This window comes from Pongo pygmaeus, chromosome 3 (genome assembly GCF_028885625.2).
Source record: "Pongo pygmaeus isolate AG05252 chromosome 3, NHGRI_mPonPyg2-v2.0_pri, whole genome shotgun sequence".
Taxonomy (NCBI): domain Eukaryota; kingdom Metazoa; phylum Chordata; class Mammalia; order Primates; family Hominidae; genus Pongo; species Pongo pygmaeus.
Window position 1 is genome coordinate 824,522 of NC_072376.2, and position 232,722 is coordinate 1,057,243.

The 232,722-nt window shown below is 58.7% G+C and overlaps 6 protein-coding genes and 2 long non-coding RNA genes across 36 annotated transcripts; 4 read left to right on the forward strand and 4 right to left on the reverse strand.

Annotated features, from left to right (window-relative positions):
• Positions 1-21,219: 21,219 nt before the first annotated feature.
• On the reverse strand, positions 21,220-107,289 carry GAK (cyclin G associated kinase). 15 transcript variants are annotated; one of them, XM_054485913.2, is made up of 28 exons: positions 106,992-107,289; positions 89,348-89,409; positions 88,475-88,534; positions 87,509-87,623; positions 78,620-78,762; positions 72,186-72,311; positions 70,337-70,426; positions 67,702-67,837; positions 67,217-67,329; positions 64,462-64,552; positions 62,800-62,923; positions 57,275-57,324; positions 56,588-56,736; positions 55,957-56,079; positions 55,132-55,265; positions 51,129-51,323; positions 50,658-50,775; positions 50,108-50,187; positions 43,586-43,779; positions 40,383-40,529; positions 38,934-39,410; positions 38,342-38,554; positions 37,121-37,243; positions 31,150-31,266; positions 23,734-23,958; positions 22,952-23,100; positions 21,815-21,991; positions 21,220-21,697 (listed from the first exon to the last, which is right to left on the reverse strand). In XM_054485913.2, exons 1-28 carry the CDS (start codon positions 107,134-107,136, stop codon positions 21,596-21,598), a joined length of 3,978 nt encoding a protein of 1,325 aa, XP_054341888.1. In that variant the 5' UTR covers positions 107,137-107,289; the 3' UTR covers positions 21,220-21,595. The 15 variants fall into 15 exon arrangements, with proteins under 15 accessions (XP_054341888.1, XP_054341889.1, XP_054341891.1 ...); XM_054485914.2 differs by having other exon boundaries at positions 38,342-38,512; positions 106,992-107,276; XM_054485916.2 differs by lacking the exon at positions 31,150-31,266 and having other exon boundaries at positions 38,342-38,512; positions 106,992-107,136.
• Positions 107,233-142,047, forward strand: TMEM175 (transmembrane protein 175). Of its 5 annotated transcripts, none has more exons than XM_054485929.2 (12): positions 107,336-107,489; positions 118,737-118,962; positions 122,126-122,309; positions 122,524-122,562; positions 124,404-124,501; positions 126,161-126,212; positions 126,637-126,672; positions 127,317-127,400; positions 128,071-128,235; positions 135,616-135,694; positions 135,966-136,101; positions 141,211-142,047. In XM_054485929.2, the coding sequence occupies exons 3-12, from the start codon at positions 122,157-122,159 to the stop codon at positions 141,881-141,883; spliced, it is 1,515 nt and encodes a 504-aa protein (XP_054341904.1). In that variant the 5' UTR covers positions 107,336-107,489; positions 118,737-118,962; positions 122,126-122,156; the 3' UTR covers positions 141,884-142,047. The 5 variants fall into 5 exon arrangements, with proteins under 5 accessions (XP_054341903.1, XP_054341904.1, XP_063519531.1 ...); XM_063663461.1 differs by lacking the exon at positions 118,737-118,962 and adding an exon at positions 120,382-120,513; XM_054485928.2 differs by lacking the exon at positions 118,737-118,962 and having other exon boundaries at positions 107,233-107,489.
• Positions 142,048-142,276: 229 nt separating this feature from the next.
• On the reverse strand, positions 142,277-157,864 carry DGKQ (diacylglycerol kinase theta). 3 transcript variants are annotated; one of them, XM_054485919.2, is made up of 23 exons: positions 157,501-157,864; positions 155,293-155,372; positions 153,209-153,308; positions 152,876-152,961; positions 152,679-152,804; positions 151,767-151,914; positions 151,615-151,689; positions 151,436-151,536; positions 151,014-151,246; positions 150,849-150,939; positions 150,632-150,686; positions 150,350-150,411; positions 149,813-149,963; positions 149,376-149,414; positions 149,061-149,176; positions 146,437-146,588; positions 146,065-146,213; positions 145,728-145,906; positions 145,257-145,357; positions 144,903-145,049; positions 144,682-144,793; positions 144,446-144,598; positions 142,277-144,118 (listed from the first exon to the last, which is right to left on the reverse strand). In XM_054485919.2, exons 1-23 carry the CDS (start codon positions 157,769-157,771, stop codon positions 144,017-144,019), a joined length of 2,829 nt encoding a protein of 942 aa, XP_054341894.1. In that variant the 5' UTR covers positions 157,772-157,864; the 3' UTR covers positions 142,277-144,016. The 3 variants fall into 3 exon arrangements, with proteins under 3 accessions (XP_054341894.1, XP_063519529.1, XP_063519530.1); XM_063663459.1 differs by having other exon boundaries at positions 142,277-144,598; positions 157,501-157,861; XM_063663460.1 differs by lacking the exons at positions 142,277-144,118; positions 144,446-144,598; positions 144,682-144,793; positions 144,903-145,049 and adding an exon at positions 145,085-145,135 and having other exon boundaries at positions 145,196-145,357; positions 157,501-157,861.
• A 4,608-nt stretch (positions 157,865-162,472) lies between these two features.
• Positions 162,473-181,327, reverse strand: SLC26A1 (solute carrier family 26 member 1). 2 transcript variants are annotated; one of them, XM_054485926.2, is made up of 3 exons: positions 181,302-181,327; positions 174,937-175,545; positions 171,450-174,154 (listed from the first exon to the last, which is right to left on the reverse strand). In XM_054485926.2, exons 2-3 carry the CDS (start codon positions 175,510-175,512, stop codon positions 172,625-172,627), a joined length of 2,106 nt encoding a protein of 701 aa, XP_054341901.1. In that variant the 5' UTR covers positions 175,513-175,545; positions 181,302-181,327; the 3' UTR covers positions 171,450-172,624. The 2 variants fall into 2 exon arrangements, with proteins under 2 accessions (XP_054341902.1, XP_054341901.1); XM_054485927.2 differs by lacking the exons at positions 171,450-174,154; positions 181,302-181,327 and adding an exon at positions 162,473-162,571 and having other exon boundaries at positions 174,937-179,115.
• Positions 167,987-170,729, reverse strand: LOC134739395 (uncharacterized). Its single transcript, XR_010125991.1, has 2 exons — positions 170,575-170,729; positions 167,987-168,853 (listed from the first exon to the last, which is right to left on the reverse strand). It is a non-coding gene; the product is annotated as an uncharacterized LOC134739395 (long non-coding RNA).
• Positions 170,788-187,814, forward strand: IDUA (alpha-L-iduronidase). 6 transcript variants are annotated; one of them, XM_054485921.2, is made up of 14 exons: positions 170,788-171,024; positions 171,602-171,742; positions 183,953-184,038; positions 184,221-184,328; positions 184,782-184,877; positions 184,992-185,194; positions 185,295-185,474; positions 185,582-185,798; positions 186,043-186,255; positions 186,347-186,468; positions 186,653-186,778; positions 186,857-186,933; positions 187,320-187,420; positions 187,568-187,814. In XM_054485921.2, the coding sequence occupies exons 1-14, from the start codon at positions 170,867-170,869 to the stop codon at positions 187,699-187,701; spliced, it is 1,962 nt and encodes a 653-aa protein (XP_054341896.1). In that variant the 5' UTR covers positions 170,788-170,866; the 3' UTR covers positions 187,702-187,814. The 6 variants fall into 6 exon arrangements, 5 of the variants coding, with proteins under 5 accessions (XP_054341896.1, XP_054341897.1, XP_054341895.1 ...); XR_008502203.2 differs by having other exon boundaries at positions 170,806-171,024; positions 186,857-186,937; positions 187,568-187,613; XM_054485923.2 differs by lacking the exon at positions 170,788-171,024 and adding an exon at positions 179,404-179,507 and having other exon boundaries at positions 171,605-171,742.
• Positions 187,815-189,336: 1,522 nt separating this feature from the next.
• Positions 189,337-191,909, forward strand: LOC134739396 (uncharacterized). Its single transcript, XR_010125992.1, has 2 exons — positions 189,337-190,280; positions 190,901-191,909. It is a non-coding gene; the product is annotated as an uncharacterized LOC134739396 (long non-coding RNA).
• Positions 191,910-194,707: 2,798 nt separating this feature from the next.
• On the forward strand, positions 194,708-209,977 carry FGFRL1 (fibroblast growth factor receptor like 1). 3 transcript variants are annotated; one of them, XM_063663441.1, is made up of 7 exons: positions 194,708-195,091; positions 195,579-195,673; positions 205,077-205,349; positions 206,486-206,566; positions 206,662-206,946; positions 207,224-207,577; positions 207,818-209,977. In XM_063663441.1, exons 2-7 carry the CDS (start codon positions 195,595-195,597, stop codon positions 208,258-208,260), a joined length of 1,515 nt encoding a protein of 504 aa, XP_063519511.1. In that variant the 5' UTR covers positions 194,708-195,091; positions 195,579-195,594; the 3' UTR covers positions 208,261-209,977. The 3 variants fall into 3 exon arrangements, with proteins under 3 accessions (XP_063519511.1, XP_054341859.1, XP_054341861.1); XM_054485884.2 differs by having other exon boundaries at positions 194,708-195,060; XM_054485886.2 differs by lacking the exon at positions 194,708-195,091 and adding an exon at positions 195,247-195,386.
• The last annotated feature ends 22,745 nt before the right edge of the window (positions 209,978-232,722 follow it).

Here is a 232,722-nt window from a genome sequence, read left to right on the forward strand (position 1 = left end):
CTCCTGGCGGGGTGGGGGTGGGGAGTGGGGAGGGGGGCCGCTGCCGGTGGCCGCCGCATTAACTTGTCACTGTCCCCTCACTGCTGAGTCCCGGGGACTCCGCTGGCGCAGGGAGGATGCGGCCCCTCCTCCGCCCTCAGCCCCATCCCCTCCGGTGCCCCGTGTTTAGCCTGAGCTCAGGAGGACTCAGAAGCCTGGACCCCCCAGCCTTGGCCCCAGCGCCTCTGCCCCCGTCCCCACTCCTCTGCTGACCTGGCAGGGGACCCTTCGCAGAGGAAGGGAGAGCTGGGGGAGAGGGAAGGGTGAAGTCACCAGGGCCGAGCCCACGGGGGCTCCCTGAGGCAGCCATGAGGGTCCCGTGGGCCTGGGGGTTCACAGCCAACCTCCCAGAGGGAGCCCATGCCCTAGGATTGGGGTCTCTTCAGCCTCCCTGGCTGGAAGCCATGGGCACCCCCAGCACCGTCGGTTCCTCTCTCCCTGGATCTGAGCCAAGTGGGCTCAGAAGGTTGGGCTCAGGGACAGGAGGCAGGACACATCCCCAGACCCCTTCTTGCCAGCCACCCCTGGGTCCCTGGTGTCCCGTCAGGTCATCACCTCCCCCCGTGGGAGGCCTCAGTCCTCACGCACCTCCAGCTGGATATGCTATGGAGTGGACTCTCTGTTTCCAGATGCCTGGGGGCCCGGCCTGAGCCCCAGCCTGGTCTGCTCGGTCTGCTCCTCTAGTCTCCTCAGGACCTGGGAGGGGACAGCAAGGGTGAGATGTTTGGGTCCAGGAAAGAGGTCGCTTCTCGGCCTTGGCGCTTTCTCTCTCCATCCCTAACTGGGTGGATAACCCAACAGCTAACCCTGACAGTAACCCCAGAGAGGACCCCAGGGGTGACCCCCTGAGCCCAGAGCCAGGCTCACGACTGACCCTGCCACCTCCACAAGCTCCATGCAAGGGAGATGCTGGTGCCTTTGGGACAGTCTGCACAGGAGTGCGGGGAGGTGCTGGCTCCTCCGAGCAGAAGCACTGGACTCCTGGGCTGACCCCTCCCCATTCTACAACCCAGGCCAGGCTGAGCTCCAAGCACACCTGGAGCTGGGGCCTGGGGCACAGAGGACAGAGACTCTCTGCCAGCCCTCACATTCTGCCCTGTCTTCCTCTGTCTCTTTCTCTGTCGCTGTATCTCTCTGTCTCTGTGTCTTTCTGTCTCTGTCTCTCTGTGTCCGTCTCTCTCTGTCTCTGCCTGTCCCTGTTGTTACTTGTTACATCCAGCCACACATGCAGTGACGCTTCTCAGCTCTCACACTTGTCTAGGCCCTAACCTGGGGGTGGGGGGGCCCAGCCACAACCTGGGGGAAACAGACAAGGTTGGTGACAGCCCCAGGTCAGAGTGACAGGTGCCCTGGGGAAAGGAAAGTGGGCATCTGCTGGAGGGCTGGAGGGCGGTGCCCGGTCAGGATGTGTGAGCCAGGCCAGGGCTGGAGGGCGGTGCCCGCTCAGGGTGTGTGAGCCAGGCCAGGGCTGGAGGGCGGTGCCCGCTCAGGGTGTGTGAGCCAGGCCAGGGCTGCCCAGCTGGGCATCTGCTGGAGGGCTGGAGGGCGGTGCCCGCTCAGGGTGTGTGAGCCAGGCCAGGGCTGCCCAGCTGGGCATCTGCTGGAGGGCTGGAGGGCGGTGCCCGCTCAGGGTGTGTGAGCCAGGCCAGGGCTGCCCCGCTGGGCATCTGCTGGAGGGCTGGAGGGCGGTGCCCGCTCAGGGTGTGTGAGCCAGGCCAGGGCTGCCCAGCTGGGCATCTGCTGGAGGGCTGGAGGGCGGTGTCCGCTCAGGGTGTGTGAGCCAGGCCAGGGCTGGAGGGCGGTGCCCGCTCAGGGTGTGTGAGCCAGGCCAGGGCTGCCCAGCTGGGCATCTGCTGGAGGGATGGAGGGCGGTGCCCGCTCAGGGTGTGTGAGCCGGGCCAGGGATGCCCAGCTGGGATGGGAGCCACAGGCTGCTGGCCAGGAACCGCCCAGGCTCCGTTCCAGTGGCAGAGGGTTGTGATGCAGCAAATGGCCTCTGCCTAGCCAACCCCCACGGGCCACTTGGCCACACCAGGGCAGGTGCAGCTGGCCCTTCGAGTGCCCAGAGGAGGTCCTGAGCCCTGGAGAAGAAGCCCCCAGACCTCCAGCCGGCTGGAAAGGGGCAGGAGCTGAGCGAGAAAGGGGCCAGCAGGTTGAGGGCCAGGTTGAAGATCCAGGCAGGGAAAACATTTTGCAGTCCGGGGAGGAGTTGGAGACCACCCCGTCCAGGCGGATGTTGGGATGAGGAGGAGGGGTGTGGACCAAGTCCGGGAGGAGCAGGATGGAGCTCCGGCGAGGGCTCCCCCAGAGGTCAGCTTGGAGAAGTGTGAGTGCTTGGCTGGGCCGAGCCCTGGCTGTGGGGCCTGTGCCAGCTGGTTGGACATGGATGGTACCCCCGACTCAGCCAGCCCTCTGCTCCTCAGATGCTCCATCCCCAGACAGCAGCCCCATTGAGGCCAGGGACCCCAGGAGCACAAAGCAGGACTGTGTGAGGACCATGTGGTGCTGGGTTTGAGACCCTGCGGGGTCACTCCAGACAGCAGGGAAAGGAGGCAGCTGCCCTGCTGCAACCTCCAGCTCTAGCCTCTCTGGAAGCCCCTGCCAAGGCCTCCACTCCCAGCCTGCTCCAATCTTCTGGGTCCCATCTGCCCAGAGCCCTCCTGGGTGCCAGGCATCCTCCTTGCCCTGGGCCAGGAAAGGGTCCGGGAAGCGCTGTCAGGGTTTCCTGGGGTTGGCCTTCAGTCCTGGCGTGGGGTGTGGCCAGGGGGCCGTGTCCCCCATGGGCCCAGCAGGAGGGCAGGGCTCTGCCACACCACATGTGTGGATCCGGCCCACAGCACCCACCCAGAACCTTCAAACACAAACTTAATAGTTTAAAGCGCTGAGTGATTCAGTCTGAGTGCCGACACCATCCACGCTGTCATTTTCCTGCTGGATTTCGATATTATTCCAAAAGTAACAACACGTGAAAAGTGTGAGCAAAGCAAGATGTAGACCCACGCCGTTCGCCAGAGCTGGGGCAGGACCTGGGCTGAGTGGAGGGTGTCCTCGCCTGGGAATCGCCCTGAGCCCGTTCCCCTCCTCCACTAGGTGAGAGAAGTCCAGCATCTAGCTGGGGGAGGCCAGTGCCTGGGAGGTCAGCCTAGTGGGCCCCTGGGAACAGAGCAGAGGTACTGCCACAGCTGAGCAAATGCTTGTGCCCCAGGCCCTGCCCTGGGGTCCTGGGATCCACGCTGCCTAGTCACACGCTGCCAGATCTCATGGTGCCCCAGGGCACACATGGGGCCCACTCTGAGCTGATCTCTTGCGGCCCAGCATGGTCCCAACCGTGCAGTCAGCAGCACCAGGTAGCCGGGTCAGCGGCATTCACCCCTGGCTGGAGGGAGCCTCCTGAGCTGGGCAAGGCCAGATCCCGGGCCGCCCACCCGCCAGGCCAGGGCCCTCCAGCTTCATGGGGAGCCATGGGCTCCAGCCCTGCACTGAGGTGGGGTGTGGATCTGGCCTCCTTCAGCCGGGGACCCTGATCCACCAGGGACCCAGGGCAACAAAAGAGCCGCCCGTGGGGAGTGGGTTTGGGGTGGAGAAACCCAGAAGCAGAGGCTGTGGAGGGGCCTTGCTGACTCCGCCCTCCCAGCCTCAACACCTCAGGGCAGGAAGGAGGAGCTTCAGGGCCCTTCATGGAGGACAGGGTGAGAGACAGGGCGTCCGGGAGAGGCAGGGCTGGCCCAGGGGTGTGGCTGGGTGGGTGGTCAGCACAGTGGGTGGTGCTGGAATTTGGAGATGGGCAAGAGATCTTGGGAGCTGCCAGTTGTGGGGAGGAGAAGTTTCCCCGGAGGATCCTGAGCCAAACACCGCACTCCTGGGGCCCAGAGCCTTAGGTGTTCCTTAGGGTCCTGAGTGCCGTGTGATGGAGCTGGAAGGGATAGGCGGGGGCCAGAGGGCAGGGAGAGCTGGGAGAGCTGGGTTGAAGGCTGGCTCAGATGCCAAGTGCCCCTCCCCTCCCTCCTTCTCCTCCAGTGACACCCGGAGTGAGGCCATATCACATGCATGTGGGTATTTTTGGGAGCATTTCATGCCCAGGAAGCGGGAGGAGGAGCTATTTTGGCTCCCCAGGAGCACGGGACCCCTCCAGCAGCCCTGGTGCTCACTTAGGGAAAGGGCGTGCACAGCTCAGCCGGGCTGTGGCCTTCTCTGTGTCCCCTAGGGCTTGACCTCCTGGCCGTTGGACTTTGTGTCCATGGGTGTGGTGGGGGCACAGTGGCGGAAGTGAGTCCCTGGGGCTGTCCCTGGAGGGCAGAGCAGGGGCATCTTAGGGTGGGGTGGGCCAAGGAAGGTGCAGGAGGGCAGCGCCGTCTCACAGGTCAGTGGGCGCCAAGGCAGCGCCGCAGGACAGGGTGGTCACCCCAGCGGTGTAGACAGCATAGTGGCGCCCAACAGAGGGAGGGTGTCCAGCTCCAGGGAAGGCGCCTGGGCAGCTGGAGGCCAGCAGACAGGGGTGTTTGCAGCACAGAAGTTGTGAGTTGCAAACCAAGGCTTCCTGAGTCTCAGCTCCCCCTGCTCAAGGGCTCCTGCTGGGCTGCGGACACACATGTGGAGTAGGCAGCCTGGCCCTGTGTGGCCCCTCTCTGAGCTGCCTGCAGGAAGCTTCAGGAAGCCTCAGAGGCTCGCACAAGGCAAACGGGAGAAGCTGCTGCATAGGGTATGTGTATCCCATGGCCCCTGGCCCCGTCCACCCGCCCTGCTCCTTTGCTTAGGCACTGGCTCAGCCCTCAGTAGCTCAGCCACCCACCAGCACACAGGTGTTTCCAGACACTGCTGGGAGCTGGGCACTTGTCCTGAGGAGGGCAGGTGGGGCTGTGTCCTCACAGGGTCGTGTGCTGGGAGGAGACAGTGGACAGGAGCCCAGGAGATGGCAACAAGAACCCTGCAGGAGCCTGAGACAGAGTAGGCGGAGCATGGCTGTTGGGGGGTCAAGCCAGCTCTGAATGACCAGATGTCACCCAGGCCCGTCACAGGTGAGGGGAACACAGCCGGTGGGGGGGTCAAGACAGCCCTGAATTACCAGATGTCACCCACGCCCGTCACAGGTGAGGTGAGCACAGCTGTTGGGGGATCAAGCCAGCCCTGAATGACTGGATGTCATCCACACCAGTCACAGGTGAGGGGAGCATAGCCAGTGGGGGATCAAGCCAGCCCTGAATGACCGGATGTCACCCAGGCCCATCACAGGTGAGGGGAGCATGGCTGGTGGGAGATCAAGCCAGCCCTGAATGACTGGATGTCACCCAGGCCCGTCACAGGTGAGAGGAGCATGGCCGGTGGGGGAATCAAGCCAGCCCTGAATGACTGGATGTCACCCAGGCCCATCACAGGAAACCCAAGGAGCACCCACAGCATGGGCTGAGGCCTGGGGCGGGCACAGAAAGGAGCCCTGAGTCCAGTTTAGGGGAGGCTGCTCCAGGCTGTGCACCCCATGGTCCCAGCACACAGTGGCAAAGTAGTACCTGTGACCCCACAGGTGCTGCAGAAACATCTGGAAGGTGTGATTCCCAACCTGTGCTAATGGTGAGGCTGGTGTGGCTCAAAGAGGTGAGCCCTTAGCCCAGCCTCATACCACTGACCCTAAACCAACAATGTTTGAGCAGAGTCAGCCCCAGAAAGGAAACAGGGCATTTACTGAAAAGAGTCAACTTGCAGGCACCCTGGGGCAGCCCAGTCCCAGGCGGTGACTTCCCAGGTGGGGCCAGGAAGGGCACTGGGGCAGAACACACGGGGACCCGGGGGGTGCAGAGAGGGCTTGGGGGCCACCCAGCCAGGACCCCATGGAGGAGGCATTGAGGGAGTTGCCTCAATCTGGGCCACCCCAGCACCTTGCCAGCCATGTAGAGCCTGGAGACTCAAGTCAGCTGCCCTGGGTGGGCTGAACCTCTTGGGCCACATCCCTGCCCCCAAAGCTCCAGGCGTCACTCAAGGCTCCTTTCTGTGCCGGCCCCTCAGAAGAGTGGGAGGGTTGAAGGGTTCCCCTCACCCACAGGTGCCTAGCAAGGACCCCTGGAGGCCGCAGGCTCCAGCCCTCCCGCCCTCTGGGCTGCTTGGGAGTTGCAGGTTGGTGCTGACTGTGGACGTGGCTGCGCCCTCTGCCCTGAGCCCGCTTCTCTCTGAGCTGAGTTCTGGAGCCTCTTCCTTCTCAGGGTCTTGACATTCAATGTTGGTCCCTGATCCCTGCAGACCCCAGGGTCTCTCTGGGGGCTAGGAAGGGACAACCTCTCCCAGATTAGCAAGGTTACAGGTTAAAGTGGGGCCTTTTTCCCAAATTGGCCTATGGGGTGTGACAGAGACTCTCTGGGCCTAAAGTGTCACTCCCAAGGGAAGGGGTCGTGTCCTGGGGCTGGGAGCAAGTGTGAGCCGTGCGAGGTGAGGGCAGAGCCAGTTCCACGCGTTCTGCTGTGATGGCAGCTGAGGCTGGGAGATTTATAAGGACTGAGATTGAGGCCCACAGCTCCACAGGCCTGGCAGGGTGCAATCAACGTGCGGGCATGGAGGGAGGCCCCCTTGCTGCAGCCTCATGTGGTAGAAGACAGAAGGCGGGAGGTGGAAGAAAGAGGAAGGAGGAAGGGGGAAGAAGGAAGGAAGGAAGGAGAAAGGAGGAAGGAGGAAGGGGGAAGAGGGAAGGGAGAATGGGGAAGGGGGGGGTGGAAGGAGGAAGGAAGAGGGGGAAGGTAGAAGGCAGAAGAGGGACGAGGCTTCAGGTCGGAGAAGAGACCACTCTGGCCGAGGAACCAAGCCTGCCCTCAGCCCCACTGTCTGCCAGCGAGGTATTTTGGGCCAGGAGGGAAGGCTCCGTCACCTCTGGCCAGGTGGCTAATGCTGTCCCCCTGTGCAGCTGGCCACTGTGGCCTGGCCAGGCAGGCAGTGTACACAGAGCCCTGAGATTGGTGTCCCCAAGGTTAGGGAGTCAAACCCATGTGCCTGGGCCAGCTGATGTCAGGACAGAGCCCTGCTCAGGAGCTGGATGGGGCCCCCGAGCTGGCCCAGCCAGGTGCTTCATACCCGGGGCTCCCAAATCCTCTACACTGCTTCCTCAAACATGCTGGGTGACAAGTGGAGTTGTGGTGCTAAACCAGTGTTGGCCTCCGGCTCTCAGCTGGCTGTGTGGCTGGGCCTCTCTGTGTGAGCCGAGAGTCGGCCCTTCCGCCAGCCCGGGCAGAACGTGGTTTTGAATCTGAGATTGCTGCTTGTTAGAAAAGTCAGGCAAGGGAGAGGATGGCTGAAAACCGGCCTCCGTGATGCTGTAACAGAAGAAACCGCGGACTGGCTCCCTCCTGGGGCGCGGCTGGGCGGCCGTGTGCCCTGGGTGCAGCTGTCAGTTGCGTTCTGCTGTGGCCGAGAGCAGGTGATGAAGGCTACAAAGCCTGACCGTTCAGATTTTCTGCCGGACGTTGAGGTAGCAAAATAAACCAACACAGAGAGGTGTGGGTCAGGCACGGGGTGTCTGGTTCCCGCAAGTGTCTGCCACTGACCAGGCGGAACACACGGGGCCACCCCTGCTTGGCCGGGGGAGGCTGCCGTGCTGGTCCCGATGGTCAGCCCTGGTCGGCTGAGCCACTCACATTGGACATGCCAGCACGAGACAGCCCCGGGCAGAAGTGGTCACAGGGCGGGACCTGCCTGGACCCGGCCCCCCGGGTGAGGCCTGGGTGGGACTCCCTTTTCCACCCCTTCACTCCTTCCCTAGAACAGAGGAAGGTCACCGAAGCGTCCCCTGGGCTTGTGGCTGTGGGGCTGGGATGGCTTTGGGGCCTGTGTCCGGGAGGTCAGAATGTCCACCAGGGGCGGGAGACGGCAGGGCTGAGGAACACTCCCGTGCAGCCCGCTGTGGGTGAGGGGACAGATGGGACACAGAGAGACCAGGGTCTTGGGTAGAAAGTGCTGGAGCCAAGGCTGAAGGGGCAAAGGGGCCCCCGAGGGCTCTGCAGAGCAAGCGAGAGGCAGGCAGAGCCAGGGGCGGGAAGTCCAGTGGTGGGGTCTGCCGTGCCCTGGACACCGCCCAGGAGAGGCCCCGGTTGCAGACCAGAGACCCCAGAGTGGCTTCTTGTGGTTTCCTGGAGTGGGGTGGGCTGCCCTCTCCTGAGGTCCCAAGGAGGCAGGCAGGGCCCTGCCCATGCCCCAGCCCTGACCCCTGTGCAGGCTGGGCTGTGGGTCTGGACACCCCCTCCCTGCCCCTGGGCTCCGGCAGCCACAGCCACTGTCCAGGGCAGTCCAGCCACACCCCACCCTTCTCTCCCATCGATTTCCGCCCAGGACAGCTCTGACCCCGTGCCCACCAGGCACCCACTGCAGCTCACCTGTGGTAGGAGAGTCGGGGTCTGCTGCTGCCTGGGGCTTCTTGGGGGATGTCAAGTCCTCAGCCCCCAGCTTGGGTCATCCTGCTACAGTGGCGGTTGGGCGTGGTCTGTTTCTGAGAAGATGGTGTTTGAGACAGGAAGCCGAGGGGGACGGAGCATGCAGAGGGCCGCCACAGCTACAGAACCAGCAGGTGCCTTGCAGGCGCTGAGGGCAGGTGTGGCCGGTGCCTAGCGGGTGCAGCTGGGTGCGGAGGGCCCAAGGAAAAGGGTTGGAAGTGCCACAGCTGCCCGATTTCTGGCCACAGTCCAACCAGGCCGACTGATGAGAGAATTCCAAACCTGCCTGAGAGCTCGGCAGCCCTCCTGCTGTTCACAGGCCGGGTCCCAACAACAAATGACTCCCCAGCCCCGGCTGTGCCACCGCCAGGAAGTCGCCGAGAGGCCACAGGTAGACAAGGCCGGGCCGCAGAGTGCCTCGCGGAGCCCCTCAGGCTACGGCCGCACGCAGCATCCTTGGGCTGAGAGTCCCCAGCTCACATCACTGGGGGCCCCTCAGGACATTCACGGGCTGAGACAGCTTTGGCAGCTCCCACTCCTCTCCCAGTGGCCTCTGAGCTCAGACACCCAAACTGCGTCCTCAGGAGTGGAGCTCCCCGAGGAAAGGCTTCCTTCGCTTCCCTTGACGTGTCCTGCATTTTGTGTCAGCCAGCGCGGCAGCAAGAACGAGCACACGGGGAAAAAACCTCGTCTGAACCTGCCGGCCCGTGTCCGTGTCCAGCGTGGAGGCACTGTGTCCGCAGGGCACCTGCATCCTCGTAAGCTGGACTGACTCCCGTGGGGCCCGGCGCCCCACGTCCAGGGCATCTGAGACTAGAACAAAGACTTACACACGGCATCCATCGCAGCACAAGCCACGGCAGCCACGGGGGAGGCCACCCAGCGCCATTGGCAGAGCACAGACACGCAAACTGTGGTCCCACCACACGTGGACTGTGATTCCGCTTCAAGAGAAATGAGGCTCTGGCACAGGCTGCGGCGTGGACGAGCCTTGAAGACGGCATGCCAGTGAGAGAAGCCGGACACAAAGGCCTCGAGGCACACGCTTCTGTTTATAGGGAACGTCCGGACAGGCAAATCTGCGGAGACAGAAACGTGACTGCAGCTGCTGAGGCTGGGGAGCACGCGGGGGACTGGGATGGCGTCTCCTTGTGAGGTGACGGAAACGCTCTGGAGCCAGAGAGCGGCGACGGCGGCTGCACAGCAGCATGAACACGCTGAACCGCCGCTGAATCGTACACTTTGAAACAGTCCACTTTATGTTACGTGGATTTCATTTCAACAAACAGCAAACAACCCCTTCAGGGCTTCTACCAGGAAAATAAATTTGAATAGATTTATCAACTACATTTTGAGCTGCCCCAATGGACATGAATAAAGCTGCATTCTTTAAGCATTAAAAGAAAAAAAAATGGGGGTGGCTCTGGTGGCAGCTGCCAGAGCCATGAGGGCCCCAGGTCCCTCCTAGGGCCTTGCCTGGGGCAGCCCCTTCCTGCACTCAGTCCTGGCCAGGCCAGCGGGGGCTGCTCCGGCCCCCAGCACTGAGAACCACGTGTGTGTCCCGGAAGTGGTGCTGCACTCGGGAAGGACAGGCCTGGCCCCTCGCAGGCGGCATGGCCTTGGGAGGCTGCGTCACTCTCAGGCCTTGGCTTCGTTCCCCGGCAGAGGGGCCTCCCTGGGCCGGGCCAGCTCCCAACCCACTTGGGAGGCTGCAGTTTCCCGAGTCTTCTGCCCACACCAGTGTCTCCGGCACAGCCCATCAGCCGCCCACCGCAGCAGGTGGCTGAGCGTCCCTCTGTTCCCAGACCCCCAGCCCCAGCCATCCTCTTCCCTCTGCTCCTGGTGCCCACAGGCCTGGCCACCACAGAACTGCGTCTTCCCCTGGGTCCTGGCTGTCCTCGGCCTCCATCACAGCCAAGGAGGGGACCAGGAAGGCCCAGCCACCTGAAGGGGACAGGCAGAGGGCAGAGGATGGCAATGACTGTGACCCCATGAACCCACCAGCTCAGGGTGGCGTGTGGCCCCTGCAGCCATTGTGTCAAGAACGAGCTGTAGTTCAGCCACCAACTATTTTGGCCACATTCCCATATCACAGTTACTTACAGACTGACAAGTGCCATCTCTGTCCTTGTCAGTACTCTTTGTTGGAACTGCTTTTCTTTCCCCCATTGACTTCTTTGGGACTCCTGTCAAAAATCAATGGACCACGGCTATGTGGGTCTATTTCTAGACTCTGTTTTTTCCATTGATCTGTGTATTACCCTTATGCAATAGGACCACATCTTCACTGCTGTAGCTTTACAGCGAGTCCTGGAAGCAGGTAGTTAAGTACTTCTACTTTGTCCTTTTTCAAAATGCTTTCTGCTTTTCTAGGTTTGCTGCATTTCCATATACATTTTAGAATCAGCTGGTTGGTTTCTATGGAAAGGTCTGATGGAATCCGGGATTACATTGAATGCATAGATTGGTTTGGGGAGAAGTGACTTCTTAATATGAGTCTTCTAATCCATGAACATGGTATGCCCCTTCATTTATTTAGTTCTATTTAAATTTCAACAAAACTAGCCAGGCTTCATGGCTCAAGCCTGTAATCCCAGCACTTTGGGAGGCCAAGGAGGGGAGATCACCTAAGGCCAGGAGTTCAAGACCAGCCTGGCCAACATGATGAAATCCCGTCTCTACTAAACATACAAAAATTAGCCTGGCGTGGTGGCAGGCACCTGTAATCCCAGCTACTTGGGAGGCTGAGGCAGGAGAATTGCTTGAACCTGGGAGGGGGAGGTTGCACTGAGCTGAGATCTCACCACTGCACTCCAGCCTGGGACAGAGCAAGACTTCGTCTCAAAAAAAAAAAAATTAACAAAATTTGCAGGATTTTTATTTTTATTTTTTGCGGCAATAATTTTATGAGTAAACAGGTTTTGCAGATATTTGTGAAAATTATCTGAAAGTGTTTCATGGTTGTGATGTTATTGTAAGTGGTATTTTTTATTTCTATTTCCAACTTTTCACTACCATTATATAGGCACAAAAATGATTTTTTCTTTTTTTCTTATTGACTTCATTTTAAGATATTTACCTCATTTTTCACAAAATTGATTTTTGATATTGCCCTTGTATCCTGCAAGCTTGCTATGCTTGCTTAGTAGTTCTAGTTATATATTTTGTAGGTTCCTCAGGATTTTCTAAACAAGCCTAGTCATGGTGTACGTGTCTAAAAACAGTTTTCCTTTTCCTTTCCATTCTTTATGCCTTTCCCCTATTATTGGCTGGGATCAATCCTCTGGTACAATGCTGAAGAGATGATGAGATAGATATCCTTGCCTTTTTCTCAGGGGAAGCATTCATTCTTTTGCCATTAAGTATGATGGTAGTTGCAGGCTTTTCACAGGCGCCCTTCCTTGGGTTAAAGAAATTCCCTTCTATCCTTAGTTTGCTATGAGTTTGTTTGTTTGAGATGGAATTTCGCTCTTCTTGCCCAGGCTGGAGAGCAATGGCGTGATCTTGGCTCACTGCAACCTCCACCTCCTAGGTTCAAGTGATTCTCCTGCCTCAGCCTCTGAAGTAGCTGGAATTACAGGAGCCCACCATCACACCCGGCTAATTTTTTGTATTTTTAGTAGACGGGGTTTCACCATGTTGGCCAGGATGGTCTCGAACTCCTGACCTCAGGTGACCACCCACCTCAGCCTCTCCAAGTGCTGGGATTACAGGCATGAGCCACTGCACCTGGCCTGCTGTGAGTTTTGGTCTTTGTTTTCTGTTGCTATAACAGAAGACTAGAGGCTGGGTAATTTGTAAAGAAAAGAGGTTAATTTGGCTCACAATTTTGGCAGCTGGGAAGTTCAAGATTGGGCAGCTTCATCTAGTGAAGGCCTCAGGCTGCTTCCACTCATGGCCGAAAGCAGAAGGGGAGGCAGCACGTGCAACGATCACATGGCAAGAGTGGAGAGAGAGAGAGAGGGAGAGATGGATGGGGTGGGGAAGACTTTTGCGGTAGACTCTTTTTAACAACCCCTTAGGAAGGCATTAATATATTCATGAAGGAGCTGCCTCCATGACCCAAACACCTCCCACTAGTCCCCACCTCCTGACGCTACCACATTGGGAATCAAATTTCAACATGAGTTTTGGTGAGCACAAACCACATCCAAACTATAGTGTTTTTACCACAAACAGTTCAGTTTTGTAAAATGCTTTATCTGTATCTATTGGGATGACCCCATGAGTTTTCTCCTTTATTCTGTTAATGTGGTGAATTACATTGACTCACTTTATTCAGTGTTTATGTATTTTATTTTGTTATGAATTTTGCAGTTCCCAGATAAAACACTATTTTCCATTGACTCATTTCTGAACGTTAAGTGAATGTTACATTCCTGGATACACCCCCCCCTCCCCACCTTCTATATATTGTTGAATCCAATTTGATTGCATTTTGTTAAACATTTTTGCATCTGTGTTCATTCCTAAGTGACACTGGACTGGCCTCTAGGTTTCTTTCTTTGTAGTTTCTTTGTCTGGTTTTGGTATCAGTAGAATGCTGACTTCATAGACTAAGTTGGGAAGTGTGTCTTCCTCCTCCATTCTCTGAAAGAGTTTGTATAGATTTGGTATTACTATTTCCTTGAAAGTTTGATAGATTTCAAAGTAAACCTGTCTGGAGTTTTTTAATCTTTGTTGTTGTTTTGAGAAGGTTTTTAATTACAAGTTCAATTTATTTGATATAGTCCTATTCTGATATTTCAAAATTTCTTTATAAGTCAGTTTTGGTAATTTATGCCTTTCAAAGAATTTGTCCATTTTATGTAAATTATTAAAATTTTTTGGCATAAAGTTGTTCATAATATTCCTTATTATCCTTTTAATGCCTGTAAGTGCTGTTGTAACAGCTCCCCTTTTATTCTTGATATTGGTAATTTTTTCTTGAGTAATCTACTTAGAAATCTATCAATTTTATTTATCTTTTCAAAAAACAAACTGTTGAGTTCATTTTGATTTTTCTCTATTTTTTATTCTATTGATTTATGCTCTCCTCTGTATTTTCTTTCTTCAGCTTACTTTGGATTTAATTTACTCTTACTTTTTGGTCTTTTTTCTCTTCTAATGTAAGAAATTAAACCTATAATTTTTCCATCTAAGCATCGTTCTGTCTCTCGCAAATTTTGACACATTGATGTTCATTTTAATCAAGTATTTCTAATTTACTTTGTGATTTCTTCGTTGACTCATGAGTTATTTTAGAAAAAAGTGTGTTATTTAATTTTCAAATAGCTGGGGGTGGGGGTAGTTCAGTTTTTTTTTTCTGCAATTGAATTCTAATTTAATTCTATTCTGGTCAGAGAACATACTTTGTATTATTTCAGTCTTTTTAAATTTATTGAGTTTTTTAATGATTCATAATATGGTCTATATGAATGTTTCATATGAACTTAAAAGAATGATTTCTTCAGTATTTTCATGGAATATGCTATAAATATATATTAGATCAAGTTTGTTTTTTCAATCTTTTATATCTTTACTAATTTTATGTCTACTTGTTCTATCAATTACTGAAAGAGGAGTGTTGAGGTAGCCAATTATAATTGTGAATTTACCTATTTCTCCTTTTGTCAGTTTTTGTTTTATATATTTCCAAGTTCTGTTATTGTGTGCATTGCATACATATTTGGGAACATTATATTTTCTTTTCTTTTTTTTTTTTTTTTTTGAGACAGAGTCTCGCTCTGTCGCCCAGGCTGGAGTGCAGTGGCGTGATCTCGGCTCACTGCCAGCTCTGCCTCCCAGGTTCACGCCATTCTCCTGCCTCAGCCTCCCGAGTAGCTGGGACTACAGGCACCCGCCACCACGCACGGCTAATTTTTTGTATTTTTAGTAGAGGTGGGTTTCACCGTGTTAGCCAGGATGGTCTCGATCTCCTGACCTTGTGATCTGCCCACCTTGGCCTCCCAAAGTGCTTGGGATTACAGGCATGAGCCACCGCACCCAGCCTATATTTTCTTAATACATAGAACCCTGTATCATTATGGGCTGCTTCTCTTTTTCTCTGTTAATATTCCTTGTTCTGAAGTCCGCTTTGTCTGATGTTAATATGGCCATATCAGCTTAATTATAATCAGTGTTTGTATGTTGTATTATTTCCATCTTGTCACATTTAACCTATACGTGTCTTTATATATAGTGGATTTATATACACAGTATATAGCTTAATATTGCCCTTTATTCAGTCTGAAAATATCTGCCTTTAATTTGGAATTTTTGCATTTTAATTTATGTATATCACCTTGCTATTTGTTTTGTATTTTTTTCATTTATTCTTTGTTCCTTGTTTTTTTCTTTCCTTGATTTCTTTTGGGTTGGTTGACTATCTTTAAGGAGTGGTGCGGTCGTGACCCACTGCAGCTTCAACCTCCCAGGCTCAAGCGATTCTCCTGCCTCAGCCTCCCCAGTAGCTGGGACTACAGGTGCCGTCTCCATGCCCAACTAATTATTATTATTTTTTAGAGTCGGGGTCTTGCTATGTTGCCCAGGCTGGTCTCAAACTCCTGGGCTCAAGAGATCCTCTTGCCTCAGTCTCCCAAAGTGTTGGGATTACAGTGAGGCACAATTATTATTGAAATAAATGTTAAAATGAGTAAAGGGTCTTATTTACCAACATATTCACACTTCCAGCCCTCTGGGTCCCTAATGTAGATGGTGTTCCCATCTGGTGTCATTTTCATTTCCTGTGGACTGTTCAGCTCCCAGCTCCCAGTCTTCCTGCCTGACTTTGTAGGGTTTTGCATCCTGTATCCCAGTACTTAGCAACATAGGGGAGGCTGAGGAAGATTTTCAAGGCTCCTTCTCCCCAGAGGTCCCTCCTGGCTGGGCTCTGCCTCAGGACCCCTGAACTCTGACCTCCTTCTGCTCCCCTCAGGGCCACTGTCCCATGCCACAGTGGCCCTAGCAACGAGCCAGGAATGTGTGTCTCCCTCTTCTCAGGGCCCCTGTTCTACGCTGCATGCTCCTCAAGGTCCAAAAACAATTGTTTTGGCTGGGCGCAGTGGCTGAGGCCTGTAATCCCAGCACTTTGGGAGGCTGAGGTGGGTGGATCACTTGAGATCAGGAGCTCAAGACCAGCCTGGCCAACATGGTGGAACCCCCATCTCTACCAAATACACAAAAATTAGCTGGGTGCGGTGGCACACGCCTGTAATCCCAGCTACTCAGGAGGCTGAGGCAGGAGAATCACCTGAGCCCAGGAGGCAGAGGTTGCAGTCAGCTGAGATCACGTCACTGCACTCCAGCCTGGGGGACAGAGTGAGACTCCATCTCAAAAACAAAAACAAAAACAAATGGTTTTGTCCATTTTGTTGAGTTTTTCAGTCTGGTCCCTGTCACTCCATCAAGGCTTCCCAGTAAGCATGGACAATGTGACTTGGCTGTGATGTGAGGGCCCCATGGGGACTGGTGTTCATGCCTCGTGGATGATCCTAGTGTTTCAGCACCGAGCAGAGCAGGTGGTGGTGACAGGTCCCCAGGCGCCTTCCCAGAGCAAAGTCTGAAGTAAGGCCAGTGGGACATCTGGACTGAGGTGTGGTTTCCTGGGCTGGGGGTTGGCAGAGCCATAGCAGGAATCACAGCAACAACTCTGCTTGGCCCAGGAAAGAGGAGTCTGGGCATAGCCAGGGTCTCTGGATATGCAGCTCTATCAGTCTGTTCTCACACTGCTATAAAGAAATACCCAAGGCCGGGTGCAGTGGCTCACGCCTGTAATCCTAGCACTGTGGGAGGCTGAGGCGGGTGGATCACAAGCTCAGGAGTTCAAGACCAGCCTGGCCAATATGGTGAAACCCCATCTCTACTAAAAATACAAAAAAAAAAAAATTAGCTGCGCGTGGTGGCGTGTGCCTGTAATCCCAGCTACTCAGGAGGCTGAGGCAGAAGAATCACTTGAACCCGGGAGGCGGAGGTTGCAGTGAGCCGAGATTGCACCACTGACTCCAGCCTGAGCGACAGATCAAGACTACATCTTAAAAAAAAAAAAGGTCGGGCATGGTGGCTTACGCCTGCAATCCTGTAATCCCAGCACTTTGGGAGGCTGAGGTGGGTGGATCACGAGGTCAGGAGATCGAGACCATCCTGGCTAACATGGTGAAACCCCGTCTCTACTAAAAATACAAAAAATTTGGCCGGTGTGGTGGCGGGCGCCTGTAGTCCCAGCTACTCAGGAGGCTGAGGCAGGAGAATGGCATGAACCTGGGAGGCAGAGCTTGCAGTGAGCTGAGATTGCGCCACTGCACTCCAGCCTGGGGGACAGAGCGAGAGTCCGTCTCAAAAAAAATACAAAAAAGAAATACCCAAGACTGGGTGATTTATAAAGGAAAGAGACTTAATTGACTCACAGTTCCCCATGGCTGGGGAGGTCTCAGGAAACTTACAATCATGGTGGAAGGGGAAGCAGGCACTTCTTCACAAGGTGACAGGAGAGAGTGCATAAAGAGGGAAGAGCCTCACACTTATCAAACAGCCAGATCTTGTGAGCACTCACTCATCAGGGGGAAACTGCCCCCAGGATCCAATCACCTCCCTCCCTCAACATGTGGGGATTACAATTCGAGACGAGATTCGGGTGGGGATACAGAGCCAACCACAGCAGCAGCTGAGGGGGCTGGCAGCAGGGACTTGGAGTTTGATCTTGGGGAAGTGCCAAGGCCAGAATGTGGGGGCTGTGCCGCACGGACCTGCCTCTTCTGGGCCCTTCTCCAGTCATTAGACCGACCGGAAGCCCCCTCTATCCTAATCTAAGGCCCATGACATCTACAGGGCCTGCAGCCTCTTCCACAAAGGGGGTGCCCCAGACCTGAGACCAGCATCCTCAGCTTGTGCATGACTGGCCACCACACTTGGGGCTGGGGGCAGCTTCCCACCCCATCTGAAGGGGCTCTGATGCTGGTACGTGCACAGGGGCCACCCCCCACTGGCAGCACAGCCTCCCCCTGCCCTTGGATTGCTGTGCTTTTCCTCAGAGCTCCTGGAGGTAGTGAAGGTGGGAACAGCCAGCTGCTGAGGCTGCTGCTGTTTGTTACCTAAGGTGAGGCCCCACGGGACGCTGAGCAGCTGCAGGACAAAGCTTTGGAGCAAGCCCTTTTGGAGAAAGCAGTTTGGGGCGGCCAGACGGTGGTCTGTGGCCCTGAAATCTTTGTCCAAACTGACAGAAGGAGGAGGAAATCAGTGTCCCTGCCATGCCCCCTGTGCCCAGTGGTCGCTGCCTGGATGAGGGTCTGGCATGGGGCTTAGACCTTCAGCTCCACCCAGGCCTGTGGGGTGGGGTCGGTGCGCGGCTGCCTGGAGCTATGGCCACAGTGCAGGAGCGGGGATGAGCTCCTGGAGATGAAGACATAAGCAGGACTTCAGCCTCAGCTGACCTCAGCACTCAGCTTTTCTGCTAAAAGCAGCTCAGGGACAAAATCAGCCCCTCCCCCAGATCTGAACCTCATTCCAGCCACACTGGCCTCCTGCATGACTCAGTGCCCCCCTCCACAGAGTTGGCGGGGGCCTCCATCTTGGGGCAGATGCCCACACCTCTGGGGTTGGCCTTCCTCAGAGCCCTGGAGCTCCCTGGGGGGCACAGGGAGAGGAAGCCCACGGGAGCCCAGGGAGGTGGCCTGAGGGCAGCTGGACATCTAGGGGATGGGGGGTGTCACGGGCCACCTGGAAAGCAGACTGCTTCACCCACTGGAGCTTACTATTGAGGGTCTGAGCCCCCGCAGGACAGAAATGCAATCTGCACACGTTTGAGGAGCACAGTTTGAGGCATTTGACGCGTGCTTGCCTGAAGCCAGCACATCCTCCTCCGCCCACACCTGACAGCCACGGATCTGCTGCTGGCCTGTCGAGGACTTCACATTTGCTGGAATTTTACACGAATGGAGTCGTTCACTACCTCCCTCCTTTTGATCTGGCCCCATTTACTGAGCTCACTGCTCTTCTGACAGTATGGTTTGGATCTGTGTCCCCACCCAAATCTCCTGCCAAACTGTAATCCCCACATGTCAGGGGAGGGGCCTGCTGGGGAGTGACTAGATCCTGGGGCAGACTTCCCCTTGCTATTCTCGGGATAGTGAGTTCTCACAAGATCTGCTTGTTTGGAAGCGTGCAGCACTTTCCCCTTTTACTCACTCACTCTCCCTCCTCCCACCAGCTAAGACGTGCCTGCTTTCCCTTCGCCTTCCGCCATGATTGTAACTTTCCTGAGGCCTCCTCAGCTATGTGGAACTGTGAGTCCATTAATCCTCTTTTCTTTATAAATCACCCTGTCTCAGATATGTGTTTATAGCAGTGTGAGAACGGACTAACACACCCGGGCATGCCCTGTGCTGCAGTCACACCAGCAGCTCACCCCTCTCCATGCTGAGCAGGACCCCGTGGCGTGGACGCACACAGCTCCTTCATACGTCCACCTATGCGTGGATCATGCGTTGTTCCTGAACACGTCTGCGTGGCCTTGCTCTTTCATTTCTCTTGGGTCAACACCTAGGAGCAGATTGCTAAATTGTGTATGAAATTTCTATTTTGCTTTTTTTTTTTTCTTTTTGACATGGAGTTTCACTCTTGTTTCCCAGGCTGGAGTGCAGTGGCGCGATCTCGACTCACCGCAACCTCCGCCTCCCAAGGTTCAAGCAATTCTCCTGCCTCAGCCTCCCGAGTAGCTGGGACTACAGGCGTGCGCCACCACACCCAGCTAATTTTGTATTTTTAGTAGAGACAGGGTTTCTCCATGTTGGTCAGGCTGGTCTCCAACTCCCGACCTCAGGTGATCCACCCGCCTCGGCCTCCCAGAGTGTTGGGATTACAGGCGTGAGCCATCACACCGGCGTCTATTTTGCTTTTTAAGAAACTGCTGAGCGCTTTTCCAAAGCGGTTGTGCCATTTTAAGCTCCCACCCAGACTGCGTGAGGGCATGGGCTTCTCCACATGCGTGGGGACACTTGGCTTGGGTCTTGACTGGCTGCCCTAGTGGGTGCAGCAGCGTCTTGCTGTGGTTCCAACTTGCATTTCCACCAGGACCAGTGATGTGAGCATCGCTGCTTAGCCGCTGCCATTTGTATCTCCGTGAAGTCACCGAGAAGATGCTGTCACACAAGGGGGTGTCACACAGGTGCAGTCTCTCTTCAAGCTTCACGTGGTCTATGCATTATGACCCCGCAAGGATGACCTTGTGTCCATGTGCAGAACAGAGCATAGCCACAGGCTCGGTGACTGCAGACCCGGCTCCCATGTGCAGAATGGAGCCTCAGTGACTGTGGCCAGGCTTCCGCGCACGGGACGGAGCCTCGGTGACCGTGGGCAGGACTCAGGCCAGTGGCCGGCTGGGAAGATGGTGCATCCTGAGCCTTTCACGTGTGGGTGTCTGAGTAGCGCCATGCGTGACCCTGTGCAGCCGTGTCTGCGTGTGTGCAGGTGTCCGGGTGGCGCCGTGCATGACCCTGTGCAGCCGTGTCTGCGTGTGTGCAGGTGTCCGGGTGGCGCCGTGCATGACCCTGTGCAGCCGTGTCTGCGTGTGTGCACGGCTTGTACATGCCTGTGCACCTGCATATCTCCATGCTGAGCTGAGTGGTTGGAAGAGGAGAAATTCTGGCGGTAGCACGGCCAGGTGCGGGCCACAGACTCCTTTCTGAGCTGGGTCAGCCTGGATGGGGGTTTTCCTGTCCTGCTACCCAGACCCCACCGTCCTGGCCTCCATTCTATGCGACCCATCTCAGCCTACGCCGGACCAGTGACCTGCCGCACTCCACACCTTCCTCCATCCTCCGCAGTCTCGGCCTAGCCTGGACCGGCCACCCGCTGCCCTCCACACACAACCAGAAGCTCAGGCCCCTGATGGAGGAAGGGTGTGGAGCCAGCCAGAGGGAGGTGGACCTGCGTGTCCAGGCAGGGGAGAAGGGACCCAGGCTTTCAGAGTTAAGGGTCTGGGGCGGGGGCTGGGGAATTAGTTTGGAGCTTGGGTGTGACGTGGGCGGAGGCAGGAGAGGAAGGGCCGCGCAGCACAGGGCTGAGGCTGGAGAGCCTAGAGGGAGCGTGGCCTGAGCTGCCCCCAGAGCAGGAACATCTGAGTTGGGGTGGCCAGACCCGGAGCCGGAATCCAGACTTTGATGTGAAAATCTCAGCACCTATTTAGCTTCTCATTATTTTTTAAAAGAGCTAAAAATAGTGGCGGGTGCATAGCAAACGTGAAGTCATTATTCTCTGAAAACAGGGAGAGCCTGGCGGTGAGTTCAGGGCTATGTGATTCAGGGCCTCCTCGAGTCTGCTGTGGGGTGGGGGCTCGCCATGGTCACCTTCTCCTTCCAGGGGCCCCTGGTCCTCCACCAGCCCAACAGCCCGGATGCCACCTCGGCCCTGCGGGGATGGCACAGGGGCAGTGTGGAGCCCACCCTTGCTCCTAGGTCCAGGGCCCAGGGGCAGGGGGCCAAGTGGAGAGGAGAGAGGAGTCCCGGGGCCGAGGGGCGGGGACCGAGTGGAGAGGAGAGAGGAGTCCAGGGCCGAGGGGCGAGGACCGAGGGGAGAAGGGGGGGTCTGGGGACTGCAGGGGCCCCTGCCCTTGGCCTTGCCCTGGCTGGGCTCCATGGCTCCCTGAAGAGCTGCCCAGAGCCCCTGCAGCCCCGGGATCCGCTTCTCCTCTCCACTCGGCCCCTGCAACAATCCAACCACGGCAAGGTTGATGAGGAAGCACAGCCTTGCGCCCCAGCGGGTGAATGGCACCTGGGCAAGTGGATCCACACTGGAGACACAGCAGTCATCGGAAAATAGTTTAATTCTGTACAGACAACCACGGGACTGATTACAAAGTGCGGTGCAAACACCAGGGCCCATGAGCGCCAGCAGCGTGGCCCACCACGTGCCGGCGCTCCAGAGGCCACGCCGGAAACACCAAATAAATCACAGACGTAACAATTGTGGGAGGAGCATGAATCAGCTGTTCCTTCGGGAGGAGAAAAAGGAAACAACAATCAGAGGCTTTGGAATGCTTTCTCTTCATGTGCCTGGAATGCTCGGCGGGCGGCGACTCGGGGCTCGGAGCCCCACCCTGGCCACACCTGCCGTCGCCCACGGGGTCCTCACGACGGCTCCCGACCTGTGGAGCTGTGTGCACAGCCACCACCACTGCAGCCTCAGAAGAGGGGCCGGGAGCCCTGGTTCTCAAACTCCGACCAGGCGTCGTTCAGCTCCATGAAGATCATCTTGGCGTGCTGCTCGTACGGCTGCCCTGCGGCCTGTGGGTGACAGGCGGTGTAAGCGCCTCTTATAAGCATGCGGGGGTGGGCGGGGCAGGACCTCCCCCTCCCCCTGCCCCCAAAGGCCTCAAGCGGCCGCCTGGCAGCTCTGCTCACCTTGTCGGGGTGCACAGCCAGCACCGCACGGCGATAGTGCTTCTTCACCTGCTCCGGAGCCACCAGGTCGGCCATGCCCACGGGCGTCCAGCGGCTTTCCCCGTCCCACAGCACTGTGTGCAGCGTGGACAGCAGGGCCCGGATGTTCCGCTCCTTGCCTTCAATCCAGTCCAGGAGCTGCGGGAGACACGGAGCTTGCTGAGCCCTGGGCCCCTGCCTGCCCTCCTCCTCTGCACCGCGGAAACTGAGGCACGACGCTGAGGAAGTGCCTGGTCACGTGGAGTGGGCTCAGCCCGGCTCACAGACACTGTCCCACTGCACGCCCTGCCCTCAACTATACAGAGCCCACTCCGGACGACACAGGGCCAGGTGGCCTTCATGTTCCAGGGCCTGGGGCCAGAGGGACCCTCGTCTCAGCCAGATGTTCACCGGGGACACAAACCCTGGTTCTGGTGGTGCAACCCCTCGGCCCATCCCAGGCCCCAGACTCAGAGGGAGAAGGGGATGGTCCCTGGTGCCTGTGAAAGGACCCCAAGGTCACAGGCACACGTGGCCTGCAGAGCTGGAGGGCGTGTCTCAGGGCCGGCACAGTGACACCCTGACCGCCGCATCCTCACCCCCCAGTGAGCGTCCTGGGTTGGGAGGCTCAGTACCCAGAACAGCCCCAGGAGACGCCTGCCCTCAACAGTCTCTGCAGACACCCCAGGGGCACTCACTCCTGTAATGCCCGCCCACCCTGCCCCCACCGGCGCTGAGCCATCTGGGTACATGGGGAGCAGCACGGCCTGGGGCCTGACTCTGCCCTGCCCCCCAGGCCTCAGGCCACCCTGTCCTGGAGGGCTGCCAGGCCCATCGGCAGTGACAGGTCCCTGGCTGGAGACGCCGGCTCCGTGCGGTACAGGAGATGCTCCAGGGGTGACAGGTCCCTGGCTGGAGACGCCCGCTCCGTAAGGCACAGCAGATGCTCCAGGGGTGACAGGTCCCTGGCTGGAGACGCCGGCTCTGTAAGGCACAGCAGATGCTCCAGGGGTGACAGGTCCCTGTCTGGAGACGCTGGCTCCGTGCGGCACAGCAGATGCTCCAGGGGCCATGGGTTGAGGCCTCTGGGCTCCCAGGAAGAGCTGCCCACCCACCCACCTTCAGCTTGAGCGGGTCCATGTCTTTAGCCAGGTCCTGCTTCCTCATCTCTGCAATGGTCTTTGGCCCTTTCTTGTCAGACCTGGAGGAGAAGCCTTGATTGGACAACAGATCTTCAAAGTCGTTCTCAGAGACTTTTGGCTTTTGAGCTAGAAAAGAACAGAAACTTTTTTTTGTTTGAGACAGGGTCTCCACTCTGTCGCCCAGGCCAGAGTGCAATGGTGTGATCTCAGCTCTCTGCAGCCTTTGCCTCCCAAGTAGCTGGGACCACAGGCATGCGCCACCATGCCTGGCTAATTTCTACATTTTTTGTAGAGAGCAGGTCTCACTGTTGCCCAGGCTGGTCTTGAACTCCTGGGCTCCAGCGATCTGTCCGCCTCAGCCTCCCAAAGTGCTGGGATTAGAGGCGTGAGCCACAAAGCCCAGTTAAGAACAGAAACTTTCTGCAGAGACACACAGGCCCAATTCCACCTGCTGCCCCCGGGGACAGGGCTACCATCCTGACGCCTCCAGAGAAAAGAAGAGGGAAGACAAGACAGGGTTGCAAAGGCCATTTGTTAAAAACAGGTCAAGAAGATGTCACTGGAACAAGAGGGACCTAGAGGCCTGACCCAGAGAGAGACCAGCGGACACACATCGGAAACCGCGTCGTTCTCTGAGTGGCTTGGCCATGCCTGTCCCAGGACTGGGCTCTGAGATGAAGAAAACAACATAGGTTCTACCTTTAGCCAATTCAGGGAGGTCTCTGCAAACTCCACAGCAGCAGACAGTGGGGGACTCACCAAAGCTGGGTGTGCGGACCCCCCGCTCCTCTCGCGCCCCGATCACACTGAAGTTCGAGGCATAGTTAGGCCTTGGCTGTGTGCAGGCTTTGGGGGGCGGCTTGGCCTGAGGGGGCCATGAGGCGCCCTGGGCTGGCGGCCGACTTGTCTGCCAGGAGCTACTGCCTTTGGGCGTGGTGGCCGTTTTGGGAACGAAGCCCCCAGGAGGGAATCCAGCTGGTGAGCCTGTGGAGACGGAGATCAGAAACTCGGCATCTGGTCGTCCACGAGGGGCAACTACTGTTTCTGTAACTCAGAGCGCCATGTATATTGGAAAGCACACGCTTGCAAAATAGAACACTGATCACTCAAGGCCATCCAGAGGTGCCAGCTCCACCCACACGTGTGACGGTCTCCAGGGGCTGGCGCACAGGCTAGGTGCTGGGGCGACAGGAACATTCTGGATGGAGGGCAGACACCACGACAGGGCAGCTGTGGAGGCAGCACCCCACCCCTACGAGCCAAGGCAGACCCGGGGCTTGTCCACGGGGGTTGGGGCAGTGTCCCCACATCTGTAGCGTCCTGGAGGGCCACCGCCATCTGTCGCGTGGCCACTGCCTCTCAGATCACATCAAATCAGGGCTGATCCTGTAACTTTTTTTGAGACGGAGTCTCGCTCTGTCACCCAGGCTGGAGTGCAGTGGTGTGATCTCGGCTCACTGCAAGCTCCACCTCCCGGATTCACACCATTCTCCTGCCTCAGCCTCCCAAGTAGCTGGGACTACAGGCACCCGCCACCACGCACGGCTAATTTTTTTTGTATTTTTTAGTAGAGATGGGATTTCACTGTGTTAGCCAGGATGGTCTCCATCTCCTGACCTCGTGATCCGCCCACCTCGGCCTCCGAAAGTGCTGGGATTACAGGCGTGAGCCACCGTGCCTGGCCCGATTCTTTAACTTTTTATTTTGGAATAATTAGAATAGCAGGAAGCTGTAAATACTCTGAGCACCTGTGCCCAGCATCCCCCAGGGAGGGCGTCTCTCACAACCTCAGAGAAGCACTGAGTCCAGGCAGCTGCGCCACCTACAGATGCACCAGACATGGCCAGCTGGACTCGTGTGTGTGTGTGCGGGGCCATGCCACTGACTGCACCACGGATTCCTCTCAGCACCACAGCAATCACGACCTGAATGCTTCACTACGGTTCTGTCATCTTTTTTTTTTTTTTTTGGAGACAGGGTCTCACTACGGCTGGTCTCAAACTCCTAGGCTTGAGACCCGCTGTCCTCATCTCCCACAGGGCTGGGATGGTGGGTGTGAGCCGCCACGCCCAGACTGTCATTTTAGTCACATTCTAGAAGGGGACCAACAGCTGCAGCCTCTGGACTGGCACTCTTCACTCAGGACGAGGTCACTTGAGCCCAGGGCATCTGCCACTCCCCCTCCCTGCCGAGGGCCATCTCGTGGTGTGCGGACCACCTATTCCACCTACTGAACCGTTCACCTGTAGGACACCTGGGCTGATGCCACTGTTTGGCTACAACAAACACGTCTTTGAACGCCTGTTACGGACTTTTGTGTGAATGAGAGTTTCCATTTCTCTGGGATAAATGTCCCACAGTAGCTCAGTAGCTGTGTGTTTAGCTTCGTAGGAAACCGACTACCTGTTCTCCAGAGCGGCCCTGCCACTTCTCACTCCTCGGGAACGCCTGAGAGACGCAGCTCAACCCTGGCAATGCGTGAGACACGGCTCGCCCCCCGGGCTATGCGTGAGACACGCGGCTCGTCCCCCTGGCAATGCGTGAGACACGTGGTTCGTCCCCCCGGCAATGCGTGAGACACGCACTCCGGCCTCCTCCGTGCTCCGGCCTCCTCCGCGCTCCAGCCTCCTCCGCGCCAGCATTTGGTGATGCCAGGTGTCTTGGCCTGTGCTTTCCGGCCATCGAATGTCGATGTGCTGGAGGTCTCTTCATGTCTCTTACCCATTTTCTTTTTTTTTTTTTGAGACAGAGTCTTGCTCTGTCGCCCAGGCTGGAGTGCAGTGACAGGATCTTGGTTCACGCAACCTCCGCCTCCCGGGTTCCAGCGATTCTCCTGCCTCAGCCTCCCGAGTAGCTGGGATTACAGGCATGTGCCACCACATCTGGCTAATTTTTGTATTTTTAGTAGAGACAGGGTTTCTCCATGTTGGTCAGGCTGGTCTCGAACTCCCGACCTCAGGTGATCCACCCGCCTCGGCCTCCCAAAGTGCTGGGATTACAGGCATGAGCCACCATGCCCGGCCGTCTCTCGCCCATTTTCTAACTGGATTGCTTTCAGTTTGTTTTTGACTGTATTTTTATATTCTGTAGATGAGTCCTTTGTCAAATAGGTGGTTTGGAAATATCTTCTCCCAGTCCGCAGCTCAGATGCTCAGAGCTCTGAAGTTGGGTCCACCTGTCCTGTTATGGGTGTGGTTTGGGTGGCGAGTCTACGAACTCTGCCCAGCCCCAGGCCACAAAGGTTTTCACCTAAAGGCCCTGCATTCTGATGAGCTGTTCTGTAGAACACGGGCTTAGGGCTTTGCCTACGGCTGCCCAGGTGCTCCAGACCATCTGATGAACGGGTTTTCTGCCTCTGTCAAAGCTCCACTGGTCTCTCTTGTGTGGCCAATTTCTGAGTCCTCTCTTCTCTCCACAGACGTGTCTGTCTGCCATCACCGCAATGCTGATTTGTGGTTTCAGAGTCAGCCTCAAAGCCAGGAAGAATGACTTCTCCCGTGTCATTTTTCCATTACAAAAATATTCCAGGCATGGCTGGGTGCGGTGGCTCACGCCTGTAATCCCAGCACTTTAGGAGGCTGAGGCGGGTGGATCACGAGGTCAGGAGATCAAGACCATCCTGACTAACACGGTGAAACCCCATCTCTACTAAAAATACAAAAAATTAGCTGGGCGTGGTGGCAGGCGCCTGTAGTCCCAGCTACTCAGGAGGCTGAGGCAGGAGAATGGCGTGAACCCCGTAAGGGGAACTTGCAGTGAGCAGAGATCAGGCCACTGCACTCCACCCTGGGCGACAGAGCAAGACTCCGTCTCAAATAAATAAACTATTCCAGGCATCTAGTCCATCTGTCTTTCAAATACACTGTACAGTAAGCTCATTTGTATCTAGGAAAATCCCTGCTGAGGTGTTGGCAGGAACCGCGTTAGGCTACAGATGCGCACAGGAGAACGGCCACCTTACTCGGGAGCCCCCAGGCCGTGAGTGCAGCGTCCGTCTCTTCACTCACATCTCCTCTGGTCTCTTTCGCCACGGTTGGTTTTATAGTCCCACCATACAAGCCCTAGACATGTCTGGTCAGATTTATACCTAAATGTTTATTTTTTCTAAAAAAAATAAGGTGATTGTAAATGGTACTGTTTTAAACGTTGGCTTCCTTGTATAATTGCAAGTAAACAGAAATAGGACAGATTTGTGTGTGTTGACCTCGTATCCTGCGACCTCACTGAACTCGTAGCTCTAACAGGTCTTTGTAGATTGCTTCAGAGTCCCCGCGCAGACAATCATGTCATCTGCAGACAGGAGTAATTTTATTTCTCCCTTTGTAGTGCGTGTAACTTTGACCTCCTTTTCTTGCCAAATGGCAGCAGCCGGGACTTCCAACAAGCAGAAGTGGAGAAAAGACACTCCTGCCCTGTTCTTGATTTTAGGAGGATGGTTAAAAATGATATTGGCTTGGCCAGGCAGGGTGGCTCACACCTGTAATCCCAGCACTTTGGGAGGTCACTTGAGGTCAGGAGTTTGAGACCAGCCTGGCCAACATGGTGAAACCCTGTCTCTACTAAAAATACAAAAATTAGCTGGGCGTGGTGGTGCATGCCTGTTAATTCCAGCTACTCGGGAGGCTGAGGCAGAATTGCTTGAAACTGGGAGGTGGAGGTTGCAGTGAGCTGAGATTATGCCACCGCACTCCAGCCAGGGCAACAGAGCAAGACTCTTGTCTCAAAAAAAAAAAAAAAAAAAAAAGATGTTGGCTGCAGGTTTCTTGAGACAGGGTCTTGCTCTGCTGCCCAGACTGGAGTGCAGTGATGCAATAATAGCTCAGTCCAGCCTTGACCTCCTGAGCTGAAGCGATCCAAGTGATCTTCCCACCTCAGCCTGCCGAGTAGCTGGGACCACAGGTGCTCACCACCACACCTGCTCACCACCACAGCTGCTCATCACACCTGCTCACCACCACAGCTGCTCACACCTGCTCATACCTGCTCACATCTGCTCACACCTGCTCATACCTGCTCACCACAGCTGCTCACACCTGCTCACATCTCACCACAGCTGCTCACACCTGCTCACCAGCTGCTCACACCTGCTCACCACAGCTTCTCACCACCACAGCTGCTCACACCTGCTCACACCTGCTCACACCTGCTCACACCTGCTCACACCTGCTCACCACCACAGCTGCTCACACCTGCTCACCACCACAGCTGCTCACAGCTGCTCACCACCACAGCTGCTCACCACCACAGCTGCTCACCACCACAGCTGCTCACACCTGCTCACCACCACAGCTGCTCACATCAGCTCACCCCCACAGCTGCTCACCACACCTGGCTAATTCTTACAGGGGTCTCACTATATTGCCCAAGATGGTCTCAAACTCCTGGGTTCAGGAAATCCTCCCGCGTTGGCCTCCCGGAGCACTGCGGTTATGGTGTGAGCCACTCCGCCTGGCCTGGCTGTGGGTCTCTAGACATGCTTGTTACCACGCTGATGACGTTCTGCTCATGACTGGCTCTCTGACAGTGCTACCATAAAAGGTGCTGAATTTCTGAATTTTGTGAAATGCCTTTTCTTCATTGTTGATGTGACTCTCAGCCAGTTAATATGATACTGGGTTAGTGCAAAAGTAATTGCGGTTTTTGCTATTACTTTCAATGGCAAAACCACAATTACTTTTGTAGCAACCTAAATAGATTTTGTTAACAATTCTGAAATGTCAGCCTTGGATTCCTGGAATAAATCTTACTTGATCTTGGTGTAAACTTCTCTTTCTTTATATACTGATAAATTCTATTTGCTGAAGTTTGGTTGAGGATCCGTGTGTATGTTCATGGGGAATATGGGCCCAGTTTCCCTTCCGGTGCTGTTTCTGTCTGATTTTGCTATCAGGGCGATAGTATGAGCTTCGTAAAATCAGTTAGAAAGTGCTCCCTCCCTCCTGCTTCCTGCGAGAGGGTAGAACTGGCATTCTCTCTCAACATTCGGTGAAATTCTCCAGTGGCCCAGGTGGGTCCACAAGTTTCCTTTTTGGGAAGTTTTAAATTATGAATTTATTTTCTTTGTATTTATAGAATTTTTCAAAGGATCTACTTGATATTGGGTAAGTTGTGGCAGGAACTGGTTTTGAGGAATTTGTCAATTTCATGTAAGTTGCCAAGCATGCTGCACAGAGGCGCCTGCACCCATGACCCTCGTAGAGCCTGCGGGGTCTGCAGTGGTGCCTCCTGCACCATCCCCCGTATCGATGACCTGGGTCACTCTTCCTAGCAGTCCCGGGAGAGGTCTGTGGGCTTCACAACTGGCCTCTGTCTCTGTGTTCCACTGCACTGCCCGTGGCTCCTCATTCTTTCTTTCCTTCCGCTTGCTGTAGGCTTATTTCGCTCTTTTTTTTTTTTTTTTCCCAAATGTCTTGTGCAGAGAGCTCAGGTTACTGCTGGGGCATTCGAGCTTTTCCACGGCAAGCGCCCATGGCTGGGGGTGTCTCCGCACTGCCTGGTGGGGCCCTGGGCTTTCCTAGGCTGCACTTGCAACTTCACTCAGCTCCACGCATTGTCTCCCTCGAGACCTCCTCTCTGGCCCAGGTGTCGTTTGAAAGTGTGCTGTTTTGTTCCGAAGTGTGAAGATTCTTCCGTTCTATTTCACTGTGGTCAGAGAGCACACTGCAGAATCCTAGTTCTGAGGACAGGGCCTGCGTGGAGGAGGCTCCCACGGTGCATGGAAAGGTCCGTGTCTGCAGCTGGTGGGCCCTGCTGGCTGGAGCCTCCGCCCTTCTACATCCTCGCAGCCTTTGGTACAGCTGCTCCGTCACGTGTCGGGACAGCAGTGCTGACGTCACCAGCTATGATTTGGGTTTGTCTATTTTTTCCTTCAGTTGTATCGGCTTTGCTTTGTTCAGAATTGCTGTCTTCCTAGAAGGCAGGATGGTTTCAGGCTGCCCACTGAGCCAGCAGGTGGAGGGCTGGGGCTGTGTCTAGGACACAGACAGCGGGGATCCCTGGGAGTCCACTCCTTCTGCCCCAGTGCCGGCTGCCCAGGGCAGTCAAGGCACACGCAGGTCTCCTCCCGAGGGCACGGCCCCCGCAACCCCACCGTGCGCTCAGACAACACAAGACAGAGGCCACAAAGGGAAAGAAAATATAAAACAACACCGACAGAAACGCTCATGGATGTCTTCAAAAGATACAACAAATCCCCAAAATCACCCGAAACATAAAAAGAACATTCAAAGATGAAAAAACTCTTGGGACTTCATGACAGAACAGAAGGCACTTCAGATGTGAGCTCGCGAGAGCAGAGTGAGGACTCGAAGCCAGCCCGGGAGAGCATGAGGACTCGAAGCCAGCCCTAGAGATCCGACGCCGACACCTGCTCGCAAGAATTTGAGGCACTCAGGGACGGACAGGAGAAACGATGAGGAGATGGGAAATGCTCCCAGAGCTGAGCAGGAACAGACGCCATAGCCTGGGGCTGCATGCTGGAGCGTCTGGGGGTCACCGGCACCAACAAGCATCCCAAGTGGAGCCACTTCCCACCCAGCATTCCACCCGACAGCCAGGTGAGTGCACGGGAGGCCCCTTCAGATGATCGTCCCCCCGCCGCCGACGCTTCTTCTGAGAAGCCACAGGGACCCCAGGGGGATGCATCTTGGGAGTGAACCCAAAGATCCAGGGGCGTCAGGTCAGCCCAAGGAGACTCGAAGCCACAGCGCCCGCACCGGGCCTGAGGCAGATGCGGGACTGCAGACTCAGACCACAGCGCCCGGGCCGGGCCTGAGGCAGACACGGGACTGAAGAGGGTGGGCTCGGTTCTTGTGGCCGACGGCCAGCACGCTCCAAGCACAGCCTCGGGGGCTGAGCAGAGCCCAGCCACACCCCACTTCCATGCAGAGACCCCGCTTCCCAGATGGCCCCCACGGCCCTGAGGGCAGGATGGATCACGCACCACAATGCCGGTGGGGGCTGGCAGCAGCGCCAGTGTCAGCAACTCCTGGTTTTAGCTTGCCAGTTGGCAGTCGCCTGGAACAGGTGCAGACACGCTGTCCCCTTGGGCTCACTGTGCTCTGGGTTCAGGGGTCTTGGTGAACAGTGGCAAAGACTTCACTTTGGTCAGACAGACAAGAATAAACCTCCTACAAGGAAACAGCTTCCACACCCCCAATGTGCCCTCCACGTTACCTTGGAGGCCGGAGCTGAGGTCGCCAAGGTCAGCAAACGGGTCCGGGTTCTGAGACTTGGTCCAGCTGGCCTGAGAGCCACAAGGGGCCGGCTGACCTCCAGGAGAGAAGAGGGGGCCTGGAGAAGCGGCACAGGGCATTAGAACAAGCACCACCTGAAGCGAAACATACCCTCCTGGGACCTGCGATCGCGCCTCCTTACGACGTGACAGCCCCACTCCTGCCTGAGAGCTGGCACCTGCGCGGCCTGCGTGCACGAGACCAGCCAGGACAGAGGCGTGTGTGGTAGACGCTGTCTCCATGCTCCATGCTGCTGCCTGGGGAAACAGCTTCACACCCAGAACCAAACCACGTTCATATCATTATGATTATGATTCTGCAGTACCACTTTCTGGAATCTATCTAAAATGTGAATGTTCTTCATGATATTCTTTATAATAGCATAAATTTGAGAATATCCCAAGTATAAAATCATAAAATACAGCCTGGGCAACATAGAAAGACCCTGTCTCTACAAAAAATTAAAAAATCATCCAGGCACGGTGGTACATGCGTGTGGTCCCAGCTACCCGGGGGGCTGCGGTGGGAGGATCGCTTGAGCCCAGGGGTTGGTGGCTCCAGCTACCCAGAGGGGCTGTGGTGAGAGGATCGCTCGAGCCCAGGGGTTGACAGCTGCAGTGAGCCGAGATCATGCCACTGCACTCAGCCCCAGTGACAGAATGAGACTCTGTCTCAAAAAAAAAAAAAAAAAAACATTGTAGAGCTACTTGATAGAGTGCCATGCAGTCATTAAAACCAGGCTCTTCATGTATAAAGAGCCCTCGTGGATCTATTCGAGGAAAAAGATGAATTCCTGAGGCCAAAAAATGAGCAAAGACCATGAAATGATTCTCAAAAGAAATACACATAACCAAAACCACTCAAACTAAGAGTCAACCTCATTCATAAGAAAGAAATCAAACTGGCGAGACACCTTCACAGTGATCATCCAACCAGGAGACAAACCGGAGATGGGAGCTGCCCCTGGGCAAAGACGTCCTGAAGCGCACTTGAGGGGATGGGCACCCAGGCCCTGGCACGCCTCGCACTGCACTCGAGGGGACGGGCACCCAGATCCTGGCGTACCTCGCACTGTGCCATCTCTGCAACGTACAACTCAAGGGGACGGGCACCCAGGCCCTGGCACGCCTTGCACTGCACGTGAGGGGACGGGCACCCAGATCCTGGCGCGCCTCGCACTGCATGTGAGGGGACGGGCACCCAGATGCTGGTGCACCTCGCACTGCACGTGAGGGGACGGGCACCCAGATCCTGGTGCACCTCGCACTGCACGTGAGGGGACGGGCACCCAGATCCTGGTGCACCTCGCACTGTGCACTCGGGGGGACGGGCACCCAGATCCTGGCGCGCCTCGCACTGCACGTGAGAGGACGGGCACCCAGATCCTGGCGCACCTCGCACTGTGCACTCGGGGGGACGGGCACCCAGATCCTGGCGCACCTCGCACTGTGCACTCGGGGGGACGGGCACCCAGATCCTGGCGCACCTCGCACTGTGCACTCGGGGGGACGGGCACCCAGATCCTGGCGTACCTCACACTGTGCCATCTCTGCAACGTACAACTTGAGGGGACGAGCACTGAGGCTCTGGCGCGCCGTGCACTGTGGCTCCCAGGGCTCTGCGGACAGTGTGTGTTCCACCCGCTGAGGGCTGTGGCAACTCTGTGTCCGGCAAGTCTCCTGGCACCATTTTCTGCACGCCATGCGCACTCTGTGTCCCTGTGCCCCATTTTGGGAATTGTAATGATATTTCAAAATTCTTCATGATGGCATCTGCTTTGGTGATGTGTGTTCCATGAGCTGATGCTGCTGCTCTAATTGTTTTGGGGTGCCATGAACTGTGCCCATAGAAGACGGTGAGCTTAACTGACGTGCTGTGGCTGCTCCACAGACCAGCCGCTCCCCGTCTCGCTCCTTCTCAAGCCTCCCTATTCCCCGAGACACGACCATACTGAAATTAGGCCAATTCAGAACCTACAATGGCCTATAAGCGTTCAAGTGAATGGAAGAGTTGCAGGTGTCTCACTTGAAATCAAAAGCTAGGAACGACTGAGCTTAGTGAGGGAGGCATGTCAAAAGCAGAGGAAGGCCGGGCGCAATGGTTCATGCCTGTGTTTCCAGCACGGTGGGCGGCTGAGGCAGGAGGGTGCTTGAGCCCAGGAGTTCAAGGTCAGCCTGGACAACATGGACCCCATCTCTACAAAAAATAAATTTAAAAAATTAGTTGGGCATGGTGGTGAGCGCCTGTAGTCCCAGCTACCCGGGAGGCTGAGGTGGGAGGATCCCTTGAGCCCAGGAGGTTGAGGCTGCAGTGAGCCATGATCATGCCACTGCACTCCAGCCAGAGCAAGAGCAAGACCCTGTCTCTAAAAAAAAAAAAAAAAAAAAAAAAAAGAAAGCTGAGATAAGCTACAACCTAGGCCTCTTGCACCAGCAAGCCAAGTTGTGAATGCAAAGGAAAAGTTCCTGAAGGAAATTAGAATGCCACTCCAGTGAACACATGAATGATAAGAACACAAACCAGCCCCATTGCCGATACAGAGGAAGTTCGGGTGATCTGGAGAGAAGGTCAGACCAGCCCCATTGACGATATGGAGGAAGTTCGGGTGATCTGGAGAGAAGGTCAAACTAGCCACAACATCCCCCTAAGCCAAAGCCTAATCCAGAGCAAGATCTCAACTCTTTCAATTCTATGAAGGTGGAAAGAGCTGAGGACGCTGCAGAAGAAAAGTGAAGCCAGCAGGGGCTGAGGCTGAAGGAAAGACGCCGTCTCTGCAACGTACAACTGCAAGGTGAAGCAGCAAGCACTGACAGGGAAGCTGCAGCAAGTCATCTGCTAAGATCCCGCTGAGATCACTGATGAGGCTGCACCCGCCAGACTCTCCATGCAGAGGAGACGGCCTTGTATGGGAAGAAGACGCCATCTAGGACTTTCATAGCTAGAGAAGAGAAGTCAATGTCTGGCTTTAAGGCCTCACAGGACAGGCTGCCTCTCTTGTGAAAGGCTAATGCAGATGGTGGCTTTAAATGAACACAGTGCCCATTCACCATTCAAAAACCCTAGCGCCATTAAGAATGATTCTAAATCGGCCGGGCGCGGTGGCTCACGCCTGTAATCCCAGCACTTTGGGAGGCCGAGGTGGGCGGATCACGAGGTCAGAAGATCGAGACCATCCTGGCTAACACAGTGAAACCCTGTCTCTACTAAAAGTACAAAAAATTGGCTAGGCGTGGTGGCAGCCGCCTGTAGTCCCAGCTACTTGGGAGGCTGAAACAGGAGAATGGCGTCAACCCGTGAGGCGGAGACTGCAGTGAGCCAAGATCACGCCACTGCACTCCAGCCTGGGCGACAAACAGAGACTCTGTCTCAAAAAAAAAAAAGATTCTAAATTGACTCGGCTTGCGCCATAGAAACGGCACAGCGATGCCTGGATGGCAGCCATCTGTGTACAGCACGGTTTATGGAATATTTTAAGTCCACTGTTGAGATCTACAGCTCAGAGAAAAGGTTCCTTTCAAAATATGACTGTTCGCTGACAATATGGACAATGCAGCTGGTCACCCAAAAGCTCTGACAGAGACGTACACAGAGTCACGCTACTTTCGTGCCTGCTAACACATCTGCTCTGCAGCCCTTGGATCAAGGAGTCGTGTCGACTTCCACGTCTCACTATTTAAGAAACACATTTCTAAGGCTATAGCGGCCAGATTCCTCTGATGGATCTGGGTAAAGTTCACTGACAACCTCCTGGAAAGGATTCACCATTCTAGATGCCATTAAGAACATTCACCATTCACAGGAGGAGGTTAAAACAGCAACATGAACAGGAGTTTGGGAGAAGCTGATCTCAACCCTCAAGGATGACTTTGAGGAGTTGAAGACTTCAGTGGAGGAAGTCACTGCAGATGTGGTGGAAACAGCAAGAGAACTAGAATGAGAAGTGGAGCCTGCAGATGGGACCAAATTACTGCAATCTCAGGATGAAACCTGAATGGATGAGGAGTTGCTTCTTATGGATGAGCAAAGAAAGTAGTTTACTGAGATGGAATCTAGTCCTGGTGAAGATGCTGTGAACACTGAAATGAGGCCAAGGGTTTAGAATATTCCATAAACTTAGTTGATACAGCAAAGGCAGGTTTGAGAGGACGGAAAAAGCTCCATGTGGGTAAACGCTATCCAAGAGCACAGCATGCCACAGGGAACCTTTTGTGAAAGGGAGAGACAATCACGTGGCAAACTTCATCGTCTTATTTTCAGAAATGGCCACAGCCACCCCAGCCTTCAGGAATCAGCACCCTTGATCAGTCAGCAGCCGTCCACATTGAGGCAAGACCCCCACCAGCAAGATCAGGATCGTTAGCATTTTTTAGCAATGAAGTATTTCTAAATCAAGGTAACTATATTTATTTTTTAGACATAATGCTATTGCACACTTAACAGACCATGGCCAGGCTGTGGTGGCTCACACCTGTAATCCCAGCACTTTGGGAGGCCGAGGCGGGTGGATCACAAGGTCAGGAGTTCAAGACCAGCCTGACCAACATAGTGAAACCCCGTCTCTACTAAAAATACAAAAATTAGCCGGGCGTGGTGGCGGGTGCCTGTAATCCCAGCTACTCAGGAGGCTGAGGCAGGAGAATCACTTGAACCCAGGAGGTGGAGGTTGCAGTGAGCCGAGATTGCACCACTGCACTCCATGGCCTGTGCAACAGAACAAGACTCCATCTCCCAAACAAACAAACAAACAAACAAAAAACCAGACTACAGTAATGTAAATATAACTTTTAGCTGGGTGCAGTGGCTCACGCCTGTAATCCCAACACCCTGAGAGGCTGAGGTGCGTGGATCGCCTAAGCCCAGGAGTTCTAGACCAGCCTGAGCAACATGGCAAAACTTTGTCTCCACAAAAAAAATTTAAAACTTAGCTGGGCATGGTGGCACATGCCTGTAGTCCCAGTTACTCAGGAGGCTGGGGTGGGAGGATCGCTTGAGCCCAGGAGGTCAATGCTGAAGTGAGTAGAGATTGCGCCACTATGCTCCAGCCCGGGTGACAGCAAGACCCTGTCTCAAAAACAAAAACGAAAACAAAACCCCACACAAAAAACCCCCGTAACTTTTATGCTTACTGGGAAAACAAAATCTGACTGGTTTTCTAGGAGTGTTTGCTTTGACTGTGGTCTGGAAGCAAACCCGTGACATCCCTGAGGCCGGCCCAAGACGCACTACCAGAGACGCCGCGGGAGGGCCGGCTCCAGGGTGACGGGAAGGACAGACGCTCACAAACACGACTGCTGTATGCGACTCCCTTCCTGACAGGGCACGGGACGTCGCAAACACGGACTGCTGTACACGACCCCCTTCCTGACACAAGATGTCACAAACACAGACTGCTGTACACGACCCCCTTCCTGACAGGACACAAGATGTCGCAAACACGGACTGCTGTACGCGACCCCCTTCCTGACAGGGCACGGGACGTCGGCTACGACACCGAAACAAGACCCATGGGGTGAGCCTCACTCGCAAACCCCTTCAGGAGGGAAGAGCCACGGGGCGCTACAGGCAGAACAACCAGGTGGTCCACCGAGTGTGGAGCATGAAATCGCATCACAAACGCAGACGCCCTGCCGGGTGGGAGAAGAACCCTTCAGGGGTTGCTGCTGATGCTCAGGAGCCGCTGCAGCTCCGGGACGCCAAGTCTGTGTCCCCACGTACCCCAGTCACACCGGGTGAGTGAGGCCGCTGCGGCCATACCACAGCCTCGTGTGTGGAGCCAGCACCACCAAGCACGCCCCAGCCCTTCCTTCCTTCTCTGCACAGAGAGGGCTCTGTTACAGGTATGTGTGAAATAGAGACGGGCCACAGCAGCTGCATGTCCTGGGAGCCCCGTCCCTGGTGGGTGGTGGCCATACCTTCCGTGGCTGGCGTGGGGGCCACTGCCGACGCCGCAGTCTCGGTCCAGGCAGCCCATCCTCCCAGCAGGTCTGGGTTGCTGGATGAGGCTGTCATCTTGCTGGGCTCTCCTGGCAGATTCCCTGGGAAGAAGGAACCAGAAGAGAGCACAATTTGGTGTCTCAGCAGCAGGCAAATGCGGCGGAGCGCCAGGCTGTGCTCAGGGCCCTAGGAGCCGACACCTCTTGCACCCAGGCTGAGCTGAGGCTGGGCTGACAGCCTCTCTCTTCCTGACGGGCCCTGAGGATGCATCACATCACACAGAACTGAGCGAGTGGACGTAGGGGCACCAGCAGGCGGAGCAGCTCGCAGGCGAGGCTGAAAACAAGCATCTGCGCGTTCCCATCCGAAAGGGTTTGCCAGGACCCTTCTTTCTGCAGCCATCCCCACAGCCTGCGTTCCCGCCTCTCCTGAAACCCACCAGAGCCCACGGTGGCTCCAACTGGCTGAGCTGCCTTTGGGCAGAGGGCCCAGCAGGTCCTGTCTGCCCTGGCTCTGGCCACGCAGCGCACCTCTGGCGGCACCCACCCCAACACTGCAAGGCTGCGCTCCACACGCCCACCCACAAGCCATCCTGCGATGGTCACCATCACCACCCCAGAGCGCACCGTGGACCACGCTGCTGCCTCCTCAGGAGAGAGAACCCGGGCTCCTTCCCCTAGGACCACACTGGAGGGGCAGCCCAGCCCTCTCCCAGGGCCTGGCCCCACAGACATCTGTCTAAACAAGCCATGCTGTGCCCCGGCGCTCGGCCTCCTCCCCATGGACACAGTGCCCCACGGCCCCCGCTGCACTCAGACCAGGTCAGCTTCCCAGACCCTGGGTCCCCCAGCTGCCTCCCTCTGACCTCCCGTCCTCACACAAGCTCTGGGTGCAGTTAGCCTTCTCTGCTAACAGCTGCAAGGCCTGGGCCTGAGGAGGTCTCGAGAGACGACCGAGGCACTGCAGGGCCCCACAACCTGTTCCAGGTTTGGGGATGGTTCGGGGAGACAGAGCAGGGAGCAATCTGTCCTGACCCCTGGGACGTCCTGAAGGATGCTTGGGTCGCGAGGAAGGGCACCCGGAGGCCACACAGTCCAGCTCCACCACTGCCTGAGACCCACAGCTCTGCTTCCCACCATAGGCTGCGGTCCTGAGGGAGGCGGCCACGGAGAGCTGGCTGCCAGGTGAGAGGCGCTTACCCAGGTGCAGGAAGTCGGCGCTGCAGGACGGGGGCGGGGCGCTGTGGGCAGACGGGAAGGACGGTGGGATGCTCACAGAGTCCGAATTGAGAAATTCGCCGAAGAGATCAGGATTGGAGCAGGGCTGGGAGTTGCTGCCTGAAGATGGCAGGAGCGGGCCGAAGGGGTCAGCTGTGGGGACAGGCGGGCACGGGGAGGACTCAGCCCGGCTGCCTGAAGACAAAGAAGCCCAGCTCTGGAGTCAGGTCTGCCCAAGAGGCCACTCCAGCTGGGCAGCCCAGACCCCACGGCTGCCCTCTCAGTGACACTGAGGCAGTCAGCCCAGGGGCTCCCCGTGCCCCACGCCTCAGGATGACTTTCCCATGGACACAGCAACACTGCTGAGATGGAGAAGCCGGTAGCTCCCGGCCCGTGAGCTCAGGCAGGCAGTGCAGAATCCTGCTGTGACCCCGAGGCTGCTCCTGGGGGAGGTGGGGGGAGGGCACGTTCCCTTCCTGCAAGCACCTTCAAGACATGCCCATGCAGTGAGAACGACTCAGCCTCATCACTCATCTACCGTGAAGCCACTCGCCTTCAGAACAGAAACACATACCAACGGCAGGGGGCCCTCCTCTTGGGGTGCTCTGCACGCTCAGGGGAGGGGCCGGGCTTGCCAGGAGCAGGGGGGCCTCGCCGAGCAGATCCTCCGGGGGCCCCTGGGAGGCGGCCTCGGGGGGCCCAAGGAGGCAGCTGAGCAGGTGAGTGTTGCTGGAGGGGGCCCTACAGGCCTGCGGGGGTACAGCTGGCCCTGCGCACACCTCGGAGTGCAGGCCCAGGAGGTCGACCCCGTCTTCCTGTGGCACAGGCTCCGGCAGCACAGCCGGCGTCTCCACCTCAAAAACCAAGTCCTGCTGCACCAGCCCTGCTGCCAGGCCAGGGGGCTCCGGGTCGGCCCTGGGCTCCTGGCCCTCGCTGGAGATCGGGGACCCCCCTTCGTCGGACACCTCGCTCTCGTCTCTGTCCTCCATCAGGGCAGACTCGTTCTCCTTGGGAGAGGCATTTTCTGCACCAGTCTCTGCCTCCTTCTCTTCTGTGAAAAGGAAACAAAACCACAGGCTGGTGAGACCACACGGCCAGCACCAGGGTCCCCGCGGCATGTCCCTTCAGGCCTCCTCGGCCCACAGCCTTGGTGAACACACATGGCCAGCACCAGGGTCCCCATGGCACGGCCCCTCAGCACCTCTTCGGCCCAGGGCCTTGGCAAGTGCTGCAGAAACACCAGGGTCCCCATGGCATGGCCCCTCAGCGCCTCCTTGACCCAGGGCCTTGGCGAGTGCTGCAGAAGCTTCTGGGTGGGCGGTGGGGGGGGTTGTTCCTGAGGTGTCTCCAGCGCACCCACCTCCAGCCTCTGTCTCAAGGGTCTGCCTGCGGCTCTCCCCGCCTGGGCCTCTGTGGTGCCTCAGGCTGAGTCAAGTGGGGGCCACACAGCAGCACTTGCGGGGAGGAACACCAATTGAGGGTGCTCTGAGAACAGGCGGCAGAAGGGACGACCCTGCTGGGACGGCCAAGGGTGCTGGGACAGGAAGTGGCAGGGGCGTCCCTTGGGGTGTGTCTGGGGTGAGGTCCAGTGATGGCACCCAGGTGTTTTCCTGAAAAGCCTCGGAGGGGCTGGGAGCTCACTGGGGGTGTGGGCAGAGACAGGTGTGGGATCCCCAGGTGGGGACAGACTGTCCCTCCGCCCAGGCCCTTCTCCTGTACCCAGGGGCCCCGCCAGCATGGCCCGTGCTGCCAGCCTCCCCAGGCCCACAGACTGGGATGAAGAACGAGGGTTGGTATTTCACACTTTGTGGGCATGGTTTTTTTTTCACCTTTAAAAAGATATGAAATCATTCTTAGCTCGTGAACCATTAAAGCACAGGCTGACATGCCGGGTGCACAGCCCCTGAGGTGCAGCTCAGCTCTGCCTCAGGCCCATCTCCCAAGACGCTTGCCCTGCCCCAGGGGCACCTCCAGACCAGGGGCCTGCCCTCTGCAAGTGGCCAGGTCCAGGGATGCTACCTACCCTGCCAGTCCAGCGTGTGCAGGAAGCGACTGGCGTCCGCGCTGCTGCTTGGCGGTGAGTCAGAGTCCGTGGGTTCGGCTTCCGGGGACCCTGCCCCAGCATCATACTGAGCCGTGGAGCCGGGCTGCCGGGGAAGCTCCGGCTTCCCTGCAGGAGAGGGAGGGCGTCAGGCACCGGCACTGGCCAGCAGCCTCAGGGCAACACTGACCCCAGAGCTGGGAAGTGCAGCCAGGCGGGTGCCAGCACTGTGGCAGGCGCCAGCGCTGTGGCAGGCCAGGCCATCGGTAAAGCAGACCAATGACATGACGGGGAGGGGATCTCTGTGAATAGATTCCTGTTATCCACTCGGATGCTGCTCTGGGCCATGCGTGCACACTCGGGCATGGCACACGCACACATGAACACACACAAGGAACCCACCGAGGCATCAAATGCCACACAGATGCAGGGTACACGGTACATATGAATGCACACACGGCACACACACAGATGCACGGTACACACAAATGCACACACAGCACACACACAGATGCATGGTACACATGAATGCACACACAGCACACACACAGATGCACGGTACACATGAATGCACACACAGATGCACGATACACATGAATGCACACACAGCACACACACAGATGCATGGTACACATGAATGCACACACAGCACACACACAGATGCAGGGTACACATGAATGCACACACAACACAGATGCACAGTACACACGAATGCACACACAGCACACACACAGATGCAGGGTACACATGAATGCACACACAGCACACACAGATGCACAGTACACACGAATGCACACACAGCACACACACAGATGCAGGGTACACATGAATGCGCACACACAGATGCAGGGTACACATGAATGCACACACAGCAGAGATGCACGCTACACATGAATGCACACACAGCACACACACACATGCACGGTACACATGAATGCACACAGCACACACACAGATGCAGGGTACACATGAATGCACACACAGCACACACACAGATGCACGGTACACACGAATGCACACACAGCACACACACAGATGCACAGTACACACGAATGCACACAGCACACACATAGATGCAGGGTACACATGAATGCACACACACAGATGCACAGTACACATGAATGCACACACAGATGCACAGTATACATGAAAGCACACACAGCACACACACAGATGCAGGGTACACATGAATGCACACACAGCACACACAGATGCACAGTACACATGAATGCACACACACAGATGCAGGGTACACATGAATGCACACACAGCACACACAGATGCATGGTACACATGAATGCACACACACAGATGCACGGTACACATGAATGCACACACACAGATGCACAGTACACATGAATGCACACACAGCACACACACAGATGCACAGTACACATGAATGCACACACAGCACACACACAGATGCACGGTACACAGGAATGCACACAGCACACACAGATGCAGGGTACACATGAATGCACACACACAGATGCTTGGTACACATGAATGCACACACACAGATGCATGGTACGCACAAATGCACACACTCAGATGCACAGTACACATGCACACACACAAATGCACGGTACACACGAATGCACACAGCACACACAGATGCACAGTACACACGAATGCACACACAGCACACACAGATGCAGGGTACACATGAATGCACACACACAGATGCATGGTACACACAAATGCACACACAGATGCACAGTACACATGCATGCACACACACACAGATGCACGGTACACACGAATGCACACACAGCACACACACAGATGCATAGTACACAGGAATGCATACAGCACACACACAGATGCAGGGTACACACGAATGCACACAGCACATAGATGCAGGGTACACATGAATGCACACACAGCACACACACAGATACAGGGTACACACGAATGCACACAGCACATACAGATGCACAGCACACACGAATGCACACAGCACACACACAGATACAGGGTACACACGAATGCACACAGCACACACAGATGCACGGTACACACGAATGCACACAGCACACACACAGATGCACGGTACACACAAATGCACATACAGCACACACACAGATGCACGGTACACAAGAATGCACATACAGCACACACACAGATGCACGGTACACACGAATGCACACACAGCACACACACAGATGCACAGTACACGACAGCACACACACAGATGCAGGGTACACATGAATGCACACAGCACACAGATGCAGGGTACACATGAATGCACACAGCACACACACAGATGCACAGTATACACGAATGCACACAGCACACACACAGATGCAGGGTACACACGAATGCACACACAGCACACACACAGATGCACAGTACACACGAATGCACACAGCACACACTGCATGGTACACACGAATGCACACACAGCACATACACAGAGGCATGGTACACACAAACGCACACACAGCACACACAGATGCACTGTACACACGAATGCACACAGCACACACACAAGATGCACAGTACACATGAATGCACACACCACTCGTGCACACACATACATGGCACATGGGCACATGCCACCCACAGACACATACACAGCATGCACACGTCACACATACAGCCTCTTTCAGGGACGCTGAAGATGCTCAGAAAGAAAAAGCAAACACTGCAAACCAAGAGCCAAGAACAAGCGTGGCATGAGCAGTGGACGGCCCTGGGCCCACCTGCCAGCGCTTCCTGGGCTGCCTTTTCGAAACTGCTCAGAAGTGAAGAGTGACAGGAGAGAGGGTTCTGTTCCATGTGCTGCCAGCAGGCCCGAGGCTCACAGTGAGAGTGGACGTGTGTCCAGCACACGTGACAAAAATCTGACCCAGACACACGCCCAGGACAAAACCCTGCTTCGCTCCAGGAGCCCGGGTTTTCCTCCCTCTGCCTCCGTCCCTGCCCATGGGTCTCAGAAATTGCAGCCTGTCCATGGGTCTCAGAAATTGCAGCCTGCGAGTCCTCCTTCTCTGGTGTAGCTGGTGATAGTGTCCAACATCCATGATGGAGTTTCCAAAACCTCCTGCAGCCCAAGCTGCTCAGGGCCTGGGTACAGCAGCAGGCACGGTGGCCCAGCCCTGCCAGAGCTCGGTCAAAGGTGTCTCTCTCCACAGAGACACTCACCAGAACAGGATTCCCTCGATTCAACTGCGGGATCTTACCAAACTTAGACAGAATGTCTTGCTGCTCCTCCCGGCTGGAAAACAGGATTTTGGGGTTCAGCCCCCTCATGCTCGAGTTCTCCCATGGTGGGGCTTCCCGGCTCGGCCTGTCCCTGGGTTCCACCTCCACTTCCAGGTTCACTTGAAATAAATCCGGGTATTTCTCTTGAATGTCACACGCGTCCAGGTCATACCTGTGGTTACAAGTAGGCGCCACTTAGGAAGGCTGCCCAAGTAGTCTGTAAGTCCCTTGAACATTCAGTAAAGAAATGTGCACGGAAACAGGCGGCAGCTGCAGGCAGCGGGACGAGAACAACCAGGGCAGCCGGCCACCCCCGCCTGCGGAAGCTGGAGCCCTGTGAGCCGACGCAGCAGCTGACCCAGGAACCCACAGGGCACCAGCACCCCCGGTCACGGCCCCAGAAGAGCATCATTTCACTCGCTCCTTGGACGTCACAGTGGGGATGCCCACGACTGTGTTCAAGGCAGAGGGGCACCGGGCGGGGCCGCCATGTTTCCTGCAAGTCCAGGGGAGGCCGCGTGCTCAGAGCAGACGGGACAACGTCCCACAGCCGGCAACTCCGACACCCAGGCGGGCAGCTCTGAGGTGGGACCCCAGGGTTCCAAGGCAGGCGCCGGCCCTCACTACACAGCACACACAGACTGCGGCCACCCGGCAGCTCTGAGCACGCACTCTGGGATACTAAATGTATTTTCCATAAAAACGACGACGTCTACCCTGACAAAAATCCACAACTGTCAAAAGATGCCCATAAAACCAAGACCTCTAGAATCCAGCTGCGAAGGAATTGGGAACATGATTCCGGGGGAAACAAAGCCGTGTCTACCGTGGGGCTGGGGAGGCAGCACTGGCTGAGCTGTGGGGAGCAGGGCAGAGGTCAGCAGGGCCCGCCTCGGGGTGTCGGCCATGCGGGTGGGGAGCAGGGGCAGGGGTCAGCAGGGCCCGCCTTGGGGTGTCGGCCGCACGGGGAGACAGGTGTGACCTGACACTGACCATTTCCTGGCCCCACAGCTCTCTAAGGAATTCCAGGCTATTTCACACATTTCCTATGATCATCTCTGATCCTACTGTCATAAACTGCACTGGTAAGCCTCTCCAGCGGGCAGCAGGCTCCCTATGCCTGTCTTATTTTATGCCACCTAAAATCTCTACATGTTGAATTTTATACACCTAAGAAAATAAAGAAACATAAAAGAGTGGCGGACAGTTCCTGGGAAACCCAGGGTGCCAGTGTCTGCAGGGCCAGGAGCACCCAGAGCACAGTGGGATACGCCAAGGGAGGGCAGGCAGACGGGCCCGGCGGCCTGTGTGGGTCAGAGCCACGGCTGGTTTTAACTGTCACTTCTCTGAGCTCCACACATGCCTGTGATGTGATGTGTGAAGTCCTCTAGTTTACCCCTTCCTGCTCACCCCCTAAAACATCCTCTACCTGCACGAGGGGAGAGCACCCTGTGCCTGCCCTGAGGGGTGGCCAACCTCACGCAGAGCAGCGTCCCCTCGATGCCCACTCAGGGCTCTGGGCGGAGGTGACCACGGCCGAAGCTGGGACTGACGTGCACTCCAGCCGGGGCCAACACGAGCTTCCCCCTGCGCCCGAGCCTCTTTGCGTGCCGCTGTCTGTTGTCAGGGGTGGCAGGGACTGCACAGCGGTGGCACAGCTGGCGTGGAGATGTGGAGGCAACGTCTGCAAAGGAGCCAGCAGGCACCAGCAGAGAATCCGATGGCCACCGCAGCAGAGGCTCAGACCGGCCACGAACGAGGGCGGAGAGGCACAGCGGGAGGGGCACAGAGGGAGGGAGTGTGCAGGGAGCCAGGTCTGCCAGACAGGCTTGGGTCCTGGGACAGACCGAACTTGGGCAGCCCCAGAGGGAGTGCTGCTCATGCCCAGCCTCCCTCCCCCAGCTGCCCCTTAAGATGGCCCTGGGCACTGGGCCTGCAGGCTCGGCTCACCCAGCCTGGCGCTGAGGGCACAATGAGGTCTGTGAGCAGGGCTGGCCGCTCCCAAGAGCCCTGGACTGCAGAGGACACAGCCCGCAGGCTCCTGCCAGACTAGCTCCAACAGGGCAGAGGGGACTCCTAACAGGCTCAGCAGTTACACCTGTGCCATGGCTGCAACCCTGTGCCCCTCACCCAGGCACAGCTCAGGCTCACCACGCAGGGAACACGCCTCTCACCCAGGCACAGAGCAGGCTCACCACGCAGGGAACACGCCTCTCACCCAGGCACAGCTCAGGCTCACCACGCAGGGAACACGCCTCTCACCCAGGCACAGAGCAGGCTCACCACGCAGGGAACACGCCTCTCACCCAGGCACAGAACAGGCTCACCACGCAGGGAACACGCCTCTCACCCAGGCACAGAGCAGGCTCCCCACGCAGGGAACACGCCTCTCACCCAGGCACAGAGCAGGCTCCCCACGCAGGGAACACGCCTCTCACCCAGGCACAGAGCAGGCTCACCACGCAGGGAACACGCCTCTCACCCAGGCACAGAGCAGGCTCACCACGCAGGGCCCATGCCTTTCACCCGGGCAGAGCTCAGGCTCCCCACGCAGGGAACACGCCTCTCACCCAGGCACAGCGAAGGCTCACTGTGCAAGGAACACGCCTCTCGCTCAGGCACAGCACAGGCTCACCACGCAGGGAACACGCCTCTCACCCAGGCACAGCGCAGGCTCACCACGCAGGGAACACGCCTCTCGCCCAGGCACAGCGCAGGCTCACCACGCAAGGAACACGCCTCTCACCCAGGCACAGCAAAGCCTTGATCTCCCAGGTTCAAGCAATCCTCCTGCCTCCCAAAGTGTTGGAATTACAGCTGTAAGCCACTGTGCGCAACCAACCTTTCTTCCTTTTAATGTACGCATTTAAAGTTACAAATTTCCTCTAAACCCTGCTTTAGATGCACCCCACACATCTGGTAAGTGGTATTTTGATTATCACTGTGTTTAAAATATTTTCTGATTTCAACAGTGATATCCTTTTTGGCACACAGATTACTTAACGAGCATACGGTCTTTGGGTATTTTCCTGTCACTGATTCCCACTTTAATCCACTGTTGAGATGCCTTGCGACTTGCTGTATGACCCGATGTGGAGTCCACTTTAATAAACGCCCACTTGAACAGATGCCATTTCTCCAAGTATTCGCTGAAGTTTGCGAAACTCAGGTTGGTTAAACCTTGTAAAAAACACCATATCCTGATGTTCTTGTCTACCTGTTCCACTGCCTGGGGAGAGAGGCGGCCATCAGCGTGGGCCTGTCAACTTCACCCCTCCTTCTGCCCCTTTGTGCTGCCCATACTGAAGCCATGTCATTGCCCTCGCCCCTGCAACGTCACCCGTCACCTCCTGCCTTGGTCTATCCCACCTGATATTGACAGTGACACCAGCTTTCTTCCTGTTATGGTGTGCATGGTAAGCAATTTCCAGTTATTCCACTTTAACCTTGCTGGGTCTTCGTGTGCATGGGTTTTGAAGTATGGCTCCTGTAAGCAGTATAGACTTGAGTTTTGTGTGAGCTTGGTTTTGAATCCAGCCCGATTAACTGGAGTGTGTCTCTATTCACCTTCAATGGGATGACTGACAGGCACAGCAGGGCATTGGTCTACTAGCTGGCTGTTTTCTGTCTATATCCCATCTGGGTTTGTTTCTTTATCTCTACGTTGTTCTTGCAAATTAATCACATATTTTTTGTTCCACTTTTCTTCTTGATTGTATCTTTAATCTGCCCTAGGGATTGGTACATTCCCTGCTTCCTGGTGACGGAGCTCCTGAAACACATTGACTTGGTTAATCCCCTCTTCGGCTGTGTGTGTGCGTGCGTGCGCGCATGCTGGTGCTCCTGCTGGTGTGTGTGCACGTGCGTGCGCTGGTGCTCCTGCTGGTGTGTGTGCGCGCATGCTGGTGCTCCTGCTGGTGTGTGTGCGCGTGCGTGCGCTGGTGCTCCTGCTGGTGTGTGTGCGCGCATGCTGGTGCTCCTGCTGGTGTGTGTGCGCGTGCGCGCATGCTGGTGCTCCTGCTGGTGTGTGTGCACGTGCGTGCGCTGGTGCTCCTGCTGGTGTGTGTGCACGTGCGTGCGCTGGTGCTCCTGCTGGTGTGTGCGCCCGCACGCTGGTGCTCCTGCTGGTGTGTGTGCACGTGTGTGCTGGTGCTTCTGCTGGTGTGTGTGCACATGTGTGCTGGTGCGCCTGCTGTGTGTGCGCGCGCGTGTGCTGTGTGTGCACGCACGCGCTGGTGCTCCTGCTGTCAGATATGTTACTACCAAACAGGTTTTAAAACCCACAGGACGTTAGTATTGGTGTTTTAAGCAGCTGGTGCTGGTGTCATTTCACCACAGAGTCATGCATTCCAGCCTCCCTGCCCTTCCTTCCCTAGGCTGAAGGCTTTGCAGGCTTGCCTTGGATATTTGCTGAAATGGAGCAGTTCTGCTAACAATCAACTCTCTCATTCTTTGCTTGGCTGAAGACATCTTTAACTGGCTTTCATATTTCAAGGATAATTTCACCGGATATAGAATTCCCGTATTTTTCTCTCAGCACTTTAGAGACAGCACGCCACAGCTGCCCTCGGGTCTCTCTCTGCAGGTCATGCATTCCCACCCCGTCCTGTCCTCAGGGGCTGGAGATTGTTCTCTTCGGGTTCCAGCAATTCAACCAGAATACTCTGAGGTACTGAACCTCTTTTCTTCTTTTTGTTAAAAAAAAAAGAAGTATCCTCTTTGGTGTCTGCAGAGCTTCTGATTCCATGGTTCTGATGTCCTCCATCAGTTTAGGAAAATTTTTGGCCAATGATTTTTCAAGTATTATTTCTGTTCCACTCTCTCTCTTCTCCTAGAACTTCAAGTAAAAGCACGCCAGGCCCCTGCGGTGCCACAGTCTCTCTCAGGACCCTCTCTGTACGTGTCTTCTTCCATCGTTTCTTCTCTGAGCTGCCGTTGGAAGATCTTTTCTACCAATTCACCGTCTGTTCTGCTGTGCCTATTCCACTGTTAAGCATGTACTGAAGCCTTCATTTCGGCTGTAATATTTTTCAGTTCTAGAATTCACATCTGTCTCCTTTTTATGTTCCAGATCTCTGGTGAAATTCCCATCATTCCCCCGACTTTCTTGAATAATCAATCAGTTACTAAAGTCCCTGCCTCCTGCCTCCAGCATCTGAATCCCCGACAGGTCCTTCACCAACATTTTCTTCTTCATCATCAGTACCTTGGTCTTTAAAACACTATTTTAAGCACCGCCTCCACCGTGGCTGAAAACTCTAAAGAGCACTGGGTGTTTTTCTTCCTCCAAAGGAGGAAAAAAGAAACAAAATTATTAAAGTTGTGACTATGTGAGTTAAAAAAAGAAAAGCGTAAGACACAACAAAGACAAGAGATGTAAAAAAAGAAGCACAGAGACAGAAAAACACGAGAAGACCTCCCCTCCCCGGTCTCCCGGTGCAGGCCGTCCATGACAGCAGCAGGCGCCAGCTCTTCCTGAGCTCACCCAGGCCAGGCCAGCACCCCTCCCAAGGTGCAGAGTCCCCCAGCATCCCCGTGGGGCTGGCCCAAGGCTTCCCTTTGTTTACTGGGTAGGAACCAAGAGCACAGAGCCTGGAACACAGCAGGCCCTGCAGCCATAGCCTCTGTCTTGGGAGCCCCCGTGGGTGCCCCCTCTGGCTCCTGGAACAATGTTTGTTCCACTGTGTCTTGGTGGACAAGCCTGCCTGTGATTGAGTAGAAAGATCTCCAGTTAAATGTGAGGCCAAGGCAGGCGGATCATTTGAGGTCAGGAGTTCAAGACCAGCCTGGCCAACATAGCGAAACCCATCTCTACTAAAATACAAAAATTAGCCATGCGTGGTGGTGCAGATCTGTAATCCCAGCTACTCAGGAGGCTGAGGCGAGAGAATCGCTTGAGCCTGGTGGGTGGAGCTGCAGTTGAGCCGAGATTGCGCCACTGCACTCCGGCCTGGGCGTTAGAGCGAGACTCTGTCTCAAAAAAGAAGACAGACCTCCAGTTAGAATCAGAACGCCCGGGTGTGAGAGCCTGCTCTGCTGCTCACCGCATCTGCACCTGAGCCTGCAGAGGGCCGGGTATGAGCTGTTGGGCGCCGACGTCAAGAGGACAGGGAGCTAACAACAGAGTGTGAGCTTCCAGACAGGATTGCCCCGCATCATCTCCAACCTCCACCTGGCAGGGCACTCTGCACACAGCAGGCTCAGGAACGTTTGCTAAGATGCAGCCGCCACCCGCTCACCTGCTCACACCACGCCTGGGTGTGAGGGCTAAATTCTAACAGACACACACACCAATGGGGGGCAGAGCTGCAGCCACCGGGTCCACCCCAGCAGCCTGCACACGCGCAGCTCCAGGATGGCCCAGGAACAGGCCCAGCACCACCAAGCTGCAGTCACACAGCCCGCCACTCCCCCTGGGGCTCCCACAACCGGCCCACATGCAGGTGCTGCGGCACAGGGCACCTGTCCCTCCCCACCAAGCACACGTTGCACCAACATACTTGGCAAATTTCACAGTGGTGGCGTTCCGAGGCACAAACCCCGTGTGGAATTGAATCTGGAACATCTTCATGGATGCCATCTGCAAAGAGAGCAAACACGACGCCCCGCATGGAGGGTGAATCCAGATCCTGGGGCCACAGACGAATTTTTCCCAATGGGCGAGCTCTGAGAGCGGCTCATGGTGCTGGAGGCATGGACGGCGCCCCCATGCCACATGTTGTGGGGGAAGCGGGAGAGGGTCTGTGTGTGGCAGGTAGCCCCGAGGAGAACGCACGGGCCCACAAGCTGCTTCACGGGACTGCCGTGGGGGCTGCCCTAAGTGGACCCTCAAATTCAGTCTCGATGGAAACGCCAGGCTTTTCAGGCCGAGATCCTGTGCACGGGGCAAGCAGTGGGCACTGTGGGGCAGTCGCCACATGAGAGCCCACAGCACTCACCAAACAGCGAGCACCCCAGACCCTCGGTGAGGAGTGAGCGCACCGTGGCCCCCAGCCCCCCACGAGCCTGGGCGTGAGTCGGGAGCACCGGGCAAGCCACAGGCTCTCTCACCTTGGCCTGCAGCCGGCCGCCCAGAGTGGACCGGGCGTGATAGATGACAATAAGCACGTCTCCTTGCACCGTGACGCCCAGGGGAATCACCGCTTTGCCATCCTCAATCTTAAAATCCCTAAGGACAGAACGACAAGAGAAAAATTAAACAAAAATACCCCCCAAAACCAACCAAACAAAAACAACAAAAAACAGAATGAGAAATTGTCCACTTAGCTAAAACGTGTAATACCCAGTAAAGAATAACCCCCATGAAGAGCCTCACAAGAATTCTGAAGTCTCCTGGACACTAGGATCCCTGTGACCTCCTGCTGCTGACCAGGATCCCAAGTGACCTGCCACAGACGCCACAGTTCCAAACATGTCCACCTCAGCAAGCGCCTGTCCCCGGCAAGGCCAGGATTCCTCTTTAACGGTTTTCCGGAGGGGTGAGGATGAGGGAGCACGGCGTGGGGCCGCAGCTGCACTCACCGCATCTTGTCGTACTCCTGGGAGGTGCTGGCCACACGCTCGTCCCCCACGTAGACCTCGCAGAAGGGCCTGCAGCCGCTCCTCTGCTTGCTGAACAGCGGCACGGGCGTCATGACCACGGCCCTCACCAGGATGGGCTTGCTGTGGGGTGTGATGGGCTCCTCTGCCACCATGTCACACATGTACTCGATGTACCTGGGGGCAGACGTGCCGCATCACCATGTGATGTGCCCTGAGAGGGGACCACACAGCTGATTTTGTCTTTCGAATAGGAGTCTTTCATGCTAGAAATTTCCCTTGTAGCAATGTTTTAGTTGCTAACAAATCTGAGGTTATAATTTTCATTTAGTTATATATATGTGTGTGTGTATACATATATGTATTTTTAAGACAGAGTCTTAAAAATACTCCCTAGTTCAAGATATTTTTAAATTTCTCATGATACTCCCACTTTTACTCATGGGTTATTTAGAAGTTGCTTAATTTTGAGGCCAGGCGCGGTGGCTCACGCCTATAATCCTAGCACTTTGGGAGGCCAAGGCTGGTGGGCTGCCTGAGGTCAGGAGTTTGAGACCAGCCTGAGCAACACGGTGAAACCCTATCTCTACTAAAAATGCAAAAATCAGCCGGACTTGGTGGTGTGCACCTGTAATCCCAGCCACTCGGGAGGGCTAAGGCAGGAGAACTGCTTAAACCTGGGAGGTGGAGATTTACAGTTTTCCAGATATTCTTCTGGTATTGATTTCAATTTTTATTCCACTGTGGCCTGAGAGCATAGTTTGTCTGATTTCAAATTTTAAAAATTTATTGAGGTGTGTTTATAGCCCCAAATCTGATCTTTCTCCTTGCATATTCCATGTGCATTTGAAAGAAATAAATGTGTGTTTTTCTGTTGTTGGGTGGAACGTCCTAGAACGCTCTACAGCTGTGTCGGCCTTCATGGGTTGACACATTCAGTTCTACTATATCCCCGCTGGTGGTCTGTCTACTTGTTCTACAGATTACTGAGAGGAAAATGTTGAGGTCTACCCTACAAATGAGTTGTCTAGTTCTCCTTCCAATTTGGTCAGTTTTTGCCTTATGGATGTGGAATGGAATCTGTTTTCTCTGACCTTGGTAGCGTAGCTCTGGCTTTCCCGTGGCTGGCGTTCCCATGGTGCCTCTGTGGAGCACAAACCCCCCGGAGTCTGCCTCCCACCTCGTAGCACCCACGCCCTGCAGGAGGCCCCTCCCGGAGCTTGTGCGGGGCAGGCAGGGGACGCCACTTCTATGGTGACAGTGCAGACCCCATCTTCCCAGCCACAGGACACTGGGGTCCAGCTCAGTCAGCAGGGAGCCAAGACAGCTGGTCCTTCAGCCACAACAAATAAATCCTGCCAACAGCCCGAGTGGCCAAGGAAGCAGATTCAGAAATGAAGGAGAAATCGGCTTTCTCAGAGTCAGTGCGGCCAACACCTCGAATGGAGGAGAGGGCCCAGCTAAGCCTCAAGGTCCAGGGAGACCATGAGAGAACGGACGTGTGCGGTTCTAAGCCCGAGCGTGTTGTGACGGGTCATGCAGCAATGACTAGTACGCTCTTCCCCCACCATCCTGTTCTGAACCCACCTCTGCCTCCGTGCTGAAAGAGGACTTCCTGCAGTGCATGGCCGAACCGTGTGTTTCAGTCCCATATGACAATGCCTGTCTTTTAAACAAAACCACTCATGTTCAGCCTGAACACTGATGTGGCTGGATTAAAATCTACCATCTTGCTGGCTGTTTCCTACTTGTTTGATCTGTTCTTGGTTTCTTTTTTCTTCTTTTTGCCTTCTCTTGGCAAGGTTTATGTTTTTGTTTTACTTCTTGTTGACTTCTTAATTACAGCACCGAAGAAAAGCCCTTACTGGTTGTTCTAGGCTTTCTGACGAGAACCTTGTGGCTGACATCTTTCTTTCTGTACCTGACACATCTTCTTCTGGCCACCTCCAATACTTCCTCTGTGCTCGGTTTGCAGGAGTTCTGACCGGGATGCACCTGAGTGGGTTTTTATGTGTTTGTCTTGCTTTCATCCTGCTTGGTGACCTCTGAGCTTCTTGAACCTGTGGACTGGTATCTGTTACTCATTCTGGGAAATCCTCAGCCATGATTTCTTCACTGCTCCCGCTTCCGTCTTCCCTTTCTGGACTCCACGTGTGTGTGGCCCTGCCCGAGGTGGAGGCAGCTCTTGGGTGCTTGTTCTACCCCCCAGCTTTCTCTCTGTGATTCAGTTTCAGTATCTCTCAACCTGGCTCCAAAGGCCACTGACTCAGCCTCGGCGATGTCGAAGGCGTTCTCATTTCGGGGATTTCCATTAGTTTATTTCCTGGCATTTCCACGGCTCTGACGAGTGGCCCACTGGACCGTGCACCTGCCTGAGGGTCCTCTTTCCACGGCTCTGACATGTGGCCCACTGGACCGTGCACCTGCCTGAGGATCCTCAGCACATCAGTAAGTTACTTCAATTTCCCTCAGAGTCACAGGGTGCAGCTCTTTCTCTCGTCTCCTCCATCTGGAGGCATAAGAAAGGGTCTCGGCCAGGTCTGGGCCTCCCTCATAGTAGCTGTGCCCCCTTGCCCGGCCCTCACTCTCCCATCTGTCCTGTGGGTGCCCACAGAGACTGTGCCTTCCAGAGGGCGAGGACCCTTCCAGTCCTGCAACCCTGGAGGCTTCACTCGCCCACTGAGACACTTGGCCTCCACCGGTTGGACTCTTTCTGGCCTCCTTCTCTTCTGGGGTCCAGTTACGTCCACCCCAGACAGCGCGCACACACACACACACCTCCTCCCACAGGCACCTGACTCTCCTTAGATTCTGGGCCAACGATGTGAAAAGGCCATGAACTTGAAGCTGGTCCAGCTAGCTGCTCGGTGGGAGCGGCACTCTGCACATCTCTCTGCTCCTCCAAGGAAGGAGCTGTGGGATTTGGGCGTCATGGAAGCCCAGCCACATGCCACAGGGAAAGAGACTCCCTGGTTCTCAGACACCCCCTGCTGAGCAGGCCCCACCGCACCTGGCCTGAGGGTGCCAATGGCTTTCAGCTCAATGTGTGGAGGGGCTCCCGACTTTGCACTCCACTTGCTGGGGTCACATAGAAGACAGCTGGATGGGGCGGCCATGATCTCCTCCCACCAAGGCTGTGAGAAAACGAGGTGGGGCCCCCTCCCTGGGGATCCACAGCAGCAGGAAAGGCCTCCCGACCCTCGCCCCGTCCACAGGCTGTGTGCCCTATCCAGAGGGGATGAAGAATGGGGAGTCCCCTGACGCTTGGGTCCCTCCTCTTCCCTCCTGCCACAGTGGGGCCATGGGGCCGGCCTTTGCTCCTGGGCCCTGACTCTTGGGGCCTCTGTGGTCCAGGTCAAGACCTGCTCTTTCAGAGGCTGCTCCAGCCTCACCAGGTCCTCATTGAGGCCAAGGCCAGGGGAGGCTTTATGCTGGGAAGGACTCCTCGGGAGTGGACACCTGCAGCCCCGAGAAACAGGGAGAGCCCTAAACACGCTGTGGCCGCACTCCCGTTTGAGAAACAGCCTCCTCCACATGGCCAGGGAGAGCCTGCTGCGCGCTGAGGCGGAGCGGCACAGAAGCCTGCATTTGGCAGGGCCCTAAACGCGCTGCGACTGTCCTCATGTCTGAGCAGCGTCAGGTTCTCCACACAGCACCTGTGTCAGGTGGTCCACATGGCATTGTCACATGATTATCCACCAGAGCCCACCACATATATGGCATTTGTCAGAGAACCTAGCATCTAGCCACAAGCTGGGCAGATGCTGCCCACAGCAGTCAGGACCACCGCGGCTGAGGGCCCACCCTCCCTGGGCTCTGCGGCCGTAAGCCCAGGGCTCAGCCGTGGCTCTGCGAGGCCGGGTCTGCCTTTCCCACCAGCACCTGCAGCGGCACTGACTGGCTCTCCAGGAGACACCACAGTGAGGGCGGCAGTACCACACGGGCCCAAAGAGCTGTCCCCTGTCCCCGGAGGGCCACGCAGTACCTTTTGTGGGACGGCCAGATGCCTGGTGGGCAGCGCTTCATGCTGAACATGTACACGGCAGCCTCCGCAGTGCTGAAGAGACGGCAGAAGCACAGGAAGGAGCAGACGGCCACAGCAGATGCAGCTCTCCCGTCCTAGGACAGACAGACACGTCTCGCGCGCGCCTCGCACTCACGCAGGACGAGGGCTTGCGGGGTCCTCAGGCATCCTACCTGCCCCACGGCTGCAGGGACGCAGGGCTGTTCCTCTCTGAAGCTGGGATATGTTTAGGGACCTACGTAATGTGCCTGCCGAGGCAAGAATGGAGCCCAACGGAGACTGAAGGTTCCCTAACGAAGAACAGGGCTGGGGCCGCTCCAACAGGCTCTGCTGGTGCCCCGTACCCCGCAAAAGACCCCTCATGGAAACCTCAACTCCATCAACCACAGTGGCAGCTGCCACACCCTGGGAGGCTCAAGCACCACTAAGCCTCGCGCTGCAGATCGGGAAACTGAAGTGACTCTCAGGTGGCCACCGCGCAGGAGGGGGCGGGCTCCCCACACGGGCACGCAGGTCAAGGCCAGGAAGGGCCACATGGGGAGGGGAGGGCGGGGCCGTCTGGCATCTGTCCCCTCCAGACCCAAAGACGCCAAGCACAGGGACTTTCTTCCGTGTCTCAGGGTGAAGAACAGGCCCCAGCTCATGACTGGCGCTCAGATGCTGTTGAACTACCCCAGGGTGAAGAACAGGCCCCAGCTCACGACTGGAGCTCAGATGTTGTTGAACTATGCATGAAATAACGAACTTTGACAAAAGACGGCGCCAGCGCACGGCCCTCGAGCTCACCATGCAGTGCACGACGCAGACGTTCTTGTGGTCCTGCCGCAGCCAGGCGTGCATGTTCCTGCAGATGTTGTACAGGGTGTGCAGGTGCGGGGCCCGCCGTGCTGCCCAGCCACACTCGGAGACCTGTGGGGACAGGGCACGGTGGCACGGACGGCAAAACCCCGCCCCAGCCTTGGTCAGACAGAAGGGACAGCCTGCCTGCAGTGCAGGGGCCTCCGCCAGCTGGTGTCATAAACAGGTGTCCACCTGCGCGAGAGCCTCTGTGGCAGGACCTGAGCACCAGGGCTGCCACTGGCCTTGCAGACAGAGCTCAGTCAGCTGTTCCTGGGCTTTGGGTCCCTTTGCATACTGACAAGTATCGTGTCTGGAAGGAATGCCTCAGCCTCGAGCACCCTCTGGCAGGCGGGAAGCAGTGAGGAGCTGGGGCCTCCATGGTTCCCATAAAGCGGCATCCTCAGAGCAACAGAGACCCCACCTTGCTCTCTCCTGTTCCACGCTCTGCAGCCCCTCAGGAGAAATCCGGCCGCCCCCATCACAGCCCCACCCTGACCAAAGCCCTCAGCTACGCCCCTGCACTGGAGCGGAAGGAAGCTGCCAGAGTGGCACCAAGACAAAGCCTGTGGCCACACACCCGGTTGTGGAACCTGGAGGGCCGGTAGGTCCTCGGGGACAGGTTGTAGACAGCATAGTGCCCTGGGTGCTTGGAGTCCAGGAACAACCGCACATCTTCGATGCTGTTTTTAAGCGCTGACTCCACACCTTCTGCTGGGAACGACATCACTGAAACAAGCAGGCCTGCGTCAGCCACCGTCCCTGGGAGATGTGCACCTTGTGGCCAGGCTGCTGCTGAGGCCTCGCTGCTCCTGGCGCCCCCGGGCAAGCGCAGCCTCTGGCAGCTCCACCAGCCACTGCCCACACAGCCAGCCCCCTCACCCTCCGTGGACTCCCGGCCTGGGTGGACCTAGGAGCATGGACCCAGCCACACATCCACCAGCCGGTGGCTGGGACTTCCTGAGACAGCTTTCTGACACCTGCCCGGTCTCTAGGTGTCGGGATGAGTGACTGAGATGCCTGGTGCACAGAGGCCCTGGTTTTCCATGGACACGGCCTTGCGTTGTTCCTGGCATGACCTCAGGGAGCCATGGAAGGCACCAGGCACAGGCCGCCTGCCTGCCAAGGGGCCCCAGGCCGCCCCGTGAGTCTGTGGCCGCAGACAAGGCTGAAGCAGAGGCACCTGTGCCCTGACACACAACAGGGACTCACTGGGCACACAGGGAAGGGCTGGGGAGCGTCCCACAGCCTCATGTGGTACACATACCTGCAATTCTGGATGTGATGTAAGATATGTCCAGGTCACCCTTTGCATAACTGGAATTAAAAAGAAGAGAACTTGGTTATGACAAGAAACACTCCGCAGTTAAGTCACAGGGCTTAAACCAGAGCCTGAGGCCTGGAGAAGCCGTGGGGCTCTCACTGTAGAGGCTGCATCCCATGAGGAACATGTGTACACAGGCGTGTGGGCAGGTTCACGGGTGTGTTTGTGCTGTGGAGCTGACCCCTACATCAAAAATGGATGGAAATGACACAGCCTGCAGGTGGTGGAGGCGTGCGTGAGACAGGAGAGACATCCGCTGTCTGACTGCCCCTTCCCCTGCGCTCTCCAGGGAGGCACGGCCCAGAGAGCCTGGGAGAGGGATGGTAACACCAGTGGAAGGGGAGGGCCGGAGAGCAGGGGTGGCTTGGACGATGGTCATGGGTCATGCCAGGCTCCACGCGCTGCCCAGGCCTGGTGGTTGCAGCAGTGGGACGCCAGCAGACACCACTGGAGGCAGGAGGGCCCCCTGCCCTGAGTGCCTAGAAGCCCCTGCTGCGGCCACAGCCAACTCTCCACAGACCAACTGCCCCCAACACTGGGTCCATGTAATTGGTAACACAGAGATCAAAACCCTCAGTAACTCTGCAAGGACCCTGACAGGTTTATCCCACAATTCACTGGAAGCAGCAGCTGTGCAAGAACAGCCAAGCCGTTCTTGTGAGAGAAGGAGCAGAAGGGAGCCTCCCTCCCAGGGCAGAGCAGGCCGGAGGCTGCGGGGACCAGAAAGGCTGGGCTAGGAGCAACCTCAGCTAGGCACATCGCAGAGGGGCCGTCCTCATCAGAGGAGAGCCTGGAAAAAGGTCCAGAGAGATGAATGACCCAAATACTCACAACCGAACCATCGCCTGAAAGTGACCGTGCGTTCAAACGTTTTAAAAGCCGTCTAAACCCACGGAGCAGGTGCTGACATAGGATGCGGGTCTTCTGTGCATTCAAACGTTTTAAAAGCCGTCTAAACCCATGGAGCAGGTGCTGACTTAGGATGCGGGTCTTGCATGCGTTCAAACGTTTTAAAAGGCATCTAAACCCGCCGAGCAGGTGCTGACTTAGGATGCGGGTCTTACGTGCATTCAAACGTTTTAAAAGGCATCTAAACCCACGGAGCAGGCGCTGACATAGGACGCGGGTCTTCCGTGCATTCAAACGTTTTAAAAGCCGTCTAAACCCGCAGAGCAGGTGCTGACATAGGATGCGGGTCTTCCGTGCGTTCAAACGTTTTAAAAGACGTCTAAACCCACGGAGCAGGTGCTGACATAGGATGCGGGTCTTCCGTGCGTTCAAACGTTTTAAAAGACGTCTAAACCCACGGAGCAGGTGCTGACTTAGGATGCGGGTCTTCCGTGCATTCAAACGTTTTAAAAGACGTCTAAACCCACGGAGCAGGTGCTGACATAGGATGCGGGTCTTCCATGCGTTCAAACGTTTTAAAAGCCGTCTAAACCCGCCAAGCAGGTGCTGACATAGCATGTGGGTCTTCCGTGCGTTCAAACGTTTTAAAAGGCATCTAAACCCACGGAGCAGGTGCTGACATAGGATGTGGATCTTCCGTGCATTCAAACGTTTTAAAAGGCATCTAAACCCACGGAGCAGGTGCTGACATAGGATGCGGGTCTTCCGTGCGTTCAAACGTTTTAAAAGCCGTCTAAACCCGCAGAGCAGGTGCTGACATAGGATGTGGGTCTTCCGTGCGTTCAAACGTTTTAAAAGCCGTCTAAACCCGCCGAGCAGGTGCTGACATAGGATGCGGGTCTTCCGTGCGTTCAAACATTTTAAAAGCCATCTAAACCCGCAGAGCAGGTGCTGACATAGGATGTAGGTCTTCCCTGCTTTCGAATGTTTTAAAAGCCGTCTAAACCTGCAGAGCAGGTGCTGACTTAGGATGTGGGTCTTCCAAAGCAACAAGGGAAGACGGGGAGGCACGGTGAGCCTGATGCTCGGCCACTTTTGCAGCAAGAGACAAACAGGCCACGCGAAGCACGGCTACTGGACCTATAATCTAATCACCAGCAGAAAAACAAAAATAGGGGCCAGGCGCAGTGGCTCACGCCTGTAATCTCAACACTTTGGCAGGCCGAGGCAGGGAGATCACCTGAGGTGGGGAGTTTGAGACCAGCCTGACCAACATGGTGAAACCCCCACTGCTCCTGTACCACGGTAGGCAGCGGCAAGCACAGCAAGCTGACATGCCTTAAGCAAAGGTGGGCACTGAGTGCCACAGGATCCACGCACATCTCACCCACTCCAGCAGCCCTGCGGGGGCCCCGTGGACCTGGCTGTGTCGGCCTCAGGCATGTGTACCATGGGTGTGTGTGCGCTAGGGCTGCACCGGACGCTGACGGGACAGAAACCAGGGCCCAGACACAGGGCTTAGGCCCCGAGGTCCTGGCTTCAGAACAACAAGCACCAGGGCAGCCAGGGGCTCACAGCCACCCAGGTCCTGACTCCTGGGCTTGTCCGTGGGGAGAGCCAGAAACACAAATGAATTCACAGTCCTTTTTTTTTTTTTTATTTTTTTAATCGAGGCAGGGTCTTGCTCACTCCAGGCCAGAGTGCAGTGGCACGATCACAACTCACTGCAGCCTCAACCTCCTGGGCTCAAGTGATCCTCCCACCTCAGCCCCCAGTGTAGCTGGGACCACAGGTGCACGCCACCTCACCCAGCTAATTTTTTATTTTTGTAGAGACAGGGTCCTGCTGTGTTGTTGTGTTGTCCAGGCTTGTCTCAATCTTCAAGTGATCCTCCCTCCTCGGCCTCCCAAAGTGCTGGGATTACACGAGCCACCATGCCCAGCCATCTTTTGAGCCTCCAGGCCCAGCCAGAACTCACTGTGGCTTCTAAGCCAACTTTAAAAACACAAGTTTATGTGGCTTCATCTGCCTCAAGCACGTGATGTGAACAGAAGGCAGATCAGAACAGCAGGGCTGCCCTCAGCTGGCACCTGGGGGTGTCAGGAGGGTTCCCACCATCCCCTAACAAGCAGCAGCTGGCTGTGCCTGAGTGCCGTGTAAGCAGCGCCTGCTCAAGCCAAACTGCGTCCTCCTAGGGCCTGGAACCCATGGGTCCCAGCAGAGCCATTTCTAGGACCAGCCCCTGCGGCCTTAGGCTTCCGGCAGACAGCAGCTCCCACCATCCCCACAGCTGCTGGGGAGGGAGCGTGGCCTGGAGTCCCCCAGGGAGGACCCTGGAGCTGTGCCCGGCTCCCTGGACGCCCCACACGCCTCCTCCCTCTGCTGACTCCACTCTGCCTGTCCCCACAATGTGCTGCGGCCATGGAGACCATTTTCACTGACGCTGAAAGTGACTGTTCTAGTGACTTTCACTTATGGCTTTGCTGCTGCATCCTCTCTGTCTTGTTTCCACTCTGATCCCAACATCACTCTCACCAAGATGACGCTGGAGAGTCTCTCGCCCCGCTGGGTCCATGGCTAGCCCTGCTGACGCTCCACACGCAGTGCCACCTGTCAGGACCCTGCAGGAGCCACAGCCCGTGGCCCAGTGGGCGGTGCACTGGCACCAGACAGACGGAGCTGCCTCTGATCTTCTGTCAGCCACAACTCAGGCAGGAAGCGTCACAGAGGAGGTGCCCAGAGGTGTGAGTGGGCTCACGCCCTGTTCTGGGGATATGCAGGCCCACTAAGAACAGGTTTCTCTCCATAAAATGTTGCACAGGGACAAGGCGCACAGGTAATGGAACCACACAGCCAAACGTGCAGCACACACACAGGCACACAGCTCGCATACACAGGCACTCACACAGCACTCCTACACATGCTTACACATGCACGCGGCTCACACGCACTCACAGGCACACAGCTCACACACACAGGCACTCACACAACACTACTACACATGCTTACACATGCAAGCAGTTCACATGCACTCACACACGTGTACACATGCACGCAGCTCACACACGTGTGCACACATGCACACAGCTCACGCACTCACACACGTGTGCACATGCATGCGGTTCATGTGCACTCACGTGTACACATGCACGCAGCTCACATGCACTCACACACGTGTACACATGCATGCAGCCCACTCACACATGTGTACACATGCATGCAGCTCACACGCACTCACACGTGTGCACATGCACGTGGTTCATGCGCACTCACTCACGTGTACACATGCACGCAGATCACATGCACTCACACGTGTACACATGCACACAGCTCACGCACACGTGTACACATGCACGCAGCTCACGTGCACTCACAGGCACTCGCACGCATGTGTACACATGCACACAGCTCACATACACTCACAGGCACTCCTACACATGCGTACACATGCACACATGCATACATACTCAAACATGGACATGTGCTCATACACATGCCTGTAGGCATACACTCAATACGAGCACTCAGCTCATACAAGGATTCACAAGCACAAGGACTCACAAGCACCAGCACACATGCTCACACCAGCAATCACACACACCTATGCACATGCTCACACCAGCATTTACACACACATGCACACATGTTCACACATATGCATAACACACCCATTCCCTCACATGCACACATGCTCAAAGACACATGCACCCACGCTCACACATGTGCAGATGCTGTGGTACACGCAGGCACAAGTGCACACGTCTACCTGGTGCTGGGGACACAAAACAGTGATCACAGCACAAAACAAAGAACACAGGAAAAAGCCGAAGGGTGTCGCCAGCTGTGGAAGGAACGTGGGCCCACCAGGGGCCGTAGTTCCTGCATCACGGGTGCCAGTCCAGCCCAGCTTCTAGGCTGTTTCCTGACACAGCCGACGCCCTTGAGCTGGTGTGACCGCAGGGCCAGATGAGCAGCCAGCGTGCTCCTGGGTGTCCAGCTCCTCCAGAAGAGCCAGCGCACGGACCCCACAACGCAGAGGTGCCGCACTCTTGAACATTCCCAGTGCTCTGTGAGCAGAGGCTGCTGGGCCTGTGGGCCGATGTCAGGGGCCACCCCCGCACAGACTCGCCCTTGGACAGCCTACCCAGAGGGAGACTTTCTCCCACCACAGGCTGGGACTCACCTGGTCTAAGTCTGAGTAACTAGGGCTTTAACTCAAGGACTGGCTCAGTGAGGCGCCACCACAGATGTTTCACCCAATTTACACAAAGAGTCCCTGGAATAACCCAGGAACGCCCCAGAGTGAGGGGCGTCATCGCAGCAAGGGAGGGGCGGGCCCAGGCGAGGGGCGTCATCGCAGCAAGGGAGGGGCGGGCCCAGGGGTCTCCCCAGCAGGGCCTTGCCCTGCAGGCGGTCAAAAGAAAGGGATCTGCCCGGCTCTGCGGGATGCTGGGCTCATTCCGACTCCCTGGGAGAAGCGAGTGATGCTGTCCCACTGCCTCAGGAGTCCCTGTGGGGCCTGATGACCAGCTGTTCCACCACAGCCAGGAAGCAAGGGTCAGGGCTGCAGCCTGGAATGAGCGTGCGGCAGGTCCAGGGCTCTGGAGCCTCACACTCACTTAGCGACGGACTGTATGACCTTGGAGGAGGTGTCCTTGAGGTTGGTGAAGAGCCGCTCTGTCCCACCCCGCAGAATGTCCAGGAAGCCGCCGTAGGGCTGGTCGTACTCCGCCAGGGCCAGGCCTGCAGGGAGACACAGTCTCAGCAGACCACAGGTGCTCGGTCCCACCTCCCCAGGCACAGGTTGCTGGCTGGGCCCATGCCACAGGTGCTGGGTCCCACCTCCCCAGGCGCGGGTTGCTGGCTGGGCCCAGGCAGCAGGAACAGGGAGCGGGTGGTATGGCCAGGCCCCCGACCCACACATACACAGTGGCAAGCCAGGCCTCAGCACTGGCAGGTCTACCCTGTCCTCAGCCTTTCCAAAGACCCAGGAAGTGGTCAATCTGGGTGTGGAAGGGCTAAGTGGCCACCTCAGCACAGCTGGGGATGGGACTCTGTCTGCGGGGATAGTCTAGCCTCACGGCCACAGCTTCAGGCCACCATCACCCTGGACGTGAAGGCAGAGTGGTGATCCCTGGCCTGGTGGGTCCCGCGAGTGAGGTCTTCGCAGGCGGCTTTGGTGGCCCAAGTGGGTGTTAAAAAAAACACCTGGCCAATGTCCCTCACACAGACAGGAGACCGAGGCCCAGGCGGCACCAAGCAGACGGGGGCACTGCAGAACCCAGCAGCTCGAGGACTCACCCTTCCTCCAGCCAGCAGAGACCCAGCCGGCCACTGCACCTGCATGTGCGGGACCCACACTGCACGGACCGGGGTGCCCCAGACATGGAGCTGAGCTCCTCCCTGGGAAGCGGAGCTGAAGGACCCAGGCGAAACCTCCCACACCGCAGTGGGGATGCGGGGCGAGGTCGGGAGAGGTCAGGGCCATGCAGAGCTGTATACCCAAGCTGCTGCCTGTCAGGGCCATGTCCTCAACGGCTCACCCGGAACCTTCCGGAACACTCCCGGCACGGAGTTCCAAGAGCATGCAGCGTCTGTCTCCAGGGCCCTCTCCACTCCTCACCAGCTGAGGGCCCTCCAGGGACACCCAGGCCCATCACAGGTGCCCACTCCTCAAGCGGCAGAAGGGACCACCTCACACTAGCGGCAGAACTGTCTCCCCCACCGCCCTCTACTGTCCAATGCCTGCTCCTGCACCCTGGCCTCAGGGTCGCTCCTGTAGTAAAGGGTTCACCTTGCCCACAGCAGGCCTGGCCCTTCATTCCCAGCTCCTGGGAAGGAACCTGGGATGCCCCCTCCATCCCTAAAAGGGGTGTCTATTTCCCTGGGGCCTTGGGCTGTGCCAGACGCAACAATGTGATCTATGCTGGGGTCTTGGCCACGGCGGAGGCTGCCTCCCACAGAACCCCTGAGCGAGGCTGCCTGGTCGCTCGGGCCCGGTCTCCTGGGCCCTGCCCTGGAGCCTCTTCCCTTGGCTGGCTTTAGTCCGAATCCTGTCCCCCTCCTGAACTGCACCGAGACACCAGCTTTGCTGAGCTCTGTGAGCCCCAGTGAACTGCCGAACCTGAGGGTGCGCTCAGGGACCCTGACCTCGCAGTCATCTCTGGTGGGAGAGGGGGCCCCGGGAGAGAAGGACCCCAGACTCCATCCCAATGTGCTGCGGGTGCCCGGGGCGCAGCAGGAGCGAGGGACAGGTAGCTGGCACAGGACAGGGCACTCACCTCCACTGTAGCCACTGCCAGCGGGACCCACGGGAGGGGGTGGCCCTCGGGACAGCGCGGCGTTCCCGTAGCCTCCATTCTGCTCCAGGAGCTGTGACAATGAAAATGCAGAGGTCAGTTCTCTAAACTGACAACTCACGCCTGCCCACACTCACGCCTGCCCACGTCGGGGAGAGGTACGGCATGGGTGCCCTCAGAGCCCATCCTTTTGCCCCCTGATCTATGACGCAGTGCAAGGGAGGAACTTCCCACAGGCTAAAGCATCAGCTGGAACTCGACAAACGCACACAGCCCTCGTCCCCTCGCCCCGCGGCCTGCCTCGCTCGGGGCTGTTGCAGGTGCTCAGCACTCCCGCCCAGCTTTTCAGACTCTTGGGCTGCAGTTTCTTTTCCTTTTCTCTCTCTTCCCAGTCTGTCCAACCAACTTTTTTTTTTTGTAGAGACAGAATCTTGCTTTGTGACCCAGGCTGCAGTGCTGGAGGGCTGTGGCGCGATCTCAGCTCACTGCAACCTCTGCCTCATGAGTTCAAGCAATTCTCCTGCCTCAGCCTCCCAGAGTAGCTGGGACTACAGGCATGCGCCACCACGCCCGGCTAATTTGTTTTGTATTTTAGTAGAGATGGGGTTTCACCACATTGCCCAGGCTGGTCTTGAACTCCTGAGCTGAGGCAATCCACCTGCCTCGGCTTCCCAAAGTGCTAGAATTACAGGCGTGAGCCACTGCACCCGGCCTCTTTTTTTTTTTTTTTGAAACGGAGTCTCACTCCGTCACCCAGGCTGGAGTGCACTGGCGCGATCTGGGCTCACGTGGCCTGTCTGTCCCAGGACGTTCCATCACTTCAGGTCCTGGGGGCCACCCCGTGAGGCTCACTACCTCCTGGGGGCAGTATTTTATTTCACTGTGAACTCAGCTCCATCATGGACTGTGTTTTCTGGGGGAGTCGGTTGGCTTAAGCAGGGGTCTAACGTTTGTCCCCATGGGGTCCGGGCCTAGAAGCACTCAGATGAGAAGCACTGAGGGCCCCGCCCCGTCACTAGGGGCCCGAGTCTGCCCATCTGCCCAGCGGCACCTCCTCCCACCCCATCAAGAATCCCTCCAGCGCACTCGACGAAGCAAGAGGCCCACACCTCCCTGCGAGCCCACTGTCCTCTGTGACCTCTGGGGGGCGGGCAGGCATTTTCTGTAAAGAGCCACTGAGCAAGGGGACGCGAGGCCCAGGCTGCTAAAGAGCGGGGCCGCCCAGGAGGGATCCCTTCCCGCCGCTCTCTGACAGCCCCAGGGAAGCTTGCTGAGAGGCCACCAGTGACATCAACTCTCCCGCCTCAGAGCGCCCCACACCTCAAAATGCTTCCCGCACCCAGCATCGGGGCTCCCTCCGCTGGTGCGCCCACCATGATGGCCGCCAGAGAGGGGCACCACAGCCTCTCCCCGTCTGCACTGGGCTTCCCAGCACTCCCCTGCTCCCAGGTCTCTGTACCCACACGGCCCCCAAGGAACTGCAAACCCTCCACACAGCCCAAACCTTCCTTGTCCCACAGGGTCCTGTCCTCAGACAGGGACTCCGGGCAGCAGCTCTGACCTTCTCTCCCCACGCTCCACACCCCCCCGCCGGTCAGCTCCACTGCAGTGGCCCCTGGAAGTTCCGGCTTCCGGCTACCAGGGAGTGGAAACGACCCAAGGGCTGAAAAAGGGACAAAACGCAGGAGCCAGGAGTCCTGGGTCCTTGGACACGGACCCCTGCGAGGTCTGCAGAGGGGCCCTGCGTGTCCTGACTGGGCCCTGAGCTGGGATGCCCAGGGGCCTCCCTGCTCCCCGTGGGTGAGGGCCGGGCCGCATGTCTGCTCTGCCTCGAGGATCTGGTGATGGAGATGCTGCACCCTGTCCACGGCTGGGTCAGAAAAGACTTTCAGGAAACCACCTTCCAGCCAACACGTGCTGCTCCCTCCCAGGCCTCACACTTCCACAAAGCACGCAGCCCTGTGGGCCTCAGTCTCCCAGCCCCCAGGCCCTGATGCTGCCAGCAGCCACCGGTGCCCGGGAGTGGACCCTGGCTGGGCCCAGCCCTGACACAACTGCAACCAGGACGCCCAGAGCTGAGCTGAGGGTCAGAAACACAGACACAGGAGCAACTCAGGACACCCCAGGATGCCCAGAGCTGAGGGCCGGCTGACCTGGCTTGGACACCAGACCCCAGAAACACAGACACAGGAGTAATTCATGCTGTCCTGTCAGGGGAAGAATCTAGAAAGGCGCCCGCAAACCTCAAGAAGGCCAAAGGAGCACGTGCAGAGTGCGAAGACCTTGGCAATGGTCCCAGCGTGCCCCCGGGGTCTTGGCCCTGGGCTGCGGTGGTGCCCCTGCTCCTGCAGGAGCCCAGGGCCCTCAAGAGCTTGTGGCTCCACACTGAAGTGGGCAGAGACCCCCAGGGTGCAGGCTCTGGACGAAGCGGCACAGCCACATGCCACCCTCCTCTCTGTGGGGGGATTTGGGGCTCACGTGTGCCTCCCTCCCCTCTGTGATAGGAGACTTGGGGTTCACGTGTGCCTCCCACCCCTCTGTGATAGGAGACTTGGGGTTCACGTGTGCCTCCCTCCCCTCTGTGGGGGAATCTGGGGCTCACGTGTGCCTCCCTCTCCTCTGTGATAGGAGACTTGCGGTTCACGTGTGCCTCCCTCCCCTCTGCGGGGGATCTGGGGCTCATGTGTGCCTCCTTCCCCCCTGCGGGGGATTTGGGGCTCACGTGTGCCTCCCTCACCTCTGTGATGGGAGACTTGGGGTTCACGTTGCGGGCAGCCGCTATCTCCTGCAGCTGGTGCACCACCTCGGCGATGGACAGCCGCTCCTCCGGGTTCACCTGCAGCATGGCACCTGCAGCAAAAGCACAGTGTGCTCAGCCCCACGGTTCCCCAGGCAGGTCAGCACCCCCTGCACTGGCAGAGGTCACAGACCACCAGAGGCCACTCGCTCTACACACATCAGTGACGTCAGAAGCAAGGAGGGAGCGGTAAAGGGAAGAACAAAAACCGAACAAAATGATCACTCAGAGCACCGCAAATTCACCAGCAGGGTGGGCGGCAGGGGAGCTCTGTGGAAACCCCCCCCAGGGATGTTGTCAAAACGATGGTGACGGGTGGGAGTGGGGCCGGGTGAGCAGTGCCCCAAGCTGAGCGGGGTCTCCAGAGCCATGCGGGGTCTGTGCTCCAGGGTCCTGCCCCACGCATGCATTCCAGCGGGACTTACGGATGAGGCTGTGGAAGACCGTGTACTGCGTGTCGTGCGGGGGGATTGAGTACTTCCCATTGACTATTCGAAGTTTCGCTCCATCCTCAAAAGGGTGCTGCCGGAAGCACAGCAGGTACAAGATGCAGCCCAGGGCCTGCGGGGAGAGCAGGGGTGACATCAGGGCCGTGGGGAATGCAGGGGTGACACCCGGGCCATGGGGAGCACATGGGTGACACTGGGGCCGTGGGGAGCACAGGGGTGACACCCGGGCCTGCGGGGAGAGCAGGGGTGACATCGGGGCCTGCGGAGAACGCACGGGTGACGTTGGGGCCATGGGGAGTGCAGGGGTGACGCCTGGGCCTGTGGGGAGAGCAGGGGTGACATCGGGGCCTGCGGAGAACGCACGGGTGACGCCTGGGCCTGTGGGGAGTGCAGGGGTGACACCCGGGCCTGTGGGGAGAGCAGGGGTGACACCTGGGCCTGCGGAGAACGCACGGGTGACGTCGGGGCCGTGGGGAGTGCAGGGGTGATGCCTGGGCCTGTGGGGAGTGCAGGGGTGACACCCAGGCCTGCGGGAAATGCAGGGGTGACGTTGGAGCCGTGGGGAGTGCAGGGGTGACTCCTGGGTCTGAGGGGAGAGCAGGGGTGATGCCCGGGCCCACAGGGACATGAGCATGAGAAGAGCACCGCAGACATGGTGACTGGCCGAGGGGTGGCCCCTTCCTTGGGGATCCTGGGGGTATAGTCGGTGGTGACACAAACATCACTTGACTGTGCGGAGCTGGCGGCAGTGCTTCCCATGGCACGGGGAGGCCTGGATGCTCCACCTCTATTCACCGCAAATAACTGTCCAGGTGACAGTGTTAAACGGACTCCAGGCTCTTAAGATTAAAAAGTACCGTTCAGGCCGGGCGCGGTGGCTCACGCCTGTAATCCCAGCACTTTGGGAGGCCAAGGCGGGTGGATGACAAAGTCAGGAGTTCAAGACCAGCCTGGCCAACATGGTGAAATCCTGTCTCTACTAAAAATACAAAAATTAGCCGGGCGTGGTGGTGGGTGCCTGTAGTCCCAGCTACTCAGGAGGCTGAGGCAGAGAATTGCTTGAACCCGGGAGGCAGAGGTTGCAGTGAGCCGAGATCGCGCCACTGCACTCCAGCCTAGCAACAAAGCGAGACTCTGTCTCAAATAAATAAATAAATAAATAAATAAGGTTCCTTTCAAAATTCAGGGGTTCACACACTCATGCACTGAGGATCTATGAGCTGGTGGGACCAGCACAGAAACCTGCTGTGTGCCATGCGAGGGGCAAGGCGCCTATCCTGTCCTCGGCAACAGCAGAGCCCCACTTTTCAGAACTGACCCCATACACAGGGTGTAAGGCACGGGGCAGAAGCTGCAGGAAGCAGCCTCCTCAGTCTGCTCAGGATTTTCACAGAACTGGCCTCGAACAATCAGCGACTTCTCGTCAATCACCCAATATGTGAGCCCAGAGAAGGGGTTGGTGATGACTTCGGCGTCAGGATCTTATCCAGCCAAGAGTAAGAGCTCACACTGGGACCCCAGGCCGAGCAAGAGCCGGCCCGGAGTGTCCTCGTGCGGGATGTGCAGAGGACCAGTCACCGGGGCGGGCCAAGAACACAGGCAATGACCACGCACGCGGCCCCATCCTTCCACACTCCTCAAGGGACACAGAGCCTCAGCCTGCAGCCCACATACTGTCTCAGCCTGCAGCCCACGTGCTGTGGCTGATGGCGCGGCTGACCCGGTCTGTAGGCAAATACACTACGAAGGGCCAACTGCCACACCTGGTGGCTGAATGACGGGGTAAGGGGACGTCAAAAGAACCACAAGACAGGACACCCTCCACGCGTGGTCACCCTCGGTCAATGGGGACATGGCCTTGGAGAGATGCAGGGAAGAGGGAGGACACAGGAGACCACCCCAGCCATCAGGTTCAGCCCTCACTCTGGCCTGGCTCTGAGCAGGGGAGCTGAGCACACCAAGGCTGGGGTGTGGCAGGGATACTCCTGGGTCAAGGCACTCAGGGCCAGATGCAAAACAAGCCACGGACGGGGCCAAGGGAAGCCTCAGGCAGACCCAGCCACGCAGGACGCCCCTGCCTGCTACTCGATTCGTCCCCATTAGAAGTAGTCAAGGCTGGGCAGGGCGCAGTGGCTCAAGCCTGTCATCGCGGCACTTTGGGAGGCTGAGGCAGGTGGACCGCTTGAGCTCAGGAGTTCGAGACCGGCCTGGGCAACACGGTGAGACCACCCCTTCTATCAAAAATACAAAATAATAGCTGGGCATGGTGGTGAGCACCTGTGGTCCCAGCTACTCGGGAGGCTGAGGTGGGAGGACCCCTTGAGCCCAGGAGTGGGAGGCTGCAGTGAGCCTGAGCCGAGGTCGCTCCACTGCACTCCAGCCTGGGCGACAGAGGAAGACCCTGTCTCCAAAAAAAAAAAAAAAAAAAAACCAAAAACAAAGTGGTAGCCACAGTGATTCTTAAGGAAAGGAAAAAGAAAAGGGGACGGGAGAGGAAGAGGGGGCCGAGGAGGCAGGCCGGTTCCGAGTGGCAGGCGCCTGGCCCACGCCGCCTCGGGTTGAGTAGGGAGCACAGAGCCAGGCACTGCCACCAAGAGGCACCAGACCTCACCCAGATATCCTGCTTCTCGCCGATCGGGAAGTTGGAATACAAGTCTATGATTTCTGGCGTTCTATACATTGGTGTTGTGTTCCTCGTGATCTGAAAAGACACAAACATTTCAAAGGAAAAGTTGCATCCCACAAACAGTATTTTTTATGTTGCATCACTTCCGTGCAGCTTTCCAAATGCACAGCAGACTGAGGGGCAACCTGTCCCGCACGCCATGCCCTGGGATGACCTCAGGCCAGTTGGCCCCATGCACCAGCTCTGCCGCTCATCTTCGGCCTCAGCGCGCTCCTTACGATGAGGACTGAGTCATTCACCTCCCTCAATCTCCTACGGCCTCCCGTGCTTCGTGGCACGTCGGCACCCACGTATTGGCCTGCTGCGCACCACGTCCGCTTGCTGAGGAGAAGGGTGTCTCACCTGGCACAAGGGCCCTGCTCCAGAGTGGCCGCACCCAGAGCAGCTTCTGTGACACCCAGAACCCCAGGGTACATGAGGGGATCTGGGAGGAGGAAGCCGTCCACCCAAGCTCACCCGACTGGTTCAAGGTTAACAACGGAGAGCCTCACAAACATACGGAGGCACTTGTGAGAGGCAGAGGCTGGGGCCACAGAGCTGTGAGGAAAGAGTGAATCTCTGTGCACGGCAGACACATTGTGAGAGGCAGAGGCTGGGGCCACAGAGCTGTGAGGAAAGAGTGAATCTCTGTGCACGGCAGACACATTGTAAGAGGCAGAGGCTGGGACCGCAGAGCTGTGAGGAGAGAGTGAATCTCCGCGCACGGCAGTAACATTATGACAGGCAGAGGCTGGGGCCACAGAGCTGTGAGGAGAGAGTGAATCTCCGCGCACGGCAGACACATTGTGAGAGGCAGAGGCTGGGGCCACAGAGCTGTGAGGAAAGAGTGAATCTCTGTGCACGGCAGACACATTGTGAGAGGCAGAGGCTGGGACCGCAGAGCTGTGAGGAGAGAGTGAAATCTCCGTGCACGACAGACACACAAACCCCACCCTCAGCTGCAGATTCACAGGAGAGCAGCGGGCAAGCGGGCTCTGCAGTTATATAGCAGGACAGCGCACAGCCTTGGGCAGGCCACAGTTTCTTAAAGGGAATGGGAAAATGAGAGCTTACGGAAAGCAGGATAAAGCACCCTCCACTCATGCTGAAAAGCACGAAGACCTGCTTTCCAGGAATGACCTCCCTGAGGCCGGGACAGTCAGCTACAAATGCAAGACACAAGAGCAAGAAGGCCCAAGTGCAGAAAGCGCAAGTTAACTCCTACAGCTCCAAGACACAGGGTGAGAGCAGGCTACATGTGGGGAGAGACAGCATCTGTCTGCCCATCTCTGGGAAAAGGAGCTTGGGAGGAGGGCCAAGGACGTGAGGGGCTCAGAGGAAGGAGGGGCTGTGAGAGGGCATGGACGGGGCCACCCTGTGTTTTCAGCTCCACTTCCTGTTACCTTCAACTGCTCTAAAAAATAAAGTCTGTTTATTCATTGCTCACGCCTGTAATCCCAGCACTTTGGGAGGCCGAGGCGGGTGGATCACAAATGACGTCAAGAGATCGAGACCATCCTGGCCAACATGGTGAAACCCCATCCCTACTAAAAACACAAAAATTGGCTAGGCGTGGTGGTGCGCGCCTGTAACCCCAGCTACCTGGGAGGCAGAGGCAGAAGAAGCGCTTGAACCCAGGAGGCGGAGGTTGCAGTGAGCCGGGATTGCACCACTGCACTCCAGCCTGGTGACAGAGCAAGACTCAAAGCACCCCAGTGGGGAACAGCACTCCGCACTCAGGGCGCGGAATGTGGGAAGGGCCAGCTTCCCCCAGCATAGGCCCCGCTCAGCTCACCTCTTCCTCCACCAGGGCTCGCCTCTGGGCACTCCAGCTGTAGTCAGGGTAGTGCGAGATGGTCGTGGCACTGCCAAAGTCACACAGCTTAATGGTCCCTTGGTTACTAAGCAACAAGTTCTCAACCTGTAAAATTCCACAAGACAGTCCCGTGAACTCGGCGTAGACAGAGATGGGACTTCAGGGAAAACGAACGGGTGTGAGACACAGCCAGGGCCCTTCGCAGACAGCACTCGCCCAGGGCCACGGCTGCCGGGCGCCTGCAGCACCTCACACCTGCGGACACGGCCAGCTCTGCACCAGCAGCTCGGGGTGCAGGGGCTGCTCCAGGCCTAGGCAGAGGGGCTGTGGCGGGTGGGCCGGCCTGAGAAGCGGGCCCCGAGGGGCTGAGGGATTTCACAGAGGTCAGCAAAGGAGCCTTCCTCAAAGATGTCTTAAATTACTTCTGATCAAATGTAATATGTGTAATTCAGAAAAATAAAAAGCAGAAAATTAAAAACCACCCATAAATCAAAGAAAGATAGCCCAGTTAATAACGGGGCACACAGGCCGGGCGCGGTGGCTCACGCCTGTAATCCCAGCACTTTGGGAGGCCAAGGTGGGCGGATCACCTGAGGTCAGGAGTTCGAGACACACCTGACCAACATGGTAAAACCTCGTCTCTACTAAAAAATACAAAAATTAGCCAGGCATGGTGGTGGGCGCCTGTAATCCCAGCTACTTGGGAGGCTGAGGCAGGAGAATCGCTTGAACTTGGGAGGCGGAGGCTGCAGTGAACCGAGATCACGGCGCTGCACTCCAGCCTGGGCGACAGGGCAAGACTCCGACTCAAAAAAAAAAAAAAAGTATACGGAGACATGAAAAACCAGAAAGGGTCACACAATTGTGAAGCCCACATTACACCTTCTGGCGCAGCTCTGATAACAGGACATGGGAGCTCGGGCCCAACAGGGAAGCCGGCGAGTGCTGCTGAGAAGCCACGGACGCCAGAGGCTGCACGCGCGACAAGGCAGCAACTCAGTGACTCAGCCCCACAGTGCTCACGCCCCACACGACACCCATCTTAACGGCAGAGCCATGGAAAACAACTGCCGGCACCAGGCATCCATGTGGAACAAAAGGAGAAAGCCTCGCCCCCAGCTCACACAATCAAGGAAGCCTCAGCCCCAACATTAAGGCAAACCACAGATCTTTCGGAAGACAGCCCAGAGGAGCTCCTTCTGAGACAGGGAAGGAGCAGCTTCTTCAACAAGACAGACAGCACAGACGTGGCAGGATGGCCAGCACGGGCGTCCCTCTTGAGAGGAAGAACAATGCCAGCACAGGGCTCCGAGAGGGCAGCACGCCAGCCACAGATGGAAGGTGCTCGGCATGCACACGGTCAGTACGGGCTCACGCAGGCAGCGAGAGGAAGGCAAGTCGAGGAAAGGCAGGCACTTTCCCAGAGGAAGCCCAAGTTCTAATGAGCCAGCCTCGTCGACAGGAGAAAAATGCAAACTAAGGCCATGGGCACCCAGGACAGGCTGAGGGAGCAGCACCCGCCATGCCCCAGGCCGGCAAAGTGCAGAGCCGTGGCATCCAAGAGTGCAAGGGGACGCCCAGGGTTAGATGCAGACGCTCTCCAACCACAGTGCCCTGCAGACCCCAGTCCTAGAGAGGACGCCTGCTCCGCAGACCAGCAAGCTGAACAGGCTGTCCACATGGTGCAGACAGGATGGCTCACCATAAACAAGGGAAAGAAACGGACACACATGCCACCCACGGCCGACCAGAGAAACCCAGTGAAGCCTAAGGCCACCACTGGCCCCCGAGGAGATGCGGGCCACACACAGGACCGGGGCCTCTGAACCATAGGGCTGAGCAAGAAAATCAGATGCAGAGCGTGGGGCGAGGCTCCACTCACAGGATGCCCAGAGGAGAAAAGATCAGCGACCCTGGCTCAGATGCAGAGTACACAGCGGGGAGACGCAGTGGCACATGGCCACTGAAGGCCCAGGAGTGCCTGTCCCCTCGCGTGTGCCCATTCCCATTCTACAGCCAACAGAGACGAAGCTGTGCACACAGCAGGACGAGGCACAGGGTAGGCAAGTGAGGCCGCATGTGCGCGTTCCCATTCTACAGCCAACAGAGATGAAGCTGTGCACACAGCAGGACGACGCACGGGGCAGGCGAGTGGGGCCACGTGTGCTGCCTGCCCCTCTGCAAACAGCCGTCCAGACTCCTGCAGCAGAGGCCACAGGTGAACACCCGCGGGCTGCAGTGCTGGCCTGGGTTCCCGCCACGTCGCTGTGGAGCAGCATTAAAGACCAGTGCTGTGAAGTGCAGGCCTGGCTCACAAACACCGATTCTTCACCAATTTCAACTCTTCTGTTTCTGTTCTCCTTAAAATACACACTCAAGCCCCGCTACACGACCCATCACACTTCAAAAACGCGAACCAAGAGGTCTCGGTGTCGTGAGAAAATCCACCACTCAAGACTCCTCAGGAAGAACCACCCAGACAGCAAACAGCACCTTCCACAGGCAGGACCGGCCCCTCCTGGAGCCCTGCAGCCCCTTCCGTCAGAACGGGGCCTCAGGCACGTGGGTTTCTGGAAACCAGGGGTCTTGCTTGCAGCCTTGAAGAAGCTTCCCTCAAAAGCAACCCTGTGTGCTGGGCAGAATGTACTTTTCGAAAAGGAAAATACAAGGAAAGAAGAAACAGAAGGAAGAGACGGAGGGAGGAAAGGAAGGAGCAGGAGCGAAAGGGCCTGGGGCTCAGAAGCAGGCTCCACGGCGGTGCCCACAGGCTTCTGCCATGGGGCATCTGTCCAGTCGGCCACCTTACACCCTGGCATTCTAGGCCCTCTGAGTTCAGGGGACAAACGAAAAAGGCCACACTTACCCATTTTCAAAATCTACATGAAGACACCCGTGCTATAAAGTAGGGGTGTACAGCCAAGTACAGAAAAGGCAGCCCTAACCAGAGAAACAGAGGAAAGCTGCCTTCCAGAGCCTTGGCCCTGGGTGGGTTGAGGCAGGCTGAGGCAGAATGAGCCTGTGCAGTAAGAACAGCTCAGCATGGGTGCCCACGGCTTAGGCACCCCCACCCAGGGCACACGTGGAGAGCCACGGCCTTGGATCCCCCACCCGGGGCGCACGTGGAGAGCCACGGCCTTGGATCCCCCACCTGGGGCACACGTGGAGAGCCACGGCTTTGGATCCCCCACCTAGGGCACACGTGGAGAGCCACGGCCTTGGATCCCCCACCTAGGGCACACGTGGAGAGCCACGGCCTTGGATCCCCCACCTAGGGCACACGTGGAGAGCCACGGCCTTGGATCCCCCACCTAGGGCACACATGGAGAGCCACAGCCTTGGGCCTCCCACCCAGGGCACATGGGGAGAACTGGGGGGCTTCAGGGCCTCCTAGGCACCCACGAGCAGATGCTGGAGAGGAGGCGGGGCCCAGGTGGCTGCATGGGCAGACATGAGCTGATGCACTGGGTGCAGGGCCAGGTAGACTCAAGGATACAGCTCCCACCTCAGGTCACACAAGGTCAATTCCAGGTGAACGAAACCTCTGGACACAGGCCAGGTAGATTTCAGCAGCTGGAGGAGCAGCTGGGGTGGGTGCTGGGAGCAGGACCTGAAACACAGCTCCGTGCTCCACAAGAGACGCCACGGGGATGGGGCCTCCCTGGCCTCCTCGTCCCCTCGACCTGGGCAGTGGCAGGGAGCCCAGGTCAGCGCAGGGCGTCCTCCACAAGCCGTGGCCAGAGGCGCCGCTCCCGATTAGCGAGGTCTGAGAGAAGCCACACTTTGGGAAAACCAGAGAAGGCTGAGAACAGGAGGGCAAGAGACAAGGCCTGGCTCCTCCCACCTCAGTGTGGATAATGGTGTCAAAACCACATAAAAAATGTCCTGGCCGGGCGCGGCGGCTCACGCCTGTAATCCCAGCACTGTGGCCGGGCGCGGCGGCTCACGCCTGTAATCCCAGCACTGTGGGAGGGCGCGGCGGCTCACGCCTGTAATCCCAGCACTGTGGGAGGGCGCGGCGGCTCACGCCTGTAATCCCAGCACTGTGGGAGGGCGCGGCGGCTCACGCCTGTAATCCCAGCACTGTGGGAGGGCGCGGCGGCTCACGCCTGTAATCCCAGCACTGTGGGAGGCCGAGGCGGTGGGTCACTTGAGGTCAGGAGCTCGAGACCAGCCTAGACAACACAGTGAAACCCTGTCTCTACTAAAAATACAAAAATTAGCCGGGCATGGTAACATACGCCTGTAATCCCAGCTACCCAGGAGGCTGAGGTAGGAGAATCGCTGGAACCCAGGAGGCAGAGGCTGCGTGAGCTGAGATCATGCCACTGCACTCCAGCCCGGGTGACAGAGCAAGACTCCGCCTAAAAAAAAAAACCAGAAATGTCCTCACGTCCCCAGAGACATGGACAAAAGTATCTGGGACTGATAAGGCTTTAAAACTCTTCGGCAGGCTGGGAGCGGTGGCTCATGCCTGGAATCCCAGCACCTTCAGAGGCTGAGGAGGGTGGATCACTCGAGCTCAGGAGTTCCGGACCAGCTTGGGCAACATGGCAAAACCCCACCTCTACTGAAAATACAAAAACTAGGAAGGCGTGGTGTGCGCCTGCGGTCCCAGCTACTCAGGAGGCTCAGGTGGGAGATCACCTGGACCAAGTTGGCCGAGGCAGCAGTGAGCCCTGTCAGTGCCGCTGCACTCCAGCCCGGGCTGTAGAGCCAGACTCTGACTCAAAAAAAAAAAACCTCAAAAAACCACTTCAGCAAAAGCCTCAGCACGGAGGACGAGGGCCACCATGCGCAGGCCAGGCACAGGCTTCACAGATAACGGAGAAGCCTCACAAAGTCCTGGGTTTTTTAAAAAACACAACAGCAGGAGTGAAAACTGGGCCACAAACCAGAAGACGCCGGCAGCACAGGCGACATTTAGCAGATTATGAGAATACACAAGCCGCTCCAATGAACCAAACACAGTAAGCCAGTGGAAAATCTTTTAAAAAGGCAAGAAACAAAAGGAAGTTTACTGAAGAACAAGACCCGAATGACTATAACATTCAACTTCATTAATATCAGGAAAAGGCAAAATCACAACCCATCAGACTATACTCCCCCCCAGGCCAGCCAAAATCAACACAGGCAGCTCAGGGCATGGACGGCCCACGGAGCAGGAGTGTCCTCTGTGGGGCTGTGGGAAGCAGCCACGTCACATGGAAACCGCGCAGTGCCGGCGGCAGCATGGAGCGCGGGCCCAGCCCTGGCCCAGAACCACCTGTGTGGCGGTGTGGCGGGCAGGGATGGAGCGCGGGTCTAGAAGCACCTGTGTGGCTGTGTGGTGGGCAGGGCAGCCCTTTTACATGCAGCCAGTGGTCATGCCCACATCACGCCAACCCCAGGACGCCACGCCTCGGAGAAACCCGTGGTGACAGGAGAGACGGGCAGGGGAGTCTGCCCGTGAACGGAATGGGAGGTGCAGTGGGGGGACAGTCAGGAAGTGCAGAGAGCTCTCCTCAAGCTGAGCAGGTAAGGGGTCCGGCCCTCAACCCCAGCGCCTGAGACAGGGCCAGGCAGACGAGCGCTGGGCTTCCTCCCGGCTCCAAGAGGCCGAACCAGGGAGGCACTGTGGGGTCCAGGACTGCCCAGGGGCCGAGGAAGGGGCACGGGGTGAGCAGGAGTTGGGGGCCTGGGCCAACACCACTGGGGGGCTGAGGAAGGAACGTGGGGTGAGCAGGAATGCGGGGCCTGAACTGACACCACTGGGGGGGGGGGGGTTGCCGAGGAAGGAGTGTGGGGTGAGCAGGAATGGGGTCCTGAACTGACACCACCGGCGGGCACCCTCGTCCGCAGCTCCCCACGGAAACTGGAGTGAGCAAGCATCCAGCACGGGGACCTGGAATTCCAGACAGAAGCTCCAGGCTGTGAGCACCCCACACTGGGAGTGAAGGCCCCCAGCAGGGAGGCGGGGCCATCCCGGGATCTCTGTCGGCAAAGGCCTGTGAGACAGACGCTAATTTTCTTCAGGGCTGAAAAAGCAACGTTTCTGGAAGATCCGCTTCCACTGTTGAGAGGCTCACGCACATCTTCTAGGTGAAATGGTGCAGCCTCACCTGCTCTCACCCCCGCATCCTAACCAAGTGGGACCCCCCCACAGAGGCTGTGAACCGCGTGTGGAGGGAGCCGCTACCCTGTGGTCCCTGTGGATGATGGGTGGCTCCTAACCGAGTGGGACCCACACACAGAGGCTTCGGCAGCCGCTACCTTATGGTCCCTGTGGATGATGGGCGGCTCCTAACCGAGTGGGACCCGCACACAGAGGCTTCGGCAGCCGCTACCTTATGGTCCCTGTGGATGATGGGCGGCTCCTAACCGAGCGGGACCCGCACACAGAGGCCTTGGCAGCCGCGTGTGGAGGGAGCCGCTACCTTGAGGTCCCTGTGGATGATGGGCGGCTTCTGCCGGTGCATGTGCTGCACGGCACGGCACGTCTGGTAGAAGATCTTCAGAACCGTGTCGCACGACAGGGGACCTCGAGATTCCATTTTCTTCAAAAATTCCACCAGCTGCCCTAAAAGAGAATGAAACTCACATGGAGGCAGGAGAACAGGGTCCGGAGACAAGGAACCTAAGGCTGTTTCACGTGGACTTCCCAGAACTAAATGGAAAGGAAAACCCTAACTTTCCACACCTAAGTAACAAAACGACCAGAGGCTACTCCCTTTGACCTTTTCTGCCTGGCAGATGGGAAACTGCCTGACTACAGATCTCCTCTTCGTTTGCAACTCTGTAACTTCACCCTGTCTTCGGATTGCTTTTCGTAACCAATCAGATGTTTGCACAGGAGTGTGACCTTCTGGTTAGCTGCTTTCTGCAACCATTAGGCTGATGGCGGGCTACCACTTCGTTTACATGAGGTGAGCACGAAGTGGCCAGTGGGAAACCTCTAGGGGGTATTTGGACCCGAGAAGATTCTGCATCCGGACCCTTGAGCCGCTGCTTGGGCCACCCCCACACTGTGGAGTGTACTTTTGTTTTCAATAAATTCCCGCTTTCGTTCTTTTGCTGCTTCATTCTTTCTTTGTTTTGCTGGGCGTTTTGTCCAGTTTGTTCAAAACACCAAGAACCTGGACAACTTGCAGTCACCACTCTCTACTGTTAACAACATCACCGTGGAGCTATCGGTGCTCTGCCCTCCCTGGCCCCAGGCCAAGCTACAGACTCTGCCATGCCGCACCACGCTAGGGACTCTGCCACATCGGGCCACACTAGGGACTCTGCCACGCCGGGCCACACTAGGGACTCTGCCACACCCCAGGCCACGTTACGGACTCCACCACACCGGACCACGCTTCGGACTCTGCCACGCCCCAGGCCATGCCACGGACTCTGCCACGCTGGGCCACATTACAGACGCCACACCACGCTTTGAACTCTGCCATGCCCAAGGCCATGCTACGGACTCTGCCACACCCCAGGCCACGTTACTATGGACTCCACCACACCGGGCCACGCTGCCTTTTCCAGCCACAGTCCCAGTCAAGCCCGCCCTGAGTGCCGCTCCCGCCTTTCCTTCCTTCAGCTGCTGCAGAAAGGGTTGCAGGTATGAGGATGCCCACCTCAGCCCCGTGTGTGGGACCACCACCCAGTGGCAGGGGTGGGCCCGGAGCAGCCCCATAGTCAAGTCACACACAGAGCAGAGGCCAGGGGGCAAGACGCCCAAGCGCCACCAAAGCAACAACCACGTCAGCATCCCAGCAGCTGAGCTGGCGTGCCGTTAACGTGAGAACCACATCGGCGTCCCAGCAGTTGAGCCGGCAAGCCGTTAATGTGAGAACCACATCTGTGTCCTGGCAACCAAGCCAGGCATGTCATTAACATGGATACAAAGAGAAATGACTACAAATACACAAGTGCTCAAACCTCTAAGTGAACACTCAGTGTCCTCAGATGACAAATGATCATTCTCACATTCATAACAGTCTCAGTGCCTGCACGTGGCCCACACCCCAGGGAGCCCGTCCTGCCATGGCTGGCACCTTCCAGGCACCCTAGCCCTGGCACAACCAGGAAACCAGGGATGTGGGGCCGGGGCAGCACACAGGGCTGAGGACCTGCTGGGGACCGGAGCATTCACACTGCCAGTCACCCCAGCACCCCTATGCAGCCCCCACAGACGTGCAGACCCAACACATCCTGCTCCTAGCCTGATCTTACCCTGGGTCTTGCCCATTTCAGTTGGCCACAGTCCATGTGTGGCATCATCCCTGGGGCCTCTGCATCTTGTGCCCCATCTTTTCAGCCCCGTGCTCCTGCCTCTGCTCTCTACAGAGCAGCCACCGTCACCCTCTGCTCATCTCACTCCACACCCGTGAAGGCCACCACCCCTGCAGCCCCAGGGCCAAGGCCAGCACCACCACCCACGGAACCCACACCCAGCATCTCCCCCACGCTGCCAGAGCTTGCGCCCCCAGCCACACCGGCCTCCCTTCCTCCCTGCCTCAGGACCCCTCACACGCTGCTTCTGCGGCCAGGATGCGTCCCAGACCGCCCCTTCCGCTCACCTCCCAAGGAACCAACTCTGCCCACGCCACCTAAACATGCACCCTTCTCCTGGGACTCATTCTCTCCCTGGCTCTTCGAGCCACCCAACCACCTGGCGTAGGCATGGATCAGCTGTGTCTGGCAAGTCACTGAGCCCCCGATGCCTGCACACAGCAAAGCGTGCAGCCGACTCAATTCCACTGACGACAAAGGCATGGTGTGAGAGCCGGTCGGGACCTGCCACAGCTCAGGCTGGGCCACGCTAGAATTGACTCACAGACCGGACCCACCTGCGTGCCCCCAGCACAGCCCAGCACTGCCCCCACCTGCATCCAGCTGAGGGGCCCTCCCACTCCCCCAGCTCTGCCAGCCCTGGCCCTCAACCCCAGGTGAAAGCCCTCCCAGCCCTCACCACAGCTCCCTCAAAAGTTTTGTGCTAACCCTCGGAGAAACAGGTGGGCTCTCAGGAAAAATGAGGGGCACCCACAGGAGGAACGGGGTGCTCAGAAAGAGAGGAACAGACCCGGGAGAGGCTGAGGCCAGGCCCAGGGAGTCAGAGCGGGGGTGACTTGCCCTCTACGCTGGCCATCATGGATGGGCAAGTCCGTTTCAGTGGTAACTGGCCCCCCTGTTCAGTGCCTCATTCTCAGTGAGAATAAATGGGGTTTTTAAAAGTAAAAATTCTGTATGTGACTGAGTAGGGAACGGGTATGTGGCTCTTCCCTCAGAGGGCACTGGAGGGGTTGCCTCACGGGAGGGGCCGGGCATATCCCCGGAGCTTGACCTCCAGGCCTCCTCCAGTGAGCCCTGAACCTGCAGCTGCACGGGGGAGCCCACATCCCTCCCGCTTCTCAGAGATGCTGCGGCTCTCCCCTGGCACAGCTGTGCCATCCACAGAGCCCTGCAGCTCAGTTCTCAGCCGCACATGCTGCTCCAGACAGGCAGTCCCCAGGAGTGAGCTGGCACGCGCATGCGTTAGTTTGCCTCATGTATTTATTATGACTTGAGGGGCCGGGCCCGGCCCCTCTCCTTCCCATACCACCCCATGCAGGGGCAGCAATGAGCCGCTGGCTCCGGCCCCATCCCCGCCCCTCCCGTATGCACACTATCCTGGGAACGCACTGGACACCAAGCAGCTTCAGTTCTCACACCTGTCCTGCTCAAGCTTTCCAAAGCCAGGATGTCTAGAGCCAAGATTTACCCCTCGCAAAGGCTTTCTGATCTCAGAAATGATGAGCGAGGGAGATAAGCAGCAAAACATCCATCACTAGACCAACATGAAGCCCCATCTGGCCTTTATCCAAGTTGCCCCAAGTGTGCTGGGCAAAGGGTGGGGCAAGGCTCACATAGCAGGCAGGCTGCAGCTCCAGGAGGAAGCCCGCAAGCCTCAAACAGAAGACGCAGTGATGCATCCACACCAGGAAAACCAAGCAGCCTTCTGGATGGAACGAAGTGACCGCACCACGTGGAAAGAGGCCTGAGCAGGGTGCTCTCGCCAGCGATCCCAGCGCCTCAGGAGGCCTTAGTGGGAGGATCACCTGAGCCCAGGAGTTCAAGACCAGCCTGGGCAACACAGCAAGACACCATCTCTACAAAAAATACAAAACTTAGCCAAGCACAGGGGCCAACACCTGTAATCCCAGTGCTACAGGTGTTGCTTGAGCTCACGCGTTCAAGACCAGCCTGGCAACATAGTGAGACTCTGTCTCTAAGAAAAGTTTACTCTTTAAATTTAGCTGGGCATGGTGGTGCACACCTGAAGTCCCAGCTACTCCAGAGGCTAAGGCGGGAGGACTGCTTGAGCCCAGGAGTTTGAAGCTACAGTGAGCTATGAACCACTGCAGTCCAGCTTCGGCAACAGAGCAAGACCCTGTCTCCAAAAAAATATGCCTGATATGGTAAATTTTTTTAAAAAGGAAAATTATATAAAGTAAAATCCCATTTTCATAAGCACTCATAAAACTCTGGGTTGTTGTTGGTGTTTTTTTTTTTTTTTTGAGACAGAGTCTTGGCTCACTGCAACCTCCGCCTCCCAGGTTCAAGCAACTCTCCTGCCTCAGCCTCCCAAGTAGCTGGGATTACAGGCCCCCACTACCATGCCTGGCTAATTTTTGTATTTTTACAATACAAAAGAGACGGGGTTTAGCCATGTTGGCCAGGCTAGTCTCAAACTCCTGACCTCAAGCGATCCACCCGCCTCGGCCTCCCAAAGTGCTAGGATTACAGGCGTGAGCCACCGTGCCTGGCCTAACTCTGTGTTATTTGTATTTTGTCAATCAGCATGTATTCTTTTATAATGAAAACTGACAAGTAACACCACGAGCAGGAGGCCCCACGGCGTGACGCGTGCTCCCGACGAATCTTAATCCCACTGGTTTCAGCACCTCCCAGCTCTGCGGGAGGCCCTAGAAGCACAGCCCAGGAGCGGGTGTCAGAGTCCAGGGACATCCAGAGAAAACAGTGCCATGAACAACAAGAGACTAACTGACAGACACCTCAACCGAACACACACAGGAGCCTTGACGAGGCCCTGGTATGTGCACGGGAAGGGCTGGGAGCGACGTGTCAGGGATGGGAGACACAGCCCAGCACGGACTGCATGGACGCACGGGAGGGGCCAGGAGCGACGTGTCAGAGATGGGAGACACAGCCCAGCACAGACTGCATGGACGCACGGGAGGGGCCGGGAGCGACGTGTCAGGGATGGGAGACACAGGGACGGGAAGGGCCCAGCACGGACCACACAGCACAGCCTCACCAAATCGCGAGGATCTTCTCAGGGGCACAAACACCAGTGGCCGTCATGGAATTTCTCTCAGGCTGTACAGGGTTATGAGGCTTTCTGCTCTTGATGTCTGCGACTTATTTTTAAACGGTTAGAATGGACAGAGGGAAAGCTGCCGTGGGAGACGCTCAAGTCTGGGGAACCCCATGAGCAGGAAGGGGACAGTGGACGTCCCTTGTGCTACCTTCAGCTTTTCCGCAGGTTTGACGTTTCAGAACACAACACGGAGAAACACGAGCGGCACATCCCCACAGTGTCAGCTGAAGAACTGGGGCTACCTGGAAGCATCTCCTCAGCCCACAGGCGGCTCTGACCACCCCCCACCCTCGAGACTTCTCGGCCACGTCAAGCACCCATCCGCCACCCACGTCAGGACAACCCTGGCAACAGGCGCTGGAGGGCCGCAGAGGGGCCTGGGCCAGCTGCCAGGTGTGGCATCAAGGAAGGGCCAGGTGGGGCCCCCAGGCACAGTAGCATGGGCAGAGCCAGGGGCCCTCGGGCAGTCAGGTCTCACCCAGCTCCTCCCAGGCACAGCTGCAGAGAGGAGACTCTGCCCGACAGGGCACTGACAGGTGCAGCCGCTACATCCAAGCAGCTTACACCCCACAGTCCACCCTCCCTCACTCAGCACAGGGCTCCCCCAACTCAGCACAGGGACCCCTACCCTCAGCAGTACAGAGCTCCCCTCTAAGTGCAGTCCTCACTCCATTAAGCTCAGGGCCCCCCCAACTAAATGCAGGCCCCCCACAAAGCACAGGATGCCCCCCTCCCACTAAGTGCAGTTCCCCCCTCCACTAAGCACAGGGCCCCTTCCACGACGCTCAGGGCCCTGCTCAGTGCAGGGGTCCCCCCTCAGCTCAGAACCCCCTTGCTTGCCCTCCATTTCTGGACACATGCCCCTCCTGCTGCCCTCTCTGCTGACCTGCTGCCCCACCCCTACTTGTCCCCTCAGGCCTGCGCCAGCCGGCCCTGCGGTAACAGCTCCTCCTGGCTGCTGAGCAGGGGCTGGCTTGTGGACGACAGATCTCACGCGGCTACAGGTGCCCTCCCCACAGGCTTCCTTCTGCGGGGCTTCCTTCCTCAGTCTCCCCTGCTGCTCCCGGCCTCTCCTCTCCCCTCTCTCCCTGCCTGGGGGACAGATGCAGGGGAGTCACTAGTGTCACCACCCCCTTGCCGGCCAGGCCGCAGCTCTGAGGCCTCCCCGAGTGCTCAACTTCCCCTCGCCTCCTGGCACAGGAGCTCTGGAGGCATCGGCACGAGGCAGGGCTGGGGGGTGGAGCTGCCCTCCGAGGCACAGGTCTTGTTTCCCCTTTGCAGACACAGCCTGAGGCTCAGCAGGGTCAGGCCACGTCTCCAGCCAGTCAGTGTGGGCTCCAGTGATACCAATACGACATCCCCCGCAGTTACTCACACAGACCACTCTGCCCCTAGAACTCTCCGAAAGCACCACCCCAACCCACCGGCCTCTCTTCCTGTCCTGACAAACAGACCACGGAGTCGTCGTGCCATCTTCCTGGGCTCAACCCTGATGAGACTGGGCACCCACAGAGGGACATGGAGTTGTCCACCTCTGCAGCCTCTCCTCTCCTCGCCGGGACCCCAGAGCCCTGACAAGGACAGATGCTCCTCCACCCTGCTCAACACCGCTCACGGAAGGCCACCACGCTCCACCCCACAGGGACCCCAGAGCCCTGACAAGGACAGACAGCAGCACTCCTCCACCCTGCTCAACACCGCTCACGGAAGGCCACCACGCTCCACCCCACAGGGACCCCAGAGCCCTGACAAGGACAGACAGCGGCACTCCTCCACCCTGCTCAACACCGCCCACGGAAGGCCACCACGCTCCACCCCACAGGGACCCCAGAGCCCTGAGAAGGACAGATGCTCCTCCACTCTGCTCAACACCGCTTACGGAAGGCCACCACGCTCCACCCACAGGGACCCCAGAGCCCTGACAAGGACAGACAGCAGCACTCCTCCACCCTGCTCAACACCGCTCACGGAATGCCACCACACTCCACCCCACAGGGACCCCAGAGCCCCTGACAAGGACAGACACTCCTCCACCCTGCTCAACATCGCTCACAGAAGGCCACCACGCTCCACCCCACAGGGACCCCAGAGCCCCCGACAAGGACAGACAGCAGCACTCCTCCACCCTGCTCAACACCGCTCACGGAAGGCCACCACGCTCCACCCCACAGGGACCCCAGAGCCCTGAGAAGGACAGACAGCAGCACTCCTCCACCCTGCTCAACACCGCCCACGGAAGGCCACCACGCTCCACCCCACAGGGACCCCAGAGCCCTGACAAGGACAGACAGCGGCACTCCTCCACCCTGCTCAACACCGCCCACGGAAGGCCACCACGCTCCACCCCACAGGGACCCCAGAGCCCTGACAAGGACAGACAGCGGCACTCCTCCACCCTGCTCAACACCGCCCACGGAAGGCCACCACGCTCCACCCCACAGGGACCCCAGAGCCCTGACAAGGACAGACAGCGGCACTCCTCCACCCTGCTCAACACCGCCCACGGAAGGCCACCACGCTCCACCCCACAGGGACCCCAGAGCCCTGACAAGGACAGACAGCGGCACTCCTCCACCCTGCTCAACACCGCCCACGGAAGGCCACCACGCTCCACCCCACAGGGACCCCAGAGCCCTGACAAGGACAGATGCTCCTCCACTCTGCTCAACACCGCTCACGGAAGGCCACCACGCTCCACCCCACAGGGACCCCAGAGCCCTGACAAGGACAGACAGCAGCACTCCTCCACCCTGCTCAACACCGCTCACGGAATGCCACCACACTCCACCCCACAGGGACCCCAGAGCCCCTGACAAGGACAGACACTCCTCCACCCTGCTCAACACCGCTCACGGAAGGCCACCACGCTCCACCCCACAGGGACCCCAGAGCCCCCGACAAGGACAGACAGCAGCACTCCTCCACCCTGCTCAACACCGCTCACGGAAGGCCACCACGCTCCACCCCACAGGGACCCCAGAGCCCTGACAAGGACAGACAGCAGCACTCCTCCACCCTGCTCAACACCGCTCACGGAAGGCCACCACGCTCCACCCCACAGGGACCCCAGAGCCCCTGACAAGGACAGACAGCAGCACTCCTCCACCCTGCTCAACACCACCCACGGAAGGCCACCACGCTCCACCCCACAGGGACCCCAGAGCCCTGAGAAGGACAGACGCTCCTCCACCCTGCTCAACACCGCCCACGGAAGGCCACCACGCTCCACCCCACAGGGACCCCAGAGCCCTGACAAGGACAGACAGCAGCACTCCTCCACCCTGCTCAACAACGTCCACGGAAGGCCACCACGCTCCACCCCACAGGGACCCCAGAGCCCCTGACAAGGACAGACAGCAGCACTCCTCCACCCTGCTCAACACCACCCACGGAAGGCCACCACGCTCCACCCCACAGGGACCCCAGAGCCCTGACAAGGACAGACGCTCCTCCACCCTGCTCAACACCGCTCACGGAAGGCCACCACGCTCCACCCCACAGGGACCCCAGAGCCCTGAGAAGGACAGATGCTCCTCCACCCCTGATCAACACCACCCACGGAAGGCCACCAGGCTCTGCCCCACAGGGACCCGAGCCCTGAGAAGGACAGACACTCCTCCACCCCTGCTCAACACCGCCCACGGAAGGCCACCATGCTCCGCCCCGTGCTGCCACTGGAGACAGGCAGGATGGGAGCCCGGCTCTCTGGCTGCCCGCAGCTCCGCCAGGAGACAACGCAGGTGGCCCACCCGGACGGTGGGAAGCTCACTGGGCGTCAGCGTGGGCCTCTCACAGAACTACTGTCAGACAGCTGCCCGTGCTTCCCGCTAAGACCAACATAGCTTGAGAGAGGATGCCGGGCATGTTTCACAGCCATGCAGCTGAGTTAGGAGGCATCAAGCCGGCCTCTGCTGGGTTAGATGGCACCAAGCCGGCCTTCACAGGACGTTACCTTTACAGAGCTCTGTGAGCAAGAGGAACTCAGCCTGCCCCGTGTCCGACTCCTCTTTTCCTATAGATGCTGCAGAACAAAACTGGACAATGTTCGGGTGGCCGGAAAGCTTTTTCTGCAGTTGTCTTGTTAAAGGAGAATGTACATAACCATGTCCACAGTTCTGTGCACTTAAAATAAATGTATACAATATTAACACACTGAAGCCAGAATACTTGAATCGAATCCCCTTACAATTTCAGACGTCAGAGCAGAAGATGAGGGAGAGAACAGTGGACGACCAAGAGAAAGGCAGACGGAGGCAGGAGGAGGCAGGGCCCTCAGGGGGCTGTGCGCAGGGAGGCTGCGGAGCGGCTGTGTCCACCTGAACCCACACTCAGGCAGCCAGCGGGCTCTCCGAGTGAACAGAGCTAGGAGAGGAAAGAGAGGCAGAGTCTGAGGGCAGCCAAGGCCGACGACTCCAGGCTCAGGAGGGGCATGTGGCAGTGGACAGGGAGTGCAGCCCCAGATCCTCCGTCAGCGCTGGGAGATGCCCCGCCCAGTCATGCTTGGACAGCCTGAGAAGGGACGAGGGGTGGCTGAGGACAAGCCACATCGGGGCCTGTGGAGCCAGGCCAGCTGCACGGCTCTCAGCCAGGTCTCCGGAAGAGCTGAGGGGGCCGGGCCGGGCAAGGGCCCCCTGTGGCAACCAGCCCATCCACTGGGCAGGGAGACCTCTTGGGTGGGAACAACTCCATTCCCAACACTTCTGAATCTTCTACGACTACCCTGGCAGTAAAAAAACAGAAAAAACTGCTTCTTACTAGAAGTCACCTACAGCTAAGTCAGGTAAAAGCAAAAAGCCGACTCTAACACATGAAAGACAACGTCACAGAGTAGCCTCTCGGCCACTGGCGGTCACAGCTTGACGCAGGCCTGTGCCTGCCAAAGCCACCGTGCTGGCTCCTGGTTCCAGGAAAAGGATACCATGAAACAAACTTCTTGAATGATGGCTCTGTTCTTTTCCTCTTCATTGGATAGTAGCCTCTGTATCAGGAAACAGCACACACAAAAGATGAAAGTAAGTTTACCTTCCTACCCCACCCAATGCGTCATCTCAGACATAAGCACGCAAGAGAGCAATGCAATGCGTCTAATACAGCTCCCCCCGTTTCGTGTGTTTCCACCTTTGACCCCTGTAAAAACGTGCTGGGGGTTCAAGACCCTCAAAAGATCTTTGTGATCCAAGGACACAAGAAAAGGCAAAAACAGGAGCCTTTCCTCCAAACGGGCCAGAGTAAAATGAGATAGACAAGAAGGAAGAGCGGAGATGCTCTGCAGACATAGGGGCAGCGTGCGTGCAGACCACGACAACAGGCCCACTCGTGCCCACTCTCAAAGGCGGGGCCGCCCTGGTGCCCAGCGTGGTGACAGCAAATGGGGCCTTCTTAGGTCTCAGGACAAAACTGCACAGTACAGACCCTCCCACGGTGACCCCTATTTACAGACATGCTAGCAACACATATTTTTTACAAGCAGCTTTTAAACTCCTTGTATTCATAGAGCCCTTATTTTGGCACATGGAGGCCAAGAAGGCATGACCCCACCGTGAGGTCACCCCCAGCACAGCCCCTGCTGCAGGGCAGGCAGGGCCACAGGAATGTGAAGCCCAAAGCTGGAGACCAAGGCTCCTGCAGTGCCCAAGGCTGCTGAGCTTCAGCAGAAGCAAAAGGGACAAGTATGTCCAGGCTGCAAAAGGAAACAAAGTAAGTAACAGGGACGCATCCCTGAAAACACCGTCACCACAGAGTCCCTTTACATACGTCAGAAATCCAGAGAAGGCGTTAAATGGTTCATTACCTTTAGTGCATACTCTCTGCCACTCCCCACATCTTGAGCTTCATACACAAATGCAAACCCTCCTGAAAATTAAAAAGACTTGTCAGTTCAATGCTATGATTTCATTTAACGTATCAGGCTTTAAAAATACCTTCACTAAGTAAAATGCAAATTGACTCATGGCTGTCGCCAGCAGTTTTCTACAAAACATAATGGCCCCAGCGTACACGCCCCCTGCAAACACGGCCCCAGCATACATGCCCCCACACACACAGCCCCAGTGTGCACAGCCCCCCCACACACACAGCTCCAGCGTACATGGCCCCACACACACAGCCCCAGTGTGCACGGCCCCCCCACACACACACAGCCCCAGCGTGCACAGCCCCCCCACACACACAGCTCCAGCGTACATGGCCCCACACACACAGCCCCAGTGTGCACGGCCCCCCCACACACACACAGCCCCAGCGTGCACAGCCCCCCCACACACACAGCTCCAGCGTACACGGCCCCATACACACACACAGCTCCAGCGTACACGGCCCCATACACACACAGCCCCAGCGTGCACGGCCCCCCACACACACAGCTCCAGCGTACACGGCCCCACACACACACAGCCCCAGCGTGCACAGCCCCCCCACACACACAGCTCCAGCGTACACGGCCCCACACACACACAGCCCCAGTGTGCACAGCCCCCCCACACACACAGCTCCAGCGTACACGGCCCCATACACACACACAGCTCCAGCGTACACGGCCCCATACACACACAGCCCCAGCGTGCACGGCCCCCCACACACACAGCTCCAGCGTACACGGCCCCACACACACACACAGCCCCAGCGTACACGGCCCCATACACACACACAGCCCCAGTGTACACGGCCCCCCCCACACACAGCCCCAGCCTACACGGCCCCATACACACACAGCCCCAGCGTGCACGGCCCCCCCCACACACACAGCTCCAGTGTGCACGGCCCTCAACACACACAGCCCCAGCGTGCACGGCCCCACACACACTCAGCCCCAGCGTGCACGGCCCCTAGCACACACACAGCCCCAGAGTACACGGCCCACACACACACAGCCCCAGCCTACACGGCCCCCCCCACACACACAGCCCCAGCGTGCACGGCCCCCAACACACATAGCGCCAGCGTGCACGGCCCCCCGCACTCAGCCCCAGCGTACACGGCCCCCCGCACTCAGCCCCAGCGTGCACGGCCCCCCGCACTCAGCCCCAGCGTGCACGGCCCCCCGCACTCAGCCCCAGCGTGCACGGCCCCCCGCACTCAGCCCCAGCGTGCACGGCCCCACACACACACAGCCCCAGCGTGCACGGCCCCCCGCACTCAGCCCCAGCGTGCACGGCCCCCCGCACTCAGCCCCAGCGTGCACGGCCCCCCGCACTCAGCCCCAGCGTGCACGGCCCCCCGCACTCAGCCCCAGCGTGCACGGCCCCTACATGGCCCCCTGCACTCAGCCCCAGCGTACACGGCCCCCCGCACTCAGCCCCAGCATACATGGCCCCCCGCACTCAGCCCCAGCGTACACGGCCCCACACACACACAGCCCCAGCGTACACGGCCCCCCGCACTCAGCCCCAGCATACATGGCCCCCCGCACTCAGCCCCAGCGTACACGGCCCCACACACACACAGCCCCAGCTTACATGGCCCCCCGCACTCAGCCCCAGCGTGCACGGCCCCCCACACTCAGCCCCACCATACACGGCCCCCCGCACTCAGCCCCAGCGTACACGGCCCCCCGCACTCAGCCCCAGCGTACACGGCCCCCCGCACTCAGCCCCAGCGTACACGGCCCCCCGCACTCAGCCCCAGCGTACACGGCCCCCCGCACTCAGCCCCAGCGTACACGGCCCCCCGCACTCAGCCCCAGCGTACATGGCCCCACACACACACACAGCCCCAGCGTACACGGCCCCCCGCACTCAGCCCCAGCGTGCACGGCCCCCCGCACTCAGCCCCAGCGTGCACGGCCCCCCGCACTCAGCCCCAGCATACACAGCCCCCCGCACTCAGCCCCAGCGTACACGGCCCCAGCGCATACACCACTGCCTTTCACTTGCTCTACTCCAAAGACAAACAGGAATAACCTAAGAACAGACGTCAACAGAAGGAAAAACAAAACCACAGGTAGTTCTCCAAAGACCAACGAGACTGATAAATTCTAGACAGACTGATCCAGAGAGAGAGGACAGATCACCAATACCCAGAACAAGAGAGGGGACCTCCTTCCTCGATGCCCAAAAGAGGAAAAGACATAAAAGGGAATACATACCAACATCACTCACGAATGTGGACCCAAGAATTCTTCATAAAACAGCAAACCAAGCCCAACAAGACATCAGGAGCAGAGTTGGTTTAACATTTGAAAATCAATTTAATTCTATTGTTTTGGGGGTCTAATTTGCTTAGTTTTCTTTTAGCTTTCTGCAGTGGAAAAACTACATCATGAAATTTAAAACTCTCAGCAAACTAGGAACAGAAAGAAACCTCCCCAGCCTGATAGATGGCATCTGTGAGAGACCAATAGGAACGCTGCATTTTGTGGTGCAAAGTCGAATCCTCCCCTCTGACATCAGGAGGGAGGCGGACATCCTTGTTCTCACCACTGATGGTCGACACTGTGAGGAAGTTCTCGCCGGTGCCATCAGTCAAGAAAAAGAAATAAAAGGCATCCAGATGAAAAAAGGAGTAAAAATATTTTTATCTGCAGGTGACATGATTATCTATGCAGAAAATCTGGTGAAATCTACAAAACAAAAGCTACCATAACTAATAAATGCATTCAGGACAGTTGTTGGATATAAGGGCAACATACAAAAACCAACTGTGCTTCCACATGTCCAAGGTTAGGCAGAGATTTTTTAGATATAAGCACAAAAGTAGGACCCATAAAAGAAAAATAATGATAAATGGACTTCAGGAATTTCTGCTTTTTGAAAACTGGTCAGAGGATGAAAAGATAAATCACTACTAAGTTTTGCAAATCATATACCTAATAAAGGACTTTTATCGAGAAAATATTTTAAAAATCCAAGTAACAACAACAATTTTTTTTTCTTCTGAGACAGGGTCCTACTCTGTCACCAGGATGGAGTGCAGTGGCACTATCACAATCCACTGCCTCGACCTCTGGGCTCAAGTGATTCTCCCACCTCAGCTTCCCAAGAAGCAGGGACTACAGGCATGCGTCACCACACCCAGCTAATTTTTTTATTCTTTGTAGAGACGAGGTTTCACCAAGTTGCCCAGGCGGGTCTAGCCTCCCAAAGTGCTGGGACTACAGGTGTGAGCCACCATGCCCAGAAAACAACAAAAATTTTAATGTGCAAAAGATATGAATAGACACATCACCAAAGATATACTTGTGACAAGTACACAACGTGTCCCACCACGGCCCATTAGAGAAATGCAGACTTATTAAACAGCGAAGATAGGACCCCACACCTAGCAGAATACCTGACATTTAAAAACCGCCCAGACCAAGTGTCGCTGAGGATGTGGAGCGACTGGAATGCTTATGCACAGCTTTTGGAAATGGGAAATGGTACAATCACTCTGGAAAACATGTTGGTGATTTCTTAAAAAGCTTAACATAAATCAACAATACAGCCCTGACATTACGCTGCTGTGTATTTACCCAAGAAAAATGAAGGCACACGTGCGTACAAAGACTTGTACACAGCAGCTTCATGTGCAATAGCCTAAAAATGGAAACAACCCAAATGTCCGTCAACAAGTGAATGAACGAATTATCCACACCTGTAACACTACCTAGCAATAAAAAGGAGGAAACTGCTGTTACACGCAACAACATGAGTAACACATGAAAAGGCAGTATGCCGAGTAAAAGATGCCAGGTGAAAAAAACAGAGTACATACACACACACACACATACAGTCAGTGTACAGAAAACTCCAGAAAACGCAAATAGATCTATAGTAACAGAAGGCCAACGCCAGGCCAAAAAAAGAGAGTACCTACACACACAGTTAGTGGACAGAAAACTCCAGAAAACGCAAATGGATCTATAGTAACAGAAGGCCAATGCCAGGCCAAAAAAAGGAAGTACATACACACACATACAGTTAGTGGACAGAAAACTCCAGAAAACGCAAACGGATCTATAGTAACAGAAGGCCAATGCCAGGCCAAAAAAAGAGAGTACATACACACACATACAGTTAGTGGACAGAAAACGCAAACAGATCTATAGTGACAGAAGGCCAATGCCAGGCCAAAAAACGAGAGTACATACACATACAGTTAGTGTACAGAAAACTCTAGAAAATGCAAACGAATCTATAGTAACAGAAGGCCAATCAGTGGTTTCCTGGGATGGGTACAGGAAAGCAGGGCGAAGGGTTACCGCGGGGAAGAGGGAGACCGTGGCGCCGACGCACATGCTTGCTGCCTTGATTAGCGTGGCAGATACAGTGTGTGACACACACATACATACATGACACGTGCCGAAACATTTAAAACATGCAGCCTGTATATCTCATTTTTATCTCAACACAACTGTTAAAATATTTAAATAATAAATAAATCTGTGAAGAAAAACACAGATGAAAGGAAGTAAATGGAAATCCATGAAATAGAAAATAGAAAATAGATGGCTCCACTGCTAAATTACATCAAACACTTAAGGAAGAAATCACAACAAGCTTATAAAGTCTTTCATTAGATAGAGGAGAAGAGTTCCCAGCCCATTTCTTGAAGTTAGCATAACACTAACCAAAGAAGGGTATAAAGACCAAATTAAGGAAAGAGATCACTCATTACCATAGACACAAAAAATCCTCAAGAAAATACTGGCAAATTGATTCCAGCAAAACATAATAAGGATACTATGTCATGACCAGGTGGTATTCATCCCAGGAATGCAAGGTTGGTGTAACATTAAAAAATCAATCACTGTAGTAAACAACATTAGCAGAATAGGGAACACTGGATCACCAACAAAATTTAGAAACGACAACTACAAAAATCTGACTTCTAACATAAGACTTAATCGTGTTTTCTTCCTAAGATCAGGAACAAGGCAAGATGTCTGCTCTCAGCACTGTTAGCCAACATTTTACTGGAGATCCTAGTTAATGCAAGAAAGCTAGGAAAATAAAAGGCATAAAGATCAAAAAGGAAAAACTAACAAAAGACACAAAACTTCAGTTAGCTAAGAAGAATCAGCTCAAGAGGTCCACTGTACAACACGGTGACTATACAGTTAGTAACGGCAGATTACGTTACATTCTGAAAAATGCTCCCAAACTGACAACTATGATGCAGTACATGTGTTAACTGGCTAGATGTGGTCATTCCATGATGCATACATACTTCAAAACATCATAGTGTACGTGACAAAGACATCAATTTTATCTTTCAATTAAAAAATATATTAAACACGAAAAAAAGGAGGAACTGAAACTCCTCTCATTTTCAGATGCCATGACTGGAAAGGCAGAAGCCTCCAAAGGCCTCAGCACCGCATGACCTTAGCAGGACAGAAGGCTCCAAAGGTCTCAGCGCCACACGACCTTAGAAAGACAGAAGGCTCGAAAGGCCTCAGCGCCGCATGACCTTAGAAAGACAGAAGGCTCGAAAGGCCTCAGCACCGCATGACCTTAGAAAGACAGAAGGCTCCAAAGGTCTCAGCGCCACATGACTTTAGAAAGACAGAAGGCTCCAAAGGCCTCAGCGCCGCATGACCTTAGAAAGACAGAAGGCTCCAAAGGCCTCAGCACCGCATGACCTTAGAAAGACAGAAGGCTCGAAAGGCCTCAGCACCGCATGACCTTAGAAAGACAGAAGGCTCCAAAGGCCTCAGCGCCACATGACCTTAGAAAGACAGAAGGCTCCAAAGGCCTCAGCGCCGCATGACCTTAGAAAGACAGAAGGCTCCAAAGGCCTCAGCGCCACATGACTTTAGAAAGACAGAAGGCTCCAAAGGCCTCAGCGCCGCATGACCTTAACAGGACAGAAGGATCGAAAGGCCTCAGCGCCACATGGCCTTAGCAGGGCCACAGGTCTCTGGGTGCCTCTCCAGCCGCACCCCCTGCTTGGTTCCAAGCCACCACACTGACACCACTGTGCTTCCTCAAACGCAGCAGGCCCATTCCTGCCCCGGGCCTTCCCACACACCACAGGCCTGGAAGGGGCCCCCTGACCCTGGGCACCTCCTGGCTTGCTCCCCTGCGTCCCTCAGGGGCTGCTCTTCACTGCTTCTGCGATGCCTTCCCTAATGCACCTGCCCATCCCAGCCACTCTTTATCAACTTATTCCTTCTTTCTGACACTTTCTGATATCTAACATTATATCACACACTTACTCGGATACCTGTTTACCGTCTGTCTCAGCTAGACTATAAACACCATGAAGCAGAACTTTCCTCCACATTGTTTACATCTACATCCAGCACCTAAGCGGTGCCTGACCAAAAGTGTATACTAAGGGCTGGGCATGGTGGCTCATGCCTGTAACCCCAACGCTTAGGGAGGCTGAGACAGGAGGATCACTTGAACCCAGGAGTTTGAGGGCTGCAGTGAGCTATGATCAAGCCATTGTGCTCCAACCTGGATGACAGAGCAAGATCTTGTCTTAAAAAACAAAAATAGGCCGGGTGCAGTGGCTCAGGCCTGTAATCTCAGCACTTTGGTAGACTGCGGAGGGTGGATCACAAGGTGAGGAGATCGAGACAATCCTGGCTAACACGGTGAAACACCGTCTCTACTAAAAACACAAAAAATTAGCCCGGCATGGTGGCGGGCGCCTGTAGTCCCAGCTACTTGGGAGGCTGAGGCAGGAGAATGGTGTGAACCAGGGAGGCGGAGGTTGCAGTGAGCCAAGATCGCGCCACTGCACTCCAGCCTGGGCGACAGAGCGAGACTCCATCTCAAAAAAAAAAAAAAAAAAAAAAAAAAAAAAAAAAAAAAAAAAAAACAACCCAACAACAAAAAGCACAGCATCACTGATGTTACTTTTAACATTTCTAACGTAGTATCACACCCAGTGCAGGGAAAGCATAAGGAAGAGGAGCAGGAAGAATGTGCACTAAACTCCTGGTGGTGAAAACGCCACCAGGAAGGAGAAGGTCCCAGAACTCCAAGAATATTGTGACATTATTCTATCAAAATTGTGAAAAAGGTTTAGAGCGTTTTTTGTTTTTGTTTTTTTTTTTTGAGACGGAGTCTTGGTCTGTTGCCCAGGCTGGAATGCAGTGGCGCAATCTCGGTTCACTGCAACCTCCTCCTTTCGGGTTCAAGCGATTCTCCTGCCTCAGCCTCCCAAGTAGCTGGGACTACAGGCGCCCGCCACCGCACCCGGCTAATTTTTGCATTTTTAGTAGAGATGGGGTTTCACCGTGTTGGCCAGGATGGTCTCGATCTCCTGACCTCATGATCCCCCTGCCTCGGCCTCCCAAGTGCTGGGATTACAGGTGTGAGCCACCATGCCCGGCCCCAGATACTATTTTGTTGAAAGGTAAACGTTTATTCTGGATAGTAGGACATAGGTGTTTGTTATGTTACTCTATTTTTCTGCATTTTAAAATATTTCATAATTTTTAAAGATAGTAATATCTGGACTTGATCTTAGGACTTACTACACAGCTAAATTAATCAAGGCTGTGTGGTACTGGCAGAGGAACAGATAGAAAGATGACTGGAATGGAAAGAAAATCGCAGAAACAGCCACACAAATCAATCCAAGTGATTTCTTTTTCTTTTTCTTTTTTTTTTTGAGACGGAGTCTTGCTCTGTCACCCAGGCTGGAGTGCAGTGGCACAATCTCAGTTGACTGCAGCCTCCGCCTCCCAGGTTCAAGCGATTCTCTTGCCTCAGCCTCCCCAGTAGCTGCGACTACAGATGTTCATCACCACGCCTGGCTAATTTTTGTATTTTTAGTAGAGACGGGGTTTCACCATGTTGCCGAGGTTGGTCTTGAACTCCTGGCTTCAGGTGCCTTGGCCTCCCAAAGTGCTGGGATTACAGGCCTGAGCCACCATGCCCAGCCCATCCAGATGATTTCTGACAGAGGCACAAAAGCAACTCCATGAAAGATCCACAAATGGTGCCAGACAATGAGCTTCATGTAAATGTCAGCCACATACAGTAATTCACCAAAATAAACACGGACATAAATGTACAACTGTGAAGGTTTAAAACTTTCAGAAAAACACAGGAGACAAATCTTCAAGATAAACAGCTAAGAATCCTTAGCTATGACAAGGCGTGATTCGTAAAAGGAAAAATAAATCAGACTTCACAATGAAAAACTTTGGATCTGCAACAGACACGTTTTGTTTTTTTAATTAACTGGTCTGAGTTTGCTTCCAAAAAGATCCTGTTTAGGGGACGAAAAGACAAGCTGCAGACTAGGAACAGATACTTGAAAACCCCATGTCTACGAAGGACTTAAATCTACAATAAAGAACACTCAAAACTTGATCAAAAAAACATAATTAGGAAGTGGGCAAAAGACATGAACAGACATTTCACCCCTGAAGATATGCAGATGACAAAGAAGCACTCCCAAGCTATCGGGAAAATGCAAATCAAAACCACAAGGAGGTATCGCTACACGTATATCACAATGATCACAGCAAAAACCAAGACGCCAAACGCTGGTGAGTAAAAAGAGAAACTCACTGTTATGGACTGAACTGTGTGCCCCCAAAATGCATCTGTGGAAGCTCCGGATGACCCTATGCGGAGACGGGCCCTGAAGTAATTAAGGATAAATAAGTTCATACTAGCGGGGCCCTAATCCAATAGGACTGGTGTCTTTATAAGATGAAGACACACCGGAGATGTCAGCATCCCCTCAGCAAACAGGCAGCATTGGCCGGGCGCAGTGGCTCAGGCCTGTGATCCCAGCACTTTTGGAGGCCGAGGCGGGCGGATCACTTGAGGTCATGAGTTTGAGACCAACCTGGGAAACATGGTGAAACCCTGTCTCTACTAAAAATACAAAAATCAGCGGCGCATGGTGGTGGGCGCCTGTAGTCCCAGCTACTCGGGACACTGAGGCAAGAGAACTGCTTGAACCCAGGAGGTGGAGGTTGCAGCGAGCCGAGACTGTGCCACTGCACTCCAGCCTGGGTGACAGAGCGAGACTCCATCTCAAAAAAAAAAAAAAAAAAGGTAGCATCTGCAAACCAGCAAAAGAGGCCTCTCCTGGAATCAGCACTGACAGCATCTTGCTCTTGGCCTTCAAGCCTCCAGAACTGCGAGAGTGAATTTCTACTGCTCCCCCACTCAGTCTGGAGTATTTTGTTATGGCAGCCTAACCAGCCTGATACGCCCTTACAGTGCTGGTGGGAATGTATGGCCACTCAAGAAAACAATCTGGCAGTTTTCTAACAAACTAAACACGTAATGACTACACATGAACCAGCAACTGCACTCTTAAACATTTATCCCAGAAATAAAAACGTATATTCACACAAAAACCTATACGCAAGTGTCACAGCAGCTTTATCTGTAGTAGCCAGAACAGGAAACAGCCCAGATGTCCTTCCACGGGTGGCTGGCTGGGCAAGCCGCGCACGCTCACACAGAGGAGTCTCACCACCAGAAACAAGCTACTGACACACAATCACCTGCAGAATTCTGCACTTCCCCTTACGCAGCATCCTTCAAACGACAAAATCACAGACAGAGCAAAGACTAGAGGTTTCCAGAGGGTAAGGAAATGGCGTGGCTGTGAGAGGTGGCACGAGGGCTCCCTACGGGGATGGAGACTTCCACAGCCTCACCTGCACCAGGGTCGGCAGCCCAACCGCCACTACTGGGGAAACCAGGCGAGGGTCTAAAATAGAAAAGTGCTCCATCTTTTCTCACAGCCGCGTGGGAACCTACAATGAACTCAAAATGATACAGTTTATTTAAAAATAATAGTAACGTATAAAACATTAAAGAATGGCATGTCGGGTACCTCCAAGACCCTGTTGTATACATTTTACCACACATACTCTGCCAATTAAGAAACAGGCACAGGCCAGGAACAGTGGCTCACACCTGCAATCCCAGCACTTTGGGAGGCCGAGGTGGGAGAATCACTTGAGCCCAGGAGTTCTGAGAACAGCCTACAGGCAACATAACAAGACTCCATCTCTACCAGAAATAAATTAAAAATTAGCCAGGCGTGGTGGTGCATGCCTGTGGTCCCAGCTACCTGGGAGGCTGAGGTGGGAGGATCGCTTGAGTCCAGGAGTTCAAGACTGCAGTGAGCCGTGATCATGCCACTGCACTCCAGCCTGGGCAACAGAGCAAGACTTCATCTCAAGGGCAGGGAGTGGAGGGGCGGTGAGTGGAGGCACAGAGACATCAAATGCTCAAACCAGGCCAGATCTCAAGGCCCAGGTTCCCTGAGGCAGCCTGGCGTGGGACAGCAGAGTGACCACAGCTAAGGCTTGCCTTCTCTTTCTCACATAAATTATATAAATACATAAACATAAGACCTGTATCCAGAGTAAGCAGAAACTCTCCCAACTCCTGCCCAATAAAAAATGGACAAAAAGGCCAGGTGCCGTGGCTCATGCCTGTAATCCCAGCACTTTGGGAGGCCAAGGCCGGCGGGTGACCTGAGGTCAGGAGTTTGAGACCAGCCTGACCAACATAGTGAAACCCCATTTCTACTAAAAAATACAAAATTAGCTGGGCATGGTGCTGCATGCCTGTAATCCCAATTAGTTGGGAGGCTGAGGCAGGAGAATTGCTTGAACCCGGGACATGGAGCTTGCCGTGAGCTAAGATGGCGCCACTGCACTCCAGCCTGGGCAAGACTCCATCTCAAAAAAAAAAATTGCTGAAGGTCATTATCATCAGGGAAATTCCAATGAAATCACAATGAGATCGACACCACTGCACACCCACAAGAATGGACGTAATCAAAATGAGAGACCACAAGAAACGTGAGGAAGTGGAGAGCCAAGAACTCTCCACTGCTGCTGGTGGAAATGTAAAATGGTGCAGCTACTGTGGAAGGAGGTTTGGTTGTTTCATGTGAAGTTCAACCTAAATCCAACCTGTAAATCGGCAATCCTACTCCTTGGTGTTTTTTACCCAAGACAAAGGAAAACACATGTCCACAAAAAGACTTGAAAAAAAAATGTTCTCAGCAACTTCATTCATAACAGCGGATACGGTTTAGATCTTTATTCATAACAGCGGACACGGTTTGGATCTTTATTCATAACAGCAGATACGGTTTGGATCTGTGTCCCCATGCAAATCTCATCTTCACTTGTGACCTCCAATGTTGGAGGAGGGGCCTGGTGGGAGGTCACCGGATTATGGGGCGGAGTTCCCCCTGGCGGGGCTGCTCTCAGGATAGTGAGATCTGATTGGGTGATGGGGGTGGAGTTCCCCCTGGGGGGGCTGCTCTCAGGATAGTGAGCGCTCTCCTGTGAGATCTGATTGGGTGATGGGGGTGTAGTTCCCCCAGGGGGCTGCTCTCAGGATAGTGAGATCTGATTGGGTGACGGGGGTGGAGTTCCCCCTGGGGGGGCTGCTCTCAGGATAGTGAGTGCTCTCCTGTGAGATCTGATTGGGTGATGGGGGCGTAGTTCCCCCAGGGGGCTGCTCTCAGGATAGTGAGATCTGATTGGGTGACGGGGGTGGAGTTCCCCCTGGGGGGGCTGCTCTAAGGATAGTGAGTGCTCTCCTGTGAGATCTGAGTGGGTCATGGGGGTGGAGTTCCGCCCGGGGGGCTGCTCTCAGGAGGAGGTTGCTGTGAGCTGAGATTGCACCCCTGCACTACAGCCTGGGCAACAGAGCAAGACTCCATCTCAAAAAAATAAAAATAAAAAAATAACAGGCACAGGATATGAATGTGCAATGCCAGAAGGGGAGGCTGAGCAGCAAATAAGCATTACCAAACTCGCTACTCAGAAAGGCACAAATCAAAGCTTGATACTTTTTAAACCCATCAAAATGTCTAAATAAAACAAACCCCTAGGAGACACTCGGAGGACTTGAGACACTAGAGTCTGGTGCCCCCGAGCAGCCTGCAGGCCCCATGAGCAGAGCTGGGCAACCTTCCCCCACACAGCCCACCAGCGTCCGTGCAAGGGGCTGAGGACACCTCTCACCAGGATGCGTGTAGGATGCACGGGGCATGCTGGGGATGGGACAGAGCGCCGGGGGACAGTGTGGTCATCACAGGACCATTTCAGGCAGATCTGAGTATCTTTTTTAACCAACTCGGCCTCTTTTAAGAAACAGACACTTTCCTAATGTAAAATACTACATACCAACATTTTCAATACACACATAATTCACAACACTACAGAATGAATCTGTGTCCCCTCCAAAATTCCTGTGTGAAATCCTAATATCCAAGGTGATGGTGTTAGGAGGTGGGGCCTCCTTGGGGGTGACTAGGCCATGAAGGTGGAGCCCTCAGGACTGGGATTACCGCCCTAAAAAAAAGCCCCAGAGTGCACTCCCTCACCCCTTCTGCCTTGTGAGGACACAGCGAGAAGGTGCTGGACCCTCACCAGACACCAGATCTGCCGGGGCCTTCTGCCTGGACTTCCAGCCCGCAGAGCCGTGAGGAATAAACAAACGTCTGTGGTTTACAAACCCCCGGTGTATGACGTTCTGTTACAGCAGCACGGACGGACTGGGACACGGGGATGCGCACCCACACAGACAACCATGAGCGATTCACCAGGAGTCCACAGAGTGGAGCAGGAGGAGCGGGGAGCGGCCCAGCCCAACCGTCACCTCCCCCTGTGGTGAGCCCACCCCAGAGGGTCCTCCCCGACAGTGACCTCCCCGAACGGCTAATTCACCCCAGGGGGTCCTCCCCGACAGTGACCTCCCCGAACAGCGAGCCCACCCATGGGGTCCTCCCCGACAGTGACCTCCCTGTATGTCAACAGACAGAAACCACAGAAGTAACACAGGCTTGTTCCTGCCAAGGGTCAGCCGCAGCCCAGCATGAAGTGGTGTTGGCCTGTCACTCTCTGCCCCAACAGCCTCTACTACCTTATATGCTCACACATCTCCTCCAGGGCACAATGCGCAGAGCAGCGGGGGCTAGGACAGGGGCCCTAAGGACACCTCCCTGGGGCTCCCAGCCCCCACTCCACCACTCGACCTCTGGCAAGCAACTAATCTCCGCAAACATCACTTTTCTCTTCTGCCAGATAGAAGTAATTATAGTACCCACTTTCCAGGGCTACTGTGAGGACCACACAATCCACATAAAGCACTACGGACCGTGCTCGGCAAATACGAAGAGCCCCAAGTGTTGCTGTGGTGGTTCTGACCGTTATTATTTCACGCTGGGAACTAGTCAAAGTGGACAAATGTTGATGATCAAGCTGTCAACTTGGAAGTGAAGGAGGCTGGTAGGAGGAGAGCCGCCGGGGGCAGCTACTCTGTGGCAGAATCTGGGCCTCAAAGGCCTGATGACCTAGAACCAACTAACCAAGCCCCAGAGACCCTGCTTACCTGCTGCGCTCCGCACTGCCCTGCCGCGCACCCCTCCCTGGGTACCTGCGCTCCACACTGCCCCACACCCCTCCCTGGGTACCTGCGCTCCGCACTGCCCCGCACCCCGCTCCGCACTGCCGCGCACCTCTCCCCGCTCACCTGCGCTCCGCACTGCCCCGCACCCCTCCCTGGGTACCTGCGCTCCACACTGCCCCGCACCTCTCCCCGGTTACCTGCCCTCCGCACTACCCCGCACCCCTCCCTGCTTACCTGTGCTCTGCACTGCCCCGCACCCCTCCCTGGGTACCTGCGCTCTGCACTGCCCCGCACCCCTCCCTGGGTGAGTGCAGTCCCCGCGCTTCAGGCTCTGGGTCCAGGAGAGGTACAAAGAAGCAAGGATGACAGAACCCTGGTGGCCAAAGAACAGCACAGAGCTGCAGAGGCTGGTGCCCTCAGTCACAAATCCTATGTGGGAAGAGGGTCGGCTACAAGGCTGGCTCGCCACAGCAACCTAAGGGTCTACTTTTTTTTTTTTTTTTTTTGAGATAGAGTCTCGCTCTGTCGTCCAGGCTGGAGTCCAATGGTGTGATCTCGGCTCACTGCAGCCTCCACCTCCCAGGTTCAAGTGATTCTCCTGCCTCAGCCTCCCGAGTAGCTGGGATTACAGGCACATGCCACCACGCCCAGCTAGTTTTTGTATTTTTAGTAGAGACAGGGTTTTGCCAATGTTGGTCAGGCTGGTTTCCAACTCCTGACCTCAGGTGATCCGCCCACCTCGGCCTCCCAAAGTGCTGGGATTACAGGCGTGAGCCGTCGTGCCCGGCCGGGTCTACTTTTAAGATCAGTCTAAGACTGGGCACATTATCTCACGCCTGTCGTCCCAGCACTATGGGAGGCCAAGGCCGGGGGGATCACGTAGGCCCAGGCGTTCAAGGCTGCAGTGAGTCGTGATCGCTCCACTGCACTCGACCTGGGCGACAGAGCCAGACTCTTTCCAATAAAACAAAATGATCTCAAGTGTACCCTGCGGAGGACACGTGGGACCAGCATGCGGCCTCTCCTGCCACTGAGCCCACCTTGGAGACATGGGGCCTCCCTGCCACTGAGCCCACCTGGGAGGGTTTCTGAAACTTACAGCCAAGAGTCTTGCCTGTACCACACAATTCTGCAACTGTCAGTCTGTACCAAATATTCCCAGTGCCCTCAACCAGTCCAAAACATTCTAAGCAAGTGAAGGGAGGAAGCCTCCAAAAGCCATGTCGAGGAGGAAGAAGGGCGGAGAGCCAGGATCACAAACAAGTGGCCCTGGGGGTGGAAGTAGGCTGTGCCCTCCCCATTCCTTAGGCCAGAGCTTGACCCCCAAGGCTCCTGAGCGGGCCCAGCCACTCAGCTAACACTGCGCATGGCACACAAGGGCCGCTGGCTGGCTCAAATCACATGTAACACCCAACCAAACGCACGAGGCGAGTTACGCTTAAACCATACAATGGCTGTGCAGAATCGTTTTCATTTTCTGCCTCAATTTACCTCACTAGCAGTAACCCCGAGTTCAAGTCAGCCACAGAGGGAAGGTGGATTTCCCTGCAGTCAGGGCACCGCAGGCTCCATTTCAGAAGCAACGGCACGCAGAACCCAAAACAAAGAACACACAGCATACACCTGCCCTGGGCATCTCTGACACGGTTGGTGCTCCTGATAATCTGCCTTTTAAAAAAGTGAAGACTAGCTAGGTGCAGCGGCACATGCCTGTAATCCCAGCTACTTGGGAGGCCGAGGCAGGAAGATCCAGAGCCCAGTTCAAATCCATCCCGAGTAACAGCAAGACCTCGTCTCTTAAATTAAAAAAAAAAAGGAAGATGACAGAACAAATCTGAAGAAATTAGAAAGCTATCTGGTTCCACAGTTCTACCTGAAAACCCATTCACACCACAAGTCCAAATTCCTAAAAGCTATGAAAACCATTTTTTCCTAACTCACTTGACAGCAAATCCTGGTCTATCATAACCTCATTTGGGATAAAACCTGACATGAACTGATACAGGGTTAATTACAGACTTTAATTATCCCAGTGAGAATATTTATTCATTTAATTACAGAAATACTAATGTATTCAATGACAGAATACTTTCCCAAGTCCTCTGGGAGTATCCCATGATATACAGGTTATATGCTGCAATGATCATTCTGAAACCTGAAAAATTCTGGAATTGTAAACATCTGTACTCAAGGGTTCAGATTACTGGCCATCACCATGTTCACACAAGACAGCCTGAACTCCCATAGCCTATGTTCTAAGGTTGCTGTCCAGACAAAACTTATTTAAGTATGTTTATATAAAATAATTCAGCTTTCACACCGTTTCAGTTCAAAGAGGCTTCAAAGTACTTAGGAGGCTGCAGGCCACCTATTAAGTTTACAAGGAGGAAATCTACAGCTCCTAATTGCATTGGTTATTTTTATCTCCAGACTCGCCTAGATAGCAAAGGGAAACAAGTTCTTTTGCACAACCTCAGCAGCCGCCCACATTTCCTTGTTCTTCTTCCTGGGTGCTAAGTGACCCACAAGCTTCTTTCTTTATACGAATCTTCCTCTCCGGGCCCCAGTGAGGGTGCATTCTCCATCCATCCCACCCTGATCCGTGCCATCCTCTGCTTGGCCCCTTCCCAAAGCTCACACTGTCTGTACCACCCCCAAGGATCTGTCCCTATGCTGCCTCTGTCTCTCCACCCCTTGAGCACAGGTCTGAAGTTCCAGAAACCAAGTCTCGTCCACTATGAACTTCTTAAAGAATGAAGATAACCACCTAGTATTTTCAGAATAAATGAGTTGATCTGAAAGAAATCTGTCTTCTAACAGATGTGAAAGAATATCACACTTCAGCCCCCACCTCTGAAAGAAGCTTTCTGACCAAATCGTACCCAAAATCTGTTTGGTTTTGACCACTATGGAGACAAAGTGTGTAATAATGCTACAGTCAAAATGTCTCCGCAGGCCTTCTGTGATAATCAGAAATTTATCTGGGATAGTTTCCTGTCTGGTTACAGGGCAGGCACCTGGACAGGCTAACCCTACTGCCCTGAGAGGTACCAGGGAGCTGGTGAGGTTGAGGGCTTTTGTGTCACTTCGTTCCCTCTCTCTGTGCCAATACAGCAAAATAGAGTTACGCTTCCGCACCGAAGTCAACTGTGTTTAAGCCAATAAACTTCACAGCCAGTGAAATGTGACACACCTCCAGGCACCACTGGACAAAAAATGTAAGGAAAAATCCACAAGAGAGAATGGGACCCACTGACACTGGTGATCGATTCCGTGTGAACGGAAAGGACATCCAGGGAGCTAGAAATGGCATGCAGAGACAAAACTGACTAAAGACTGACTCAAGAGGACTTAAGCCGAGTGACCTGTCCACTCTGCAAGTTCTACATAGGTCACAACTACTGGCTCTGCTTCCTGTACTACACACGGAATCACACGAGCAGATGTTCACCGGGAAGAGAAACACTGAGGTGTTAAAAGACGAACGGGGATCACGAGACACAGCCCTGTCTACCCTCGGCCAACCCCCCCACCCCGCAGGCTACGACCGCAACTACCTGCAACACGTGTGCACCCACCAACTCTCAAGTTCCCTGGACTGTAGAACAACCAGCCCTAACCTCCAAAGTCCAGTCCTGTCCCTGCCTGCTCAATAACCCCAGATGTCCGGCAAAAGGCCAAGGCTTAAACCCACCTCCTGCACCGCTCACCTCCTGACTCCAGCTGTCGACCTTCTAGGCACCCTCCCTCAGCCTCCGTTGTGGGCCCCCACCCAAGCTCCCTGCCTGCCACCATCCTCCACCTCACCGTAACATCTTCCCCCACCCACCCTGAGGGGGTTCCCCAAGCCCCAGGCCTTGCTCCAACTTGACCCTACTCCTATGACAAGAAAGTACCCCGACCCGGCCCCAGCCTCGCCCTCCGCAATCACCGCCAGCAGGCACTGACCTACGCTCGCGCTGTGACCTTCGCCTGGCCCTGACCCACGCCCTCGGCAGAGACCCTCCCCTGGCCGACCCTGACCCACGACCCGCGCTGGGACCCTCCCCAGCCCTAACCCACGCCCTTCCACTCCGGGCTGACGCTGCCCCCAGCGTCCCGGAGACAACACTCCGCGGCCGCACCCGCGCTGCCGACCCGGGGCCTCACCTTCAGCCAGGACCCGCCGCACCCGCAGCCGCAGGTCGCCCAATTCCACCGTCTGCCCCACGAAGTCACTGTGGTCGCGGCCGGAAGCACCGCCCAGGGAGCCTGGACCCGCCAAGAAGTCGAGCGCCGACTGCAGCAGCGACATGGCGGTGGCTGCGCCGCACCCCGCGGCAGACGGAGTGGTCGGGCTCGGGCTCCCGCTCCCTCGTCGTCCGGGTCAGCTCAGCAACCGCCGGCCCGGAGGTGCACCATCTTCCGCCCCGACGCCGTGACGTAGGCGCGCGTGAGGACGCGTCGCGTCAGGCGGCGACGCGGCCCAGCCCCCTCCCCTCCGCCGAGGCCTCACTTCCCGGCTGCGCGCGCAGGCGCGGAGGTCTGACGGAGACAGCGCGTGCGCGGCGTCGCCGGGCTTGTGATGGACTTCCGGTTGTCAAGCTCCCGGCCGGGCTGACTCAAGCGGAGGTGCGCGGAACGGTCGCCGCGGCGATTCCCGCCCAGGTAGTTCAGCGCCCCAGCCCAGCTCCCGGTACCGTTCCCCACTTGGTCTGTTTTGTGGGAGGCTCCTTCTCAGGTGTCTCCGGTTTAAGCGCTTCGCCATCCTCTGGGTGGAGTCAGCCTCCCGTTTGCTGTTAGCGCCGCGTTTGCGAATGGGTTCGCGAATTTTTCTCTCAGTTGGCTAAGGAACAAGGAGTTAGCGTGCGTTAAGCTTTCAATAAATACTTGGTTTTTGTCTCATGGAGGTCGGAGTTTCCTGTGACGCTTAGTGAGTAAGGTTGGCAGCCCCTTCCCAGCAGCCAGGCAGGCAGTTTGCAGGGGAAACGCTGCTGCATTTCCCTGTCTTCGAGCAGAGGGCCAGGGTCTGGGCTGGGGCAGTGACCAGTGGTGGGAGCCGTGGGCTAGAAAAACCTTCGTCCTGGGTAACCACAACACTGCAGAGACTGCCCTGTGACCCTCAAGGTTCATTCGCACCCTGACATTTTCCAACGCAAAAGCAAGTCCTCATGAACCACTTGGAAGGGTTCATAATGCCCAACCATTTGGAGATGAAAAGGTGACTTTCCTTATCGGATAATGAGGAAATGGCTCACAGACGATGCATTTTTAGTTTTTGGCCCACACAGTATTTGGGGGTTGGGAGTGGGTAGCAGGAGGTGAATTAGTTGCTGTCATTTAAAGACTGATGCCAGGCGCGGTGGCTTACACCTGTAATCCCAGTACTTTGGGAGGCCGAGGCAGGCGGATCACCTAAGGTCAGGAGTTCCAGACGAGCCTGGTCAACATGGTGAAACCCCGTTTCTACTAAAAATACAAAAATTAACCGAGCGTGGTGGCGGGTGCCTGTAATCCCAGCTACTCGGGAGGCTGAGGCAGGAGAATCGCTTGAACCCGGGAGGCAGGCACCACTGTATTCTAGCCTGAGACTCCGCCTCAAAAAATAAATAATAATAATAATAATTGAAAGGCCTAAATGTTAAAAACCTAGTTTTCCAGCTTCCGTGGAAAAATCAAACCTGTCAATATTGGACCCCAAATGATGTGTGTTACCAATTACCTAGAGCGGTCCCTTGAGGTAAGACACAGTGATTTGCCTGACCAGATGGGCTCATGTATGTTACCTGCCTGGTTCCTATACTCATTTGAGGTTGCACCCCTTTCAATAGAGTTATTTGTTCTCCAACTCAAAAATGGATTCTAAAGCTCAAATCAGCATCTTAGCCGTCCCAGAAGCTAACATGTGTTATCTTTATCATTAAAAGATAATAGGCTCAGCTCGTTGGAACACTTACCTGTTTTATGGAATGAAGTATTGCATGAAGCCAAATGAGATCTTTAAAAATATATGTAACAAAAATAACAGTAGCAATAGCTTAGTTTATGCACTGATTTATTATTGCTTACAACACCCTTTTCTGTAATGGTTCATTGTAGTGAAAACATCTTTGTGAAGAAAGCACAGTATAATTAACCCCCTTTATTCTGGGATGAGAAAATATGCTCAACAATGCCATTATTCGGCCAGGGCCAACAAGTGATACAACTAAAATTCAACGCAAGTCATGGCTTTTCCAGCCAGTGCGTTTGTCAGGTCGACTGTGGAATAGAAGGATTGAGAGCTCAGGAAAGAATCCCTGCTAGAGACAGATACCTGGGCATCCTCAGCATAGAGGTGGCAGTTGGCTCTAGGAGCTGAAGAGAGGACCAACAGAGATGGTGTACTAGACATAAAGAGGTTAGAATCTTCAGAGAACAGACAGTTTGTGGAGAAAGAGCAGTCAGTGAAGGAGGAAGAAAACCAAGAGAGTGTTGTCACAGAGCCAAGGAACGAGGATGTTTGGGGCAGAGAGTGCAGCTAAGAGTGTCGAATGCCACTTAAAAGTCAAGTAGAAAAAGAAATGGAAGATACGTGTTGGATTTATTCACAAGGGATCATTGGTGACCTCACCAAGAATAGCTTCATTGGAGTAATGAGGTGGAAGCTACATATTACCATAGTAGAGGGATGAAGAGATGATGAGGTAGAGATGGCAAGTGGAGATAACTCAAAATGTTTGTCTGTGGAGGAGAATATGAACAACTTCAGGCCAACAAATTCAGCATCCTTAGCTCCAGGGAGCTAGAAGGATGATGTAGTATTGAGATGTTTTAAGATGAGAGATTCTTGAGCAGCCTAAAGCTGATGGAAGGGAGAGAAGTTTTGCTGGTATAGAAAAAAGAGGAATAATAAGATAATTCTATCTTAATGAGATATCTTCTATGTCTTAGAACATAGGAGGGGAATGACATCCAGAGCATAGGTAGAGATATTTGCTTTGGACATAGGAAAAACACTCAGGAAGAAAAATGAGCTGCAGTTGCAGGTGACCTTCTGTATTTATTGGAATGAAGGTGAAGGAATTCTCTAATGACTTCTGTTTTCATTGTGAATGAGGAAAGAAAAACATCAACTGAAAGTGAGAGGGGAAGTAGGAAACCCAAGATTTAAGCAGTGTCAAAAAGATCTAAAATAGCTATTATGAAAAACTTAGCGAATAACTCACTGGAAAGCATGAGAGCGTTTAAGCACTCATTTGGAGGCCATGAACTTATACTGGCATGACCTGGGATCAGCTGGACATTTCTAAACCTTGTAATCACTTTGGAAACCAGAGTCAGACTACTTATCTTACGAATATTTCTGGAGCACCTTTATTTACTGGCATTGAAGTAGATGCTGTAGTAACACCATCTTAACCCAAATATCTGTCTCCATATCTCATCTGAACTCTCAGATGTTTGCTCTTAGATACCGCTACCTGTATAAACATGTATAAATCCAAAACTGAAGTTATAGTCTTAATCCCTATAACTGATTTCCTAAATTTCATAGCAAAGAGTATTACAAGAGATTAAGAGGATCCTTTTTAATGATGAAGGGGTGAATTCATTGAAAAGACTTGATAATCCTAAACATTTATGCACCTAATAACAAAGCTCTAAAATACACAAAGCATAAACTAATAGCTGCAAGGAGAGAGAAAAATCACAATTGTAGTTGGAGAATATTCTTTCTCAATAAACGATAGGATAGATAACCAGAAAATCACTGAGGATATAGGAGACTTGAACATGACTGTCAGCCAACTTGACCTAATGAACGTTTATGGAACACTCCCCACAGTAACAGCAGAATACACAATTTTTCAAGTGCATTAAAACATTAAGCCTGATCATATTCTGTTCTATTAAACAAGTATGTTATCTGACCAGAATGATATTGAATATTAAAGTAGAAATCAGTAACAGATTGGAAAATCCTTTCAATATTTAGAAACTGAATAACTCACTTTCGTTTTTTGTATATTTTTTCAACTCACTTTTAAATAACTCATGGGTCAAAGAAGAAATCAAAAAGGAAATTAGAAAGTATTTTGAACAGAATGAAAATGAAAATGCAGCATTTAAAACTGGTGGGACGCAGCTAAAACAGTATTAAAAGTTAAGTCTCAAATCAGTGACCTCAGCAGTCACCTTAAGAAACTAGAAAAGTTGGCTGGGCACGGTGGCTCACTTTGGCAGGCTGAGGCGGGCAGATCACTTGAGGTCGGAAGTTCAAGATCCCCCTGGCCAACATGGTGAAACCCCATCTCTACTAAAAATACAAAAATTAGCTGGGTGTGGCAGTGCACGCCTGTAGTTCCGGCTACTTGGGAGCCTGAGGCAAGAGAATCGCTTGAACCCGGAAGGTGGAGATTGCAGTAAGCTGAGACTCTGTCACACTCACAAAAAAGGAAACTAGAAAAGTAAGAGGAAATGAAACCCAAAGTGAATATAAGAAGGCAGATAATAAGTATCAGAGTGGAATTCAAAAAAATAGATAACAAAAGCAATAGAGAAAATCAGGGAAACCAAAAGCTGATTCTTTAAGATTAATAAAATTGAAAAATCTCTGGCCAGATTGAACAAGAAAAAGGCAAGACACAAATTACCAATATCAGGAATGAGAGATGACATCACTAGTGAAAGGATAATCAGGGACTATTATTGAGGACTTTAGACCAACAAATTCAGCAGCTTACAGTAAATGAACAAATTCCTGGAAAGCTCATTTAAGAAGAAATTGTGTTGGGCCAGGCGCGGTGGCTCACGCCTGTAATCCCAGCACTTTGGGAGGCCAAGGCAGGTGAATCACAAGGTCAGGAGATCAAGACCATCCTGGCCAACATGGTGAAACCCCGTCTCTACTAAAAAAAAATACAAAAATTAGCTGCGCATGGTGGCGTGTGCCTGAAATCCCAGCTACTTGGGGGGCTGAGGCAGGAGAATTGCTTGAACCAGAGAGTTGGAGTTTGCAATGAGCCGAGATTGAGCCACGGCACTCCAGTCTGGCGACAGAGTAGGACTCTGTCTCAAAAAAAAAAAGAGAAATTGTGTTGTATGAAAGGATGAAAGAGGCCCTGACATGCATGCAGTGAAGGCATTGCAACATACTTTGTGTTATCTAACCATCTTTTTTTTTTTGAGGGGATGGATACCCCATTCTTCATGATATGATTATTACACATTGCATGCTTGTATCAGAACATGTACCCCATGAATATATACACCTACTATATACCTATAAAAATTAAAAATGTAAATGTTTTTTAAAAAGAAGGAAATAGATAACCTAAATAGCTCTATGTCTATTAAAGCATTGAATTTATAGTTGACAAATCTTCCCTTAAAACTCCAGACTTGGCTGGGCACAGTAGCTCATGCCTGTAATCCCAGCACTTTGGGAGGCCGAGGTAGGTGGATCACCTGAGGTCAGGAGTTCAAGACCAGGCTGACCAACATGGTGAAACCTCATTTCTACTCAAAATACAAAAATTACCCGGCATGGTGGTAGGTGCCTGTAATCCCAGCTACTTGGGAGGCTGAGGCGGGAGAATCACTGGGACCCAGGAGGTAGAGGTTGCAGTAAGCTGAGACTGCCATTGCACTCCAACCTGGACAACGAGAGTGAAACTCGATCTCAAAAAAAGAAGACTCCAAACTTAGATAGCTTCACTGGGAATTCTGCTAAACATTGAAGGAAGAAATAATACCAGTTCTATACAAACTCAGAAAGTTGAAGGAAGGAATTATTTCCCACCTCATCATTCCTAACAGCATTATTCTGATACCAGAATTCCACAAAGACATTACTAGAAAACTACAGGATAATATCTCTTGTGAACATAGACACGAAAATGCATTTAAAACGTTGTTTAGCAAATTGAATCCAACACTGTATACAGAAAGGATAGTACACCGTGACCAAGTGGGATATCCCAAGAGGGCAAAGTTGGCTTAGCGTTTGAAGGTATATCCATGTAATTCACAGTCTTGAGAGTGAAGAAACAAAATGGATCATCTCAATAGATACAGAGAAGCATTTGATAGAATCCAACATCCATTACTGATTAAAAAAAAAAAAAACTCAGCAAACTAGGAGTAAAATGAAACTTCCTCAATATAGTAAGGGCATCTGTGAAAAACCTGTAGCTAGCATCATATGAAATAATAAAAGGCTGAATGTTTTCCCCCTAAGACCAGGAACAAGCCAAGGCTGGCTGTCTGGTCTCAACCACTTCTATTCAGCATTGTACTAGATATTCTAGCCAATGTGATGAGGCAAGAAAAAGAGGGCCGGGGCCAGGCACGGTGGCTCACACCTGGAATCCTAACACTTTGGGAGGCTGAGGCGGGTGGGTCACCTGAGGTCAGGAGTTTGAGACCAGCCTCGCCAACACAGTGAAACACCGTCTCTACTAAAAATACAAAAATTAGCCGGGTGTGGTGGCGGGCGCCTGTAATCCCAGCTACTCGGGAAGCTGAGGCAGGAGAATCACTTGAACCTGGGAAGTGGAGGTTGCAGTGAGCTGAGATCGCGCCACTGCACTCCACCCTGGACAACAGGGTGAGACTTGGTCTCCAAAAAAAAGAAAAAAAAAGTCAGATAGAATCTATAAAAAGAGCTACTCGTGAGTTTAGCAGGGTTGCAGGATGCAAGATAAATATGCAAAAATCAATTCTATTTCTACGTGCTAGCAATAAATATTGGAAGCTGAAATTAGAAACATTTACAATAGCATCAAAAAGTCTGAAATACTTGGGATAAATGTGAAAAAAGATGTGCAAGACTTATATTTCGAAAACTACAAAAATTTGCTGAGAGAAATTAAAGCCCATAATAAATGGAGAAATATGCCATATTCATAAACTGGGAGATTCAACAGTGCAGTTCTCAAATTGACCTGTAGATTCAACATAAACTAGTCAAATTCCCAGCAGACGATGAGAATTTGACCCATAGATTCCAAAATTTACTTGGCTCTGCAAAGGAGCTAGAATAGTCAATACAAGTTTGAACAAGGACAAGACAAAATTGTGTGATTTACATGACCTAATTTAAACACTTAAAGCCACAGTGATAAAAACTGTGGTGGCTGGGTGTAGAGGTACGTGCCTGTAGTCGCAGCAACTCAGCAGGTTGAGGCGGGAGGATCCCTTGAGCTTGGGAGTTTGAATCTAGCCTGGGCAACAGTGTGGAGTTGATACAAAGATAGTTAAGTAGGTAAATAGAGTCCAGAAATTGGCCCACAAGTATCTATGGTGAATTGATTTTTTATAAAGGTGCAAAAGTAGTTCACTGGGGAGAGAATAATTGTTTCAACAAATGATGCTGGGCAAATTGGATATTCATGTGTTTAGAAAAAGGAACCTTGGGCCGGGTGCAGTGGCTCACGCCTGTAATCCCAGCACTTTGGGAGGCTGAGGCAGGCAGATCACTTGAGGTCAGGAGTTCGAGACCAGCCTGACCAACATGGTGAAACCTCATCTCTACTAAAAATACAAAAATTAGGTGAGTGCGGTGGCTCACGCCTGTAATCCCAGCACTTTGGGAGGCCAAGGCAGGCGGATCACTTGAGGTCAGGAGTTCGAGACCAGCCTGACCAACATGGTGAAACCTCATCTCTACTAAAAATACAAAAATTAGCTGGGCATGGGGGTGAGTGCCTGTAATCCCAGCTACTCGGGAGGCCGAGGCAGGAGAATTGCTTAAACCCAGGAGGTGGAGGTTGCAGTAAGCTGGGATCATGCCACTGCACTCCAGCCTGGGTGACAGAGTGAGACTCTGCCTCAAAAAAAAAAACCGAAAAAACCTTAATCCTTACCTAGCATTATATATAAAAGTTAACTCAAAATCATAAGTCTAAATGTGAGATCTAAAACTATAAAACTTATGAAAAAAAATCTATGAAATATTCTGTGAGATTTTTAGCCATGACACTAAAAGCATGATCTGTGAAGGACAGATAAACTGGATTTCATCAACGTGAAGAACTTTATAATACACTGTTGAAAATAGCCCATATGAACAATAGGTGAATAGATAAACTGATAAGTCCGTAACATAGGATATCATTCAATAATAAAAAGATAAGCTATCAAGCAACAACAAGACTTGAAGGAACCTTAAATGCATATTGCTCAATGAAAGCCAATCTGAAAAGGTTCCATACTGTATGATTCAACTATAGAACACTCTGGAAAAGGCAAAATTATGAAGACAGTAAAAAGAGCAGTAGGCCGGGCTCAGTGGCTCACACCTGTAATCCCAGCACTTTCAGAGGCCAAGGCAGGCAGATCAACTGAGGTCTGGAGTTTGAGACCAGCCTGGCCAACATGGTGAAACCCCACCTTTACTAAAAATACAGAATTAGCTGGGCGTGGTGGCATGCGCCTGTAATCCCAGCTACTCAGGAGGCTGAGACAGGAGAATCACTTGAACCTGGGAGTTGGAGGTTGCAGTGAGCCGAGATCGCACCATTGCACTCCAGCCTGGGCAGCGAGAGTGAAACTCGATCTCAAAAAAAAAAAAAAAAGTAGTTGCTAGGGGTTCAGGAAGAAAGAGGGAGGTGGAGCACCAGAGATTTTTAGGGTGTTTAAACTATTCTGTGTGATACTGTTTTGGTGAAAACAAGTCATTTTACATTTGTCAAAACCCATAGAATACAGCACAGAGTGAAGCCTAATGTAAACTATGGACTTAGGTTAATTGTGATGTATGAATATTTGCTTGTCAATTGTGCCGTATGTGCCATACTAATGTAAGATGTTAATAATAGGAGAAAGGGAGGCCAGACATGGTGGCTTATGCCTGTAATCCCAGCATTGTGGGAGGCCGAGGTGGGTGGATCACGGGGTCAGGAGTTTGAGATCAGCCTGACCAACATGGTGAAACCCCGTCTTTACTAAAAATACAAAAATTAGCCAGGCGTGGTGGCGTGTGCCTGTAATCCCAGCTACTCAGGAGGCTGAGGCAGGAGAATCGCTTGAACCCAGGAGTCGGAGGTTGCAGTGAGCCAAGATTGTGCCACTGCACTCCAGCCTGGGTGACAGAGTGAGACTCCGTCTCAAAATAATAATAATAATAATAATAATATTAATAATAATAATGGGACAAAGGGGAAGGGGCGATGTGAAGGTGTATAAAAGAACTCTGGGCCGGGTGCGGTGGCTCACGCCTGTAATCCCAACACTTTGGGAGGCCGAGGTGGGCAGATCACGAGGTCAGGAGTTCAAGACCATCCTGGCCAACATGGTGAAACCCCATCTCTACTAAAAATACAAAAATTAGCTGGGCGTTATGGCAGTCACCTGTAATCCCAGCTACTCGGGAGGCTGACGCAGGAGAATCGTTTGAACCCAGGAGGCAGAGGTTGCAGTGAGCCGAGACCGTGCCATTGCACTCCAGCCTGGGTAGCAAGAGCGAAACTCTGTCTCAAAAAAAAAAAAAAAACAACAACTCTGTACTTTCTGCTCTATGTTTTTTTCTTTTCTTTTTTTTTTTCCTTGAGATGGAGTCTGGCTCTGTCACTCAGGCTGCAGTGCAGTGGCGTAATCTCAGCTCACGGCAGCGTCTGCCTCCCTGGTTCAAGCAATACTCCTGCCTCAAACTCCCAAGTAGCTGGAATTACAGACGCGTACCACCACACCCAGCTAATTTTTGTATTTTTAGTAGAGGTGGGGTTTCATGTTGGCCAGGCTGGTCTTGAACTCCTGACATCAGGTGATCCGCTCACCTTGGCCTCCCAAAGTACTGGGATTACAGGAGTAAGCCACTGCGCCTGGCCTCTGCTAAGTTTTTCTATAAACCTAAAACGGCTTAAAGAAAAAATTTTGACCAGGCGTGGTGGCTCATGCCTATAATCCCAGCTACTTGGGAGGCCGAGGCAGGAGAATTGCTTGAGCCCAGCCTGAGCCACATAGACCCCATGTCTTTATAAAAAAAGAAAAAAAAAGAATATTTTGTCAAACCCAATGTCATGAAATGATTTTCTCCAGCATCATCTTCTAAGAGTTTTATAGTTTCAACTCTTACATTTACATCATTGATCCACTTCGAGTTAATTTTTGTATGTGTATTAATTAGGTTGAGTCCGAATTCATTTTTTTTCTTTTTTTTTTTTTTTTTTGAGACAGAGTCTCTCTCTTTCGCCAGGCTGGAATGCAGTGGTGCGATCTCGGCTCACTGCAACCTCCGCCTCCCTGGTTCAGGCGATTCTCCTGCCTCAGCCTCCCGAGTAGCTGAGTAGCTGGGACTACAGGCACGCGCAACCATGCCCAGCTAATTTTTGTATTTTTAGTAGAGACGAGGTTTCACCATCTTGGTCAGGATGATCTCGATCTCCTGACCTTGTGATCCGCCCGCCTCGGCCTCCCAAAGTGCTGGGATTTCAGGCATGAGCCACCATGCCAGGCCCGAATTCATTCTTTTGCATGTGGATATTCAGTTGTCCCAACACCATTTGTGAAAAAGACTTTTCTTTTCCCATTGAGTGGTCTCGGCATCCTTGTCAAAATCAGTTAACCATAAATGTAGGGGTTTATTTCTGAACTATATTCCATTGGTCTGTGTCTATGCTGTCTTGACTACTGTAGCTTTGTACTAAATTTTGAAATCAGGAAGTGGGAGTGCTCCCAATTTTGTTCTTTTTCAATATTATTTTGGCTGTTAAGGTTCCTTGGATTTTCTTTTTTTTTTTTTTCTTTTGGAGACAGAGTCTCACTCTGTCACCCAGGATGGAGTACAGTGGTGCAATCTCAGCTCACCGCAACCTTCGCCTCCCAGGTTCAAGCGATTCTCTTGCTTCAGCCTCCTGAGTAGCTGGGACTACAGGCGCACACCACTATGTCCAGCTAATTTTTGTATTTTTAGTAGAGATGGGGTTTTGCCATGTTGGCCAGGCTGGTCTTGAACCCCTCACCTCAGGTGATCCGCCCACCTCTGCCTCCCAAAGTGCTGGGATTACAGGTGTGAGCCACTGCGCCTGGCCAAAATTCAGAACTTCTGTTCTCCTAAAGACTGATAAGAGAATGAAAAGACAAGCCACAGACTGCAAGAAAATATTTCCAAATTACACATCTTGCAGGATTTTTAACTAGAATATAAAGAACTCTCAAAACTCAATGACATTACAAACAACTGAGTAAACAAGCAAAGATTCTAACACACTTCACTGTGAAAGCTGTACAGATGAAAGATGCCTAATTAGTCAGTAGAGAAATAGCAGATTAAAACCACAATGAGACACCCCTACACGAGTACTAGAATGACTAAAATAAATTAATTGAATTATTGATTTTTATTATTACTATTTTTTTCCTAGACGGAGTCTTACTCTGTCGCCCAGGCTGGAGTGCAGTGGCACGATCTCAGCTCACTGCAACCTCCGCTTTCTGGGATCAAGCAATTCTCCTGCCTCAGCCTCCCAAGTAGGTGGGATTACAGGCGCCCACCACCATGCCTGGCTATTTTTCGTGTGTGTTTTTAGTAGAGATCAGGTTTCACCACGTTGGCCAGGCTGGTCTTGAACTCCTGACCTCAAGTGATCTGCCCGCCTCGGCCTCCCAAAGTGCTGGGATTACGGGCAGGAGCCACCGCACCCAGCTAAATTATTTTTCTAAGCTGTGCCAAACTGAGTACCAGAGGAGATGAGCAAGTGCAGGTCTCATGCCCTGCTGATGGGAATGCAGATGGTGCAGCTGCCTCGGCAAATTGTCTGGCGGTTTCTCAGGAAGGAAACATGTCCTTACGATACGACCCGGCAAAACCACACCAAGGCAATTACCCAAAAGTCATGAAAACATGTTTACACAAACACCTGTGTGCAAATGTTTATATATAGTGGCTTTATTCATAATTGTGCAAAATGAAACAATACACATGTTTTTCAGCTGGTAAGTGGATCCACAAACTGAGGTGTGTCCATGCAGTGAAATTACCACACAGCAACCAAAGAAGTGTGTTACTGATACTCCCAGCACCACAGATGACTCTCGAAAGAAGCTAGACTGAAAACCTCTGGAGGGTGCAATTCCGTTTATACCACATTCTAAAAAAGGCAAAATTGGCTGGGTGCAGTGGCTCACGCCTGTAATCCCAGCATTTCGGGAGGCCAAGGTAGGTGGATCACCTGAGGTCAGGAGTTCGAGACCAGCCTGGGAATCATGGTGAAACCCTTTCTGTACTAAAAATACAAAAATTAGCCAGGTGTGGTGGCAGGTGCCTGTAATCCCAGCTGCTTGGGAGGCTGAGGCACAAGAATCGCTTGAACCCAGGAGGCGGAGGTTGCAATGAGCTGTGATTGTGCCACTGCAATCCAGCCTGGGCGACAGAGCAAGACTGTCCCAAAAAAATAATTAACTAAATAAATGAGGCAAAATTACAGTGACAGAAGACAGATCAGTGGTTGCTGGAGCTTGGGGTTGGGGAAGCTTGCACACAAAGATGCTGTTTGGGGATAGAACAGTTTGCTGGATTGTGGCTAGCTGTGGGTACGTGCCTGTGTGCATTCTAGGTGAGAAATAACCTGGGCATAGAGCAAAAGCCCCCCACCTGCTCCCCGCCCCTCCCTGTCTGGGTCGCTGCAGCGCTGTCTGGAAGTTGGCGAACATTGTTCTTGTTTGTGGTTTTCATTTCTTACTGTATGTGTGTGTGTAATTAAGAAGATAGATGGTGGTTTTATGTGTCCATTGTTTACTTAAATGGTATAATAGTATGTTTTTGCAACTTGATTTTTTTGTCTTAACATTTTGTTTTATAGTTTTATACTTGTAGATCTGTTTTAACTTTCTGATAGTTTACTTCATGGTTTAATGATTTGTCCCTTACTAGTCAGAATGTGTTTTAGTTTTATTGTTAAAAGACACTGGGCTGGCTGCGGTGGCTCTCGCCTGTAATCCAAGCACTTTGGGAGGCTGACGCAAGGAGATTGCTTGAGCCCAGGACTTCAAGACCAGCCTGGGCAACATGATGAAACCCCTGTCTCTATGAAAAATACAAAAAATTAGCCAGGCGTGGTGGCGCACACCTGTAGTCCCAGCAACACAAGAGGCTGAGGTGGGAGGATCACTTGAGCCTAGGAGGTCGAGGCTGCAGTGAGCCGTGATTACGCCACTGCCCTCCAGCATGGGCAACAGACTGAGACCCTGTCTCAAAAAGAAAAAAAGAAAAACCACGTGTTGCCTCAGTGCAGACCCTAGGCAGCCTGTCATGGCAGTCCCAGTGAGACTGCCTGGAATGGACCCTTGGAGGGTATGGCACTGCACCTTATTAACCGTTGCTAAACTGTCGCTGAAACAAACATGTCCGTTTACATTCCTGCCTCGGTTTCTGTTTCCCCAGATCCCCGCCGTCTCTGTCTCCTCACTCCCCAGCGTTCATACCTGCCTCGGTTTCTGTTTCCCCAGGTCCCCGCCGTCTCTGTCTCCTCACTCCCCAGCGTTCATACCTGCCTCGGTTTCTGTTTCCCCAGGTCCCCGCCGTCTCTGTCTCCTCACTCCCCAGCGTTCATTCCAGCCTCGGTTTCTGTTTCCCCAGGTCCCTGCCCTCCCGTCGCCTCACTCCCGCCACCCCGGCTGGCCTCTCCCGTTTCATTTGCACCTCCCCGATCTCCCTAATTGCTAGTGAAGTGGAATGCCTTGTGTGTTTGTTTTTCCCGGCTGGAAACTGGTGAGCCTCTGTCCATTCTCTGGGGTGAACTCTCCTTGTTTTTGTGCGTCTCGCCTTGGTGTGAGCAGCCTACAGCACATCCCTCTTCCCGCGGACCCTCTAGCTGGCCGCATATCTCAGTCCCCTGATGCCCTTGGCTGAGTAAACAGCACCCCCTTTGGAGTAAAACCTGGGGGCCCTGCCTTGTCACCTCCCACTGGTGCTGAAGGGCTCTCCCTGACACCCTTCCTGAAGAGGTCTCCTCCCCTTAAATGGTGGAGAGCCCGGCCCGTCCTGCCCCCGGCTGCTCCTCTCCTCCTTCCCGGGTGCCACTCCCTCAGACCACCCCCACACTTCCAAGTAGCACAGAAATTACTTCTGCTTCTAACCGTGCTCGATCCGAGGCACCTGTGAAGGCTGCATCTCCAGCCTGACTCCTTCCATCCCCACAGCTCCCCTGCCCTGAGACAGCCTCCTGTGCTTCTGCTGTGTCCCAGGAAACAAGCACTCACCGTCCCTCAAGAATGTGCCCTGACCCACCTTCCTCACCATGGTGGCATCAGGGCCAGGTGGGCTCCCCCTTCTCCGTCACCCCCTTCCGCAGTCCCCAATACTCTTGGGAGCTGCTTTCCCACATGCTCTGTGTCTCCTGGGATGCCAGACCTCCGTCACCCCTCTCCTAGGTCATAGCAGCCCTTCTGACTGGCGTCCTTGACACACTGCTGCCCTCTTCCCTGCTCCAGGGGCGCCTGGCCACAGGTGGGGCTCAGCCAACATGGAGCTCTCTGGCCACATCCTATGTTTGGGGAATTCGTCTCAGTGTGCCCAGCCTCCATCTTGGGTGCAGGGTGAAATCCATAGTGCCTGGTTGGCACGAAGCTGCCCGGCACCGTGCAGCATGGCGCCTGCAGCCTCACCTCAGTTCTGTCTCTGTGAGGCGCTGGGGTCTCTTCTGTCCAGAGTACTCTCCACCTGGCGTCTTGTTCATCTTCCCAGACACATCTTCGATATTAAAAATGCCTGGGGAGTGCTGTGCTGAGCCACAGCTATGACGTGTGCCCAGTGTGTGCCCAGCCCAGGCTCCCACAGGCGGACTGGAGTGCCTGCCCTGGTGCTTACTGGCTACATATGAAGGGCCTTGGTTTCCCCAAAGGTCACCAAGGGAGAGCGTGGCCCCTGTAGGAAACAGCCCCAGGCACGCGTGCACGGGCGCCGAGACCGAGGGAGAGCACGGCCCCCCCGTAGAGAACAGATAGCCCCAGGCACGTGTGCACGGGCGAGGGCCTGCAGGGTGCTGTGTTCCTCTTCCACATTTAGGTCGGCCGTGGGGTCTGTGATGTCTGTGCCTTTCCTTGTCTCTCCCCTTTCCTGAGGAGAAACTGAGGCCCAGTTCACCCAGATCAGTGTTCACCAGTAACAAGGCCGGGCATGGCATCTGTTGTTGGCCTCTCAGCCTGGAGGCCGGAAATTTGAGGGGCACCTGAGAGAGGACAGAGCAGCGTGGACCCTTCCCCTGCTCAGTGGCGGCCAAGCCCCCGCCATACCAGTCCCTGTCCCTGCACCAGGGCTGAGGCTGCATGGCCGACCCCCAGGAGTGCCCCACAGGCACACTCAGACCTGCCTTTCCTCCCAGGCTCCTGTGACCACCAGGCAGCGGCCCTGCCATGTCCCAGCCCCGGACCCCAGAGCAGGCACTGGACACGCCGGGGGACTGGCCCCCAGGCAGGAGAGACGAGGACGCCGGGGAGGGGATCCAGTGCTCCCAACGCATGCTCAGCTTCAGTGACGCCCTGCTGTCCATCATCGCCACTGTCATGGTCTGTACGGGGCCCCTGCTTAGGCCTGCCCCGCCCCGAGCCCCTCAAGGCACTGCCCAACCCACCTCAGACCTGTCCAGGTCTTGCCAGCATCCTTGGGTCCCCCAGCTCCTCAGGCAGCTTAGAGGGGCCCAGCACTGCCCTCGAGTCCCCAGTACCGCCACACCCAGTCCAACAAGCGTCTCCTGCTTCCTCTGTCTCTTTGCCCCCTCAGATCCTGCCTGTGACCCACACGGAGATCTCCCCAGAACAGGTAACGGGGCAGGCTGTGCTCTGCGTGGTGTGGCCCTGAGAAGACACAGGGTCCCTGAGGCCCGACCTGGCACGGGGGCTGACCCTGCATGCCTGGAAGCTTCTGAGGCTTAGGAGGCAGAGGCGGGAGGCGGGGGCCTCCTTGGAAAGGGAGGGAGCCAGCAAGTCCTGCTCAGCCTGTGCTCACCCCGGCGGAGGTCCTGGCCTCCTGGGAGGGTGGGAGACTGGGCTCCTAGGGCTCTGTTTCCAAGTTCAGTGAACAAAGGCAGCACCCTGGAAGTGAGCCAGAGGACAGGTTGGAAGAGGAAGGTTCCGGGCCTGTCCCAAGGACAGAAGTTTCCTCTGCGGGAGGGCAGCTGCCCCAGCAGGCCCCTTACGTAGCTGCTCTGAGTAAACAGGGCCAGCGTCCCGTCTCAGCAGGGACACTCCCACCCTGGCTGCTCCTGGAGGCCTGGAGGTGAGTGGGAAAGGGTTTACAAGCGGAGTTTCCACTTACAGCCACCTTGACTGTTTCTGAGCTAAAGAGCCACACAGCATCTTAGAAGGGGAATGACTGGAGGGCATCTGGGGCACACACCTGCCTGGCTCTGTGTCCTCATGACAGGGTCGTGCGGCCCAAACCTCATGGGTGCGCAAGGCCCAGCAGTGACCACGTAGCCCTTCCTGGGCCAGTACTGAAGTTGGGGCTCCAGTCCTGACTCGTGAGCTGAGCCTGGGGGACGTGGAGAAGTCATGGGAGCTGCTTAGAGTTCAGCTTTCTCAGCTGTGCGAAGGGGATGACGAGACTTTTCATAGGGTTTTCATGAGAAGTAGAAATGCAGGTGGAGCCTGCATTTTATTTTATTTTATTTTATTTTATTTTTATTCCTTGTGAGGAGGGGGACTCCTGGGGCTGTGCTCACTCTGATGAAAAATAAAAGACGGTTGTAACTTTGAAAACCCGTGATTCGAAAAGCTAGATGGGACTCAGTTAAGAAGTGACTGAAACACTAAGTTATTGACCCAGAGACCTGCCTGCAAGTAAAGAACCAAGGGAGACGGTAAAGTGCCCAGTGTTCTGTTGGGAGCGTTCATGGAGAGAGCATGAAAACCTTCCCAGGGCTGGAGGGCAAGGGCCCCGGTGCCTCCACGCTGACCGCAGCCCCCAGGCCCCCGGCGCCTCCACACCCACCGTGGCCCCCAGGGCAGGCCGCCTGCGGGGTCCCTCGCAGCTTCCACAGAGACCCTTTCCCGTGGCTGCTTTGGAATTGTCTACCTAGGCAGTGCCAGGTGTGACCCTTCTGTGCTGTCAACCTGTGTGTCCTTCCGAAGTCCGCACGCCAGACGCCTCACAGGGATGGTGTTGTGAGGCAGAGCCTTTCGGTGGTGACCCAGTTATGATGGCAGAGCCTCATGAATGACATTCGTGACCTGCTGCTTTTGCCCTCCTGTCCCCTCCCGCATGCGGACACCCAGAGGGTACCATCCCCAAGGCGGAGTCCTCAGCAGACACTGAGCCCCTTAAGAGCTGACCCCCCAGCGGAACACAGCCCATAGAACACTCTGGAGTACACTTGTGGGTGTGGGCGTGGATCAGTGCCCTGGAGAAGGGGTGGGGGCTGGAGGGGTGGGGGCTGCAGGCGCCAGGGGAGACAGACCAGCTGGAGACAGAGGCTGGACCCAGACCAGGGCACCCAGGGTCTGCTGGGGAGGCCAGGACCCTCCCAGGTGCCTCACGGGACCCACCTGAGGGTCTCGCCCTGCCCCGGGCCGAGACCAGCACCCCCTCACGGTGCTGTCTCGACTGCCATTTGGGGACACTCACGTCACCTGGGCTCTGACGGCAGTGCTCTTGTATTCCAGCAGTTGGACAGAAGTGTACAGAGGCTTCTGGCGACACGGATCGCCGTCTACCTGATGACCTTTCTCATCGTGACGGTGGCCTGGGCAGCGCACACACGGTGGGGGCCTGGGCGGCGCACATACGGTGGGGGCCTGGGCGGCGCATACACGGTGGGGCTGGGCGCTTCCGGCCGTCCATAGCTGCGCTCAAGGTTCCCGTATCCCGTACCGCATCACGCACGGGTACACGGGTAGGGGACAGCAGGCTGCCCCTCCCACCCTCATCCGCGTGGGGATGGCAGGACTTATCCCAGCCCCAGGGCCTGGGACAGTGTGGATGGTGCAGTAGGCGGAGGTGTGGATGGTGTGGATGGTGCAGTAGGTGGAGGTGTGGATGGTGTGGATGGTGCAGTAGGTGGAGGTGTGGGTGGTGCAGTAGGCGGAGGTGTGGATGGTGTGGATGGTGTGGATGGTGCAGTAGGTGGAGGTGTGGATGGTGTGGATGGTGCAGTAGGTGGAGGTGTGGATGGTGTGGATGGTGCAGTAGGTGGAGGTGTGGATGGTGCAGTAGGCGGAGGTGTGGATGGTATGGACGGTGCAGTAGGTGGAGGTGTGGATGGTGTGGACGGTGCAGTAGGTGGAGGTGTGGACGGTGCAGTAGGTGGAGGTGTGGGTGGTGCAGTAGGTGGAGGTGTGGATGGTGTGGATGGTGCAGTAGGTGGAGGTGTGGGTGGTGCAGTAGGCGGAGGTGTGGATGGTGTGGATGGTGCAGTAGGTGGAGGTGTGGATGGTGCAGTAGGCGAAGGTGTGGATGGTATGGACGGTGCAGTAGGTGGAGGTGTGGATGGTGTGGACGGTGCAGTAGGTGGAGGTGTGGGTGGTGCAGTAGGCGGAGGTGTGGACGGTGCAGTAGGCGGAGGTGTGGATGGTGTGGATGGTGTGGGTGGTGCAGTAGGTGGAGGTGTGGGTGGTACAGTAGGCGGAGGTGTGGATGGTGCAGTAGGTGGAGGTGTGGGTGGTGCAGTAGGTGGAGGTGTGGATGGTGCAGTAGGCGGAGGTGTGGATGGTGTGGGTGGTGCAGTAGGTGGAGGTGTGGATGGTGTGGATGGTGCAGTAGGTGGAGGTGTGGATGGTGTGGATGGTGCAGTAGGCGGAGGTGTGGGTGGTGCAGTAGGTGGAGGTGTGGATGGTGTGGATGGTGCAGTAGGTGGTGTGGATGGTATGGATGGTGTGGATGGTGTGGATGGTGCAGTAGGCGGAGGTGTGGATGGTGTGGATGGTGCAGTAGGTGGAGGTGTGGGTGGTGCAGTAGGTGGAGGTGTGGATGGTGTGGGTGGTGTGGATGGTGCAGTAGGCGGAGGTGTGGATGGTGTGGATGGTGCAGTAGGTGGAGGTGTGGGTGGTGCAGTAGGTGGAGGTGTGGATGGTGTGGGTGGTGTGGATGGTGCAGTAGGCGGAGGTGTGGATGGTGTGGACGGTGCAGTAGGCGGAGGTGTGGGTGGTGCAGTAGGTGGAGGTGTGGATGGTGTGGATGGTGCAGTAGGTGGAGGTGTGGATGGTGCAGATGGTGCAGGGTGCTGACGGGGGCAGGGTGATTTCTAGGGAACTTCATTTCCTTGGTGTTTTCCAAACTCCGTGCACTAGGTAGTAGTTTATATTTGGTTAACAGTGACATCTCTTAACGATGTTTTAACCAGAAGATGCTGGATAGATAGTGTGTGCATTTAATGTTACTAGAACAGCATTTTATTGTCTTATTTTTTTCTTAAATGGTTTAGGTTGTTCCAAGTTGTTGGGAAAACAGACGACACACTTGCCCTGCTCAACCTGGTGAGTATTTTCCCATCCTTTTCTGGGGAGTGACTTTGGTTTGTAATCTGACCCTCAGGGAAGAGGGGAAGCGAGCAGCCGGCCTCTGTCATGACCTCCAGGGAGCCTCGGAGCCTGGAATCTGTCCACACCTGGGAGCTCCTTGAATGATCTTTCCCTCCCCATGGGTTGCCAGCCTGTATCTCCTCCCAGACACAGCCAGGGTGTGGGGGACCAGGGGGCGCTGGGCTGGGCACAGGTGTGGGGGACAGAGAGGATGAGTGCCCCCATCTGGCCCTGCAGGGTCTGGGGGCTGGACTCACACTTGCTGGCCCACCCTTCTTGGGGAGGGCCCAGCCCTGTGCCTTCCTGGAGTGGGCTCTGTCCATCCCCCTGCCCTTCTCCCCAGGCCACATCATGGCTGTGATGCCCTCCCTCCCTCCAGGCCTGCATGATGACCATCACCTTCCTGCCTTACACGGTGAGCAACGCCAGGCCCCTGACACCCTGAGGCTTTGCTGGGCACCGCTGGATTTGACCTGTCCTCAAAAGCAGACCAGCTGGATGGCCCAGGGCCCAGGCCACACAGTTGTAGAGAAGAGAGAAGGTTCTGGGGAGAGCCAGCTGTCAGGGGCTGCCAGGGGCTTCTTTCAGGCTGGCGGGGAGGGGAGGCAGTGGCCCCGATGAGGAAGTCACCGGCGCTCCCAGCTCCCACCCGGTCCTGAGCCCGCAGCCCCCTGCCCATCCCAGGCCTGTCCCTGGTGTGCAGCCCCTACAGCCTCCGACCACCCGCCCTGTACTACTCAGGCTGTGAAAGTGCCTCCAAATTCTGGCAGTGGCCGCTAGTCTGAGTGTGCGGGGCTGTGTGCCACAAGGAACTGGGGTCTGGGGAATTCCATATGAATCGGATGACATTTTGACTTCAAAGGCCTGAGACATCCGGTGGAGTTGGTTGGGGTGGGGGCAGTTTGGACACATGCCCCCCAGCACCCAGCTGGCCCCATCCTGTGATGGCCCCACTGCATCTCCCAGCAGCATCCCGTGGAGTGGGGAGGCCCAGTTCCAGGCTCTGGGGCCTGGTAACCTAGGATTTGGGGGGGTTTGGTTTTGTTTTTGTTTTAACAGTTTTCCTTAATGGTGACCTTCCCTGATGTGCCTCTGGGTATCTTCTTGTTCTGTGTGTGTGTGATCGCCATCAGGGTCGTGCAGGTAGGGGGGCCTGGGGGGCCTGCACTGTGTGTGTGTGTGTGTGTGTGTGTGTGTATGTGTGTGTGTGTGATCGCCAGTGTGTGTGATCGCCATCGGGGTTGTGCAGGTAGGGGGACCTGGGGGGCCTGCACTGTGTGTGTGTGTGTGTGTGTGTGTGTGTGTTCACCATCAGCGCTGTTGGGGGTTGGGGTCCTGCACTGTGTCTGTGTGTGTGTGATCACCATTGGGGTCGTTCAGGTAGGGGCCCTGCACTCTGTGTGTGTGTGTGTTCAGCATCAGCGCTCTTGGGGCCTGGGGTCCTGCGCTGTGTGTTTGTGTGTATGTGTGTGAGTGATCGATCGCTGTCAGGTCACGCAGGTATAGTTCCCAGGGCCACCTACACACATAGGATGTGGCATGCCCAGAGCCCCCTTGCTTTCTGACCAGAGACTGGGAAGAGTGGGCCCTGAGACCCCCCACATGCGGCCCCAGGAGCCAGCAGGTGCTCCTGTTCTCTCTCCACCTCAGCCCCTGTGCCCAAAGTGTCCCAGGTACAAACCCACCTCTACCCGCCAGGTCCTCCCCCACCCCGAGACCCCTGCGTGCGCGTGCCATGCAGCCCGGGGGTTGACTGCTGTGGGGGCCCCCTCTGCTCTTGGGGCCAGTGTCCTGCAGCTTGCTTTTCCCACAGGCACTGATTGTGGGGTACGCATTCCACTTCCCGCACCTGCTGAGCCCGCAGATCCAGCGCTCTGCCCACAGGGGTCTGTACCGACGACACGTCCTGGGCATCGTCCTCCAAGGCCCAGCCCTGTGCTTTGCAGCGGCCATCTTCTCTCTCTTCTTTGTCCCCTTGGTGAGTGCTGGGACAGCCCCTAGGGCCCAGGCAGGAACGGGGGCCACCATGGGAGCAATGTCCCCACTGAGCAACAAACACGGGGGTGGGGGCAGAGCCGCAGACAGGCAGGGGTCCCACCCAGGGTCTTGTGTGTGAGGCCCAGGGCTGCAGTGAGTGGCACCAGGGAGGGAGGCCTGCTCCACCTGAGGCCCCGAGACCCAGCCTGTCGAGGACAGAGACGGACACTCATCGAAGGAAGGGGCAGCTGAGTGTCCTTCTCAGAGAAGCTTCACAACGACGATGACGAGAAACAGAGACACCCGGAGTCCGGGGGTGCACTCGTTTTCTTGTTTTGTTTTTTGTTTATTGAGGCAAGATCTCGCTTTGTCACCCAGGCTGGAGGGCAGTGGTGCGATTTTGGCTCACCACAGCCTCGACCTCCTGGGCTCAAGCGATTCTCTCACCTCAGCCTCCCAAGTAGCTGGGACTACAGGTGTGCACCACCACACCTGGATAGTTTTGGTATTTTTTGTGGAGACAGGGTCTTGCTATATTGCCCAGGTTAGTATGGAATGCCTGGACTAAAGTGATCCTCCCGCCTCAGCTGCTGGATTACAGTGTGAGCCACCACGCCGGCCTTTCTTTTCTTTTTTTTTCTTGAAACGGAGTTTTGCTGCCAGGCTGGAGTGCAGTGGCGCAATCTCAGCTCATTGCAACCTCTGCCTCCCAGGTTCAAGCAATTCTCCTGCCTCAGCCCCCTGAGTAGCCGGGACTACAGGTGCCTGCCACCACCTCCGGCTAAGTTTTGTATTTTTAGTAGACACGGGGTTTCACCATGTTGGCCAGGCTGGTCTCGAACTCCTGACCTCGTGATCCACCCACCTCAGCCTCCCAAAGTGCTGGGATTACAAGCGTGAGCCACTGTGTCCAGCCTATTTTCTTTTGGATAAGGAATCTATACAAAACTGTGTCAGGACAGTAAACGTCAAACAGTGTTTGGAGGAGGAGCCCCTGGGGATAAGACCAGTATCTGCTCATGGGGACATCAGCTGTTGGTGCCACTAGGGAGAGGGAGAAGGCAACAAAAGCACTGCTGGACACGTGTAGGTGTCGTGAGTGGCGCTGTGAGCACTGCTGGACACGTGTAGGTGTCGTTGAGTGCCGCTGCGAGCACTGCTGGAGACGTGTAGGTGTCGTGAGTGGCGCTGTGAGCACTGCTGGACACGTGTAGCTGCCGTGAGTGCCGCTGTGAGCACTGCTGGACACGTGTAGCTGCCGTGAGTGACGCTGTGAGCACTGCTGGACACGTGTAGCTGCCGTGAGTGACGCTGTGAGCACTGCTGGACACGTGTAGCTGCCGTGAGTGGCGCCGCTGTGAGCACTGCTGGACACGTGTAGCTGCCGTGAGTGGCGCCGCTGCGAGCACTGCTGGACACGTGTAGCTGCCGTGAGTGCCGCTGTGAGCACTGCTGGACACGTGTAGCTGCCGTGAGTGACGCTGTGAGCACTGCTGGACACGTGTAGCTGCCGTGAGTGGCGCCGCTGTGAGCACTGCTGGACACGTGTAGCTGCCGTGAGTGGCGCCGCTGTGAGCACTGCTGGACACGTGTAGCTGCCGTGAGTGATGCTGTGAGCACTGCTGGACACGTGTAGCTGCCGTGAGTGATGCTGTGAGCACTGCTGGACACGTGTAGCTGCCGTGAGTGGTGCTGCTGTGAGCACTGCTGGACACGTGTAGCTGCCGTGAGTGATGCTGTGAGCACTGCTGGACACGTGTAGCTGCCGTGAGTGATGCTGTGAGCACTGCTGGACACGTGTAGCTGCCGTGAGTGGTGCTGCTGTGAGCACTGCTGGACACGTGTAGCTGCCGTGAGTGACGCTGTGAGCACTGCTGGAGACGTGTAGCTGCCGTGAGTGGCGCCGCTGTGAGCACTGCTGGACACGTGTAGCTGCCGTGAGTGACGCTGTGAGCACTGCTGGACACGTGTAGCTGCCGTGAGTGGCGCCGCTGTGAGCACTGCTGGACACGTGTAGCTGCCGTGAGTGACGCTGTGAGCACTGCTGGACACGTGTAGCTGCCGTGAGTGACGCTGTGAGCACTGCTGGAGACGTGTAGCTGCCGTGAGTGGCGCCGCTGTGAGCACTGCTGGACACGTGTAGCTGCCGTGAGTGGCGCCGCTGTGAGCACTGCTGGACACGTGTAGCTGCCGTGAGTGGCGCCGCTGTGAGCACTGCTGGACACGTGTAGCTGCCGTGAGTGACGCTGTGAGCACTGCTGGAGACGTGTAGCTGCCGTGAGTGGCGCCGCTGTGAGCACTGCTGGACACGTGTAGCTGCCGTGAGTGACGCTGTGAGCACTGCTGGACACGTGTAGCTGCCGTGAGTGGCGCCGCTGTGAGCACTGCTGGACACGTGTAGCTGCCGTGAGTGGCGCCGCTGTGAGCACTGCTGGACACGTGTAGCTGCCGTGAGTGGCGCCGCTGTGAGCACTGCTGGACACGTGTAGCTGCCGTGAGTGGCGCCGCTGTGAGCACTGCTGGACACGTGTAGCTGCCGTGAGTGGCGCCGCTGTGAGCACTGCTGGACACGTGTAGCTGCCGTGAGTGACGCTGTGAGCACTGCTGGACACGTGTAGCTGCCGTGAGTGACGCTGTGAGCACTGCTGGACACGTGTAGCTGCCGTGAGTGGCGCCGCTGTGAGCACTGCTGGACACGTGTAGCTGCCGTGAGTGACGCTGTGAGCACTGCTGGACACGTGTAGCTGCCGTGAGTGACGCTGTGAGCACTGCTGGACACGTGTAGCTGCCGTGAGTGACGCTGTGAGCACTGCTGGAGACGTGTAGCTGCCGTGAGTGGCGCCGCTGTGAGCACTGCTGGACACGTGTAGCTGCCGTGAGTGACGCTGTGAGCACTGCTGGACACGTGTAGCTGCCGTGAGTGGCGCCGCTGTGAGCACTGCTGGACACGTGTAGCTGCCGTGAGTGGCGCCGCTGTGAGCACTGCTGGACACGTGTAGCTGCCGTGAGTGACGCTGTGAGCACTGCTGGACACGTGTAGCTGCCGTGAGTGACGCTGTGAGCACTGCTGGACACGTGTAGCTGCCGTGAGTGACGCTGTGAGCACTGCTGGACACGTGTAGCTGCCGTGAGTGACGCTGTGAGCACTGCTGGACACGTGTAGCTGCCGTGAGTGACGCTGTGAGCACTGCTGGACACGTGTAGCTGCCGTGAGTGACGCTGTGAGCACTGCTGGACACGTGTAGCTGCCGTGAGTGACGCTGTGAGCACTGCTGGACACGTGTAGCTGCCGTGAGTGACGCTGTGAGCACTGCTGGACACGTGTAGCTGCCGTGAGTGGCGCCGCTGTGAGCACTGCTGGACACGTGTAGCTGCCGTGAGTGACGCTGTGAGCACTGCTGGACACGTGTAGCTGCCGTGAGTGACGCTGTGAGCACTGCTGGACACGTGTAGCTGCCGTGAGTGACGCTGTGAGCACTGCTGGACACGTGTAGCTGCCGTGAGTGGCGCCGCTGTGAGCACTGCTGGACACGTGTAGCTGCCGTGAGTGACGCTGTGAGCACTGCTGGACACGTGTAGCTGCCGTGAGTGACGCTGTGAGCACTGCTGGACACGTGTAGCTGCCGTGAGTGGCGCCGCTGTGAGCACTGCTGGACACGTGTAGCTGCCGTGAGTGGTGCTGCTGTGAGCACTGCTGGACACGTGTAGCTGCCGTGAGTGACGCTGTGAGCACTGCTGGACACGTGTAGCTGCCGTGAGTGACGCTGTGAGCACTGCTGGACACGTGTAGCTGCCGTGAGTGACGCTGTGAGCACTGCTGGACACGTGTAGCTGCCGTGAGTGGTGCTGCTGTGAGCACTGCTGGACACGTGTAGCTGCCGTGAGTGACGCTGTGAGCACTGCTGGACACGTGTAGCTGCCGTGAGTGGTGCTGCTGTGAGCACTGCTGGACACGTGTAGCTGCCGTGAGTGACGCTGTGAGCACTGCTGGACACGTGTAGCTGCCGTGAGTGATGCTGTGAGCACTGCTGGACACGTGTAGCTGCCGTGAGTGACGCTGTGAGCACTGCTGGACACGTGTAGCTGCCGTGAGTGGTGCTGCTGTGAGCACTGCTGGACACGTGTAGCTGCCGTGAGTGACGCTGTGAGCACTGCTGGACACGTGTAGCTGCCGTGAGTGGCGCCGCTGTGAGCACTGCTGGACACGTGTAGCTGCCGTGAGTGACGCTGTGAGCACTGCTGGACACGTGTAGCTGCCGTGAGTGGCGCCGCTGTGAGCACTGCTGGACACGTGTAGCTGCCGTGAGTGATGCTGTGAGCACTGCTGGACACGTGTAGCTGCCGTGAGTGATGCTGTGAGCACTGCTGGACACGTGTAGCTGCCGTGAGTGATGCTGTGAGCACTGCTGGACACGTGTAGCTGCCGTGAGTGACGCTGTGAGCACTGCTGGAGACGTGTAGCTGCCGTGAGTGGCGCCGCTGTGAGCACTGCTGGACACGTGTAGCTGCCGTGAGTGGCGCCGCTGTGAGCACTGCTGGACACGTGTAGCTGCCGTGAGTGACGCTGTGAGCACTGCTGGACACGTGTAGCTGCCGTGAGTGGCGCCGCTGTGAGCACTGCTGGACACGTGTAGCTGCCGTGAGTGACGCTGTGAGCACTGCTGGACACGTGTAGCTGCCGTGAGTGACGCTGTGAGCACTGCTGGACACGTGTAGCTGCCGTGAGTGACGCTGTGAGCACTGCTGGACACGTGTAGCTGCCGTGAGTGACGCTGTGAGCACTGCTGGAGACGTGTAGCTGCCGTGAGTGGCGCCGCTGTGAGCACTGCTGGACACGTGTAGCTGCCGTGAGTGACGCTGTGAGCACTGCTGGACACGTGTAGCTGCCGTGAGTGGCGCCGCTGTGAGCACTGCTGGACACGTGTAGCTGCCGTGAGTGGCGCCGCTGTGAGCACTGCTGGACACGTGTAGCTGCCGTGAGTGACGCTGTGAGCACTGCTGGACACGTGTAGCTGCCGTGAGTGATGCTGTGAGCACTGCTGGACACGTGTAGCTGCCGTGAGTGACGCTGTGAGCACTGCTGGACACGTGTAGCTGCCGTGAGTGGCGCCGCTGTGAGCACTGCTGGACACGTGTAGCTGCCGTGAGTGACGCTGTGAGCACTGCTGGACACGTGTAGCTGCCGTGAGTGACGCTGTGAGCACTGCTGGACACGTGTAGCTGCCGTGAGTGACGCTGTGAGCACTGCTGGACACGTGTAGCTGCCGTGAGTGACGCTGTGAGCACTGCTGGACACGTGTAGCTGCCGTGAGTGACGCTGTGAGCACTGCTGGACACGTGTAGCTGCCGTGAGTGACGCTGTGAGCACTGCTGGACACGTGTAGCTGCCGTGAGTGACGCTGTGAGCACTGCTGGACACGTGTAGCTGCCGTGAGTGGCGCCGCTGTGAGCACTGCTGGACACGTGTAGCTGCCGTGAGTGACGCTGTGAGCACTGCTGGACACGTGTAGCTGCCGTGAGTGACGCTGTGAGCACTGCTGGACACGTGTAGCTGCCGTGAGTGACGCTGTGAGCACTGCTGGACACGTGTAGCTGCCGTGAGTGGCGCCGCTGTGAGCACTGCTGGACACGTGTAGCTGCCGTGAGTGACGCTGTGAGCACTGCTGGACACGTGTAGCTGCCGTGAGTGACGCTGTGAGCACTGCTGGACACGTGTAGCTGCCGTGAGTGGCGCCGCTGTGAGCACTGCTGGACACGTGTAGCTGCCGTGAGTGGTGCTGCTGTGAGCACTGCTGGACACGTGTAGCTGCCGTGAGTGACGCTGTGAGCACTGCTGGACACGTGTAGCTGCCGTGAGTGACGCTGTGAGCACTGCTGGACACGTGTAGCTGCCGTGAGTGACGCTGTGAGCACTGCTGGACACGTGTAGCTGCCGTGAGTGGTGCTGCTGTGAGCACTGCTGGACACGTGTAGCTGCCGTGAGTGACGCTGTGAGCACTGCTGGACACGTGTAGCTGCCGTGAGTGGTGCTGCTGTGAGCACTGCTGGACACGTGTAGCTGCCGTGAGTGACGCTGTGAGCACTGCTGGACACGTGTAGCTGCCGTGAGTGATGCTGTGAGCACTGCTGGACACGTGTAGCTGCCGTGAGTGACGCTGTGAGCACTGCTGGACACGTGTAGCTGCCGTGAGTGGTGCTGCTGTGAGCACTGCTGGACACGTGTAGCTGCCGTGAGTGACGCTGTGAGCACTGCTGGACACGTGTAGCTGCCGTGAGTGGCGCCGCTGTGAGCACTGCTGGACACGTGTAGCTGCCGTGAGTGACGCTGTGAGCACTGCTGGACACGTGTAGCTGCCGTGAGTGGCGCCGCTGTGAGCACTGCTGGACACGTGTAGCTGCCGTGAGTGATGCTGTGAGCACTGCTGGACACGTGTAGCTGCCGTGAGTGACGCTGTGAGCACTGCTGGACACGTGTAGCTGCCGTGAGTGGTGCTGCTGTGAGCACTGCTGGACACGTGTAGCTGCCGTGAGTGGCGCCGCTGTGGGCATTGCTGGAGTGATGCCTCTCTGAGCGTTGCTGGACATGTGTCTCTTCGGATCTGTCTTCTCAGGCTGTTGGTGTGTGGGCCCAGCAGTGAGTTTCTGGGTCATTTGGTGATTCTGTGTTTAATTTTTTAAGTTTAATTTTTTGAGGAACCACCAAACTTCCACAGCAGCTGCAGCATTTTACATTCCCAGCAGCAGCACATGGCGGTTCCAGTTTCTCCACATCCTCATCAACACCTGCTGTTTTTCAGTTCTCTCCATCCTAGTGGATATGAAGAATCTCGTTATGGTTTTGATCTGCGAGAGGTCGACCATTTGCATGTTTTGTTTGGAGCAATGTCTGTTCTCATCCTTTGCCCATTTTTAATTGGGTCGTCCTTTTATTGTTGAGTTGTAAGAATTTCAGATAGGGAGATAGATGATAAATTTTAAGACATGGTCTTGCTCTGTCACCCAGGCTGGAGTGCAGTGAGCTGGGTCACCGCTCACTGCAACTCCTATCTCCCAGGTTCAACAGGCACACACAGTCACACCTGACTAATTTTTTATTTTTCACAGAGATACAGTCTTACTATGTTGCCCAGGCTGGTCTCGAACTCTTGGGCTCAAGCGATCCAACTGCCTCAGCCCCCTAAAGTGCTGGGATTACCGGCATGAGCCACTGTGCTGGCTTAAGAATTCTTTACCCTTTTTGGGTACTAGGCCTATCAGATACATGATCTGCAAAGACCCTCCCTTCTGCCGCAGCCCCTGCTTTAGCACACAGCTTTGTGTGGGAAAGGCCTGGCCTCGGCCCCCTGTGGAGGGCACTGACCTGTGGTTTGTCTCCCTGCAGTCTTACCTGCTGATGGTGACTGTCATCCTCCTCCCCTATGTCAGCAAGGTCACCGGCTGGTGCAGAGACAGGCTCCTGGGTAGGTGATGACTGGGTGGGCTGGCCTGAGAGGCCTGCAGTCCGCCCACCTCCGTGTGGCTGCTCCACACTGAGGGCTGTCCGCGGGCCAAGGTCTGTGTGCGTGGTGGTGGCTGGGGCTCCCCCACTCCGCCCCTCGGGCGTCCCTGTCCTGTCTCCTCTCCTGGCCTGCACATTCCAGGCCTCTTCAGGGATGAGGGCAGTGACAGCCACGTGGGCTCTGGCTTCACATGGGGGGTTTGGCAAGCTCCACCCTCCTGGCGTGTCCACAGGCCACAGGGAGCCCTCGGCTCACCCAGTGGAAGTCTTCTCATTTGACCTCCACGAGCCACTCAGCAAGGAGCGCATGGAAGCCTTCAGCGACGGAGTCTACGCCATCGTGGCCACGCTTCTCATCCTGGACATCTGGTGAGGACCCCGCGTCACCTGCCCCAGCTATCAGGTGGCCAGTGTGTCTGAGTCCCTGGCGTCTCATCCTGGAAACCCCAGAAAGGCACAGGGGTCTTGGCTCCACCCTCCTCTGGATGCCTAGAGTTTTGTGTGAGGTCAGGGCAGCCCCCACTTCAGGGAGGACAACCCTCTCAGCAGCCCCACCCTTCCCGGCGGCTCCCTCCCTTCCCAGCAGACCCCTCCCTTCCCAGCGGCTCCCTCCCTTCCCAGCGGACCCTCCCTTCCCAGCGGCTCCTCCCCAGCAGCTCCCACCCTTCCCAGCGGACCCCACCCCTCCCAGCGGCCCCCACCCTTCCCAGGGGACCCCTCCCTTCCCAGCGGACCCCACCCCTCCCAGCGGCTCCTCCCTTCCCAGCGGACCCTCCCTTCCCAGCGGCTCCTCCCCAGCAGCTCCCACCCTTCCCAGCGGACCCCTCCCTTCCCAGCGGCCCCTCCTTTCCCAGCGGACCCCACCCCTCCCAGCAGACCCCACCCCTCCCAGCGGCCCCTCCCTTCCCAGCGGACCCCACCCTTCCCAGCGGCCCCCACCCCTCCCAGCGGACCCTCCCTTCCCAGCGGCCCCCACCCCTCCCAGCGGACCCTCCCTTCCCAGCGGACCCTCCCTTCCCAGCGGCTCCTCCCCAGCAGCTCCCACCCTTCCCAGCGGACCCCTCCCTTCCCAGCGGCCCCTCCCTTCCCAGCGGACCCCTCCCTTCCCAGCAGACCCCACCCCTCCCAGCGGCCCCTCCCTTCCCAGCGGACCCTCCCTTCCCAGCGGCTCCCTCCCTTCCCAGCGGACCCTCCCTTCCCAGCGGACCCTCCCTTCCCAGCGGACCCCACCCCTCCCAGCAGCTCCTCCCTTCCCAGCAGCTCCCCCCCAGCAGCTCCCACCCTTCCCAGCGGACCCCACCCCTCCCAGCGGCCCCTCCCTTCCCAGCGACCCCTCCCTTCCCAGCGGACCCCACCCTTCCCAGCGGACCCTCCCTTCCCAGCGGACCCTCCCTTCCCAGCGGACCCCACCCCTCCCAGCGGACCCCACCCCTCCCAGCGGACCCCACCCCTCCCAGCGGACCCTCCCTTCCCAGCGGACCCTCCCTTCCCAGCGGACCCCACCCTTCCCAGCGGACCCTCCCTTCCCAGCGGACCCTCCCTTCCCAGCGGACCCTCCCTTCCCAGCGGACCCCACCCCTCCCAGCGGCCCCTCCCTTCCCAGCGGACCCCACCCCTCCCAGCGGACCCTCCCTTCCCAGCGGACCCTCCCTTCCCAGCGGACCCCACCCCTCCCAGCGGACCCTCCCTTCCCAGCGGACCCCACCCCTCCCAGCGGACCCTCCCTTCCCAGTGGACCCTCCCTTCCCAGCGGACCCCACCCTTCCCAGCGGACCCTCCCTTCCCAGCGGACCCTCCCTTCCCAGCGGACCCCACCCCTCCCAGCGGCTCCTCCCTTCCCAGCGGACCCTCCCTTCCCAGCGGCTCCTCCCCAGCAGCTCCCACCCTTCCCAGCGGACCCCTCCCTTCCCAGCGGCCCCTCCTTTCCCAGCGGACCCCACCCCTCCCAGCAGACCCCACCCCTCCCAGCAGACCCCACCCCTCCCAGCGGCCCCTCCCTTCCCAGCGGACCCCACCCTTCCCAGCGGCCCCCACCCCTCCCAGCGGACCCTCCCTTCCCAGCGGCCCCCACCCCTCCCAGCGGACCCTCCCTTCCCAGCGGACCCTCCCTTCCCAGCGGCTCCTCCCCAGCAGCTCCCACCCTTCCCAGCGGACCCCTCCCTTCCCAGCGGCCCCTCCCTTCCCAGCGGACCCCTCCCTTCCCAGCAGACCCCACCCCTCCCAGCGGCCCCTCCCTTCCCAGCGGACCCTCCCTTCCCAGCGGCTCCCTCCCTTCCCAGCGGACCCTCCCTTCCCAGCGGACCCTCCCTTCCCAGCGGACCCTCCCTTCCCAGCGGACCCCACCCCTCCCAGCAGCTCCTCCCTTCCCAGCAGCTCCCCCCCAGCAGCTCCCACCCTTCCCAGCGGACCCCACCCCTCCCAGCGGCCCCTCCCTTCCCAGCGGCCCCTCCCTTCCCAGCGGACCCCACCCTTCCCAGCGGACCCTCCCTTCCCAGCGGACCCCACCCCTCCCAGCGGACCCCACCCCTCCCAGCGGACCCCACCCCTCCCAGCGGACCCCACCCTTCCCAGCGGACCCCACCCTTCCCAGCGGACCCCACCCTTCCCAGCGGACCCTCCCTTCCCAGCGGACCCCTCCCTTCCCAGCGGACCCCACCCCTCCCAGCGGACCCCACCCCTCCCAGCGGACCCTCCCTTCCCAGCGGACCCTCCCTTCCCAGCGGACCCCACCCCTCCCAGCGGCTCCTCCCTTCCCAGCGGACCCTCCCTTCCCAGCGGACCCTCCCCAGCAGCTCCCACCCTTCCCAGCGGACCCCTCCCTTCCCAGCGGCCCCTCCTTTCCCAGCGGACCCCTCCCTTCCCAGCGGACCCCACCCCTCCCAGCAGACCCCACCCCTCCCAGCGGCCCCTCCCTTCCCAGCGGACCCTCCCTTCCCAGCGGCTCCTCCCCAGCAGCTCCCACCCTTCCCAGCGGACCCCACCCCTCCCAGCGGCCCCTCCCTTCCCAGCAGACCCTCCCTTCCCAGCGGACCCTCCCTTCCCAGCGGACCCCTCCCTTCCCAGCGGACCCTCCCTTCCCAGCGGCCCCTCCCTTCCCAGCGGACCCCACCCTTCCCAGCGGACCCTCCCTTCCCAGCGGACCCTCCCTTCCCAGCGGACCCTCCCTTCCCAGCGGACCCCACCCCTCCCAGCGGCTCCTCCCTTCCCAGCGGACCCTCCCTTCCCAGCGGCTCCTCCCCAGCAGCTCCCACCCTTCCCAGCGGACCCCTCCCTTCCCAGCGGCCCCTCCTTTCCCAGCGGACCCCTCCCTTCCCAGCAGACCCCACCCCTCCCAGCAGACCCCACCCCTCCCAGCGGCCCCTCCCTTCCCAGCGGACCCTCCCTTCCCAGCGGCTCCTCCCCAGCAGCTCCCACCCTTCCCAGCGGCCCCCACCCCTCCCAGCGGCCCCTCCCTTCCCAGCGGACCCTCCCTTCCCAGCGGACCCTCCCTTCCCAGCGGCTCCTCCCCAGCAGCTCCCACCCTTCCCAGCGGACCCCACCCCTCCCAGCGGCCCCTCCCTTCCCAGCGGCCCCTCCCTTCCCAGCGGACCCTCCCTTCCCAGCGGACCCCACCCTTCCCAGCAGCCCCTCCCTTCCCAGCGGCCCCTCCCTTCCCAGCGGACCCTCCCTTCCCAGCGGACCCCACCCCTCCCAGCGGACCCTCCCTTCCCAGCGGCCCCCACCCTTCCCAGCGGCCCCCACCCCAAGCACAGCCGGGGATGGGGTGCCAGGGTGAGGTCAGCACCAGCCACCAACTGCTCTCCTCACTCTTCTCAGAGGGGATCAGCAGCCATGGGTATCCCCCTACCCCAGGCCTCACCCCTGCCCCAGCACCAGCCCCTCCTAGTCCCTAGTCCCTCCCATTCACTCCTGCTCCCTCCCAGTCCCCCCCATGGCTTCCCAGCCCCTCCCGCTCCCTTTGGCTGGCTGTTGCTTCCTTCCAGCGTCTGCTCCTCTGCTGCCTCATCTGCCTCTTCATCTGTTAGAGTGCTCGTCTCATCTCAGTCGTCACGTTTTTGGTTTTTGTGGGGGTTTTTTGTGTTTTTTTTTTTTTTGAGACAGTCTTGCTGTGTCGCCCAGGCTGGAGTATAGTGGCTCGACCTCAGCTCACTGCAACCTCTGCCTCCCAGGTTCAAGCAATTCTCCTGCCTCAGCCTCCCAAGTAGTTGGGATTATAAGCACCCACCACCATGCCCAGCTAACTTTTTGCATTTTTAATAGAGATGAGGTTTCACCAAGTTGGCCAGGCTGGTCTTGAACTCCTGACCTCAGGTGATCTGCCCACCTCGGCCTCCCAAAGCGCTGGGATTATAGGTGTAAGCCACCGCACCCGGCCATCGTAATGTTTGAATTTGTTTTTTTACATCTTCCATCCTTTTGGAGTGTCTTGTTCCCTCGTCATAGTTCAGCACTCTGACCACCTTGGGGTTAGACACTATGGTTTTATATCTTGTACTTGATATTCTCGAGTCCAAGTCTCCTGATGCTCTTCTCTGCTGTCATGTGCATTTTTAAAGACAGGAAGCAAACGTTTGTTGGCACCTGGTGCCAGGGATGCTCCAGGGTGAGGTGCCAGGGATGCCCCAGGGTTAGCTGCCTGATTGTGCAGGCCAGCTGAGGCCCCCTTGGGAGGGACCTGCCGAGGAGAGGCGGCAGCGTGGGGCCGGGACAGTGACCTCTCCTCCACCTGGAGCCATGGCCAGGGGAGCTGCCCCCTCCCAACAACTTCCTGCCCTTGCTGCCCCCAGTCTGTCTCCTACCCCCACCCCCCACCCCTCACTCCTCGCCCTCTGCGTATCGTTCTGGAGGACAGAAGTCTGTCTGGGGCTGCTTGAGGACCACTGTCCTCCACGTCCCGATGTTGAAGGATGACACTGTTCCCGGCTTTCTGGGTGGTGCTGTCAGAAGGCAGCAGCCCTGACAAGGGTGGTTCCCACAGCCTCCCTGGGGCTGCAGAGTCCAGCTGGGAGTTGGCCTCCTGAGACCCCCGTGTGCATCTGAGAACCACGGAGGCAAGCCCTCCGCAGATCTTCAGCCAGGGTGTTGTGTGGGTGGCTCCGAGGGCTGGAAGCTGGGAGGGAACAGACCTTGCTGCCCCACAGCTGGCTGGTCCTGCACAGCAGACACAGGAGAGCCTCAGCCAGAGAGGGCTGCAGCCCAGGGCCCCCAGCAGCACCCTGGGCCAGCAGGGTTGGGCTCCCGTTAGCACAGAGCAGAAGGGTGCCAGTTTCTGTGCAATTTCAGATGAACGGCACAGAACAGTCACTGTGCCAAATACACATAAATACGGCGTTCTGAAATTTAGCACACTGGGAAGTCTGCATGGCTCATCTGAGAATGTGCCAGATCCAGGCAGCCCTGACAGGCGCTCAGCCACCCTGCTGGGGCCGGTGTGGCCACGGCGAGGCCGGCACAAATGCATCTATTCACCGTTCTCAGCGAAGACAACGTCCCGGACCCCAAGGACGTGAAGGAGAGGTTCAGCGGCAGCCTCGTGGCGGCCCTGAGTGCGACCGGGCCGCGCTTCCTGGCGTACTTCGGCTCCTTCGCCACGGTGGGACTGCTGTGGTTCGCCCACCACTCACTCTTCCTGCACGTGCGCAAGGCCACGCGGGCTATGGGGCTGCTGAACACGCTCTCGCTGGCCTTCGTGGGCGGCCTCCCGCTAGCCTACCAGCAGACCTCGGCCTTCGCCCGGCAGCCCCGCGATGAGCTGGAGCGCGTGCGTGTCAGCTGCGCCATCATCTTCCTGGCCAGCATCTTCCAGCTGGCCATGTGGACCACGGCGCTGCTGCACCAGGCGGAGACGCTGCAGCCCTCGGTGTGGTTTGGTGGCCGGGAGCACGTGCTCATGTTCGCCAAGCTGGCCCTGTACCCCTGCGCCAGCCTGCTGGCCTTCGCCTCCACCTGCCTGCTGAGCAGGTTCAGTGTGGGCATCTTCCACCTCATGCAGATCGCCGTGCCCTGTGCCTTCCTGTTGCTGCGCCTGCTCGTGGGCCTGGCCCTGGCCACCCTGCGGGTCCTGCGGGGCCTTGCCCGGCCCGAACACCCCCCGCCAGCCCCCACGGGCCAGGACGACCCACAGTCCCAGCTCCTCCCTGCCCCCTGCTAGCAGCCACGGAGCCCACTCCCAGCCGTCTTCACCAGAGATGGACCAGGGACGACAGGACGCTGGGCAGGGGAAGCCAAGTCGCGGGCAGGCTGCAGTGGTTCTTGCGTGCGTGGCCTGGTTTTATTTTCATTGTGAAATATCATGCTCTTATTTCAGTCCTCAAATTGTTCTCCACTTTTTGCGGAGAGAGGAGTTTCACGGGAACTTGAAATGTGCTTTATGGCGTTTGCCTATCCACTCTCTCCAACCTGAAGACACATTGCCAAGCCTACCCACCTGAGGGGCTGCCCACTCCCAGCCCCTTTGAGGCCTATACAGAGCTAGCGGGATGGGGGTGCCAAGCCAGGCCCTCCCCTCCCCTCGGTCGTTGACACAAAGATGAGGAAGAGATGGTAGGATAGTGACGCCCAGACTGTATTTGTCCTGGATATAAATTACTGTTGCATTCAGGCAGCGATAAATAGAGGGGCCCGGTGTGCAGGGCACAGACCCCACCTGGGTACAGACTCACATACAGGACTAGCCCCTCACCACAGTTACACACGATTCATACAGACCACAGTCCACACCAGGGCTCGCGAAGCAAAACTAATCACGAAGGACTGGTCTTGAAGATGACGACGTAAACGAGTGCACACTGGAGGCCGCAAGCGGCCTTACAATGCATGCGTCTGTGCAGTTCTGGCAGAAGCGGGGGGTCGGGGGATTAGTGGCACCAAGGGCCCCCCAGGAGGCTGCAGCAGGCTGGGCCAGACCACACACTCCTGAGGCCAAACCAGAGCCACTTCTGAGGTCACAGCCACACCCAGGAAAGCTCCGCAGAATCAGAGGCCCAGGCCAGCTGTGCCCCACAAGGGAAGGGGGAGATCCACACCATGGGACCGTTTCTTATGGGGGGAGTTGGGGCTTCCCACAGAGCTGGCTCCATTTTTGGTCAGACTCCTCCTGGGGCCAGTGCGCCATCTGAATCCTTGGGCACGTGGAGGCAGCTTTGTCTTTGGCTGGGTGCACCCCAGCCTGGCCCAGATGCAGGACCCTCCACCAAGCTGTCTGGGGGCGTGGGAGCAGGGGCGCTGCAGGAGCTGGGTCTCCACACACTGACGAGGGATAGGACCGAGCAGATGTCAGCTCACACAGGCACTGGGAACTGCACGTCAACAGCGGGCAAGCAGCGTGGAAAGTGCTAGCGTGGGGTCTGGGGCTGAAAGCCAGCTCCTCCTCCACATGCATGGGGCTGTTTACACCTCCACAAACTCCTCTGCGCCGCCATGCCCTGCTTTTGGTCCCTTCTGGGTGCTAAATGCCGCACCCTGAGGGCCGAGGGGCAGACACTCGGGCCTGGCCCACACTCTGGTGGCAGCACCTGAGACCACCTAGCCTCCACATGGACAGAGGTTCTCCTCCCCCAGCAGAGGCACTAGGAAAGGGCCACCAGGTCCAGCTGGGCACTGCCTGCCCCTGGAGCTGTACCTGGGGTCCAAGCTGCCATCTGTATATAACAAGGCCAGAAAACAAGGGAAGGCACCTTCTCCCTTCCCCGAACACAAAGAAGTCACCAATCACCACCACCCGGCAGCCTGACACGCTGCCCACCAGGGACTGCCCACACCTGCTGCCCGGGGTGGGGAGGTGAGGCTGGAGGTGCTGGCAGCCTGTGTCTGCTGGGGCAGGGACAGACCAGGGAGCCTGCTGCTCTGACTGGCCAGGGGGACGGCCCGAGGGGCACAAAGTGAGGTCAGATCCACCTGGACGGCCTGCGTCCAGCACCATCCAGCTCAAGGGGCTCGGTGGGGAGAGAGATGGAGGGATGAGTGCCCACCCCTGAGGAGAGGACCAGGCCCCCACAGGGCGGAGGGCTCGCCACCTAGAGCCCTGTGCCCACCTGGGACACGGGGAAACACTGCCACCCGCCCAGCAGTCTCCAGTGGGATGAGGGCTGTGACACCAACATGTGTCACCAATGGGATGAGGGCTGGTCCCACTCCGTCCCCGGGAAGATGCTGCGGTCAGGGCTGTCGTCAGGTCCGACCACAGGGCCGGCCACTGTGTGGACGTGCAGCTGCCTCCAGACCACCTGAAAACAAGGCTGGCGGGGGCAGAGATGGCTCGAGCCCCTGGGCTGCCCAGCCACCCCTACCTAGGCTCGCCCTCAGGGGCAGGCGCAGCATCCACCCGGGCATCCCTGGTGGTCCCGGTCCTCCTCGGCTTCTGCTTGGCCTTCCTCAGCATGTGGACCTGTCCCAGGGCAGGGGACACAGGACCAGAGTGACATGGCCGATGGAAGAACGGTACACGGGCAGCCCCCAGTCCTGGGGCCCTGGGCAGCTGATGCCATCTCAGCCCCATTTCACGGAAGGGGAGGGACCTGTCTGGCTGCTCCCTGTGCCATCTGTGGCCCGCCTGACCGCTGGCACAGCCCTCCTCTGAGGCAGGCTCCCTCCCGGAGTCAGTGCTCCCTGGCCGCAGCCGGCCATGCCAGCACCACCTGGGTACCAGCAGCCACTCCCATGGCCGGCCCAGCCCGGCCCACCTCCCCTGGCTCTCCAGCCTCACCCCACGTACCTTAGGGCCAGCAGCTGAGATGATCATGTGCCCTGGGGCCTGGACCCAGGGCTCCCCGTCCACCTGCACCGGGGTGGCCTTGAGGAGCGTGACTCGGAAGTAGGAACCCTGGGCAATCCGGATTCCGGAGCGCAGCCCACCCTGGACCTGGCCCTGGGGCGGGAGAGGCCAGCTGGGCTCAGTGGGGACCAGGGATGCCACCCTGGGCTCGCCCGCCCACCTGGCCAGCGGCTCACCATGTGCACGACGCCCGTCACGCCCACCACCTCCAGTAGCCCGTCGTCCATGCGCGGCTTCTCAAACCTGGCGTCGCTGTCAGAGCCCCACAGGTCGGCCCCCGAGCCCCAGCTGCCGCATAAGAGAGCGGGCACAGAGGTGTAGGTGCAGGCAGGACGAGGGTTGAGCCTGCCCGTGGCCCCACCGGGCAGAGCCTCTGGGGAGCCCCGCCCGTGAGCACCTGGGGATGTTGATGAAGATGAGGCCTTCAATACTGGGCAGCTCCACCTCCTGCCGCTCCACCTGCAGCCGGATCTGCTTGTGCAGGCTCCGAGAGTGACTGATCTTCTGCAGCCCCACCCGTACGTACACACCCTTGTTGTGCAGCCTGCAGGACGGGGCAGGTCGCCCATCACCAGGGGAAGCCCTACCCCGCCTTAGGCAGCCTCCGGGTTCCAGCCCCTCTGCCTATTCCTGCTGGGGGACCTGAGGGAGGTATGCCGTCACCGGTGGCAGCCCCTGCAGCTCCGGTACCTGCTGGGGGACCTGAGGGAGGTATGCCGTCACCAGGTGGCAGCCCCTGCGGCTCCGGTACCTGCTTGTGAACTTGCCAGGCTCCTCTTCCCGTGCCTGGTGGAAGTCCAGGCTCAGCTCTGCGTCGATGCCAATGCCACAGTAGTTACTCATCTGCACGATCTGGGGACAGGGCATTCATCTCCCAGGACCCGGCCACCCTCACCAGGCCCCCTGAGCTCCACAACGGCAGGTCTAGTTCCTTGCCTCCTGCGGGCAGGCGGAGACAAGAGCAAGGGCCACCCCGGCACCAAGCCCAGCACCCAGGAGAGGGCAGCACGGGCAGGTCGTGGCCAGGCTGTGTCGCCAGCTGGCTCGGCACAATCCCCAGCAGCGGCCACTTTCTGTGTCTCCCTCAACTGCCTGCTTTGCAGAGGAGATGATGCAGGCGCATACACACGAGTGTGGCTGGGAAGAGGACGCCCATTGTGACGCGTGTGGCGAGGTCACATGCGGGAGCCTGAAAGGCACCTCACGCCGGGCTGCCCTGTACCTTGGGGGGCTCTGCGTCTGCCGGGCCGTTCTCTGCACTGACAGCCTCGTGGGCATCCAGCAGGATGGTCCAGCGGTCCACGAGCACGGCGTCGGCCTCGTCCACGGACAGCAGTATGGAGAACGGGTCCTCGCCGCTGTAGCCTGCCCCCCAGCGGAGGACTCGACCAAGATCATTCCCTGGGACACAGGCAGACGCAGAGCATCTGTCCACACCCACCCGCCCATCAGCCGGGTGCAGACCCCACCACGGGGACAGCCAACCCAGGCCTCAGCAAAAGTTGTGCAGGAAGGGGTAGACCCTGAGGCCCCCTCCTCGGCTGCACAGCTGACCCCACCTGTGCCCAGGGGCAGGATGGCCACAGAAGGCTCCGGGCAGGCCAGTCGGTACCGTGTCTCCTCCAGGGCGCCGAGCACCCAGCCCACGGTGCCATCGCCACCACACACCAGCACCCGGAAGCAGGGCACCTGGGAGAACAGGTGGAGCCTAGCGGGAAACAGGAAGTGTCCTCCACCAGCTGCAGGCGCAGCCCATCCCCCACCCAGGCTGCCTCTTCCTTTTCAAATGCCCGTCCCGGCCATGTGGAGGACTTCAAGGTCCCAGCACGGGATCCCCGTGGAGCTCCTGCCAGCTGAGACAGCTGTGGCAGCCTCCTGGGGCCCTTCCCGCCCCTGCTGCTGCCCTGGACCAGGGGTCCCGCTGGACTCACCCAGGAAGAGGACCCCCATTGGTCAGGTCGAAGACCTGGTGAGGGTTCAGTAGCTTCCGGAAGCTGCAGAGCAGGTCTCGGCCCTTGAGGCCTCCACTCTTGGGGTTCACGAACACAAGAAGGGGACAGCTGTCTGGGGGCAGCTTCGCGTGCTGACAGACAGGGGGCTGGGTTAGGATGGGGACCCAAGGTGCGGTGTCCCCACTGCTGGGGTTGCCAGGCAGTGCCCAGCCCCCAACCCTGAGCCCACCTGGCCTGGACCAGCCCCCTCCCCAGGAAGGCGTGGCCAGCACCCTCACACGAGGCCTCATACATGAGCTGCGCGGTCACCCCATCTCACTGCTGGCCAGCAGGGCGGCACTGAGGACAGCCGACTGGCTGCCTGGTGCTCCCAGCACAAAGGCCTCAAACCTGCTCACTGAGCCGTGTGTGAACAGACCACACCTGCCTGGGCCATGCAGCCCGAGTCCAGGCTGGAAATCCACGTGGGACTCTGCGTGGCACTCCTTGCCAGCGAGACCAAGGCCTGTCCCCTGGGGCGCCTCTGGTGCACACCTTTGGAGGATGGCGGCTCCCAGGCCACCGCCCACCTACACAGCAGCCGAGAAAAGCTCTTAACTCACAGGGTGGCACGCGGCGTCCCTCGGCCACAGGACAGAGTCCATTTCCCCACACACAACCCCAAGAAACAGTACCCAGGGATCTAGACACAGCGGGCTCAGGGCTGGGGTCCCTACGACAGGAGGCTGGGGACCCTATCACAGGAGGCTGGGGCCCCCACAGCGGGGAAGGCTGGGCAACAGGAGACACACAGGCTGGGTGCAGACACAGGGTGGGCAGCGGCACAGGGGCCGGCCATGGCTGGGGGCAAGGACACACTCGGGGCTTCGTGACCCACTTGGCAGGCAGAGCCGCCTGCGGTCACCACTTACCACTCACCCCAGGGCAGGCAGCTGACGGGAGAGAGAAAGCGCGTGTCGGCCCCACACCTGGCTCTGCCCACAGAGCGAGTGGGGCTGGGGCAGGTGCGTCGGTCCCACACCTGGTTCTGCCCACAGAGTAAGTGGACCTGGGGCAGGGGCTGCATCCTCGGGACAGTGGGGATGGCCACCCTGTCCTGAGCCAGGCAAGGCCAGGTGTAGGGGCCCAGGAGGGAGGCATAGGAGGGAGCCACAGGCATCACCCGTCCCAGCCACAGACAACTCATTCTGCTTGAGCTCTGCTTCGCCTGGACTGGGGTCAGGGTCAAGGGTCAGGGCTCGGGGCAGAGCAGCCATGGACACCTGGGGGGTCCTCATGGGACCCTTTGGGGGCTGGATGGGCTGAGGACGAGAGACCAATGTGAAGGCACGGTGTGCAGTGTGGAGTCCCAGGCTCCAGCCCCTCCATAGGCCAGACCCCCCTTTCCACTTAACCCTGCCCTGTCTCCATGGGTCAGACCCCCCTTTCCCTTCAACCCCGCCCTGTCTCCATAGGTCAGACCCCCCTTTCCCCTTAACCCTGCCCTGTCTCCATGGGTCAGACCCCCCTTTCCCCTTAACCCTGCCCTGTCTCCATGGGTCAGACCCCCTTTTCCCCCGGCCCTGCCCTGTCTCCATGGGTCAGACCCCCGTTTCCCCCGACCCTGCCCTGTCTCCATGGGTCAGACCCCTCTTTCCCCCGACCCTGCCCTGTCTCCACGGACCAGACCCCTCTTTTCCCCGAGCCTGCCCTGTCTCCACGGGCCAGACCCCTCTTTCCCCCAACCCTGCCCTGTCTCCATGGGTCAGACCCCCTTTTCCCCCGGCCCTGCCCTGTCTCCATGGGTCAGACCCCCGTTTCCCCCGACCCTGCCCTGTCTCCATGGACCAGACCCCTCTTTCCCCCGACCCTGCCCTGTCTCCATGGGTCAGACCCCCTTTTCCCCCGGCCCTGCCCTGTCTCCATGGGTCAGACCCCTCTTTCCCCCGACCCTGCCCTGTCTCCATGGACCAGACCCCCTCTTTTCCCCGAGCCTGCCCTGTCTCCATGGGTCAGACCCCCCTTTCCCCCAGCCCTGCCCTGTTGCCAGGTGCCCCCTCTTCTGGGCGCTGTGGGTCTTAAGGGCAGCGTCCAAAGTTTGGGAGCTGCACTGACTGGCCTGGGGAGCTCCAGGCAGAGAGCAGAGGCCCTAAGGCCTCCCGGGCAGGGGGAGTGAGGCTGAGGCTGTACCGGGAGGGCCATGCCTGGGATGCTGACAGCTGGTCACAAACACGCTCTGGCCCTTGGCGAGGCAGCCGCAGCGGGACCCGGCACATCCAGGAGCTGCGTCCTGTGGGCCTCCCTACTGGGTGGAGGCCTCAGGTGCAGCGTGGAAGCTGGGCCTGGCCCCACGGTGCCCCACGGAGCTGGTATCACCCACTGGGCAGGCTCGGATGAGCGCTGACCCTCTGATCTCAGGCCCCTTGCTGTAAAACGGGCAACAGAGTCCTTCCTGCTGTTGTGAGGCACAAACAAGGTGGCACCTACGAGCCCCCAGTGATTCGAGGAAGTGATGCCAGATGAAAAAAGCGAGTCTGGCTGTGGGGCCTGTGCACCTGCAAACCCGGACCTCCCTCTGGCCACCCCCTGGGGTGTGTGAAGAGCCGGCTCGACCGCGCACTCACCAGCAGGTCGGGGAGCACCAGGGCAGTGAGCAGCCGGCCCCGCACAGCAATGTCCTTCAGCAGCACATACAGCCGCTCGGCCTCCGCAAAGCAGGCGACGTCCAGCACTACCGCACCTGTGGCAGGAGCCCAGGACTCAGGGGGAGCCTGTCCCACGGCCCCCACGGTGCCAGGGCAGGAACCAAACCAGGACGTTTCCCCAGCCCAGGGCTGCCCAAGGGAAAGGTCAGGTGCTACATGAGGGCCAGGGCTGTCCCACTTCACCCCAGGAACACCCCTGGGCCTCATGTGACCACGTCCCCCAGGGCGGCTCACCTTGGGAGGAGTAGACGTGACTCACGGACACCACGGTGGCTGCAAAGGCAGACTGTGGTCAGGGCGGTTGGAGGCGAAGGACACACAGCACTGGGGCCAGGGACAGCCCCTCCGCCTGTTCAGGGGTGACATCTCACCCCAAAGGCAGCCTCCCCAGGAAGTACCCCGCCCCACTCCAGGAGCAGGACTCCCAGCTCCCTGGAGGTACAGGGCCCCCCAGAAGGAGAAAGAGAGGCAGAGGCTGAGCACCACAGGGAAGGGCCACAGAGGGCGGGAGGCTCCAGAGCCTCTTAGAGGAAGACACGTGGGCTGGACCCGGAGCTCAGGCCCTGGTGGCTCAAGGAGAGGCAGGAGCCGGCCTCAGCACTGCAGCCCGACTGCCTGCCGCTCAACCCTGCCCCCAGCCAGCAGCCCACGGCCAGCCACGGTGGTCACACCTTTGGTAGCCATGGCCTCATGCAGCAGGCTGCTGTACTCCTCGGGGGACAGGCCGGGAGGCAGGCCACCAACAAACAGGGAGACGTGCGGGGCTACATCCCTGCTCTCTGCCACGTAGAACCGCGTCTGGCTCACCTGCCGCACGGACATCTGCAGGGAGAGGGGCGGGGATGCTGGGCCAGGGAGGACGGCACCACCTCACCAGACCCTCTGTCTCCTCACCCGCAACAGCAAAACAGGGCGTCAGGAACACTCCCAGGAATTCAGTCAACATAAAAACGAGGAAAGGGGCCACAGAGGCTTCCTTGCTGTGGACAACCCCTGTCCATTCCCCTCGAGGATCTCGGGGAGGTCTGCAGCTCAAGGCCTCCCTGCAGGGACCAAGTAGCTTATGACAGAAGGCACCACCCTGTCGGCCAGGACACCCGCTGCCTAGCCAAGGAGAACTCGGTGTCTGAGGCACACCCACCCTGTGGGGCAGAGGCTGTGGCTGAGGGCTGCTGGTTCCCTGGGGGCCGGCGTCCACACCCACTGACCTGCCGGATGTCCTGTAGCCAGTCCAGCAGGGGCTGTTCATCCATCAGCACCGTCCGCTGGACTGCAGAGGTGGGAGCACAGGCCGTCAGCACCCGGCTCCTCGCCCACCTTGGAAGCAGCTGCCCTGAGCCCCCAGGGCCCGTGGGGGTGCAGGGTGGAGCTGGTCAGGAGGGCAGAGCCCAGCCTTGATGTCCGGCACCTCCCTGCAGGAAAGCCTGGGCAGCAGGTCCAAACCCAAAAGGTGCAGGGAGCGCCACGCCCGGCACGGGCTGTCTACTCACCGTGCCTGCAGCCCATCGCCACCTCCACCAGCTGGAAGCTCTCGGGACCCTCGGCCTGTTGGGGTAGAGCTTGGCATCAGGTCTGGGCAGGCCCCCAACCACCTCAGGACACCCACGGGGACAGCCACGCCTGGGCTGGAATGATGGCCTGGCCTCCTGGGGACAGCGACCCCCCACCAAGTCTGGCCGGGATGGAGAGCAGACGCAGGGTACGCACCTGGCGGCCGAGCAGCGGCAGGACCTCCAGCACCACAGAGCGGGCCGTGCTCTTCGGGGTCACTCGCACGGACACGTAGGCCACGCCCACCCTGTGGGGACGCAGCCTGAGCTGGAGCTCCCCCCACCCCGCCCAGCAGACCCTGAGCCTCGGGCCCAGTCTCACTTGAGCCAGCCAGGGTAGATCTTCAGGACCTCCTGGGCCCGCGGCAGAGCCCGGATGACCCAGGCCTCTGGCGTGGCCTCGCCGGACCCGGGGCTTCTGCCTTCCTCCGAGATCACAGCACTCCCGGCCTTGCCCCTAGCCCAGGCATCACAGGCCTGAGAGGAAGGGGGCAGCCGGCACAGCTCCAGGTGGCCAGGGTCCTCCGGGATGTGGTGGGCCCGCAGTGCGGTCTCCTGCAGGGCACCAGGTTAGGGGGACCAAGTTGTGGGAGGTCAGGCGGGGTTCAGTGGGGGGCAGGTCGTGGAGGGGGAGGCCAGGTGGGTGAGGGGCGCCAGGTTGGGGGAGCCAGGTCAGGGGCGCCAGGTGCGGGGACATGCGGTCCTGGGAGGGGGCTCAGACACCTCCCCCAGCCTCCCCCTTACCAGCACCTCCTCGGCACCGGCCAGGCGGGACACAGTGATGAGGCGGAACTGGCTTCTCCTCACCGCGTCGTCGCCATCAAAGATCTTCAGCGTTTGCTTCCCTGGGCCGGGGAAGCTCCATGAGTCCCGGGCGCCCGGGGGACCTCAGGGGAGTTGGGGGGAATAAGGCGGGCACTTACCGGACTCCGGAGTTGCCTGTGTCTCTCTGCCTGGACCCACGGCAGCGCTCCCGTCGGCGCCGTCGCCCCCCTCGCCTGCGGGTCGGGCACACGGACCCCTCACTCAGTGCGCAGCCCCCAGCCCAGAGCGCCCCGGCCGGCCCGCAGCTCACCCGGCTCCGCTGCCTCCACGATGCGGAAGCTCTGCATCTTGCTGAAGCCGCCGGGCAGAAGGCGCACGCACGCGGGGGGCAGGACCAGGGAGCGCAGACGCCCGAAGCCACACTCGGGAGCCAGCGCCGCGGAGCAGACGGAGTGCGCCTGGGGGGACAAGGGCCTGAGCTGGGGGGTCGGAGCCAGGGTGCGGGGGCACCAGGTGCGCCAGGTCCAGGGAAAGACCCCACACGCCGCAGACCCAGCCTGGACCCCATGTCTTTCCTGCCGGCCGCCCCCGAGCACCCACCTGGAACCCGCGCCTCTCCTGCCCCGCCCCCTCCACCTCCCAGCGCCCCCCTGGACCCCGTGCTTCTCCTGCCCCGCCCCCTCCACCTTCTAGCGCCCACCTGGACCCCGTGCCTCTCCTGCCCCGCCCCCTCCACCTTCTAGCTCCCACCTGGACCCCGTGCCTCTCCTGCCCCGCCCCCTCCACCTTCTAGCGCCCACCTGGACCCCGTGCTTCTCCTGCCCCGCCCCCTCCACCTTCTAGCGCCCACCTGGACCCCGTGCCTCTCCTGCCCCGCCCCCTCCACCTTCTAGCGCCCACCTGGACCCCGTGCTTCTCCTGCCCCGCCCCCTCCACCTTCTAGCGCCCACCTGGACCCCGTGCCTCTCCTGCCCCGCCCCCTCCACCTTCTAGCGCCCACCTGGACCCCGTGCCTCTCCTGCCCCGCCCCCTCCACCTTCTAGCGCCCACCTGGACCCCGTGCCTCTCCTGCCCCGCCCCCCCCAACTCCTCCACCTTCCAGCGCCCCCCTGGACCCCGTGCCTCTCCTGCCCCGCCCCCCCCAGCTCCTCCACCTCCCAGCACCCACCCAACCCCGCACCTCTCCTGCCCACCCCCACCCCCTCCACCTCCCAGCGCCCACCTGGACCCCGCACCACTCGCAGCGCATGCCAGCCAGCACGTCAGAGGAGCCGCACGTCTTCCTGCAGACCTCGCAGCGCGCTCCCGAGGGCAGGTTCCCCTCCCGCCAGTGGTGGTGATGGGTGTCCTGCGGAGCGGGGGCAGTCAGCAGCTGGGCCCACCCCACACCGCAGGGCTCCCTGGGGCCGGTGCACTCACGTGGTCCTGGTGCCCATCCTGGTGGCACTGGCGGCAGTCACTGCAGGCGAAGGGCACACAGTCTGGGTGGAGGTGCAGCTCACACACTGGGGGGCAGGCAGGGTTAGAGGTGTCTGCCGCCCCCAAAGGACCCCTGCCTCTGCCGGCGCTTGGGTCTGGCCCCATCCCCACCACCTAGCACCCCGCATCCTTTAACTGTCCTGTGGCCTGCCAGGCGGCCAGCCCTCGGCCTCCCCCATCACCCCTGACAAGCTGCACAGCAGGGGTGGGCTGGGCCACCCTGGCCAGCAGAGACCAGGACACTGGGTGGGGAGCCAGGCAGGCTCCAGGTACCTTCGCAGTGGAGCGCAGGCGCCTCCAGGACCTTGCGGCAGACAGCACAGAACTTGCGCTTGTGGAGCCCCCGGGGGCCGAAGCAGTGGGCCACAGGAACCTGGCGGGGCAGACGCAGCCTCACCTCAGCACTCTTGGTAAGGGCCACAGGCTGCCCGCCACCCCTCCTCCCTCTTCACCTGCGCAGCTCTGCAGCTCTCTCCTGCTGGGAACTGCCTGGCCTGAGCCAGCTGTGCTACCTGGAGGCCCCAGGAACAACCACACCCCCGGGTCCTGGGGACAGCCTGGGTGGTCAAAAGCAGGGAGCAGGCTGTGGCCTCCCCCCAGCAGCCCTGCCTAGCGCAGGGGAGCGAGGACCGCCTGCCACCCCTTCCCTCCTTGGGGCAGGCGAGGTCTGTCAACCGCCTGGCATCTGTCTCCTCGGAGCCAGGAAGATCCCAGCACACAGGGACTGCCCTCTGGGAGACAATCAGGCCACAACGAGTGTGGACCAATGTTTCTGTGTTGGAGAGGGCTGGGCTGCTGCTTTTCCAAGAGAAGGGAAGGAGAAGGACCAAGTCTTCACTCCTGACTCTTGCCCTTATCCCCAAACTTAAACCACACCCAATAAAAGCGTACACAGAAAGACCGTGTTCCAGAATAGCAGCTGTGAGCATGCCAGGATGGTGGGTGACTTTTATTTTGTTAAATATATCTTCTTTTTTTTTTTTTTTTTTTTTTTTGAGACGGAGTCTCGCTCTGTCGCCCAGGCTGGAGTGCAGAGTGGCGCAATCTCAGCTCACTGCAAGCTCCGCCTCCTGGGTTCACGCCATTCTCCTGCTTCAGCCTCCCGAGTAGCTGGGACTCCAGGCACCTGCCACCACACCCGGCTAATTTTTATATTTTGTTTAGTAGAGACGGGGTTTCACCGTGTTAGCCAGGATGGTCTCGATCTCCTGACCTCATGATCCACCCGCCTCGGTCTCCCAAAGTGCTGGGATTACGGGCATGAGCTACCGCGCCCGGCCATTAAATACATCTTCTAAATTCCCTATCATGCATACAGTTGAAATACATACTTATATTTTCCCAATTTAGCAAAGTATAGAAGACATTAAAATCAATTTTAAAAAGCTGCAGCCTTGGGCTGTCCACATGAGGAGGGGCCGCCCAAGCCAGTGTGGAGTCACCAGGGTGTCGGCCACCACCAGGGCCACCGTCGTCAGGCCTCCTGCTCACACGCGGGGAACTGCATCATTAGGAACAGGGCGTCAGACATTCGAGGGGACGGCGCAGCCGGATGTCCGCCAGTGGCAGGTGCACCTGCTGGCCTGGCTTCCCCTCCTGCTGCACACTCGGGTGTGCCTCGAGGCCTGCGCCCCACCTGCAGCCTGAGCACATCAGGGAATGCGGACTTGAGGGGCCTCAGTCTGAAGACGGAGAGGCTGACAGCTGAGGGAGGAATAAGCCTGGCCCTTCCTACATGTCCCTGCTGTCACCACTGTCACCAGAGAAGGGAAGTCCCCTGTGCCCTGCAGTGACCTGGGCCAGTCACCTCCCTGCCCCATCCAGAGCCCTTAGAGGGAGGCTGGTGGCCAAGACACCCTCAGGTACCCAGGCTTCCTGCCTTTGCTTTTTATTCAAGCTTCCTTGAGATGCTTGTGGGTTCACACATAGCTGTGAGGAAATTGGACAGACCCCCTGAAGCCTTTGTCAGCTCCCCTAAGTGTGTGATTTTGCAAACTAAGGTCATAGCCAGATGCCGAAATCTCCATCCCCCCAGGAGCCCTCACGCTGAGTGTCACAGCCACGCCCACTTCTCCGCCTGGAAACCTCTTTACATCTGTGTTCCCTTTAGTTTCATCATTTTGAGCACGTTCTATGGACAGGATCTTGCTATTTGCGACCCTGGGGACTGGCTTTTATCATCGTCAGCAGATCCATGCAGGGTGCTGAGCCTTTTGATCCCGAGCAGTATCTGACCTTTGCCTTTCAACTGCAGGTTATCACTAACGTCTGACATGAAGGTTCTCAGTGCCTCGACCCCACGAGAGCTGACACATCCCCCAGCCTCTTGTAGGTGCAACACCCAGCTCCACACTCACCCGGACCAGGCTGGGTGCCATACTCGTGCACGGGATCCTCACATGCTTCAGGCACTTCTCATGAGACATGAAATTGCAGACTGTGGGAATGAGGGCTGTGAGTTGGCCCCTGTCCTACCCAATGGCTGTCCTACCCAGGAAGTTAGAGGCCCCAGGGCAACGACTGCCATACCCACCATGCCGCACCAGGGTCCCTGTGGTCCTCGAGTTCCCCCACCACCCCACCCACTCATTGGAGAGAGCCTGCGGCCCAGGAGCCCAGGAGCAAGAACCTGGGTGGTCTTGACCATCCTGGAGGACAATGAGTATGTCCTCTCACCCAGAGAACAGTCCCTTCCCTTCACACGTGGGCCCAGCACTCTTCCTGCCTCTGCAGTTGGGTCTCTCAAGGGGCAGCCCTGGGCTCACCAGGCTCGCCAGGCGGCAGGGGCTTCTCGGCCTTTGGCAGATTGGCTTTGCCAAGGACACCTGTGTCTCACTCCCCCGAAACTACGCATACCCCTAATTGTCCCTGCTACATGCTGTGCACTGTGCCTGAGACCTAGAGCCACCCAAGGCAGGTGAGGGCTCTGGGAGGCAGGAGCCGCTGGGGAATGGACAGCCCCAAGCCTCCCAAGGAGCTCTGGCCGTGTGCACAGGACCCAGGGAGCACCTCAGCCGGCAGGGTGCTCAGGAGGGCATAAGAGGAGCAAGTGCCACACCCGAGCAGTAAAAACAGACAGGAGGGTGGGGCCGGGGCAGAAGGGAGGGCAGGAGCCCTGGGCTGGGGCAAAGGCTGCCGGGGCTGGGAGTGGGCAGGGCAGTCAGTGACACACCTGCCAAGACAGCCCCAGGTGAAGGTTGTGCCATGGAGCCCCAGGCAGCCCAGCTGGGACAGGGAGCTCTTCCAGCAGGCCCCGCTGGTGCCACCCTTCACCTGCTGCAGCCCTAGCCACCCCAGTCTCCAAATGGGACCGGGAGAAGCTCCTCCTGGCAGCTTAAGAGAAAAGCTCTGGAAGCAGGCCAGGGTCCACTGAGAGGCGGGGGGACGGGCAGCGCCCAGGTCCCTCCTCTGCCATGGAGACAGGGCCTGCTCACCCCATGCCCCACGCTTGTGTCTCTTGGCGGGGAGGGCGCCCTCCTTCCCATACCGCTGCTGGCCCCTCTTCCACGGGTGCTGCCCAGGAGGGCCCTTTTGCTCCCTCCGAAGGGGGAGGGGACCCGGAGTCTGGCCTCAAGCCGGGAGCTGCCTCAGCCACACATGCACACTCCCCACCTCTGGGGAAGCCCCTGGCATCCCCAGGCAGCAGGCATGGCTGTGCCATGCTCTGATGTGACAAAGAAGCTGGCGGGCCAGGCCACCTTGTGCAGCCCTGGGGGTTGGAACAACCACGCTGTTTCCACCACAGACGACATCCCCGTGTGAGGGGACAGTCTCCTCTGCGGACCCCGGCCTGAGTGGACCCCTATCCCCAGAGCAAAGGCCTGAATCCCTGAGCAGAGCAGAGGCTTCTTAGCCCCTCCCACCTCGGCGTCCCTGGCCAGGACACAGTAAGTGTCAAACGTCCAGGACTCCGATCCTGTCCCTCGCTCCCTCCAGAGACTGGGCTGTGGTTCCCCTGTCCCTCGCTCCCTCCAGAGGCTGGGCTGTGGTCCCCCTGTCCCTCGCTCCCTCCAGAGGCTGGGCTGTGGTCCCCAGGGCCCGCCTGCTTGCCGCGGGGGAAGATGAGAGCCAGCCCTGGGAGCACCCGGGGCCCAGAGCAGGGAAGGGCTGTCCTCACCCCAGCAAGGGCTGGGCAGCTGGGTGGAGCAGGGCCGGGCCTGGCTCTCCAGGAGGCTGGGACTCTGGGCCACAGCATGAGAAGGGCTAGGGCCAGGGGCCCAGGCCAGCCCTGCTTAGCCACACCTGCTGCCCCAGCCACTGGGAGAGGAAGCCGGCCATGGGGACCCCAGCTGAGGTCCCGCTCGCATCAGGCACAGCCCCTGGGTCGCAGCCATCGCGCGGCACTATGGAGATACTGCCCGCACCTCCCAGGTGAGAAAGCCCACAGCCTGGAGCGGCCCCACGGCGCACAGGCCCCAGCCGCCCCATGAGAGCACGTCCCGCGAGCAGGGCTGGGATCCCGCCCTCCACTCCCCCGAAAGCGCCGGTGCCACCTCCGCTCAGGCTCCCGCCCACGGGGCAGAGGCAGGGCTGCAGCCGGGTGGGCATCGGGCCCGGGCGCTCACCGTCGCACAGGAAGCCGGCCAGCCCCCAGATGAAGTCGGAGCAGAGGTGGCAGAAGGTGGGCTTGGTGAGCGTCACCTTCCGGAAGCTGTGTCCCGGCGCGGCAGCGGGGCCCGGGGCTCTGGCGCCTGCCCGCTCCGGTCCCGGCCCCGGCCCCGGCCCCGGGCGCGCGCGGCCTCCTGCGCCCAGCACGGGGCTGCAGGCCGGGCTGCCGGGGCGCGGGGAGCCGTCGCCCAGCCAGGCGCGGGCCCCGGGCTCGGCCGCCGCCGCCATTCCCGGCCCGAGCGGCCCGAGCCCCTTTGGGTCCGCGCTGGGGGTACACGAGCCGCCACTACACTGCCGCGCCGCGCAGCCCGGCTTCCGACTGCGCCCGCCCCACTGCGCAGGCGCGGGCCGCGGGGCGGGGCCGTGCGCAGCTGGTGGGCGGATCTGGGGGCTGGTGGGGCGGGGCCTGCTAAAGGTCGCAGCCGTGCCCTGTCGATGAGCGGGGCTGGGGGCGGGCCCTGTGAGCGGGCGGGGAGGGGCGGGGCCTGCTAAGGGGCGGGCCCCTTAGCAGCCGTGGGGAACTGGTCCGCGTGGGCTCGGTTTGACCGCAGCCGGCCCAGACTTCCCCGCACGCGGCCTCCGGACGCCGCACGCGCGGCGTTGTACCTGCGGGGTCCCGGCCCGCGGCTGCGCAGACGGGCGCCTCCCACGCGAGACACGGATGCTGTCCGAGGCCCCCGGCCGCGCAGGACGCCCCCGGCGAGGGGCAGCGCTGCGGGCCTCCCACAGTGGGTCCCGGAAAGCGGGTTTTGCGGTGCTTGGGCGGCTCCGTCCGTGGGGTCTTCGCACGCGCAGACTTGGCCCTGCCCGAGGCCCAGGACCCCCGGCGCCCGACCGCTGTCCTTACTGCAACGGGGGACCCGCCTGCGGCCCGGGGCTGTCCGCTCGCGACCCCCACCCGGGCCTCACGCTGAGCGCCCAGCTCTTCTGCCCCGTGCGCGCCACGGGTCTTGTTCAGGTGGCGCTGGTGGCCTTTGAGAGCCGCGTCCACGCGGGTCACCCCTCCCCGCCGCTGGCAGCAGTCTGGGTCTCTGCCCCCGTGGGCCTAACTGTGGATAGGAGTCTGCGCAGCCGGGGACCCTACCCCAGGCCACCGAGCAGGGACTTGCAGAGGGCGGGGCTCCAGGGCCATCGCAGCATGCGGTCCTGGGGGCGGGAAGAGCAGGGAAGGTCCTGTGGGGAGACGCCTGAAAGGGGCTGGGGGCTGTGGACTGTGGAGGGAAGGAGCCGGGAGACCTGTACTAGGGGCTATGCTGGTGGGGGCACCCAGACCACAGGGGATTCCAGGAATGGAGGGTGAGCCGGGGACCCAGTCTGAGGAGGGAGGAGCAGGCCTCTGAGATGGTGAGGGGGGAAACTCGGTCCTCAAACAGGGAGGATTCTGTTTGTCCAGAAGCTGTTGGTTGAGCTGCTGGGGCAGGACCCTGGGTGGACCCCAGGGTAAAGGGAATGCAGCCAAAGCTTCAGGGAACCTCCACCCTCCAGGAGCTGCGCTCTAGGACAGACAGCACCCTGAAGAATGAGGGCTGCCTGGGGGCAGCAGGAAGGCGTCCGGGTGGAGAGCCGGAGCAGAGCCAGAGCAGAGGCCCTGTGGCAGGTGCTCCACAGAAGTCCTTTCGTGATGCCTGCCTGTGCTGGGAGGCCCGGAGTCACCACCCCTGCATTCCGTCTCCTGTGCCAGACCCCACCCCGAGCCTGCCCTCAGCCAGGCCCCAAGACCCCCTGGGAGAGCTAGGACCCAGCCTTGTTGCCCATGAGGAGGTGGTGGTTCACTGAGCCCATGGTGCTCATGGCAGTGAGCCATGGTGCAAACTGCAGCTGACTTCTGAGGAAAAACTGTTTAAGGACATACCTTTCTCCATTTAGGAGACAGTGGAGAGCATCAAAAACATCTTAGAAAGGAAAACCCTCATCTACCATTTCTGCCACAACTTTGTGCTTTCTGACGCACACATTAATTAAAATGGCAGGCAAACCATGCTTCCATCAAACCCTCCACGGACTTCCTAGAATGTCCTCCAAAGCCACCAGCAGCTTCTTGCTGAAGGGGCCTTAAAACTTTGAATCCCAGCCTGGACCACAGCACCCGCCGCAACGGAGCTTGTCTGCCAGGGGAACAGCTTCTTCTGCGCAGGCCCGTCCACGTCTCCAGGACTGTGTCTCCCACTCCCTTTCCTGTCTGTCTTGGTCAATGTGGGCTGCCGTGACAGAAGACCACAGACTGGAGGCTTAAACCACAGGAAACGTGTTTCTTACTGCTCTGGAGGATGGGAAGTAGAGATGGGGGTACTGGCATGTTTGGGTCTGGTGAGGGCCTCTCCCCGCACCACTCCCTGAGGAAACCAGGGCGCTAAAGCCTAACCATACTTATGGGTAAAACTGTTCCCCCAAAATTCTATGTTGACGTTCCAACCCCCAGCACCTCAGAATGTGACTTGTTTGGAGACAGAGTCTTTACGGAGAAAGTCAGGTTAAGGTGCGGTCATGAGGGCAGGCCTCACCCCAGCACGAGGTGCCCTTATGGAAAGGGGATCTGGAGACAGACACACAAGGACAGGCCGTGCGAAGATGAACACTGAGGTCAGGGCAGTGCTTTCTCAGGCCAAGGATCACCGAGGGCTGCCGGCCACCACCGGGAGCTGGGGAGAGGGTGGGACCGGTTCTGCCTCGCAGCCTCGGAGGAGCCAGCCCTGCAACCAGATCTTAGACTTCTTCACTCTGAGCGTGTCCATGAGAAACTGCGGAAGCATGGTGGGTATTGATTCTGGGGCTTAAACACATTTAGCAAACTGGCATATTTGCAGATGCAGGATCTGTGAGCAAGGGGGCTGGCCGGTGCATGTCACATGTGCCTAGACCCTCCATGCAACGGCTCTTAGGGGTCCTAGTTTTCCCGCCATCTGACTGACCAAGCCTTCCCTTCCACAAGGCGTATGTCCTGTTTAAGCACCTGCCTCCCCTGAGGTCTTAAAGAGGTTTCCCTATTGGGAGGGGAGTCTTTTTACCTTTTACATTTACATCTGTGAGCCAGCCAGACTGATCTGGGGGTGTCGTGTGAGGTGGGGTCCAGCTGCTTGTTGGGGGTGCTTTCCCCACAGCTCCGGGAACCTCTGCCACAAGGCAGAGAACCAAGTAAGCACAGGGCTGGAGCTTGCACAGGTTTCGGGCAGCCTGAAGCCAATGGGGATGTCTTTTTTTTTTTTAGACGGAGTCTTGCTCTTGTTGCCCAGGCTGGAGTGCAGTGGTGCGATCTCCGCTCACTGCAACCTCCGCCTCCCAGGTTCAAGCGATTCTCCTGCCTCAGCCTCCGGAGTAGCTGGGATTACAGGCACGTGCCTCCACGCCTGGCTAATTTTGTATTTTTAGTAGAGACGGGGTTTCCCCATGTTGGTCAGGCTGGTCTCGAACTCCTGACCTCGTGATCCGCCTGCCTCGGCCTTCCAAAGTGTTGGGATTACAGGCATGAGCCACCACGCCCGGTCTGCATTTCTTCTTAAATAGATCCCCATTAGCAGTCGGGAGTTCGAGACCAGCCTCACCAACATGGAGAAACCCTGTCTCTACTAAAAATACAAAATTAGCCAGGCATGGTGGCAAGTGCCTGTAATCCCAGCTACTCGGGAGGCTGAGGCAGGAGAATCACTTGAACCCGGGAGGCAGAGGTTGCAGTGAGCCGAGATCGTGCCACTGCACTCCAGCCTGGGCAACAAAAGCAAAACCCCATCTCAAAAAAAAAAAAAAAAAAAAAAAAAAAAAAAAAAAAAAACGACAGAAAAATAGAAAAGAAAAAAGAAGAAGAAATGCAAAATAACTATTATAAAATTAGATGCCGGCCGGGCACGGTGGCTCACGCCTGTAATCCCAACACTTTGGGAGGCCGAGGCGGGCAGATGGCCTGAGGTCAGGAGTTGGAGACCAGCCTGGCCAACATGGCTAAACCCCGTCTCTACTAAAAATATTAAAATTAGCCAGGCCTAGTGGTGTGTGCCTGTAATTCCAGCTACTCGGGAGGCTGAGACAGAAGAAACACTTGAACCCAGAAGGCGGAGGATGCAATGAGCTGAGATTGCACCACTGCACTCCAGCCTGGGTAACAGAGCAAGACCTCCGTCTCAAAAAAAGAAAAAAATAAGGCTGGGCGTGGTGGCTCACACCTGTAATCCCAGCACTTTGGGAGGCTGAGGCAGGCGAATCACAAGGTCAGGAGTTCGAGACCAGCCTGGCCAACATGGTGAAACCCTGTCTATACTAAAAATACAAAAAAGTAGCTGGGCGTGCTGGTGGGCGCCTGTAATCCCAGCTGCTTGGGAAACTGAGGCAGGAGAATTGCTTGAACCCGGGAGGCGGAGGTTGCAGTGAGCCAAGATTGTGGCACTGCACTCCAGCCTGGAGGACAGTGCGAGACTCTGTCTCAAAAAATAAATAAATAAATAAAAAGAATAAAATAAAATTAGATGCAAAAAGAAATAATAAATTAAGCATTTCTTAAAACTTGACTAATAGCACAAGCACCACAAAATCCAGAAAATACCGAGATTTTTTATTCATAACGGCTTGCTAGGATACCCTTTCATCCACTTTTTATTGTCTCTTTGTACAATTTTGCAATATCATTTTCCAAAGAGAAAAGAGGAAGATGAAAGGTAATCCTCAGGCCCACTAGCATGGCTGGTTTTTTAAAGTGTGATTTGCTTTACAGAAATGTTCTGATGATTGGTTACATCATCCACATGGTAAAGCCTGTTGTGAAATTTGGAGAAAACTTGCTTAGGCTTCTCTCCTCTGCAGGCTGGCCGGGTTCAGGTGCTGCCTTTTTTCCCCAGGTGCTGATCCAAGGCGCCCTCTGGAATGAGCCGTATCCACCGGCTTCTCGTGAGGCTGGTGTGAGGGTCCCACATTCTCTCGTTGATGTCGGCATTTCCTGTTAAATCAGCAAGATCTTTCCTCCTCTTCCAGAAGTTCCTGTGAGTCACTCCTCTGTGTTAGTTGCCATGGATGTTGCTGGAAGCTGTTTCTACCCCAGGACGTCTGGAAGGAAGTGGCTGGGAAGGGCATGGTGGAGGCCGCTGACCCGCCGACGTCTCCACAGCTAAACGTCCCCCTGCCAGGCCCCAAAGTGCCCACTGCCTCTCCAGTGCCAGCCCAGCAAGAGAGGAAGCGGAGACGGGGTGGGAGCCCTTGTGGTTAAGGAATCTTTGCTTAGCAAATTTTACAAAACTGTGTGCTGCCTTGGAAGGGGATCTACCAGCTTCCCGTGAATCTGTCCCACTGTGTGGACCTGCTGTGCCGGTGCCGTGACGTGGACCAGGCTGGCACAAGCCCTCTGCAGGTCCACATGTTGGCAGCACCACACTCCCTCCCGAGGCAAAGCTACTGGCCCCTTCTAGCTTCCAGAGCTGATTTCCAGAGACCGCACACCTTTGTTCTAAAATTTGTACCTGGGCTTAGTTTTAGTCAGGTGCGGTAAGGTGGCAGACGTGGAGACGACTTCTTGCGAAGAAGATATATTACATTTCCCAAGAGAAGGGGGCACAGCACACAGGGCCATGGAGTGGCAGGGAGCCCCAGTCCATGGGGGCTCTGCGGGAAGGGCAAATGAGGCAGGGTGCACGCTGCCAGGTGAGATCAGGACGGGGTTGGAGTTGGAGCGACTTCCCTGGGCCCTGGGCTTGGCAGCCCCTGGTAGGCCAGTATCTCGCCCTGGGGTGACTGAGGGCAGGGACACTTGCTTGGTGTGACTGTGACAGGCACCTGTGGGCTCTGGGATGGGTGGTCTCTCCAGGTTCAAGACCCCCAAGGCCAGTGCATTAAGAATACACAAAATAGGCCGGGTGTGGTGGCTCATGCCTATAATCCCAGCACTTTGGGAGGCTGAAGTGGGCAGATCACCTGAGGTCAAGAGATCGAGACCAGCCTGGCCAACATGGTGAAACCCTGTCTCTACTAAAAATACAAAAATTAGCCAGGTATGTTGGCGGGCGCCTGTTGTCCCAGCTACTTGGGAGGCTGAGACAGGAGAATCACTTGAACCCGGGAGGCAGAGGCTACAGTGAGCCAGGATTATGCCACTGCACTCCAGCCCGGGCAGCAAGAGTAAAACTCCGTCTCAAAAAAAAAAAAAAAAAAAAAAAAAAAATGCAGTTAATACAGTCAGGACAGGACAGGAAGTAAAGAGAAAAAAATTCTATGCACCTTGAGATATAAGCCAGATTTTTAAGACAAAAACCAAGATTTTGTTTAAGAAAAAAAAGAAAGAAGGAGGGATTACACAGCAGACAGGGGCCATCCTGGGGGGCAGCTTCCCTCCCCTCCTTCCCTCTTATCAGCCAGAGACAGAAACTAAAAACCAGGGTTTAGGGCAGATCAAAGCCGAAACAGAAAGAAGGGATGGGAGTGGGGAGAAAGGAAAAAACAGTAACTGCCTAGATACAAGCAGAGAAAACAAAGACCTAATTTTGCCTGTTCTTTTACCAGGAAAAAATAACAGGTGCCTCACGGTGGGTTTTCACAATCTCGAGGCCGCTGTCGCCCCTTAGGCCCCACACCCTGCACCCAGCAGGGTCTCAACCAGCGACTCCCCAGTCAGCAACCGGCCAGCGTGCGTCATGTCACGCAGATGCAGCCTCTGCTCCACTCAGGACCCGTTTCAGTCACCTGGAAGCCGCAGTTCACTGCCACCTCCAAGGATGCAGCCCACCTTTTCCAGGCTGCGCCAGGACCTCCGCAGACCAGGCCTTCTTCAGAGGCGCGGGCCCACGTGTGTGGAGAGCACCCTCCTACCGACACACAGTCCAGTATCTTTTCATTCTTTTTGGGTTCTGGTGGCAACATATTCCTCGTTTCCAAATTTTACGTCCAAATAAAAACCAGCCAGGCGTGGTGGCTCACGCCTGTAATCCCAGCACTTTGGGAGGCTGAGGTGGGAGGATCACTTGAGTGCAAGAGTTCCAAACCAGCCCGGGCAACACAGAGGGACCCTATCTACAAAAAATAAAGAAATAAAAAATTAGCCAGGCGTGGGCTGCCTGCAGTCCCAGGTGCTCAGGAGACTGAGGTGGGAGGCCTGCTTGAGCCTGGGAGGTCGAGGCTGCAGTGAGCCATGATCGCGCCACTGCACTCCAGCCTGGGGGACAGAGCAAGACCCTGTCTAAAAACAAAATGAATTAAAATCTGCAGGCACTCTCGTTAGTGCCGTCAGAGACTCCACTGTAGAGGCACTGGCAGCCTCTTAGCCGGCTGGCGTCTCTCAGCCACTCCTGACAGCCGTAAGCTGCCCAGCGGCTTCCGATGCAAGAACCAGCAAGAACCTGGCCTTGTGCCGTCCACTCTTTTTTTTTCTTTTTGAGACGGAGTCTCGCTCTGTCGCCCAGCCTGGAGTGCAGTGGCATGATCTCAGCTCGCTGCAAGCTCGGTGCACCTCCCAGATTCATGCCATTCTCCTGCCTCAGCCTCCCAAGTAGCTGGGACTACAGACACCTGCCACCACACCTGGCTAATTTTTTGTATTTTCAGTAGAGACGAGTTTTCACCATGTTAGCCAGGATGGTCTCGATCTCCTGACCTCGTGATCCGCCCACCTCGGCCTCCCAAAGTGCTGGGATTACAGGCATGAGCCACTGCGCCCGGCCCAGTGCCGTCCACTCTTAAAACCACAAGTGACTGGCTGACCCCAGGCTCTCCTGGGACAGAGGCTGTCACAGACCCTGAGCCTCTGGCCCCATCCCCAGCTGCCTGTATGCACTGGGTCACAGGACCAGCACCCCACAAGCTCAGCTTGGCCTCAGAGAGGCCTCTCTAGGCAGGATGGAGGCAAAGCTGCCCCTTGCTGTCTTCCACCTGTGGGAGGGGGCAGCTTCCCCTGTCCTCGGTGGCTTGCCGGATGCCAAGTGTGGGAGGAGGTCACCTCCCGTAGACCCCTGGGCTGCCTGGCAAGCCCTGTGGGACCCTCTGAGCGAAGAAAAATGGGTGCATGCGTGAGGGTACAGTGCTGCTGGCCACACTGCCCGGGGAGCCCGGTGGACGGCTGCTGCTCCACCCCTGCCCGGATGCCCCCGGTGAAAGGCAGACCTGGAAGCAATGTGCCAGGCATGGTCTCAGCCCTGAGTGCCTCCGCCGACCAGTGGCCTCTTCCCCACGTTTATTATAAGCCATTAGGCCATTACCCAAAAGGTGTCCCCTGCAGGGTAGAGACCTGTGTGAATCTCCTGCCTCACAGAGCCCCAAAATCTAAATCAGAATCGCACACGTCTCTACACACAGCAAGGCCTTCCTCCTGGCCTGTCATGGCCAGGTCCATGTGTCTCCCCACACCTCACTGAAACAAACCCTGGGGACACATTTTAGAACAATCTTTCAATCTCTCCTGAGGCCATTACAGCCTCCTCTGTGTCAAATCCCCCTCCGTCTCCATCTGGGATTACACTCAGGGCCCGCCTGGATAACCAGAATCATCTCTACGTCTTGGATGCTTCACGGAACCATGCCTGCAGGCACTCGCCATGTGAGGCGACAGGCACAGGCCTGGACAGGACGGAGGGCGTCTTCGGGAGGCTTTCCTCCCCTCTCACTTCACTTTTCCCTCACAGCACCTGTGCCGCTCTTGCTATAAATCCTAATTCCCCAGAAATATGTGAAACCCTGTAACATGATTGTTTTATGCGGTTATGATTCGTTAGGTTTATACATAATATACCCTTTCTGTTGCTTTTGTTGGGGCTCAGAAAATGACACCCAAGGTGAAGGCCTTGGAAGCCAGGCCTTCTCCTGCCTCCTGTCTCTGGCCCCTCATTGTCCCAGGCAGGTTGTAGAAACCTGAACCCCTTTTCCCCAAAGCCAGCCGTAAACCTAAAAGTATGACTCTAGTAACTTTCCTCTGTCTTTCTGTGTAAAAACTGGCCATAAAAGAATTCTCTGGCCTGCCTTGTTTGACTGTAGGTGGTCAGACCCCTATTCCGGGGCGTTGTGCCCCCACCCAGCAGAAAGGAGAGCTGCAGAGAGAGGCCTCCAGGAACGAAGCAGACAGGCCTCACTGGGCCCCCCGGGAGTCTGTTAGCTTGTCAGGTCTTAACCTTTCGTCCAATCCCATTTCCAGACTTCACTGAACCTGAGTATAAAAATGCAGTTTCCCCTGCGCCTTTAGGTCTTTGCTCTGAAAGCTCCTGTGTCACATAAAACTACAATCCAAGAAATCTGTGTACCATTTTAGTGAAACTTCAGAGAGGCAGGGGAACTTTTCCCTTCCCGTCTGCACTCTTCACTTCTTCCTGCACCTCTGAGCTGGGATTTGGGTGGGACATCCTTCCTTCTACTTGAAGTACACCAATTAATATTGTCTTTTCTTTTTGAAACAGGGTCCCACTCTGTTGCCCAGGCTGGAGTGCAGTGACGCGATCTTGGCTCACTGCAGCCTCTGCCTCCTGGGTTAAAGCAATTCTCCTGCCTCAGCCTCTCAAGTAGCTGGGATTACAGGGATGCACCACCACACCTGGCTAATTTTTTTTGTATTTTTGTGGAAATGGGGTTTCACCGTGTTGGCCAGGCTGGTCTCAAACTCCTGACCTCAGGTGACCTTAGCTGATGCCTATAATCCTAGCACTTTGCGAGGCTGAGGCGGGTGGATTGCCTGAGGTCAGGAGTTTGAGACCAGCCTGGCCAACATGGTGAAACCCCGTCTCTACTAAAAACGCAATTAGCTGGGCATGGTGGCAGGCACCTGTAATCCCAGCTACTCGGGAGGCTGAGGCAGGAGACTCGCTTGAACCTGGGAGGCGGAGCTTGCAGTGAGCTGAGATCCTGCCACTGCACTCCAGCCTGGGCGATACAGCGAGACTCCATCTCAAAAAAAAAAAAACAAAAAACAAACTATCAGCTACTACCCTTTCAAATACCGTTTCTGCCCCATTCACCCCGTTATTTCCGGCTGGGAATCCAATTACACTGTTAGACCTTTTTACCACGTCTGTTCTGGAGTGTCTGTTATTTTTCTCTCCGTGTTTGAGGATGAATATTTTTTACAATTTATCTTCCAGTTCTTTAATTCTCTCTTTAGTTGGATTTTTTTTTTTCCAGACGGGGTCTCACTCTGTCGCCCAGGCTGGAGTGCAGTGGCGTGATCTCTGCTCACTGCAACCTTTGCCTTCTGGGTTCAAGCAAAATTCTCCTGCCTCAGCCTTCTGAGTAGCTGGGATTACAGATGCATGCCACCACGCCCGGCTAATTTTTGTATTTTTGGTAGAGACAGGGTTTCACCATGTTGGCCAGGCTGGTCTCAAACTCCTGACCTCAGGTGATCTGCCCGCCTCAGCCTCCCAAAGTGCTGGGATTACAGGCATGAGCCACCTTGCTTAGCCTAGTTGGATTTAATGTGCTGTTAAACCAATTCCTTATGTTATCAGCTTTACTGAGATATGATTTACATACAATAAAATGAAGCAAGTTCAAGGGTATCATTCAATAAATTTTTACTAAGTTTCATGAGGTTTTAATATTTTTTTCAATGTTTTCATTTTGAAAAATTTTGAATTCACAGAAAAGTTGCAGTAACAGTACATAGTTTTCACCCAGGTTCACCAATTGTTAATATTTTGCTACCTTTGCTTTTATCTCAGTCTCTGTATGTAATCTAAATCGTTGTTTTTGCCTTAATTTCCAGAGCAATTTTGGTTACAAATCTAATGATTTTTCACCTCTAAACACTTCAGCATAGATCACAAATGAACAAAAAATCTCCATTCACAACCGTGATGCAATCATTGAGTCATTTAATAATTCTGGAGTTTGGCCCGGCGTGGTGGCTCACGCCTGTAATCCCAGCACTTTGGGAGGCTGAGGCGGGTGGATCATTTGAGGTCAGGAGGTCGAGAACAGCCTGGCCAAGATGGTGAAACCCTGTCTCTGCTGAAAATACAAAAATTAGCTGGGCGTGGTGGCTCACGCCTGTAATCCCAGCTACTCAGGAGGCTGAGGCAGAGGTTGCAATGAGTTGAGATCGCACCACTGCACTCCGGCCTGGACAACAGAGTGAAACTTCATCTAAAAAAACGAAAACAAAAAATTCTGGAGTTTATCATTGGTAGAATTTTGTTGCACAATATACAAGGCATATTCCAAATTGTGAATGTCCCCGTCACGCACTTTATAATAATTTTTTCTGACCCGGATCCATTCCAGCACTGTGCAGTGAGGACTTCTGTTTCTGTTTTGTTTTACCTTCCTCCAGGGAAGGTGTACTTTTCTGTCCGCAGGTGTCCAGGTGAGCGGCTCACCTTAATTCTCTCAGGGCTTGAGGTGATTTAAGGCTGGCTTCAGTCCCTGCAAAGACAATTCTGTTTCTGGTTCACCTTTGCTTTTAGGGGATAGAACTTTGGGGTCCCAAGAAAAGCCCAAAGTCTTTACCAGGCCCCCCTGCCTGAGCCTCGACTTTTGTCCTGTGGCCACAGTGTGGTCCTGTGGCCACAGTGTGAGGAACGCAGCAGCATGTGGCCATGTCTTGTGTGGCTGGGATACACTGCAGAGGTGTGGAGTCGCAGCCCCAAAACTGGCCCCGCCCCCTCCCGGCTTGGCCCTGCAGAGCCCCGTGGCCTCAGAGCTCCCAGTGCCCTGGACCGTTCTGTGCAGCGCTCTCCAGTTCTGATGGTTGCTCTCAGGAGGCGGCTGGTCTGAAACAATTCAGTTTCCATTGCTGTGCCCTGCACCACGGTGTGGGACTGGTGGTTTCTTACTGTTTTTTTCAGTTCTCTGACGCTTTGAGGAATTGTTTTTAAAGCGGTTTATCTACCATTTTAGTTGTTTTCTCTGGGGTCGTTGGACTGAGGGTCTTACCCCGCTGTTCCTGGAGACAGTTCTGTACTGGCATGGTTTTTCTCGCCTTTCCCTCCCTTTCTTACCTTTTAGTTTTCTATTGAATTTTATTTTTTTGTATTATGTTTTTCCTCCTTGCTAATTTGGCATATATACACACTATTTCACTTTTAAATGGCTAATCACTTTTAATGCAATTTCAACGTAAGAAGACCTAATGTTAAGCAATATTTTAACCCCTCTCCCCAAAATAAAAAGACCCAGAACACTGTAACTCTAATTATCCTTCTCCCAACTTACAGAGGATTATTATCCAGTATTTTCATTTTGTTAGTAGACTGTTCTATCTTTTTTTCTTTTCTTTTTTTAGAGATGGGGTCTCATTTTGTCAACCAGGCTGCAATGTAGTGGTGTGATCACAGCTCGTCTCAGCCTTGAACTCCTAAGCTCAAGCAATCTCCCACCTCAATTTTGTGGGTAGCTGGGGCTCACAGGCATATACCATCACATCTGGCTAAATTTTTTTTTGTTTGTTTGTACAGATGGGGTCTTGATACGTTGCCCAGGCCGATTTCAAACTCCAGGCCTCAAGTGATCCTCCCGTGTTGGCCTGCAATTCCAAAGTGCTGGGATTGCAGGTGTGAGCCACCGCACCCAGCCTGTACTTCCCATGATTATTTTTATACAATGTTTGCTTGGATTCACACAGGCATACTGGACTACAGTTGTCCCGTGGTATCCTCGGGGTATTGGTTCCAGGACCCTCACAGATACCAAAATTTGTAGGTGCTCCAGTACTTGATATAAAATGGCGTGGTATTTGCACGTTACGTACGCACATCCTACTGTGTACTTTAAATCAAGATTACTTATAATCCCCAAAACAATGTAAATGCTCTGTAAATAGCTGTTATACTGTATTGTTTTAAAATGTGTATTATTTTGTATTGCTTTGGCTTAAAAACAATATTTTCAGTCTGCTTGGTTGAACCCATGGATCTGCAGCCAAGTGTAAAGAGGGCCCAGTGTGCTCTTCTGGGGTAATTCCCCTTCTTGCTAAAGCGCACGCTTTACTCAGGAGGCTGGGGTGAGAAAATCGCTGGAGCCCCGGAGATGGAGGTTGCAGTGAGCTGAGATCGCGCCACTGCACCTCAGTCTGGGCGACAAAGCAAGACTCTGTCTCAAAAACACACAAAAACAGAGAAAAACAAGACAGTAATGGCTCAACTCACATAGCACCAATGGGCGAAGCGTTCTTCTGAGCGCCTTCCGAGTCATCGGTCCTCAGAGCAACCCCTAAGGCCTGCAAGGAAGCGGGGCTCCAAGCCCCGCCGAGCTCCCGGCTCCGCCAGGCTCCCCGAGGCTCCCCGAGGCTCCCCAGCCCCTCCCACGCGGCCATCGCCCCCACCTCACCAAGGCCCCGCCCCGCGGCGGCGGTCACGTGGGGGGCGCGCCCAGACTCCGACCCGGAGGCGGAACCGGCAGTGCAGCCCGAAGCCCCGAAGTCCCCGAGCACGCCCGGCCATGCGTCCCCTGCGCCCCCGCGCCGCGCTGCTCGCGCTCCTGGCCTCGCTCCTGGCCGCGCCCCCGGTGGCCCCGGCCGAGGCCCCGCACCTGGTGCAGGTGGACGCGGCCCGCGCGCTGTGGCCCCTGCGGCGCTTCTGGAGGAGCACAGGCTTCTGGTGAGCGTTCCGCGCACCCGCCCGCGGCCTCCCGGACCCCCTGGCCGCACGGGGAGAGCTTCGGCGCCCCCTGACTGCGCACTGTGAGAGCTTCAGAGACCGGAGCTCCCTCCTCTGGGGCCCTGGCTCTCCCGGGCCCGCCCCCCGCCGTGTTTGGGGGTGGGTTCTCCAGCTGAGTGGGCACCGGGACGTGAGCCTGGGCCGCCCCCTGCAGCCCAGGCCGATGCCCGGGATCCTGCTCTTTGCGGTAAACCAGGAGTCTCCCCTGGGAGTGGACGGCCCTGCAGGGGGCCTGGCCTTCCTGTCCCATTCCCTCCACCTAGAGCTGAGGTACCCGCCTGCCTGGCAGGGCCAGGGCCAGGGCTGGCGTTGGCCCCTCGTCTTACTGCTGCTCCCGTTCGCCATGAAGATGGGACCTCCCAACATTCCTGGCCCTAAGGGTCATTTTATTAGTCACTGAACGCACGCGCAGCCCCTGGATCCCGCGCCCGGGCAGTCCTGGGCTTGAACGTGTGTGTCAGCCGCGCTGCCAGCCATGCTGAGGCTCGGGACTGAGCCGCCCCTTTGTTGTCCCCAGTCCCCCGCTGCCACACAGCCAGGCTGACCAGTACGTCCTCAGCTGGGACCAGCAGCTCAACCTCGCCTATGTGGGCGCCGTCCCTCACCGCGGCATCGAGCAGGTCCGGACCCACTGGCTGCTGGAGCTTGTCACCACCAGGTGGGCGACGGGCAGGGACTGGTCGTCCCAGAGCCCCTTTCAGAGGCACAGTTGGGAGGGGCAGGGCTGGGGGCTGCTCGGAAGACCCCTTGTTCCCCCACTTCCCGCTGAAGCACCCTGTTGGGGAGAGCGTGTCCTTGCTGGCTGTGCTGGGGTGAGGGCTGTGTGCTGGAGGGAGCCCCTGCATGGGGCACCGTGGGCTTCCTGCAGGTCTGCCTGGAGGCTCAGGGTTGGCTGCGCCGCACCTGGCTCCTCATGCACCCTGAGCATCCCTGTGTGTGTTTGCTGGCTGGGCTGGGCAGGGCCACTGCACCTGAGGGCTGAGTGGAGGTCTCACTGGTCACAGCACCCTGGGCCCTGACGCTGGTGCAGGTGACCACCCTGTGAGGGGAGGCACGAGGTGTGAGGGGCACTTGGGTGTGTGGGGCCTTCTGGAAACACAGAGACCCTCATACACTTGGCTAGGGCCGCTGGCTCCTACCAGCAGGGTGGACACCGGGCAGGCCTGGGCATAGGGAGTCCTCTTGGCACCTTGGAGGCTTCATGATGGTGGGGGACCCTTGTTCAAATAAGATGTCAACCCCGAGCGTCAGGCCAGGCCCATCCCTTCTGAGTTGAGGGACGGCGCATCGGGGCCCAGCCAGCACCGTGGGCCAGCCTGTCTCGGAGGCAGAGGTTCTTGATTTCTGAGTGTTTGGGTCTGGCGTGTGATCAGAGGGGCTCCTTTCCCAGTTGGGGTTCCCTGGTTTCCCCAGGGCAGCTGTGGCGCAAGAGTGCAGCTCTTGGGTGGCTCCTCCCTGGGAAGGGACTCAGCAGTGGCTTGCAGATGTCTGCCGTGGGCCCCCAGGAGGGAGCAGCGGCTGCTGGGCAGGCCTGGCCCTGCTACAGATGGGCATCAGTGGCCTCCAGCTCCCTGTGGCGGGCTCGTGCCGTCTGCACGGCGTCGTGCACACTGAGGAACAGCTGCTCCTCCTCGGCCGTGTCCCCGGGGCCCTCCCCGAGGAAGCCTCCTCTGCTCAGAACGTCTCTCACAGGGGGGCTGCAGCAAGCTAGCAGCAGGCTGATGCCCAGGGCCCTGTAGTCTCGGCGCAGGTCCTGCAGCGTGCTCACACCAGCTGCATCCAGGAACAGCAGTGGGGCGCAGTCGATGACCACTGTGTGGAAGCTGGCTGCCGCGGGCACCAGTGCAGCCCCGCTGCTAACCGGGCCCAGGTCCTCGCCCTGGGCAGGGCCTCCCTCACCGACCCCCCTCTCTGAGCCCCGCTCCTTCCTCTTGGCAGCCACGCACCCTGCGTCCAGCCCCGTGAGGCTGTAGAGTGACCGCAGGAAGAAGTCCTTGTTGGCATAGTACAGCGGCCCCCCAAAGCGGAACACCCGCACGCCGGGCTCGGGGACGAGGCCCTCAAACTCTGTGGTGTCCTCGTAGAAGGCCGAGTCCCCGATGCGGGCCAGCAGGGCGGTGCGTGGACGTTGGGTGCGGCCGGCCAGGCTGAGCAGCGAGAGGATGACGCCGGCCAGCAGCCCGGCCTCTGTGCTGACCAGCATACAGGTGGCCGCAGTGCCCGCCCAGACCAGCGCGTCGGCCGGGCTCATCCGCCACAGCCGCGGGAGGTCCCACACCTTGCGCAGGGCCCCCCGCAGGCTGACCACGATGACGCAGGCCAGCACGCTTCGCTGTAGGTCGTGGAACAGCGGTGCCAGCGCCAGCAGCACCAGCAGTACCACGGTGGCGCTGACCACACTGGACAGCTGTGTCCGGCAGCCAGTGGCTGTCTTCACCAGGCTCTTGGCCAGGGCGGCGCTGGTGGCGAAGCAGTGGAGGAAGGCAGGTAGCACGTTGCAGCAGCCCACGGCCAGCAGCTCCTGGTTGGCACGCACAGAGTAGCCGTGACTGCGGGCGAACATCTCCGCCAGCGAGATGGAGAAGGCGGCGCCCACGAGGGCCAGGGCCACGGCATCCAAGGCCACACGCTGCATCAGCCTGGGCTCTGGGACCCGAGGGGGCATGAAACCCGTGGGGATGTCGCCAGCCACGCTGGAGCCGAAGCGCTTGTGGAGCTGCCCGAAGTGCGACACGAGTGTGGCCACCATGATGACCAACAGCTCCGTGGGCAGCGGCACCCTCAGGCGGTGTCGGTAGCGGTCTGAGAGCTCCTTCGCGGCTAGCAGCACCGCCAGGCACACCGTGCTGGTGACCACGTCGCACACGTTGGCCTGCCCGGCGCCACGCAGCAGGCTCAGCCACGTGAGGACCACCATCCCGGGCCCCTGGTGCCGTGGGATCCGCACGCCCAGCAGGTGTTTGAGCTGCGAGGTCAGGATGGTCACGGAGGCCCCCATGGCAAAGCCGTCGAGCAGTGGCTGTGAGAGGTAGGCGGACACGAAGCCCAGCCGGAGGACACCCATGAGGACCTGCGGACGGAGTGCGGTCAGGCCAGCAGGCGCCTGGCGGGAGCCACGTGCCCCTCACCAGCACCTGGCGTGGCCCGAGGGGTGGTGGTCACGGCACAGGACCTGACAATTCTGTGTTGCAGCCCCTTGTGTTCCAAATCAGACTCCTCACACGGGCCTGTGTTCTGGCTCCACGCGTGCTCATGCCTGCAGACGCTTATGACATCCACATGAGCGTCACACGTGCACACAGCTGGCCATAGACACATCTAACTCTTGTCACGTGCAGCAGCCCGTTTTATTTCAGAATTAAGATCTCTGGCATCAGAAGGCAGCCCCTTCCTCCTGCTTCCTACGCATGGCTTCCCCCACTACCCCCCATACAGATGTGGAGCCAACGGGGGCCAAGGTGGACCGGCCAAGGTGGACAGCACAAGGCAGGAGACCTTCGGGGGTGGGGAGGCCATGCCCCACCCCACCTAGGACAGAAGGCCTGGGAGGCCACATGGCCTCAGTCCGGCACCACTGAGCCACAGCCACACCTGGCCTGCTGGTTCCCACCAAGGCCGTGGCCCACCGGGCTGGCTCCCTGTGCCCCTCCCCTCCTGCACCCACAGCCCCTCTGTGTTGGTGCCTCGCCCTGGGATGCCCTAGCACGCCCCAGCTCTGCCCAAGCCTTGCTGTCTTGGGCCAGCACCTCCTCTGCCAACCCTGTGCTTGCCCCCAGCCTTGCCCTCGTGGATGGCCAGCACCTAAGGGGGGGTGCCCTAGGCCCCTCCCTGTGCCCAAGCAGGGCTCCTCACCTGGTAAAGCCCGGTCATCAGCGTGAGGGCAGTGGCGACGCGGATGGCGTAGCAGTCACGCCCGCAGTCCAGCATGGCAGCCGAGCTGTTGAGGATGCTGCTGTTGGCCCCGGGCTGCAGGCCGTCCTGGGAGGGGTCAAAGCCGGCCAGCTGGAGCTCCCGGTCCACCACCTGCCCCACCATGAGGCAAAGCAGGCTGAAGATGCCCACGGAGACGTGCCGTGAGGTGCCCATGAGGAAGTAGATGAGGTTGGCGAAGAAGGACGTATAGAGGCTGTAGATGGGCTGCAGCCCGGCTAGCAATGAGTAGGCGATGGCCTGCGGCACCAGGATGATGCCGATGACCAGCCCAGACATGACGTCGCCTGCCAGGTACTCTCGCGGGCGGTACTGACGCAGCCAGCGCGTGGCGGGGAGCAGGTCCTGCACCAGCGCCTGGGCGCACAGCACGCTGCACGAGCAGCTCTGCCACAGCCTGGCCTTCAGCATCTCAAGCAGACCCTGGGGTGCTGGGCGCTGCCGTCGGACCAGCACCAGCCCTCTGCCCTGCTGCAGAGGCTCAGGGGACTCGTCCATCCTGCTGCGTCAGGTCCTGTGGCCGACCTGCAGCTGAGAAGAGGGCATGGTCACAGGAGCCCCCGGATCCAGGGCCAAACGACAAGGTCCCGGGCAGCAACGGGCCCCTTGGGGTGGACACCTCGCCCACCCAGGGCCAGGGATTGGTTCTGGGCCTTCTCCCGGCAGTGCGGGCCCCAGTCCCATGCCCGATATGGATGGACGCCGGGCACTGCTGGCTCCAGAATCCATCGTGGGGTGAGATGGGATTACGACACCAAGCCCATGCCACGGGGTGTGCTGAGGCCAGCAGTGCTGAGGGGCAGTGTGGCGGGACCCTGTCCAGGCTCAGCTCTGGCCCACTGGCTCTGCAGTTCCTGTCTGAAACCCACCCAGTAGCCTCCTGAAGCTTACCTCCCCAATGGGGATGGAACAGGCTGGGCTGCCAGCACGCACACATGTGCTTCGGGTCAGAATGTCACAGTCACTGGACACAGGTGCAGGCAAGCCTGAGTCCAGATGCTCTGTGTCCACCTCCCTGGCTCCCCAGGTTGGCGAACGGTCCTGCTGTCCACCCCATGCCCACACCAGAGCCCTCCCTCCCCCATCCAAACCATTGCCTGCTCTCCTGGAGACACCTCCACCCACCCCTCTGTCACCTGCCCTGTGGGTCCTGGGGCTGGCGGAAGTCTCAGGAAGAGGCCTCCTATGTCCCTGCCAAGCTTTGTGGGTGCTGGGACCCTAAGTCTGCCAGGGGGAGCAGTGCTCAGACACTAGCCTAGCCCATCCGCCTGGCCTTGGGACAGAATTCTGAGAATATACCTAGACGGGGGCCCCATCAGGGCCAGCTGGGAGGGGAGGAGGCTGACTGGCGTCTGTCTCCCCTGTCCAGACAGTTCTGGGACGTGAGGCGCCCTTTTTCCCCGGCTGCACCAGCTCACTGTGGAACGGCCATGACACACTGTCCTGAGGCAGCACCAAGAGGGCCCAGCCCGCTGCACACAGCCACCCTGGGCCGGCAGAGCCGGAAAGGCACCTGACCTTTCCCTTGACCTCGGAAAACACCGTGGCGTTAGGGAGGCGGTGCTTAGAGGCCTGACCGGTCCCACGTGAGCCCTTGGGTCTGTCCTGTTTGCAGGCTCCAATGTACTTTCACTTTAAACATTCTTCTCAGTGACGTTAGGCAAAGACTTTGCTCCCAGGACACCCTGCAGCCTGGGCTGAGCCTGCTGTTTGCACGCTGGCCCAGGGTGTGGGAGCTGCAGTCTCCTGGTGGGTGTGTTGGGGGAGTGAGCCCAACCTGGTAGGTTGACACGTGCAGGCTGGGCACAGAGCGGGGGTCCTGGCCCTCAGGCAACATTGCAAGAGTTGTGTCCCCTTCCCTGGAAGACCCCACCACACTGGGTCCCTGGATGCCCTGAAGCCCACCCCAAGCCCCTGGGGTCCAGGTGTGTGGAATGGGGACAGTAGGGCCACCTGCCTTGAGCCTGAGGGTGCCCCTAAGAAACCACAAGTCCAGGGCATTTCTGGCCTCGGCTCCCACACCCCCGTCTGCTGCGGCTGAGATCTGGGCCCAGGATGGTTCTTACCTGAGGGAGTCCTCCCAGGCGCGGAGGGCCCTGGGATGTCGAGGGGCTGGCAAGACCACCAAGGACCGCAGGGCCCTCTGGCTCCCGCGAGCGGCGGGGAGAGTAGGGGGTGGTGGCTCTGGCGCCGACCTGCAGGCAGTGGTCTGTGCACTGGACTCTGTAGTTAAATTATTTACCTACAGATTGCTGAGTCACGGGTTTCTCCAGCCATGTTACCTGATCGGCTAATCCGGGAGTTGAACTGTAATCAGGGGCTTGTAGTAGTTAGAGCTGTGTGGGCCTCTGATGAGCTCCCAGCCGCCCAGGAGCGGCTGCAGCTGTGGCTCTGCAGCCCTGCCTGGAGGGCTTAGGGACCAGCGGGAGGCGGGGGCTCAGGGGCTGAGCACAGGCAAACCTTCAGCTCTGGGGTCTGGGGTCGAGTGTAGCAGCCTTCAAACCCAGGCGGGGCTGAGGGAGGGTTGGTCTCCATGTCCAGTCGCTGGACACCCTCCTGGTCCTGCAAGGAGCCAGCCTAGTCCAAGCTGGAGCAGGGCAGAGGCCAACAGCCGGCTCAGCACAAGGCTGCCGGTATGTGGTGCTCACCGCCCAGGGCAAGGGCTGCTGGGGTCAAGGTGCCATGACTGGCCAGGATTCCTGGTCTGACCGTACCCAGCGCCGACCCACAGTGCCTGGTCACCCTCACGGCTCCTCTGCCCTCCCCTCTATCACAGGCTGGGACCAGCAGTGCCTGCCTCATAGGGCTGGGGTGAGGATAAATGATTTTTTAAAGTGAACTAAATTAGGCCCACATGTGAAAATAAGGGTAAGCTGCTTTTTAAAAGGAATTATTAGCCAGGCACGGTGGTTCACTCCTGTAATTCCAACACTTTGGGAGGCCCAGACAGGAGGATCGCTTAAGGCCAGGAGTTCAAGACCAGCCTGGTCAACATAGTGAGACGCCCCCACCACCTTTTCTTTTTTTTTTTTTTTTTTTGAGGCGGAGTCTTGCTCTGTCACCCAGGCTGGAATGCAGTGGTGTGATCTCGGCTCACTGGAAGCTCCGCCTCCCGGGTTCACGCCATTCTCCTGCCTCAGCCTCCCGAGTAGCTGGGACTACAGGCGCCCGCCACTACGCCCGGCTAATTTTTTTTTTGAGATGCAGTCTTGCTCTGTTGCCCAGGCTGGAGTACAGTGGCATGATCTCAGGTCACTGCAAGCTCTGCCTCCCGGGTTCAAGTGATTCTCCTGCCTCAGCCTCCCAAGTAGCTGGGACTACAGGCGCCCGCCACTACGCCCGGCTAATTTTTTGTATTTTTAGTAGAGACAGGGTTTCACCATGTTAGCCAGGATGGTCTCAAATCTCCTGACCTCGTGATCCACCCGCCTCGGCCTCCCAAAGTGCTGGGATTACAGGCTTGAGCCACTGCACCTGGCCGCCCCCCGCCCCCCAACCTTTACAAAAATTAAAAGTAAAAAATTAGCTGGGTGTGGTGGTGTGTGCCTGTATCCCAGCTACTCAAGCAGCTCAGGCGGGAGCATGGCTTGAGTCCAGGAGTTTGAGTCTGCCATGAGGTATGATTGCGCCACTGCACCCTATCCTAGGCTACAGAGCAACAGCCTGTCTCAAAAACAAATGCTATCATTGGCCCAGCACTTTGGGAAGCTAAGGTAGGACGATCGCTTGAGCCCTGGAGGTCCAGGCTGCAGTGAGGTATGATTGTACCACTTCACTCCAGCCTGCAAGTCTTTTTTTTGAGATGGAGTCTCACTCTGTTGCCCAGGCTGAAGTGCAGTGGCGCAATCTTGGCTCACTGCAGCCTCTGCCTCCCAGGTTCAAGCATTTCTCCTACCTCAGCTGCCTGAGTAGTTGGGACTACAGGCGTGCGCCACCATGCCCGGCTAATTTTTGTATTTTTAGTAGAGACGGTTTCACTATGTTGGTCAGGCTAGTCTTGAACTCCTGACCTCGTGATCCACCTGCCTCGGCTTTCCAAAGTGCTGGGATTACAGGTGTAAGCCACCGCGCCCGGCCAGTTCTGTCTCAAAAAAAAAAAAAAAAAAATTCCTCGGGAGCCTCAGGTTCCCCCCCCCCGACTTTGACAGTGAATACTGGGTGGGAGCCTGCACTGGGCACCTGTGGCTGGAGAGTGAGTGTAGCAAGGAGCTGCAGCCCTCAGTGCTCTCCCATCCCAAGGGAGACCAGGAGGCTGCGGTGGGTCCCTCAGGTGGGGCTGGAAGGCCAAGCCAGCCCTGGCACCTTGGGCAGGCTGACTCTGTCCTGGGAACAGAAGCCACAGGCTCTACTTCTCCTGTCCACGTGGGATTGATGCCGAGGGTCTTGCAGAACCAGCTGATGTGCCGGGGTTCCATTCCCCCAGGACGAGGACACTGACACTGATGGGGCAGAACCCCGGAGGGAGGAGACCCTGGACACTCACCCCACCAAAGGTACCTCCTCGTGGAAGCCGTCTGCCAAGCCCTGCTAGTTCACCACAGCCCTGGGTGAGCCCAGGGAAGACTGGGCTGCAGTGCCCCCATTTGGAGGTGAAATGGGAGTGGAATGTAGTTGGGGTGGCCAGAGAGTAGGAGACATCCTAAGTGTGAGATGTGGACAGGGCTGAACGCTCCAGGGTCTTGTACCCCTGAGTGTGAGATGCGGGCAGAGCTGAACAGTCTCCAGGGTCTCGTACCCCTGAGTGTGAGATGCGGGCAGGGCTGAACAGGTTCCAGGGTCTCGTACCCCTGAGTGTGAGATGCGGGCAGGGCTGAACAGGCTCCGGGGTCTCGTACCCCTGAGTGTGAGATGCGGGCAGGGCTGAACAGGCTCCGGGGTTTCGTACCCGAGTGTGAGATGCGGGCAGAGCTGAACAGGCTCCAGGGTCTCGTACCCCCATAGCCTCCACCTGGGATGCCCTCTCCAAGTCTGATTTCTCCTGGAAGCCCTGCCCTGTCCTCCAGAGTCTGAGCCCTCGCTCCCACCCCAGCCCAACTTGGGCCCCAGTGGTTCCTGGGAAGCAGCTGTTTGCCCAGCAGTTGGGAGCTGTGCTGTAAGAAGCGGTTGGCCAGTGGGTGGGGTAAGGCAGTCATGCAGGGCCTCAGGCCCCTCCCTGGGACAAATAAGGGCCCCTCTGGGTGCAGCCACCAGCAGGGTTGTTGGAGAACTGGGGAGACCCAGGGGGCTGGGCTTGTTCCCTCAAGGTCTCCCTAAATGAGGCAGGGAAGACCTGGGTGCTACAGCAGGGATGGGGTGGGCAGTGCCACCTGGGGCCACAGAAAAACCTGGAGTGGGAGGTGGCCCTTCCCCCCTCAGGAAGGGTGGTGGAGGTTTCCAGAGGTTGGCTTATGGGGACCCGTGGTGAGGTTTTAGGCAGGTGAGCATAGTTCAGGAACAGCCTCAGCCGCACTGCAGGGGCCTGGCCTCAGGGGTCTTCTGCAGGCATTGGGCCTTATGCCCTTTTAGTCCACACCTAGGCTGGGTGTCTAAAGCAGGTGAGCTCATCACTGTAGGATCCTTGGAGCCTGACCTGTCCCCTCCCACGGGTCTCTGCCTCAGTTTCTCTGAGCATTGAGGCAGTGGCTGGTGCTGCCCTGTGGCCGGGCCCAAAGGCTGAGTGCCCAGGGGTCCAGGGGCCTTGCTGGCCAAAGAGAGTGGGTAGCCCATTCTGCCCAGAGCCTGTGTACGTGCAGGGCTGCCAACACCTCCTTCCTTCCCTGCTTGGCCCACGCAGGACAGGGGGCTTGGGGGCCTCAGCAACTGGGACCTACCTGAACCCCTCTCCCGCCTGAACCCCTGGCCAGTCTTGTATCACACGCTTACTTCCTTAGTTTTGTCTTTAAATCGGCCGTTTTACATTGGAGTCCATTTACTGGGAAAGGAGACCTTGTATCCTTGCCTCCCACCCGTGGGAAGAAGCCTGGCCGACAGGGCTTTGGGACCGGACCCGAGTTGATTCCCAGAGACCCTCCCGCGGGTGGGCGAGCTCGGAGGTCTGGAGAAGAGGCGGCCCTGGCCCGCACCCTCTAGCACCTGTGTCCCCTTCGTCCTGGCCACAGCTGCAGATTCTCCCAAAAGGCGGGTCTGTACCCACCCCGCGCCCCCAGCCCAGCGGGCCCGGCCTCCGCCCCTGCCCCGCACTCCCACCCCCACCCTCAGGAGTGCGCGGCCCTGCTCCCCACCCCGCGCGGTCTCCCCCCACCGCCTGCGAACCCCCATGCACGCGCGGCCCCGCCCCGCGCACTCACCAGGCCCGGCAGGCGCGCGGTCTTCGCGGCGCACGCGCTCGGGCCCAGGGGCGGGGACGTGGGGACCCGGGCGGCCGCCCGGTGAATGAGCCCGTTGTGCGGCCGCCGCGGTCCCAGCGACACCCCGCGGAGGGTCTGCCAGGGCTGACGCGCCCCCGCGGCTTCCGTTCCCAGGCTGGGCGGTGGCTTGCGCGCTCCATCTGGCCGGCCCAGTCCCCTCCCCAGCGTCGGTCTCTCAAGGCCCCTCCCAATGGGGACCAGGAGGAGGGTGGGCCCTGGGGCCTGTGGACTGACGCCGGGGTTCCTGGGCCTGGGGTCGCCCCTGGGGGTGGGGATCCCTGTCCCGGGCTCCCCTCGCTGCGAGGCTGGCCCTGCCAGATGACACTCAGAGGCGCCTTGGGTGTCAGGCCAGGGACATCTCTGATGCTGGGGCTCCCCCTCCTGCTAGGGTCAGGGGCTGCCAGGCTATCGCCTTGGGGTTCTGCAGAGAAAAGCTGAAGCCCAGCTGGGCCTTTACTTTCCTCCAGGTCCCCATGCCCCGCTACTCCAACTCCGTGGGACTTTGGAATGCACCTTCTGGGCATTTAATTCTTATCCAAGTACTTTTTAAGTTATACTTCTTTGCTACCAGTGTGTCCTTTGGATGGAGGGGAGGGGAGGTGGTAGGTGCTGGGTGGGGTGGACCCCAGGGACTCCTGCTGCTCCTGCTAGGCACCCAGCCCTGGGTACAGGAGCAGGTGGGGACCAGCAGAGGCCGGGCGGAGCAGGAGCCCCCACCTGAAGGCTGTAGACTCCCGCCAAGGCTCTGCCTTGATCATGTACACCATGGGAGGACCAGAAGGGAGGCGTTGAGGTGTCCAGACCTTTGCTGTGGAGCTGGGGGTGCTGTGGCATGGGGGGATTGACAGACAGGGAGCTGTATAGGGCCAGATTCCGGTCCATGGTGGTAACCCCATCCCCCACCACTGCAGATGTGGCACAAGCCAGCTGCCACAGCAGGTGCACTGCCCCCTGGGCAGCTGTGCTCACCTGTGTGGCGTCCGCAGGAAGCCCTCAGACCCTGGCCAGCCTGGTCTCTGCTTCTCACTCCAGGCTCAAGGCTGGCTGCTCTTCCATTCACCCCACTCCCCTTCCTTCAGGCCAGAAGCATCACCCACAACCCCAGACCCTTGCACAACAGCCTCCTCACTCAGTTCACCCTCAGATGTCCAACTCCACATGGCCAAAACTGAGACCAGCCTCACTCCAAGCTCATCTACCCGCCTAGCTGCCCAAGCTGAAATCCACAGTTGCCCTGGACGACCCCCCCACCCCCCACCTCACCTCAAACCTCATCAGTCCCTCTGCTCACAGCCTGCACAGTCACCACCCAGTCTGGGCACCATACCTCTCTGGACGACCCCCACGGCCCCCAGCCAGTCTTCCAGCTCCCACCCTGACTCCAGTGAGCTGCCAGAGGGATCCTTGAAAAATGCCCTGGAAGCCGAGGTGGGCGGATCACGAGGTCAGGAGATGGAGACCATCCTGGCTAACATGGTGAAACTCCGTCTCTACTAAAAATACAAAAAAATTAGCTGGGCGTGGTGGCGGGCACCTGTAGTCCCAGCTACTCAGGAGGCTGAGGCAGGAGAATGGCGTGAACCCAGGAGGGGGAGCTTGCAGTGAGCCGAGATCGTGCCACTGCACTCCAGGCTGGGCAACAGAGTGAGACTCCGTCTCAAAAAAAAAAAAAAAAGAAAAATGCCCTGGCACTGCTCAGCTCAGAACCCTGAAAGGAATCCCTGTTTCGCTCTGGGTCAGGGTCCCATCATCAAAGCAGTCACTTCCAGACCCCCATGGAGCCTCATATCCCATGATATCCATCCTTATTCTGTCCCAGGCCCACCAGCTGCCTCCCTGCTGCCTGATTATCATGTGCGCATTCCTGTTCCAGAGCCTTTGCACTGGCAATGCCATCTGCTGCCTGGACGTCTTCCTGCTGGCTGGTCCCATTGCATGGTAGCCTTAGATGTCTCCTCAGAAAGGTCCCTCGCTGACCATCAGGCTCCTCTTAGGTGTCTCCTCAGAAAGGTCCCTCGCTGACCATCAGGCTCCTCACTCCCTGTCGTATCCCCTTCACCAAAGATTCCCATTTCGCTGATGACGCCTGTCCCCTCGGAATGCAGGCCTTGTGGGAATTCATCCCCATCTGCAAGTGCAGTGGCAGGGCGGCCCCCTTCTCCCTTTCCTGCCCACCCATGTTGCCTCTTGGGATGTGGGAGGGGAAATGGGGCACTCCTGGGCCTCCAGGAGGTGCAGAGAACCAGGGTGGGGTGTCCACCAGGTCCTGCCTGGCTCCTGACCCCTGGCCCCTGCTGCTCAGGACCTGCCTGCCTCGTCCCACTGAGCCTCAGGGCCATTCCGAACCCCCACCCCAAGTCTTCCATCTCTTGATGGTGTAGGGTTGGGGGGTCTCCATGTACAGATACTCTAGTTCACACTAGGCCTTCATAGGGTTATTTTCCAAGGGGAAGGGCCCCTCGGGAAGCCGGGATCCGAGTCCTGTGTGGCACTCTGCAGGCTCCCACATGCTCCGTTGTGGCCACGGTTCCAGCCTGGAGCATGGAGCTGTGTGGGCACCCTGCTTCCTGACACTGACCGTCCTTCTGCAGGGGGTCCACTGGACGGGGCCTGAGCTACAACTTCACCCACCTGGACGGGTACCTGGACCTTCTCAGGGAGAACCAGCTCCTCCCAGGTGAGCTGTGGGCTCTGCCCTCCCAGCCCTCCTGCACCCCCTTGCCCTGCTCACCCTCTTCCTCACCCAGCCCCTCCGAGTCCTTGGATGTCCATTCAGGGCTGGCCTTGGTGCCGGAGCACAGGCCTGGCAGAGCATGGGTGTTGTGTGGTGAGCGGTGGGGCAGCCCTCCTGTGTTCCAGGGTTTGAGCTGATGGGCAGCGCTTCGGGCCACTTCACCGACTTTGAGGACAAGCAGCAGGTGTTTGAGTGGAAGGACTTGGTCTCCAGCCTGGCCAGGAGATACATCGGTGGGCAAGCGCAGGCCCTGGGCCCCCGGGGTGGGGGTACTCCTGGGCAGGTTGCACCCCTATCACGCAGGCTGCCTGGTCAGGAGATATATTGGTGCGCAGGCGCAGACCCTTGATGGGGGATGGGGGGGGGACAAGGGATATGTTGGTGGTCGGCGCAGGCCCTAGGGCCCCAGGCTGGGGGGTACTCCTGGGCTTGGTGGGTGGGCAAAGGCCCTGGGCCGCCGGGGTGGGGGGTACTCCTGGGCAGGCTGCACCCCTATCACCCAGGCTGCCGCCCAGGTCTTGGACCCCTTTGAGCCAGGGCTTCCTGATGTGGGGCGGGAGGGTGGCCTGCGTGGAGATGAGGTTCATCTTGAGTCAGACGTCCTTCATCACCTTGCACCCTCCCTCTGTGGGAGTCACTGAGGCGAGATTCACCTGTGCTGGGGAGACAGCAAGGCTCCTCTGCAGGTAGGTACGGACTGGCGCATGTTTCCAAGTGGAACTTCGAGACGTGGAACGAGCCGGACCACCACGACTTTGACAACGTCTCCATGACCATGCAAGGTGTGCACCGCTTCCTGGGGTCCTGCCCGGCTGAAAGGGGGCAGAGAAAGGCAGAGCAGAGGCTAAGCCGCTGGTCCCCAGGGTAGGTGTAGACGCAGCTCTCCGCCGGCCCAGGCTTCCTGAACTACTACGATGCCTGCTCCGAGGGTCTGCGCGCCGCCAGCCCCGCCCTGCGGCTGGGAGGCCCCGGTGACTCCTTCCACACCCCACCGCGATCCCCGCTGAGCTGGGGTCTCCTGCGCCACTGCCACGACGGTACCAACTTCTTCACCGGGGAGGCGGGCGTGCGGCTGGACTACATCTCCCTCCACAGGAAGGTGCGCCCTGCCCCTCCGTCCGCCCCGGGGTTCTGCGCCCTCGGCCGCGGTGCCCCGGGCCGCGCTGACCCTGGTGGTGCTGAGGCGGCCCCGCCCGCAGGGTGCGCGCAGCTCCATCTCCATCCTGGAGCAGGAGAAGGCCGTCGCGCAGCAGATCCGGCAGCTCTTCCCCAAGTTCGCGGACACCCCCATTTACAACGACGAGGCGGACCCGCTGGTGGGCTGGTCCCTGCCCCAGCCGTGGAGGGCCGACGTGACCTACGCGGCCATGGTGGTGAAGGTGGGCCGGCCCAATGCCCTGCGCGCCCCCCAGCCACCTTCCTCCCGGGATGGGACAGGCGAGCGGTGGCCGCGCCACGCAGTCCCAGCCGCCCTGGACACCCGCAGGTCATCGCGCAGCATCAGAATCTGCTACTGGCCAACACCAGCTCCGCCTTCCCCTACGCGCTCCTGAGCAACGACAACGCCTTCCTGAGCTACCATCCGCACCCTTTCGCGCAGCGCACGCTCACCGCGCGCTTCCAGGTCAACAACACCCGCCCGCCGCACGTGCAGCTGCTGCGCAAGCCGGTGCTCACCGCCATGGGGCTGCTGGCGCTGCTGGGTGAGCCGGCGCCGCTGGGGTGGGCCGGCCAGGGCCCTCCAGGCTGGGGAGCGGCTCCTGCGAAGGCCCCGCTGCGGGGAGCGCACTTCCTCCAGCCGCGCGCTTCCCGAGGTCGGCCTCCGCGTGGCGGGGCCTGGGGACTCCTTCACCAAGGGGAGGGGGAGCGAGTGGTGGGAGCCACGGCCCCGGGTCGGGGGGCGGCGGAGCAACGACCCCACGCGGCGACGGCACCCCCGCCCCGCAGATGAGGAGCAGCTCTGGGCCGAGGTGTCGCGGGCCGGGACGGTCCTGGACAGCAACCACACGGTGGGCATCCTGGCCAGCGCCCACCGCCCCCAGGGCCCGGCCGACGCCTGGCGCGCCGCGGTGCTGATCTACGCGAGCGACGACACCCGCGCCCACCCCAACCGCAGCATCGCGGTGACCCTGAGGCTGCGCGGGGTGCCCCCCGGCCCGGGTGAGCCGGGGTCCCAGGGAGGTCTCTGGCCCCGCCGGGGCTCTGGAGAGGGCGGCCCGGGGAGCCGAGGCCTGAGTGTCCGGCCCGGCAGGCCTGGTCTACGTCACGCGCTACCTGGACAATCGGCTCTGCAGCCCCGACGGCGAGTGGCGGCGCCTGGGCCGGCCCGTCTTCCCCTCGGCGGAGCAGTTCCGGCGCATGCGCGCGGCTGAGGTGGGCGGGCCGCGGAGGGGCGAGGGGCCGGGCCGGGGTCCCAGGGGGGTGGGCGGGGGACGGGGACCAGGGGCGGGGGCCCCGAGGCGGTGTGGGTGGGAGGCGGAGCGGTGGGCCGGGGGCGTTCGCCCTGAGGTCGGGCCGAGCGTCCTCAGCTCCCCTGAGGACCCGCCACTGCGCCCAGGACCCGGTGGCCGCGGCGCCGCGCCCCTTACCCGCCGGCGGCCGCCTGACCCTGCGCCCCGCGCTGCGGCTGCCGTCGCTTTTGCTGGTGCACGTGTGCGCGCGCCCCGAGAAGCCGCCCGGGCAGGCAAGTGGCAGTCCCCTAACCCGCGCCGCGGCCCGGACTCCGCCTCCCCGACCCCATCACAGCCCCTCCCTCCCCCAGGTCACGCGGCTCCGCGCCCTGCCCCTGACCCAAGGGCAGCTGGTTCTGGTCTGGTCGGATGAACACGTGGGCTCCAAGTGCGTGAGTGGGGCCGCCCCTCCCCCTGCCTGGTCCTAGGCAGGTCCCTGGGTCCCGACCCCTTCACCCATGCGGTCACTCGGGCCACTTGCCGTGGTCCAGCAGCTCCCTCCCTCGCCGCCCTGCGTCCCTGCCCTTCACCCCACACACTGTGGGCCACGCGCCAGCTCCTGCCAGTGGGGTGTGGGTTCTCCTAGGGGACATGAAATGGACATTCGGGCTCCAGCTCTCTCCTGTCTGGGCAGGAAGAGTACCCGGGCGCTGGGGAGGTGCCGCCGAGGGGCTTGAGGGAATGGGGCTGTGGGTCCACGCGGCCCTGCCCTGCCTGCTCCCACCTTTGAGGACTGTCTTGATCCCAGCCTTGATCTTGGCCTGACCTCCCCAGGTGCCTGTGGACATACGAGATCCAGTTCTCTCAGGACGGTAAGCCGTACATTTCGGTCAGCAGGAAGCCATCGACCTTCAACCTCTTTGTGTTCAGCCCAGGTGCGCCCACCACCCGCTGCCCTGGACTCGGCCACCCCATTCTTGGGCCTCAGGGCAGTACTGGGTGGGGGCCTCCAGAAGCCTGGGGTCAGGGGGCTTTCGGGTGGGGGCAGGTTCCAGTTGGCACACGTGTCCCCTTGTCTCCAGACACAGGTGCTGTCTCTGGCTCCTACCGAGTTCGAGCCCTGGACTACTGGGCCCGACCAGGCCCCTTCTCCGACCCTGTGCCGTACCTGGAGTTCCCTGCGCCAAGAGGGCCCCCATCCCCGGGCAATCCATGAGCCTGTGCTGAGCCCCAGTGGGCTGCACCTCCACCGGCAGTCAGCAAGCTGCGGCTGCACTGTGCCCACGCTGCCCTCCCATCACCCCCTTTGCAATATATTTTTATATTTTATTGTTTTCTTTTATATCTTGGTACCAACGCCCCCTTTAAAGCGGCTTTGCACATGTCAGTCTCGGGCTGAGGCTCTGTGGCTTGGCCCTGGGCACATTCCAGGGCAGCCTCCAAGGGTAAAACCCGGTGGCTGATGAGGACCCAGCTGGAGCAAGGCCTCTTTCCCCCTCACTCCCACTCAGACCACCCCCAAGCCTGGACCGGAAGCGTGTTGAGCCCCTGGGTCAGGCTGGGGAGCCAGCTCAGCCCTGCCCACCCTGGGGTTTCTGGGATCACCCCTGGTGAGGTGGCATGCTGGTCCCTTGCTTTCTTACTTGTTCTGTAGAGTGGGGAGCTGAGATTGCATGAGGGAAGACTCCTGTACCCCAGCACGGTGGAGGATGGGATGGGGGCACGCCTGTGCCACCCAGGCGGTGGCCAGCAGAAGGAAACAGTAGTGTCCGCCACGGTCTGTGTCTCCCCACCACGGATTGTCTTGGCTCTGGATTTGAGACATGGCAGGGCCAGATGAGGACAATTTGATGACTGTTTACAGAGATGGAGGCAGGGTGCCAGGAAGCCACGGGGGAGCCCCCAGGGCACTCAGCAGTCCAGGCAGGGCTGGGCGTCCTGGCAAGGAGCAGGGACCTTCTGCTCAGGGGTGTGACCAGCCTGTGGGTGCTGTGCGCAGGACCCCGGGAAGCAAGGCCCCAGTCTCTTCCCTTGCTCCAGCATCCTCCCAGGGCCACCCTTGGCTGCACTCAGCCAGAGGGCTGGGGCGCAGGGACCCCACAGGTTTCCCTGGAGGCTGTCAGGGGCTCCGGTGGGGGCGGGGGGTGAGCCCGCTGGCTTCATTGCACCTCCCAAAGCCCATGTACCCTGCGTGCCCCAACCAAAGTGGGCCTCCAAGGTGCTGGGGTGGGACAGAGACCCCACGAGGAACCCTCCCCTCACTCCTGGACCTGGGTGTTGTGGCTTTTGGCAAAAGTAGCCACATACACTCTCCAAGTTTCCCCCTCAGCTGGGATTCCTGGTGTCAGCCTGGTCACCAGGTGGTAGGACAGACCCTCCTCTGGAGGCAAGGTGATGGTCAGCAGGGGGTTCTGAGGCCCCATGGCGCTGGCACCAGTCTTGGCTGAACGGCAAAGCTGCATCTGTCTCCTTCCCCATGAGGTTCCGTCGCCATCTCCTTCCCTGGCGGCCACCAGCTTACCGACGCGTCCCCACCAGCTTACTGATGCGTCCCCACCCTCCGGTCTTGCTCATGGGGTCACTTTGGCCTTCGCTGTGAATGGGTCAGGCTTGAGGCCACGCCAAGAGCCAGGGAAGCCAGCACTGGCCATCAGCTCACACACAGCCTCTGAGACGGAGTCTCGCTCTGTCACCCAGGCCAGAGTGCAGTGGCGTGATCTCGGCTCACTGGAAGCTCCGCCTCCCAGGTTCACGCCATTCTCCTGCTTCAGCCTCCTGAGTAGTTGGGACTACAGGCACACGCCACCAGGCCTGGTAGTTTTTTTTGTACTTTAGTAGAGACGGGGTTTCACTGTGTTAGCCAGGATGGTCTCAATCTCCTGACCTCGTGATTCGCCCGCCTTGGCCTCCCAGAGTTCTGGGATTACAGGCGTGAGCCACCGTGCCTGGCCTCTTTTTTCTTTTTGAGACAGAAGCTCACTCTGTCACCCAGGCTAGAGTACAGTGGCGCGATCTCGGCTCACTGCAACCTCTGCCTCCTGGGTTCCAGCGATTCTTCTGCCTCAGCCCCCCGAGTAGCTGGGACTACAGGTGCACGCCACCATGCCTGGCTAATTTTTGTGTTTTTAGTGGAGATGGGGTTTCACTATATTGTCCAGGCTGGTCTTGAACTCCTGACCTCATGATCCATCCACCTCAGCCTCCCAAAGTGCTGGGATTACAGGCGTGAGACACTGCACCCCGCCTACTATACATTTTTAACTTGCGACTAACTTCAGGTGATATCATATAACCTCATATATAGTCAACCTTACAACATTACATATCCATTTTTCCCTTTCAGCCATTGTGCTATTGTTATTACATATTTTGATTTCTCATATGATATAAACCCCACAATACATTATTTTTACGTTAATCAGATGATTATCAAGGCAAGTGGATCACCAGAGGTCAGGAGTTCAAGACCAGCCTGGCCAACATGGTGAAACCCCACCTCTACTAAAAATACACAACTTAGCCAGGTGTGCTGGAGCGTGCCTGTGATCCCAGCTACTTGGGAGGCTGAAGCAGGAGAATCGCTTGAACCTGGGAGGCGGGGGTTGCAGTGAGTCGAGATCGTGCCACTGCAGTCCAGCCTGGGAAAGAGTGAGACTGACTCAAAAAAGAAAAACACTCTTTATACTCACTCATTTAGTTGCTGTTTCTGGTGTTCCTCATTTCTTTGTGTAGATTCAGTTTTCCATTGGGTATGACCTTCCTTCTGCTTGAGGGACACCTTAGACACTCCTGCAGGTGATTCTTTCACTCTGCTCGATCTAAAAACAGCTTTATTATTTTTCAACCTCTGTCTCCTCTCAATTATACCCATATTTCACCACCTGAAGGTGAACCACAGTTCACTGATGCTCTTTCCATTTTTCTAGTCATTTTTCTCCGCTTCATTTGGACAGTTTGTATTGCTATGTTTTCAAGTTCACTGATCCTTTTTTTGAGACGGAGTCTTGCTCTGTCACCCAGGCTGGAGTGCAGTGGTGTGATCTGGGCTCATTGCAACCTCCGCCTCTCAGGTTCAAGTGATTCTGCTGTCTCAGCCTCCCCAGTAGCTGGGACTACAGGAACACGCCACCACACCCAGCTAAGTTTTGTATTTTTAGTAGAGACGGGGTTTTACCATGTTGGCCAGGCTGGTCTTGAACTCCTGACCTCAGGTGATCCACCTGCCTTGGTCTCCCAAAGTGCTGGGATTATAGGTGTGAGCCACGGTGCCCGGCCACACTGATCCTTTCTTTTGCAGTGTTCCATTAATCCCATCTCATGTATTATTTCTCTGACACTACTTTTCATTCCCAGAAGTTCGATTTGAGGCTTTTTCCCCCGTCTTTACTTAACATATTGTCTTTCCTTTCTTCCAGCATCTTGAACATATGGAACATGGTCACAGCATAAGTATGTGTGTGCTGTCCTCTACTTGCCCTGTCACCTCCAGCATCTTGAACATATGGAACATGGTGACAGCATAAGCATGTGTGTGCTCTCCTCTACTTGCCCTGTCACCTTTGTCATTTCCAGGTCAGTTACTGCAACCTCTGCCTCCCGGATTCAAGAGATTCTCCTGCCTCAGCCTTCTGAGTAACTGGGGCTACAGGTTGCCTGCTACCACGCCTGGCTAGTTTTTATATTTTTAGTAGAGATGGGGTTTCACCATGTTGTCCAGGCTGGTTGTGAACTTCTGGTCTGAAGTGATTCGGCCTCCCAGAGTGCTGGGATTACAGGCATGAGCCACTGTGCCTGGCCCCAGGTCAATTTTGATTGACTTTTCCCATCTCTCCATATGGGTCATAATGTCCTGCCTCTTTTCATGCCTGTTTTTTTTTTCCCCCGGATATTCAACATTTTGTATTCTACCTTGTTTGGTGCTGGATATTTTTGTAGACCTATACATATCTTTGCATTTGTTTCTCAGATGCGATTAAGTTACTTGGAAACTGTGGTCCTTTTTTTTCAGGCAGGGTCTCACTCTGTCGCACGGGCTGGAGTGTAGTGGCGGGATCTTGGCTCACTGCAGTCTCGGCCCCCTGGGCTCAAGTGATTCTCCCACCTCAGCCTCCCCAATAGCTGGGGCCACAGGCATGCACCATCACATCTGGTGACTTTTTGGATTTTTGTAGACATGGGGTTTCACCATGTTGCCCAGGCTAGTCTTGACCTCCTGGGCTCAACTGGTCTGCCTGCCTTGGCTTCCCAAAGTTTTGGGATTACAGGTGTGAGCCCCCACATCTGGCTCTGGGTCTTGTTATTAAGTGGTGTTTGGTGGGACCTGAACTGTATTTAGTCTCGTGTTGATGCTTCCCTACTACGGGGTGAGAACGTCTTCCTGCTCTAACGATGCTTCCCCACTCTGGCTGCTGACCACAGGCACTATTCCCAGCCCTGCGTGGGCTCTGATCCTGAGTGGGTCTTTCCCTGGCCTTGAGTGTTTTCTTCACACTCCTGCACTGATCTGTGCTTAGCTGAAGCCTCCAGGCAGACCCTCTGTGGGTGTCTGGGCTTCTCGGTGCAGCCCCCTCCTCTTCAGCACTCTGTGAACTCCAGCCCCTGCCTGGCCACCTGTCTTCCCAGTTGAGGGAGACGCCGGTGGCTGCGTTCCCTTTCTCTGCACCGGCCTGGGCGGTGGGCGGGACAGTCCTCGCTGCCGGGTCGCTTCCCCTCTCTCTAGCACCACGGTCCTCGGTTTCGTGAGCCCAGTGCCTTGCGTGCTGTTTTCACATCTATTTGTTTTTTTGGTTGCTGCAGCTGAGAGTGTGTAAGTCACTGTTACTTCATCTCCATTCTCTGCCAAGCCTCCTCCACCCGCCTGTCCCTGTCAGTCCCTATACCTGCTGTCCCTGAGATGCCGCCTCTGTGAGGCCTGCCCGGCTGTCCCCCAGTCCCGCCTCTCCTGCCCCGGGGCAGGTGCTGTCGCCGGCAAGCGAGGATCCGTGCTAGCGAACCTGCGTGCGTGGGGCTCACCGGGGCTGGGCAGGTGGCTACAAGAGCCTGTCTCCCCGCGGTCACCCCATGGGGTTGGCTGAGGATGGGGCCTGAGACCCCGAGGGTGGCTGACCGCCCCGAGTTTCAGTTTTAAGGGGCAGGACGGGCTTGCGCCCGCCCCTCGGCTCCGCGCTCCGCGCCGCCTGACCCGAAGGGCCGTGGGAGCGGGGAGGGCCCAGTCCCTGTTCCGGGGGTGGGCGAGGGGCGGGGGGCTTCCGGGGGACGGGTCCCGGGCGGGCCGCGGGCTGGGACGTGGCGGGCGGGGCGGGGCGGGGCGGGGCGGGGCGGGGCGAGGAGAGGAGAGGAGGGAAAACGCCTCGGGAGCTGCCGCGCCGCCGCCACCGCCAGAGGGCAGCGCGTGCCCGCGCGGGAGGCCCCGGCCCCCGACTCGCCCCGCCCACCCGGGCCCCGCCCCGCCCCGCCCCGTCTGCCGCTCCGCCCCCCGTCCCGGCCCTGCCCGCCAGGGGCCGCGACGCTGCCTGTGCCCCTCCCACTGCCCGCCTCATTCAGGCGCCGGCACCTGCCGGCCTGTCCGCTCCCTGCTTATACTTTGCACGCTCGCAGCTACCTTTCCGCACACCTGTCCCCTTTCCACGCAGCTGTGTCCGGCAGCTCGCACACCTGTGGGAGCGCTGCCTCCTCGCCAGCCGTCCGGGAAGTTCAGCGCCGCTCTCCCACGGGCGTGGGACCGACCGCCCCACCCACCTGTCCGTGACTGCAGCTCCGGCCGGGAGGGCGGCAGGTGGGCCCCGGCGCTGCTGACTCCTTGTGGGACGGGCCCGCGGCGGGGGCGCAGGACGTTCTCCCGCCGGGAGGACCAGGCGGCGGTCCCTGGACCCTTCCCCGGGTGCACAGCGGCGGCTGCGCCAGCGGGGGCAGGACGGGCGGGCCGAGCGCACCTCCATCCGCCCTCGCGACGCCCACGCTGGCCCAGACGCGGGATTTGGGGTGGAGGACGCTGGGATGGGAACCAGCAGCTTGGGACGGCCGGGTAGTTCGGGCCTTGAGGAGTCCCACACCCTGACAGCTGGCGCCCCCCACGCCCCGCCTAGCTCTCCTCGGCCTGGGGACACCGGCTGCCAGGCCTCTCCGGTTTCAGCCTTTCCTGGGAGGGCTTCCTGGAAGAGGGAGCTTCTGGTCCCAGAAAAAGAGGCTGCTCTTGGGGGTGGAGGAGGTGCTGGGATGGTGACTCCGCGGAGTCGAGGGTGTGAGGCGGGATGTAGGCAGGCCGTGAGGTTTGTGTTGCAGGACTGGGAGGCAGGATGAGGGGAGGCCATGGGGCGGCTGGAGGTGCGGCTTGGGAGCCCTGCGTGCTGGGCCCTGGGCAGGGACGGCAGGCGAGGCGTGTGGAGGAAGAGCCGCGAAGAGCTGGGCGCTGTCTTCTCCACGCCTCCGTTTCTTCATCTGCTCCTGGGGCCGCCTGCCTGGTAGCGGAGATTAAATCGCATGTCGACGTCTATTATGATGATTAATATTCTTGTCATTCCCGTCACTAGCAGGTGAGAGGCGGGGAGGCCTCAGGTGGGAACATACCTTTGGCCAAGGGCACCAGGTAACCCGAACGCCCCGGGGAGGACCCCTGCCTGCATCGCCGCGGCCGTACCCCCCTACCCCGTCCCCAGCAGCTCCGGCTGGGCGAGGCCCTGCTTCTCCCTTCTGCTCCCGAACACCCCCCGGGGCGCAGACCTGGAAGCCTCGAAGCGCCCGCGGCCGTCCCGTCCGCCCCCTTCTGAGCAACCAGAGAGCGGTCTGGGCCCGGCACGGGGCTGCGCAGAGGTCAGACTGCCGCGGGCAGGGCCGGAGCCTGCTCTGGGGGTCGCGGAGGTGCCCCGAGAGTTGAGGACCCGACCCGGGCGCGCGCGGGCGCAGGTGTGGGGAGGGCGCAGCGGTTCCTGGCCGGTCCTAGGAGCCTGCGGGGACCAAGGGCGCGCGGGCGGGGCCGGGGGCGCGGCGAGGCTCGGGTAGGGGCGGGGCGGGGCGGGGGCGGGGGCGGGGCCGGACCCGGGGAAGCCGCCCGCCTGCGGGGAAGTCCGCACCGCGAGGGTTAAGGCCGGCAGCCCGGCGGGGCGGGGGCGGTGTGCGCGCGCGGATTGGGGAAAAGTTTGGCGGCGGGGCGGGGCACGGGGCGGGCCGGCGCGCGCCGATTGGCCGGAAGTTGTGCCGGGGGCGGGTCGGGGTCCGGGCTCGGCGCTCGCTCCGGGAGAGTTGACAAAGCCCCGCAGGGAAGGACGCCTCGCGGCGCGGCGCCCCGGGCCCCTCGCCCCGCCGCCCCGGGATCCCGGCCCCGGCCCCCGGCCCCGCGGAGTCGCCTCCGCCGCCTGCCCGGTCCGGGACCCGGCGCCCCGAGCGCCCGAGCCCAGAACCCGACCCGGCCCGAGCCGCCCGCGCCCAGGTAGCGCCGCCCCGCCCCGAGGCCGGGCCCGGGGGCGCGGGGCGGCGGGATGCGGCGCCCGGGGCTGCGATGACCGCGAAGCGCACGCCGCGGGCCCGGCCCTGACCCCGCCGCCCGCCCGCCCGCTCGCCCGCTGAGCCCCCCGCCAAGGTGAGCCCCCCGCGCACGGCCGCGACCCCAGGTGGGCAGACGGGGGAGGGCGGGGGTCCGGGGCGGGGGCGGGGAGGGGCGGATTCGGATCCCCAGCTGGGCACGGGTCATGCGCGCCGCCGCCGCTCCTGCGGGCCCCCGGCCTGCCCCGCCCCCTCCCCCGCCCCCGCGCCCCACGTGGGCCCCCCCAGCGCAAATTTGTCCGCTAATGGCGTAGGCGATTATCTGCGGGGCGCTGAGTGTTGTGTGTCCTGCGGGCAGGGCCGGAGTTACAAGCGCCAGGAATCCAGACGGTGTTTGGAGAGGGGGGGCGGCGGGGGAGCCCGGTAATTAGTGTAAACCCTTTGTCTGACTTTGATACCCGCAGCTTCTCCCCGCCGCGGCTTCCTCCGCCTGGAGCGCGGGCGGGGAGGGCCTGTAGGGAGGGGGGCCAGACCCCTGATCCCCGCGGCCCGGGACCGGGGAGGGCGGTATCTCCCAGTTCCACGCGTTAGTGACGGCGCCCCCAATGTCCCCAGGTCCGGACAGGCCGAGATGACGCCGAGCCCCCTGTTGCTGCTCCTGCTGCCGCCGCTGCTGCTGGGGGCCTTCCCGCCGGCCGCCGCCGCCCGAGGTGAGTTCTGGCGCCCAGCCCGGCCAGCCTGGCCTCCGCCAGCGCCGCCCCCTTCCCGCCCGGCCCTGAACCCTGCCACAGTGCCCGCCTGGCACGCGCCATGCCCCGCCCCTGCCGCCCCGCTCGCCAGGCCCCCTTCCTTCCAGGGCCCCTCACCCATGGGGGTGTCCACGGCATGGACAGTCCACACCATGGGCTGTCCACAGCACCCACCGGGGCTCCTCTAGCTGGTTGGAGGGGTTTCTCTCGTGTGTTTGCTGGCCAGGTGGGCTCTAGTCCTGGCCCCCCAGGACATGCTCCTGGTCTTGCAAACACTTTCATACTCGTACCTGTAGTCCAGGGCAGCTAATCACCTGTGGATTCTTGGGGAGTGGGCGGTTTGTGGCCACAGTGGACCCGATAAGGATTCTAGGAACCTGCAGAGACCCCCATTGAAGGCAGGATGGGCTATGGGAGATATCGGTGGTATACTTGGTGTCTGGGACTGAAACTGACCCCCAGACCCCCAGTCCCCCAGCCGACGTAGCCGTGTGCCCTGGGCCTGCCCAGCTCTAGGCAGGCAGTGCAGGGCAGTTGTGTGGACAAGGCCCCAGAGCCGTGACGCACCCCAGGACTGCGTGCCTCTGGGCACACGCCGTGCTGGCCTGGTACGTCCTCACGCTACCGACATCTAAGTGGCAGCCATGCCCTGGGACCCAGCCCCAGCAAGGACATCCAGAGCCGATGGGTGACGTGTGCCCACAGACTCATGCCCACCATGTTCCAGGATCCGGGCACAGCGCTGGCTGCCCCCATGGCTAGGCGGGACCTGTAGCCAGGCCGGCCCTTTGGGCGTGTTGACCACTCAGGATTGTCGGCGCTGTGTCCACCAGTCCTGAGGCTTCGCACCCCTCCCTTGCCGCCCAGCAAGCGCGCCGCATCCAACCTGGCCTTATATGGGCACGTTCGGGTGCTGGGTGGCGGGCGGCGGCCAGGTGGGCCTTATGCCACAGCACCCCCCCCCCACCCCCCGCCTGCCCACATGGGCCTGGCTGAGCGGCTGCTCTGAGGGCCCGGCAGCGTCCTGGGCTGTGTGGGCACTCAGGCCATATTGGGCGAGCCCCTACGATGGCCAGTGGCCTGGACTTGCATTCTCTTTGATCTGTTTGGCCTCCCCCATCCCTACACCTGCCTGTCCTCTGGCCACTTGGCCAGGGAGGCTCTGGAGGCCTCTGTCCTGCCATGGTCCCTGGCTGGGGCTGAAGCTGACTGGTGGATGGCCACGGTCAGCCATGGCAGTGGGCGGCAGAGCCCGCCTCTTCGTGGAGACGCCCCAGCGGCCACCCCCTTCGCCTTCGTCTTCCTCAGCTGCGGCCTTGGGGCCTAGGATATCCAGCCCTGGCTTTGCGTGGCAAAGGCCTTGGCGGCACTGGGGAGCTGGGATCAAGCCGCTTTCCAAGGGCAGGGGCCTCTGTGGTTTGGGTGGAGGTGGGGAGGAGGTTCTTCTGGACTGTGTGCTGATTTTCCTAGCGTGGACTAGGGCGCGAGGTCCATCCAAGTGTGTTTCTCCTGCTCTGAACAGCCCACTGTGCACCTTCGTTAGGCCAAGGACCAGCATGCAGAGGACTTGGGTTATTTTTGAAAAGCCATTTCCCGCTGGGTTATAAGTTCTGATCGGCACATTACTAGACTCAGATCATATTTTAAAAGTTCCTCTTTTCCCGAAGTTTCACAATCTTCGTGGATTTGTCTTAAATTGCTTTTTTTTTTTTTTTCCAATTTGAAAAAAGATAGGAATTGGCTTTCTCCCTTCCCATTTTATTTCTCACAGTGGGAACTTGAGAGGTTCTGGATGAAATGCCTTTCACAAATAACTCTGAAGAAAGTCGTTTCAGGGCTTTCTGAGAAGTGCCCCCTTTAAACTTTTGCAAGCATGGCCTTGGGGACCAGCTCTGAGCGGCCTGCCTAGGAGGCCACTCCCCTGTCCTCTGCACCCGGCCAGCTGCGGTGGGCAAGCTGAGCCCTGACCCAGGTGGGCAGGGTGCCTGTCCAGGGGTGCCCCATGCCTGGGGGGTAGCGTGGTCAGTGTTGGCTCCCTGTGGCGGCAGAAGTCTGAAGGGTGTGTGACTCGGGGAAGCAATAGCCGTGGGTGCACGGTGCTGACCTCGGCCCCCAGCCAGGCCTCAGGGCCTTCCTCCCTCGCCCCAGGCCCTTCCGGGCAGTGGCTGGCCCGTGTGCAGCGGGCTGAGGTGGACGTGTGGGAGCTGGGCCCAGCCCCTGCAAGGTGGGGAATCGGGCCAGCCGCCCCGTTTCCATCTCGGGGCCCCACTCCTGGAAGGGAAAATAAATCACTGTCCCCTTGGGGGGAGGGAGGGAGCCGTGAACAAAGTCGCCTTTGGCTGGGCCTGGAAACGCCGACCGCAGACTCCTTTATCCATTGTGCGGGAATCAATGGGCCTCCGGGCTCCCTTTCAGCCGCAGACCCCGCGCTGCGGCCCTGTTGAGGGGAAATGTTGGTTTTTCCCCAGCCGTGGCCTCCAGCCCCTGGCTTGCCCAGCCCTGGCTCAGGAACCGCGGCTGTGTTGGGAGAGGCGGGCTGTGCCCACAGGCTGGACCCCCGGCTGCTGCATGCTGGCCCGCTGTGCAGCCCGGGCTTGCTGCTTGGCCCAGGGTGGACTCCTTTGCCCCATCAGGGCCTCCGCCGGTGACTCCAGGCCTGGTGTGTCCAGGTGACAGCCTCAGCGGGTCAGCACAGGAGAGAGAGGTGTGCCCACACCCCTCTCCCAGAGGCCCCCTCAAGGGCTGCACTCCCTGCCTGCCTGCCACTCTCCCTGGCGGCCATCCCTGGAGCTGCTGGTCAAGCCCCAAGCTGCCTGGCTGCCCTCTGCAGGCAGCTCCAAGGTGGGCCGCAGCCCCAGAGCCACGATCCAGGATGGCTGGGGTAGGGATGAAGCAGGGGATGGGAGAGGAGGGGCTTCACGGGCCAGGGCAGACCTAGCAGGAGAGTTGGGTACCAGTCCCCTTGGAGCAAGTCAGCGTGGGTGGGGGTCTCCCTCCAGGTCATTGTCCCTGTGTGGGGCAGGGGGGTGCCGCCCATCTTGGCAGAAAGCCCAATTACTTCTTGCCTGGTGCTGTTAAAGGGCTAAGGAGTGAACATTGGCTAAGCAGTGACAGGGAAGAGGCAGCCGGGCTGCTGCCCTTGTGTGCGGCGTGGGACCCGCTGGGCACGGTGACACCCTCTGGGCTTCTAAGACTGTGAGCCCCAGGACAGCCTGGTGGCCCCATGGAGGGCTTGGGTTCCTTGTCCAGGCCCACCAGCCAGTGGCTTCAAGGCCCTCTACACTCCCTGTAACCTTCTTGCCCTGTTCCCAGTGGTGACTGCAGGGCTTGGTGTGGAGCGCAGTACCACGCCCCAGGATGCCTGACGCAGGCATCACTGTGTGTCCCGGAGGGTCTGGGCGGCTGTGCCCTGTGGCCTGCAGGGGCCTGGGGAGCTGCAGCAGACAGGCCCGGTGCCCTCCTGTCCCCAGCCCTGTCCTTGAGAGGTCTGCTATGTGAGTGTGAGCAAGGGCCCCTGGCCTGGTGGTGGTGCCCGGTGTGCCTGGGCTGCTCGGTGGTTGGGGCAGCCCCACCTGGGGGCCAAGAGCCCTGGCAGGGGACAGAGCATCAGCTCACCCCTGATCTCTGGCCTTGGGGGTTCTGGGCTCAGGAAATGTTCTTGTTGACGCTTCCGAAGTGGGGAAGGGCTGCCAAGGTCTGCAGGCAGAGCCCCTCTGGGGAGTTCCAGGCAGGGGAGGCCTGGGGGCTGCAGCCAGCAGGCTGGGGTTTTGAGGTGGGGGTGGGGGCTGCATGAAGCTGGGTAGACCTGGTGAGGTCTGGACTAGGATGGGTATAGAGGAATCTTTCCCTGTTTTAGTGCTGTGCAAGGTTCTCTCCAGGGCGTGGCACTGCCTGATGATTCTCTGGCACCTGCTGTGTGCCCTGGTGTGTCGCGGAGGGGGAGCAGTGCCCTGGGGCTGGGGTTGCAGAAGGTTCCCCCTGAAGGCTTCCAGGGCTGGGCAGCTTGCTGGGGCACGGCCTGTGGGGTAGCTACCTGTGCTGCAGGCCCCCAGTTCCCCTGCACATCCTGTGGGTCTGCTCCCTGAGGGCCGCCTAGCTAGCTGGTGACTGTGTGTGCCCTGGGTCTGTGTATGCGGGTGCACATGTGTGTGCTGGGGCAGAGCCTGGCCCTGGCACCTGATGGGCAGCAGGCTGCGTGGCGGTCACCTGTGCTCTGGCTCCTGGGGGCGGCCACTCTTGCACTTGGCTTCTTGAGGAGGGGACTGGGCCCTGGCACTGACTCTGGGGTTTCCCAGTCACTCCTGCCCTGGGTGCCCCTGGGGGCCTGGCACAGCCACATAGCGGCCATCTGTGATGGGGGCACTGTGTCTCCTCTTGGTAACCGGGTGGGGGGCCGCCGGCTGCAGAAGGCTCAGCACCTGGATTGGCTCTGCACCCCCCTTGGGGTTTGGCACCGTGTGTCCTGATTCCCCTCTCCTCCCTTCTGGTCAAGGTGAGCCCCCTTCTCCCAGGCCACTGAGCTTCTCCAGGAGGACTTGGGGCCTGGCCACCCCCACCCTATGGCCAGGTCCTGGGCCAGGCCAGAGAATTCCTCCAGCTGGAAACTCGGGGCCATGCAGGACCCCCCAGTTCCCAGGCATCCTCACTCCACTCTGGTCCCGTTCGGCTGCCGGGCCACTCTTGGTCCAGCCCCTCCATGCGGGAACTCGGGTAGCCGGTCAGGGTTGGGGTTGAGGGGGCCACATGGCCAGCCTCTCAGCGGTCAGCTCCACCTGCCCCTCCCTCCCTGGTGCACACTGGCTCGGTCTGTCCCCACAGATGCCCCACCCTGCCGTGTTGTCAACCAGCATCTGCTCCTGCCGCAGTGAGTGCTCCTTTCTCGGGAAGCCCCCGTCATCCCCACTGGGTCAGGAGTCCCATCCGACCTGGGCCAGCGCTGCCCCGGGCCCTGTAGAGGGGTGGATACCACTGGCCTGGGCTGTAGAGGCGTCCTGGTAGGTGCAGGGTGTACTGGAAAGTTGGAGGAGGCCGTTTCCAGCCGGTGTTCTGGTCCTAGCTCGTGTCTTCTCCCGACAGAGGGGTCATGACGCTGCACGTATGTCTCCACCTGGGCATCTCTCCCTGTGCTGAGGGCTGTGTTCTGGGGAAGCACCCCCTCTTTGCTCCCTGTAGGAGCCAGGCCCCATGGGGAGAAGCCGCCTGGCCACATCCTCTGTACCTGCCCTGGCCGGCCTCCACCCCCATGCCATTCTCCCTACGAATGTCCACTCAGTGTCTGCTGTATGCCAGGCCTCGGGACACCACGAGCACGGGAGAGGGGCTTGGGTGTGGGTTTAGACCACGTGGCCAGGACGGGCCCTTCCAGAAGAGATATCAGAGCCCCCGAGGAGCTATGGGGTGAGGGGTGTCGGAGAGGGCACTTCAGACGGGGCAGGTGTGGGGAGCTGATCTGAGGGTCTGTGAAGACGGGGAAGGGCAGGCCGCAGGGGGGTCCTGCCTCCGTCCCTCCAGACTGCAGCTTCCTCCCCTCCATCCCAGGGCCTGCCCACCTCCACCCTCCCTGGGCCCTGGGAAAGAGGAGCCTCTGTGTCTGGGGATAGTGTGTGTGTGGCAAAGCGTGTAGGCAGAGCGGCCTCTGGGCCGTTGCTGCTGTGGGAAGCCCCTGCTCCTCCTCCTTCCCCTGTTGTGTTTTTTACAGCTGGGCAGGGGTCGGGGGTGGGCAGGAGGCGTTGGCGGCATCCCCTTTCTTGGCCCACTGCTTCCGAGTCTAGTCCTCCATACCTCGCAGCAGTGAGGCCCTGTCTCAGACTCAGTTTACCCTCATGTCTGGCTCCCATGTGGCCCTTGGTGTCCTGCCTGTGCTGTGGGCCTCTCGGCTGTGGCTAAGTGTGTGTGCAGGGCAGGGGCTGTGCTGCAGGGGGAGGCTGGGGGGTGTCTTGGCAGGGTGCATGGCCCTGGAGGTGGCACGGCGCTGCTGTCATGCCCCAGTGGGGGCTCCCTGTGTTTCTTCCTGGCTGCAGTGCGAGGTGCCCGGTCTTCCCACCAGGTGCCTGTGGCCTCAGGTCCTGCCTCAGTTTCCCCATAGGCTGCGTGGGTTGGACGCCCGTCCAGGTGGCGTGGCGCCCTGGCCGCTGTCCTGGCGTGCTTATTCCCCAGGAATCTGGGGGGCTGGGCTTCCTCCTGGGCAGGCCCTCCTGCGGGGGGTCTTGGGCCTGCAACAGCAGGGGGTCCAGGGATCCCAGGTAGGGGTGGGATAGGCCTGGTGAGGGGGAGGGAGGGAGGCTGTTTGCTTTAGGATAAGGCTGGCTCCTCTGGCCCGGCTGCCTCTGCCCGTGCCTACAGCGCTTGCAGGCCGGCCCTGGGGGCCACGCTTCCGGCCATCCAGCGGTCATTTGTCTCTGCCCCCTTTCTCAGCGGTGACCATAGGCGGGGGTCCCGCCTGCCTGTCTGTGGCTGTCATCCTGTGCCTCCCCCGTGCCTGCGGGGACCCTCACCTCCCCAAGCCTTGCCTGTGTCTGCCTGGGGCAGGGTGGGGGCTGGGAAACCTTCCGGAAGTGCAGCTGGGGCTTTCAGCCTCTGAGGCGGGCTCCCTCCCCGGATGTGGGGGGCTGGGTCAGTGTGCCCCCACCTAGGACAGGGCCAGGCACTCACTCTCTTGCTTCTTCTGGACAGTTGTGTGGGTGAACACTTGTGTGCACACACGAACATGCACATGTGAGGCCTGCGCCCAGGTAGCCATCCAGGAGGCCCAGGCACCTCTGCAGGCTGTGGGCCACGGGGGCTGGGCTGGGCAGGGGCTTTGGCCACTCCCCCTTGGTCCCAGGAGGCCCTGTGGGTGGTGGGATTTCAGGCAGCGACAGATGCTGGTGGGGTCAACCTGGGGTGGGTCTGGGACCTGGACAGGCTGGGAAGGGGTCAGGAGGCCCCGGTGCTGTGGGCCCTGCAGCCACCTCCTCCCCGGGACAAATTTGCCAGAGCTGCCCCCAGCCCTGGGCAGCTTACAGAACCACACTGAGGGGGAGGTGGGCTGGCAGCCCCCCACAGCCACCGTCTCATTTCCTCTCCGGGGAGCTGCAGGGAGGGTAGGGAAGGAGGGGCTTCAGGGCTGGGGCCCATGGCCTGGGTGGGAGGGTCCTGAGTTGAAAGAGAGATGTGGGTCAGAGAAGAGACCCCCACATGTTTTCTCAGAGAGGCCAGGGACTGGGATGGGCCGGGTGGGCCAGGGCTGGGAAGAATCCCTCCCTCCAGAGCCTCAGCCCACCCTTTGTGTTTCTGGTCACAGCGGGGAGGTGCCGTGTCTCCACTTCCAGCCCCAGCGGCCGATGATGCCTGTGGGCTCAGAACCGGGAGGCCCCGGGCCACGCCCCCTGTGCTATCAGCACTGATTGGGAGGCCTCCAGGGAGGTGATAGGGATTCTCTGTGAGGGTCCCTGTCCCCAGACTTGGGGGTCAGAACGGGAGCTGCTCCCTGAGTGTCTGAAGATGCCGGTGGGAGACGTCACGGGGCCACTGTTAACTGCGTGTTGGAGGAACATGCGGCCCCAGGCCCCGTCAAGATGGCTTGGAGCAGCTGCTACCTCTTGGTGTTTCTGCACGCAGCCTGGACGCTTCCAGACAGCAGTGGCTGCAGTGTGGGATGGACACTGTCACCCATGGGCTGGCGAGAGATGCCCTGGGAACTGTGGGGTGCCCGCGGCCGCCTCTCAGATGTGGAGAGCAGTGAGTGGGCTGCGGTTGCCGCTGCAGGACTTGGGAGCAGTACGTGGGGAGTGGGGGCACGCAGGGCCCTCCTTTCCCAGGAGCTCCATCCAGGTGCAGGCCCTGCGGTGCCCCGAGTTTCTGAGGCCTGCAGGGTCTGTGTGTTCTAGGCTCATCTTCCCGGCCGCTAGGCACTGCCCACTGGGGCTGGTCACACACACACAGGACCCTGGCCCTGCCTTCCAGCCTAGAGGCACCCAGGCAGGGGATGGGATGGGGTGGAGGCCCAGGCAGGGGATGAGGTGGGGTGGGGACCCAGGCCGGGGAAGGGGTGGGGTGGGGACCCAGGCCGGGGAAGGGGTGGGGTGGGGACCCAGGCAGGGAATCGGGATGGGGTGAGGACCGAGGCAGGGGAAGGGGTGAGGTGGGGACCGAGGCAGGGGAAGGGGTGGGGTGGGGACCCAGGCAGGGGATGGGGCGGGGTGGAGGCCCAGGCAGGGGATGGAGTGGGGTGGGGACCCAGGCAGGGGAAGGGGTGGGGTGGGGACCCAGGCAGGGGAAGGGGTGGGGTGGGGACCCAAGCTGGGGAAAGGGTGGGGGGGGGACCCAGGCAGGGGAAGGGGTGGGGTGGGGACCCAGGCAGGGGATGGGGTGGGGTGGGGACCCAGGCAGGGGATGGGGTGGGGTGGGGACCCAGGCAGGGGATGGAGTGGGTTCCTTTCTGCCAGGAAAGGAGGCTTCGGCTTCTCCACGTAGGGTGAGATGGTGCAGGTGGCCATGTGGAGCCACAGCCTTTCTGCTCCTGTGGGTTTCACAGGCAGTGTGAGGACAGCCTCGTGGCTGCCCCCTAGACAGGAGCCGGCAGTGCCCACGGCCAGCCCGAGCTACGTCTCTCCAGAGGCTTGCCCTCTGACCCCAGGGCCTTGAGGTCATGCCTCCTCAAGGCTAAGGTGCCTGGCAGGGTACGACCCTTGGGGGTGGGCAGACAGACCTGGGCATCTGTGGTCCCTGAACTCAGGTCTGATACTGACAGAGACGTGGGTGCCACACAGACTCTCATCCACACATTGCACATGCTCAGGCAGCCCGCCGTGCTCGGTTGCGTGTGGATAGCTGTGGGGTCACTGGCCCATGCCCAGGCCCGACTGGGCCCTGGGCTGATGGTTGGGTGGGAGTTAGGTGAGGGACCTGGGGCCTCTTTGGGACTCACCAGGCCCCCCCATCCCCCTGCTGCTCTTGTCCTTGGGGGTCCACTGTCCCCTCTGACCTAGGGTGTACGGCTGCTTCCTGTATGACCAGAAGGAGACCCTGCCCTTTTGGTTGGTGGTTTTCGAGGGCTACCAAGCGCAGCTGTTTTGCATCCTCTGGGGACCCTGCTCCCTTCTCGTGTCTCAAAGAGCCGGCCTCTGGGGCCACGGGGCTGCCCCGGCCGTAAGAGGCTGCTGACATGGTGTTTGGTGGGCCAGCGCTCAGGGCTTTGGTGCATGTGGGCAGCTGAGGCTTGGGTCGGGGGCACTGCGCCTCGGCCCCTCTGCTCATCTTGGGCAGGTGACCCAGGTGGAGCTCAGGCCCGAGGTCTGTGCTGGGCTGTGGGTCCCCTCTTGACCCCCCTTGGATCCGGACCCCAAGCCCCTCCTCGCTGACTGTTCCTCGGTCCCACCCGCAGGCCCCCCAAGGATGGCGGACAAGGTGGTCCCACGGCAGGTGGCCCGGCTGGGCCGCACTGTGCGGCTGCAGTGCCCGGTGGAGGGGGACCCACCGCCACTGACCATGTGGACCAAGGACGGCCGCACCATCCACAGCGGCTGGAGCCGCTTCCGCGTGCTGCCCCAGGGGCTGAAGGTGAAGCAGGTGGAGCGGGAGGATGCTGGCGTGTACGTGTGCAAGGCCACCAACGGCTTCGGCAGCCTGAGCGTCAACTACACCCTCGTCGTGCTGGGTTAGTCGCTGCTGCGGTCAGAGGTCACGGGCTGGGCTGGAGCCAGGCAGGGGCGTGCAGGAGGGCTGAGAGTCAGCCGGCCCCTGGCAGAAAGCCTTCCTTCGGCGCCCTGCCCCACCTCAGCTGGCTGCACCTCTGCCACCATCCCCCAGGTGTCCTGTCCTGTTCCTGTCCCTGTCAGGCTCTAGCCTCGGGGCCTTCCTCCCGGCAGAGGGTGGAGGGTGGAGGGCGGGAGCCGCAGGCAGTGGTCCCACAGAAGGGCTGGGGCCCGAGGCCTTGGCAGGGTGTGCCGGCCGTCGGCTGTGACTTTGAGGCTCGGGTTTCAGAGTTCAGAGGAGCCGCCGGGTTGCGTGGCCTTTCTGTTCTCTTCTGCGCCTGGGGCCCGGGTGCTGGGCTTGGACAGGTGTCCAGAGGCACGCCTTCCATACCTAGGGAGCACCCCGCCTGCTCCGCTGGGCTCCTGGGTGTGGTGCCCTCGGGTGGAGCTCCTGGGAGCTGGGCTGGCCCATTTCTTTTTTTTTTTTTTCTACTTTAAGTTTTAGGGTACACGTGCCCGTTTTCTGAACACAGGAGCCTGGCCCAGGCCCGGGCAGGGTCTGGGGGTGTGGCCTGAGACAGCCTGGTCCTGGGCTCAGTGGAGGAGCGGCTGTCACAGGGTGGATGGAGGGGACATTCCACAGCACGCCCTGCCCCTCGGCATTGTGTGGAATGGGAAAACTGGCTGTCCCCCCACCCCCACCCCACAGTCCTTTCAAAGGGGACGATGACCGGGTGGTATGAGAGTCTCGTCTGTTCACCAGCCCTCGGCCCCTTGATGTAGGCTAGGGTTACCGCAGCTGCTGGCCAGGCCCGGCTCCCTCCTCCCCCGGGGCCTGCAGACCCCCCGGAGCCAGAGTGGGGGCCAGCCCTCCAGCCCCACCCGTGCCCGTCAGGGTCACCTGCGCCCAGTGTGGGCCAGTGGCCCTTGCCCAGCTGTCCCTGGGATTCTGGGCCGTGGGTGTGTGGCGCGGCCCCCTGCCTGGGTGTCCAAGGCTGTCCCGGCTGGGGCTGGGGGCACTAGAGGCCATTGGGGAGTTTGGGGGGCTCCTCAGGGCCCCCCTCACCTGCCCTCCCTGTACACCTCCGTTTCTCTGCAGATGACATTAGCCCAGGGAAGGAGAGCCTGGGGCCCAACAGCTCCTCTGGGGGTCAAGAGGACCCCGCCGGCCAGCAGTGGGGTGAGCAGCGGGTGCCGGGGGTGGGGGGCGTCCATCTGTCCTGGCCCCTCGGCTGCTTCCCCGTCCTCTGACCTCCACGCCACCCCACCCCACAGCACGACCGCGCTTCACGCAGCCCTCCAAGATGAGGCGCCGGGTGATCGCACGGCCTGTGGGCAGCTCCGTGCGGCTCAAGTGCGTGGCCAGTGGGCACCCTCGGCCCGACATCACGTGGATGAAGGACGACCAGGCCTTGACGCGCCCAGAGGCCGCCGAGCCCAAGAAGAAAAAGTGGACGCTGAGCCTGAAGAACCTGCGGCCGGAGGACAGTGGCAAATACACCTGCCGCGTGTCAAACCGCGCCGGCGCCATCAACGCCACCTACAAGGTGGACGTGATCCGTGAGTGTGGCCCCGGGCACTGGCAGGCGGGGGGGGCTGGTGGGCGGGGGCTGGTGGGCGGGGGGGCTGGCAGGGCCTGGGGGCTGGTGGGCTGGGGGTGCTGGCAGGGCCGGGGGGCTGGTGGGCTGGGGGTGCTGGCAGGGCCTGGGGGCTGGTGGGCTGGGGGTGCTGGTGGGCCTGGGGGCTGGTGGGCTGGGGGTGCTGGTGGCCCCAGGGTGCTGGCGGGGTAGAGTCCGGCGCGGCCCGGGAGCCATGCCCGCGTGCCATGTTCCCACAGAGCGGACCCGCTCCAAGCCCGTGCTCACAGGCACACACCCCGTGAACACGACGGTGGACTTTGGGGGGACCACATCCTTCCAGTGCAAGGTGCGCAGCGACGTGAAGCCAGTGATCCAGTGGCTGAAGCGCGTGGAGTACGGTGCTGAGGGCCGCCACAACTCCACCATCGATGTGGGTGGCCAGAAGTTCGTGGTGCTGCCCACGGGCGATGTGTGGTCACGGCCCGACGGCTCCTACCTCAATAAGCTGCTCATCACCCGTGCCCGCCAGGACGACGCGGGCATGTACATCTGCCTTGGCGCCAACACTATGGGCTACAGCTTCCGCAGCGCCTTCCTCACCGTGCTGCCAGGTGCGCAGCTGCCACACCGTGCCACGCCATGCTGGTGCCCGGATCCGTCCCCTGGGCCCAGCGTCCCACCCACCGGGTGGCGCCCCACCCTTTCCTCCCGGACCATGCGGGCCGGGTCGTCTGCCGAGGGAGGGCAGCCCAGGGGCACTGTCTCCACAGCCCCCGGGATGGGTCTGGGGCACTCTCCTGGTCTTTGTGCCGGCGTATCCGTCCCTACCTCCTTTCCTCTTGCTCTTCCAGACCCAAAACCACCAGGGCCACCTGTGGCCTCCTCGTCCTCGGCCACTAGCCTGCCGTGGCCCGTGGTCATCGGCATCCCGGCCGGCGCTGTCTTCATCCTGGGCACCGTGCTCTTGTGGCTTTGCCAGGCCAAGAAGAAGCCGTGCACCCCCGCTCCTGCCCCTCCCGTGCCTGGGCACCGCCAGCCAGGGACAGCCCGCGACCGCAGTGGAGACAAGGACCTTCCCTCGTTGGCCGCCCTCAGCGCTGGCCCTGGTGTGGGGCTGTGTGAGGAGCATGGGTCTCCGGCAGCCCCCCAGCACTTGCTGGGCCCAGGCCCAGTTGCTGGCCCTAAGTTGTACCCCAAACTCTACACAGACATCCACACGCACACACACACACACTCACACACACACTCACACGTGGAGGGCAAGGTCCACCAGCACATCCACTATCAGTGCTAGACGGCACCGCCTCTGCGGTGGGCACAGGGGGCCGGCCAGACAGGCAGACTGGGAGGATGGAGGACGGGGCTGCAGACAAAGGCGGGAGACCCATGGCGAGGAGGAATGGCCAGCACCCCGGGCACTCTGTGTGTGAGGCATAGCCCCTGGACACACACACACACAGACACACGCTGCCTGGATGCATGTATGCACACACATGCACACACACACGCTGTCTGAACACAGGCACACGCAGACATGCTCCCTGAACTTATATGCACGCATGCACATGCACAGATATGCTGCCTGGACACACAGATAAGCTGCCCAAACGCACGCACACGCACACAGACATGCCAGAACATACAAGGACATGCTGCCTGAACATACACACACATGCACAGATATGCTTCCTGGACACACACACCTATGCACAGATATGCTGTCTGGACACACACACACACACACACACACACACACACACACACACACACACACGCAGATATGCTGTCCGGACACACACACATGCACATGCGTGCAGATGTGCTTTCTGGACACACGTGCAGATAGGCTGCCTCGACACAGACATGCACACACGTGCAGATATGCTGCCTGTACACATATGCACACACATGCAGATAGGCCGCCCGGACACACACACGTGAGCAAATATGCTGCCTGGACACACACACAGATAATGCTGCCTCGACAGACACACACACGTGCACAGATATGCTGTCTGGACACACGTGCAGATGTGCTGTCCGGATACACACGCACGCACACATGCAGATATGCTGCCTGGACACACACTTCTGGACACACATGCACACACAGGCGCAGATATGCTGTCTGGACACACACACACGCAGATATGCTGTCTAGTCACAGACGCACATATGCAGATACGCTGTCCGGACACACGCACACGTGCGCAGATATGCTGCCTGGACACACACAGGCACAGATATGCTGCCTCGACACACATGCACACACGGGTAGATATGCTGCCTGGACACACACAGATATGCTGTCCGGACACACACACGCACACACATGCACAGATATGCTGTCCGGACACACACACACTCATACATATGCAGATATGTTGTCTGGACACACGCACACGTGCAGATATGCTGTCCGGACATACACACACACGCAGATATGCTGCCTGGACACACGCGGACTGTCGAGCTTTTGGGAGGGTGTGCCATGAGGCCTGCAGTGCGTGTGCAGTGAGGCTCATAGTTGATGAGGGACTCTCCCTGCTCCACCGTCACTCCCTCAACCCTGCCCGCCTCTGTCCCCGCCTGGCCTTGGCGGCTATTTTTGCCACCTGCCTTGGGTGCCCAGGAGTCCCCTACTGCTGTGGGCTGGGGCTGGGGGCACAGCAGCCCCAAGCCTGAGAGGCTGGAGCCCATGGCAAGTGGCTCACCCCCACTGCATTCTCCCCCTGACAGAAGGGGCCTTGGTATTTATATTTAAGAAATGAAGATAATATTAATAATGATGGAAGGAGGGCTGGGTTGCAGGGACTGTGGACTCTCCTGGGGCCCGGGACCTGCCTGGTCTTTCAGCCATGGTGATGCCCTCACCCCGTCCAGGCCAGACACCACCCCACACCCCACTGTCGTGGTGGCCCCGGATCTCTGTAATTTTATGTAGAGTTTGAGCTGAAGCCCCGTATATTTAATTTATTTTGTTAAACATGAAAGTGCATCCTTTCCCTCCAGGCTGGTGTTTCTGCCCATGTCTACATGCACGTGTGCATGCTCGTGTGTGCTCACATTTGTGTCTGTGTGTCAGGCCTGGTCTCCAGAACCAGCAGCCTGGAGTCCCCTCGCTGGGCCTGAGCCAAAGGGGCTGAGACCTGCACCTCCTGGCGGGAGAGTTTGGGTTATACTGGGCTTTGGGTGGTGTTGGGTGTGAGCACCGCCCACATGCGTGGCCAGGCCAGTGTCCTGCAACCCTGTCCGAGTGGCGCCCTCTCTGTGTCCTGGAGCTGGCCCATGTGGCCCTCAGTGCAGGGCCTGGCCACTCCTCAGCCCCTCCTCAGGCTTTGGTGGGTGGTCCTACAAGAGGCAGCAGACCGGCCTCAGAGCTGGGGATGGGGCCAGGCTCAGGTCACCTCTGACCTCAGGGCTCCGTCCAAGTGCCCTCCCAGCCACCCTGTAGTGCTGCAATGGTGGCCGCCCTCATCTTACCCAGTCAGCAGGAGGGGTTGGGGCTGCTAGCTTCACCCGGGGCCCTTGCCTGCCCGGGGGTTCCGTTACCCTTGTAAGAAAAGGCACCGGGGACCCTCGTGCGTTCAGCAAAGCGTGAGGCCCATTGCGTCCCCAGAGCCTGGTCTTGCTGGTGTGCAGGGCACTTCCTGACCCGCGCTGTTTCTGAAAGCTTTTCCCTGGAGGAAGCTCACCCTGCCTGTCTTCAAAGATGACAGGTGGGCTCTGGGGAGAGGTGTCGGGGACCTCTCCTCAGCTAGAGCTTCTGAGGACCCCATGGCCTTCAAGATGTCCCCTTTCTGTCCTCTGTCCTCCCCAGGGTAGACCCTACTCCTCTCCCCCGAGGAAGTCCTGACTCCATGAGCGGTGACAGCTTCAGGCATGGCCCTGGTAAGGGCTGCGTGTGGCTGATGGGTGCTGTGGGAGGCCTGGCCACCCTGACTGGGGGACAGTGGGGGCTCCAGGCGGCCCACAGCTGGCAGCCAAACAGATGTTCCCCAGACAGGACAGGCTGCAGGCCGACGCCTGGTCGGGTTTCAGTCTGGAGTAGGGGAGGGTGGAAGGGAGACCTCAGGCGTCCGGCCACCTTGGGCAGCAGGGAGGCCTCAGGCAGCGGGTCGTGAGGTCGCAGAGGACAGGTGCCCCTCCTCAGGGAGTGGGCGGAGGGATGGGCAGTCCAAGAGGGCTGTCCCCTAGAGCCTCTGAAGGAGACACTGGGACTGCAGACCCCACACCTGCACCCTGCCTGCTCTGAGGTCCAGGCCCCCACTCAGGGCCACCCTCGACTTGTGGTCCAGCCCATCTTGCGCCTGCCCATGGGAGGTGCTGACTGGTGCTGTGTGGTCCTCGACGGACAGGACAGGCCTGGCACAGCCTAGCCTCTGGGTCCTGGCCTCTGGACTTTGTCATGCTGTGGCCATGTTGGATGCCAGGCTGGCCAGGGGGACCCCAAGCAGTCAAGACAGACCCGTCTCCTGCCTATGGGGCCCCGGCCACCCCCGGGCCAATAGCCTGGAGCTCAGACCCCTCAGTCTTTCCCTAGCCTTCCTCAGGGGCTGCCTAGAGCCCCTGCTTTCTCCCCTGTAACCTCCAGACCCTTCCCCTTTGGCCGTCCGGTCCCAAGAGCCTTGCTCCCACCGCCACGCCCCTGTTCCTGGGGTCTCCAGCCTGAGCCTACCAGGGCCCCGCCCTGTGGACACCTGACCTGTGTTCCTGGCTGTCTCTTGCCTGGCCCTGCCCCATGGACTCCTGTGGTGTGGTCCCTGTCCCCCCACCAGCCACACGGCCATCCCGATGCCGTTTCCTGCATCTCCGTCACGGCAGCACACGTCTGTGCCCTGCGCCGGCTCCCTCGTCGCATCTGCACCTCCACACTTCCAAGAACAAAATTGTGTTCCCCTCCGCTCCGCGTAAAGGAGGCCTGGGAGCACAGAGGCCCCGTGTGCTTCGAGGACTTGAGGCAGGAGGCGGGCAGAGGTGCCTGGGCCGTGAGTGTGGCCAGCAGGACAGAGGGCAGGACTGCGCTTCTGACAGCGGTCTGCCCCGGCCAAGCACCTGAAAGATGGGGGGGCCCTTCACCCCAGGCTCACTGGCCAGGAGGCTCGAAGGGCTGGGTGGGGCCTGTGGGAGGTGGGGGTGCCGCTCTGTGGGCCCCGTCTCACCTGTCCTGCACCGGTCACCTGCACACCATTGCACCAGGGGGGCTCCAGGCCCAGGAAGAGACAGACACACGTGTCGGGAGGCTCCTCGGGGGCCAGCGGGCTTCTGGGCAGTGCCCTTGCAGGGGTGGGGCAGGGGCGGGGCAGGGCGACCAAGGGGGCCCAGGGAGAAGGGAGGAGCCCAGAGTGGCAGCCGTCTCCCCAGGGAGGGGCCGCACCTGGGGCTTCCTGGCTCCTCCACTGTCACCTTCATGGGCAAGACCAGGTCCCGTGCCCTCGGCTGCCACAGGAAGGTCATGGGGCAGCCCGTGCTGCGGGGACGGGAACGGGGATGGGCGCAAGTCCCCAGCTCTGTCCTGGGCTCCTGGGGGTGTGGGTTGTAGGGGTGGGGGTTGCAGCCCAGGAGTCAGCGAAGGGGACCCGACTGTGTCCTCAGGGCGGCCCCCAGGCCAGGTCCTTTGGGTACGAGACGGTGGTGCCCGGAGGAGGCTCAGCATGGTGGGGCAGGGTGTGGGCACGGGGCCAGGCCCATGGTCCTCCCTGGCCCTGTCGCGGTGGCGATAAGCTGCTTCCCTGTAAAGCCCGGCTAACTTGAAAGGGCTGCCCAGGCTCCAACACCCCCGGGTGTGACCCACCCCCGTCCGGCCCTCCTGGCTTCAAAGGGGTGTCCATAAGCCGCCTGCAGCTGTCCCGGGGGTGCCTGTGCCTGCTGCTAGGGACAGGGTGGCAGCATGAGGCAGAGATAGGGGGATGTGGGCAGCCCCACCCAATGGGTCCATGGGTCAGAGGACCTGGCCAGAGATCACAGCCTCGTCCCAGGCCTGGGCTGGGGACCGGGGAACCGGGTTGGGAACGTGGGACGAGGAGCACAGACAGGGGCACAAGCCAGGAAGAGGGGTGCAGGCCGTGTGCTCGGCGTGCACGATGAGACTCCCCGCACAGCAGAGATCCGGCCCTGGGACACAAGGCTCCAGGACGCAGGGGTCAGCCAAGCCTCCCTGGGGCACCGTGTGGGCCCGGGACCTGCTATGGGGCTGGGGTTTGCCAGGGGTCCCCCAGGATTCGAACATGGGAGCACCTCCTGGAGGCAGAGGCAGGGAGGCCGCAGGGCCAGGTGTGTGGGGAACTGGGGCCCTCGGGCTGGGCTGGGACCGTTCCCCTCCCATGGCTGGAGCTGGCTTCTGGTAGGAGACGCTTCCAGATGTCCCAGGGGACAAGAGTGCTGGGTGGAACCACGCTGGGTGAGGCGGGGCAGGGATGCAGTGGGCGGGGCCTGGTAGTCTCGGGCTCTCTGTGCCCTGTGCTGGCCTCATAGTGTGCCCGGCCCACGTGGCTGCCCGGGTTGGGGAAGCTGGGGAAGGGGCTCTCCTGGGGGCTGGTGGGGCCTGGCGGGTCCTGGGTCTCAGCCACACGAGACCCAGGCCTGCGTTCCAGGGCTCTGGGTTGCCGATGAATTTTAGGCTTGCATTGCTGTGCCTGAGGAGAGACGCCTGTCCCTGAGAAGCACTGGCTCTGCCCAGGGGCCGCACTCGCCACCGTTGGCCTCCTCTGCTGGGCCTGTCTCTGCCTTGGGAGGAGTGTGGCCAGCGAGGGGGGGCAGGTGGGCCTCCCTGGGAGGCCCCCACCACTGTGCTGGCAGCTGCATGCTGGGCCTGAGTGGGTGTGGCCAAGGCTGGGGCTCCCTGTGGGCTCCTGAAGCAGAGGCGGCCTCGGCCCCATGAGAGGGTTTCCCATTCCCTACTGCAGTCTAGGGGCTGGGCCCACCTCTGGCCTCGTGACCCAGGCCGGCCTTGATACACTCGGGACGTGGGGGTGCCACTCTGTGGGTCCCGATCGTGCCCGTTCTACACCAGTCACCTGCAAAGCCTGCTGCTCCCCTGTGCCCCAATCCCCCAGTGCCACCCACAGAGCCACCCTTGTGCCACACAGGCTAGTCAGGAAGCCTCCTTGTGACCTGTGCCCGGGCTCCACTGGGGCTGTTTCTCCTGGTCAGCGCCTTCCCCAGCCGCCTGGTCACTGCTTGACTGTATGCAGCTCCTCAGCAGTCCTGACCCCATGGGCAGCTCTATCCTCAAGCAACAGCTCCACCCGCTAGAGCCCAACCAGGGCAGAGAGAGGTCCTTCTCTTAATTCAAGCTCCCCAGGGTACTCCAGCTCTCTAAAATCCTTGCCTGGGCTCCAAGGCCCCCAGACCCGGGTTCCTGGGCCCGCGGGTCTGCGCAGGGGCAGGGGCCGCCCACTCAGGTGGTTTGATTCAGTGACTGGGGAGAAGGGGGGGTTGGTGGCCGCAGGGTGGGGCTGGGGGCCCCTGGAGCAGCTGCCATGTTCTGAGGCTTCCTTGTCCCCATGGCAGAGTGCTGGGGCGGCTGGGCTTGGCACGCAGCACCCAACACGGTGGGCAGAGTGCTTGACTTGGGGTCAAAAGGTGACCTCTCCGGCCCCCTCACCCTGAACCTCAGCCTGGGTCACAGCAGGGCCTCTACCTAGGGGCCGAATTCGGGGGTCCTGCTGGGAGCATGAGTCCTGAGCACAGTGGGGCTGGGGCAGCCTGAGAGATGGGGACCAGTGGGCGCCCAGGGACATCCAGCCCTGCAGGACGCTGTGACGGATGCCAGGTCCCGCCTGTCTCCCCGTGCCGGTGTGTGGACTGTGGCAGAAACTCCCTGGTGTCCAGCAGGACTCAGAGGGTGGCCAGAGTGTCATTTTATTCTCTTTAACAGGAGGTCTGGCCACCAGTCCTGGCCTCTGGCGATTCGGCCAGGGCCACGGCCTACAAAAGGGGCGGTGAAGCTCCACTCTCCACAGAGGGATCCAGGGACCCTGAAAAGGCCTCAGATGCCCTGAGACCCCTGAGGAAGGCAGGGCCAACAGAGTGGGCACGGGCCAGGGCCCAGCTGCTAGGGGCCAGGAGCCAGGGGGGCAGCCCTGGACGTGCCCTGCTGGGCACGCAGGCCGGCCCGGATCCCGTGGCCGAGGCCGTCAGCCTGTGAAAGCTACAGACACAAGCGGGCCTGGAGTGCCTGTCCACCCTGAGGTGCCTGCCTGGCCCGGCCTCTCCTTCCTGGGTGTCGGAAGACCTTCATCCATGCCCCCGCCCTGTGCCCGCTCAGTGGGCTGAGCACGGGCAGGGTGTGGTTCCGAGGGGCAACCCTACCAGCCTGCTTGGGCCGCAGCGTCTTCTCAGTGTCTGCCTCTCGTGAAAACCTTCCACTCAGTAAAGGAGCACAGTAGGTCGGTTGCCGGGCCAGGCTGGGGGTGCAGTGGCTGCTGGGGGCTGAGGCAGCTCCTGGAGTGTGTCCTCTGGGAAGGTGCTCTCTGCCTCAGGGGTGGGCGCAGCCGTGTCCCTTGTACACAGGCGTCAGATGTGGTGGGAGAGTACGGGGGAGGGAACTTTGGGACCAGCTAGGGGCGAGATGCCTACTCCGGGGCCCCCAGGTGAGGGCTGTGGGAGGAGGAGCCGAGGCAGCTGCAGCCCCGCCTGCTCTCTGTGGCAGCCGCATCTGGCCCAGCCGGCAGGTGGTGACAGCTGCCAGCAGCTGGCTGGGCGAGGGCTGGCCTGAGTCTGGGATAGCGGTGGAGGCGGGGCTGTGTGCCCGGGTCCTCCAGGAGCCCCTGGAGTTACAGGGCGTAGGTGGTGGTCCAGGGAAGGAAGGACCACCTACCCTGAGCTCTGAAGGACCTTTGGAGACAGAGAGCAGCCCAGAGCGCAGGGGACCGGTGGGAATCTGCCCTGATGCCATGTGGGGCTGGGGACTCCAGGAGGCTCCGTCTGCCTCTGGGGTCTCCCGGTGTCTGGGAGCTCCTGGTGTCTGGGGGCTCCCCTGGTGGGGAGTAGAGCTGCAGAGGGCAGAAGAATGAGGGTCGCTGGCTAGAGTTGGGGTCCTAGCCTCTCCCTAAGGTGCAGGTCTTTGCTAGAAAGCAGCAGCTCCATGGTGGGGCCAGGCCAGGTGGGCTGCAGCCGGGAGGCCCTGGGACGGAGAGGCCACTGGCTTACTGGGGAGAACTCAGCAGAGCCCACCCTAACCTTGACTTTCCTAGAAGGGTCTAGGGTCTCCAGCAAGTAGCTCCTCCCACACCTAGACTAGGGTGAGAGAGGGGTGAGGGGATGAGGACCGTGGCCTCCTCGTCCTCCAGCCCCCACCCACCTGTGCCCAGCTGCATCTCAGCAGCTGTTTTGGGAGCGCCTACCCGGGTTAGCCCTGGCGCTGGCTTGTCCTTGGCTGGGATGCTCCACCCTCAGCACCCTGGGGAACTGGTAGTGTGGGTGGGTTTGTGCCTGGGACCCCAGGGGTGCCTGGCTTCAGGCGGCACCAGCTGTGGAGGGTAGACCGCCTTCGTTGCGGTAAGACCAGCTGGACCTCTCTCCAGCCCCGCTCCTGGGCCACCTGCCATCTGTGAGCCTCCTTGAGGAATGGGAATCGGGCCGGACACCTTCTGTGGTCCCCTCACAATGCAGCCTGTGCCCGGCCTGGGCCCTCCTGGCCCCAGGCTGCAGGGAGCAAGGACCCCACGACCCCAGCCTCCATCCTCATTGTCCGGTGTGGCCTAGTCAGTGCCCTGAGCAGCTCCCCACCCATGGTGCACCTGAGCCAAGTCCTCTGGGGCCGGGCGGCCTCTCTGCACTGTCAGACCCCAGGCAACCACCTGGCCCCTCTGGCCCTCGGTGTCCTCATCTGTGACAGGGAGGAGCCATCGGTGACTGAGTGGATGGGAGGTGAGTCCTAGTCGCCCCGGAGCCCGCAGAGCTCAGGCCGGGCCCAGGCTCGGGGAGGGGCGGGGCGGTCAGGGTGGCGCCGGCCTTCACAGAGGCAAATTCCTTCTCTGTTCACAGCTTTTTCCTCCGTTTTTTTTCCTCTTTCTTCCTACACCATTCCTTCCTGGAGCCCCTCCAAGACAATCGGCACCCGGCTCCACTTGGCGGCCACAAAGCCTCTTTGACGGCCTGGGCTCCAACAGCGGGCGGCGGGGGTGGAGGCTGGGGCGGCAGACGCTGGAGGCCGGCAGGGCCCCGGCTGAGTCCGGCTGGGTGGGACGGGACAAGGGGGATCTTCTGCTGGGGCTGGTGAGGCCTGAATCAGCCCCGGGGGTGTTGGGGTGGGGGTGTCTCTTGTACAAGGGCGTCAGACTCAGACTTCCCTGCCAAAGGCTCTGCCCAGATGAGCCTGCTGTGAAATCGGTGCTCCCTGCCCGGCCAGCTGGGAGCTGCGTGCCCAGAGCTCAGCACCTCCCAGCTCCTCTGGTGGAAGAACAGATGGCTAGGGCCTGCTCGGGGCCATCCCTTGTGCCCCAGATAGTTTTGGGGCAGGCTTACCTCACCGGCACCTTCTGGCCCAAGGCCTTGGAGCACCGTTCCCCTGACCCCGCGTCTCTCCTCAGAGCTGGGTTCTGAGTGTGGGTGTCCAGCCAGCCAGGGACCAGGCCTTGCTGGGGGCCCAGGCCCACCTGGGACGGGATGGTGCTTGCCATGGAGGATGGTGCTTGCCCGTGGATTGCCTGTCCGCCTCCAAGGGCTTGGGTGGGCTTGCAAACAGTGGTGCTCATTAAATGCTTGGTTGGGGCCGGGCGCGGTGGCTCATGCCTGTAATCCCAGCACTTTGGGAGGCCGAGGCGGGTGGATCACAAGATCAGGAGATCGAGACCATCCTGGCTAACATGGTGAAACCCCGTCTCTACTAAAAATACAAAAAATTAGCCGGACATGGTGGCACACGCCTGTAATTCCAGCTACTCGGGAAGCTGAGGTATGAGAATCGCTTGAACCCAGGAGGTGGACATTGCAGTGAGCCGAGATCGCACCACTGTACTCCAGCCTGGGCGACAGAGGGAGACTCCGTCTCAAAAAAAAAAAAAAAAAGCTTGGTCGGAGGAGCTGCTGGACTTACGCTGTTGATGCCTGTGGTGCAGGGCAGTGTTGGTGAGGCTTGGCCACTCTCCCCTCCTGGGAGCAGAAACCTGGCTCCCTTTGACTTCCAAAAGCCAACCCTGCGCATGGGCACCCCAGGGGCCTGGGGTCAGGGAGGCCTGGCCACAGAGGGACAGCAGAGCCACTCGTTCCTGGCCTGGCACAGTAGACGGGCAGTGGCAGACATTGCCAGACACAGGGGTGGGGGTACAGGCAGGGTGGGGGAGCAGGTAGGGTGGGCCAGGGCCAGATACCCTTGAGCCAGGAGTTATGGCACCAGCTGGCCGCACAGAGGGAGGTGCCCGTGGGCACAGGCGAGAGGCCGGCCGCTGCCCCGGACCGCGGGAAGGAGTCGTGGTCCACACAGCATAGGACTGGTGGCTGGGCTCCTGGCCTGTGGCTGGTGCTGCCGTGCTATCCCGGCTGGCAGGGCTTACGAGGGTCGGCCTGGCCAGGGGAGCCTTGCTTGGCTGGAAGCACAAACGTTGTCTGCAGAGCCCTGCTGGGGCAGCAACCAGGCGGAGTGAGCATCGGGCTGGGGCAGCGAGTGGCCCCAGAGTGAGGCACAATCCAGCCTTTGTTCCGAGGCAGCCCGGCCTGCAGGCCAAGAGGAAACGAGAGGCGCGCCAGGCAGCACCCCCGCCCGCCGGGCAGCACTCGGCCGCCAGGGGCCGGCCCTGCAGAGGAGCTGCGGGAGCCCCACTCCTGAGGAGCAGGCACGGCCTCAGGCTGGCATCGGGACGTGGGTCCTGGAGCACAGCCCCGGGGCCATCCTGCCAGGAGTATGGAAGATTCTGGAATTTGGAAGGCCGTGCAAGGCCTGGGATGGGGTGGGCCCAGGGAGCCCCCCCAGGGGAAGAAACAGTGCTGGGCTCACTGAGGGGCCCTGAGAGGGTGGCCCTGGGTGAGAGTCCCAACTGCGTGGGTCGGGAAGCTCCATCCCCAGCTGCTCCCCCAGCCTGTGACCCAGCCTCCCACCCCAGGAGGCTCTGGCACCCCTCCCTCCACCCCACACCTTCCCGGCTCTCCCCTTCCCTGCCCCGGCCCTTACTCCTCCTCCACCCTCCACGCTCCTCCCCCACCATGTCCCGGCTGTGCGCTGACCTTTTGGGTAACTGTGCTGGGGCACCCCTGGGGGATTGGCCCGGCCTAGACCTTCGTGTGGCCGCAGCTCGTGTGCCCGGTGCTGGCCGCAGGCGGGTCTGAGGTGCGTGTGGCCGCAGCTTGTGTGCCCGGTGCTGGCCGCAGGCGGATCTGAGGTGCAGGTCCGCACAGACCTAGCTCCCCAGTCAGCAGCCCACATTCCTGTACCCTCTAGCCCCTGTGGGCCCAGCCCTTTCCTGGCTGCAGTGGAAGGCAGGGTCAACACAGTGCCCAGCCCGGCGATCTGGAGGGCTCTGCTCTTCTTGCTATTCCCCGGGGCGCCCAGATGTGGCGGAGGGGCCTGCCACACACAGCGCAGCTCCCCTGTCCCTCCGCCCTTGCTGCAAAAGGGCAACCAGGGGCCCCCACCGGGCAGCTCTGCGGGAATGTGTCCCCGGCCACCTCAGAGTCCCACCCTCTGCCCCGATGGGGGTACCGGTGTGTGCTCGTGTGTGTGGGGTGTGCATTGAGACCCTGTCTGCCCTCTTCCTCACCCCTTCCTTCACACCCCTTCCCTGGTGAGGCTGGGGCTAGGGAATTCGGGGGCTGGGGACCAGGTCCCAGTGCTCCCTGGCTGGCAGCTGCCCTGGGACCCACACCCCACAGGCTACCCGAGGGGTCTCCTGGCCCAGGGCTGAGCGGGGACAGCTGGGAGGCCCTTCTCAGGAGGCATTTCAGCCTCCCCTGTGCCCAGCGGAAAGGTGGTCCCTGCACCCCCCCCCCCGCCGCTGGGCCAGATCCTTATCTCGGTCTCAGCTCCTTCCCAGCCTACTTGGCTGCAGGGGCCTGGCCGTGACCCCTGTAGACAGAGGTCCCCACGGAAGTCTGGACTCCCTGGGGGGCACACCTGACTTTCCCGTCGGCAGCCACGCGCTCCTGCGCAGGCCCTGGGCTCAGCCCTCAGTTGTGCTAGACCCACTGGACAGCTGGAGACAGCCTACCCTGAAAGGGAGGGCCCTGGGAGGGGCAGCAGGGCCTGTTGGGGGCTGGGGGTTGTCACTATGTTCCTGAAGTGGTGCCAGGCAGACAGGGGCCGTCCGACTCCCAAGAGTGACGCGTGGGCCAGAGTGGAGCCCCCGGGGATGAGGGTCCCTGCCCAGGGAGGGCAACGGGGCTGCTGTGGAGCCCCCTCCAGTGGGGCCTCAGCCTCGGCCGCCCAGCACGGAGGGACAGAAGGCCTGGGGCCCTGTGAGCCGGAGAGAGTAGGGACCCTAAGGTCTGGGACTCCGGCTCCCTGCCTGAGGGAGGGGGAGGGTCTGCCCAGGCCCGAATGGCCTGACCTCCTGGCTGTGAGTGTGCACACACGGGAGTGTGTGGCCCTGGAGGCAGCTGTCCCCGACCAGGCTCCTGCAGGCAGCCCTGAGGCCCAGGCCACAGTGCGGGTGGCTGCTGCTACACACCTGAGATACCGCACGGCAGAGCCCTCCCCAGGCCCCCCTCGCCCCTGGTTTCAGCAGCGTCCCCAGCCCTCCTGGCTGCTCTGGGTCCCTGAGGCCTCCTCCTGACTACCCCCGCCCCCCCACAGCCGAGGCCTTGGACCTTGGACCACAGCCAGCCTGGGTGGCCTTCTGGCTCGGAGATCCCAGGGCTGGGGGTCCCGGCCCACCCCCTTCCCCTGCGATGTTCCCCACTCAGTCTGTGCCGGCTGGAGCTTCTGTGACATCACTCGGCAAGGGGCCTGAGCTTGCAGCCCCGGCTCTGCCAGGATCACCGAGTCCCCGTGACAGGCCTACTTCCTGTGACCCCAGATGAGGCCCCAGCCCACCCTCTGCCCTGGCACCCCAAGGCAGAGCTGGGTGCAGACCCCGGTGGCCGCCGACTAACAGGTGACCCTCCTGGGCTGTGGGAGGGCTGACAATGCCCCCGTTCACTACCTGGCAGGAAGGGCCAGGGGTGCTACACACTCAGGATAAAGAGGATCTGCAGCGAAGGTGCCAGGAAAGCCCCTGCCCACCCCCGGGCTGGTCCTACAACCCTTCCACAGACACTGCCTACTTTAAAGGAGGCCCCCATGGCATCAGCCAAGGGTGAGTGAGTCAAGATGGCTGAGCTGCCAGGGTGGGGCTGTACGGAGGGACCTCCTGTCCCTGACACCCCATGAGGCCGGGGGGCAGTGGATTTTCTCTGGCAGGAATAGGTGGAGAGCTGGGCACTTTCATGCCAGAATCGTAAATACTTCCTAAGGTCAGGGCTATGGCAACCAGGGTGGCAGGCTGGGGTCAGGCCCCACCAGACAGCTTGACCCGCCCTCCCCGGGGCCGCCTGCCCACCTGCCCCAGCAGCCCCACCTGCTCCCAGGGTGCTTGTCAGCTCAGGCGAGGGCAGTAGCCCTGCTGGGTCAGGGAGGGGCCTCAGCTTCCGCATGGGGCTGGCCCGGGGGCTGGACAGGCGGACGCTATGGGGCACGACCCCCAGGGAAGCTTCTCTGATATTCCTTTTTTTTTCTTGAGACAGATTCTTGCTCTGTCCCCCAGGCTGGAGTGCAGTGGCATGATCTCGGCTCACTGCAACCTCCGCCTCCCGGGTTCAAGCGATTCTCCTGCCTCAGCCTCCTGAGTAGCTGGGCACGTACCCCCACACCCGGCTAATTTTTGTATTTTTAATAGAGACGGGGTTTCGCCATGTTGGCCAGCCTGGTCTTAAACTCCTGACCTCAGGTGATCCACCCGCCTCGGCTTCCCAAAGTGCTGGGATTCCAGGCGTGAGCCCTGTACCCGGGCCTTCTCTGATGTTCTGCCCAGCACCGCAGCTGAGGTCTCAAAGGGCCACCATTTATTTGATCTTCTCCACAAACATCCACAAAGCACTGGGCGCGCTGCCTTCGGGAAGCTCTTCCTGGGTGTCAGGAGAGGCTGCAGTCACAGCTGTCGTCGTCTGTGTTTGTTGTTGAAGCTGGTGGCAGGGTGATGTCCTCCTTCCAGGAGGATGAGCAGTCACAGGTTTACCCAGCCTGGTGGGCGCAGCCCCTCTGAGGTGGGAAGGTCACTGCGGCTGTCCCAGCTGCCCCAGGAGTGTGGGAGCAACGGGGTCCCACCATGTCGGGCAGCACCTGGGCCCACAGACCCCAGAGGCAACCTCGCTCCTGCTGGCTTCGTCCAGGGTGTGTCGGCCACGAGGGCCCTGTGGAGGGGAAGGGTCTGTCCTGTGGTTGCTGGGTTGTCTGTGGCACCTGGGCAGAGGGGCCTGGCTGTGTGAGGCCAAGCTGCCCTTGATTTAAGTGAACACCTCTGAGACAGAGCCTACCCGGCCATGGCAGGGGGTCTTCAGGGCCTTCTGCCTGCCCCTTGCGCCCTTGTCTGTCCTGGGCAGCTGCCCTCAGCCTCTCCTGCACACTGGTCTGAAGGCTTCAGGTGTGTGTGGGGGTGGCGGGTGCTGGGCCGGGGCTGCAGGAGCTGGCCAGGCTTGGCCCTGAGTAAAGCCTTGGCCCCCGGCGTGGCGGTGGTGGCGGGGGCGGGCCTCTGTGTGAGCGGGAGTGGTTCTGGGCTCATGTTACATTTTCCACTGGAAAAACAGCCCCATTTTGAATGTTGGCTCTGAGCGTTTTAAAAATTGCAAATATATCCAGTTTCCCAAACGAGTGCTCACCAGGCCAGTGTGGTTGTTCCTGCTGGCCCTGTGGAGGGTGGGAGCCCGGCCTGGCAGGAGCGAGGGGCTGGGGGCCTTGGGAGGGGAGGGCTGGCGCTGCGGAGGGTGGGCGCCCGGCCCGGTGGGAGTGAGGGGCTGGGGGCCTTGGGAGGGGAGGGCTGGCGCTACAGTTCTGGGGAGCAGCCCTGTTGTCACAGCCTAGGGACACTGGGCCCCTGCCACCTAGATGGGCAATTGGGGCCCAAGCCCAGGTCCAGGGAAGTGGGGAAACTGAGGTCCTTGTGGCCTGGAGCCTGCGGGCCTGTCACTGAGGAACCCTGTCACTGAGGAACCTTGGTCCTGAAATGGGCAGCACCTGGCCGCAGCAGGCTGCAGCCCACACCAAGGTCAGGGAGCCCGGCTGTGGGAGGCCTCATCTCCCAGGTGCGCCCAGGTTCTGCATTCCTGCCGCTCCCGCAGCCTGGCAGGGCCTCACTGGCAGGAGGCGAGGGAGCCCGGTGCAGACCCAGGCTTCCGGGCTCTGAGTCCTGACTTGGGTCTGAGGCTCCACGATCTCTTTTCTGCAAAGGTGTCACCTGGTGCTGTAGTGTGTGGGGCTGGGGTTTCGTGTGTGTGTGTGTACATGTGTGTGCATGAGTGGGGATGTACACGTGTACTGGGGTTTCCATGTACATGAGTCTGTGCACACTTGAGCAAGTGCACATGTGGGTGCCCGTGTGTGTGTGCATGGCGTGTGTGTTCCCGTGTGTGTGTGCATGGCGTGTGTGTTCGTGTGTGCATGGCGTGTGTGTTCGTGTGTGTGTGTGTGCATGGCGTGATGGCGTGTGTGTTCCCGTGTGTGTGTGTGTGCATGGCGTGTGTGTTGGTGTGTGTGTGCGCATGGCGTGTGTGTTGGTGTGTGTGTGCGCATGGCGTGTGTGTTCGTGTGTGTGCGCATGGCGTGTGTGTTCATGTGTGTGTGTGCATGGCGTGTGTTCACGTGTGTGTGCATGGCGTGGGTGTTCCCGTGTGTGCATGGCATGTGTGTTCGTGTGTGTGTGTGTGCATGGTGTGTGTGTTCGTGTGTGTGTGCATGGCGTGTGTGTTCGTGTGTGTGTCCCTCACTTCCTTACTGCCTAGGGTCAGGGCAGTGCTCAGGCTCCCAGCACCCCTTGAACAATGGGGTGACCAGGACTGCAGAGGGGCACGTGGCAAGGGGGTCCCAGGCCGCCTCTGTCCACCCAGGCAGGGTGGGCTGTGGAGGGTGCGGCGGGCAGGCTCCTGGTTGGCCTAGTGCCCCTGGGGAGCAGGCTTACAAAGGTGCCATGCACTCTTCCTGCTGTGCTAAAGCTTTGGGGCCTGTAGGGATGTTCCTGCCATGCCCGGCCCCTCTCCAAGCTGGGGTCAGGGCCCGTGCCCACTGCCCAGCACAGGCCTCCCGCTGGCTGGCTGCTCTCCTTGAAGGGCAGAGAGCATTCTTCAGAGTGGCATTGTTGCCAGACCAAATGACAAAAGTGCCCACTGGGTAGACCAGAGACCCCAGGCCGGCAGCCCGGCTGCACCCCCAATTTCACAGGAGGCACTTTAACGCCAAAAACATCTGGAAATTGTTCCAAGGACTGGATTCCAGACTTCGCCTTTGGAAGCTCAGCTGCCCCTGTGGAGGGTGGGAGGGCCGCTGGTTCTGCAGGGCTGGAGCTGGGGCCATGAGTTCCATGAGCAATTCAGCCTCATGGGTGGCAGGCCCACGGCCACCGCAGGGCTGGCGGCACCCGCTCCCCTCCCGCTGCTCCTGCCTGCTGGCGCTGGCCACTGGAGCCGCCGTGCCTCTGAGTGTGGCTCCTCTGATGGCCAGTCTTGAGGTGATGAGGGTGGTCATTCTAGAACTGTGTGTGCATGTGCGTGTGTCGGTGCACATGTGTGCACGTAGGTGTGTATGTGTGTGTGCTTAGCTGAGGCTGCACCCCCGGGGGGAGGAGCTGGCGAGTGTACACACACACACACACACCCCTACATGTGTGTGCTGGTGCATCTCAGCTCCTCCCCCGGGGGTGCAGCCTCAGCTAAGCCACCTCCCCCAGCCCCACCGGAGCAGGCGAGGAGCCACGGAGGGGACCTCAGGGGGTGACCCCAGCCCCTGGGGGTCATGTGAATGGGGCTCCACCCAGGCCAGGAATCCGGCAGCACTTTTGTTCCTTTTCACAAAAGGCGAGCACGACGCCCCATCTTGCTCACCGCTCAGTGAGCGTTACAAACGCTTGCCAACACGCACCTCCCTCTGCGCTGCCTGGCTGCAGCCAGCCAGGAGTGTCCGTCGGCTTCCACAGCTCTACTCTGCAAAGAAAACAAACTCAACAGCAAGGATGTTCTCCTTGAATGCTCTGGGCCGTGCTCTCGAATCAGCAGCCAGCCTGTCCTCAAAGGGGTCTTGGCTCAGAAACATCCTATTGTGCATCGTTTTCTGCCAAGTTTCAGTCTAAGATGTAAAAGTGGAGAAACCAGAAGCACCGCAAGTGAAAATAAAATAAAGGGAGACATCCCGTGCGGGAGCAAAGTAAGAGAAGCGACCAGCACAGCGGGCAGGAGGGACACTGGTGCCGCCACACCCGAAGGAGCCGGGTATCCACAGTCCCGCAAGCCCTACCTCCCTTGGGGGCCCCTGCCCACCAGGCCACACTCCCCTGCTGACTGGAAACACGGAGTCAGGACCAAGTCACCTGCACCTGGGGCCAGAAGGAGCTGAGCAGCCACCAAAGACCACTGTCCTCCAAACCATCCTCCAAGTCCAGGGTCCTGCTGCTCTCCCGAACTCCCTCAGCCTCCCCAAATACTGAGTCTGAGAGTGCCCCCCAGCAGGGGCTGGGCAGAAGTTTACACACACGCACAGACACACCCACAGCCACCCACCCCCACACACCAACACACAGACACATGCACACCCACCCCCACCCAACCCCCCACAACAACCCACCCCCACACCTACACATGCACACACATGCACATCTACACACACATGCACACCCACCCACATGCACCAACACACACACCTCCACATACACACACCCCGCACATTGACACCCACACCCACACCCACCCCCACACACCAACACACAGACACATGCACACCCACCCCCACCCAACCCCCCACACAACCCACTCCCACACCTACACTCACACATGCACATCTACACACATGCACACCCACCCGCCCACACACACCGACACACACCTCCACATACACACACCCCCCGCACACCGACACACACAGCCGCACAGCGACACACACACACACCCGCACACTGACACACACACACCCAACCACCCCCACACACTGACACACACCCACCCCTGCACACTGACACACCCACCGCCCACACACTGACACGCCCACCCACTCCTGCACACCGACACACACCCCCGCACACCGACACACCCCCCCGCACACTGACACACACCCACCCACCTCTGCACACCGACACAATCCACCCCTGCACACTGACACACCCACCTACCCACCCTCGCACACTGACACACACCCAGCTACCCCCGCACACTGACACACACACACCCAGCTACCCCCGCACACCGACACACACACACCCACCCCCGCACACTGACACACACACCCATCCACCCCCCCACACTGACACACACACCCACCGACCCCCACACACCGGCACACACACCCACCCACCCTTACGTGCACACACAGGCACACATATACACAGACACCCACATGCACACCCCATATACATGCGTGCACACACATATATACACATACACCTACACACACCTACATACACCTACATGCACACATACACGTACACACCTACATGCACACACACATCTGCCCACCAACATGCATGCACACACACGTGTCCACTGGCACAGAGCAGCGATGTACAGACACATTTCCCAGGCTGCCTGAGGTCTGGCTGGCTGCGTGTGGTGCTTTGTGGCTGGGGTGTGCCCCAAGGAGTCAGGAGAGGCTGGGCCACACCCCAAAGGGTCCACACACTGAGGGCAAAGGGAGCTGTGGAGGACCTCGTCCAGGAGAGGCAGACTTCCTGTGTGCGGTGTGCAGGCTGCATGGGGAGCAGGGCCTTGGTTTCCCCGACTGCAGCCACAGACTGAGCGTGTCCATCCCCACAGCTCCTGCCAACTCCAACACTGAGAGTCTGTGTTTGGACGCCTCCAGTGACCACTGGCTCCGTGAGTGATGACTCACACCCATCACTCATCCCCTTCCTGAGTCAGCCGCGGGACCCTCTGCAGGGAGGCGTGCGAGTCATCGAGGTGACGCAACCCCTGCTTGGTCACTTGCTGACTCACGGATGCCCCCCGCCCCAGCCCAGGGCCTCCCCTTCCATCCCGGACGGGCCTGGGGTGAGCTGCAGCCGGGCAGGGACGGCAGAGCAGGGGACAGGGACCTGCGGGCAGGAGAGACAGCTGGAACGGGTGGCCGGGAGCAGGGCTGCTCTGAACGCAGACTGCTGGCCCTGGCTCCGCAGTACTCTCTCTGCTCTCTTGCTTGGTTTGAGGGAACCTCTCAAACCCTGCTCTCCAAGGCTCATGTGAATTCAACCAGCCACCACGTGGTCCCAGGAGGCGCTGAGCTGGGCTGAGCCTGGCCCCTCTCATCCTGGTGTTCTGGCACCAAGCCCCCCAACCCACCCTAGATGCAGGTCCGAGCCCTCCGGTGCCTGAATCGCAGACAGCCCTGGGCTCCATCAGGCTTAGGGCCACATTTCTCAGTGTTTCTATGAGGGCAGAAAAGACATTTCCGGAGAGTGGATTCCTGAGGTTTCTGAAGGTCTGTAAGTCCAAGAACCACATTCTTTCCAGCCCTCCTGAGTTCCTGCAGCCACGTTTCCCTTCCCTTGGGGAAAACGCAGCTCTGAGGGTCTGGAGCAGATGAAGGTCCCGTAAGTCCTACTCTCCCCAGCTGCCAGGGTAGGTGCCTGGTGCTCTGAAGGTCGTGGGGAGCCCCAGCCCCTTGCCAGGCATGTGAGGCCTTCCAAGCCCAACGTTCCATGAGGACGGAGCCAGGTCCTGTGTTGCTTTCTGCTGCCTGGACGACTGGGAACAGAGCTGGGGTGTCCTCTGCTCCACTGGAGCTGGAGCTGCCCTGTTTAAGGCAACTCCTGCGCTGTGAGCCCTGGTGGGGCCACCTGGCGGGTGTCTGCCAAAGCAACCTCACTGCCATGAGTGTTTTTCTGTTCCTGCGGTCATATGGGCTCTTGTGAAAGCAGTTTTCCAAGTAAATATGGTGATGATTTAAGTCTACTACATTTGGAAAAATGAGGGATGAACACTGCAGCCCTGGTCCTGTCTCACAGGCAGCTTTGGAGAACATCTGTTGCTGCCTCTGGAATCACCTGGCCCTGCCTGGGGGCAGCCACTGGCCCAGGCCAGCTCCTGAGGGGCCCTCCTGCCAGACTCGAAGAGGGGCTGAGTGTCTGTTCCCAGCCTCAGACCCCTGCCCCATGCCCATCGCCTGAGACTGTGGTCAGACTCAGCCACGTGTCTGAATGAGCCTGGCCGGAGGAACAGTGGCTCTGAGAGGCATCTGAACCCCGAGCCCCTCCCCACAATGCAGGCCAGGGCTGGCCTCTGCTTCCCCCAAGATTCCAGGCTTTGTCTGATTTCCAATGGCTCTGGTCATCCCCACCCTGGTGCCTGTGGAGACCCTGGTGATAATGGCAATGGCCTCCCTTCCCCACACGGGTGGAAACTGCAGGTCTCGGCCCCTGGGGTTCTGGCTCTGCACTGCTCTCAGCCTGGCATGGCCAGGAAGGACGCTGCCCAGCAGCTCCAGCCGCTTGAGGCCAGGAGAAAGTCAGGATGGGAACGTCCATCTCTGCAGCAGGTACCTGCCCCATCCTGGCATCACGGCCAAGGTAGCCACGCGTCTGTGGCAGGCCAAGAGCAGGGCCAATCCCAGGAACGACCGGAGTCCTGCACATGACTGTGGGTGTGTGCAGACCACACGACAAAGCAAACAGACAAGCCATCAACAGCGGGGGAATCCGTGTTACGGCGGCCGGGTTCTGGCATCAACGCTAATATCGTTAACTTTTCTTTAAGTGTGGAATTCTTTCCCAGCTGAAAGTCACAAAAGGCTCTATTGATGGGGGTGTGGGTGGAGGGGGGCCCTGAGCAGACCCGGTATGAAGCGGCACAGCACTCTGGCCAGGGCGGGTGCCGGAGCTGGCTGAGCGCTCTTCCGTGCGCTGCGCCTACAATACTGGTCATCCCTCTGCGGGGACATGGGGGCCTCTCCAGGGCTTCAGAGAAGGGTTTGCAAAGACAGTGGTGAGATCTGGAATTGGGAGTCTGGCGGAGGGAGAGTTCAGAGTCTGGCGGAGGGAGAGTTCGGGGTCTGGTGGAGGGAGAGTTTGGAGTCTGGCGGAGGCGGTGCCCGCCGAGCTGCCTCTCGAGGGAGGCTCTCAGGGAATCGGCCGCTTCTGCGAGGCTCAGTGCCCGGTGCCCTCCGCCTCCGAGCACTTCCCCAGCAACCCCCCAGCCCTCCCCTAGCCCTCCCCGACCCCTTCCCCAGGCCTCCCCCAGCCCTCCCCGAGCCCATCCCGAGCCCTCCCCGAGCCCATCCCGATCCCTCCCCGAGCCCTTCCGGAACCCTCCCCGAGCCTTCCCTAAGCCCTCCCCAAGCCCTCCCAGAGCCCTTCCCCAGCACCCCGCAACCGAACCCTCCTCCAGCCCTCCCCGAGCCTTTCCCCAGCCCTCCCTGAGCCCTTCCCGAGCCTTCCCGAGCCCTTCCCGAGCCTTTCCCCAGCCCTCCCCGAGCCTTCCCGAGCCCTCCCCGAGCCCTGCCGGAGCTCTCTCCAGCCCTTCCCCAGCCCTTCCCCAGCCCTTCCCGTGCTCTCCCCAGCCCTCCCCGAGCCCCTCCCGAGCCTTTCCCCAGCCCTCCCCGAGCCCTCCTCGAGCCTTTCCCCAGCCCTCCCCGAGCCTTTCACCACCCCTCCCCGAGCCTTTCCTCAGCCCTCCCCGAGCCCTCCCCGAGCCCTTCCCCAGCCCTCCCCGAGCCCTCCCCCAGCCCTCCCCGAGCCCTCCCCCAGCCCTCCCCGAGCCCTCCCCCAGCCCTCCCCCAGCCCTCCCCGAGCCCTCCCCCAGCCCTCCCCCAGCCCTCCCCCAGCCCTCCCCCAGCCCTTCCCCAGCCCTCCCCCAGCCCTTCCCCAGCCCTCCCCCAGCCCTTCCCCAGCCCTCCCCCAGCCCTTCCCCAGCCCTCCCCCAGCCCTTCCCCAGCCCTCCCCGAGCCCTTCCCCAGCCCTCCCCGAGCCCTTCCCCAGCCCTCCCCGAGCCCTTCCCCGAGCCCTTCCCCCAGCCCTTCCCCGAGCCCTTCCCCAGCCCTCCCCGAGCCCTTCCCCAGCCCTCCCCGAGCCCTCCCTGAGCCCTTCCCCAGCCCTCCCCGAGCCCTTCCCCGAGCCTTCCCCCAGCCCTTCCCCGAGCCTTCCCCCAGCCCTCCCCGAGCCTTTCCCGAGCCCTCCCCCAGCCCTCCCCGAGCCCTTCCCGAGCCTTCCCCGAGCCTTCCCCGAGCCTTCCCGAGCCTTTCCCCAGCCCTCCCCGAGCCTTTCCCCAGCCCTCCCCGAGCCTTTCCCCAGCCCTCCCCGAGCCTTTCCCGAGCCTTCCCGAGCATTTCCCCATCCCGCCCCGAGCCTTTCCCGAGCCTTCCCGAGCCCTTCCCGAGCCTTCCCGAGCCCTTTTCCAGCCTGTCCCCAGCCCTTCCCGAGCCCTTCCGGAGCCATGCCTCCCCAGCCCCTCTCCAATGTGAATTCGGTGTGCAGTCTTGGTTTTACCACCGAAGAATTTTAGGAATTTCCTCTTAGTCTGAAAAGAAAACGTGTTCGAAACCTTTCTTCGTGTTTATAGTTGCCTGGGTTTGAACGCATTTTCATCCTCTCCAGAGCGGCAGCAGAGGCTTCCTGGCAACCAAGCTCGTGCCTGGGGAAGGGGCTCTGCGCCTTCAGGCTGCCCGGCCCCAACTCCCCTTGATTTGGAGGTCCAGGTCAGGTCAGCGTCAGGGTGCCACCCGGAAGCTGGCGAGGTGCACGCGGCTCCTCCCGCCTGGCAGTGGGTGGGCACACCTGCCTGGAGGTCTGTGCGGAGGCGCGGGAACCGCTGAGGCGACTCAGACCCGGGTGCGGGGATTTGGGTGTCTCTCGGAGGCGGCGAGCATCCAGGCGGAGCACAGGCTGCAGGGGCGTCCACCGTGACAGGTCCGCAGATGTGGCCGGACCCATCTCCTTCCAGCCTGCCCACTTCCTGAGCCTGGCTTCTCCCCGGCCTTCCTGTCAGGTCTGGGGGCTTTCTGGATTGTTCTTTCAATAAAATTCTGTCTGCCGCGGCTGGCGGTGGAAGCCCAGGGCTCTCCACTCCCTCCAGGCAGCCTGTTTGCTGCACCACCCACCCCCAAACCTAGGCCACCTCACCTGCTCCTGGGTTCCCAACGCCAGGCCCAGGGCAGGGCAGCCCCACTGCAGATGCTGTGTCCTGGCAGCAACAACTTCGCGAAGGTCAAATCGTCACCCCCTCTCGGCAGCCTGCAGGTGTTTACTTTGCTGCAGTTGGGAAAATAGTGCTAGCTGGAAATTCTTTCACTTTTGATAAACACATCTAGCTATTGTAAACCAATACTTTGCTTTACACTATTCATTCATGGAGATTTTAAAGCTAAGAATGAGTCTTCTGCCAGATGCCAGCCAGTTGCACTCCTCGAGGTGGCTGCCAAGGAAGGCCAGGCCCAGCCGGCCGCCACAGTGTGCAGTGGGCACTCGGCCTCGGGAAAGCCACCCGATCCGATGCGGAGCGAGACGCTCACTCAGGAAGGCCGGTCTCTTTCCAAGAAGTACCCAGCATGCTTTGGTGATGATTTAGGTGAAGAAGGCGGGAAAGGGTGGTGGTGGTGGAAACTGTTCAGGGCGAGGAAAGGGAAGGCCATCCCGAGGGCGGGGCCCCAGCGTCCATGGGGAGCATCTGTTACCCCTGGGGCTTCGTGCCGGCCCGAGCGGCCTGAATATGAACTCGCTCCTATTAGAAATGGAAGCACACCCAGAGTGCTCCGGACAGATGCCCGGCCTGCTGCAGGAGCTCCTGTGGGCTCATCTGCCTTCGGAACATGCACCTGCATCAGGCGACTGCAGCAGTTAGACTGATGGGCTGCCCCGAGCACAGGGCACGGGGAACCTTGCGCCTCTCCGCGTATCCGGTGGGAGGCGCCCACACAGGGGTCTCCTGGAGGGTCCCTGTGGGAGGCTGTAGTGTGGGGCAGAGGTTCGGATGTGGCCGGATACCCACTCTTCCGTGCTGGGGGCCCTGCGCTGGCCACTCCGGCCACATGTGGCTGCTTCTGCTTTGTAGTGAGTGACTTTCTCAACCAAGCCTGGCCATGGCTCTCCACACGCCAGTCTCTTGAGCTGCAGGAGAGACCCCCAGAGGTCCCAGCCCAGTGGCACTGGCTACTGTCCCCTTCTGTGCCTGTCCCTGACTTGCCCCCAACTCGGCTCCAGCTCTGCCCCTCAGCCTCTCACCTGCCGCCCTTCTCCATCTTGGCTGGGCCAAGGAATCACTCACGCCCTTCCTCGGCCTATTAGTCCTTTCCCACGCTGCTATAAAGAACTGCCCAAGACTTGGTAATTTATACAAGAAAGAGGTTTAATTGACTCACAGTTGAGCATGGCTGAGGAGGCCTCAGGAAACTTACAGTCATGGTGGAAGATGGTGGAAGGCAAAGGAGAAGCAGATCCCTTCTTCACAGGGCGGCGGGACAGAGTGAGTGCAAGCAGGGGAAGTACCAGACGCTAATGAAACCACCAGATCTCATGAGACTCACTCAGTATTGCAAGAACAGCATGGGGAGCCACCCCATGCTCCAGTCACCTCCACCTGGTCCCACCCTTGATACGTGGGGACTATGGGGAGTACAATTCGAGGTGAGATTTGTGTGAGGACACAGCCAAACCCTGTCACTCAG

Excerpts from the sequence above, each read along its gene's own strand:
- GAK (XM_054485913.2), bottom strand. The coding sequence starts at position 107,136 with ATGTCGCTGCTGCAGTCGGCGCTCGACTTCTTGGCGGGTCCAGGCTCC. Across the intron at positions 70,427-72,185 it reads GAGCCCTGGTGGAGGAAGAG|ATCACGAGGAACACAACACC; the intron begins GTGAGCTGAGCG and ends GTGTCTTTTCAG. Across the intron at positions 21,698-21,814 it reads TGGCTGTGCACCCCGACAAG|GCCGCAGGGCAGCCGTACGA; the intron begins GTGAGCAGAGCT and ends TGTCACCCACAG.
- TMEM175 (XM_054485928.2), top strand. The coding sequence starts at position 122,157 with ATGTCCCAGCCCCGGACCCCAGAGCAGGCACTGGACACGCCGGGGGAC. Across the intron at positions 128,236-135,615 it reads CTCTCTTCTTTGTCCCCTTG|TCTTACCTGCTGATGGTGAC; the intron begins GTGAGTGCTGGG and ends GTCTCCCTGCAG. Across the intron at positions 136,102-141,210 it reads CTTCTCATCCTGGACATCTG|CGAAGACAACGTCCCGGACC; the intron begins GTGAGGACCCCG and ends CACCGTTCTCAG.
- DGKQ (XM_063663459.1), bottom strand. The coding sequence starts at position 157,771 with ATGGCGGCGGCGGCCGAGCCCGGGGCCCGCGCCTGGCTGGGCGACGGC. Across the intron at positions 153,309-155,292 it reads TGGCACCCAGCCTGGTCCGG|GTTCCTGTGGCCCACTGCTT; the intron begins GTGAGTGTGGAG and ends CTGCCCCGCCAG. Across the intron at positions 150,412-150,631 it reads GGCGATGGGCTGCAGGCACG|TCCAGCGGACGGTGCTGATG; the intron begins GTGAGTAGACAG and ends CCACCTCTGCAG.
- IDUA (XM_054485920.2), top strand. The coding sequence starts at position 170,867 with ATGCGTCCCCTGCGCCCCCGCGCCGCGCTGCTCGCGCTCCTGGCCTCG. Across the intron at positions 186,469-186,652 it reads GGCGCATGCGCGCGGCTGAG|GACCCGGTGGCCGCGGCGCC; the intron begins GTGGGCGGGCCG and ends CACTGCGCCCAG. Across the intron at positions 186,934-187,319 it reads GATGAACACGTGGGCTCCAA|GTGCCTGTGGACATACGAGA; the intron begins GTGCGTGAGTGG and ends TGACCTCCCCAG.
- SLC26A1 (XM_054485926.2), bottom strand. The coding sequence starts at position 175,512 with ATGGACGAGTCCCCTGAGCCTCTGCAGCAGGGCAGAGGGCTGGTGCTG. Across the intron at positions 174,155-174,936 it reads TGATGACCGGGCTTTACCAG|GTCCTCATGGGTGTCCTCCG; the intron begins GTGAGGAGCCCT and ends CTCCGTCCGCAG.
- FGFRL1 (XM_063663441.1), top strand. The coding sequence starts at position 195,595 with ATGACGCCGAGCCCCCTGTTGCTGCTCCTGCTGCCGCCGCTGCTGCTG. Across the intron at positions 195,674-205,076 it reads GCCGGCCGCCGCCGCCCGAG|GCCCCCCAAGGATGGCGGAC; the intron begins GTGAGTTCTGGC and ends TCCCACCCGCAG. Across the intron at positions 206,947-207,223 it reads CTACAAGGTGGACGTGATCC|AGCGGACCCGCTCCAAGCCC; the intron begins GTGAGTGTGGCC and ends ATGTTCCCACAG.